The following is a 288,358-nucleotide window of genomic DNA, read 5'->3' as shown; positions in this document are numbered from 1 at the left end:
TGAGCCTTGCCTAAAAAGGCACTATGGGGTGGCAAGAGCCTTTGCCAATATCCGAAAGCCCAGTGGTGACAGGTGCAAGCCATCCCTAGCGAAGCAACGTGGCTTGTCGAGCATGTAATCCCAGGCTGACAGACACTGGATCCCCTTTGAATGACACCAAAATTGTAGCCAATTGTTAAAATCGATCATTTTGTCTTTGTACTGTGGCATCATTCTAGGTGAGGGTAAGATGCTGCTCAAGGTCAGGGTCATACCAGCCTGGGCTACATGAGAGAGCTCCTCTATGTCTCTTTTCATGTAGTCCAGGGAGGTACGTCTCAGGTCATTCACACCAGCATGTACAATGACTGAGTCATATTTGTATTTGCTTTGGAGTGACCTGAGTGCTTGCGTTATGTGTCAGATCCTAGCATCCGACAGGCAGCTCAGCGTGACCTTCTCTTTATTCAGCCTGGTGAGTGGGACGTCAGTGTGTCTGACAATAGAGTCACCTATAACAAGAGTATCAGGTGTGTTATTCAGCCTTAAGGGCTGTGGCTGCTTGGCACACTGACTTTGTGGGTTATGTGTTGTGTGTGTTTTGTTTTGAGGTAGTGTTTGCTTGGATGTCTGCTTTGGAGGTCTCTGTTGCTTAGGTAGATTTTTATTTAGAGACTCCGAGTATGTTTTTGTGTATTTATGTGTTTGGTTCGCTGATGTGGTGGGACTATGTGATACTGGAATTGTGTTGTGTGAGGTTACCTTCTCCTCCTGACTGGTTACACCAGTTTTGAGATGAGAGAGCTCAGCCTCCAGTTTGGCTAACTAGTTGCATCTCTCACATATATTTGAACCTGTTTGGAGGAGGAGAGGGTTGTCCGTGTACATGAGACAGTTGTAACATTGTCTCAAAATTCCCAGATTCACCAGCTGGACTGGAGAGGAAACCATTGACTGACCTTTGGACATGCTAGAGTAATAGGAAAACTGAATTTAAGACGGACCAATAGAGGACAGGGTAATCGTAGGGAGTATAAGAGTAAGTAGTGCTTATGGTTTAATAGTGCTAACTTGTAGGATTACTTAATTGGACCAGTGAAGGGCCTTAGAATGAGAATATGGTGTTTAAATTGAGAGATAGAGCAGTTCTAAGGGAAAAAGTGAAGAGCAGACTTTGTGGAGCCAGGAATAGTTTAAACCCAATTAGGCGGCGCTGCCCGTTGTTGCGCTATGCTCAAAAAACACGCAAAACTGCGCAAAAGAGGGTTTTAAGAGAGGAAGATGAAGGAGTTTTGGAATTGACCCAAAATGGCCAATAAAACTACAGTTTCAAGTCAGTAACCACTCCCACAGGGGCAGGCAGGCTGCTCAATGTTTTCATTGCCACTGATTAACAGAGAGACTTTCATTCAGCCCAAGGAAAAAATGGCCTCACAGAAATGTACAAACAGTTGAAGAACAGCAAGCCTGTACCTGAACTTCTTTAAATCTCACAAAAATGGGAAAAAGCAACATTTTTTGTTTTTGTTTTTCAGAGATAGCAGAGGTTCACAAGTATCAACAAGTTATAACAGTGCAGTAAATGACCCCACACAAGAGTGCTAGGCCAAAGACAGATAAAATGCAAGTTTTGAGAAAAAAACGATTTGAAAAATAAGTGCAAACAGGAAATTCAGTAAACAGCTCTAGGGTGTGCTCTAAATACAGTTACTAATGCAGAAATCAAATTTAACAAGCCAGAAAATGCTCAAAATAGGCGGCTATGCAGATTTCTATCTCATAAATTTGATATTTTAGTGTGTGTGTACACCTTTAAGTAGATATAGGGAAGTAAATACTGTGGGAAGAAATAGCCAGGGAATAGTTATGGCTAGGCTTGTATAGGCCCTAGGGCCGATAGCCTAGTATCAACCTATGAACCTATGAATTGTTGTAACTAAAGGAGAACCTATGAATTGTTGTAACTAAAGGAGTAATTAGCATTTCTCTATAAAGGGAAGAGATGTTACACTGTGTTTTTATCTCTGCTGAAGTCCCTATTCAGTTGTAAGGGATGAAAGGGCTTAGAGCATTAAACATTTATTGTTTTTCAAGCCATGGAAGTGTTTTCATCTTTTAATTTTGGGTCCTATGCCATCTGTGCAATTTCCCCAGTTTAAGTAGCTTGGTTATATGCGTGGAGGTGCTTATTTGATCAACATACTGGTTGGCGTTAACATCGTATTACTTTGAGGTCTGAGCTTCTGGAGAATTCGGTATAACACCACTTGTTTTCCACTGAGCTAAGCATTTCATTTGCGCATGTGTGCAGTCATACACACACACACACACACACACACACACACACACACACACACACACACACACACACACACACACACACACACACACAGGTTACATGGTTACATCCACTATCCTAGATAGAGGTGCCAGGGTTACAAACAGTCAAAACCTTTGGCATTATCCCCTGTCTTAACATAGGGGTTCCTCAGGGATTTATATTATCATTGCACTTCTGACTGCTTTTTTTTTCTCCTTCCAGGGTCTGTCATAAATAAGATATACCACATCATACTGACTATTGCTGTTTGTGTCCTGTTCCCTTTCTGTCATTGACTTCTTTTTATTACCTTTTCTTTGGTGTTTTGTTTCTGTCCATTTATGTTAATTTTTCTGCAGTAGCAGCCATGGAGGTGGAACTGGTATGGCAATGGCTACAGTGCCCTGGACTAACCTCCACACCAAATGCTGGGTGTCCAGCAGTCCCCGAGACTAGCTTCTCTGTGGGAGACAAGTGTCATTCTGTAGGAGGCAATCTGGAGGGCTCATTAATGGTTGGTCAGGACTGAGACAGACTGGTGGCCCGAGACCCTTATTGGCACCCTGGATTACATCCTCATGATACTGGCACAATCACATAACCTCCCAGCCCAAACCATCAGACCATCAATGGCATGGCCCACACAGGATATAATTACAACATTGACTGACTTCTGAGGGGGGTCTGACTGTGATAGCTTGGTATGTGGTCCTTTTACTGTATTCCCCATCATGGTGTCTGCTTTTCTTGAGTGTATCACTCACCCTTCCCTCTTTGCTATTATATTGCCTTCATCACCAGTTGTTCACCATCTGTTTGTGTATGGATGTCTGTCTTTGTCCCCCACTGTGGCCCCTGCCCCTTTTGTATCACTACCTGTCTTGTCAGTCTTTGTTTGTGTTATGTGTTTGTGTGTCTGCACCTGCTGCCATCCTTACACCCTCCTTCTTAATCACAATATCCTCCACCTTCTCTCCTCCTCTACACTTTTTCTCAGAAAAAGGGCACCTGTGCCTCAAAAAAAAAAAAAAAAAAAAAGAGCTCCTTCCCCCACTCTGTTCCTCAGTTCATATCTGATTACTGTCCCCTCCTTCTGTCTGGCCTACTGTCCTATTTTCTTCTGTTACAAAAATAAACACAGTTGTGACTGTGTAACCCTGGTATGGGCTCTCAGCAGTGCCCATATAGTACATAAGCAGTGCTTTGATGCACATGTAGATATACATCATGTCAGGCATGCCGTCTGTATGCTGATAGCCTTGGGTCACATGATCAAATCAATGGTGAATGAAATTTTCATTAATGCATGGCTTCCTTATGTTGCACTTTGTCCCTCAGGTCTCTGCTATGCCATAATCGTGCAATTGCAATCATGCTGTTTATTGTAGTATTCCTTTTATTAATTTATTACTGTTTTGTAACTGTCATCCAGCTAAACAAAACTAGTGCTAGCATTAGGGCATTCATGGGATGCACAGGAATATATCTTAGTATGGCCTAGTGTATTACCACCCCTGGCTGTAGCCCCCCCCCCATCCAGGGCTAGGGTTCCATTCCACTGGCCTGCATTCTCCCATTCTATGGAATGCATTTCTGCAATGTTCCTTGTGATGAACATGTTACACTTGCGTAATCACAGGTAAGATAATAGCTCCTACTTTATAGCCCTCCCCTATTATATTCTCTTCTCCTGTCCTTTGTCTTTATTTCAATAATGAGGTGTATATAAATTATGTAATTATGTATATAAATTATATGTAAATTAATGTACAGAGATGACCTTATACCCATCCAAATATTTTTTTCTTTCTGGCATGTTGAGGGGTCTTCTCTGATAGTTTAGTGTTTTGGGGTTAGTGCGCATGTAGTGAAATGATTAATATTCGTTATCCTTTCCCATGTAGGATTCTCAAAACTCTTGACTCAAAGGGGAGATGGTCACTTCTCCTTCCATGACAGATTTATTTATTTATTTAGTTATCCTATTTCAGTGGAGGCCTGGTGAGAAAAGCTCCATCTGCTTACATTGAATTATACTAAGTTCCAGTCAAACACAGAGTAGTTACATTTCTATTTACATTTATACACAAACAGTAGTTACATTTATACATTCGAAGATTTTACAGAGGTGCAAGTTACTAAAGAGAAAGCCCACATGCAACTTAGTGGATTGTACAGGCAGCAGTTATGCATAAAACCTGTTTGTCATTTCAGTAAGAGGTTGAAAATATTATGTTTAAGGAGAGTATATGGATAGTATTGTACACTGAAAAAGTTTTAGCCCTGTACAGAACTAGGATTGGTTAAGATGTTGTTTAAGCAGTGGTTTAAAACTGCTCAGTTTGTTGGAAAGTTTTATTTGCATGGGGAGAGTTTAGCAATGCATCGGGAGTAGACAGACTCCAGGATTCATGAAGCTTGTGCCAGGCGCAGGCGTAGCGTAGGCGTTCTAATGCCAAATATGGCCGCCGAGCGATTCAGGTACGATCCGATTCCACGTGCACTACCAGCGTACGCCAGATCTGCGCAACTCTCGGCACATGTATGCTAATCACCCCATGCACAGCAGTGCAGCATGCAAATGAAGGTACATAGCAATTCATGAAGTGGTGTAAGCATACAGAAATGTAAACCAAAAAAAAAACGGTTTACATTTTTTCAAACAGAACATCGGAGCCATGAAAGCAGACCAAATTTATGTATTGCAAAGTTAACATATGCCAATGGCTAAATATACAGCCAATGGCATCAAAAACATGCACAACACATAAAATATAACATTTAATGTCATGGCCACACTAACTCAAAGTACAACCGCAGGGCATGTGTGCGCAAACGGGAACACAAGGAAAATATATACAGATGTCATAAAATTGCAATGTAACACAAGTCATGATTTCACCATAATAGTCAATGGTATGCATGCTACACCACAACCAAGGTGCAAGTGTTGCTAAGGGTCTGTGACAGTGTTCGGGGCGGTAACTATGAATTAGTAGTCAATGCCATGCAAATAAGGCAAGTAATACTGAATCGCAAACGCCTTTCTGGTGTAAGGCTGTACCACATGGCATAGCAGTATAACACCGAGGAGTGGCCTGGAGGTATACATGACATCAGCAGAAGGGTGTGCCACCGTAGTTGTAAGCACATTGGAGCATTGCTAATCCTGGTTGCCCATTGCTAAGCAAAGCCGCAGGATAGGGGTGTGGATGTAGCCATAGCTTTGCTTAGCTGAGAGCACACAAGGTGACCGAAAGCGCATGTGTACACAGATGACAACGCACTCAAAACCCTGTAAATGGCTGCGCATGGCATGCACCACAGTTGAAACAGGAAGGTTACGGGAAGACAATAAGGAAATGCTGCAGTAGGGTAATTGGAGTACAACTGAGTAATTAACACCTATTAACTCACAGTGGGCCATTGACGGTAGCTTACAAGGCTGCCAGTAGTAACCTGCAGAACAGGAAAAAGGAGGTGCTGGATTGCAAAGAAAAGAGAACTGTCACAGCAGAGCAAAGCAAACCTGCAGTAGATCAGTTATAGAACACTTTTCGCAACACAATCCTGGGTTGGGAAAGTACAAAACAAGAAAGCAGGCTGCTTGATGCATGCCTGACAATGGGAGGGGAATTGGTTTGAAAAGTGAAGTCAAGGGCAAGAGGTGATCCACGGCAGCTAAATGTAATTCAACACCAAAGGCCCCACAATAGCAGTACCTGTGGTAAAACACATAAGTAAGATACCCTGCAGCTCGGATTGTAAATACACACCCTATGACATCATCAGCTTCCAAAGCACAATAGTGTAAAGTGTGAAGGCATCTCACACACACTCGTGTATTCCCAAGCACTGCACCATTGGTATAAACAGACGGGGAACTTTTACAATGTACATGTTGGGAGCAGCCATAGTTGTGATTCATCAGCATGTGTTGGAGACTGAAGGTGGTGTGGAGGATGATGCTGACAACCACCTCAGGCACTGGAGGAGGAGAAGAGTGTTAAGACCAAGGGTAACCTACCAGGGGCTAGATGATGTGGAGATAGCAATGAGTTACAGGGTGGACAGGGACATCATACAGCAAATCGTTGAGCTGTGCCAGCCACGCCTCAGAGCCAGAAATAACAGAATGGATCCCATCCTTGTGGACACGAAGGTATGTGTAAGCTTGAGAATACTAGCCACAGGTACCTTTCAAAGGCCAACTGGAGAGATCATGGGGATCTCACAGGCATCAGCATCCAGGGTACTCCACCAGTTCCTGGATGCCATGTTACCACATGCCAATGAGCATATATACTTCTCCCGAACTCAGGAGGAGTTGGCCAGCAATATGTGCCTCTTCCACCATGTAACAGACTACCCAGAGGTACTGGGTGCAATAGACTGCATGCACATACATATCAAGTCACCACCCGGTGAGCATGGTAGACACTACATAAACTGCAAGGGATATGACTCCATCAACTGCCAGGTCGTGTGCAATGTCCAGGGCATTATCATGGATGTGTGTCCTGGCAGCCCTGGAAGCTACCACGACTCCCACATCTGGCATGCCTCACAGCTGTACCAGGTATTTGTCAGGGGGGACATCCCACATGGCCACCTTGTGGGGGATGCTGGCTATGCACTGGAGCCATGGATGTTGACTCCCATCAGAAATGCACACACACCCATGCAAGAATGCCATAATGAGGCACACGCACAAACCAGAATCATCATAGAGCATGTGTTTGGGATGCTTAAATCACAGTTCTGTTGCTTAGACATATCTAGTGGAGTCTTGCAGTACTCTCCAGGCACATGTGCCCACATCTTCATAGTATGTGCCATGCTACATAATATGATACTGCGGAAAAAGTTGCAGCAGGGACATAATGGTGAAGGCCCTCACAGCCCACCGCAATTGCCAAGGGCACCACAGGCACAGAGGGATTCAGACCACGAACACTCTGTGCCAGCCCCAGTAGGCAAACGGAGGCATGCCCAATATGCCCATGCCTTGGCAAAGAGGGAACGTATAGCACATACACTGACAGTGTAGGCCTCTATGGACTGACACACTTCTCCACCTGTGCACACAGCAAAATGTATGGCACACACACACACCACCACCTGTAAATTGTCATGTATAGGTGGTCTACTGTGTGCATCCTACATAGGCAGCCCTCAACTATTGCACACACAACAGCTATTGGCACAAGGTAAGTCAACACCTGAAGTGTAAATTAAGCTAACAGCATGTGTTGATACTGTATGTATAGGTTCCTAGATACATTGGTAGGTACATGCCTAATTGTCAGAGGCCATTCATAAGCCTAGCCAAAATGTGTCTGCTGTCATCACACCATTGATTAACTAACTGTCCCCCTGTGGAGCAGAGCCAGTTGCGGGATGCCTGGGGTGTAACCACTGTTCCCCACCCACTCTGCAAGGATTCCCTGGTGTGTTAATGAAGGGCTCCATATAATGTAATCAGGGATGTAGTTCCAAAGCATGGGGAGTACCCATGACAGGTATCTGTCACCCCAGCATTCTCCAGTTATGGTTGTGGCAAGATGTAGCACATTACAGTGTGTGGCTCACTGTGACATGGATTCCCATAGCTGGAGCACATCCATTAATCATCACTTGGACATACCATTAATAGGTATCATCCATATGTAAACTAACTGAGCTATACATTTGTTTGCAGTATGGAGGAACAGCCATAGTACAGTCTACATACTAAACACCATAACACTTGTACATATCCCAGATACCCCAGTGGTAAAGCTACTGACTGTCTCATGCATGGTCCCAGTTCCATGACCTGCAAGGGTTGTTACGTAATTCTGATGACCCGAATAATGGATGTTGGATGCAGGTCATTAGAGCACATTTAAACACATTTTAGCGGGTTTTTGCACCTGTAAGTGCCGGTAAGCATTGTTTAAACATGACTACAAGGATATGCGCAACACAGGTCTAACCTTTGCTGAATATCACGCAGATCATGGGCAAAGCTGCCCAGAACCACTGAAATGTGCGTTATTTACCCTTGTACTAATAGTGCCTGATCTGAGAGGTAAAATGACTACTGCCAGGAGTAGAACACACAACCATGTACACAATTTTCACAATAACCTACCACTAAGCTACCTGAGATGTACCAACGGCAGCTGTGTATTGTGACAGGTTAAAACACAAAAGGGTTGAGTTCAGGAAATAGTATACACTGCTATGTACCCAACGAAAGGTGTATTCTCTCTCTCTCTCTCTCTCTCTCTCTATATATATATATATATATATATATATATATATATATATATATATATATATATATAATATGGAGACAGAAAGGGTGATAGAGAGATATATGTCGATATATATGGATAACAACATCTACACAACCATGGAGGTACATATAAATAGGATACCACCAAATACCGAATGCTTTACATACCGACACGCATAATCACATGGCTTAAAGACCGAAAGACCACAGTACCGGAACACTAGAACCGCGAGTACTATTATCACGATGTTAAGGGACATTTAGTTAGTGCTTCTGGTGCTGCGGTCCAGGTAGGTACTGTATTTAAGTGTGTTTCTGATTGCTGTAGTGTGTGTAAGTGTGTGTTCTGAGTGTGGAATGTGTTTCCAGGGGACTGTAATGTGTGTGTTGGTTTGCTTCATGTGTCTGTTTGTGCTATCTCAGAGATAGATTATTACAGTAGGTGTGGTGTGGGGGGCGCAGCCACTCACATGGGGTGTGTATGGGGGCATGGCCACCTGGCCATATGTACTGTAGGATGGTTTGTTTGGATGTGATGGGTAGCAGTGTGTCTGTGTGTGCGTGTGTGTGTTCTGTGTTTGTGTTAGTTCCGGGAGTTTGACTGTCGCGAGTCTGAGGGTTTGTTATTGTTGGGTTTGGGAGTCTGAGAATGGTAATGTGGTCATTAGATGTGTGTGCATTCCTGAAACCGTGGGTATGCCATATACAGCGGTTGAAGTCTTCAAAAGAGTATATATGTCTATACACTATTACAAATATGTGCTATGGACATGAGCCAAAGATAGGGTTACCACCCATCCCACCTTGCGAGGGGCAGTCCCTCTATGTGCGGTAGTGTCCTGACCAAAATGAGTAAAAATACTAATGTCCTACAATCTCGAGACATTTGGCATGTTCCATATTTAATGTAATTGTTGCATAAAATAGTCATCTCTATCTAAAATACCTACATGTAACAAGAAACAGGATAAGCAAGTAAATCGCTACAAAAATATAAGCTTTTATATAGGCATATATGTAAAGTTCTATACTTTGTACTGACCGTGGGTATATGTTGGCCTCTAAAATCTGATGTGTGTCCTGTAAATGTCCCACTATGGCCATTTGACAAGGTGGCAAGCCAAGCCAAAGAGGTTCAGTCACCAACACACCTCCAATGAGTGCAAATATCTGTGACAGAAATACACGAGACAGCTTTCATGTAGCAACATTTAATTACATACCGATGTATTTCCGAAGGGATTGAAAGACCAACATCACCTACATGCTATACAGGAACCAATTAACAATGGCTTAATGAATAAGCCTGCAATAACCATAATATTAGTCTACTAAAGGATAGGTCTTCAAATAGGGAAGGAGCCCTCACAAACATATCGAATATGTATAAATGCAGTTCCTGCACACCTGCATCTGCTATTTACACCCACCTACATCTCCCCCACACCCAAAACAATTGCAATACAGACTGTAATAACATCACAAACATCCACTCACTCTATGACATCTGCAGAAGCCTTAGCATACCTTGTGAGAGACACCCTATAATGGCCCTATGTGAAATCGTTGCTGTTGTACAATGGAACAGATGCCAATGTTACAGGGTTTGGTTGCAATAATCCCATATCAGACGGCTGATATAACAGCTACACTTACATGTAGAACTACATCCTTTAGTCATTACATGCAATCCACAGGGGCCATGAAGTTAATATATCTCTGTGTGTCTCCATATAGCTGTTGCAATTCATCACAAACAACACATCCAGGCCATCTTCCTCGAAGGTAGGGCAAAGGGACAACGCCCAAGTGGAGTATTCAATTATACCCCACTGTTGCCATGTCATTGGCTAATGGAGTAGCTGTACAGCTGATGTGCATGTAATCATCTACTCCAGAACACCAATTGGTGGCAGGATACCACATGTTACTGATATCTAAGTATAAAAGGATGGCTTGTCATACATTCAAACCGTATGTACATACGAGAAAAACATTACAACAGAAAACGAATAGGACTTATATTATCGTCAACTCGGGATACTAATAAGGTATGTAGAACACTCAGTATATTAGTGTATGTAGTACCTGTTCTGTATTAATTAAAGTGTATACAATGCATATAGTGGGAAAAGGTATTATGCAGTGATGTATTGTTGAGCATAGTAATGCTCGTAGAAATTGTGTGTACTGCTGTGGGCCACAAGATAAACACCTCATACACCACAAGGGATGCTATATAAGGACTTTAAACACAACAATTCCACTCCAGCAGCTGTCAGTGGCAGGGTTTGTCCAACAAGTATGTGCCATAACAGGGGATAGTATATGTTGATATACTAACAGTAGGCATATGTATGGACATATAACTGAGAATAACATGTCTAATGTGGTCCTGCTGTGCAATTATGATTTGCATTGTGGGATATTGTGGCAAAAATGTGAAATGTACAGTATTGTAGGTAGATATGTCTAACATTTTACATAGCATTACTGTTATGTTATGCAAACATCATGTATGTCTATTGGCATGTACAATACACAGTAACAGGATACATATGACTTGTAGTCACCAGACAGTGTATCAGCATGACAGCTAATTGAAATGAAAGAGCTAGTCAATTACCCATGCACAAAGGACATGTAATAGCTTCATAGGTTCATAGTTAGGTACTATGTTGTCTGGCCAAGGCCATTAGTAAGCCTGACTACAGTGTTTTCACTTGCAGAACCTCCCTAGGTTAGTGTCCTGTGCCTGTGAACAGCAGAGCCATTTGTTTCCTGCACCTCTGTACAGCAAAGCCACTGCAGTGGTCCCTGGTGTACATGTCTGTCTCCCATCCACCCATCGAGGTATCTCTTGAAGAGTGCTAGTGAGGGTCCCTGCCTGATGTACATAGGAATCATGTTCCAAAGCATAGTGAATGTCCGGGACAGGAATGTATCCCTCTAGCACGTCCTAGTCATCGTTGCATTTAGGTACATATCCCAGAGCATGTGGCTCTCAGTGGCTTTTGCTTATGTGGAGCATATCCATCAATATTGTTTTGAACATGGGCCTTGTATGTTCAGCAGAGATCACCTCTGAGTATGCAGTATGCAAATGAGTACAGTTGGGGTTTCTGTAGTTGGGCTGCATACGTCATCCTTTGGAGGTCAGTATTCCTCTTGGTGTGGTTAAAGCTGTTGCTGTTGTCTCATAAGGTACATCCCAAATGGGGTGTTGTACCCTTTAATGTGTTTCATAAGTCATGAGTAGAGAGGCACAATGGCTGCCTTTGTTCTGGCTGCAAACCCATTAGAGATTAGGGTGGACATGTAGAAGGATATCCACACCACCTTGGCAATATAGTTATCAAAGGAGTGAATGCTATCTACTTGGGTTCTACGATCCCTTATTACGTCTTATGTATGTAGGGGACTACCACCTATGTGATAGTCCACGGGTGACTGGTGTAATCCAAAGGGGATGTCTATGCACCTTGTGGCATGCAGCTTGAGGCCATGTTATTGACACCAGGTATCTGTCCCAGTGACATCCTTATGGAGGGTGTCTGTATCAGCTGGGGAATCAGTCATGGCCCCTAGTTTGCAGTCGTCTGCAAACCTATTCAGTGTAAATCCTCCTGTGCTAGCCTGTACCTCAGAGAAACATATACCGAACATGAGGGGCCCTATGACTGAGGACTGGGGGACGCCAATTGTAACTGATTTACAGTAGGAACTAGGGTATGCTACCCTCACTGTGTGGGTTCTGTCCGTGAGCCACTTTGCATAACATCCCATGACGTAGGGGTTAATGTGCAGGTGGATGTGTATGTTGACAATACCAGAATGGGGAACGGTGTTGAAAGCCTTTGAGAGATCAAGGTAGGCCGTGTGGACCTCCTTACCTTCATCTACTGCCTTGGTAACTGTCTCAAAGGACTCCACCAGGTTTAGGAGGTATGGTCTGGCCCTAACAAATCCAAACTGGGTGGGATCAAAGGTTTGGAGGCCACCAATGTCTCTGTGAATGAGATCCATGATGATGTGCTCCATATCCTTGCAGAACAGTCTAGTCAGGTGTATAGGGCAATAGTTCCCCTGGTCCATTTTGGCACCACCTTTGTGGAGTGTGATAACTGTTGCTGTGCGCCATTCAGGGGCCACAATGCCTGATGCAAGGCTATTAGTGAATATAGTGCCCAAGTGGGGAGCCATTTCGTTCTGAAGTTCATGGAAATCGCAGTCTGGGATGTTGTATGGTCACTTGGATGCTGTGTTCATGGCTTTAGAGAGTGCAGCTTTGAACTGCGTAGTTGTGATCGCAGGGACTCTGCATCATTCCTGTATAGATATGGGCCCTTTAGGGTGTGAGAGACGTGTAAAGTTAGCACTGAACCTATCTGCCAGGATGTTGCCAATATCAGTCAGTTCTGTAATGCTCTTGCCTAACTGCTGTATGTCAGAGCAGATGTGGGTATTGCCATTGAGATTAGTGACATACCTCTAGAACGCTTTGTGGTAGTTCATGGAATTAGTCGCAGTAATGTTTACATAGCTAGCTTTGGTGGATGTGATAAGGGATCTCAGATTCTTACTGAGGCTGACCAGGGAGCTCCTCCACTCATGGGATTGTACTCTAATTTGCAACAGTCTCCTCCTTCTGTTGTACATTATGTCCATGGCAGTGGACCACCAGAGTGGTATCCATTTTCTGGTGGGTACCGTCATGGCTCTGTTTGGGATAGCATGATCCATGCAGTCGTGTAAGTGCTAATTAAGTGCAGTTGTGTATGATTCAGTGGTTGTAACTGTATTGTCCATCTGCACGGGTGTCATGACGTTTACTACTGCTGTCATAAGAAGCCTGAAGTTGGCTTTGTAGAAATATTGTACTGTGTTTTCCATAAAGGGTGTGTTGCTGGGATGTGGATAACAAGGGTGATTAGCATACATTCAGATCTGACCAACGAGGAGATAACCCCAGGCATGGAACACCAGTCACACATGTTGGTAATGACCAGGTCTAAGATATTGTTGGCCCTGGTGGTGGTGTGGATAAGTTGATCCAGGTGATTGGAGGTTATGAATCCCAGAAAGCGTTGGCCTAATGTGATGGTACATGAGTAGGTATCCCAGTTAATGGTGGGATAGTGTCAGTCGCACATCAGCAGTGTCTGTTTGAACCCTACTTTCCAGTACACCAAGAAGTGTGGACCATTAGCCATGGGGTATAGTGTGGAATGTGTAGCAAGCTACAATTTGTATAGCAGTTATGGTCAGAGTTAGTTGCACTTGGATTACCTCTGATGCATTGTGCTAAGCAACCAGCCTGGAGGTGTGGATATCCTTGGGAAATATTGACACACCTCCGCCATGGGTGTTCCAGTCCTAGTTACATGACTGAAAGGTGTGGTATGAGTAATAGCCTGGTAGTGCAGGGGTGCTCTCAGGAGCCTAGAAGCAGGTCCCAGTCACTGCACAGATATCTAAGTGGCCCATTACAAGGAATGCCTCAGGTGTGTGCGTTTGAGATGAAGATGTCAAGCATTGAGTAGCATTACCCTCAGGTTTTGGTTGCCTGTTCCTGTTATGGTGGTGAATACATTATTTGAACCATGCCTAAAACAAGCACTATATGAGCAGCAAGAGCCTAAGCCATTATCCATAATCCCAGGGCCGACAGGTGCAGGCCATCTGTGCTAAAGCATCATGTTCTGTCGACCTTGTCATTCAAAGCAGACAGATACTGGATACCCTTGGAATGACACCAGAAGCATAGCCAATTGTTGAAGTAAATAATTCTGTCCTTGTACTGCGTTATCAGTATGGATGATGGCTGAATGCTACTCAGGGCTAGGGTGATACCTGCCTGGGATACAAGATCGGAGAAGTATTCCATGTCTCTTTACATGTAGTCCAGAAGGGTACATCTCAGGGCATTCACACTAACATGGAGAATGACACAGTCATATTGTACCTGTTGAGGAGTGACCTGAGTGCATAGGTTATGTTGTGGATCCTGTTACCCGACAGACAGCTGACAGTAACTATCACCTTGTGTAGCCTGCTAAGTGGGACATCAGTGTGACTGCCTATAGAGTCACCTATGACTAGTGTGTTGGGTATGTTATATCTCCCTGTTGGCTGTGGTTAATGGGCACACTGAGTCTGTGGACTATAAGTAATTGGTGTTGTGTTGGGTAATGGGGGCTGCCTGCATTTTTGCTTTGGAGTTCTCTGTTTCCTAGACAGAGTAGTATTGAGAGGCTCAGCAAATGTTGTAGTCTTACTATGTGTGGCCTGTGGTGGTGGAGATCTAGTGAGACTATGTGATGAGTGTGGTGTGGTGCAAACATTTAACATTCCTACATGAGTGTCAGGTTCAGTCTGGGTTGGAGAGAGCTTTACCTCCAGCATGGCTAGAAATGTACATTTCCCCCATGTTGTAGTGTTGTATGTTAGGAGGGGAGTATTGACTGTGTACACAAGACAATTTCTATCTTACCTCGTGATGCCCATATTCATCATATAGACAGGCGATAACACTGAGAATTGACACTTGGACATGCCTCAATATTTAACTATTTCCCACTAGATATGTGAGGAAAGTGTGTACAAGAGCTGTTTTACTCTAAGCAAGCGGGAAATGTAAGTACAAACAGTGTTTACCTGTAGGTAATGAGGAGGATTGAGTGCTATAGTAATTAGTAGCTCATGTAGTGCTTACATGTTCTGAACAAGTGCTGAGCATGAATAAGCAATACAGAGGGTGTTGGATAACATAAGCACACTGCCCCCCCAACAGGTATACAATCACATATCCATGAACACTACAGAGCCCCTGTAACCATAACTATGATGGTACAAGGTGCACTCAGGCTACATGGGACCTGTCCACATCCCTGGTTGTATCATACACATATGGCAAAACAGTTTGCTCTACACATACACATCATGTAAAACATAGCTTCATGTCAGTCTGTGAAAACACTGAATGGTGCACACCAACAGTTATCACAACCCACAAAGTGGAGACACCACTCATAATGGGAGGCACTGTACTACTACCCTGCTGAGTCTGGTCTGAAAGTCCATGAACCTTAATCAATGTATATGTTGTTAGCAGTACAGATGTAGATGACAGTACGGATGATTTCACATTGCATATCATACCTGTGACAGGTCATACAACATCATCACCCATACTGTGTTCCACCTACACTCAGTATACTAGATGTACCTTTGTATGTCACAGGAGTGCTCTGCCAGTGGACTGTTGACAGAATCAACACTACAAAAGGTGTCTGAGTAATATGTGCATATCACACCAGTGGCAGCTACAGTAAAACAGGGTTAATTCATTGTACTCCCCCTCATTGTAGCCCATACCACACAGACAAATGGGAGGCATCTGCCTATGTAAGTATGTGAATGGCTATGACCTAGGAGCAATAGCTGACTCAGTGTTGTGGACAACATACCGAATGGGCTTTGTGGGTGAGGTGTGTGACATATGTGCACAATCTGACAGCTACATATTGCATTGTCACCGCTAGGTTAATAACCCTGTACCCATGAACTACCACCTTGGCAGCGGTCAACATAATGGACACTGTGTGTAAGGGACGCTGCTGTGCAGTTTACCTCCCTGAGCTAGTGATGTCACCAAGCCTATTAGGTAGTCATAAGAGACAACCCTAGTCATGACAGGGTGCCATCCATGAACATGGAGATCATTGTACACCCATACTCATCACTCAAGTGACCAATATCGGATCACATATCACCTTTAAGGGGTATTGCCCATGTTTGGATGGATGACACAAGCCTTCACAATCCTCATCTCCACTATGTAGCATGATGCCTACCCTGCATTTAGGACAATGTCCAACACTGTGATGTTGGACATGCTACATGTACATATCCAGATCTGAAATACATACATCATGGACATCCACCCTCCTAGTACAAGGATCACCACATGCTGGACAGATCTTTGTGCCATACACGTTACATACTCCTGCCATACTATGCAACCCTGTCCAGCAAAGCTGCACATTTCACCTCTGTCAGACATGGTGTGATGACCGCACGGTAGATGTATCATTAACCGTGTGGATCAGTTATGTGGCACTGCTTCACTTGGAGCTGGAAACATGGCTGTCGGCTACAGCAAGGTAACCTTACATCCTAGGCTCATACATGGCCCAGGGCATGCAGACTACTACATGACCTTGGCCGTACATGCTATAGTTGATAACCATCCCTGCAAATACCATCAGGCTAGCCAGTGTCCCATGTGTATCACATGTGCAAACAGGCAATACGTGGCAGGATGTTGAACTGCTGTACAGTGCCATGTAGATGTATATGGCAAAACACATGCATGTAAAGGCTTCCGTGTGCATGTCTGCATTGTCACAGGTCATGTCCATTAAGGCAGTGTATGTGTTTATATGTGACACATACACAGCATCAAGGTCAACAGTATTAATATGGACACATCCAGGCATGTGCTGATAGGTAAGAACACCAGTACAGGCAAACAGACATGCCCACATCAAGACAGCATCCACATGGAGTTTGAGCAATGAGCACTGTAATCAGGTGACACACATATATGGTGGTAATATCCAATCCCCATCGGGTGTCACATGTGTGTGACACAAACATGTCAGTGGTGTCAGTGTCATGAAGATTTTCAAAAACAACTGTTTATATGTAATAAATGTGATACACATATATGTGGAGCTGTATCTCTCTGCATCTCTGAGATACTGTGACCTGTCTCCATCATTATGTCTTCCAGATATGCCATGAGCAAGGCTCCCAGCCTATACCCGCTTGGAGGATGCGGCCCTTATACATTACCTCTAAGACAACTATGATGTCCTGTTTAGCCATGTGCCACAGGGTGCACTGCAGCGGGATGACCTATGGCAGGAACTTCGCAGGAGGGTTAATGATGTGGGCGGCCATAACCGCACATACCAGCAGGTGCGCAGACACTGCACAGACCTGATCAGATGTGCAAAACAGCGTGCAAATGCAATCACCGGGGAACAAAGTGCAACAGGTGGTGGGCCACCAACCCAGCCCCCACTCACACGTACCGAGAAGCTACTGGCCAACCAGGGGACACCATCAGAACAGCATCCACAAACCTTAGCTGACATCGTGAAGGCGGATGTCTCTCAACCACCGAGCCTGGAGTTGCCTGGTAAGTCCCTACTGCACATATAACTATTATATCCCATATAGTTGCATGTGTCACTGTACAATATGTAATGTAACATCATATGCAAGGCATGTATACACACATGCCACATACTATAGTATGCTGCTCTGTGTATGCACACATGTGCATACTCCATAGTATATCCTATTGTACTGGCGAACATGTTAACATGCGCATTGCACCCTGTAGCTGTCGTATAGGCATGGATACTGCTGTGTCACCCCTATATAGGTACCTCTATTGTTCTGCTGAGACAGCAGTCCATTGCAGGTGGGACAGTTATAAGTATCAGGCATGTTAATGCATAGATCTATTCGCCATGTGGCCAGTTAACACATGTACACATAATGTATGGTCCGGTCACAATATACAGGTCACATCTGCAATCCATCACACTGGCTACCCATGTGCAATACTTATAAACTAAGTGAAACACTGACATGAAACCTCAGAAACTGTCATTGCTAGATGTGTGGACAGCTGTGCATACAATGGTGGTGGTGTTGTTCAATGTAGGAACATGTACTATACAACAGAACTACACATGTGGGTACACAAACAGTACTACACAGTGAGCTGGAGTATGGACTGCCCACAGGATTCACCATTGTGGATTATGCCCCTGCTATGAGTGCACACATTGTGATGTGCCATCTGACATGTCCATGACATGTAGTGGGTCAGCTGCAACATTGTCTCACTATCCCATAAAACATACCCCACATACCAAACATACATCCCTTTGTCTGCATAATCCTGTGGACAGTGGAGTATATGACATCTATGGGTGTAAAAAATAAAAAAAAGCAAAACGCGCAAAAAAAAAAGAAAGTAATAAAGTAAATCAGTATAGTGTGTATAAGTTAGTCAGAATAGCCGAATTTATAAATAAAATAGCAGCAGTTTAATAAAAACAATACGTAGAAACAAATAAACATTCTGATGAAGTTTTGGATGAAACGTGAAGTTTATTTGTTTCTACGTATTGTTTTTATTAAACTGCTGCTGGTTTTGGATTTACTTCCTCGTGTGGTGGTCTACTATTTACAGTTATTCTAGCCCTAATTTCGGCACTTGTGCTGGGACTTCGGTGCTTGTTTTACATCTATGGGTGTATGTCATATGGGACAACACAGACATGTGAGATAGATGGCCATCACAACCATTTGGCCAACATATGCTCACACATGGCTATGGAGGATGGAGAGAGACATGTAGCAACACACAGTAGATGTGATGTGTTTGTGTGTACATCCTGTTGTACATTGGCTACACATGGTCCAACTTTAGCCTTTGTTGAATGGTTATATTGCAGATGTGGAACACTGGACATCCTACAAGCCTGTGCACAGCTTGTGGAGGCGTAACTTCATTCGACCGCATAAGATGTGTTGAACATCATGACTGTGTCACAGCATGACAGTAGTCACCTGTACAGCATCCACATACATACACAGACAACCACATCAGGCCACAGATACAGTAAATTTCCCTTGCTGCTGTTGGACATCACTGTCAGTTGTGTACCTCGTGTGTGTGTGTGGTACACAAATGTCATGTGGGACATGGTGTATTGACAAGTCTGCCATGTGTGGACATGGTTGCCAGGCAGCTAAAATATGTTTGCAGACGTGCAGGGGTGTCATCCATATGCCCTTCAGTGACCTGTGTCACACATTCTACATCATGGTTTACTGTGTATACACCTCAGCGATGTGCGTCACAATCCACAATATATATGTATTGTGTATGCATACAGTCATGGCTATGCACTGTGTCTGTAATTCACACTGTATAGCAATAGAGACACCTCATGATTCCGTGCAATGGCACTGTGTCTGTACTTCACACTGTATAGCAATATAGATGCCTCATAATACCCATCAATAGTCATGCACATCTACTAAATATGCATTTTATCTATAGGGCAGACAGACAACACTGCAATGTGACACCATTACCCCACTGTACATGTGACTGGACACCATTGTGTTAAACATGTATGCATGTCAATGCACACGTCAGCAGATTACATGTCATACTACATATTAATGTCAAGGTCATATGCCACACATCAGCCATGTGTACTGTTAACCTGTGCTGGTCCACATGGTGTAACTCAGGGATGCATGCTTACACCATAATTGTGTGAAATGCATGACACATGTTTGCTGTTGTGTGCAACCCAGGGATGTATGATAACTACCACTATTGTTGTCTGAACTGCATGCTGCCTGCTGTATCACATGCATGTTGCATGCCTTCTGTCAAATCACATGCATGGTGTGTGTGTGTGTGTGTGTGTGTGTGTGTGTGTGTGTGTGTGTGTGCGTGTGTGTGTGTGTGTTTCTGTATTGTAATGTAGAGTTTTTTTTGCCTTCACAGGTGATGTAGGTGCGTTACCCTCCTGCGGTCCATCTGATGTTAGTGTCTCCACAGACTCTAGCAGTGATGATGAACATATGCTTGAGGCACAGGCAGGGTTGTCAGGGGCTGAATCTGTGCCACTGGTTGCTATTCCAACTATATCCCCCTCGTCCCCGCACACAGATCTCATGCCAATACATACCCCATCACCAGTGGCCATAAAGGAAGGACAGTTAGCGTGTGGTAGCTTGGAACAGGAAAGTGTGGTGGCTACGGAAGGTGTGTATTCATACCATGGTGTCAGGCAAATGATTGGAGATGGGCCCCACAGGCATGTGGCCAGTGCTGCTCATAGGAGGACCTTTGGCCGACATACCCCTGCAGGACAGAGTGCAGCAGCTGGTTTCACCAGATGCTTGTTTCAGGCTGTAATGGTGGCACAGGCACTTGCTGAATGGCAGAACAGAGAAGGGCAGAGGCATCAAAGGGCTGCTATCCATTCTTTAAATGACAACATCCAGGCATTGGCAAATGCTGAACAGCAGATTGCTGAAGTTTTGGACAGACAATTGGGTGACATGGTTGGAATCCTTGACTGTGGCATGACAATCCGCGATCGTGAGCTGTCTGTACTGGAACATCTGGTAGGAGTGAGGAGTAGGGCACGTGGACATAGGCCAGCTATGTCACCTGGTGCAGGCCTACGTGAACGAGCTACCTCACATGCCTGCTCCCATAGTGGCAGTAGCAGCAGCAGTGCAGCTGGTGCTGCGCTGTCCACACCAGGTCACAGCAGGCCATGTGCACATGACCCTGGACAGTCCCAACAGGGACATGGTTCCAGTGGACATGTGTCATTGGACAGTACCCAATCTGCACCTCTGCCTGGTAGTGCCCGTGCAACCCCTGGCAGGCACAGGTCACGTGGCTATGGCTGGACACTGTGAGCTGTAAAACCTGGTCTGTACAGTCTGGAGATGTCAATAATACCCCTGTGTAGGCCAGACACATAAATGCACTCACCAGAAACATCTGTAGGGCACCGCAACACTCGCATGCATAACAACCACACATGGCCAATTAGATCACAGGCCCTAACCCACACACATGATGTCATCCACTGGTGCACCCTAGGCCCCCTGGCAAACATTATCACCCTGTGCATATGATGATGCCTGTCATTCACACCATCGGTGCAGGGACATGCTCATATGATCTGATGCACAGGGTGAACAGAATAGGGAGATAAGTGTAGATTACAATTGTTGTGTACTGTTGACACGTAGCAGACATACCATGTAGTACAGGTTAAGAATGCATTGTTTTCTGTTCACAGTATGTGTCTTGGTAACAACAGTAACAGCTTGTTGGTAATGATGGCCTGCTTCCCTTCTTCAGGTCTAATTGCATGTGCCATTGAGTACCAGTGTTTGCAGTTTCCCATGTGTAAATGTGGACTACTCACAGATATGTATGGCAATACCATCATGCTATTCGTAGCTTCAACCTCACTGTTAGAAAGGCTGACATTCCAAAGCTGTCTACACATCTACTGATCCAGGAGCATGGGAGCTGTGTACTAAGCTACAGTGGCTAGAGACGTGACATCAATACCGAGTGACATCACAGGTACAGTTACATGGGGCGGGGAGTTTACATAGCAGTCTAGCTGATGATAAGGGTAGATGCTAGTTGATAGCTTAAGGCCTCACTGTGTAGCAGTAGTACACATTCACATTACAGGATGAGAACACACAGCTACACACACACACACACACACACACACACACACACACACACACACACACACACACACAAACACAGGTATTCGCACACATGTATTCAGACACAGAGTAACACGCCCACACTCATGGGGTCAATGACACTGTAACACACACACACTTGATAGTGTTGAGGTGAGGACCCCTGCCTATGTGGTAATCACCATTACAGTACTGTGCACCCACATGATGCGACACAGAGAATAAACATGTACAGGTAGTCAGTAATGCCTAAGATTGATGGCATCAACAGGGTAGTAGATTGCATCACCTGGAGGGGTTAGGGGTCTTATCTGTTCACTATGGTAACATACATCCTCACTCCATGGACCAGACAGCCATACATACATACATACACACACACACTGTGGTGTCCAGAATTGAATGCACCCATGTCATGCACATACACATAGCTCACATGTGTGTGATACACACCCCACCCCTGCCTATGTCTTGCTTTCTACACTGCAGTATGTACAGATCTCTACAACAGTGTACATGAGTGTGAGTAACAATTGGGATGTATTTCCCACTATATGTGGCATATATGGACACACAGGCAAACACACATGGCAGTACTGTGAATCAAACACCTGCTATCTTATGATACGTATGACAGACATGCAGCAATATTGCCCGCATTACAATGTGTACCAGTGCTACCTTTGAAAATTGTGCTGATATATGCACACTGGAGGTCTTAAGTGTTACAGGTGTCAAGTGATTTACAGTCAGTGACACCCTGACCGCTGTGTAGGTCGTATGTCTCCCCCTTCAATTAACAGAAACATAGCTTAGTGTTTGTACATGTTATGGTAGGACGGCTTGTGACACACCTGTGAGCTGCCTTCAGCAAACATCCATCTGCAAAGATGGTCCACCAATTAGTTATGTCCACACATCTGTCCATATCTGATGTACATCTTACCGTACTGTCAGTATATCACCATATACAGTTGGCAATGATGGGGCTGCATTGCAACTGCATGTTGTAGTAAGACACTCGTCACCTGCAAACATCAGCTACTGCACACACATGGTAGCTGAATGCACACCACTACATGTACATGTGTGTAGGTCCTACATTCCTGTCATTTAGCCATGTTTGTAGGCATTGCAATTGGTGGATATGTGTGATAACATACATGACACGTGGGCTGTTGTATGATATGATAGTTGTCATGGGTAACCAGTACAGAGGGAATGTTAACTCAGTCAACATTAATACCACACCTTATGTACTGATAGCATTCAACAGCCATGGACCTACCTTCCATGTGCATGTGTGTAATTGCTGTAGCCACCTGTCTGCACGAAGGACAGCAACAGCTATGCTATGTACATATGTGTTGAGTGTGTGTGTGTGTGTGTGTGTGTGTGTGTGTGTGTGTGTGTGTGTGTGGCATGTACATATCCATGGCAGGTACATGTATGTCATATCCAAACATGAGAGTGTTTATTGGTGTACAGCAACAGTCATCTGTTACTGCTGTATATGACCCAGGGCCCCTGTTATGTGTACAGCCGACCTGGTTAAGAACAGTGGTATCATTGCATTGCATAACACATGATGCAACTGTGTCAGTACATGGGTAGTTTGCACAGTTGCTGTAGAGCTAGGTACAGTCCACTGGTCATGGGTCACATGGTGTTGTACTAATATATGTTCTACCACATGTATGGATGTGTGTTGCTGGTCCAAGGACATGGTGATGTCTGAGGGCTACATCCTAGAATGTGGCTTTTGACACTGTGATCTGCACCTGACACATCTGTGATGCCTTTTGAGGGTGTACTGGTTAGTACATGTGAGTGGCATTCATGTATGTGGGGACACCACCACCTGTAGCGGTCCATAATGGTGTTATGGCCCACATGTCTGTATCCGAGGTATACTGTAGTAGTGCTATTGTGCACAACTGAGCCTTCAGCCAGGTGTTCCTCACTGCACAGATGTCAGTATTCCCCATTGTTGGATCTACATTGGGCAGCTGTAATTACAAATGCTACACATCTAGCACTGTTTAGCATATACATGCAATACAGTTGTCCTCTATGTGTCAGGGTGTTAACCTGGTCTCAGGACATCCATCTATGAATGGCACTATATGGGCGAAGTAGCCTCTCCTGGCAGGACATCACCATGGGTGGTATTAGTGTGCCAGGTTTAGACTGGTACATCTAAGGTGACAGACAGCAGCAGACGTTATGTAGAAGACTATATGTAGTGCAGAATTCATGCTAACAATGACAACTATCGACACCAGAGTCAATTACAATGTGTTGTTCACGTCTAACTGTAATAGCATGGCCACTGTGCCCTTCCGTGTTTAGAATCAGAGTGCATAAAGACAGCCCTTTGCTACTAAGTGTGTGAGCATGCCCAGTATAATGTTGTGTAGATGGACACACAGTGCATTCCAAACAGTCGTGTGCTACTGTGTGAGCATGCCCAGTGACACCTTGTGTCAGTTATGTGCCTCTATGTGTATGGGTATGGCCATTGTAACCCTGTATAGCGATAGTGGTCGTCCAGTCAACAGATGGCCATACCCCACTTCAGGATGGATTCCTACATTGAACACACTGGTTCACAGGTATGTACATCATAACTGCCAGCATCCATGTCGATGTCCACATTCCTAGAAGGTCATATTGACAGTCTTGAAAGGTGTAGTGTCTGTGGTGTGGCTCGTATCTATGTAGTATTGTAATAGTGGTCCGTAGATAGGCAGTTGTCCTGATCACACCACTGGCGTGTGTTTGTCTCTGTCTGCTCACACTCCATACAATCCCTATCGCCGTCTTTTCCATTGCTGATGATGTCACCCACCTAGAACTACACCTCTGGGAGTGCTGTGTCCCAGTAATCTCAGTAGCACGTTCTGTAACTGCATAATGCTGTAGTGTGATAAGGTAGGTAGGTCTGTGTTCTAATCCCAGCCATGCCAACTGTATGTGTGTGTGTGTGTGTGTGTGTGTGCCTCCATCTGCCTGTGGACAGAAATATGCTTTTAGACTGCTCACACTCCATACAATCCCTATCGCCATCTTTTCCATTGCTGATGATGTCACCCACCTAGAACTACACCTCTGGGAGTGTAATGTCCCAGTAATCTTGGTAGCGTGTTCTGTAACTGTGTAATGCTGTAGTGTGATAAGGTAGTTCATTTTGTGTTCCAATCCCAGCCATGCCAACTGTGTGTGTGTGTGTGTGTGTGTGTGTGTGTGTGTGTGTGTGTGTGTGTGTGTGTGTGTGTGTGTATATCTCCATCTGCCTGGGGACAGAAATATGCTTTTAGACTGCTCACACTCCATACAATCCCTATCGCCGTCTTTTCCATTGCTGATAATATCACCCACCTAGAACTACGCCTCTGAGAGTGCTGTATCCCAGTAATCTCGGTAGCACGTTCTGTAACTGCATAATGCTGTAATGTGATAGAATAGACAGGTAGGTGCTCTATTCCAAGGCATGATAGGTGTGTGTGTTTGGCAGTCATTTTCTATGTGTTGGTATCTGTGAGTGGCTAACTTCAGGATGTGTTGAGGAGCGTGTTTTGTTATTTTCCTATATAGTGTCCATAAATGTCACAATCAACCAAGCGACTGGGTTGGCAAGTCATACACATACATTCAGCAATAGGTCTGGTGAGTAATGTCAGCAGCCCTAATCTTACTCTTAATACAGTCTGAACCTGTGTGATGCACAGAAACACACTTGCCTTGATAGTAACACCAGTACATAATGCAGGTGGTGCATGTGGTTTCCTTTTCATTCGTGTCTAATGCTTTGGTGTCACGTGGTCCGCTGTTGTGATATATATTCTATATCTACGTATGCATGTGTATATGTATATATATATATATATATATATATATATATATATTAGCACACATAAATCTACATGATGGAATACATGTCCTATACTGTTGAATGCCTGTGCTGGATGATCTGTATATGATAACCTCAGATGTATGTATATCTGTCATGGCTTAGTGGTAAAGCACATTGTCTGTGGTGTGCAAGGTCAAGGGTTTGAGCTGTGCAGAGAGTGGTTGTTTTGTTGCTGGGAAGAACAAGGGACATCGAATGCGGTGATAGTAAGGCGCGTTTAACCAGTTGTGTGCAGATCTGTGTGACAGTAAGCAGTGGTTATTTTTGTGGAGGCTAAGTATGGGTCATGTAACTATGCATTAGAAGACAATACTATGCAAACGAGGTGGAAAATAGTGAATCCCATTTATCCCCAGGGTGTGATGCAGGTCCCAAGAGTGTATGTATATAGATAGCCGGGTGCAGGACTCGAATATAGGTGAAAGCATGGGGGGGGGTCAGGCATACTGTATGTACATTGGAGCCCTGTGTCTCAGGATTGCTCCTGCCTTAGCATGCCTAAGGTAGGGGTGTGTCTATACCTGCCTAGTGCAATTGGGAGGGACAACAGCAGTAGGAGAGTAGTCATAAGCTGGGCAAACAGGTGATAATTATCACAATCAGCAGATTACAGGCCCAGCCAGGCCCAGAGCACTGCAATAAAGTGAGCAAGCACCATACCCACAGGTTTTTTCCACACTCTGCACCAACGGTGTATACATGCAGGGAAATTTTACAAAACAATCCAGCGAAATGAGAAGGGCTGCAGCAGACAACATAGACCAACATGTGCAGGAGGCTGAGGGTGGTGAGGATGTGAATGCTGCCGAACAACCCTCAGTGAGGAGACAGAGAAGACTGTACAGACCCAGGGTAACCTACCAGGGGCTACATGAGCTGGAGATAGTGGAGTGCTACGGGGTTGACAGAGACCTCCTACAGCAGATTGTTGAGCTGTGCCGGCCACACCTGACACATCGAACAGGCGGAGGGAAACCCATCCCAATGGATACCAAGGTAAGTGTAGGCCTAGGTATACTAGCCACAGGTACCTCCCAAAGCACAACTGGGGATATCATGGGGATCTCACAGGCATCTGCATCCAGAGTATTCCACCACTTCCTGGATGCCATGTCACCACATGCCAGTGAGCACGTACATTTCCTCAACACACGTGAGGTGTTGACCAGCAATATGCGTTTCTTCCACCAAATGGCAGACTACCCTGGGGTAGTGGGTGCTATAGCCTACATGCATGTATGCGTGAAAGCACCACCCGGTGAGTGGTGTAGGGCCTACATTAACCGCAGGGGCATCCCCTCCATCAACTGCCAGGTCGTATGAGATGCCCAGGGCATTATACTGAATGTATGTGCTGGCTGCCCAGGAAGCTATGGCGATTCCGATATATGGAATCTGATGCAGCTGTACCACACCTTTGCCAATATGGACATCCCCTACAGTCACCTAGTGGGGGATGCTGGGTACTCACTGGAGCCGTGGCTGATGACACCCTTCAGAAATACACACACACTTGAACAACTACGCCATAATGAGGCACACGCACAGGCAAGACATATAACTGAGCATGTGTTTGGGATGCTCAGGTCATGGTTCCAGTGTCTGGACACATCCAGTGGAGCCTTGCAGTATTCACCAGCTACATGCACCCAAATTGTTATGGTATGTGCTATGCTACACAATATGATCGTGCGGAAACAGCTGCAGCAGGAACAGCATGGGGCAGGACCACACAGCCCCCCACCAGTGCCAAGGCCTGTACAGGCATAGAGTGACTTGGAGGATGAACTACCTGAGCTGGACCCAGTAGGTGGAAGGAGGCATGCCCAGCATGACCTAGCCTTGGCAAAGAGGCAACGCATAGCATATGCACTGACACAGTATGTACCCAGGGAATTTCACCCTCTCTGACTCGCATAGACAGTAAAAGGGATGCCAAAGATGACACTACCTGTGCTCAGCCATGTATAGGAAGTGCACTGTGTGCATACAACATAGGCAGCCCTCCAGTACCATCCTCAGGTCTGGCACACCCTCAAGGTAAGTCAATCAACCTACCAATTGGCAGTTGTGTTAGAATGTGTTGTTACCTGTAGCTATGGTATGGATGTGAGCATGCAAGGGAATTTGGTGGCCGAATGTTAAGGCAGCGGATGGTAGACATCCATAGTGGCACCATGACATCTGTAGCACATACCGGGGTCACCATAGTAGCCAGTAGTACACAGGGTGTCCTAACCCACTGCGGGTAATGGGCTGATCATCATGTGTGTCCATACAGCCAACGCAAGTCTCAACCAGCTGGACAGGTGTAGACCAACACAGACAAATGCTGTACAATGGCCTCTGAATATGCCCAATGGATGAACCCCCCCACAGACACACACAGACAGACTACAGCAGGCCTGGCAGTTGGATGTAGGTTGTGAAGGCTAGGATGCCTCAAACTAATATGTTGGTAATTAAAGCTAAGATCTGGAGTACACTGGTATGCCTCTAGCCAGCACAATAGGTAGGTCTACACACTGAAATGGAGTACCTGACATACAAGTACAGTAGTAGCAAAAGTGTACGAGTGTCAGCTGTGCCCCTCTTCCAACATACACATGTAACAGTCAGGTGCGCCCCCCCCCCGGTGCTGTGTAGGAATGTGGATATAGTCGGATGTCCCCCAACACTGTGCAGAAATGTAACAACAGTCAATGCCACATGACCGATGGATACATTGCAGACACAGCATACCAACTGTCAGTGTACAATGCAGAGGTCGGCACCACAGTACTGACTACCTGGATATGTAACACATGTGATACAGTTGACCATACTGGGCATGCTCAAACACATGAAGATATGATGGCAATGTCAGTTGACAACATGCGGAATGGTCATACTGGGCATGCTCACACACGTAAACACAAGACGGCCAGGTCTGCATACACCAGTGGTATCTGCCGGTACATTGCTATACTGTTGGATGACTGTGCTGTATGGTATGTGTGTGGTACTGTCTATTGTCTGTATATTTGCCATGGTGTATTGGTAATTCACATTAGCTGTGTGCATAGGGTGTTGCTACCAACACTTGCAAAGGACGGTTATTTGTTTGCTTCCAGAACAAGGCCATTGGATACAGAGTGAGTAAGGCATATTACAGCAGTTGGGAGCGGTTGTGCATTGGTTTGCGCGGTGTTAAGCACTGCTGACCTCTGGTTACAGCTTCTTACACTTGTTTAGACTCCACATTTCTTTAACAGTTCAATACTCGCATACTGGTAGCCAAACACGCTTACACCCATTCGCTCCCTCACTTGCACATGCACCGACATTGGTGCTTGCATTTCTCACTCACGCTGGGTGGGCACAATCCCTTGTGATGCCTATTACATCAGACAACATGACTACAGTATTGGGTTTGGCTGATGATTAGGCCCTTGCATGGCTTGGACCCAGGAACAGACACACCTTAGCCACCGGTTTGACCACTACACCATCCGTGGTACATTCCGCATGGATGGCAGCTAGGATATATGACTTCACTACAGGTATTCAACAGTACTGGCAACAAATGTGACAGTTGGTTGGTGTATATATGTGTACGGACCTCTCAACCACTCAGGGACTAATTTCAACAGTAACAGGGACAAGGCAAGGACAATTCAGGGACAATCATGGACACTTTTACAATATTAGTACTATTAACTTGAAACATGTTGACAGATTCAGAGCATATGTATTAATACTTATTTTCTGAAGTTAAAAACGTCTATTACTCTTAATTATTGTCATTATTCATTCAGTGTCATTCAACACCTTTCCTCCAAAGGTCACTGGTTTTAGGAGGGATTAAGAGGCTGGCCAGTTATTGTGCAAATGCTCTGACCACTGGTAGGGTTGCCACATTTTCATATGGTCAGGATGGGATATATTCGGGACACACCAAATTTTTTAGGCTAACACATACCCACAGTCAGTACAGGGTTTAGAACTTTACTTATTTTCCTAGATGAGAACTTATTCTTGTAGCAGTTTAGTTGCTTATTCTGTTTCTTGTAAGATTTATGTATTTTACATACAGAAATAACTGTTTTAGGCAACTGTTACATGAAATATGGTACATAGTTATTTCCTACAATCACAGGACATTTGCCATTGTATCATTCTTGGTCATTCTTGGTCAGGACACACCTACCCAAACAGGGACTGTCCCTCACAAAGTGGGACAGGAGGTACCCTGGTTACATCAGCTCCTTAATCACCCTATATCCAACTGCCATTATGTGAATGTGTAAAGTATATATTCTCGATAATTCATGTGGGGAGCCATGCATCACAGTCAGGTGTTTAATCCCGGGTAGTAGGTTATGCATGACTGGCTGGAGGCTGAGCAGTCTCGTGAACCACTACTGCACATACAACTTGTATCCAGATGTCTACAGGACTGGACATCGTGTCGTGATACCAAGTCTGATGTTTACACAGGATACTTATCCCATGAGGGATATCCAAAAATTGAACAAGACAATAACCTTCGATCTTTTTGGGTTTACAAAAACATGATAGGGTTTTACATGCAAGGGATACATAGTTTGCAATCCTGACACTGCCTAGGGTGAGACTGCCTACTAGATATGAGTAGTGGTCACTATGTGCAGATATGGCTGCACCATGCTAGCAGCCTGAGTATGGCTGGATTTGGTGGACGTTCAGGAATGGGGGGGGATTGTGTGCTGTAGAGGGGATGATGGGTATTCAATTATGCATCCAGGTGTGTTGTAGTTGGATGGCTCAGTTCAGTCCAGACCATTATGTGGGTATGTGCCGGTGATGTTCTGTACATGTGTATCGCACATTTTAATATTCATATGTTTGTGGGATTGTGTTCTACAGTATGGCCTGTCAGGTTGTATTGCGGATGTGTATGTTTGTTTTTTCTGTTTCTTTCTGATTCACCCACTGCTCCCTCATACACCACCAGTTCACCTACTGTGCATCCAACACAGTCTCCCCTTTGTGAATTATTACATTACCCATCCCTCCCACACCCATATTCCACACACTCCATCCATCCCTTCTCTGGTTGATGGCCCATGGCACGGTCAAGGGAACACATTGCATACACTACATATCTCTGGTACCTGTATGGTTGTGAGGACTACCCTAGCATTTTTCACCTTCCACATGCTGTACATCATGCATATAGGTACACGCAAATACTTATCTTTCATGACATGGTAGGTAGACCTGGGTAATACCCGTTCATCTTTGACCCATCCTGACAAGTATGCCTTGGACCGCAAATGGGCAGATTTTGGATGAATGCTCCAACCATTGGTAGGGTTGCCACCTTTTCATATGGCTAGGATGGGATATATTCAGGACACACATCAGATTTTACAGGCCAACACATACCCACGGTCAGTACAACGTATAGTACTTTTGTTTTATGCCTAAATGTAAGCTTATTGTTGTAGCAGTTTAGCTGCTTCTTCTATTTCATTTACTTGCTTATTCTATTTCTTGTAACATGTAGGTATGTTACATACAGAAATAACTATTGTATGTGACTATTACATGAGATGTGGGACATAATTATGTCATACGGTCGAGGATATTTTACATTTATAATGGTTTTGGTATGGATACAACTGCCCAGAGGGGGAATGTCCCTCACAATGTGGGACAGGTGGTAACCCTGACCATTGGGCTAGACTTAGCTATTGGCGGCATGCTAACACAATGCGTTTCGCTTCCACTTGGTATAACAATCGACATTGCAATAGAATACGGGCACGGGGTTTTAAATGTCATTTGTTTGCGGGATGGGAACTCAATATTTAGCTACGTGCATTTGTGTTTACTTCTTATTTTTGTGTTTGCAAAACTGTCTTGCATGCTTTGTATACGTTTCAGTATCCATGGACACTGACAGGTGTGATTATTATTGGAGGCAGGCTGTAATATTCAGAATTTTAGGTCACACGTAAACAGCCGACATGTCCACGCCTCCATGCAGCGCTTCGACATGCCCTATGCACTCGCGCACGTTTCCTATGCATGTGGATGTGGCGGCAGCGCACCTTCATTAATATGCATATGGCACTACTGCGCCATCTCTACGCCGCACGGTTGACGCAAGCCTAACGCCATCCTTGCGCTGAGCTTCATGAATCCCGGGGAGAGTCTCCTGCAACATTATTTGACTTATTTGTAAGTAATTAGAATTTGTTACTAGAATGGACGTCTCTTGCTGAACAGTAGGGTAGTGATAAATTCTGTAGTGCAGGGTATTTTTCTGGATGATGAATGAGTTTGTGTGCTGTACTCAGTTATGAATATGTTAGACAGTTGTGCATTTCAAGCCAATTTAATTGCTTTAAGCTAAGACAATGATGAGTCCTATGAGGGAGACTGATAGCAAATTTAGCTATTTTATTGTAGCAGGAGGCTAAAACCCTGTACCTTGTATTTGTGAGGTAAAGACGTAAATCATTATGCCAAAACCTCTACCTTGCTATTAGGTTCTTTTTTTCTTTCAATATGCTTTTGTTACCACCACTGCCCATTCATTCCCCATCACCAGTGTGAGAGGTCATGTCATCATACAGGCAGCAATGAGAGGTGATTATGTTTAGACCTGATCTCACCTTGGTGGATGGTATGGGCATCTATGCCACCATATTATGCCTTTCCTTGATATGTATGTATTCCCAGACACACTCCCTATTAGGCCTACTGTAAATGGCTTAGGATCCCCATTTGTTGTGAACAAACTCTGCTGTCTGACCTAGAGCACCAGCGCCCTCTCATCAAGATGGCTGAGCTCACAGAAATTGCTTACTCTCATCATTCATCACCTTGCCTTCCAGTGTCCCAGCTGCTATTCAAACTAGAGTCATTTAGATTTTAACCAGGGATTTATCCCTCTATACCACAGAGCCAGGATTAATGCTTCCTTTATTTTATTTTAATGTCATTTTTAAAAAGTATCTATACAGGAAACCTTCTTTTGGGGCTTACTTGTGAGCTGCATTTGCCTGTAGTGGACTGGCATCGATTGCTGTATGATAACTCAACCTGCATGATCAGCAACGTTTTTTGAAGTTTCAAGACTCCTTGCTACCTCTGAAGTGCAAACAAGACTGGCAGCTAGAGAAGAGGTTTAAGGCTATTAACTGTTAATGAGGTGCTTCCTCTGGTCTAGGGTTTGATTCCCTCAGCATACATTTGCCTGCTGTATGACTCTGAGCAACTCATTTAACCAGACCATACTCTGCAGCTGAGTCTGAAAAAGTCTGTATGAATCTGCCCTGACCATACCTCTCAATTGTCCAGATTTTTGCCTCATATTTTTGGTCTGATCCTCATATTCTTTTTTGTTTTCTGGCAAATTATTGATAAACCTTTGAGGACGGAAGTCAGAAAATAATGACAGGAGTTTAAGTATCAGATTTCATACCCTTCAAAAATTCATGCTAATGGAGAACCTGTTATTCTATCAACTTTTTTAAGTTTCTAAGAGCAATATTTAAAAATTGTCCCTATTTTTTGGGCCTTTACTCCCCAATTATATATGGCTTTGTCCAGATATCTTGCTCTAACAGGTTGAGAGGTATGCTGCCCTCCTTTGAAAAACATACTATAGATTGAAAGGTTATCCTGCTCACTTAGAACAACTCAAAGTCCATGGGTGGTAAGACCACCTTTCAAACTAACTACCACTGAAAGTGCATTTTACAAAATTGCCAGAAGATATCCAACTAGCACCCATTATTAGACCATTTAAAACTCAAATAAAAAGGCATCTTACAGAGGAAAGCAAATGCAAATGTAAGCAAGGTCCAGGCTAAACCTTCATGAACTCAGTATGATCAGCACAACTACCACACCAATTGTATACTTCTTAAATATGTCGTAGTTACTTTATGAATTGTCAAGCAGGAGATTTCACTGTATTCATCTATCTGCTTGCACTATTTTTTTAAAGTGCTCTCCACCTGCTGAAGCACCAAACAAATGTTTATCCTGTGTCTTTATGTACATGTGTAATATAACTGTTTTTGTTTCCTCTGTGTACTGTGCATTCTTCCTTCGGAAGCAACAACTGTATTTTTTATCTTGTAACATTCTTTACTTGTAATAGTGTTGTCTTGTGGCCGGGTCATTGCTGAAAAGGGTATTATGATCAGTCTATCCACCTGATTAACAAATATAAATAAATAAATTCCTGCCTTGTTAACAAATGCTAATAAATAAAACAGGATAAAAACAAGAGGAGCATTTGCTTGGTAAGGACCGAGCCGTGGACTAAAACTAAATGCCAAGAAATGCATAATAGTATCCCTTGAAAAGTCATCTAGCCCCAGTAACTATCATATTGACAACATAGTCCTAAGACCTGACGCAGTAGTCAGGCACTAGGCCCAATCCTTGTATTCTGTCTCCTACAGGTTGTTGAGGGGAGATCTATGTCTAGCATACAAGGCAGTGTCAGACCCACTCTAATGGACCTCCTGCTTATCTGCAAAAGAAAAAAAAAAAAAAGCAACACGAGAATTACCCATTCTAAAGACTTAAACCTTGCCTGTGATACAAATAGGACCTGCTGGAGAGAAAGGAATGTATCCCAGAGACTACCCTTTCTGTGGAACAGGCTCCCTAGCCATGTGAAACAGAGTTCCTCCCTCACTTAATTCAAGTGATCAAATGATGTGGATATTCTACAAAAGGGCCTTACAAAAACAGATGCTTGGTGCCAGAGCCATGGGCTCAAGTTCAATGCCAAGAAATGTATAGTTATCCCCTTTGGGAAAAAACACATACCCGTGAATTACCACATAGGTGGCAGTACACTAAACACCAAAAGTGTTTTAAGAGACTTAGGGACACTGGTGGACAGTGATCTCACATTCGATAACCACATCGCCACAACAGTCAGGAAATCCTTCTATGTGGGACACCTCTTCACTAAGGGCTTTTTATCCAGAAAAAAGGAGGTCATTGTCCCACTGTACTCATCCCTCATTAGACCCATTATAGAATACAATGCCCCATTTGGTATGCACCTCTCAAGACATCTGCAGCAACTGGAAAGGCCGCAGAAATAACTCACTAAAAGAATCACACACCTAAAACAGGTGTCCTATGCTGACCATTTAAAAAAACTCCACCTATACTCTGTCACATATCGTCTACTCAGAGGTGAAGATACAAGGCCATGTCAAACCCAGAGCTGTTGGACATGCTACACTTAAAGAAATCCCAATCCCTCAGAAACACACACTCCAGGGATCTAAACGTTGTTATCACAATGAACAAAACATGCTGGAGGGATAGGTTCCTGACCCAGAGACTCCCCAGACTCTGGAATAGACTGCCCATACATGTCAAGCAGAGCGCTTCTTTGGCCCTCTTCAAAAGGAACCTTGATGATTGGATGGGAGATAAGAAATTCACCCCAGGGATCACGTCAGTTGCCCTGCTAGACAGGGGTCCAGGGAAGTAAATACTGTGGGAAGAAATAGCCAGGGAATTTCTATGGCTAGGCTTGTATAGGCCCTAGGGCCAATAGCCTAGTACCAACCTATGAACCTATAAGTGTAGCTTGGACAATTGGATGGGGAGCAGGAAATTCATGCCTGGATTGGCACCTATGTCTCTAATGGACACAGGCAACCTATAATTGGTTAATTTCTCAGGCCCCTACTTATAAACGTTTCATCTCCCAAGCTGCTGCTTATATTTATCAAGGGTACCAGAACTTGTCAGAGATTTGGGATGCATGCCTAGAATTAAAAAGGCCCTAGTGGTCATTAGTCTAGTAAACACATATGAACCTATGAAATAAAAGTCGCCTTACCTAGAATAGACTTTTAAGACTTAAAACAGAGGAATGAATGGTGATGGAAAGTTGTGCTAGGTAAGTTGTTGCAAATAACTCTCAAATAGGCTTCCTGTGTAAATATCTTGAGAAGTCATAAACTGTTTTTTTTATTTTAGATTCAAAAAATCAAGTACTTGACACTCTGTGCCAGTTGGCTGCAGCCCCTCTGATTCTAGCATTCACCTCCTCATTCAGACTTCCGTTCTCCTCTTCATCTCAACCACTCCTCCGAAATGCTTGAATCTGTTAACCTGCTCTGCTATTTTCACTTCTGTCTCAATTTTCACCTTTTTCTGATTTACCTCATTTGCTTCCATGACAACTGTCTTATCTGTACTCAGTTTCATCCTATGTGCCTTCAGTTTTGCATTCCATTCCCGTATCCTTTGCTGAAGTTTTCTTCAGAGTCCGCCAGTAAAACCACATTGTCTTCATACAGCAGCTTTGTCAACCTGCTTCCTCCAACCTGTTATTAATGTATCCCATCACCAGTATGAAATGCAGTGGATGCAGAGCTGATCCCTGATGCACACCCACTCCCACTAGGAGCCCTTCTATCAGTCTGAACACTGTTCATACTTGTGTCATTATGTCCTTGTACAGAGGCTGCACTAATGTTATGAACATTTCAGTGACTTTGAAGCACCACAGGACAGCCCAAACCAGTTTTCTTGGGACCATGTCATATGCTTTCTTCAAATCTAGGAAAACACAGTTGGACTCTTTCCTCATCTCATCTATCAGTCTCACTACAAACATTAGATTAGTAGTGCTGTATCCTGATCTGAATCTGAACACTCATCTCCCATACACTACTCTGTGTATTCATTTATCAATCACCCCTTCCAGAACTTTCATGCAGTATGACAGGAGTTTGACATTTCTATTCTGTCCACAGTTGTGGATGTCTTCTTTGTTCTGTACATTGGCACTAGAATTCTTTTTCTCCAATCATTTAGGATATGCCTTTCTGTCCATATTGCTATGAGTACCTTCTGGAGCAATTTCTTCCCTAATTCATCAACATCTTGGACCATATCTGCTGTGATCTCATCTAAGCCTGCTGCTTTCACTGACCTCATTTTCCGTAGTACTGATCTTACTTCTTCTAGGGTGGGTGAATCTTCTTCTTTCATCATATCCTATATCTGAGGCAGTACAGCTTCTGTGGAGCTTTCTTCAATCAGAAGCTGCTAGAAGGACTTCTTCCATCTGTCTTTGATGTCTTGTGGACTGGTGAGCAGGTTGTTGCAGGGCATCCCTTACAAAGGGTGTCTGATGACTATCTTCTTTATCTTTCTGTCTTTATGTTAGCCAACCACTATTCCTTCTTAGCCTGCTCTGTCTTTCCATCTTCCACTGCTTCCTGCACTTCTTCTTTCTTTTTATGACTTCCAGGACATCTGCATTCCACCACCAGCTTTCCTTATGTACCTTATTTCCAGACCTGGCTCGGTCATATGTCTGTTCTATAGTCCTCACACATGCTGTTCTGAGGTGCTGCCATTCTTCATATTTTCCAACCCCACCTATTTCCTCTTTTTCCTGAGGTGTTAGAGTCCTGAGCATTTCCTAGAACACTTATGCTTTCTCTCCAGTCAATTTCCAAGTCTTCAGCCTAGTTTCTGTTTGCCTTTGAGCCTTCTCTAATCACTGTTTCCAGCTGATTGTAGTAACCAGTGGTTTATGCTATGGGCTGAATTTTTCACTGGGTATGATTTTGCAGTCACTGATTCTATCCCAGTGCCATTTCATTACCAGGAGGAAGTCTACCTGAGCTGCATGTTGGCCTGTCTTGTTTGTGATCTTGTGACTGCCTGTCTTTATAAGCCAGATGCTGGCAGCTATCAAGCCATTTTCCAAGCAGACATTTAAAATAACCTCTCCATCTTTATTCCTCTTCCCCCACCCAAGTGGAACCAGGTTGTACTCATATACTGCTCTGTCTTCCCGATATGTGCATTCAGGTTCCCCATTATCAACCCCAACTCATTTTGTCCTGCTTTATCTTATCTGAAATGCTACCATTAGTTAAAGATTAGAAACAAACTATATTCATAATGTGTTTCTTTGCATGGGGTGGTGACTTAAAGAGAGTGCTCTTAGAAATCATTAAACATCATTTCATACAGATCCTTAAATACTCATTTCCTGTAGTAGAGGCTCCACACTACAGTTCATCATCCCCTTCTCAGACTACCTTTGACTGAACTTGTCGTTGATGGTTTCGGAACAGGTGGTAATACTGAGACAATAAAGTTTGGAGCAGTAGGAGTACATAGCAGCAGGTGATGAGTTGGACGGCATGCAGTGAGAGTGAGAGTGGTATCAAAATACACGAAGATATGGTTCACTGAGATTATTTCATTGCCAGCCCATAAAGATTACTGGTACACCAAGATGCACACCTTCAGCATGTGATTAAAGGGATGATGTCTTAAATTACTAGTAATCACATGATACTGGAAAGAAATGGGTCTTGTCCTGTCTCAGTTTAGCTATGGCCATATGTGTCTAAGCTCTACAAGAGATAACATTTTAACATCAAAATGCAAAGCAACTCATTCATTAACACAGCAGCTATATGATTTATCTTTATAATATTATATGAAAAGTAGATATCGTGGGTAGCAGAATATCACTGAATTATTGCCTCTTAGTTGTGGCCATTAGTTAGCTAACAGCTGATTCTTGACCTTCTTTCTTCAAGTTTTCTAACTCTGTATGGGACTCTTCATGGCCTGTCACATTGGTTACTATTTTCTCCTCCCCATCTGAAAACTCAGCAAGAGGCAAAAATCAATTCCATTGATCCACGTAAAACTTCACTTGTAGCCGGGATAGGGACGGGCTCTGACTTCTACTGGCTTTATAATATGGGTCAATCAAGTTTCTTGTCTTCTTTTTATCTGGTGATTTCCCAGTTACTGTAGGTGATTGGATTTGTTTTTGCTTTATGTTCTCCATTGTTGAGGTGGACGAGAGGGTTAATTGCTGTGGCCTCTATCCAGATAAGCTAAGTGCCTTAGCATTGGAATAAAGGCTTTATATTTACTGAAACGTAAAGGGCTATTGATTGGGTCTAGACATACCTGGGAGTGCTTGATTAGATATTGGTTCCAACTCTCTAGCCATGCATAATATTTCTTCTCTGTCCACATAATTTAGATACCGCAGAATAAAGTGTCTAAGCAGGTTAGACAGGGGTCCTAAAATTAATATGATGTGCCAGCTGAATTTGAAGGGTTTAGCTCTTTAGCATAATGGCTAGTTCCTATAGGATGAAAGCTAATAGGGTGTCACTTTCAAGACCCTCCAGTAAGCTGATGATCCATAAGTTGTTATGGTGGGTGCACTTTTAATATCATCTATTGTCTATCTTTAAGTTAAGCTTCTTTTGACCTTGTGATAGTTTATCAGTCTGAAGTTTGTGAATGTTAAGGAGGTCGATGATCCACTAAGAAATGGTGTGTTTTTCAAGTTGTACATGAATTGACTTAAAGTCAGGATTAGTTTCTTCTCCCATAGTTTTCACTTGTTTAATATCTTTAGAGTTATTAAGTGTCTCTGATTAGTTATTTAACAACTTAAACAGATGGTTCTGTTTACCACCATTGTTGGCAATTTTACTTCTTAGTTTGGCAGATGTATCACTCAACGCATTTGCCATGCAGTCAGGTAATGTGCTGGAGCACAATTCCCACAAAAGTGATTAATCTCTGCAGTTTGAGTAAAATTTAAAAGAGGACGGTTGTAGTAGTCAAACATACTGGGAGAAAAGTTGCTGTAAATGCCAGTGATCACTCAAAATTTAATTTAATTCTAGACTGCAAGAAGATCTTTTGCTCAATGCGTCTGTCTTCTTATATATCCCACTAATTCTGTTATTAAAGCAATAGACAGGTCTTTACTAGAGTAAGATACATTTGATTAAGTTTGCCCCAGTCACCTGCAGACACAGAAAAGAGTTTGCCTAGTGGATGGGGTGGACAATAGCTGTACAACTGACTACAAAGCCTTGTTATTAAGGCAGTAGGTAGGTTACTACTACCATTGATACTAGAAGGTTACAACTGAAGAGAAGGAAATGTGTTCAAGGTAAATAACAAAATATACTGAGGGAGTGAGCATTATCTTAGGAATTAAGTTTTTTTTTTTTTTTAGGGGTGTCTGAACATAAACAACACCAGCAGTGGCCAAACCCTATATGATACAAATAAAGGAACAGAATATATCTAACCCGTGAGCACACATATGGACTACAATATAAAGGAAGGATTAGACAGTACACAGAATGCTAATGTCACTTACCCCCCCCCCCCCCCCCAGGTGCATTACAAAACAAAGAAGATTGTGTATAGCTCCAGGAAAAAAGTGATTGTGGCTAAATGATCTGAAAAGTGGTTGTGGTGGAAAGCGGTATGTAAGTGTGTAAAACCTATCAGTGGTGCAATCAATAGAAACAACCAAGTCTGGTCTGAGGAGTAATAGAAAATAAGGCATAAAAGAAACAGACAGAATGAAGAAATAAAAAGTTGGAAATGGGAGAACACACTACTTAATGAATGAAGAGGCAAGCCGCTTTGTTCAAGTTTTGAGAACTATTACAGAGGGCACACATTCCATCTTCTAATCAGAAAGAAACAGTAAGTTACAGTAAGATAAATAAAGTTATGAGGCTTAAACTTTTTCCACTGGAAATTCTGTAAATACTAAGAACATTGTTTCCAAAACATCTGGATATATTAGTAAACATTTTAGCAAATCCATAGAAATGATACCAGCTGAGAACATGCGCATGCCTTATTATAGTCATAATATTTAAGAAAGAGCAGGATTTCAGAATATATTTACTACTTAGCAAGATAGCAGTATTTATAATGATTTTAAAATCTGTGACTTTTTAAGAATAGAGTTCAAAAATCATATTCATGTTTTCCATCCTGTAAAATTGTAAGTCGTTCATCAAATTTTAACACCCCTCTCCTTTTAGGTAAATGAGAGAAATGGAGAAGAAGTCCTACTTGCACGGCTTGGATTCTGTGAACTTGGCCCCTGTACAGTCGTTCTTTTCATTTATGGATGCGTACAGGAAGGCTCCAAATGTGACATCTGCAATGCTGTCCCCACAAATGAGTATAGAGACTGCTACTGCCTCTCCACAGCTGAGTTCTTTTAACAGCTGCTTGAGTCATACCTCTAGCTGTACAGACCTGAAGGCAGTGCCATTCTCTGCTTGGCAGACACTATGCATATCTCTTAACCACCAAGCATTAAAAATCATAGCGCTGGCCTTTTAAAATCATAGCAGAGGGGCGGAAAGAGGAACACATTCTTACGTTTCACAACAGAAAGTCTGTATATACTAGATATTATATAGTTAATAGCAATGGATCTTTGTATAGGTTTAGATTATGTACCTAGTAAAGTTCTGTACTTGTAAACAGGACTGACGTAATGTGAAACATCATAATTCTCAGAGGAGCAAAGCTAAATCTGTGGGCCAAAAATCATAGCACTATGCATAAATCATAGTAGTTTTGAGTTATGACACTATACATTCCATACCAATGTCATTTCCTATCCTGCAATATGATTTCCGTTAGACATTGTTCCTACTTTTACCTCTCCACAGTCTAGATCTTCAGACTGCACAGTTACTAACAATGTTTCTTTGACAATCATCTTTTATTTGCCTCCTACAATTGTTGTCAGTTTTTGTTTTGGTTTCATTCTTCCTCCTTACTTGAAATACCACTCATTCCCTTTCGTTATCATACTGTTGTTCCAGAACATAATATGAATTTAAGCATGACCTCTTTTTCACCACATTTTATAGGACCTCCTTGTTAAAGACTATATAGCACATTGCACATCTTCCTGCTAAATAAATCAGCCTAGGGTGAGATGAAACTGACACTTATACTACGTATTCTGAAGTAAGCAATAAAATTCATATTAAAGCTACATTAAAAAGTGATAGAATACAGAATAAAATCTTGCAGATTATGTTTCAGAAATTAACATACGAATGAATGAATGAACAAATAAAATTTCCCATTTTTGTGTTTTTTTCACATTACACAAAGCAGCCCCTGATACAGAACATTCCATATGTATAGTAACTAAGCACTGACCAGAAAAGATAGCTAATGTTCTAGCTTTAGTATTAACCAGTCTCATAAACTGGAATACCACAGATATGTTTAGAAGTTAGATTATTTTGTATAGCCAACAGCAGTGCCTGTGCAATTGTATTTACACTTGGGAAGGCAGCTCGGCTGACAAAGACTAGTTAATTCTACTTCTAAGAAACTGGCTCTGGAGAATCAACAGTCCCTATTGGGCATTCCTTGCTCCAAAAGGGTGAAGTAAAGGGAGACCTCAGTAAAAAAGTAAAGTACCTTTTATAGCACAAAAAAAGTGTGCTGAGACTAAAATTCTTTTTTGAGCCATCATTTGGATTTCCTTCACTAACCATGGCTTGCTTACAAGTTACAAAGGCCTGCCATTTCCTTTCCCTTCATTAGCCACAGAGCTTAAAAGACTGGGATTAGCAAATGGAGAGGGACATAATTAAAACAAGAATGTGTGTGTGTGTGTGTGTGTGTGTGTGTGTGTGTGTATATATATATATATATATATATATATATATATATATATATATATATATATATATATAGGTCTACTATACATGGTCAAAATTTCAAAAAGCCAAAATCCATATGGCTGAGACCATGTGTTCGACTCCTGAAATTTCAAACATGTAATAAAAAATAAAACACACAACAGAAACCTACTTTTTAAATGCTATAAGGGGGGGGCTATGCCCCCTGCACCCCCCAACTTAAATATACCAACTCCGAGATCGCACCACAGTGCAGAAATGGAAATTGTTCCATTCCGCACTGTACAGAGATGCTGGTTCCGCATGGTCGGCATTTCAAATGTCGATCATATGGTCTTGGCCATATGGTCTTCGACATTGTGAAATGTCGACCATGTGTAGGAGACCGATATATATATATATATATATATATATATGTGTGTGTGTGTGTGTGTGTGTGTGTGTGTGTGTGTGTGTGTGTGTGTGTATGTATATGTGTAGCTATCAGATTACTGAAGTTTCAAAACTTCAAACATCATACAGCTGAGACCATATGATGGAAGTTTTGAAACTTCGAATGTTTTGAATAGAGATCGCCGTACAACACAGAATGGGAAATTTATCATTTTCCTCAATGTAGTGCAATCTAGGAATTGGTATATTTAATTAGCAGGGGGTGTGGGGGTGGAGGGGGGGGCTTTCCCCCTTTCAAAATGTAAAAAAAAAAATGTTATTTTTATTTATTTAAATTTCAGAGTTTCAAAACTTTGATCATATGGTCTCGGCCGTATGATGTTCGATGTTTTGAAACTTCAGTAATCTGATAGGTACCTGCATATATATATGTATATATATATATATATATATATATATATATATATATATATATATATATATATATATATATATATATATATATATATATATATATATATATATATATATATATATGGGTCTACTGGATTTAGTCGAATTACACTTGTTCGAAAATTATTTCAGCCAGCCCACTTCACTGAAAGCACATTTGACTGAAAGCACATTTGGTCGAATTTAATTTAGTCAAAAAGGAAATAAAGCCCCTTCCCCACTGCAGTGCGACCCTGGCGTGAGAATAATAAGTAAGGAGGGATGCACATAATTGTATTGTATTCACTGTTATATAAAGGTATATTCATTAAAAATACATTGATACATATATGTTCAGTAAAAACTATTTGCAAAATGTGGGGGACTTTGAAATATTAGGTAGACAAATTATTTTATATCACAAAATATAAAAAATATATGTATACTTAGAATAAAACAAACACACAACAATTTCTAACTGCAATAATGTCCACTAGGGTTGGCATTACAAGGAAATGGAATTTCCAGGGAAGGGGAGGCCAAACACCACGTTATTTCTCTGTAATGCCCACCCAGTTGGGTATTATTGCTTGGCTGATTGAAGTCATGAAATATGCTAGGTGAATACACGTGTCCTCAAACACTCTACAGTATATACTTTTATTAATACCTTACTATATTCCTTATTCCTCCTTAAAATCAGAGCCCTATATTGCACATCTGCATTGCTCATGTCTTGCTCGAAAAATGTAAGCATTATGAGATATGCATATATTTTTATGATTCTTGTAGATGTCCTCACAAGTTACAGGTATAAATAAATCAAGATAGAAATTCAGGTCTTCTAATCTCAGCCCCTTTTTTGGACCTATCCAAAGCATTCAAAACATTCAATCATCAAATCCTCCCAAATAAACTCTCTTCCTATGGACTATCACCCTTCTCACTTAACTGGTTTCTTAATTACCTCACTGTTAGGTCCCAAACAGTAAAATGGAAAAGTCCCCAAAGCTCCATCCTAGGATCATTTGTGTTTAACACATTTATCAACAACCTAAACACAGTAACCAAAGAAGCCACCATAGTGCAATACACAAATGATCCCACTCTAATATGTGCTAATAGGACACTAAGTATGCTCAAAACACTCACACAGAAACCCTTCTCCTCCATAGAAGCTTGGGTTGATGATTCACAGCTCCTCCTGAATACCTAACTCTTCTCCAAAAAACAACCTTTAATATACTGGTATCCCACACCAAGCTACTTAGTGCGATTACAGACAGCCAACTGAAATTTGATCTTAACCTGTAGCAAGCCATAAGAAGACACACCAAAAACTAGGCTGCCTCTATTGAGTAAACCATTACCCCCAAAGACTCTGCTAGACAAAACATGGCCCCTTCATTTTTGCTCTCCACTTAACTATATGCCTGTCCTTTCATAACCAATCTCAACTTCTCTCTGTCAGCCAAAGTAGAGCAATGCTACAATAAAGTAGCCAAATTCACAACCAACCAACAATATAGACCACATCACTGCATCTTTCTAAAATAACTAAAACTGGCTCAAATGAAATAATTATCTGTTGTACTCACAATCAATTACAATCTTCAAACTACTGCACAACCCTGAAAAATTCTTATTTCTTCAGTCTTATCATTCAGCCTTACACTACTAGGAGACCTCTAAGTTCCACTGCCAAAACATTATTCTCCATAGCTAAACCTAACAAAATACAGTACTGTACAATACTGTATTCACATTGCATTGCTAATAGCTGGAATACCGTCCCACTCTACTCAGGAACAATCTGCATCCTGAAAGACTTTAAATGCCAGCTGAAGCAACTTCTAATAGATAAACGTCTCTGCATCTACACCACCCCTGGTTAAACTGGTACTAATATAGCTATATGAATTCATGCCATAACTCTCTACTGCACAAAGCTTAATGTACTGTTATTAGAACTATACCCTCCTCTACCACCTCATCTCCTTTACCTTCCTTGTGCCTCCTCCTCTCCTTCCTTTCTTTTGGCTGCTCTAACTCTTTTTCTTATTTTCACATGTCCTAGATTTTGAACAAGTCTTTATAGTTTTATAGTTACAAATATTCTTACATTAAACCTGGCAATCGATGTATACTGATGATATTGCACTGCATATACCTCCCTATATTTAAAAAATATATTCATATCCAACCTACGTAACTGTTATTTTTGATCAAAACTTTTTGCAAATAATGTGACTGACATCAAGGATGTTTGAAAAATGGAACTGCTGCTCATGAATGAAACTGACAGTAAATGATGAAACAATGCAAATGATTTCCATGCTGTATGCATAAGGGTGCTTTTTCCCCCCTAGGCCTCTGCCGAAAAAGGGTATTGCTCAGTCGAACTTTCCCGGTAAACAAACACCAATAAATAAATAAATAAATAAATAAATAAATAAATATAAGCATGAGAGTCAAGTCAAAGAAGACTTATCTCAGCCTCTGCATCCATTATAATCCTGTTTGGACTGCAAACATCATGAGAATCAGGTCAAAGAAGACTTATGTCAGCCTCTGCATCCATTATAATCCTGTTTGGACTGCAAACATCACGAGAGTCAGGTCAAAGAAGACTTATGTCAGCCTCTGCGTCCATTATAATCCTGTTTGGACTGCAAACATCACGAGAGTCAGGTCAAAGAAGACTTATGTCAGCCTCTGCGTCCATTATAATCCTGTTTGGACTGCAAACATCACGAGAGTCAGGTCAAAGAAGACTTATGTCAGCCTCTGCATCCATTATAATCCTGTTTGGACTGCAAACATCACGAGAGTCAGGTCAAAGAAGACTTATGTCAGCCTCTGCGTCCATTATAATCCTGTTTGGACTGCAAACATAATGAGAGTCAGGTCAAAGAAGACTTATGTCAGCCTCTGCGTCCATTATAATCCTGTTTGGACTGCAAACATCATGAGAGTCAGGTCAAAGAAGACTTATGTCAGCCTCTGCGAACATTATAATCCTGTTTGGACTGCAAACATCATGAGAGTCAGGTCAAAGAAGACTTATGTCAGCCTCTGCATCCATTATAATCCTGTTTGGACTGCAAACATCATGAGAGTCAGGTCAAAGAAGACTTATGTCAGCCTCTGCGTCCATTATAATCCTGTTTGGACTGCAAACATCATGAGAGTCAGGTCAAAGAAGACTTATGTCAGCCTCTGCGTCCATTATAATCCTGTTTGGAATGCAAACATCATGAGAGTCAGGTCAAAGAAGACTTATGTCAGCCTCTGCATCCATTATAATCCTGTTTGGACTGCAAACATCATGAGAGTCAGGTCAAAGAAGACTTATGTCAGCCTCTGCGTCCATTATAATCCTGTTTGGACTGCAAACATCATGAGAGTCAGGTCAAAGAAGACTTATGTCAGCCTTTGCGTCCATTATAATCCTGTTTGGAATGCAAACATCATGAGAGTCAGGTCAAAGAAGACTTATGTCAGCCTCTGCGTCCATTATAATCCTGTTTGGACTGCAAACATCATGAGAGTCAGGTCAAAGAAGACTTATGTCAGCCTCTGCGTCCATTATAATCCTGTTTGGACTGCAAACATCATGAGAGTCAGGTCACAGAAGACTTATGTCAGCCTCTGCGTTCATTATAATCCTGTTTGGACTGCAAACATCATGAGAGTCAGGTCAAAGAAGACTTATGTCAGCCTCTGCGTCCATTATAATCCTGTTTGGACTGCAAACATCATGAGAGTCAGGTCAAAGAAGACTTATGTCAGCCTCTGCGTCCATTATAATCCTGTTTGGACTGCAAACATCATGAGAGTCAGGTCAAAGAAGACTTATGTCAGCCTCTGCGAACATTATAATCCTGTTTGGACTGCAAACATCATGAGAGTCAGGTCAAAGAAGACTTATGTCAGCCTCTGCGTCCATTATAATCCTGTTTGGACTGCAAACATCATGAGAGTCAGGTCAAAGAAGACTTATGTCAGCCTCTGCGTCCATTATAATCCTGTTTGGACTGCAAACATCATGAGAGTCAGGTCAAAGAAGACTTATGTCAGCCTCTGCGTCCATTATAATCCTGTTTGGAATGCAAACATCATGAGAGTCAGGTCAAAGAAGACTTATGTCAGCCTCTGCGTCCATTATAATCCTGTTTGGACTGCAAACATCATGAGAGTCAGGTCAAAGAAGACTTATGTCAGCCTCTGCATCCATTATAATCCTGTTTGGACTGCAAACATCATGAGAGTCAGGTCACAGAAGACTTATGTCAGCCTCTGCATTCATTATAATCCTGTTTGGACTGCAAACATCATGAGAGTCAGGTCAAAGAAGACTTATGTCAGGATCTGCATCCATTATAATCCTGTTTGGACTGCAAACATCATGAGAGTCAGGTCAAAGAAGACTTATGTCAGCCTCTGCATCCATTATAATCCTGTTTGGACTGCAAACATCATGAGAGTCAGGTCAAAGAAGACTTATGTCAGCCTCTGCGTCCATTATAATCCTGTTTGGACTGCAAACATTACTACAGTTATCATTTCCTGGATTTGTGACAATGCCCCCAGTGATAGACATATCCATTGTCTTAGACAGAACACTTACCTTCTCCGGGTTCCATTGTCTTAGACAGAATACTTACCTTCTCTGGGTTCCATTGTCTTAGACAGAACACTTACCTTCTCCGGGTTCATTTAGCACTGTGGCGCTCCAGTCTTCTGCAGTCTCTATTTCTTTTCCAGCATCTGACAATATGCCTGCTCACAATAAACATATCACCTTGTTCACCAGTACAAATTATAGATGAACTCACATCCGTTATACTTCCTGGTATCCTTTTTTTTCTATGGGTCCAAAGACTATCACAATTATCAAGATACTTATCTCAAAAGCATGCAGTTTCACTGTATTACCATGAATCTCAAAAGCATGCAGCTTCACTGTATTACCATGAATCTAAAAAGCATGCAGTTTCACTGTATTACCATGAATCTCAAAAGCATGCAGTTTCACTGTATTACCATGAATCTCAAAAGCATGCAGTTTCCCTATATTACCATGAATCTCAAAAGCATGCAGTTTCACTGTATTACCATGAATCTCAACAGCATGCAGTTTCACTGTATTACCATGAATCTCAAAAGCATGCAGTTTCACTGTATTACCATGAATCTCAAAAGCATGCAGTTTCACTGTATTACCATGAATCTCAAAAGCATGCAGTTTCACTGTATTACCACGAATCTCAAAAGCATGCAGTTTCACCATGTTACCATGACACTTTTTCATGAATTGTTTCACATGAGCTTTCCTTGTGAAATCAGAATCAAATAAACCCAGTTTGCTCTCTGTGCTAATACATTTAATAACGAGTAACAGGAAGCCGATGTAATGTGAATAATTTCATTATTCATTATAAAGTCCTCTCTTATGAAGCATGTTCCATTGTATGATATTATAGGGAAGAACGCACAGTAGATATATTCACAGTTCCTGTACAAAATTAAGAAAGCACAGATCTACAATTTTATCTAACCCTGTAGGCTTCATCAGACACATCTTATTTTAAACTTTGAAATTGTTATAGCCAATGTATTAGCTTGTGTTTTAAATTAAATTTAGTTTCTAGATGTAGTTATTGATGATAAACTAAAACTAACCACCACGTATCTCATATCATTAAAAAGACACATATGACATTAGAATCCCTCTTTAGGGTCAAACCATATATTATCAATTCAATCAGACAATCTATCATCAGATCCTACCTCCTCCCAACACTGCTATAAGCTTTTCCGATATTTACTAACCTGAACCAAACTGTGAAATATAAACTTGAGACATACTCCCTCCTGCACCTGTTACCACCCTACCTAACTTTACTTAACAAATTGCTAGACCATATCATTTTCTCCTCTCCTGACTCTATAATAACTCTAATTAATGGCAACACTGTGGTTCCTCAGCTGTACCTCTGACCTATCTAAATCTCATCTTTTCTCTACCATTATTACTATACCTCCCACCCTCCTTCTCATTCTTTATGCTCTTGACTTTCCTAAACTTTATTCCCCACCCCTCTATCTCTACCCCTCTAGTTAATACCTACTCCTCCCTGCCAACTCAGTTTTAATCATGTATGTTATTTTAAGTTTTTTTTCTTTCTGATGACCTATTATATACCCTCATTTCATATATAGCATGAATGTATATAGTTATGTATACAAACTCATGTTTTTGCAATGTTACCTCTATCATTTGTTTCTTTGTGTGGAGCTTTTCTACTTGGGTCTCCACTGAAAATGGGCTACCTGCCCAGTGGACTAACCCAGTGAACAAAAGACAAGTAAATAAAATAAATAAATAAATAAATACAATTGCCAAATTTGGTGCCAACTCACTATATCGACTCATCACTGTATCACCTTAATTCAACTAGACTGCCTCCAACTACCTCATTACTTAACTCTTACTCAATTAACTACTGCTCATAAACTTATCTATGCATCAGAAAGACGCCCTGAACTCCACAATATACTTAAATTCTACTCAAATAATAAAGACCTAAGATCCAATAACAAACCCTTCCTCCTTGTAAATAAATCTAATAACTCTGTTGAAGACTCTCTATTCTTTACTCATGTCTCCAAACTCTGGAAAAATATTCCTGTTTCATTTAAACAAATTGATAAAATACCCCGTTTCATATCTCAACTGAGACATGCACAAAACCAACCTAAGTCCTTCCATAAATCCCCTTAAAGACACCTAAATTCAATATCATTATCTATACTTTTCCACCCACACCTATCCACTATCCACTATATCCCTCTCTTGTCTACCCCTCTTTCTCACTATCTATATAGCTAACTCTATTGCCTTACATTTTCAGATTATGTACCTTTTCCTTCTATTTTACCTAAGCTGTTATCAACCGGCTATTGCCTAACAGCTTCAGAATATAAACACTTACAACTCATTAACTGTTTTATAACCAATGTAGGAGTGTAATACACTGCCTATTTAACTGTTCTTCCCGTCCTTTATTATAAACCATGTAAACCTTTGCAGTTTAATCTAATTAGCTGACATAACTGCCACGCTGCAAACACTGGAATCCCACTGCCTAGATAATCATGTTAGCAGACATGCCAGCTTTGTAAGATTTACAAGGCTGATATTCTCCCTGACAATGTAAATGTAATTTTTGTAGTGTAATTTATTTTTTGTATTAAATTCATTAAGTCTTAAATGTAAAACTAGATATTTATGTGTATGTTGTTTGTTTACATTTATTCTATGTGGCGCTTTTCTCCACAGGCCAGTGCTAAAAAAGTGATAATTGCCCAGTTGGACTTTCCTGGTTAGCAAAAATAAAATAGAATAAAATAAATTAAATTAAGCTTTGAGGAAGTCATATGAAAGAACAGGAATGGTACAATGACTACTTACTAGAAAGATTACATTACTGGAATACTTGTGTGATGTGGTGATCCCATCACCGCCAGCCAATTAATATGTGATGTGGATATCCCACCATTGTCAGACAATTAATATGTGATGACTCATCACTGGACCAGTAATCAAGGAGCCTCAATCCTCACCACTGGCACATGTGGGGGATGTTCACTGGATACACCCACAGTATTTCCAAATGCAGCTCTCTGCATCAAATCCAATTTCCCTTGAAAGCACACAAAGACCACAGTCAGTCCAGGGCTGGTTTCTCCCTCTTTCTCCAGTTCCCAAATAATTCTCCCCACTGGCACAGCTATAGAGTTGAGATTTCAGCTGAGTGACTTCCAGCACCTCTCTGTCCAACCAGTGCTTCTTGTCCTTGTCCAGGTAGCTGACACACACAAACTGTTTGAGGTTTGATTTACACACACACACACACACACACACACACACACACACACACACACACACACACACACACACACACACACACACACACACACACACACGCACACACACACACACACACACACACACATACACACACTGTTTGAGGTTTGATTCACACAGACACACACACACACACACACACACACACACACACACACACACACACACACACACACACACACACACACCTGGGAAAGGCTGGAACATGTTTATTAGCTATACCCCTTCTGCCCAGACTATGAGGTAGTTACCACTGCCACCAGCCACTCATCAGTTACTCTAGAGGCCTTAACAAAAGGTGTCCAATTTTACCATGTAATATTAATACTAATACAAATGGTAGTTTGACCAAGAGCAAAGCTGTTACAAGTGACCCACACAGTGTCACCAAATAAATATGCAAGTACTCTCAAAATTTAAATATCTCTACACAGATCAGCCACAATGAAAGGTTTAAATATATTTAATAATAAATAATAAAAGAATAAGACAATACTAAATATATATTCACAGTGACCTCAGAGTTCAAAACCACAGGAAATATTTAAAATAACATTGCAGTACAGGCTGACACAAATAAAGAAAAACAAAATTTAAACTAAGCTCTGCTATATTCCTGACTGTATCTAAGAGAGTCACTATACCCTAATAACTTAATTAGAACAAGGTGGATTTGTTTAATGGTTCTTCTTGTTGTCAGGTCCAATACAAAATACAGAATGCTCTGTCTCACTGAGAGTCTTCTCAGAATAATATGTAAAATATTATTACTGGGATAGCTTGCAGAATTATATAATTTCTGGTCATCTGACTTCTAGTCCCAAGGCAAATCCCCATTGCTGGTAGCTGGCAACATTTAGCATCTACCTGTAAAAATACATAGACAAGGGCTTTTACTCAGATCTTTGGCAGGTGCTAGAAGTTATAAAACAATTGCATTCCTTCATGCTTGCAAAGTAGCAATTAGTTTACCCCATAGACAATACAGAAAGCTTCCTAGTACCGATTTTGTGTCTCTAGCTGTATTGAAACCTATCAGATAGCCTCTTTATGACCTAGCATATAAAGTGATTTAATTTCAAATATTTTTCTAAAGTTTGCTGGACTGAGGTTAACCCTCTGGTTTCCTTTGTTAACATATACATTTAAACAGTTACAATAATGCATATATATTTCTGTTCTCTTCCAGAAGGGCACAGTATGGATGCATTTTAAGCACAATCACTTTACAAATACCTTTTTAATACAAACATCTGTACAGAGCAGTGTGATACATACATGACATACAATTTTAATACATTTGTAACACAAGCATCGTATATAAATTAGTTTGATATTTACAAATGACATATAATTATTTACAAAATTCCAGCTAGTTGTACTGGCAGTACCTTTTGTCATAACTTGTATTCAGCAAGTCTTTGGGGAGTTTCTTTACTTTCTGTTTCTGATGGGCTTATTAACTTATTTTGTACTTTGTTAACTGGGTAAGTGGGCTGGTCTACAGACGCTTTTCAGCCACAACCTGAGTAACATATACAGCAATAGATGCAAAAGAATTTTGGAAAGTACATCAATCATAGTAAGAAGTATTAATGTAATTATAAATTATAATAACAACAAAAACATACAAGTAAAAAAAAGACAGAAGGTAGTTAGAAATTATATCTGCCTAGTCTATTAGGCATAGTCTAATCCAGTCCTAGTTGAAAGTCTATGCCAGGAATGTATCACTGAGAGAACTAACTCTAAATCATGGAATCTACTGTTAAAAATAAACACCAGTGCTTCAAAAAAGTGATAGATACATTATATAACGACTTCCAAGATTGTGTAAAAGGTGTGCCTAAACCATCAGAAGTCAGTCATTGACTTCCTTCAAGACTAATCGTGATATTTATGTTGGAAATAGAACATTTAAAGGAGATGTTATGGCAATCAAACCTTGAAGGCCAGTAGGTCATTATCTGGGCAACTGAATTTGAAGAGGGCAACAGTTGGCTGTCTAAGAGAAAACATAGGCATTCAATCTGCAATTATTTCTTGTGTTTTCTGAGATTTCAGATTCCTTGTGTTCTCCTGAATTTTGTCAAAAAGAACTGCTTTCTTGCCTTGTCTATGACTTGCGTATTGTGTGGAAGAATCTTTGAAACAGATACTTTATTTTATTTTAATGGTTACTACAGTGCAGTGGTGCGGTGGTGGTGCTGCGGTAGCATTGTCGCCTCACAGTAAGACGTTGTCCTGTTCGATTCTCAGCTAGAGTGTCTTCTGTGCGGAGACATGCGTGAATGGGCGTACCTTCGTTGAAGGTTATGCATCAGGTCCGGCAACTCGGCCCGTAAAAATCTACTGCCAATCATTAGCAGACCGGAGTTCCGCTGTGGCAACCCTTAACCGGGAAAAGCCGAAAGATGCAACAACAGTGCAGTGGTGGAATTTGCTACATTGTAACTCAAAAGTTTGCTAGTTGGGTCTTTCTTGAATGATCATCCTATCTTCCAGCATGGTTGGAACTTGGTGCTTGACCTTTAAACTTTGTTTCCAGGATTGTTGAATATTTGGGACTGTACACATTTTTCCTAGAGTCGTAGAATTTTGCAACTCAAGTCCATATGCTGTCATGTAATTAGAGGTTTTCCTGTTGCTCCAAAGTTTGAATTCTGGAAGTAGGAAATAATTGCAGTCTTTTTTGTTATTATGGTTTGTTATCATGAATGTTTCCTGGCATTTTGCTATAGCAGGCTTTCAGTCTTTTTCAGTTTGCTGTCCTGGACTGATTAGTAAGTCCATGCTACTGTACTGAAAGTAAGGATTACATACACATAAGCTGTGGGTGTAACCACTATCCTCTCCCTTCAAAAATGTCTGTTTTGTGTTGTAGGTGATACTGGTTACCGGCCGGATCCCTGGTTCAAGACCCCTATCCGCCATCCAGACACAGCTGAAGAAATAGCATATACTGCTGCCCAAGTAGACATGTAGTGTCATCCAGCATATACCTGGTCAACTGAAGGGACATTTTCTCTATCTCAATACATCTGGTGGGCCACTGCAGTGATCCCTGAGACCAGTAGTAAGACTTGCATGGTGTGCATTATGCTGGACAATTTGGTTATGCAGAAACAGGAGAAGCAACCATAGAATATGGATGCAGCTCAGTGAGTACAAGATAGACCTATAAGATGCAAGATGCAAGGAATCATACAGGCTGCTGAGAGGCGAGTTGTGCCTGTCCTACAGAGCAGTAGCTGAACCTCCACTAATGGAAATGCTGCACATCCGCAAATCAAATGGGACAAGAGTTATTCAGTCCAGGGATTTCAATCTAGCCTGTGACATTAACAGAACATGCTGGAGAGACAGCTATATCTCCCAGAGACTGCTGCTCCTCTGGAATAAACTCCCAACACACATGAAGTAGAATTCCTCAATAACCTTATTCAAGCACAACCTACACAACTGGACAGCAGACCGTAAATACACCCTATGTCCCTCATGGACAGGGGTAGCCGGTGCTGATCACAGACTGGCTCAGTTAGCAACGACCATCTAACTATGGTCAATTAGGGAACATGTTTTTTTTACACGGCTAGGCTTGTAAAGGCCCTAGGGCCATTAGCCTAGAAACCTCCTATGAACCTATATAAGGAAGAGGAGGATGGACATACAGCAGGACCCCCACTTGGTATATTTCAAGGCAGTGCTGGCAAAACAGCAATGTCTTGTTGACAGCTATAGTCCATGTGAATCATAAAGCAACAACATAGATTCAACATTGTGCATACATTAGTTCTATTAAGCTATGCTGTTTATACAGGTCTGAACATACATACATATCATCAGACAACAATGATTACAAGACAGGCTACAGGGTATTGTAGATTACAGTCATCATCATTCCTACAAGTGAAATTTTGGATGCAGTAACACTAGACTACAACATTATTGGGGATGGGTGTCACTGGAGATGAAGGTGGTAGCCTTGTACTCTGGGTGGTTGGCCACTGCTAGGGACTCCTTCCTCCTATGATAGGGTTGTGTGGCCACTACAAGACCTTGACCTGTGGTCACTATGCTCAGTAGGGGTGATATTGCTTGAGACCTCTTGTGGCAAGAAATGTGCATTTGTATGAAACTGTGCTGGGGTTTGCTAGAGAGGAGGCTAGGGCTAGAATCCAAGTGTCATCACTAACCACATGGCAAGGGCTGCAAAGACCTATGACATCCTGTGAAGTTGTTGTCAGTCATACTGTGTGCATAGTCCCTTAGCCTTATCCCTCATATGTCCGGACTCTAATTTGTCTATGGACTACTTTACTAGAGGTGCAGATATGATCATGGCACTAGCAATCCTTTTCATGGAGGAGCTGATGGAAGTGGTTTGTGAACCACCACAGATCTCAGAGGAGCACTTATTTCATTATGTATTTACTCAGTATCTGCACAAAGCTGATGGAATTCCCAGGTCTTTGTCTTTTGATTAGGCTCCCAGGGCTTTATCTTTCGATTAGGTTATGTTTTGTTGGTGAGAAACCTTTATGGTCTCTCCAGCTGTTGCAGGTGTCTAGGTGATGTGCATTCAAAAGGGAGCATTGTACTGTATTAGTGGTCTGATAAGGGTTGAGTACAGTGGAGTTAAAACATCCTTATTTTTGGATGTGATGCCCTTACTTATGAGATGTGCATTGTAGAAGGTTTTCCTTATTACTGTGGACACATGATGATCAAAGTTTAGATTGCTATCAGCCTGGGTTCCCAAATCTCACACCACTGGGTTTGACCTTAGGGGGAGTGCTGTCAATATTGTAATTTTCAGGTACTTCCTGTTTGTCAAAGGGGATAATAACGCACTTTTTTTGCATTTAGTTTTAGTCTGTGGCTTTGGTACCAATCATTTGGCTGTGTTAGCCCTTTATTTGTTTGGAGACTCAGTGATTGTGACCAGTTTGCAATCATCAGTGAACCTGTTAACCCACAGTCTAACTACTTTCACCTGGACTTCCAAGAAATAGATTTCAACCAGTAGAGGGCCCAGCACAGATCCTTGTGGTACACCACTAGTAACTGGTCTACTGGGAGAGGTGGAATCCCCAATTGTGACAGTATGTGTTCTGTCTATGAGCCAGCTGGCAACCCATCTAGTGACATATGGGTTAATCCCCAGCTGGGAGAGTTTCTCAGTGATACCTGAGTGTAGGATTGTGTCAAATGCCTTGGCTAATTTAAGATAGGCAGTATGTACTGTTTTGCCTTCATCCATGGTTTTTGTGACATTCTCAAGGAAGTCCACCAGGTTCAATAAGCATGATCTACCCTTAACAAGGCCAAACTGGGTCAGAGTCAAGAGTTTGAAGGTCACCTATGACCCTGTTGATAAGGTCCATGATGATTCTTTCTATGGCCTTACAGATAAAGCTGGTTAGGGTTGTGGTTCTATAGTTCCCAGGGTCGTTGATGGACCCCATTTGTGTAAGGGGATTATGGTTGCCAAAGACAGTGCCCAGGCTGAGGTTAAAGGGAGTAGTTCCACTAGCTCTTATTTTAGATTGTTTAGTAAGTAGCCTGGGATGTTATCTGGTCCCATAGTGGCCGTGTCTTTGGCCTTGGAAAGCATGGGTATGACCTGCTCTTTGGACAAACAAGATACAGGACTGGTATCTGGTATGCTTTGGGGTATGGCTGGTGGGGATAGGGGGGTGAAGTTTCCACCAAATCTGTCTGCTAGCGGGTTGCAATATCCTCAGGTTCAGTATGAGAGGTACAGTCCACTATAAGTTTGGCATGTAGCTGGGTGATTGCTTTTAGATTTCAGACATAGCTAAAGAATGTCTTATAATTACCCTTAGCTAGGAATGCTGATTTAGCTTCATAACTACGTTTACAGGACTTTACAAGCTTGCTGATTTGCTTGTTCAAGCTGTGTCTTATGCTGAGTCAGTTCCCTCTTGTTCTTAGACATCAGTTTCTTCTTTTTGTTATATAACCTGTTTATACTTGAAATCCATCAGGGTGGCCTGTTTGTTTTGGGGGGAATTGGTTTTGATCCGGTGAGGTGCAGCCAAGTCTATACAGTTTAGGTGGTTATACAGGGGATTTGTGTACTCCTCTGCATAGGTGTCATTGCTGGCTGTGTTAGTGGGAGGAGTGTTTGAAACTTTTTATGTCATCACCTAGAAGGCTGTAGTTTGCAAAATGTTTCAGTTTTTTTGCTCCGGGGGGGGTGTCAGGTCTGAGCGTTACTTCAAACGAGACAGATTTATGGTCTGACCTTACCAGGGAGGGAAATGCAGAGGGTGTAGTATAGTAACTTCTCATGTTGGTGAGTACTAAGTCTAGGACATTTGAGCCCCATGGTGGGGGGGTGCAGACTAGCTGTTCCAGAACATTTGCATTGACAAAGTCCAGAAACCACAGGCTGAGCATGTTTCTGCTTGTGTATGTTGCCCAATCAATGGAAGGATGGTTGAAATTACTCATGACCAAAATGTTTGGCTGTATAGTGACTAAAGTCCACGTAGGTGGTGTGCTTCTATTGGTTCGTGGTGGGGGACCAGTAGCTAGCAATGATGTGGTTGGGTGCATTACCTATAGTTAGTTGGACCTGGAATAGCTGAAGAGAGTCATAGTGTTTAATCAGTAGGGAGGTGTATCAGGCTTTAATGAAGATGGATACAACTTGACCTTTGGTTCTTTCACACTTGTTTTGGGGTCTGAATGTATGGAAGGCATTATAGCCCTGCATGGCCGCTGTGCTGTCTGTGGCATTGAACCATATCTCAGTGACTGCATAGATGTCAGCATCTTCCAAGGTGAGGAGTGCTTCCGGGGAGTGCAGTATCCTGTTTAGGCTCCTAGCATTAAGCAGCATAACTTTGGGTTTATCTTGAGTGGATTTTTGTACATTGATAATTTTGTTTTTTTAACATTGCCTAAAAAAGGCACTATGGGGAAGGCAAGAGCCTTTGCCAGTATCTCAAAGCTTAGAGGAGACAGGCAAGAGTTACAATGCTTCCAGTATGCATTATCCAAAACAATTCAAAATGCTGGAAGATATATTCATATGTTCCTTATTTTCATTTAATCTCTCCCTGCAAACTGGACTTATTCCATATCTGTGGAAAAACACCGTCACACTCATTCTCAAAGACCAACAACACTTCCTCCTGGAGTGTTACAGACCAGAATCCATACTACACCCTTCCTCAGCAAAGTTCTTTGAAAATTAGGCTGTTGGAAACTTGTAGACCATCTTCTTGTTTTGCATCCATAACAAGTCACAATTTGGTATGAGATCCTTTTGCACTACTAATACAACCCTATATATGGCTGTGGATCTTATATGTCAACATATTCCACAAGGTACCATAGGGGATTAAGGCTATGAACTGTTAAAAAGTGCTTCCTGTACCATGGTTTGATTCTTTCATCCGACATCTACCCACGGTGGGACTCTGAGTAAGTCACTTCACCAGACTTTGATCTCAGGTCACCCTTGAAAAGCAACACTTGTGTCCTATGAGATTACAAATGAATCTTCATCATCTTTCAGCTGTTCCTGTTAGGGGTCGCCACAGTGGATCATCTGTTTCCATTTCTTCCTGTCCACTGCATCTTGCTCTGTCACACCAACCACCTGCATGTCCTCTCTCACCACATCCATAAACCTTATCTTAGGCCTTCCTCTTTTCCTGTTACCTGGTAGCTTCATCCTTAGCATCTTTTTCCCAATATACTCAGAATTCCTCCTCAGCACATGTCCAAGCCAACGTAATATTGCCTCTCTGGCTTTGTCTCCAAACCTTCCAACCTGGGCTGACCCTCTAATATACTTATTCCTAATCCTGTCCACCCTCGTCACACCCAGTGCAACCCTTAACATCTTTAACTCTGCCACATCCAGCTCTAACTCCTGCCTTTTTGTCAATGCCACTGTCTCCAGCCCATATAACATAGCTGGTCTCACTACCCTCTTGTAGACCTTCCCTTTCACTCTTACTGTTATTCGTCTGGGACTAATCACTCCTGACACTCTTCTCCACCCAGTCCATCCTGCCTGTACTCTCTTCTTCACCTCTCTTCCACACTCACCATTACTCTGAACTATTGAGCCCAAGTATTTAAACTCATCCACCTTCGCCACCTCTACTCCTTGCATCCTCACCATTCCTCTAACCTCCCTCTCATTCATACACATATTTTCTGTCTTAGTCCTGCTGACCTTCATTCCTCTTATCTCCATAGCAATGAATGATGTATGAAACTCAATACGTTTTTGAGATCCACAAATCCAACCCAACTAAGCAGATTATTGTTCAATTTATTTTATGTTTTTTTTAATTTTATTCATTTGTAATTTTAGATAACTTCCTAGCTGACCTACAAAGGTGCAATTGGACTCCACTCAAGTACCTTGACCTGGATGATGCAGTGAACCACTTTAATAAATCTTTCTTAGATATATTAAATGCACAAGCCCCTGTTAGAACCATCAGAAAATCAAACTATGCCCCTGGCTAAGCAGAGACACTAGGGCCTTACTGAAACTAGAGATAAAGCCTGGGAACTATGGCGAAAGACTAACACAGTAGTTTCTAAACAACAGTATCAAGAACTTAGAAATAAGGCAAAAAAAACAAATAAAACAGGATAAAATAAATTTCTATCATAACATTCAAAACACATATAAGAAAACCCTCAAAAATTCTGGCGAGCTATAAACTCAGTCGTTCAACAAGGAAAATCTACTACACCAACGCCAAACATCCACAATTCCGATAGCATAGCTACCATTTTTAACAAACATTTTACTGAATCTATAATTGCCCTTTCCAAGCAGCAAACTCCTACTCCTGATACCAAACCTGCCAAGTGTACAACTAGCAATGCCTCATTCTCTTTCTCCCCAGTTCCTACATCCACTATAAAAAAAACTACTCCAGAAACTAAAACCTGCTACACTTGCCATAGATAACTTACCCAGTGAATACCTCAAAACTGCAACTGAATCTATAACTTTCCCAGTATCAATCCTTATAAGTAGATCCATTTTCGAAAACAAGGTCCCTAAACTGTGGAAAATTTCCCATGTAATCTCACTTCATAAAGGGGGACCTTCCACAGAACTGACAAACTAATGGCCAATTGCTATTCTTTCACCTCTTTCTAAGCTACTCGAAAGGTGTATTCATCTCCAGGTCATGAAATTCTTATTAACAAATAACCTTTTCGCAAACACTCATCATGGGTTTCACCCATCATATAGTACCACTACAACTCTCTTATCCTTTACTAATACCATAAACCATCACAGGAATAACAACAACTTTGTATCTTCCATCTTTCTAGACCTATCAAAAGCTTTTGATATGGTCTCCCCATTCCAAGCTAATAGATGTACTAACTGAACTATCGTTCTCGCCATCTGCCACAGCATGGTTTCATAACTATTTATTCGAAATCCCAGAGCAAAATCGTAAGGCCACACTTCCTCATCTTTGAAGTGCTTTTAGTTTAAGAAGACAAGCAATGGATAACTGCTCATTTAAACCAGGCCACCAATTCATACAGAGGCAAAGCTGCCAATATAGTTCTCTTTTTTCAAAGTTAACTTCAATGGACCCCTTCCCATATTATGTGGAACCTTTTCAAGTATAATGAACATTTAGGTTACACTTTTTGATTTAATTTGTTAGTTGTGCTATGTTCCTTTAATGTGAAAGAACTATTATTATTTTTTTATAAGTCCTTTTGACACTGGTGATTTTATGGATTTTGTACTTATTGAATGTTTATTCACTACATTTCGTATAATTATGGAATGGATGTCTGCATTTTAAAAGTAAAAGGAACCTGTGACTTTAAACAACGTGTTCTATTGTGGGGGTGTGGTGATCATGTGATTAAAAAGTTTCTTATTATGCTTTTATATAAAAGGAAGATGTTTTTAGAATTATTTTATCTGATGAAGTTTTCATGTGGAAAACAAAAGTGCTAATCTATGTTTTTGTATTTATTTTCTATTACAATTTCGGCCTGAGTTTTTGAGCCTGAGCATCTCTTTTCCAATTTTCTTCTTCTCTGCCAGAATTACTGAAAGCTGACCCACTTAGAAATTAAAGAATATATTGTACATTACTCTCTGCTTATTTGCTATAATGTACACATATAGTTTTTCTATGAACTAATCTTCTCTGTTATTGCTTACATTTCTGGTCTTTTTGTTGTAAAATATTTTGTATTTCACCCAGACTGAACCTGAAATTGGTCAATATTGATCAGTGCAGTACTCTAGTAAACAGATACAAATAAATGAATAAATATATATAAAATCAATGTTTCCATCTGAGTATTTTTATGGACACTAATCAAATACTCAAAATGTTTCTGAAATTCAGATTGTCTCAAACACACATTAGGCTAACATATACCCCCTAGTAGGAATTAAAACTGACAGCTATCATTTTTTGTACAGTTTCTGAAAAGTATAGTTTTATATGTGGCTCAAGGTGTCACTTATTCCAGAACTATGGATTCAGTTAGATGGACAGGGAGACACTGGACTGTATATGTAGATTTGCAAGAGTTCATGATAAGGTAAGACGGGGAGGATAAAAAACACAGAACAATGACTGAGGTGAAGAGGGACATTTAAGAGGTCCTTATATAAGTATGGAGAAACACTTCTGCTGTGCCTTCTTCGCTGGATATTAAGGAAAAGCATTTGGAGAAGACGTGGCAGCAGCTGTCCAAATAATAGGAATGATACCTTATGAAATTGGCTTAAAAAACAGAAATGCTGTGTATTTCAAAAGTGCAAGGTGTTAAAATCAGAATGTGGGCTCTTTAAAATGTGAAAAGAGTGCACCTCTTTTTTAAATTTGAGGTGTACATAGTTTTATACCAAAGTCAAGTAGCTTATTCCACCATCATTGGTCAGTATAAACTAAAGGCACTGCATCCAGGTTTTTAATGGTTTTCAGTAACTACAAGAGGGGACTGTGTGAGAGTTGGAACCTAATTGGAACTCCTCAGCAAAGTGAAATTAGCCAGAATCATTTTGATAGCTATATGAACCTGAACCTGTTGTTGGAGTGAGGAGTAGTTATGTTCTGTAGGAGCAGTGCAGTGATGAGCGTACTAAAGCAAGCTGGGAGCAAATTTTGCCAGCTGATTTAAAACATGTTTTCACTGGCAAGTGAATTTGCAATGTGCTGTGTACATATAAATGAACATGCTGTGTATCAAGTATGTGCGCACACGTGTACGTGCATGTGTGTGCGTGTGTGAATGTAGGCATTTGGTAGTGGGAATAGACTAAGAAGGTTATGTAAAACAGCAACTCAACCTGCAGCATAATGCATGTGCATGTCTAGTTTCAGGTTTTGATCAAAAACTAGCTATTAAGACACAGTGGAATTTTTAGCCACCTGCTAATAATTTTTGAAAACTGTGATATGATTTCATTGCCAGTTTTAAACTATCCTGGTGACGGGACTGTTCTCACTGTGCTTTGCCAATAAACTTCTGTCAGGCAAAACAATACAACATCTTTGCATTTACATGGAGGTTACAAAAACATTTTACTTCATGTATGTTGGAAAAGATCAGAAAAAATGACAGCTGCAGTCCTGGGGGTGAAGGGGGCAGGTTTATAGCAATGGGGGCACTAATAACTGTTCATAATCTGGATCATGGTTAAATGGGGCCATAGGCAAGATAATGATGGAGGGACTCCCCAGCCATTCCTGTGTCCAATTACTTGGCTGTCGCACTCGATTACCACAAATACTTCTCAAACCTGTCCGTGTGCATGCTGCTGTCTTCTTTACGTTTACAGTCATTACAGAGATTTCAAATTAAATTTAAAACTTTTATTTCAGATTATAGAGCACAAACACTGATAACCATTTGCTAAACAAAACAGTCTCACATTGAAAAATATACTTAGAATGAGCAGCAGTAAACTTCTCTTCATTTGAAGCTCATATTCATTGAAAATGCATCAACACTCGCATTCATTAAAAATGGATCAAACCACATTCATTGAAATCGCATCTGGCCAGTGACAAATTAAGGACCAGATTCCAAAAAAAGTTGCTCGCAGTGTAAGTGACTTACTTTGGTGTAAGGACTATCTATAAACAGGCTTGCTACAGGGGCAGATTCTATACATCTGATCTCAACCTGCAGTCAGTGTAACTGGCCACTTTCACTGAGAATTTGGAATTGGACTCCCTAGGTTGTTTTGAAACCATGGCCCCCAACACAAACATTTTTAGGGCCAAACATAAATGTATGCATTCTTTGATTCACCTTCCTAGTTGTCTTAAGTTATATTTCTTCTTAAATACAGCAAATTTGTTAAAGTGTGTTTTAAATGTTGTGCATTTCAACATTTTTCTACTAAGTGGTGAACCTATGTATGAACAAATAATGGCAAAAGTCCCCCTTTTATAACAATTCAACCATAAAAGGACACTATAACTGTTGTCATTATCATCTACCATTATCATTACTCAACAATTATGGCCAATTTATTGACTGTGTATGTATCATATACAAATATTCTAGACCTAGTAGTCACAAATATGGGAGAACATTGCATCTCACCCAGTGTGATGCCCTCTTTGCTAAGATCAGATCCCAAAGCTGTCCCCCTTGAAATGAATATAAAACTAGAACCCCTATTTAACCATCCAAAAATTAAGAAATTTTCTAAGGCAAACTACAACCTATTAAGTGATGGCATAGCTAGTTTCCAAGCTCCCCCAACCCCAGTAAACACAGAACCCTATACAGAGGTATCCACAGAAGCCCTGCATGAACATATAAGCAACTGCATAGAAATGCCAATACCTGACCAAAATAAGCCTAGGACAAACCACAAAAACAAGCCACACTGGTGGACCCCTGGTAAAACCAGGTTGTATAACAAAAGAAAGAAAATCCTGTCTAGAAGGAAGAGAGAATGTACACAACAGAGGAAAAACTCACTCATTAGTCTAAACAAGTAAAGCAGGGGGCTAGTCAAGTCTTTAAAAGCAAATTTTGAGGCAAAAACAGTATTGCAAGCTAAGGATAACCATAAGGCATTTTTCAGTTATGTCCACAATCTTAAGTGCAACACCCAACAATGTGTAGAATTACTTGTAGATGGCATTACCTATACTCAGCCAAAACTTATAGCAAATCTGATATGATTGCTGACAAATGCAGTTCAAATTCCACCTCCCCATCACATCCAGTTACACCCCAAGAAATACCCTCCACCATTCCTCTACCAGTTATCACCAAAGAACAGGTCACCACTGTGCTCTGTAAATCTAAAAACAAGGCTGCAATGGGTCCTGACATTATCCCAGGATGCCTCTTAAATAGCTTGAAACAGGACCTATCAGGCCTACCAGACTGGCTTTGTCCATGTGGAGTGGAGGACAGTAACAGTCATTCCTCTGCATAAAGGGGACCATCAAGAGACCCAGGAAATTGCAGACCCAAAAGTCTGACAAGTCTACATGCAAGGCCATGGAAAGAATAATCATGGATCTGATAAATAACAATATAGAAAATCTCCAAACACTGGACACACCCCGGTTTGATTTTGTCAAGGGCAGGCCATGACTGTTCAATCTGGTGGACTACTTTGAGTAAATAACTAGGGCCATGGATGAGGGTAAAACAGCGCAAACTTCCTACCTTGACCTGGCTAAGGCATCTGACACAATTCCCCATTCGGGAATTATAGATAAACTCACAAAACTGGGCATAAAGCCTTACGTCAACAGATGGATAGCCAAATGGCTCATGGACAGGACACATTTTGATATAATGGGTGGCTCTAGATCCAGCAAGAGGCCAGTTATTAGTGGTGTACCACATGACTCAGTGCTGGGGCCTCTTCTGTTTGGAATATACTTCTCAGAAGTCAAGGATAATGTAGAAGGGTCTATCACAGACAAATGATTGGTGCTAGAGCCATGGCCTAAACCTAAATGCAAAACATGCATAATTGTACCCTTTGAGAGGTCAAACACCCTGCAAATTACAACATTAATGGCACACTTCTGACAGTAGATGCAAAGGAGAGAGATCTAAGGTACACAGATAGATAGTAGCCTGAACTCTAACCACCATGTATCCACACTGGTGAAGACGTCTTTCTATATGGCATAGCTTATAAGTAAATGCATGACATCCAGATCCAATGAAGTTATAGTCCCACTGTACTAGGCCTTTATCAGGCCAATAATTGAGCACAATGCACCTTTTGTCATGTACCTGACAAGGCACTTGCAACAACTGGAGTGGCCTCAGGGATTCCTTACAAAAATAATACAGGGTGTAAACAACATGCCCTATGCAGATAGACTAAAAACCCCATTCCTTTACTCTGTTGCCTACTGACTATAAAGGGGTAATCTATGCCTAGCCTACAAGACACTCACAAATCCAGCCCTGATGGCGCTGTTACAAATTCATAAGATAAACTGCATGAGGGTCACTCAATATAGAGATCTAAATCTGGTCTGTGATATGAACAAAACATGCTGGTGAGATAGATATGTGTCTCAGAGACCACCCTTTTCTGGAACAGGCTTCTTATTCACATAAAGCAGAGCCCTTCCTTGACCCTCTTCAAGTGTAGTTTGGATTGATGGATGAGGAATCATAAATTCACTCCTGGGGAAGAGCCCATGTGCCTTATTGAAGAAGCAGTATGTAAGATACTGAAAGGCATGGGCACAAACCTAAGCCAACCTTTAACCCTTAGGGATTGAAAATTGGGTAATAATGTCTAGGCTTGTAAGGGCTCTTAAGCCATTAGTTTAGTAATCTCCTATGAACTTTTATGTCTGGTTGTGAAAAAATTGCCACAGTAAAGTCTTCCAATTTGCTTTACACAAACGCACATAATTCTTGCAAAGATAAACTAGTGACTTTATCTTTTAGCAGTTCAGCAGGAGCAGTCATTTTTATCCATAGGCATCATCTAAATCCAGAAATTATAGCTACATTATTGACTACATCCCTCTCAGATGTATGTGTCAAAAAAGTAATAATGACCAAAGTTACATATTTCAAATTTGTTGCACACATACAATAGCCAAAGTATTCCATCTTAATTCACACACACTCATTCAAACTAGTCCTTCAAAACCAGATTAAAGAGTTTAAATGACCAGATGATAAGAGCATAAAGGACTTTAATACACAGAGACCCCCCCAACCCTCATCAGCAGTGACCAACAACCACTTTGTTGAGTGACTGTGTACATTTCTAATTGATATGAAGAAATAAGTTACACATACATTATTGGTAGCTTTGGATGAACTACATGAAATTGTATAAAGATCACTAGCATCATACTATAAGATCCAGCCATGTGCAGCACAATGTAAATAGAAGAGTATTTATGAGAGCATAAGAAGTATTAACTTGCATATAACACACACTAAGTCAACATGCACATTCTTTGTAGAAGGAAGTCGTCTGAATAATATCACATTAAAGACCACTATTACTCATGCAGATGCTGCTGCAGGCAGTTTGTATTTCATGCTTTATCTACAAATAGAGTGACTGCTGTCCTTGAAGAATAAATTGCCTATGTTGCATTAAAATTGGTGTGCTGATGATATTCCCATGACATTTCTCGAAATAGATCAGCTATGCAATAGAGAATGGCTGGAACATGACAACAGGTTTCATAGTTACTAGGCATGCTATCCTGGAGAATTTTAAGGAGACTAGCTCAAATTATCAGGTTGTTCTGAAGCACTGTTTGATTAAGAGAGTTGTTCAAGGTCACACAGTAGGTGAATGAAGGTAGAAAGATTCAAACCCTGCACCCTTGTCACAGGAAGCAACTCATTAACAAATAAGAATTTTAGTCCTCTTTGCCATTTGCCAGAGTAGCAGTTTTTAACTAAATGTAGAAATTATTTTTTCACTCCAATTGTGGATAGAAGACTGTATCACAGTAATATGCAACAATGACAACATAAGGGATGATAAAATTCAGATGTTTCTGCTCATCACTCAAAAAATGCATACTGTATGATCTCACAAGTGTCAAACTCTGCAGTTGCTGGAGGATATAGCAAAGGTACTACAAAGTATATTACTAAAATGCAACATGTTGAGAAAACTAAAATACAACATTTAGACTATATTACATAATGCAGGCCTATTGATGAATTAATTCATTCTTTAGTGCAATGAATAAAGCAAGATAATTAAACAATATGAATGTTACATCAGCTTTTATTCAACAACCCATACATCATACAAAAATCAGAAATATTACTGCATGCAACAATTTTTTTGGGGGGAGGGCTTACATGCTTGCAGGATATCTACATCTCATCTGTCCTCTCTTGACATCACTCAGTACAGGTCTGACCTACTTGAATAGCTAATAATGCTTTATTGTTGCAGAATACACCTCCAAGGTCAGAGCTGAATCATGGACAAATAGGGTCAGGTGCTGAATAATGTCTGATGAAGTGAGTTGGTAGAGTCACATAGAAGCAAATGAAGGCTGAGGGAATCACACCATCACCATGTACTACAGAAAACCTCTTGAAGAACTCAAAGAATTACTCATCTGGACCAATGCTAGACATACATTAAGGAAAACAAGGACCACATCCAAAGAACATGGCTCATATGGTGATGCTCCTGTTAACTACAATCAGTGTCCTTTCTTTACACCATAAGTACTGTTCATAGGTAGTTACAAGGGATGCAGTCCAGGGTACAACTGAGAAACCTAGCCAAATTTCCAGAATCCCCAAAGCAATGTCTATTTAAGTGACTTGTTCAAAGACAGGACATAAATAGCAGGCAAAATAACAGATGTTCTGTAAAACTGGGGACAGATAAGAGCAGACTACTCTAAATCACTTAAAAAATTTTGCAAAACAATGGGTTTCGCATCAACACGTATTCTGTGAACCACAAAACTATGAAATTCTAAAAACTGAATAGAACCTTCAGTGACTTACCAAAGAAAATGAAATAAAATAAATAAATTAAATACAAAAATAAAATATAATGGAGATCTCACAGTGGCTACAGAGGCTTAAGGTTAATGCCTGTAGTAGCAAAGCTATATGGTTTGACTCTGAGCAAGTTACTTAACAAGACTTCCCCCTCTAACTGGGGCATTTTACTTACAGACACACACACACACACACACACACACACACACACACACACACACACACACACACACACACACACACACACACACACACACACACACACACCAGTAGCGTTGTATTGACTCATCTGTCCATAGCATTCACATCAAAAGAAAATAAGTATTGTGCCCGACTCATTTCCTGTAGAGTACCTGGCGTCTCAGTGCTGCTACTCGCTTGCATATACCTCCCGTTAATGCTGCAAGTGCATCCTGCTTCAGTTAAACAATCACACCAATTCCTTGAAGTCTCTCATTGGCTCTGCATACAATGAGGGACACATAGCCAAAGAAAGGGACTGCAGGCTGAACAGCAAGAAATGTTAAAGAGGCCAAAAGGAATTTGTGTGGCAACTGATGAAGAAATTGTTTTAAAGCCTATCATGGCTGGGCCTCCCTAGCCAACATCTGCCGCTATGCAGCTGCCTAGCTTGACTTGTGCTGGATCAGGCCTTGCACACTAAACATTAGAAGCAGTTGGAGTAATACTATAAATTGGATGGTCAACTGGAAAGTATATCAAGAGGACACAAAAAATAATTTTTATTTTTTTATTTTTTATTTATTTATTTATCATTTGTTGACTGGGAAAGTCCGACTAGGTTCCACAGAGCCTGTTTTCAGCGGAGGCTCGGGGAGAAATGCTCTAGATGCATGTCTTTGGAATAAGAAAGAAAAAAGGAGAAAAGTCACAGTGTATATGTCAGTTGCACAATTTATGCATGTTGAAGTATAAAACTCTGACAACCTATACCTATGACAGGGCAAATAAATAGCAGAGCAGCAAAGATGGTGAATTTCAGACTAGCGATCAATGCTGCAGTTAACAGGCATTTTTATATTTTATTCTGTATATTGTCAGTTTTCATGTTTGATACTCATCATCGTCATCATCATGGCCATCGTTGTCATTGGTAAAACTGTTTTGTACTAATATAGCCATGCCTGCTATGTGCACTTAACTGATCTTCCCAGTATTGCTATGTTACTTTTAATTTGATCAGCTGTTACCTTCTATAGCTGCAGTACTTAATATACATTTGTATCTGCTGTTAAGATATGAAAAGGGAGCTGCATTCTGCCTGGCTGCTGACGTTTGTGTCCACAGCCATCTTATTAACGCATGCACACACACACACACACACACACACACACACACACACACACACACACACACACACACACACACACACACACACACACACATTCACGTATGCACACACACACACACACACACACACACACACACACACACACACACACACACACACACACACACGTGCATACACATGTGCTCACACACATGCTCAAACACACACCAGTGCAATACTACTACTAGCTTCTACTCATTGGGTAGGAATAGCCACACTGTCATGCATCATCAGTTTAGTGAGCAGCAATTCAGGTCACCTAAGATAAGGTGCTGATGATGTGCTCAAGATGACAGTTACAGATATATCAGTCGATGCATGATAAGTTCTCTATGCATTCTCTTCAGTTATATAAGGCAGAAGACTCCACAATGGGTAAAACATGAAAAACATTTCAGAAATGAATACAGAGTAAATTGGCATTATACAATTTATATTTACTTTGTCTACCTGTTTTAGATGTAATTATTAAAATATGTTTCTGTGTCAACCCACTTATTTCACATGGACCATTAACATGAAGCTGAAATCAACTTAACATGCTTTAGAGATTTGCAAATGCATGCTATTGTGTCATTATTTAACCAGGGTTACCTCAGTGCCACTTTCCTTGTTACATTTGCTTTGAATCTGAGGGCACTTATGCATTTAGAGCATAAGGATTTATAATAGCTGCACTCTCCCTAGTTACATTCAAGTTTAACAAAATACATGAAAACTGGCACTCATAAAGCACTTGTCATTAACCGATGACTGCTCTTATGTCTGCAGTGAATACGTTTAGCTTGTCATTAATTAATGATATGTGCATATTCAGTAAATTTCTTTGCATGCATTAGCCCCCATAGCAATGATGTCAGCAGTGCTTAGCCTGTAATAAAAACCATTAAGCTAAACAGAATGGCAATGACAGATATCAGTTTTAAAGGTCAGTCCTTCACAGACAGCCAGCACAGGAAGGGCAAGTTCATTCTAAAGAGACCTGGTCAGGTGAAAGGAAAAGAGGAGCAGCTATTTCATAAGGAAGGTCGACAATTGCAAGTACATTCTGGACAACTAGTTGTTTCTCTCACTTCAGCTAGCCACCCATTTATTGCATTTTCCCCCTTAACCTCTACTGTTAGACTTTGACCTTTCAGTTATTTGTTACCTCTAGGTTTTATGCATGATACAGAGTCTATGTGGATACCTGTCTGTGTTTCAATGTTTTAAACCCATACAAAACAGCGTAAATGTACTTTATATGAAAAAAAAAAAACAGGTGTCTTTGTGCATTTTGGGATGCTTACACATCCCCACCCGACTGTCTGCTAGCCATATTCTGTATCACATACAGTTATCTGCCTATAGATGTGTTGCTCCTGGGCTTTGTGTCATTTAGAAGACTGGTGGAGAAAGCTGTAAATGAGAGAAGCTTGCATCAATGTGCATCCAACATACATATAGGAAAATTGTGGAGAAGTTGAGCTCTAAAGATGGCAGTTTTTGCTACAGCTCCTAGTCCTACTGTTCTGTAACCTCAGTTGTGAGGCCTGTATTTAGTGCAGATGATTTTTAACTGTCCTGTAACCTCAGTTGTGAGGCCTGTATTTAGTGCAGATGATTTTTGACTGTTCTGTAACCTCAGTTGTGAGGCCTGTATTTAGTGCAGATGATTTTTAACTGTCCTGTAACCTCAGTTGTGAGGCCTGTATTTAGTGCAGATGATTTCTGACGGGTGAAAATTGCTGGCAGAGCTGCCTAGTTGTTATATTTACAGGGGTGAATATTTGTATTCTCTTTGGTTTGAATTCCCATATCTTTTGCCTTTCTATGATGCGACTAGAAGTAACCTTCTTAACTACTAATGACCTTAGATAAAGTCTTTGTAGGGGTACCAAAGAATACTTTTGTTAGCATTTGCTCTGGGTAATGTAGCCTGTTAAGATTACAAGTCTGTATTTTTCCTTTCTTTATTGTGAGAGAAATTAATAAAAAATGGGATTATGGGTTACCTTCCCTTTCTCAAGATTGCTTTTGCCAAAGGCTAACTTTTGCAGTGCTGTGTTCACCTGGGCATGTTTGAATGCTGCATCTTTGGTTGTCAAACGGGGTCTTTGAAATGGGGCCCATCTTTGCAGTTAGCAGTGTGACTGAATGGAAATGTGAAGTTCATATCATTCACTTACTCTACTCGCAATGTGGATGATTCAGGGTTAAGGTCAGGAAGTGGGAGAGACATTTAGGTTTAGGGGACTGGGAGGGGAGTGTTAGGGCTAGGAGGTGAACAGGGTAATTTAGTTATAGGCAGAGGGAGGGGAGTCTTAAGCTTAGGGAACAGGATGAGAGCGTCAGGGTTAGAAAAGGTCAGGGAATTTATGTTTGTGGAGCAGGAAGGGAATTTTACAGTTAAGGATGAGTAGTAGAATTAGGTTTAGGAAGCAGGAGGGACGTTTTAGGGTTAGGATGTGATCAGAGGCTTAAGGCATAGTAAGAGTGAGGGGAGCTTTACGGTTAGGAAACAATCAGGTCATTTAAGCTTAGAGAACAGGAGGGGACTTTTGGGATAGATTCAGGTTCTGGGAGGACTATGTAGTGTAGTAGAACTTAGTTGTGCAGGACTATATATATGTTGACAGGGTTGGGATAGTTTTTGACAGGGCAGGTGGTATTCTAGGCTGTTCAATAGGTTTTACTAGTTTTCAGTCAGTTGGGATTCAATTACATATTTGTTGATATTAGTGGTTTTCATTTTAATGATATACATAAATATTCATATACTCATATTATCAATTAATTTATACTATTTTTTTATAAAAATAAATTTATACTTAAATTCAGGACTGTCCTATTATAAATGATGCCCTGGGTACATTAGATGTTTTTCTTTATTCAAATCAGATATGTGTTTATTTGTGGTGTCTCACAGTTTCCATTAAGTGGCAACACTTTGTTCTCTCAAAAACCCTACTCAGGACACTCCATGATGATGGATGGACTTAGCATGTCAAAGGAGACTGAGCGGTGGGCAAAATGCCTATTGCCCACTGAGTGTTATTGGTTTGTATCATAATGAGACTTTCCACTGTGCATATCACAGGGATACTTTATGACTGTATACTCTATGCATCAGATTTTGCTGATGTAGGAAACATCACAAGCAGATATAACCTGTGCTATTTTTCCTGTGACTAGGCTTGTAAAATGTTTTTGCTATATGTGTCATGTGTGGGTACTGACTTATAAAGCAGTAGCTGGGATGTTTTTGAATAAACAGTCCAGGCAACTTGAAAAACATTTAAGATGCGTTTTGAAGCTGGCTTGGTATGTACAAGGAACTGTAACATGTACATGAGTTGTATAGGGAAGCAACCCTAGAAAGAGTGTGCAGAGGGCTTCCCCTAACAGAAAACACAAATTTTAGGCAAATATCTATTTATGATCCAGCAATCACAGTTTTATATATTTGAGGAGGAATATGCATTATTTTATGGGAGACTGAAGCAGTTTCGTTTAGTAGTTGTGTATGCCTAATTTCATATCTTTGGATCAGGACTTCCCCAGTTAATAATGCAGTTGCATGACACTCTAATCTGTTTTTGTTACAGAAAGCAAATGCCATATTACCAGTTAAATTATAGGGAACAGGTGGGAGCACGGTCTACAAATGCCAGTAGACAAATTAAGAATTCTACTGACTTGCTGTACTGGTAGCAGATGGAAGCTTGACTGTTATCTCTGTTAGAGAAGCTTGGTTCACAAAGATCTAATGATTATGATGTGAGAATTTCAAGGTAAAAAAAATCTGTAGGTGAGACCAGAATGGGAAATAAAAGGAGAGATGACTATTCTACTCAAGGGAAGAAATTAAATTAATGGATCCAATAGGCAAGCAGGAAGATAAAAAAGCACTGCTTCACCAATGGAGAAAGAAAATGCCACGAGTCATTTACCACATCTCATAGCAAAGGGGGTGAGTAACCTTAAAACAAGGGAAGCAAGCCATCGAGTGGCAAAACCGGAAGAGAGTTTAATCCTAGAGGGGTTGAATGTTGTTGTTGTTGGGTCTTTCGGCTTTTCCCGATTAGGGGTCGCCACAGCGGAACTCCGGTCTGCTAATGATTGGCAGTAGATTTTTACGTGCTGAGTTGCCAGGTCTGACGCACAACCTTCAACGAAGGTACGCCCATTCATGCATGTATTCACACAGAAGACGCTCTAGCTGAGAATTGAACAGGACAACGTCTTACTGTGAGGTGACAACGCTACCGCAGCACCACCACCGCAGTAGGCTAGAGGGGTTGAATATGCTGTATAATAAATGGAGTGCGTTTACTTCAGTGATCTCACGCATCAGAATACCTTGATAAGATGCAAGTCAAATAACTAATGATGAAATCCATATGGAACTAATGCTAGCAAATTAGGCAGAATTTTCAGTCAGCCATAGGACAAATGATTTTTCTATCATGTATTTCATAATAAGCACTGTTTTGGAGTAATCCCATTAACAATGTGCAACTTAGAAATCTGGTCATGTGTCAGAGTGTACACATTGTTAGAAAGGGTAATAAAGGAATATTGTATGTTCATAGTTTCATAGGTACATGGGTTAGTATCAGTCTAACTGTCCTTGTGGGCCAATTTAAGCTTAGACAATTATCCCATTTGGTGCTTTAAAATAAACCTATCTTATTGGAGTTTATAGTCACCTGTTTCCAACATTTGTATTTATATATCACTCTGGTGATAATTATCTATCTGGAGGGGATCCACGCACTGGATAAAGTATTTTAGGTGCTGCCTCTGTGAGTCATGGGGCAAATTTCCTATTTCCCATCCATTTATCCAGGTTAATCTTGAATGTGGCCAGGGATGAGGTTTGATTTATGTGAATGGAGATGTGTTCCAGCCCAGTAGTATCCTTTGAGAGATGTACCTGTTCCTCCAACCCATTCTTTTAACGTTGCATAAGACGTTTAGGACCCTGGAACATGCATTTCTGATACCATTTGTCTTGTGGATTACACAGGTGAACCCTTAATAGTTTGTAAGAGACCAAATATAGTGATAGGGCTTTGAGGTGGTTCATGTAGAACATGTTTTTTGGTCTTGTATCCTTTTCCTAAGGTATCTCAGTGGGCAATCCAATTGTTGAACTTCCCTGGAAAGATACATGCCAAAGGGGAATTATACTCGATTCACCTAATTAGGGATGAGTAAAGGGGGACAATGACATCCCTGGATTTAGAAGTAAACCCTTTGTTTATAAGCTACAATATCAAATGACTTCTTTACCACAGTAGGCATATGCTGGTCCAAAGTTAGTTCACTGTCCACATAAGTTTCCAAATCCCAAACAACAGTTATCTCTTAGGGGTGTGTTGTCAATCTGGTAGTTCCCCAAGGGAGTCAACTTTGTTAAGGAGTGAAGAAAAAGCATGAAAACAGAATACAAGGAAGGAAAAGTTCACAGAGTACCAGAAAAAAAAAGAAGACAAAGTGGAAATGATGAATGATGTTTGTTTGTGTCTTTCGGCTTTTCCCGGTTAGGGGTCGCCACAGCAGAACTCCGGTTCGCTAATGATTGGCAGTTGATTTTTACGTACTGGCTTGCCAGGCCTGACGCACAACCTTCAACAAAGGTACGCCCATTCATGCATGTCTCCACGCAGAAGACGCTCTAGCTGAGAATTGAACCAGACAGCGTCGTACTGTGAGGCGACAACGCTACCGCAGCACCACCACCGCGATGGAAATGATGAATGATATACTTCTGATTAAACTTCAGGAAAGAAAGGAAGGCAAGATTGCCTAGAAGAATCAACAGAAACATGCAGTAGAAGGAAATGACTTCTGAAGAAATTTAAAAACTATACGTTTTAAGACCACAACTAATAAATCATTTGCTGGTTTGTTTGGCTTATTTTGTTAAGCGTAGATGGTGTTCCTGAACTACAAGAAGGCAGTTATGATTTTATTTCTTGATCACAGGAGAAGGTCAAAGGTAGAAAAACTGAGACTAATTTACTTGCTCTCTGTGGTGGGAAACATTAACTTGCTGTAATCATTTGTTAGTCAGTAAATAAACTAACACAACAAAGGAAAGGGTAATTCTAACACACATCAGCAGTTTAGAGTAGCTAATTACCTAATCTGTCTTTTGAAGGTAGGAGGAAATTGGAGTACTTGGAAGATCTCACATAGATAGATGTTTGGACTGAATCCCAGAGCTACAAGGCAGAAACCTCATTCACTTTAGTTATCATACCTCTCAATATATTGGGCATTCTATAGAAGGTGTTCTTTTACCAGATGTCAGTGGAATACAGGATCCAAGGCAATATGTGCTCACTAAAAGAAGGTCATATCAGATGTGTAGCATGTTTTACTACCTAAAACACATTTTATTCACTTGGTTTACAGCAGACTAAACAATAAATATATGAAAACAACTTTATGTCCAGATTTTTTATTTTATTCTATCTCATACCTTGGCATGTGCCTCTAAATGAGTGGTTACTTATTCAAGAAAAATCCTTTTATTACAAAAAAACTAAAACAATGTTTAAAAAGGTCACACAAGAAAATCAATTGGTTAAAAACACAAAACATTACCAAGCAATTGCTTTTTTTTTAAGCCTGTAGCAACTCCTGAGAAGGCATAAATCAAGGCAATAGTGTGCAAAAAAATAAATAAATAAATGAAACGGTTGCACTAAAGATGGTTGCATGTGTTGCGTCTGTTATAAACTAAATTGTTTGCAGCAACAGCATTGTTTGACTCAGTGCTTCAAATAATGGAGGGTGAAGCTGTGATGGGGTTCACCTAGAGTTTATAAATACTACTTAATAGGGAGCCACACAAAATATCAGTCTTGGAGTGGACAAAAAGCAGCATCATGGGTAAACTGTTGGTTATATGAATAAGCAGAGATCATAATAGTAAATGCCATATACAATGAGGACAGGGGAGTTACTACTCAAGGGGTAAGACAGATTTAATTTATGAATTTACTTAATTAATGAATGTCCCTGAAGGACACAGATGAAAAACATGCCTAGTTGCAGACCACACAACATATGAAATAATTCTCTTTTATAGGATGCTGATTAAGGTAGTCAGTTTACTCATGTATGCTAATACAAAGCCTCTCCCTAACCTTGTTCCTAACCATTAACTTACAAAAAACCTTTTACATAACAGTGCCACCCCGCAAGATACATAGATATACACACACACATACACACACACACACACACACACACACACACACACACACACACACACACACACACACACACACACACACACACACACACTCTGAAAATCACACATGCACAAAACAAACTATGTCCCCTAAGTTAACCCTTACCCTAACCCTAACATGAAAAGACTTGCACATATGCTCTCTATCACACTTACTAACACATGCCAAAACATTGACACACACACACACACACACACACACACACACACACACACACACACACACACACACACACACACACACACACACACACAAACACACACACACACACACACACGCACACACACACACCACAAAATCTATACTTGTACTTAGTGTTTAACTCTAACTCGCAAACATTTGTATACACTCCCAACTCACTCCCACTTACTGCAACTAAATACTCAAATTTCCTGCTTTCAAACAAAATCACACTTGACAATAGTGCTATTCAATCTACTTTCCCAGGCTAAAACAATGACAGTTGTAGATGTAGTTGCAATCCCCTTGTTTCTAAGCTGGCAATATAGAAGCCCTTTCTTATGACAGTGGACACATGTTGGTCAAAAGTCAGGTCACTGTCCTATACAATGCCTGCAATACTGCCATTACTTACTCCATCAGCTGGATGGTTCCACTGTCTACTCTCTTTTGCCATGATCAAGACCACAAGATACTTAAACTCCTCTACCTGGCATACCTAAAGCACTTTATTCCTTGCAGGGAGCAATTACTAACTCCTTCCAGGAGAGAGCCGATACATCACGTTTGGAGGTGCTAATTTTTATTTTCATTATTTGACACTCAGCACAGGATAACTCCAGTACATGTTTGTTATTAGCCAATTGAGGGACAGCATTATCTACAAACAGGAACTAAATGACTCACATGTCCCCACACGGGATATTCTTCAAACCTTGATGCAGCCTGAAGTCCTATCCAGGAAAGTCATGAAAAGAACCGGTGACAAGACATACCTTTTGTGATGTTTCACACCCTCCTTTAATATATTGAACATGATGAGGTGAATATGACACAATCTTTTTTCTGCAAATACAAAGATTGAATGGCATTCAACAGTGACTCTGAGACCTTGTATTGTTGTAACTTTTCCCACAAGACATTGTAGGTTACAATGTCATGTTTTCTTTTGGACCATAGAACAAGTATGCACATTACAGTGAAATCCCACTAACCCCCTCCACTATCTGCAAAAATCTGATCCACTACTCCCTGGCCAGGTCAGACTCTGTAACGTTCTACCTGAATTTAAGGTTCAGCCATCAGATGGAAGTCTAATTTAAAGAACTCTGGCACAGGCTTTTTCAGAGAGGTGGAGAGATGTGTTTCGAGTCTAAATGGGATACACCATCTTGCCCCTTTCTAAAAACAGGGCAACACCTCAGTTTGCTAACCCAAAGGTACTGTCCTCACCGTACTATAACACTGACAAGATGTGTTAATAATAGCACATCGGCAACACCCTGTGCTTTCAGCATTTCTGGATGTATCTCATCTGCTTTTCTTGCCTTATCGGTGTGAATTTTGTAATTGCTGCAAATTACCCAAATACAGAGATGGAACCAATGTCACCAGTTTCTTCAGACACTGACTATGCAAAGGATGGCATTCCATTAGTTTGAATACTGCTTGCTAGATACCAGTACAAAACTTAAGAACAGTGAGGTGCAAGGAACATTAACAGAAAAATACAAAAAATAAATAAATAAAAGGAGTTAAAAGTACAAAAGTATAGAGATTGAAAATGATAAAAAATCAAGTGTGCAAACAACAACACAGAAGTCAGAGTCAAAACAGGGTTCAACATTTTCTCAAAGTATTCTTTCAATCTCCTGACACTGTCCTCACTAAAGGTTAACATTTCTACATCCAAATTTAGAAGCAGTACACACAATGTTCTACCACTCCTTCCCTAATTTATTGGATGGTTTGCCAGAACCTCGGTGAAGTCATCTGAAAGTCTTTCATCCCTATAGTCTCTCTGAACACCTTCCAAATATGGGCCTTTACTTTACTGACCACCAGACCCTTTGCCCTCCTGGTCTATTAGTAGCTACCTGTCTAATCTAGAGACCCCCAAGAAGAATTACATGGTAGATCTCTTTCTTTAAGTTGATGACTTCCTTCATCACTTGTGTCTGCCAGTATGTTTTAAAATGAATTTATGTTAAACATCTTTTATCTTTTTGGTCACTGTCTCTTCTATTAAAAGCTTGAACAGGTTCAATTTGGTCTCCATGGTATATGGGAGAAGTTTTTTCCAAACATGGGTGTTTAATTACACGCATAATCACTGCTTGACAGTCTTGAGATGCTCTCACTGCACGTTTTTGTTTTATGGATCTGTCAGGTCATTGCACTGGCTGTCTGACCCAATTTCCATCAAGTGGTGATTTGTGGACAGATTATAACTTTTGTTTATTTTGTGTTCCAGCATATGATCCTAAACCTGATAAGCCTCACAATATGCCTGTAATTTAAATAATCAAACTTTGACTTAAGTTGTTCTTTTGCAAATTCTCTTATTAGCGTCCTTGTGATCAAAGTTAATGGTCATTGTGGAAAATCCATGACTCATATACAATTCAAGAAATGTGAGTTTAGAGCAGGCATGCTGTACCTGTAATGAGATATAAATAAACACAGGTCAATGGATTAGCTATCATTTAGTCGGGATTTTCAGGCTTATGATGTTTCAGGCTTCTGAATGGGAACCCATTTAGTCTCCCATTCTTTAGCAGTGTCCCCCTCTCCCAAATATGTCCCTAAATTAAATCCTTCAGAAACAGACATAACTACAGAGTAAAATGTGGCTGTTGTTGGAAGTGGTAAAATGACAAACAGATATTAGTTTGAATACTACTTGCTAGATACCACTACAAATCATAAGAACCATGAGAAGTGAGGAACATTAACAATCAAAAATATAAAAAAGGAGTTTCAAATATGAAAGTGTAGAGATTGTGAATGACAGAAAAAAAAAACAAGTGCACAAACAACAACACAGGAGTAAGAATCAAAACAAATGCTAGCAACTTTAACCCAGCTAGGAAAAGTGGAAGGAACTGTAAATGAAGCCAGGTAGATTTGCAGAATAAAATGGGAACATGTCAGAGCAAATCCAAGGGGGAAAAGAGACTGATATAATCTCTTACCAGAAAATTAAAAATAAGAAGTAGAAGCTTCAGGTAATGTTTCTGGAGAGAATCCATACCGATCTCCAGATAATTAAATAAAAAAAAAATACGTTTATTTCACATTTCCTCTTTTGTATGCTGATTCTTAACTCAAACTGATTTTTTTTCAGACTGAACTACCATTATTCTTAGAAGACTTTGTAATATTTATAATCTAAGCACATCTCTTACGATTTTAAAGATGTTTTTATTTCGCATACAGAACAAAAGAGAGAAAAGCTGTATCATTCACAAAGGTTACTTATAAAATTATTTAAGAATGTATGTAAATAAACTTGACTACAAACCTTCTAGAGAAATAGAAAAAATGTCATTAAGTTGCAAATTAAATAAGTGTCAAGAAGGATGACCCCTCTGCTTTATTTTTTAGAAAGGTCTGGTTAATCTGCTAGCATTACTATAATGTAGTCATCAAAGTGTATGAATTCTAATTTATGAGAATTCTCTAATGATTTGGAGTGATTACTAAATTTAATGAGTTCATGCCAGAATATAATTCTTGATGATGAATAAAATGCTGGGAAAAGCCATAAACATTAAATCATCTTCTGTTTATAAACCTATGTGTGTTGATGTATAATGTGAAATAATGGTGCGAGAATAAACTGTGACGAAAATGTTTATTCTGAAACTGGTAAGTATGGAAATAAACAAGTGTCATTGAGCCCGTCCAGAATTCTGGTTCAGATCTGTGCTAGGTATGCACCATGGGTGAATGGTCAATAGAAGGATTTTCAGAATACATTCATGTTAATGGATATTTATTCCAGTCTATCTTGTACCTTGGAAGGGATATGGTTTTGGAAGCAGTACTACCTCCATTTCATGGAATAAGCTACTTCTGCTGCAGCTTTTTACCTGAGCAGGAGGATCATTATGTTAGATATGCCGACACCCTGCTGCTGCCAGCAAGAATCAGAAAATCTTCACCCCAGAGGCTCATTGGCATCACTGTATTGTTGAAATTCTCCTGTCTTCCTTAGCATTTCTACAGAACCAGTGAGAGGGGCTAAAGTGCAGACGTCCATGTGAGCTGCATGACTTCCTATAGATCTGAGTGAACTCTGTTCTGCAGTGCTGAACATGTTTGCATCATGTTGCAGTTTCTTCTATTAAAGACATTTTTGTGTGGCCACACCCCCCCAGTCTCTAAATGGTCATTTATATCATCTCATGGTGCACCGCCTGACACTAGATCACAAGGCAGTTCTGGAAACAACTACTATAATCAGCTATGTTGGCCTCTACCATTCCTAGGTACCTGTGACCCTCACTACTCATTACCTCTATAGGTTATAGGTCACAGCAGATTTCCTGACTGAGGTCATTTCTCTTGGGAATAGACTATCACCAATGTGATGCGATGGATTAAAGCTTATGGGCTGGTCTTCTTCAGGGTATATAAGTCAGATGTCACACAGCAGCTGGAAAGGGTGATGAAGTAGTCTGATGAGGGCACTAAGGTCCGAACAATGGTTACAGAAGACTGAGATTTGTCCTGTGGGACCTTCAAAAGTCTGCAGGGTGGGCAGATAAGTGACATGCATGGCTTAAAGTGGAAAACTGTAAAACATTCACTTTGATGTAGGGAATATAAGGAGATGATAAGTGACTCCACTTGGGGTATTGAGAGGAGAAAAAGGATCTGACCGGTTATAATCAGAAAGAGCAGTAGCTAAGGCCACCAGAATGCTGGGATACATAGCTAAGGAAATGGACTTCAAAGATCCTGCCATTCTTGCATTATAACAGGTAGAAGAAAGGTTACAGATAGAATAATTCAGATATTTCTTCCAGGAAGACAGTTAAAAGGAGATAAAGTAGGTATAGTGTGTACAACAGACAACTGCAAAAATACTGACAGAGGAGGAATGGATGACTTATGAGAAAAAACTTCTAGTGTTTCCATTAAGTATTGGAAAAATAGGTGAGAAAATGGGCAAGTGAGTCAGATAGATTTAGGGTGAGAGGCAAAGGCAGCAAAGAGACAAAGGTCAGAGAAACATAAAGCAAGGTTCAAGACAAGATTCAGGCAATAGCATTTCATAGAGAAGAGCATAGTGCCCTGAAATACGTTGCCTGGGGGAATTGGGATATATAGGTTATCAGCTAGGTTTCATGGTATATGTGACAGGTGGATAGAAAAGAGAGAATGAAACAGTGTCAAGTGGGGGATAGATGCATAGGGGTTAGTTTCAATCACCACATTTGGATGTTCATAGGTATGCACTAAGCTAGCTACCCTTGTGGACCATTTTAAGCCTAGCCAATTTTCCTTTAGAGTGAATCAAACCCTGTTCCACTTGTCTGTGAGGTAAATACCTTAAGCATTATGCCAACTCCCAACCCAGTTATGAAAATTCCCAACCTGAAGTTTTTCTCCTATCAGATGCTTAGTCTGTTACCATCAGTGTGGCTCTTAAAAGGTTTTGTTGTGACTTTTGTACTGAATGTTGGTTGTAGCTGACATACCATGAGTATTTTGGTCATGTCTGACAGATGGTGCAGAGGATTAAAGGCTGTTAACAAGCTGTTACCTGTTCTGTCAGCCTCCACTGCCTAAATGTGTGACTCTGAGCAAGTCACTTAACTAGACAGCTTTTCCTGACTGAGTATAAAAATGTCCATGGAGATCAGTCTTCTACCTCGGTAAACAAATTCAAATAAAATAGAAACAAAATTAACCAACAAAATGATATGTATTTATTCTTTTTATAAAATGCCTGACATGGATAAGTGTGTTGTTTCCATCCACCAGATAGATAGATTGCTGACATGTCATTGCAACATAGGGGTGGTGTCCCTAGGATGAAATGCTAAACTGAGGTGCCATCGCCTGAGTTGATGGTAGCTTAGGTGGACGTAAAAGTTCCTATTGCACCTATAGGTTCATAGGTTCATAGGCAGGTACTAGGCTATTAGCCCTAGGGCCTATATAAGCCTAGCCAAAAAGGTACCCTGGCTTTCGCCACCCAAGAAAATTATTTTCCTGTGCCCTTGTCAAGCAGAGCCACAGAAATGATCCCTGGGGTGAATTGCCTATTTCCCATCCAATCATCAAGATTTTTCTTGAAGAGTGCTAATGAGGAGCTCTGTTTGACATAGATAGGTAGTCTGTTCCAGAGTATGGGAAGTCTCTGGGACAGGAATCTATCCCTCCAGCATGTTCTGTTTATTGTGGTGACAAGGTTTAGGACCCTAGAGCGTGTAGCTCGGAGGGATTGGGATTTCTTTAAGTGGAGCATGTCCAACAGCTCTGGGTTTGACATAGCTTTGTATGTTAGGCAGAGATCGCCTCTGAGTAGGCGATATGCGATAGAGTAAAGCTGGAGTTTTCTGAGACGGTCTGCATAGGGCATCTGTTTGAGGCCAGTAATCCTCTTTGTGAGGTATTTCTGTGGCCTTTCCAGTTGTTGTAGATGTCTTGTGAGGTACATACCAAAAGGGATGTTGTACTCTATAATGGGTCTAATGAGTGATGAGTAGAGGGGAACAATGACCTCTTTTTTTTCTGGATGAGAAACCTTTTGTGATGAGGTGAGCCACGTAGAAGGGGTTCCTGACCACTGTGGCGATGTGATTATCAAAGGAGAGACTACTGTCCACCTGTGTCCCAAGGTTTCTTATCACACTTTCGGCGTTAAGTAGACTACCACTTATGTGGTAGTTCATGGGTGCAGAGCTTTTACCAAAGGGGATGACAATACACTTTTTGGCATTGAGCTTCAGGCCATGGCTTTGACACCAGGCATCTGTCTCAGTGAGGCCCTTTTGCAGTATGTCCACATCGTTAGGAGTTTCGATTATGGCTCCTAGTTTGCAGTCATCTGCAAACTTTGTTAGCCAAAGACCTTCTGTGTTAACCTGTACTTCAGAGAAGTAGATACCAAACAGGAGAGGACCCAGGACTGAACCCTGTGGTACTCCACTTGTCACTGGTCTGAAGTTGGATTTGGAGTCTACTACTTTCACAGTGTGGGTTCTGTCCATGAGCCAGTTGGCAACCCATCTTGTGACATAGGGATTTATACCTAGTTTGGTGAGCTTATTTATAATTCCAGAGTGGGGGATGGTGTCGAAAGACTTGGCGAGATCTAGATAAGCTGTGTGAACCACCTTTCCCTCATCTATGGCTTTGGTGGCTGCTTCAAAGAAGTCAATCAGGTTTAGGAGACATGATCTGCCTTTTACAAACCTGAACTGGGTAGGGTCCAGAGTTTGGAGATTACCAATGTCTTTGTTTATGAGTTCAATGATGATACGTTCCATGGCCTTGCTAACCAGGCTCATCAGGCTAATGGGGCGGTAGTTCCCGGAGTCCATCATGGCTCCCCCTTTGTGGAGTGGGGTAACTATACAAAAGAGTAAGGGAAAGTTCCTAGTGCCCTGGCCAAATTCCCATTACTGGTGAGAATGCCACCTCAGTTGCCCCATGAAAAGAGACTACTGGTCCAGTCAGACTAACCTGGACAACAGTGGATAAATAAATACAAAGATCTTTCCACTAATGGTGTTAGAAGTATTCTTACAGTGGATTGCATATATAGTATTTGCTGTAAGATGTAATGTAGTATGACAATCTGATATGTTATTATCTTTTTTTTATTTGAAAGCTGATAGTCTAGATTTTAAAGGATGAACACTGAGGCTGACCTTAAGTTTCTATGACAAGGTTACAAGGATATCCTGAATATTGAGACCAAACCCTCAGCGCATTTCTGCCCTGTGAGCACACATAGATACCTACCACTGCAGTTATTTTTAAAGGCTACACTGAAAAAGAGCCTCGGGCTATAGTTCAAGAAGCCATTACATAGTCCTACAGAATTAAGTTCATAGGTTCATAGGTGTGTACTAGGCTAATGGCCCTGGGGCCTTTACAAGTCTAGCCATAGGATTACCCTGGCATAGTGCCATCTGACCTTAGTTCCCAGTGCCTCTGTCAAGTAGATTCACTGGAGTGATCCCCAGGGTGAATTTTCTATTTCCCATCCACTCATCAAAATTTTTCTTGAAGAGGGTCAGCGAGGTGCTCTGCTTGACATGTATGGGAAGTCTATTCCATAGCATGGGCAGTCTCTGGGTTATGAACCTGTCCCTCCAGCATGTTCTGTTAATTGTAGTAATGAGGTTGAGGTCTCTGGAGTGTGTGGTGTGGAGGGATTTGGATTTCTTTAGATGTAGCATTTCCAACAGAGCTGGGTCAGACATGGCTTTGTAAGTCAAGCAGAGATTGCCTCTAAGTAGGCGATATGAGACAGAGAATAATTGGGAGTTTTTTTATTCTGTCCATGTAGGACAAGTGTTTAAGGCCTAGGATCCTCTTTGTGAGGTACTTTTGCGGCCTCTCCAGTTGTTGCAGGTGTCTAGTGAGGTACATGCCAAATGGGGCATTGTACTCGATGATTAGCCTAATGAGGGAAGAGTACAGGGAGACAATGACCTCTTTATTCCTGGATGCAAAACCCTTAGTAATGAGATGTGCCACATAGAAGGACTTTCTGACCACAGTGGCAATGTGGTGATAAAAAGAGAGGTTGCTGTCAACCTGTGTTCCCAGATCTCTTATAATGCCTTCTGTGTTCAGTGGACTACCATCAATGTGGTAAATCATGGGAACCGGGTTTTTTCCAAAGGGGATGACGACACATTTTTTGGCATTGAGCTTAAGGCCTGGTTCTGACACCAGTTGTTGGTCTCAGTGAGGCCATTCTGTAGGATACATCACTTGGGGAGTTAATAATGGCTCCCAACTTGCAATCATCTGTGAACTTTGCCAGCCAGAGTCCCATCGTTTTGGCCTGGACATCAGAGAAGTAGATACTAAACAGGAGAGGACACAGGACTGAACCCTGTAGGACTCTATTCGTGCTTATTCGGAGGTCTGACTTAGAGTCAGCTACTTTCACACTGTGGGTTCTATCAGTGAGCCAGTTTGCAACCCACCTAGTGATATAGGGGTTGATGCCTAGCTTAGTGAGTTTTTCTATGATTCTTGAGTGGGGAATGGTATCAAAAGCCTTGGCCAGATCAGGGTAGGCTGTATGAACCACCTTCCCTTCATCCACAGCTCTGGTGACTGATTCAAAGAAATCGACCAAGTTGAGCAGGCATGATCTACCCTTAACAAAACCAAACTGTGTGGGATCTAGAATTTGGAGATTCTCTATATCCTTGTTTATTAGGTCCATGATGATCGTCAGGCTAATGGGACGATAGCTCCCAGAGTCTGTAGTCACTCCTCCTTTGTGGAGAGGGATGACTGTAGCAGTGCACCATTTGGTAGGGGACAAATCCTGAGGTGAGGGTGTGACTAAACACGGCACACAGGCGAGGTGCCAGTTCATTCTGTAGTTAATGTAGAACACAGCCAGTGATATTGTTAGGTTCCCATAGAAGCTGTATTCTTGGCCTTGGACAGTATTGTTTTAACCTGTGCAGTAGTAATACTGGGTGCCTCAAGCTAAATGCCAAAAAGTGCATAGTCATCCCCTTTGGGAAAAACAAAGTGCCCACAAACTACCACATAGGAGGTAATCTACTAAGTACGGAAGATGTAATTAGGGATCTGGGGACCCAAGTAGATAGTAACCTCTCCTTTGATAATCACATTGCCAAAGTGTGGTTAGAAAAACCTTCTATATAGCTCACCTAATCACAAAAGGTTTCACATCTAGATCAAGAGAGGTCATTGTGCCCCTCTACTCATCGCTCATCAGGCCCATAATTGAGTACAGTGCCCCATTTGGGATGTACCTTACCCGACACCTGCAACAGCTGGAGAGACCACAAAAGTACCTCACCAAGAGGATTGTGGGCCTCAAGCAGATGCCCTATGCAGCTCAACTAAAGAAACTCCAGCTCTACTCAGTTGCTTACCGCCTACTCAGAAGCGATCTCTGCCTGACGTACAAGGCCATGTCTAACCCGGAATTAATGGACATGCTCCACCTCAAGAAGACCAAATCCATTAGAGCTACACGCTCCGGGGATTTAAACCTTAGCACAACAATAAATAGGACATGCTGGAGGGATAGATTCATATCCCAGAGGCTTCCCTCGCTCTGGAATAGAATTCCAGTCCATGTTAGGCAGAGCCCCTCACTGATCCTCTTCAAGAGAAATCTTGATGAGTGGATGGGAAATTGTAAATTTACTCCTGGGATCACTTCTAGTGCCCTGCTGGACAGAGGCCCAGGAATCTAATCTAAAAGGGAGGCGAAAGCCAACACATTCTGGCTAGTCTTATAAATGCCTTAGGGCAGATAGCCTAGTACCTAACTATGAACCTATGAACCTATGAATCTAGCAATCTACTGGTATTGGGATTGGTCCTTTGGGGGAAGAGAGAGGGGTAAAGTTGCCACTGAATCAACTGAATGCATAAGTGAAGTTAAGTAAATTTTTATCTGCACTTTTTTCAAATAATACACGATTTAAATTAATATGTTTGTATTGCATTGAGCAATATCTAGCTGGAAGTTGTGACTCTGTTTTTTCAGTTAAGGCTTGTTAAAAAACCTGCATAGCCAGTGATAAGTGAGGGTAGTTTACTTCATTGTTATTCAGTTTCTGTCTTATACAAGTGGTACAGTGAATTATTTTCTGTTTAAACTGTGAGCTTTGGCCAGCTAAGACCTGCATGCAATCAACTGAATGCATAAGTGAAGTTAAGTAAATTTTTATCTGCACTTTTTTCAAATAATACACGATTTAAATTAATTTGTTTGTGATGCATTGAGCAATATCTAGCTGGAAGTTGTGACTGTTTTTTCAGTTAAGACTTGTTAAAAAACCTGCATAGCTAGTGATAAGTGGGGGTAGTTTACTTCATTGTTATTCAGTTTCTGTCTTATACAAGTGGTACAGTGAATTATTTTCTGTTTTAACTGTGAGCTTTGGCCAGCTAAGACCTGCATGCAATCAACTGAATGCATAAGTGAAGTTAAGTAAATTTTTATCTGCACTTTTTTCAAATAATACACAATTTAAATTAATTTGTTTGTGTTGCATTGAGCAATATCTAGCTGGAAGTTGTGACTCTGTCTTTTCAGTTAAGGCTTGTTAAAAAACCTGCAAAGCCAGTGATAAGTGGGGGTAGTTTACTTCATTGTTATTCAGTTTCTGTCTTATACAAGCGGTACAGTGAATTATTTTCTGTTTAAACTGTGAGCTTTGGCCAGCTAAGACCTGCATGCAATCAACTGAACGCATAAGTGAAGTTAAGTAAATTTTTATCTGCACTTTTTTCAAATAATACACAATTTAAATTAATTTGTTTGTGTTGCATTGAGCAATATCTAGCTGGAAGTTGTGACTCTGTTTTTTCAGTTAAGGCTTGTTAAAAAACCTGCATAGCCAGTGATAAGTGGGGGTAGTTTACTTCATTGTTATTCAGTTTCTGTCTTATACAAGTGGTACAGTGAATTATTTTCTGTTTAAACTGTGAGCTTTGGCCAGCTAAGACCTGCATGCAATCAACTGAACGCATAAGTGAAGTTAAATAAATTTTTATCTGCACTTTTTTCAAATAATACACAATTTAAATTAATTTGTTTGTGTTGCATTGAGCAATATCTAGCTGGAAGTTGTGACTCTGTCTTTTCAGTTAAGGCTTGTTAAAAAACCTGCAAAGCCAGTGATATGTGGGGGTAGTTTACTTCATTGTTATTCAGTTTCTGTCTTATACAAGTGGTACAGTGAATTATTTTCTGTTTAAACTGTGAGCTTTGGCCAGCTAAGACCTGCATGCAATCAACTGAATGCATAAGTGAAGTTAAGTAAATTTTTATCTGCACTTTTTTCAAATAATACACGATTTAAATTAATTTGTTTGTGTTGCATTGAGCAATATCTAGCTGGAAGTTGTGACTCTGTTTTTTCAGTTAAGGCTTGTTAAAAAACCTGCATAGCCAGTGATAAGTGGGGGTAGTTTACTTCATTGTTATTCAGTTTCTGTCTTATACAAGTGGTACAGTGAATTATTTTCTGTTTAAACTATGAGCTTTGGCCAGCTAAGACCTGCATGCAATCAACTGAACACATAAGTGAAGTTAAGTAAATTGTTATCTGCACTTTTTTTAAATAATACACGATTTAAATTAATTTGTTTGTGTTGCATTGAGCAACATCTAGCTGGAAGTTGTGACTATTTTTTCAGTAGGTCACCACCCACCCTCTCTGTTTGTTTTGGTGTTAATATTGGTGGCTTTGAAACTGCCCGCCCCTCTTGTAAATTTGCACTTTGATACTCCTCCTGGGCCCATCTCATTTGCTCACTCAAAAAAAAAAATGTTATCTGCTTTTACTGTATTTGTGTTTCTTCCTACTTTATTTTGCTATTGCGTCATCTTAAAAGTAATCAGTTGTATTTATTACTGCTTGGTGTAACTCATTCTAAGCCTTCTAGTTTAAGCACTTGGGCTTCAGACCAGTTGTTTTACATTAAGAAGGTTTGTGGTCTGCACTGTAGTGGCAGAACAGGTAGCTTACATCCTTCTAAGTTGGGAACTGCTGATTGAGGGCTCAGTGTCTGTTATTCTAAAAGTGTATTAATTCTGGTTTAAGCACTTGGGCTTCAGGCCAATTATTTTACATTAAGAGGGTCCGTGGTCTGCACTCTTGTGGGAGCAAAGGCTGGACTCTGCCCTTCTGAGCTGGGAATTTCTGGTTAAAGGCTTATAGTGCCTGCATATTTGAACTGCTTCTTAATGAAATTGGTACACCTTGTTTGCTGTAGCATAGACTAGATCCAGGCCTGCTGAATCTAGCTTTGTTTGTATAACTTGAGCACTAATCCAGGCATTCTTTAAAGTATTCAATTATATTTATTACTGCTTGGTAGTAACTTGATTAAAGTGTAGCTATCATTCTAAGTCTTTTGGATTAAGCACTTGGGCTTCAGACCAGTTGTTTTACATTAGGAAGGTTTGTGGCCTGCACTGTGGTGGCAGGACATGTAGCTTACATCTTTCTAGGTTGGGAACTGCTGATTGAGGGCTCAGTGTCTGTTATTCTAAAAGTGTATTAGTTCTGGTTTAAGCACTTGGGCTTCAGGCCAGTTATTTTACATTAAGAAGGTTCGTGGTCTGCACTCTTGTGGGAGGAGAGGCTGGACTCTGCCCTTCTGAGCTGGGAATTTCTGGTTAAAGGCTTATAGTGCCTGCATATTTGAACTGTTTATTACTGAAATTGGTACACCTTGTTTGCTGTAGCATAGACTAGATCCAGGCCTGCTGAATCTAGCTTTGTTTGTATGCTTGTTGTTGTTTGCTTGTTATTTCCCTGAAACACAAATTCCACCTAAAACGCGGCTTTTCGGTGCTTCTGTGGATCCCTAGTGATATCTGCATTGCTTACTGTACTTATTTCCTTGTTTCACTTGAAAGAAAGTTACTGTTTGTCGTTTTTGCATTTAAGTTACCTGTAACACATTGCATTTAAGTTACCTGGCACTTGCTCACTAAAGCAATTATATAAGTCAGCACTAAAAAATTAAAAGCACTACACCCTCACAAACTCCCCTTGAGTACCTTGTTCCCCATTGGCTCTTTTTTTCAATTATAAAGGAATTCCAAATACTAGTCTAGCATGTCCAAAGGTCAGTTGTCAATCTCCTCTCCAGTTCAGCTGGTGAATCTGGGAATCTTGAGGCAATGTTACAACTGCCTCATGTACACAGACAACCCTCTCCTCCTCCCAACAAATTCCAACACATGTGAGAGATGCAACCATATAGCCAAACTGGAGGCTAAGCTCTCTCAACTCAGTACTGGCGTAACCAGTCAGGAGGAGAAGGAAACCACACTCACTACAATTCCAGTCTCACATAGACCTACCACGACAGCAAACCAAACACATAAACTCACAAAAACATACTCGGAGGCTCTAAATAAAAATCTGGCTAAGCAGCAGAGACCTCCAAAGCAGACACCCAAGCAACCGTTACCCCAAAACAAAACACATGTAATACATAGCTCACAAAGCCAGTGTGCCGAACAGTCACAGCCCTTAAGGCTAAACAACACACCTGATACACTTGTAATAGGTGACTCTATCGTCAGGCACACTGACGTCCCGCTCACCAGGCTGAACAAGGAGAAGGTCACGGTGAGCTGCCTGTTGGGTGCTAGGATCCACCACATAACACAAGCACTCAGGTCACTCCAAGGCAAGTACAAATATGACTCAGTCATTGTCCATGCTGGTGTGAATGACCTGAGACGTACCTCCCTGGACTACATGAAAAGAGACATAGAGGAGCTCTCTGAGCATGTAGCCCAGGCCGGTATGACCCTGACCTTGAGTAGCATCTTACCCTCACCAAGAATGATGCCACAATATGAAGACAAGATGATCAATTTCAACAAGTGGCTTAAGTATTTCTGTCATTCAAAGGGGATCCAATGCCTGTCAGCCTGCGATGACATGCTCGACAAGCCACGATGCTTCGCTAGGGACGGCTTGCACCTGTCTCCCCTGGGCTTTCAGATATTGGCAAAGGCTCTTGCTACCCCCATAGTGCCTTTTTTAGGCAAGACTCAAAAGACAAATCCACCTCCATAGGTATCACAAGGGATAAGAAACTAAGAGTAATGCTACTCAACGCCAGAAGTCTAAACCTCAAGATGCACACACTCGAAACTCCCCTTAGCATGGAGAACATCGATATCTATGCAGTAACAGAAACCTGGTTAAAGGCTCCCGAGAGCACCCCAGCACTACCAGGTTATACCTCATACCATGCTTTTCGGCCCTAAAACTTGGACCGAACCACAAAAGGAGGGGGGAGTATCAATATTCGTCAAAGATACCCACACCTCCAGTTTGGTGGCACAGCATGAAGCATCAGAGACTATCCATGTGCAACTAACAGAGGGTAAAACTGCCTTCCAGTTTATAGCCTGCTACAGCCCACCCTCCCAAACAGAGGAACCCCACTCGGCCTTCCTGAGAACACTGGAAAATATGGAGGTCTCTCCAAACACCATTATATTGGGTGACTTCAACTACCCAAACATAGACTGGGAGCATTACTCTAGCTCCAACACCCTAGCCCAAAGGTTCCTAGAATTTATAAACTTAAATGCTATGGAACAACTTGTTACCACTTCCACAAGAGGGGATAACATACTGGACCTGATCATCACCAACATGGGGACTCTATGCTCCAGACCAGAAATGTATCCCTCACTGGTAAGATCAGACCATAAACTAATCTCACTGGATATTCACATCCCGACCCCACCCCCTGCCCAGAAAACCACAGTGAAAACTTCTCTAAAGCAAATTTCACACTCCTCAAAACTGAGGTGGAATCCTTCAAAGCCCCCGGGCCTGTGGAAAATACGGCCCAGACCGCAGAATCCTTTATAAATGCATTCTATGAACACCTTCAGGAATGCATGGATCATGCAATCCCAAATAAAACCAAGACCCAATCCTCCAAAGGCAGATGTCCTGTCTGGTGGACCCCAGCCATAAACAAACTGTACAATAGAAGGAGGAAGCTACTACATGATAGAGCAAAATCCCAAAAAGGAAGGCATCTCTGATCAGTATTAGCAAAAAGCTACGGGCACTCATAAAATCGTCTAAGGCCAGCTTAGAGAGAAACATTGCACAGGACACTAAGGATAATCACAAGGCTTTCTTTAGTTATGTTAGGAACCTGGCTGGGAATTCCCAGATATGCTCAGAATTAGTCCAAAATGACAAAAAATACACCAAACCCACAGACATTGCCAACATCCTAGCTGACAGGTTCAGTGCAAACTTCTCCCCCCCCCTCCCCACCAAAAGGGCTAATATCTATCCCAGCAGAGTGCTGACCCCCTGACATCTCAGATGCTCAGGTAAGAGCCGCCCTCTCCAAAGCAAAAAACACAGCATCAATGGGACCAGACAGTGTCCTGGGCTGCGTCCTACATGAACTCAAAGAAGAGCTAAACCCAAACATAAAACTACTGTTCAATCTCAGCCTTACTACAGGATATGTACCCAAAGAGTGGCGTACAGCAACAGTGGTCCCTATCCACAAAGGTGGTGCCTCAACGGATCCTGGAAACTATCGCCCCATAAGCCTGACTAGTTTGGTCTGCAAAGCTACGGAAAGGATCATCAAGGACCTCATAAATAAAGATATTGGGGACCTACAGACACTGGATCCTACCCAGTTCAGCTTTGTTAAGGGCAGATCCTGCCTCTTAAACCTGGTCTATTTCTTTGAAACAGTCACCAAGGCCATTGACGAGGGGAAGGTGGTCCACACAGCCTACCCGGACTTCACAAAAGCCTTCGATACAATACCCCACTTGGGCATTATAGATAAGCTCACCAGCTTAAATATAAACCCATATGTCACTAGATGGGTTGCAAACTGGCTCAAGGACAGAACCCACATGGTTAGAATTGCTGGAGCCATGTCAGACTCCAAACCAGTTACAAGTGGCGTCCCACAAGGCTCAGTCCTGGGACCTCTCTTGTTCGGTATATATTTCTTGGAGGTACAGGCCAACACGGAAGGACTGTGGCTGACCAAGTTCGCAGATGACTGCAAACTGGGTGCCATAATCGACTCTCCAGCTGACACAAGCATCCTCCAAAAGGGCCTCATAGAAACAGACAACTGGTGCCAGAGCCATGGCCTCAATCTAAACGCCAAAAAGTGTATAGTCATCCCCTTTGGCAAAAACAAAGTGCCCACAAATTACCACATAGGTGGTAATCCATTAAGTATGGAAGAAGTAATTAGGGACCTGGGGACCCAAGTTGATAGCAATCTCTCATTTGACAACCACGTGGCCAAAGTGGTTAGAAAAACATTTTATATAGCCCACCTAATCATGAAGGGATTCACATCTAGATCAGAGGAGGTCATCATGCCTCTTTACTCATCCCTCATCAGGCCCATAATTGAGTACAATGCCCCTTTTGGGATGTACCTTACCATTCACCTGCAGCAACTGGAAAGACCCCAAAAGTACCTCACCAAGAGGATCAAAAGGCTCAAACAGATGCCATATGCTGCCCGGTTAAAGAAACGCCAGCTCTACTCAGTGGCATACCACCTGCTCAGTGGCGATCTGTGCCTGACGTATAAAGCCATGTCCAACCCGGAATTAATGGACATGCTGCACCTCAAAAAATCCAAATCCCATTGAGCTACGTGCTCGAGAGACTTGAACCTCAGAACTGAAATAAATAGGACATGCTGGAGGGATAGATTCATAATCCAGAGGCTCCCTTCACTCTGGAATAAAATCCCAGTCCAGGACTCTCTTCAAGAGGAATCTTGATGAGTGGATGGGAGATCGTAGGTTTACCCCGGGTATCACTTCTGTGTCACTGTTAGACAGATGCACAGTATACTAACCTCAAAAAAGGGCATAGAAAAATTAATTTAAAATGGGCGGCAAAAGCCAAACACACTCTGTCTAGGCTTATAAATGCCCTAGGGCAGATAGCCTAGTATGAACCTATGAATCTGTCGGCCAGTATACTGGCAATATCTATTGACTCAGTATAGGAGGTACCATTGTGCAGTAGCTCAGAGCAAATCTGGGTATTGTCGTTGAGATTCTTTACATAACTACAGAAGGTCTTGTGGTTGTCTTTACTATCTGCTGCAATTCTGTTTTCATAGCTAGATTTAGAGGATTTGATGAGAGATCTCAACTTTTTATTGAGGCTGATAAGGGAGTTTTTCCAGTCTTGGGACTTCACCTTATTCCACATCAGTTTCCTCCTTCTGTTGTAGAGTTTGTTTATGGCAGGGTACCACCAGATTGGCTTCCATTTGTTTGGAGGAGAGCATCTTGATTCTATGGGTATGGCGAGATCCATGCATTTGTGTACGTGTTTGTACAGTGCATTGGTGTATGATTCGGCAGTCATACAGCTATTCTCCATTTGCATGGGTGCTGTGAAGTTAACCACCTCTGTTTTTAGGAGTTCAAAGTTAGCTATGGAGAAGTTTTTCATGGTGGTTACCTTTGTGGGGGGTGGGGTGGGGTGGGAAGGATGTGGATTTCCAAGGTGATTAATTTGTGGTCAGATCTAACCAGGGAGGAGCTGACTCTTGGTGTAGAGCAATGGTCGCCCATGTTAGTAATTACCAGGTCAAGGATGTTGCTACCTCTAGTGGGGGTAAGAATGAGCTGGTACAGGGCATTGGAATTAATGAACTCCAGGAAATGTTCGGCAAGTGTATTGGTACATGAGTGGTTTTCCCAGTTAATGGAGGGGTAGTTGAAGTAGCCTAATAAGAGAGTGTTAGGTTGGACCCTAATATTCTCCAGGGTGCTTAGGAACATGGAGTGTGAGTCTTGGGACATGGTTGGGGACCTATAGCAGGCTACGACCTGAATTGCTGTCTTACCCAATGTTAGCTGCACCTGAAGTATCTCTGATGCGTTATGTTGGGCTACCAGTCTGGAGGTGTGCATCTTTTATGAATATGGAAACACCACTGCCTTTGGAGCTTTGGTCCAAGTTCTGGGGCTGAAAGGTGTGGAATGAGTTATAGCCTGGTAGTGCAGGGGTGCTTTCTGCTGCCTTGAACCAGGTCTCTGTTACAGCATAATTGTCGATGTTCTCCATTTTAAGGAGTGCTTCGAGTGAATGAATTTTGAGATTCATACTTCTAGCATTGAGCAGCATGACCCTCAGATTGCATTTGTTTGTAGCTGTTACAGTGGTAATTTGGTCTTTGGAACACAGCCTAAAAAAGGCACTATGGGGTGACAAGAGCCTTGGTCAGTATCCGGAAGCCCACGGGTGACAGATGCAGGCCATCTCTGGCAAAACATCGAGGTCTGTCAATCATGTCACCCCAGGCAGACAGATACTGGATCCTCTTAGGACGACACTAGAAACTTAGCCAATTGTTGAAATCCATCATTTTCTGCTTGTACTGTGGTATCATTCTGGGTGATGGTAGGATGCTGCTCAGGGATAGGTTCATACCCATCTGGGCTACATAATCCGAGAGGTCCTCCATGTCTCTTTTCATGTAGTCCAGGGTGGTACGTCTCAGATCATGCACACCTACATGTACAATGACAGAGTCATATTTGTACATGTTGTTGAGGGACCTGAGTGGAGCATTATGTGATGGATCCTGGCATCTGACAGGCAGCTGACTGCTACTTTCTCCTTATTCATCCTAGTGAGTAGGACATCAGTGTGTGTCACTATTGAGTCACCTATGACTAGTGTGTTGGACATGCTGTTTTGCTTTAGGGGCTTTGTTTGAGTGCCACACTGTTTAAGAGAGTTATGTGTCTCATGATTAGTGTTGTGTTTTGGTGGTCGAGTGCATTTCTGCCTTGGTGGTCTCAGCTGCTTGGGTAGATTTTTATTGAGAACCTCTGCGAAGGCGGGTGTGTGGTTTGAGTTTTTATGTGAAGGCAGTGCTGGTGTGTGTTCTGGAGGGCAATGTGTTCCATGTGGTGTGGTGCAAGTGTTGACCTTCTCCTCTTGACCAGCTATTCCAGTCTTGGCTGGAGAGTCGTGGCTTCCAGTCTGGATATATAAAGTGCATTTCTTGCAAGTCTGAGTGTTGGGAGTTAAGAGGAGAGGGTTGCACATAAGGAAGTTGCTACATTGCCTCAGGATGCCCAAGTTCACCAGGTTAATAGGAGAAAGCACAGGGAAATTACCTTTAGACCTGCCTGGAGGGGTGGGCATTGATAATAGGTACTGGATCTGTTTCCTTGTAGAACATTTAGTGTTGGTAGCACTTTCGTGTGCTACAATAATTGCTACAAGAAGTCTGGTAAAGTGCTAGACTAATAAGCTAGTATAAGTGCAGGAGAGGAAAGAACTAGTAGATCTAAGGGACAAATTGAAGAGCAGACTTTGGCACCACTCAGGAGCTTACAAACAGTCCTGGATACAGCAAGTCTGTATCTGGACTAGACTAGTTACAGGAAAGGTGGGAAAGAAGTGCAAATGCAGGCTTTTAAACCAGAAAGTTGACAGAAATGGAAAAACTGCCCAATAAACTACAATTTCTGGGCCAGAAACCACTCCTCTTGTGGTAGATAGGCTACCTAGTGCTTACCACTCCCACTGATAAGTTAGAAGGCTTCCCTCTAACACAGAAAGACTAGGGGGGCTCATAAGCTTACAAACAGTCTTGGATACAGCAAATCTGTAACTGGACTAGACTAGTTACAGGAAAGGGGGGAAACAAGTGCAAACACTGGCTTTTAAACCAGAAAGTTGAAAGAGATGGAAAAAAATGCCCAAACGGCCATTAAACCACGATTGGTTAACCCTGTTACTATTTAAAGCAAGGAAAAAATGGGTACAAGTTTAATAATGTTACCCTACTGGTGGATGAAGTTTCAGTTTTTGAATGTCAAGTTACTTGCTGTTCAGTTCCCCAAGGTTCTGATCCCCTCCATATGAAATCATTGTTGGCAAGCTGTGCTAACAGTGATGCCTATTTTGAGGTGATTTCTCCCTTCTTCAAGTTGTAGCAACTGTGGAGTTGGCATATATAAGTTTGGGGGCATGGAGGCTTGCCTCCCCCATCACAGGGTGCAGGGGGTGGTCATTCTGATCACCAAGAGTCCTCTGAAATCTGTCTAGCATTTTGGCAGACATCCTAACAGACATCTTCAATGGATTGCTGGCTAGTGCAGAGGTGTCAGAAGAGTGGCAAACAGAACACAGGTACTTCTACAAGAGGGAGTACAGAAAAAAATCTGGGGAAATACAGGCATACTAGCTTAGCCACTGCAAAAGGAAACTATATGGATCAATTCTGGATGAAAAGTCTAGAAGCAGTTCTAGAGGATAACAGTCTTCAGGACAGTAAGAAACATGGGTTCTTGGACAAAAATAATGGTCACTCAAACTGTGTCAGTTTTTTGACTGGATTACAGGCAAGCTTGCTAGGAGAGTACCAGTAGAAATTACCTGTCTTAAGGTCATCAGGGCCTTTAACTTGGACTGAGATTGGAGAGTGACAGAAAAAAATGGATGTTTTAGGGGTAGGATCAATATTTATGAAACTATATAGCTCTATGGACAAATGGTAGACATACAGATTTGTGATTAGAGTGCTGGTGTTTGCTGTACCACAAGGGCCTGCCTTGGCTCCTCTTCAGTGTGTGCACAGCAGTATCATTGTATTTGTGGATGACACAAAGATAGGCCCAACTCTGGAAGATTGGCGCACGTGTCTAGTGAAATACTTATAAAGAGTGAACAAGTGGTCAGAATGGTAACAGTTGAGGTTCACTGCAAACAAATACAAAGTACTGTGCGTAGGCCAGAAAAAATATATTATGAGGTCTCACCTGGATGACATTGAAATGAATGCAACAGAGCAAGAAAGTGATATGTAAGAGTTGATTGCACCTCCATGGGATCACCATGAGCAGAGTGACAGGCTAGTGGTTTCAGCAAACAGAATAAAGTTTCTCTACAGGGTCTTGGTTAGAGCACTCATTGAGTACCACATGCAGTTCTGGAAACCATGTCAGGAAATGAGCATCAGACTGCTGGAAAAAATCCAGAGGGAAACAGAAAGATTTGTAGAATAGAGGGGAAAGAATGTGACCAGAAGCTAGAAGACTGTAGTTCTTAATTAAAACCAAAACAGACAAGGGAGACACAATAGCATTTCACAGAATCACCAAAACGGAGAGTTGAAGGGGTCAAGAGGGAGACAGAGAGGGCGGAGACAGCAAATTACAGAGGTTAACTATTCTCTGGGTCTGCAGATGTGCTTTTTCACAGAGAAGGCTGTGGACTCATGGACTGGATTACTGTAATGGGTGATGGACATGAAATCCACAGAAACATTTCAGAGGACACGGGACATGTGGAAAAAGGGGAAGGTAAGGAGGGATTAGTAGAATGTTAGGTGCAGTTAAAATGGTAGACTATGTAGGCTTATTGTCACCTTCTGCTATTAAGCGAATGTAATATTTAAACATGAAGCCACCATACCCTGACAGTGGGGAGATTCCATACCAGCAAAAAATGTGTGGCTAACCTTGAACCAAGGGAAAAAACTCCAACTTCAAATGCCAGGTAATTTATTAAAAAAAACAGAAACAAGCAAAGCTTTCAGGACAACCTCTTCTTCAGTGCTAATAGATCACATAACAACAATAATTCTTTATATACAAAAGATACATATCATATTACCACTGCCAACCAATAAAATAATTAGAACGTTAATTACACAGTATTAAAACATTTAAATAATATAGCATTTGACACAGTCATTATTAATTATAAATTTGTCTTTTCACTAAGACAGGTTTTAAACTAACAGCACTATTCAAACCTGGTTTACAATCAGCTTTCAATCTAAGAATTTAACCATATTCACTGATATGCAAGACATTATCTATATCTCCACCCCAATTTGATTTACTAATAACCAATATTACCCTAAATTTAAAGTCATGCCTACTAACTGTCTCTAAAAATTTTGCTTAGAGCATTCGTTGTTACAGCTCTATGTATTTTGGACTTATGTTCAATAATTTGTTCCCTAAACCTGCGACTACATTTGCCCACATAAAAAGAAGGGCATGCAATGCAGGTAGCAAGATATACCACGTTGATACAAGAAGCATGACACTGAAAGAAAATTTTTTTTTTTTTTTTTTTTTTTATGTAATGGGGTGTATAAATATATTATTAGTCAGGATGTCCCTACAACAGCTGCAACTGTAACATGGAAATTTACCTACTTTAGATTAGACTTTAATAACTGACAAATAGCCTCAGTCTTCCTTGCTTGCATATTTGAATTCCTCATAAGGATCATAAGCATCAATGCCATGCTCGTTAGGTATTGAGGGGGCCCAATAATAATAATAATAATAATAATAATAATAATAATAATAAGGAATAATTGAAAAATGTTGAGAAGCTTGCCTGATTTACAACATGTATTGGGTGACCAACCAAAGTTTGCATATAGAAATTGTAAGAGTATTAAGAGAAGACTGTGTTATAAGGACTTCAATTTAGGTGGTAGGGCTGACAGAAGTCTACAATCTAAAGCAGGAACATTTCCATGTTACAATTACAGCTGTTGTAGGGATATCCTGACTAATAATATATTTATAAACCCCATTACAAAAAAAAAAATTCTTTCAGTGTCACGCTTCTTGTAACACTACACATGTGGTATATCTTGCTACCTGCACTGGATGCCTTCTTTTTATGTGGTCAAATCTAGTCACAGATTTAGGGAATGAATTATTGAACATAAGTCCGAAATACGTAGAGCTATAACAATGAATGCTCTAAGCAAACATCTTTTAGAGACAGATAGTAGGCATGACTTTAAATTTAGGGTAATATCTGTTATTAGTAAATCAAATCGGGGTGGAGATATAGATAATGTCTTGCATATCAGTGTATATGGTTGGATTCTTAGACTGAAAGATGATTGATTCTAAACCAGGTTTGAATAGTGCTATTACTTTAAAACCTGTCTTAGTGAAAAGACAAATTTATAATTAATAATGGATGTGCCAAATGCTATATTATTTAAATGTTTTAATAGTGTGTAATTAATGTTTTAACTATTTTATTGGTTGGTGGCGGTTGCATGATATGTATCTTTTGTATATAAAGAATTCCTGTTGTTATGTGATGTATTAGCACTGAAGAAGGGATTGTCCTGAAAGCTGTGTTTGTTTCTGTTTTTTAATAAACTACCTGATATCCAATATCGGAGAGTTATTTTTCCTTGTACCTAATTCTCTGATGGTTGTTCAATGCTGCTAGTCCTTATTTTAATTTGGATAACCTTGAAACAAGCCAGGCTCAAAAGTTCATGCGACAGACATTTTGAAATGACATTGCAAAATCATTCTAGGAACTGGCACTTCCATTGTGCATAAAACACATAAATAATGAGGATGTAACAAAAACACAACTGACTGGGGACAAAATTAGGGACACCTCACCTAGATTAGAACAGATATAGGCCAGCCCCAGCTATATGGTACAGAGGGATAAACCCTTGACTATGACCTAGGAAGCCCATGATCACCTACCTGTGTGGGTGCTGATGATATGGAAACAAAAAAGACATGGCTGATAAAACCCAAGAAACAAATGTACTATACCATAGCAGTTAAGCCTTTGTCTTTACATTCTCCAAAGACTTCATCTAAACACAGACTTAAAGAAATCACTCCCTTTTAAAACTTCTCTGTAACTCTTTCCTTTCATTTAAAGAGGAATCATACATAAAATGATTATAACTTTAAAACAGATACAACAGAATCCATTTCATTTAGTCCAGGTGTACTACAGATATACAATTTAAGCTGCCAACAGAGCTCTTTCATTTTGAACAGTACATTGTGTGCACCACCTCTCAAATCAGTGTGCATCCTTTCTATGCCAAATAACAGAAATTCATGATCTTGGTTGTCTTCTGTGTGTTTAAACAATGAATTTGTAACATCCTTCTCTTTTATTGCTGTATAAATGTTCACATATTCTGTCCTTAAAATGCTTTTCATTTTTTCCAACATAAAAGGCGAGGCATATTTTATAAAGTGCAAAATAAATCACCCCCTTTCTTTCACAAATATCATATGCATTAGATTTTACAATACCATGAGAGAAAATATCTACTTGAGTTCCTTCTTGAATATGGGGACACTTCACCTAAGACATTTATATATTCCTGCCTGTTTGGTAGAAACTCCAACTGTTAAAAGGTACCTCTAGAAAATTCTTATTTGTTTCTTTTATTATAAACTGCTTTAAGTTCCTTTTCCAAGATTTTACAAATGCAATTGTCTGATGTAAATATATGACAATGTTTGTTTATAATGTCTTTAATATGGTAAGCATTGACATTAAAACTCATAATAAATGCCCATAGCTAAGTCATATCTATTCTACAGTCTATCAATAAGCCAGCATTAGCAACATCTCCAGTACCAGTCAAGGGAATATATGTCCCATCACATAAATATTGGCTCCAAAAATGTTGGGGGGTAACCCCCATTTAATAACATTTTTTTTCTGGGGTTTCCACCTGTATATTAAATAATAAGGAATCAGAAACAATTCAAGCCAAATGTATAAGTGGGTCTTTTACCAGAGATTTTTTTTCTGGTGTGTAAGGTGGCAACTGCTGTAATGTAACAAAACATTTGAATATTAACATTTCCTGTATAAATTACAAATATATTTCTTGTTGTTATGGTCATTCATAAAACGAATGTCCAAATAATTCAACATTCTAAAACTGACTTCACTTGTAAATAATACAAAATATGTAGTACCATTAATATATTCTAAACATTCTTGTAATGTGCTGTTGTCTGCAATAAAAAAATACATACTTCATTCAAACATCTGGTATATAAATTCCAACAGGAGATAAACTTAGAATTAAAAATGTATATCTTTCCCATTTCGCTATTACTTTTGCATCTTTCGGCTTTTCCTGGTTAGGGGTCGCCACAGCGGAACTCCGGTCCGCTAATGATTGGTAGTTGATTTTTATGTGCCGAGTTACCAGCCCTGATGCACATCCTTCAATGAAGGTACGCCCATTCATGCATGTGTCCACGAGAATCGAACCGGACAGCGTCTTACTGTGAGGCGTATTTGGAAAAATAGAGGTGCAAGAAGCACCCATTGGACACTCCTGTTTTTTGTCTAAAGAACATACCTTCAAAAAATACATAATTATTATTTAAAACACACTGCATTAATTGAATGATCACATTTAAATCTATAGCAGGTATATCACTTTCATCTACCAAGTAGTTGTAAAACCATTCTAGTTCTAACTCATGTGGAATCACATTAAATAAGTCTTTTACATGTACAGTGACAAATAAAATATTGTCATCATACTTATCTGGTGTCAGTCTTTTTTTAATAAGTTCCATGCGTCTTTTAAAATATAACTATGAAACACACAAATATTCTTCATTTTTATGTCAATGTATTTGTCCAAAGCATACGTTTTTGAAGAGTTTGCATTAACTATGAGATGGAAAAGAGGGTCCTCTTTGTTTTTCCGCATTTTAGATATTCCAGATATCGATGGTACCATTGGTTTTAATACCTGAAAATATATATAAGTTAAACAGTGAATTCATCCCAGAGTAAGCATGTCTAGTGACATTTGATCAATTTTTTAATAAGCAATATTTATCATATTAAGAGAAACCTCTTTGTGTCACTGTACAAGTGTTGCAACATTTTGTTTTCATCGTTATAATGATTTATCACTACAAGTCCTCCAACTTTGTCAGGCTTCATTATCCAAATTTCTCTAACAATATAGCATTCATTTTGATTAAGATTATTCCAAGATTTGTTGTTCTTGTTATTATTGTTCAAATGTCCTCGAATGTCCTGATCGCATGTTTTCGAAAGTGCTTGCAAGTGGGTGTGATGGTAGATTAAATGTACTATGCTTAATTAACTTGTCTCCAGATGTTTCTTCATTAATTTCATTTGTTTCATTCTTTGAATACCAAAGAGAAAAAATTTAATATATGGGTAAACAATCTTAAGTCAATTAATACATTTGTTACCTTAGCCCTTGTTGCTGGAACAAAAGTAGCTCCTCTTTGAAATAAATGAATGTGGTTACAGTCAATAACATCATTCTAATTATAAATGTTAAAGTCACCTTGCTCACTGTTAACAATGGTGTAGTTTATGTCCTTTTGTTCCAAGTTTTCCAACATAAAAGACAGGGCATATTTTACAAAGAGCAACATAAATAACCTTGCTTGGAACAAAAGGACATAAACTACACTATTTTATCAATGAGCAAGGTGAATTTATTAAGTCTGCTGTGGATGGAGTTAATGAGTGTATGATGTAATGTAGTTTTGCATTCATGACCATAGAGTAGTAATACACAAATATGCACATTAATCTTAACAAAAACTCCCTTTGATGGAAACATAAAATTAATACTGAAAAAAATGTACTACACTACTCACAAAAAAAAAAAAAAACAAGTCCAGATTATATGAAGTACAGAAACAACTATTGTTGTACTCAAAAAGGTGCATGCTGAATATACATGCCATGATCACATATTAAGAAATCTGAAATTTATTAATACAAAGTGATGAAAAATATTTCTTGAAGACCTTTTTGTATAAAAATGCCTCATGTTACTATTTTTTATGTGATTACTTCTGTACTTGCAGTGGTATTAAAATATAGCCTGTTTTATTCTGGAGACTTCAATTATATGCCTAGTTTTCCAAAGTGGCTTACTTCATTCAAGTTTTACAGTACAGTAGACCTTAAACAGGCTCGGTTGCAATCACAAAATTCTGAACTTTCTTAATAAATACTGAAATGGCAATACAACCCTGACATCTATTTCATTATGTGTTGCACATTAACATAGAATTCTTTTTGACATTGTTCACAGAAGAAAGAGACAAAAATGTTTTTTTCCATTAATACACTAAGGTGCATGTTTTATAGCACCGAGATTTTATCAGTCTTTTGCTTTTACTGCACATATGCACAATACCAGGGGCACCGCCATGTTTTCTGATTGTCTCATTTGTTTCAGTAATGTCAACTCACCATTTAGATTATCCTAATTTTATTTTGGACAAGCTGACTTGATGAAGAAACACCTTACTATTTCTGTCTTCAGTACTATGCTGTTCCTATCATACATACAAGGACTTACCTTGTAAAAGCGGCCCATGATGTATATAAATTATCACCAGCAGTAACTTTCCTTTTTGCATGGAGTCAGGGTATCATGTAATCTGTCACCACCTCCCTTGATTTAGTACCACTCTCCTGCCTTCTTTGATAGTCATGCCTGACTGTCACAGGTCTTCTACCACACAATCCACTCATCTCTTGGATGGACATCCTCATTTCTCCTTCTTGTCTGTCCCAAATCTGCTTTACCAAATCATCTTTTGCATTCCTATACATGTGACTGTACCACCTTAATCTGTTGTCTTTGAATTTCTCTGCAACCAGGGTTTCTTCTGCTTGTGCTCTGATGTCCTCATTTATTTTTCTGTCTCACAGTATGCATCATACTATCTGTCTCAGGCACTTCATCTCCATCACTTGTAGATTCCTCAGTTGCTCTGTCTTAACTGCCCAGGTTAAGGTACTGTACATAGCACTGGTCTCACCAGTGTTTTGTGCACCTTTCTTTTCAGCTTCATTGGCTGTCTTCTATCACACGCTCCCCCTGATTCTTTCAAACAGTTGGCTGTAGTGCCTCTGATTTTAGCTTTGAACTCCTCATTCGTATCTCACTTCCCTTCATCTATGCCTCCTAGACACTTGAAGCTGTTAGCTATCCTCTTCTATCTCAATTTTCAGCATCTTCTGGTTGCCCCTTTCCTGCCATGACCACTATATTCTCTTCTCAGTTTCATCCCACGTGTCTTCAGTTCTGCATTCCATTCCCCTCTCATCTGATGAAGCTCCTGCTAAGAGTCTATCTGTAATGCCACATCTTCTACATACAGCAACTTTGCTGATCTCTCCCCTCTGACCTGTTTGCTGATGTAGTCTATGTAGTAAGGACAGAAAACACAAAGACACTGGAACACAGACATAATATAATAACTTTATTTGGACCAAGACACACTTTGCAGTCATTTGAGCATTCAAGCTAGCAACAGTCCTTCATCAGGAGTTAAGTAACTGATGATAAAGTACTTAAATGTCTACTTATGCCCAGAAAGGGAAATACATCATTTATTTCCAATCCAATCCAAAGAAAACTTGAAAAATGGTAGTGTGGAAAAAAAAGTGCAGCTTGGACTACACCTCAGAGCAGACAGTGTATGTGTGTGTGTGTGTGTGTGTGTGTGTGTGTGTGTGTGGAGTATGAACAGCACTTGGCTCAGAGCTGTACCCTGGTGTACATCCACTTCCACTGGCAACCCATCTGTGAATCTGAACACTGTTAATACTGGTGTCATTGGGTCCTTGTACATGGCCTACTCTAATTCTTCCATTATGTCAGGGATTCAAACCATCATGGAACAGCTCAAATCAGCTCTCTCAGAAAAATATCATATTCTTTCTCATCTCCAGTTTATTTTCCACTATGTACCTCACTGAAAACACTGGGTTAATTGTAATGCAGCCTGATCTGAACCAAAATTACTCATCTCCCATTTTACTTTTGGCTGCTCTGCATATTAATTTATCAATCACCTTCTCCAGCACATTCATGCAGTGTGACATGAGTTTGATATCTCTGTACTGGCGTCGGCTGTGAATATCCCCTTTGTTCTTGTACACTGACACTATATTCATCAGTTATCTGGGATGTGCTTCTCTCCACTCCATGATGAGTACCTTCAGATATGTAAATACATACATACATACATATATGTATATGTGTATGAAATATATGTAAAAACTGTTTATTTAGTGAAGCCCAAGGTGATTATCATTTAATTATAACCACTATACACTAGAAGCTGTTTTGATTAAGACATACGCATCAGAGTTCTGTCTTATTTTACAAACAAATTAAACACACATTCCTTTCTTATAATGCACAATATGTGCAGTTCAGTAACAGATATGATTTGTTTTATTATATGAGGATAGGTATTGCTTTATAGCTCATATACTCTCTTTGTTTTTTCCTGTCATGCAAGTTTAATATTAGTGTTGATTGTGTTAGTGGGAAGGATAGGAATGCCATCTTCCCAAATATTCAGGTTCTGCTGTTCTCCCAACATGCAACATATATTCTTTCACTCTGCCTTGCAAGTCATCTGGGTTATGCACTTGTCCATCTGAAAGAAAAAGAAATCGTAATAATTTTTCATAATTTTCTTATGCATGTATTTTAGTTATGACTGTCTACAAAAATTTAGTCCAGACTTTTCTTGACCCATTGTTTATGGATACTTTATGTAATACATACTGCATGAATATGTAATTGAATTGCCTTTTAGCATTTTTAGCAATGCCTTTTATAATTCAGGCTATGTAGTTATGTATGTATTTTAATAGATGTACTGAACATAAGCTATATTTAAAACATGCTGGTATAACTCTCCCATTATGTTCAAATCTAAGTTTATAATACCACACTGCAATTGCTATTTGTATTCTGTTGTGCCATCTGTAATGAATCAACACATCATCTGCACATCTACTATTTTCAGATTATACTCAGTAAGCTATCAAAACAAGTAAAATGCAACAATACATGTATGAAACCAAAAGTACCCACTGAGAGTAGTAGGCATCACGTACAGAAGGAAAATGAGTAAGAATTAAACCATTATCCAATAGTCAGGTTTAACAGAGAAAATTAGTTTCAGGTTCAGTTAATTTCTCATTAGACCATTATCTTTGGTTTTATGCTTAACTGCTTAACTGTTCTATATTACATCCATTTACCCTGATCTTCACTCAGAGCTCCCACATCACATGTTTGTGCCTTGTTTTCATTGTGTCCATTTGGTATCTCATTCAGGTAATTAATATAATTTGTAGTTAAATGTAGCACTGTTTTTTATGCAAATTCTATTTCCTTTTGACTTGCATTACATTTTCCCTTCCTGAATGTTTGCTGTGTAGACATACAATTTTTGTTTACTATGAATTCCTCCATACTGTTTCTGTAGACTGCCTCAGAAAGAACACCCTTCTCAGTTACCATTGTCTTTGCAAATATGACAGGATATAGCTGATTCACAGTCAGTGGTTACAACATTTTGGGAAAGATTTGATTTCTGATCGTTTGACAGGCAACACTTAAATAATAGGCTACTTCACCTCTAGAATTATATTCTTTATGTATTTGTAAATGTGTGACCCCAGGATATAAGATAATCTTACTTGTCAGAATAAGAACAATAAAATAGAAGGAGACATTTTCCCTATAATACTACTGAATAAGCAGTTGGTATATGATTAAAGTTATAGCTGCTTGTATGACCAAATGTATCCTTTCTTTGATAAATTGGTAAGTTTGTTCACCTCCTACTTCTAAAAGTTTTTTTTTTTCAATGTGTGGATGAAAAAACACATATATTTTTAAAAAGTGCTATGAAATTGTCTTATAATCCTGATAAAATGAGATGTGTAAGACTATTAACATCAGTAGCTAAACAGTGCTATAACTAACTTAAGTCCTAGGAGCAGTATGTTCACAATCTGATCACTGTATATCAGATGTATATCTTGAGACACTTATTACAAGTTGTATTTTAGTGCAAAGGCAGCTCTAATACTTCAGGATATTATTACATGCTTTGGTGTTATGATATCAGAATTCAGTAACAATATCAGAGAAAGCATGCATCGTAATAATGCATATATGGGCTTTTAAATTCCAAAATGAGACTCCGTACTGAAGAAGGACATTAGACATGAACTGCAATGTATAATATATATTTTTTCCGATGTTAAGCACTCATGTTTTTTTAAAAAAAGGAAAAGCTGTGTCTTCGTACTTTTCTTCAGTACCCTGAAAAACAGTAGCAATCATTAAATGGGGGATTTAAAATGTGTTAGTCCATCTCCCAAACTTATTACTAAAAGACAAGCATTTTGTTTTCATTAAAAGCATAGGACTTTTCAGTAAAGACTAAAGTTTCATGTAAGAACAAATAGTTCTTCCAGCACTATATTTTCAAACATAAGCATTAATTACAGATGCATGGAAGGGAAGAAGGAGGGGGAACTGAGAACAGCAAACCTGCAGTGAGTGCGTGCAGTGATTTTTCATTCTGTGTTTCGCTTCAGCTCTGCCCCTGCAACAGAGGATCTAATCAATCTGCCGGCTATTAAGTTTGTTAATTGATAATGCATACTAATTAGACTGAGCACAGTTACTTGAGAGACTTTGCAAAGGTGATTGTAGGCACAGGTCCAAATGGAGTTTAAAGTATTCTGCATGCAGTTTAAACCCATCAAGCAGAATTGATGGATTTTATATTATAGCAGAAGGTAAATCACAACTGTAGTATTTAATATGTTGTGCTATACTTTACATGGTAATATATTTTGCATCTGATTAAATATACTGTTCACAATACATGAACATATTATATAAAGCTACTGAACAAGTCTCTAAGCTGAAAATACAGGTCACTGTGGCCTCATCAGTAAAGTCAATGCTGAAAAAATTAAAGTCAGTCCTTTCATATTTTGACTACCAAAAATGCTGAAGCAAATTATCAAACACAATCCTAAACCTTGCATTATGTGGAAGCCAGCTGATATTATGTATTAGGGTACTACTTAAAATGATAAATGTATTTTCAAATAGCTCGCATCTTGTGAACTAAATTCGTGTAAGTTGAAGACAAGAGCACCAATTTATGAATACAGACATCTGACAGTCCAATTTAAAGTCCTATGACTGCTTTCTCTATATTGCCTGATCATCAGTATCTTTTACTTCCATATGTAAACAGGTTTCATTGTATGTGCTCATTGCAATTTGTATTGTCCAAGTGTTACAAAATAAAAGCAATATAGGGATACTGAATATCATGTCTTATTACCAAATATAGCCAAATGTGATGTAACAGTTTGATAAATGCACATCAATTAAATTGTTAGGTTCTGACCTAAGTAGTAAATTCAGAACAAACATAACAAAACTGAAGTAAATAAATAAATAAATAAATAAATGAACAATCAAGCAAATAAGCAAACACTTTAAATAAATAAATTAACAGATAATATACACATGACTAGACCGATTAAAATTAATTCTTGTCAGACAACCCTGCCAGTTTCAAGACTTGTTCATTTAATAACCTCTACAAGGCCAGCTGATGGTAACATTTCCTGAGTATAAGGCCAAACAAGGAATGGAATGTACTATTTAATAAATCACTAGTCTAGACTGGAATTATATTTCAGGAGTTATTCACAAGAAGATGGCAGTTATAAATGATCAGGTTCTAGTAATGTCTTGCTTATAATTATTGTTTGATAAAAAGTTCTGAAGGAAAAGGAGTCACAAAATCATACTGATTGTTTTATAGGCAGAAAGTTTGGAGGACAGTTGAATAATTCTGGTTTGCAATACCTTGCCACACTGCCAGGTAGCATTGTGTTTGTCAGATATACTTGAAGCAGATAACATAGCTTGATTTTCTCAAAGAAAAGATAGAGTATTAGCCTTGATAAAAATGAAACAAAAAGATAATTCTTAAAAGTACTTTGATTCATTTGCATATTGTCTTAATTTGCATTTATTCTTATTATAGGTAATGGCCTTTGTTCTCGCATGCCTTGCTTTGATATGTCACCTTTATTACAAAGTAAGGCTGAATGTGTAACAATCTAAAACCTGTGAGACTGACAATATAAATGTACTCTGTCCTCGAATTTGTCATTAAGCTTCATGTTAAGCTGGTAGGTGCACTGATTCTTTTGTGGGTGGGTGATCAGGAGTTGAGGAGCAGGTACATACAGCTGCATCTCCACTATGATGACTTTATATATTATACAACATATCACATGTCTGGCTATATCTGGAACAGTCAGGCATAAAAATCCTTGAATTTGTATTGCCAACCTGCATCCAAGCAGGAGTGTTTATCAGAGCTAAGGCAAGGCCAGTTTGCACCCTAGGAAATGCACTGACTCCCCCCCCCACCAGCCCAATGTTCTCTCACAGTTGAGGCCAAAAATAAAAAAACAACAAAAAAAGAAGAAAGAACTTCAGGTTAAGCAAACAACTATTTTTATGTGCACAACTCATGTCCGTTTGTTCATTCTCTCTTTTTCCCATTGCTAAAGTATACAGAAATCTAAGTGTCTTCTGGATAAGCAAATAACTGTTATATTACTACATACCAGCTCTCTGCTAAACTGTATCAAACCTGTTTGTTAAACTATTGCAAAAAGTTATACAGAGATACTGAGGTACTCTCACTTTAGCAGCAATGACAATGACCGCAGCTCCTTATATAGCTGATGATTCTGCCTGCATTGCAAGGACCATATGGCACCTCTCTTCTGCAGTGCCAGTCATGCCTATCAGCAGTTTGGGGCTGCTACCCCTTTGGCCACACCATTGCTAAAACCTTGGTACCCATGACCTGCCCTCTTATGACATTGCAAATTGTATTATTCTCTTATTGTCGGTTTTATTATTATTTCATCTAATTTTATTGTTAGTAAACATGAAGTTGACTTTGAACTGATAGGAGCATAAGAACAAAAATAGCAAGCAATTGTGGGAATAGTAAGTTGCCTAGCCACATACACCTTTAAGTCGAAACAAAGGGCTTGTTACCCTTTATAAGTATGTAATAGTGTGCCCATTCCATGTCGTACAGGACCATATATATAATATACTGTATGTGCATGTGTGTGTGCACGTGCGTGCGTGTATATACTTCTATATCTCTATCTATATATCTCTATCTATATATCTCTATCTCTCTCTCTCTCTCTATATATATATATATATATATATATATATATATATATATATGTTGTGTCTTTCGGCTTTTCCCGGTTAGGGGTCGCCACAGTGGAACTCCGTTCTGCTAATGATTGGCAGTTGATTTTTACGTGCTGAGTTGCCAGCCCTAACGCACAACCTTCAATGAAGGTTACGCCCATTCACGCATGTCTCCACGCAGAAGACGCTCTAGCTGAGAGTCGAACCGGTCAGCGTCTTACTGTGAGGCGACAACGCTACTATATATATATATATATATATATATATATATATATATATATATATATATATATATATGTGTGTGCATGTGTGTGTGTGTGTGTGTGTGTGTGTGTGTGTGTGTGTGCATGTGTGTGTGTGTGTGTGTGTGTGTGTGTGTGTGTGTGTATATATACCTTTGTTCATCATCTGACTAGAAAGTAGAAATTAAACCAAATAAGCAACAGGCTCTATGTCACAATGAGAGTCTTATTGCATTCATTTGATAAAAAAAAAAGATTTGTGTAAATAAATTGTTGTGAAACATATCCACGGTGGTACAGTGCTAACATTGTTACCTCACAGCAAGAGGTTCTCCTGTTCGATTCTTGGCTGGAGTGCCTTCTGTGTGGAGTCTGCATGTCCTCCCCGTGGTCGAGTGGCCTCCGAAAGACATGCGTGAATGGCCGTGCCTTCGCTGAAGGTTGGGAGTTGGGCTGGCAACTTGGCACCATAAAAATGGACTGCCAATCATTAGCGGACCGGAGTTCCGCTGTGGCGGCCCCTAACTGGGAAATGCCGGAAAAAAAAAAAACAAATTATTGTCAAACATACACCAAAGCAAGGCAATTTTAATTTATAGTCACGCGATAATTACCATAGTTAGTATTATACAGAAAAAACTTTAGTATATTAATTATATTTAGATATTTAGAGCAGACTGCTGCTTCATGAAATTATTTCAAATTATATATGTAAACCAAAGGGTAAAAAAAGGTCATGTAGACAAAACATTCAGTAAAAAGCACCAAGAAAGACCCAGTTAAACTACAGTATTCATTCTGCAGTACCTTAAACCTCCTGTAGTAGAGACCCAATGGATGTATGTAAATTACCCCTTAAGGATATACCAGTGCTTCAGCTGCATGGCTTTAGAATGCCCATGACTTTTTATATTTTACTGGACTAGTCTTCCTTTTTCTGAGCTCATCACTTCAACATAAGTAGATGTTTAACTATACTTCATATGGTACATATATAAATTTTATGTGTGTGTGTGTGTGTGTGTGTGTGTGTGTGTGTGTGTGTGTGTGTGTGTGTGTGTGTGTGTGTGTGTGTCTGTGTGTGTGCATGCGTGTAGCAATACTCATTAACTATTATACTAGGAATAAAACTGAAATATTTATTTTGTGTGATGTTATGGAGCAATGAGAGCATGTATGATTCAAAATTGTAAGATTATATGCAGATTACGTTAGTGCTATGAATTTCTCTTCTTTATGAACTTGTGAATCACAGGCAGAGAGTTTGACTTCAGAACTTAATGCATCATATTCAGCTTGTGTCTGAGCCATCAACACCTCCCTTTATTTGGTTTGTGCATCACCAGTAATGTGTCAGATTAGAATACTCAAGGTTCAGATAATTTGAGAACCATAAAATAATTATTTTTTTTTTACTTCGTGCACAGTTATAATGCATCTGACTCCAGATTAGAAGGAAGTATGTTCATTTACATCAGGGCATATAATTTTTCCTTTTCTAATGATACAGTTGTGCAATGACTAGTGTTACTGCCTTTCAGATCCAAAATTTAGGGTCCACAATTCAATTCTACCTTCTAAATGATGTTTAGGTAGAACATCTAAGTCCTTTCAGTTCTAATCATGTGTCCTTCAGGGCCTTCTCTACTATTCTACTTTCCTCCCTGTGATGTTCTTATTAAGTTGATTGATTAATCAAAATTGTTCTTATTAAGCCTATCTTGTTAAGGTTTTCTCTCTATGGTCCCCTAAAAAGCTTTTGATTTGGCTCAACATAATTAATATTGCCAGCTATCATGAATGAATAAAATAAAATAAAATAAAATAAATAAGTATAAATGATGATATAACATAGCCAGTAGCATGTAAACATCGACTGTACTTTTTTATATACTTTTTATCCCAGGACCTGCCAACCATCAACTTTCCCCAAGCTCTGGAATGGTTGTCATCCAAGAAGCCGTTAGCATGGCTTATGCCATCATAGTTATCCTGGCAATGAGGGTTCTTTTCTTTTTAAGTCCCTATATGTTCCACTCAGAGAGGGGATATGGGATCCCTATCATTGCAGGGGTCACTATGCCTTCACATGCATGTGCATGTTTCCAAGTATTTGTTGAGGAAGGTTGCCACATTCTCAGTTTGATAAGCTGAATGCATGCCTTAGGAGCACCCCAAGTGCCACCGTCCCTCCACCAAGGGACGGAAGCATAGGATAACTGCATTCCACTCTTCCGCAAAGGATAGGGATGGTCATCCTCCCTGTGACAGCTCCTGCAGTGACTTTTTATGCCTCACCCGATAAGTCATTAATCATATGTTAAAGAATATATATATATATATATATATATATATATATATATATATATATATATATTCCATATTCGAAATGCAAACTATATGGGATTGCTGCCTTGTTGATTGTGTTAACAGATAAAGTTAAACCAGTATAAATTATTTTGATGACTCTACATATATGTTTAATGATATTTTATATTATAAGATATGCATGGTTATTTTGTGCTTAAGAATTTATGGTCATTTCCTTTTCTGTAACACTTTCTTCAAAACTGCTTCTTTGGTATCTGCTTTCTCCTTATTTCAGTTTCAGCTTTTGCTTTCAGCAGGCCTTCTTCTTGGGGTTGTTAAGTGTTTTCTGCCTTATAAGCTGAGTGAGAGTCTTTACAGATTTGAGACTGAGCTATAGAATGTAAACAATCCTTAAATGTATAAAATACACATATGTGTTAACTGGGTTTATCTTTTCTAAGTACAGTGTATACTTTTTTTTGGTATCATGCAACCTTGTTTACAGCTGAACCACTTCATATTTTTATTTTGCTCATTTTTAAGGCTAGTGGTCGATGTCATATGCCGTCTTTGCAGCCACAATGTGGATACAGAAGAAGCATGGAAATGTATGCCAGTAGTAGTAAATGTCATACAATCTAATGAAAAAATTTGAGAGCACAGACATCAAGTTCTGCATCATATAGAAACAGTTTAAGGGATAGTGATAACAGACAATTAATGCTGTAGTCTGGAGTCTATGCAAAATAATGGCTTTATGTCTAGGAGATAGAGGGATTCATCATAATTCTATAACTACATCTTAGATCACTCTGCTAATAAACAAACAAAGTCAACAACAGGAAGCAACACCTTTCACAGTAAGTCAGAAAACAAGAACTCTTGCAGGGGCAAACCTCCATATCCCTGCATCTGTAAATATGCTACCTCTGAGATTATAAAGCTTTTAACACACACAGTTCCCCAGTCCCACTCAGTACCTGGTTTGTTGTTTAATGATACTAATATCTGGCAAAATTTGATCAACAAATCATGTTCTAGTCAATTTCTGCATGACTAAATACATGTATCCCATCTGAGACTGTATGAGGAGTTGTAATGTGAAAGAATATATAGAATTTAGGCAGTTTAGAAGAGTCATGTGTGTAGACTGAACATCAGAAAAAGAGCATCTTCAAACGATGTTTTTGAATGTCGGTAGGTTAGTTGGAGCAGGGGATTGGGGGTAACAAGAAGTATGTTTTGGAGCTAAAATGGTCAGCGCTTTGGATGATTTTTTTTTAACTGATGAAGGATAATGACTAGGGTAGACAGACAGGAACAGAAGATACAGAGGTTCTAAGTGTTTTGCTGTGTTCTTTTGATTATAATTAATTTGTGAGGTTATTTGGGTAGTTTAAGATATGGAAATTATATGTTAGTGTTTCCACTGTGATGCACATTTGAAGGATATTAGAAAAGTTTTTATTTTAAGAAACATCACACGATGTTGCCTTAGAATTAAGGAATGCATACGTGAAAAGATAGGATTAATTTTAGATGAGTCTGTATTTTCCTGTGTAACACAGGAAAACACTTAGCGCACCTGCATCTTTGTAACCTACACTAACTGCTCCTATCCATCCATCCATCTGTCTTTACGAATCTCATCTGACTTCTATAATGACTGTGAACAGGCACCACATCGAATTTACTATGTAAGTAGGGAATGAAAGTGGATCAGCTTTGCCATAATGAGTTAAAGAGTCATCCAAAGCATTGTACATTGTAGTCCGGAAATGTATTTTATTACCCTCTCAATTCCCCACTCCACCCAATTTGCCAACATTCCAAAAAATCATTGAAAAAATCTTATTCTGCCAGTCAATCTGTTGGGAATGAATTGCCCATGTCTGCAGACAGTGCTGTACAATAGCATTACTGTGTTTTTCTGAAGTAGGTGATTTGAGCCTTTGGTTAATTGGTAATGAAGAGAACTGTGCGCCTTTCAAAATGATTTAAATGCATAGTGTGCTTATCATGAATATCATGAATAATGCAAATTAATGTGAGGCCTCTCCAGACTCTCAAATATTTGCATATGGTGCATTTGTTCACTGTAAATTCCAGTAGGTGATAGGATTGGGGATATTTTGATTAGAGGATGCTAACTTTTTCTTTCTGCATAAGATCATGCATTTAGTCTTTGGGAAGTTATGTATTAGTTATAGAGTAGCTTCGAGGAATATAAGAAGTTTAAAGTACTTGTGAGTGTGTTATCAATAATGTTGCAACTATGATTTGTTGAATAGATGGCTAAATTTTCTGCATACATAAAAGATTTAGAAAATGTGGTAACATTTAGTATATTATAGATAAATAAAAATGAAATGGGTCCTACAATGGATCCTTGATGTACTGATGTGCATGATATTTCAGATTTCGTTAGGAAGTCTTTAAAACATTTCCGATAAGTATAGACTGTGCCACACCTGATATACCAAGAGGCATAGGTCACACAAACATGTTGCTGCAATGGGACAGCTGCCTGCAACAGGTCACTGGTGTGCCTCTAGCACACTGTACTGTCCAGTATGTACTGCTGAAACAACTGTAACAATGTGTGTGCACGTATGAAACTGCACCCATGCATTTGGTACAAGTAGTGTGCCCCCACATCATCACAAAGTTTGCCTTCATCACACATGTGGGCAGCTACAGCTGTCCACACCTGTGCCCTTCAAATTGGTGGTGTTCTGTAGCAGTGCTTACCTATACACCTGCTTGCCATGCATTTCCCTACCAAAATAAAAATGTGTCAAACAGCAGGTATATAACAGCATGGCTACTGTCCAGTGTTGTGTGCTCTCTGGCTTTTGTAGGTGTTTGATTAAAGAGCAGATTGAGGCCCACTACAAGCTATCCTTGAGTATGTCACATGCAACCTATGTGGTTGCTCCCCCCCAAGGCAACATGGTACATACTAATGCCAGTAAGACAACTCTCCAGCATACCATAATATGTTCCCACAACAGACATATTTAAGAAGATAAACCCCCTAACACATAAGGCCTGTGTCCCACGCCTCCAGCAAAAATAGTTTATTTAATGATGAGTAAACTGCTGTCCAGCATACCATAACATGTTCCCATAACAGACATATTTAAGAAGATAAACCCTTAACACATAAGGCCTGTGTCCCATGCCTCCAGCAAAAATAGTTTATTTAATGATGAGTAAACTGCTGTAGAACTAGACCACCGAGCTGTATAATAAACCCTCATGTCCTCCTTCCCCCGATCAGTAGTCAGATGTTAGCCAACACCCTACTACAAGTGCAGCAACAACAGAAAAGGAGCAGTAATGCTATCCACACATTCCCCCACATGTCACTATCCTCTGGACACCCCACAAATCACTGTCCTTTGGACACCCTCATGTGACTATGCTCTGGACACCCCACATGTCACTATGCTCTGGACACCCCACATGTCACTATCATACCTTTCAACTGTACAGATTTTCACAGAATGTTCAGATTTTAGCCTCATATTTTTGGTCCGTTTTTCATAAAATCATGTTTTTCTGGCAAATTACTGGCAATTCATTAAAGACTGAAGTTAGAAAATAATGACAGACATTTGAGTTTTGGGCTTCATATCCTTAACTCATGCTAATGCAAAACCTGTTATTCTATCAAAATTCTAAGTTTGTAAGAGCAATATTTAAAAATTGTCCCTATTTGTGGGCCTTTGACCCACTTTTACTAATGGCTTTGTCCAGATTTCTTGCTCTAAGAGGTTGAGAGGTATGGTCACTATGCTCTGGACACCCAACAAGTCAATATCCTCTGGACACCCCACATGTCATTATGCTTTTTGCATCCTGTAAAAGTGTACCCCATAGTTTCCAGTTCCTTTTCATTCCTCACAAATCATCTCTGTAGTATAATGAGTATTATGGTGGCCATGTCTATGTTTGTTGCATGTGGCTCCTAGCAAACCAAATATATTAGTGCCTCTGAATCACACATTTTACAAAATGTATGCCAGACCCAGGCTGTGCAGTAACGATCTATCTAACGATGCATGCACATGCACGAAATACTACAAAGTGCATTGTGCGTGCCTGGGTGGGTCCCTGACCCCATGCGAGGACATGGCTGTTTTAAGTCCTATCACTACCCTTAGATGCATCATGCTGTGTGATGTGGTTCATATAGACTACCTATAATCAGTCCATCATGCCATTCCCACTGCAAGCACCATCATACCTCTCAACCTCTTAGAGCAAGAAATCTGGGCAAAGCCAGAAATAAAAGTGAGACAAAGGCCAAAAAATAGGGACAATTTTTACATATTGCTCTTACAAACTTAGAAATTTAATAGAATAACAGGTTTTGCATTAGCCTGAATTTTCTGAAGGGTATAAAGTCTGAATATTGAATGACTGTCAATATTTTCTAACTTTAATCTTTAATGATTTGCTGCTAATTGGCCAGAGAACCACAATTTTATGAAAATGGACCAAAACTATGAGGCAAAAATCTGGACAGTATGTGAAAATCTGTACAGTTGAGAGGTATGAGCACCATTCTGGCATGCCATTCATTTGCGCATTGCTACATGGGATTATTGCATACCATTTGTCTGCCTTGTTCCCCATTGGTGTATGTCACATGACATCAATTTGCGCTGATGTGAATGTGCTACCATTTTCCACAAATGTGTGACATTCACTTAGTTTGTTTAAATTGCTTAGTTTTCAGCTGCAGAAGAGATTAAGGCTAACAGACTGAAGTTTTGGAGACATAGGGAAACTCTCCAAATGGAGTGGTATGTATATATCTATAATATTATAACTGTATATATTATTGCCATGTGCAGAGCTGTGTATTGCTGCAGTGGTGCTAGTAGTGGCAACTTCTTCTACTTAAACTGCCCTGCCATTCACTGTGGGGTCTCCAGTTGCCTCTAGGCCTGCATCATTGTCAGTGTATTCACATTCAGTTTTGTAATGTAATCAGCATTGAACTGGGTATTTTACTATATTACACAGAACTGCTTTTCATTAAGTTTATTCAATGGTGAAACAGGTTGTACTTATGTGTTATACTGTGAGCAGCCTTGTGCTTGATGCAGTTCACTTTTAAAAATGGCATGAATGGTGTGTTTTGTTTCTCTGGAAATAGTTACTCATTTATGCATTGTTTTCATACATATAAGTCAATATATGACGTTAGTTGTGCTGTACATAACTATCAACTTTCTTCAACATTGCAGAAAATCTGAGATAAGGATTTTACACACACGCACACACACACACACACACACACACACACACACACACACACACACACACATGCGCGCATGCATGCGCACACACACACACACACACACACACACACACACACACACACACACACACACACATACACACACAAAATTTGAACACAATACCATTGCACATATCATACATGACTCCCATATGTACTTCACAGTTTATCTCTGTGACCTACTCCCAGCACTAACAAATTCTACCTTCTCTATCAACCTGCCCCCTCAGATATTTCAGAAATAACACTTTGTTCCCTTGTAAACTGTGGTACACACCCGTCCAACAGTTTCATACTACATTTTCTTCAGAAAAGCAAATGTTTGCAATACTTAGGGAAGAATTTAAATGCAGCAAATTTAATTTCCTTGCCCAACAGAAACTGTGTGTGTTTATATAAGTGTGTGTGTATGTGTTTGTGTGTGACTGTGTGTGTGTGTGTGTGTGTGTGTGTGTGTGTGTGTGTGTGTGTGTGTGTGTGTGTGTGTGTGTGTGTGTGTGTGTGTGTGTGTGTGTGTGTGTGTGTGTGTGTGTGTGTATCTGTCTGTGTGTGTGTGTGTGTGTGTGTGTGTGTGTGTGTGTGTGTGTGTGTGTGTGTGTGTGTGTGTGTGTGTGTGTGTGTGTGTGTGTGTCTGTGTGTATGTGTGTGTGTGTGTGTGTGTGTGTGTGTGTGTGTGTGTGTGTGTGTGTGTGTGTGTGTGTGTGTGTGCGTGTATGTGTCTGTGTGTGACTGTGTCTGTGTATCTGTGTGTGTATGCATGTGTGTGTGTGCGTGTACGTGTGTGTGCGTGTGTGCGCGTGTGTGCGTGTGAGTGTGTGCGTGTGTGTGTGTATCTGTCTGTGTATCTGTGTGCGTGTCTGTATGTGTGTGTCTGTCTGTCTGTGTGTGTGAGTGTGTGTGTGTAACAAGGTGTGAGGCACAGCATCTGTGAGGATCATTACAGTGCTCAGTCCTAATTTCATATCCAAAGCTAATTTTCAAACAGATCCATAGCATTCACTAGCCTCCTCCTCCATACCAAACGCAAAATACTTTAACCATGCACATACACATACCGCTGCCATTCAAAACAATAACAAAAATAACTGTCCTGTTGTGAACCAACAGTCATAATTGTAAGTGCAACCACAAATTGAATGTAATGCAGTCACTGTTTTAAAAAAATATGTTTTGTTTAGCAATCAGTAACAAAAGAAATTCATTATCTCATAGCAGAAGCCATAATGTATTTCTGATTTCACAAAAGTCTTTCACTGCGGTATGGAGGAGACCATACAGCCGCATCCATATCACAATCACTATTATCTGAACTTTTGCTGCACTCAATCGAGGGTCATCCTAGTAAGGATTTATAACTCAGAACTTGGACATCACTGCTATCACTAGAAAAAACACCCCAGTCCTTAGTATTGCTTTCACTCTGAACTGGCAGTTTTAGTGGACATCCTTACAATGGCATTGAAGGTTAGAGGGCATTCCATACAGAATTACATGGAGGCAGAGCATCACACAATGAAAAATAACAGGAATAAAAAGAAAAATTATTTCAAATCCTAAAAAAGATTATGGTGAAACCACAGAAGGATGCATTACAGCAATAAAACAACAGCAAAGGTAAGAATAGTGACAAATCACCTTAAACTAGTTCAAATGTAATGACTAGATCTTCAGATTGAAGCATCAAACAATATAATATAGTTTAAATGAAGTTTTTTTATACTAAAAGGTTAAACAAAAATGTGTTGCAGCCAGGTTATAGGATGATAATAATAATGATTCGTGATGCCAGTTTACACCCAAAATGCATCACTTATTTAAACACCACTCTACAGTACAGCTCTCTGTATGCCTGCCATATACATGTTTTCTGAGCTGTAAATTAAGGCATTCCTGCAGTCTATAATTCCAGAACAAACAGCTTCCAATATCCAACGTAACAGTGTAAAATGTTAGTATTTAAAAAAAGGAAGTCGTGATTGTAGACAGGTAAGAGAAAGAGATGTTAAAATCAGTAGCAGTTGTACTATGACAGCATCATTTCACACCAGTGCTGTTTCAGACTCCTACAGGATAATCTGTCTGGTGGCAGCCATTTAACAAAGTGATCTGACCTCCTGTTAACACGTACAGGCAACAGCAGATTCACTTCCTGTGGTGGCCACACAGAATATGGTTGTAGCATCTCAATTAAGCAGCAAGGTAGATCAAAGGAAGCGCTGTCGTGTGATAGCATTTCTCTTGGGCAAAGAGAATCACAAAGCACAACAAAGTATTTTGGTCTCTTCTAGAAGTGATATCATTACACATTAATGCACGAGTATGGCATGCTATATTGTTATATTGTATATTAACAGTTATAATAATATTTGTTTTCTGTGGCTGGATCAGTCACATTCTCATTATACCACATTTTAAATGTCTTGCTCTTGAATCTGAATGCCCACTGTGCACTATGCTTAGCTGGTCCTTAAATGCTTTTAGATCTAAACAAGCAAACTTCACAAAGAAAAGGAAATGTTGTTACATTTTTGAACATGTGTTCATTGGTAAAGGTTCCTCATTTTAGCATTTGTGTACTGTGACACAGCAATAATGCACACAAAAGACAGCAGAGGTAGTTGTGATTCACAAATTTGGAGGACACTGGTGCTGACATGGAAATGAGCAAACATTTGCGAATTCTGAGTTCTGCGTTGCCCTGCATGTGGAATGCAGAAATAGGCCTTTGAGCAACTTGTGGAAGTATAAAAGAAAAGATGAAATGGATATAAATATATTAGCATTCCCATGTATGCTACATATGTAGTTACATGTTATCAGTATATTAGCATTCCCATGTATGCTACATATGTAGTTACATGTTATCAGTATATTAGCATTCCCATGTATGCTACATATGTAGTTACGTATTATCAGTATATTATCATCCTTGTATATGCTACATATGTAGTTACATATTACCAGTATATTAGCATCCCACTGTATGCTTCATATGTAGTTACATGTTATCAGTATATTAGCATTCCCATGTATGCTACATATGTAGTTACGTGTTATCAGTATATTATCATCCCTGTATATGCTACATATGTAGTTACATATTACCAGTATATTAGCATCCCACTGTATGCTACATATGTAGTTACATGTTATCAGTATATTAGCATTCCCATGTATGCTACATATGTAGTTACATTTTATCAGTATATTAGCATCCCCATGTATGCTACATATGTAGTTACATGTTATCAGTATATTAGCATCTCACTGTATGCTACATATGTAGTTATATGTTATCAGTATATTAGCATCCCAAAGTATGGTACATATGCAGTTACATGTTATCAGTATATTAACATCCCACTGTATGCTACATATGCAGTTACATGTTATCAGCATATTAGCATCCAAGTGTATGCTACATATGCAGTTACATGTTATCAGCATATTAGCATCCCACTGCATGCTATATATGTAGCTACATGTTATCAGCATATTAGCATCTCAGTGTATGCTACATATGCAGTTACATGTTATCAGCATAGTAGCATCCCACTGTATGCTACATATGCAATGTTATCAGCATATTAGCATCCCAGTGCATGCTACATATGTAGTTACATTTTATCAGTATGGGGTTGAATAACACAATATCAGGACTCAACAATAATTTCAAACAAGGTTTGTAAAAATAAACTAATGCATGGTATATGCACCATGTCCTGTGAAAGAACAGCTGTATTCGTATGCAGGGTTTAGGTTCATAGGTTTTTACTAAGCTTGCAATCTTCATAACCAGTGAGAAGCTTAGTCATGTTACCCTTTATATATCAATTGCTGCTCACATATCCAAAGTTGGAATATACCATATATGCAATCATCAAGGCAGGTTTTAAAGGCTGTCAGGGAAGAACGCTGACAAATTTAAATCATCATCGTCATCATCAATTTAAACCAAACTTTTTTTTTTCTACATGGGGCTGATGTCATGTCAACTATCTCCAATTTTCTCAATTTTCTAACTCGTCTTCACCAGATTGCCTTCTGTTTTCTTGAACATGTGCCTAAAACCACTGTAATCTGTTCTCTCTCATCTTCTCTGCAACTGGAACTACTTTGGCTTCTGCTGTGATGTACTTATTTCTTCGTATATCCCACAGTGTGCATCCTACCACACATCTCACACACTTCATCTGCATCATCTCTAGCTTTCTCAGCTGTTCTGCCTTTACTAACCAGGTTTCTGTACCATACAGTATTACTGGCCACACTGCTGTTTTGTATACCATACTTTTCAGCTTCTTTGACATTCTTCTGTCATACACTACCCCTAACACTCTGTGCCATTTAGCTGCAGCCCGTCTGATTCTAGCTTTGACCTCCTCATTCAGACTTCCCTTCCTCCTCAACCACCCCTCCTGGATTCTTGAACCTATTAACCTGTTCCACTATTTTCCCTTTGATCTCATTTCTCAGTATCTGCTTTCCCCATCTGCTGCCATTAGAACTGTCTAATCTGTACTCAGTTTCTTTCTATGTGCCTTCAGTTTTGCACTCCATTCTTCTAACATTTTATGAAGTTCTAGCTCAGACTCTGCTTTTAATGCCACATCATCTGCATGTAACAGCTTTGTAGCTCTGTCTCCTCCAGCCTGTTTGCTAACGTAGTTCATCACCAGTATGAACAGTAGTGGGCTCAGAGATGAACCATGATGCACCCCCACCCCCACTGGAAACTCATCTGAGAGTCTGAACACTGTTTGTACTTGTGTTTTTTTTTAATTATTTTTATTTATTTATAATATCATTGAAAAAGAAACATATTAGACAACATCACACAAATTGCAAAAAATAAGCATGCACAACTATATACATTTATACAGTGCCCAAGAACAAAAGTGAAACCAATCATATTGGTACAATCACATTCAATTCAATATATGGTCAAAGAACGTCCTCCAAAACTCCTTAAGATATGGAGTCTGTGATTGTGAAAAATATATCTATGTGCCTTTAGGTGGTTGGACGCAAGAGTCTTAAACCCTTCCCAGGAAAGTAAGTTATTGCTTTTCCTTTTAAGAGTGATGTAATACTTTATTAACATGAAGATGGATATTAAGATCCTAAATTGCAACTTCGTCAGTCCTGGGGGAGGGATATGTAAGAGGGCAAATTTCCAAGAAAGAGTTGATTTTTCATAGCCCATTTTCTCAAGCTGGACTCTTAATGCACACCATAGCTTATATGAGCGTTTATAGCTCCAAAATATGCATAGGACGTCTCCTGTCTGATTTTGGCAGAATTGACAATGAGGAGAAGAGTTATGGTATATTTTGTTGATTATACTCGGGGTAAGATAAGCATTATTCAATAACATAAGTTGGGTGTACCTAAGTTTTCTAAGAGGGATGAGATTTGGGTCATTTTTGATGGCATTTGATATCTGGTCTTGAGTGATATGGGGATACTGTTTCATTCAATAGCTAGAATATATGGGCTCCTTTTGTGTTTTGATGGACATAATGAATTTATAGGAGCTTGAAATCATTTTCTTTTTGAGTAGAAGTAAGTTCCATAGAACCTTACATGTGGAAACATCTTTATCTGATACACTGATAGTGTTAAATAATTTCTGAGATACTTCCCTAATTTGTCTTAATATGGTCAAATATATTTTTAGTGAGGTTCATCTTAACGCTTGCCTCTGAGGTAGAGAGGTGCATATACGGGTACAAGTCTAATATAATTTTATCCTTCAGGAGTGGGAATTGATTCAAATTTATCATAGTCCCATTCAATCTTAAGTTAGGATTAAGGTGGAGGGGTTGTAAAGTGTTTGAGGCAGGGGTTAATTTTAAGGTGTGTACAAGTTTTTGTAAAGTTATAATCCTGTATTTTATACTGTTAAGTATTTTGAATTAGCTCAGGTTATCTTTATTTAAGAAGGGAAGAGCTAGAGGGTTGAAGCTAAGCGATTTTATATAGTTATTATACAATTCGAACCAAATGGGATACCAATTAGTGGAGTTTTTAGTGAGTGTAGCTATATTAATTATTCTACTACAGTTAATGATTTCATAATACAGTTTGAAGTCTGGCAGTCCTAAGCCGCCTAGTTCTCTTGGGTATGAAAGTTTAACATTCCTAATCCTAACAGATTTAGGGGACCACAAGAAATTCGACAAAGATGAATAAATAGATTTGAAGAAGCTATTTTGTAGGATAATATTGGTTGCGTTAAAAATAAAGAAAAGTCTAGGTAGTATATTAATTTTGATGATCGCTACCCTAGCGAGATAGTGTAATTTAAGATTAGTCCACCTTTTCAGGTAATTTTGTATGTTTGACCAGACACTAGTGATATTGCCCTAGTAGTATGCTTTGGGGTCCAGGCAAAATGAAATTCCTAAGTATATGATGTGCTGTTTAATCGCAATATTTTTTTGGGTTAGAGCGCTGGGGTACTGAGTGTAGATATTAATAGGGAAGATTACAGATTGGTCCCAGTTTAGCATGTAATTTGAAAATTTAGAGAAGGCTTCTATGGAAGTCATAACTTTTTCAAAGTCAGAATTAGGAAGTGAAAAATAAATGTTTAAGTCATCAGCATATGCGGATAGTGGTATTGTAGTATTGTAAAGGATAGGAATATGAATTTGTGTTTCTGTTTCCCTATACATAGCCTGCACTAATTCTGCCAGTGTTTTGGGAACTTCAAACCATTGTAGGACTACCAAAATCAGCTTTCTTGGGGCCTTGTCAAATAGTTTCTCCAAGTCTAGCAATGCCCAGTTGGACTCTTTCCTCATCTCTAGCTTCTTGTCAAATATCTGTCTCACTGCAAACATCAGATCAATTGCGCTGCATCATGATCTGAATCCAAACTGCTCATCTCCCTTCTTATTTTCTACAACCCTGCTTATTTGTTTTGCAGTCACATTCTACAGCACTTTTATGTTGTGTGATAGGAGTTTGATTACCTTTATACTGCCCACAGTTATTAATGTCCTCTTTTATCTTATTAATTGGCACTAGAATGTCTATTCTTCAGTCCCCTAGGATTTATCTTTCTCTTCATACTGGAACATTTCTCAAGTAACTCACCCAACTTCTTGATCATATCTGCTGTAACCTCATTTGAGCTTGCTGCTTTCCATGACTTTTCCTTAGCAGTGTTCTTACTTCTTTTAGCATGAGTTCTACTTCCTCTTTTGCTGAAGGCTTTGTCTGTAGCAGTACAGCTGTTGTGATTTTTTCTTATTCAGATACTGCTGGAAGTACTCCTTTCATTTGCCTTTGATGACCTGTGCTTTGGTGAGCAGGTTGCTGCTAGCATCCCTTATGAAGGCTGTCTGATGATTGTCTTCTTTGTCATTCTCTTTTCACCCTGTAGCCTGATAGAGTTTCTTTATGCCATCTGCTGAGTCACTTTCTAGATGCTGGTGGAGTGCCCCTGGTGTCTTGTTTTTTGCTCTTGCAATTGCCGTCTTAGCTTCTTTGTTAGCCAGTAAGCGTTCTTTCTTAGCCTGGTCTGCCTTTTATTTCTTCAACTTTTTCCTGTACTCCTTCTTTCTTTTGATAACTTCCTGGACTTCTACTTTCCAGCCCAGATTTACTTATGTACCTTATTTCCATACTTGGCTCAGCCATATATCTGTTTTATAGCCCTCATGCATGCTGTTTTAAACACTGTCATTTTTCTTCAATTCCATCTATTTTCTCCTCTTCCTCTCTGAGCTCTGAGTATTTCCTTAAAACTCTTGTGCCTTTGCTGCAGTCAACTTTCAGGTCTTCAGACTAATCTCTGTTGACCTTAGAGCTGTCTCTGATCACAGCTTGCAGCTGATTGTGGCCATCAATTGTTTATGCTTTGGGCCAACTGTTTCACTGGAGATAAGTTTGCAATCACTGATTCTGCACCAATGCCCTTTCCTTATTAGGAAGAATTCCACCTGAGTTGCTTGTTGGCCATTCTTGTATGTGATCTTGTGTCTGTCTCTCTTGTTGAACCATGTGTTGGTTACTATCAAGCCATTTGACAGACAGAGTCTAGACTGGCCTCTCCTTCTTTATTCCTATTGCCCCACCCATATGGACCCAGGCAATCCTCATATCCTGTTCTGTCTGTCTATCTGTTTGTCTGCCTGCCCCAGTATGAGTATTCAAGTCCATCATTATCAGCACCAGCTCATGTTGTCCTGCTTTATCCAGTAGGTGCTGCAACTGTGGCCTGAATGCACTCTTTTCTTAACTATCACAACCCTGCTGTGGGGCATCAGCTGAAATTATGAATACAGCCCTATCCTTACACTGGAGTCTGATTGCCACCAGTCTGTCACTAATTCTGATGACATCCATTACTGTCTTCTGAAGCTTCTGTCTCTCACCACAGTTCCCACTTAATGAAGTTGTGATCATAAAACAAGTGGCTTTGCTGCACTGTCCTTCCATCTTGTATCCTGGGTAGAGAGGCTGTCCAGACTCTTCCTTACTACTATGCCATCCATTTCCAAGCTGAATCCTATGTCAGTTAACCTATACTGGTGTAGAATCCTTAGCTCTTGTTTAAGGCAGGTTGATTTTTTTTTATATACAGCTTTTTCTCAACAGAAACATATCAGGTAACCCAAGCTGGGAAACTGGATACTGGCTGACTAGAAGCTTTCTGATCTGGGACTACAAGTCTTTATGGTACATACACACTGGTCAACAGAGGCAGATAAACTCCTCCCACCTTTAGCATAGGCCCTTATTGGTTCATAGGTGAATACTAGGCTAACTGAAGGGCCATTTTCAGCCTAGCCAATAACCTAAGGACAGAATCAAACCTTATACCTTGTGATTATGAGGTGAAGACCTTAACCATTATACCAAACCCACATCCCACCTTGGCATAGGTTGGAATAGGCTGGGTCCCCAATCTGCAAATAATCTGCCTAATATACAATGGGAATCTATTCCAGTGAAAGGGATACACTTGTGTTAGGTACCTGTCATGGGTGTGTTTCACCACTTATTCTATTAAGGTACTGGAGCTCAAAATGTGTGTGTGTGTGTATGGAGATTTTTCATGGCATGGGAACCATTTAAAAAGTCACAACTCAGGTTGTTGAGTTCCAAAATGTTGTGACTAAAGGACAGAAAATCCACATTTAAATATACTAAGAGATGACAAAAGTAAAGCATATAAGTGATCAAATTTTTCCAAATTTACATTTTTTTCTAAACACTTTAAACATACCCCATAACTATATATGATATCATCAATGAATAATATTTATCTCCTTAGTGAATCCAAGCCAGTAAATCATAATGTAACATCAGCTGTTATATCCAGCATAAACCAGTCATTCTCTTTCTGAACCATCTCAGTCAAATTACATTAATAACAAGAAAGCACCCATGAAAATAAAAATGGCCAGTAGCTGCTGCAGCTAAACTGTTAGTACCAAATCCATTGTTGGCACACGATTCCCTGATGTATGTGTCACTACACATTAGAGAGTCTCAAAACTAATCTTAACTATTAAGAACCCTTGAATTCTCAGCCCTAAAATGTGTTCTCCTATGTCTCTCACAGTATATTAAACTATTAATGATGATGACCTGGTCTAACTTTTCCCTTCATTTGGATATTCTCTGCCTAATGTAGGCATGAAATTCAAAAATCTATCTTTGAGACAGTGGAACTGTTTATATAACCCTTTCCTGGTAAGACAATGATGCATTCCTCTTTCCTTAGATGCCAATTAAAAGCAGTGGAAAGATAGGGGTATAATACTAAAATAACAGATCACCCCATGAATTATGTAATTTAACTATTTAAAACATGCAGTTGCATAACTTTACTTTTTTTTCTTCAGATTCCTACCAGTTTGCATCTTCATAAGCTCATTTGTTAACTCTACAAAAGTATATATAATGGTAGTAAATTACATGGTAAGATATGGAACCCACTGCCTTGCTGAGGTCACTAGAATGAGACAGTTTGTAGAATATAATTCTTTCTTAAGTGCAGCCTGGCTTGTACCAATAGATGGAGTCGATAATTTAGAAGTGCAGAGAGACTAGGTGGTCATAAATACTGTTAACGTGTGTTTCACAGACTGTGACTATAGCTGCTAACAGGTGTCTTTCAGGGTCTACTTCACGTTGTCGTAAGCTGACAATATCGAGTCTGATATTGTCAGCATGACAATATCGAAAGTGAAGAACATTGTGCAAGTAAACAGAAATCTCCGTAAGGGGAGATTTCCTTTTACCTCAATGTAGTGCGGTCTTGGAGTTGGTATATTTAAGTAGGGGGGTGTGGGGGCTGCAGGTGGGCTTGCCCCCCTGCCTACTCCATTTAGTTTTTGTTTTCAAATTTTTTTTTTCTGTTATTTGATGTTTTACTTAATTGATCAATAAAGTTCGACCTTTATTGATTCGATTAAGTAAACTTTCGAGAACGTGATATAGACACATCTTTCAAGTGACTAAAATGATACCATTACTTAGTATTACTGGAACCTTCAACTAGGTATTGGGTTTAGGACTGGCATCTAGTCTATAGTTCAGCCATTACATTTTGCTTCCTTGGCATTTTAAAGGTTCTCTACATGTAGAGACAAACAAATAATATTTAGAGATAATTCTGTCCTAAGTGTGGTGTTACAGTGTCCAAGCAAGAATTTGTCTCTTGTAGATCTGTATTTTGTTCAGTTTCATTCATGCTGGCACAAGCCAGTTATAGACTATCACACCTTAATTACATGCACACTACTGTATTCCTTTGGCTGGTGTTCTGTGTCCTTTTATCACTGCAGTGGGTAACATGCTACTAAACTATAAACAGTTACGTAACTCTGGAGTCACAATTCAGATATATGCAGTGTTGCAAGTTTACTGTAGAACAGCATTTTTCATTAAGCATTAAGAAATCAGAGCTTAAGTGGTCAGTACTATTCAGATTTCTGCAGTATGCTGGTCTCAACAGCTTGTTGGTCAGCACCAATAAAGCTGGCCTAATAGAAAAGTACAGTGTAAGCCATATAAAAATTAGTGAGTACATGTGGAAAGTCATGGCACTTTCATATAAAGTGCCATTACATTCCATATCACAGATATACCAGAACTGTAACTTTAAGGACGTCTTGCTGAAATTATCTATTTCAAAAAGTAGCAGCTATATGCATCACCAAAAATATGGTAGCATTAGGTGTCAAAAGTCCCAGAATTTGTAGCAGGAAAGCAATTTAAATGAGCCTAAAATGAGCTGATCGTGCGTACTTCCTGAAGGTAATGTTCACTCATCACCATGTTAATGCTTTGCTCCATTTCTTTTCACACAATTATGGAGGATAAGAGCATGAATTAGAATTAGCAAGACAGAGATTGATCTTGCAGAGAACTGGAACTGTATCATCCATAAGGAATTGCTATCTTTATCCAGTTGACCAGATGGTCTGTCCTGCAGAATGCTTAGCACAAGTACCAGCATTGCAGGCAACAAGTAACGTGTTATTCTTTAGCTGATTTTTTTTTGGAATTGTTTTTCCATACGAATTTCATGTTTCTTGTTTGAAAATCAACAGATAAGTTTTGGAACTAAAACTCTTTCTGTGAAGTCAGCATTTCTTAACTAAGTTTCTGATTTATTTTATTGGTAGGCAGTATTACTTTCATCAAAGGGTTTTAAGTTCTGATCATATTCATTGCATGGTACTTCTTACAGTTTCAGGGTTCCTTGATGTAGATTGACAGCATATTGTGATTTCAGTTGGCCAGCTAGTCATACATACTTTATTATTATTTATTACTATTTGCTTACTTTACCACCTTATCACTGGGTGAACTAGGACACCACTCATCTATGACAACATTTGCAATGTTTATTCATTTTTTTTGTAGTTCTTGACCCAACTGCCTGCTGACCAACAATCTTTCAGTCTATTCATTGTCTTCACAGGGTGACAGCCAGCTGAGAGGAGCTATTAAGGAAGCCATCAGTGCTGCTCTGAAGTTTTTCTTGTTTTTTCCTCCCTCGCTCTAATAGCACATAGCAAGCTAAATGCTAGGGGAAGTACATAGGGTTGACTGCGGAGGACATCCCCTCAGTTGTGTAAGGGGTCTTCAGTCTGTCAAGCCCTGTCCCTCATTCTTGTAGCATGAACAGTGATTTCCACTTTTTTTCACCTGGGAAATTGTATGATATCTGTGCTCATAGTTGCACACAAACTCCTCTCTCCTAGTGGGAGAGGTGAGCAGGCCACACTCCTTCAGTGCACCTCCTTCCCTACCCAGATCATTCAGTGCCAAGGATGCTAACCAAATCCCACTCATCTTGATCATAGGAAGGACCCCATCCATCTCTGCCATCAAGCCAGGCTATTTATTATTTTTAAAAAATAGAAATGCAGTTGCAGCACTTCTTTACTTAAAATAAATAAATGAGCCACCACATCCATGTTAAAAGTAGCTACAACTGGATTGCTGTATGGTAATCTATTGTACACCTCATCTTTTTACTGAATACCCATGCAACTAATCATTGAATATGATTAACTGACTAGATAATGTGGGATGGCAAGGAGCAGAAAGCCTGCAAATGTTAAATGGGAAAGTATATGTAATGGTCATGTTTAAAACAGCAGTGAGAGTCTGGAGGGTGAGAAAAGTTTTTTTTAATCTATAAAATAACCAGATATTATAAGCAGTAGACAGCACTTTTTAGGACTAAACTTGCAGGGAGCAGTTTTCTGTGTATGTCAGGAAACTATATCTTTGTATAAAATTATGCTGAAATACATTATTGCAGCTACTGTTTTACTTATTTTATTTTATTTTATTTTATTACTGTCAGGCATCTGGTGATTGTAATTGCATGGTATGGGCAAGGCTGTTGTTGATGAAATTGACTGACCATGCTATTGTTTGTCTCAGTATTCTGGCTTTGCAGGACTAATGCTATTTGAAATTGACTGACTATGCTGTTTCATCATTATTCTGAATTTGTAGAATTAATGTTATTTGTGTGAAGCAAGTTTGAATATTTTACTGTTGCTACTGTTAGCATGGTGCAGAGCTGAAATAGAGCACTGCAGCCAAGATTATTATTTTTCATAACAATCAGACTTGTGGGTTTTACACAGACAATGAAGTGACTATTAGTGCTGCATAAGTCTGGCACTCCGAAGATGAAAGAAACATCAACCTTTTGTTGTGTCTTCAGTTTGAACATTTGGTCTGGATTTTTAGTTGTGTGAAATAAGCTGGTATACTTTACTGTGGATGTTGTGTGTTTGTGTGAAAAATTGAAATATTTTACTATGGCAATTATTATTTAAATTATTTTTGACTGTACTCAAATATTTGAGATGTACACAGTCAACAATCTGGCCATGACAGCTGGATTCTAGAACTACTTATGGATGAAAATGACTAACCTACTGCTGTGATCAAGTTAAGCAGTCACTAATCTGACTTTGCATGGCTAATGTGCATTTTCACAGATTGTGTTTATAGCTGCTAACTTACAACATCTGTTTGACATTTGTTGACGAGGAGGGTCCGACAGAGCCAAAGCCCCTTTTCAATGGAGGCCTGCAGAGAAAAGCTTCACAATTATTATAATTCAAAGAGTAATGAAAATAGACATAACATAAACTTACATACATTGTTGAAATAATACATAACTGAGTAAAATAGAGTGAGTAATACAGTAAGCCTTTGTACACTATGCAGTAAGATAACAGTGAAAAGCAACAGTATCCTTGGGTATTGAAGGACAAGCTATGTCACAGAAGTAGCCAGTGTTAAGGAATTTGGGTTTACAAGTTGCACAATTTCAACATCAATTCAGTAAAGGGAATGGAAATTTTTACAAGGAACACCACAGAGTCAGCCTCTGATGCTTAGAGTTCAATTGTCAATGAACAGCAAGCAGCTGTTAATTAGTTACACAATTTCTGCGTCAAGGCAGTAGGTGGCAAGTAACAATCAGCTTCATATAGTTGGTGGTCAGTTGGCAGAGAACAGTAACAGTATGTGCAGGAAGGCTAGATGTTACAGTAACAGGTTGAGGTGTTGAGTAGTTAAAGTTTTAGAGCCTTTTTAAAATCATGTATTGACATTATGTTTTTGATGTTTGGGGGGAGCTTGTTCCAGTTTTGGGCAGAGAAATAATTGTCTAAGTTTTTACCAACATCTTTGTTTGGGCTTAAAGATTTCCAGTTGTTGTAGGTTAACACTCATAACAGTTCTAGCTGGAGTATAGAGAGTAATCAGACAGGAGCTGCTAGGACAGGCAGTGGGCTTGTAGAGAATGGAGTGTGTGACAGATAGTTGAGACAGTTGAAGATGCTGGGGAAACTCAAGCCAGTTTAAGAGAAAGAGTGAAAAACAATGGTGTGAGTTTGGGGTCTGGTTTGCAGAAAACCATGCAATTTTTTTATAGGTGCTTTTGAATTTCGATTATAGAAAGGTCTGTAGATTGGTAAAGATTTGAGAGCCAGAGAGGTGGCTGGGGAGAAGATAAGCATGAGCTAGTGACACTCTTGAATCTCTTGTTAGGAACTTTTTATTTGTGCAGAGTAGTCCTAGTTTGTGGTATTTCTAATGCAATTGTGAACCTGTAGGCCATATTTACGTTGGTCATTGATGATTATCCCAAGGAGTTTAGCTTGGGATTCTACATTGATAGTGGTACTGTTAGATGAGGTGATAGTGAAGGAGGATTTGAGGTGTGAGAGTGAGTTAGGGAGGAAAAGCAGAAGTTTTTTTTTTTTTTTTTTTTTTTTTTGAGGGTTGAGGATAGATTGGTTAGTAGTTAACCATTTTTTGATGGAGTTAAAGATATCTTGGGTTAGGGACTGTAGATCTGAGATGGTATCAGCAATAGTGATGATGGTATTAGCAGTAGTGATGGCATCAGCAGCAGTGATAATGGTATCAGCAGTAGTGATGATGGTATCAGCAGCAGTGATGATGGCATCAGCAGTAGTGATGATGGTATTAGCAGTAATGATGGCATCAGCAGCAGTGATGATGGCATCAGCAGTAGTGATGATGGTATCAGCAGCAGTGCTGATGGTATCAGCAGTAGTGCTGATGGTATCAGCAGCAGTGATGATGGCATCAGCAGTAGTGATGATGGTATTAGCAGTAGTGATGGCATCAGCAGCAGTGATAATGGTATCAGCAGTAGTGATGATGGTAGCAGCAGTGATGATGGCATCAGCAGCAGTGATGATGGCATCAGCAGCAGTGATGATGGCATCAGCAGCAGTGATGATGGTAGCAGCAGTGATGATGGCATCAGCAGCAGTGATGATGGTATCAGCAGTAGTGATGATGGCATCAGCAGTAGTTATGATGGCATTAGCAGCAGTGATGATGGTAGCAGCAGTGATGATGGCATCAGCAGAAGTGATGATGGTAGCAGTAGTGATGATGGCATCAGCAGCAGTGATGATGGTATTAGCAGCAGTGATGATGGCATCAGCAGCAGTGATGGTATCAGCAGTAGTGATGATGGCATCAGCAGCAGTGATGATGGCATCAGCAGCAGTGATGATGGCATCAGCAGTAGTGATGATGGTATCAGCAGTAGTGATGGTATTAGCAGCAGTGATGATGGCATCAGCAGCAGTGATGATGGTATCAGCAGCAGTGATGATGGCATCAGCAGCAGTGATGATGGCATCAGCAGTAGTGATGATGGTATCAGCAGCAGTGCTGATGGTATCAGCAGTAGTGCTGATGGTATCAGCAGCAGTGATGATGGTATCAGCAGTAGTGCTGATGGTATCAGCAGCAGTGATGATGGTATCAGCAGCAGTGATGATGGCATCAGCAGGAGTGATGATGGTATCAGCAGCAGTGATGATGGTATCAGCAGTAGTGATTATGGTATCAGCAGTAGTGCTGATGGCATCAGCAGGAGAGATGATGGTATCAGCAGTAGTGATGATGGTATCAGCAGTGATGATGGCATCAGCAGCAGTGATGATGGTATCAGCAGTAGTGATGATGGCATCAGCAGCAGTGATGATGGTATCAGCAGCAGTGATGATGACATCAGCAGCAGTGATGATGGCATCAGCAGTAGTGATGATGGTGTCAGCAGCAGTGATGATGGTATTAGCAGTAGTGATGATGCTATCGGCAGCAGTGATGATGGTATCAGCAGCAGTGATGATGGTATCAGCAGCAATGATGGTGGTAGAGTTGTCAGCATATTGTAAGACAGTAGAGAGAGAGGACAGGCTGTGCAGAGGTGGTTGGTGATAATGTTGAAAAGTAGGGAGCCAAGGATAGATCCTTAAGGGTCTCCTATTTGGATGGGTAGAAAGGGAGATAAGACAGAGTGCCATTTAACTGATTGCTGCCAGTTGGTGAGGTTGCTGTAAAACCAGGAGATGGTTGAGGGAGATAGGTTGAGTTTGCTAAGTTTGGAGGAAAGGATGAGGTGAGAAACAATGTCAAAGTCTTTAGAGAGGTCGGCGAAGAGGCAGGAGACTTGTTTACTATTATCTTGAGCAAGAACGATGGAGTGGGAGAAGGATATAAGGGCAGTTGAGGTACTGTGGTTAGGATGAAATCCATGTTGGGTTTGGGTGAGTATGTTTTCCTGTAAGAGGTAATGCATAATTTGTTTGTGAACACAATTTTCCAGGATCTTTGATAGGGGGGATAGTATAGGTATGGGGTGGTAGTTAGCAAAATCAGTAGAGTTACCACCTTTGTGAATGGGTATGGTAAAGAACTGTTTCCATAGTGAGGGGTCAGTGGTCTCTGATGGAGAGCAATTGATGGATATAGGAAGGGTTATTGAGCTTGCAGCAAGTTTGAGAAAGAGTGGAGGTAGGTTGTCCACTGATGGAGAGCAAGGTTTGAGTTTACTGAGGAAGTATTTAATGTAGTTTGTTGATACTGGTTTGATGAAAAGGAGATGTTGTGTTTAGAACGTGAGGGTGTTGGTGAGGTTAGAGGAGTTAGTATTTGGAATTAATTTACTAATAGTGTCAATAAAGTCAATAAAGTAGGAATTAAGTAAGATATTTGTTTCAAGGGGTGTGTTATCAGGACAGGGTTTAGGAGTATTAGGGTTGCCTGGTTGGAAGATTTGATTCGTAGTGTTCCAGATTTTCTGAGGTTTGTTTTGGTAAGCTGTTTGTGGTTTTATGTGTCTTGTCAAGGAAGACTTGTTTTTTACTTGGAGAGGTTGTGAAGCTCTTTAAAGGTTGGAGAGGGTTGGGGGACTTGGTTTTAGTCCAAAGTTTCCAGGCTTTGTCCCTTTTGTGCATGAATGTTCATGTGGCTTGGGTTAACCATGGGGTGTATTGGGATTTAACTCTTACTTTTCGAAGTGGGGCAAGTGAGTTGAGTATGTTTAGAAATATGTAGGAAAAAAAACAGCAGAACAACCACGACGTTGGTAACTTTTTTATTAAAATACATAAAAGGGTGAGCACTTTCACATATTGCTATGCTTTATCAGATCACAATACTAAATACAACATATTTATAGCTAAAAATAGCCTATTAAAAGGGTAAGTAATTAGCAGTGGGTGTGTTAAACCAGGTTTCAGTCATCTTGTTTTAAGCCTCCGCCCTTGTAGGACAGGCTTAATGCTGACACTAGCATTAATACCAGGAAACTTGTAAGCCTGTAATCTAAAAATCCATTCTAGTTCTATTTGTTCCAATCAATTGTTTCGGTCTCCCCCCTCATATTGTGTTGTAAACATTGCATAACTCTGAAACTAAAAATTATGTTCTGGATAGTCTAAAATATACTTTGCCAGAGCATTGTTCATATTCTTAGTCCTTATCTCATATAGGTGTCTGTTTACCCTGTCTCATAGCCTCTGTATGGTTTTGCCTATATAGAAACATAAGCAATGGTTACAGGTAGCCAAATAAACCACATACATGGTATTGCAGTCAACGTAAAATCTGGGCTTAAAAATAAAATGCATCTGTGGATATTCAAAGTCTTGTTCTTTTGTAATATAACTACAGATGCTACATCGCCCACAGGTAAAGGTACTTGCTCTATCATACTGACTGTCAGTATGTTGTTTCCTCTCACATAACAATCATTTCAAATTTTGACAGTTTTTGTATATAAATGTGGGCTTATTCCCCACTATTTCTGCTGCCCAGGATTGGTTAATTGTTGTAGAGGGGTTGGACAGGGATGTGCTAGGATGAGAGTGGAATTTTTTAGTGATAGGTGGATGGGAGTGGTGGTTTGGTTGACTATAAAGCTAAAAAAACAAAAAAAAAAACGGAAGATGTGGAACACACAAACTTTATTTACTACCAGATTAGTGCTTTCATCTGTAAACCTTAATCAGACTTCATCAGATAACATTCAATAGCTGAGTTGGATTAAATACCCTTACCCCATGATTCAAATTCCCTCCAAAAACGCATTCAATTAACATTTAAAGAGACATTTAAAAACATATAACATAATTGTTTAAACATTTAAAAAACTTCTAAACAGTAATAATCAGCCACTTTTTGCAACATCCTATACATAGCATTGTGTAAAAAATGATAATAATAAATACATAAAAGACAAAATTTAATAAATAATTAATTATTAATTAAAATCTGTATATATTTTTTCATTCTATATATTAAAAATTTGATTACCTCACATAATATAGTTATAATAGGGTATTAGTTTTTGAATTATAAAAACCTTTTTAGTCATCGCTCTAAAGCTTTTAATCTAAAAAGACAATAAATAGAACTAATATAATTAAAATCTGGCCACGAACAAGCGTCAAATCTCAATTGTCAAATCAATTCTTTCTTCTTTAAATATAAAGCTATCGGGCCACCCCTAGGGTTACTTCTAATACTATCTATGACCATATATTGAAATGAGTGGTCAGGATATTCTAAAATGTGTTTTGCTAGGGCATTTGATTCCTTATCTTTTCTGATACTATATTCATGCTCATATAATCGGTTATGGAATCGCCTTCACATTTTGCCCACATAAAAACATTCACAAATTTTGCATGTTACTAAATAAATAATGTTCTTGGAGTAACAATTCTATATTATTATTAATGTAATACAGCTGCCCTTTTATTAGAAATGAATTCCCAGTCCATTATTTAACACAATATGGGCAATGTCCACATTTAAGCATGGATTTAATACCATTAATTTCATTTGTATTAACATTCATACCCTCCAGTATGTTCTTAAAGCTCAGGCCCTTCCAATATACTATCCTTGGTTTATAAGGTATATTGTTTCTTATGAGTTTTTCACCCATAAGGATGTCCCAATTCTTATTAAACACCTATCCAACATATTCATAATCTGCACTATATGTTGTGACCAAGGCCAGTGTAAACTGGGTAGGTGTATCCTCCACCCCGTGAATTTCCCATACAGTCCTCAATTGTATCCTTTTCTACATGGCTCATCTGTACCACCAAAATAGGGCTAAAATGGCCCAAAATCCTTTTATTACTGACTTCATTAATCAATTCATTAATCAGGTTACTCGGATAGCCTCTACTAACAAACATAGAGCTCAAGGTTTGTTAGTACAGGCTATCCGAGCAACCGTGTAGAAAAGGATCCTTATAGGCATCTTTTTTCTCATTTTATTGGCAGCTGCTATTTTGTCAGCTTTTAACATGAAACACTGGACACAACAAGTTTTAGTCAGATCATCACTGGATCTGAAGGTTGGAAAAGACTCTAAAATTTACCTCAGAGTATGTAGAACACCAGCTTAATTCACTAATTTCCTCCACAGTTATTAGAGTGCAGGTTAGGGTGCACAGAAAGGTTTTGGAAAATGCTGACAAGTTAACTCAAAGTGTTAAAAGAACAAGAAGCAAAGTAATCTAGATGGTGTTGGAAGGACTGGTTGGAGAAAAGAGTGTAATGGGGAAGTGGGGGCTACAAAAGATCTCTTTGTCTAGGGTTCCATTTCACATAAGGCCAACCCATTTGACTGGACATAACTGCTTAGCAGAGACATAGGGATAAAACTTCAACATTAAATACAAAAACACATGTATGAATCTAAGCAAGCCTAGGTCAGTGTCATACATCTTTGTATTGGAAGTTGACATAATGGTTGAGGTGTTTACCTCACAGGCACAAAACACGGTGTTTGATTCTCACCTTTGGTCACTAACTGGTTATTGTCTAGGTGTGTAATAGTTTGAAGACTAATTGCCTGGTCTTGATCTGTGAACCTAAAAAAAGGCAATAACATATTTATTCAGTAACTTGGTTTATCTTTTTTATTTTAAGTTTTATTGTCAGGCAAGTGATATGATTCCAGAGGTCCATGTTTTTTTTTTTTTATTGATGTTCTGGAACATCAAATCACATATGGTCAAAACTATATGCTCAATGTTATGGAAACCAGAAAACAACAAAAATACACACAACTGTGTTTTTGCAGGGTGGCAACTCGGACATCACACAACAGTGTAGAAAAGGGGCAGGTTCTCTGATCCCCACTGCACTGTTATCTCAGTACAAATAGTTTGATATTTGGGAATCTTGGCCATATGGTCCCAACCATATGCAGTTCAGCATTTTGAAACTTCAATATTCTGAAGGGGACACAGTCCCAGGAACCGTATCAGCCATGATCTGCACCTCGTAGACATTTACAACATTCATTAACAACAGAATTACGTTTTTTGACATTCAGGATTATGGTATTATTGCATTATTGTAGAATACATTGCCAGTAATTAATGACACCATTTACTAAGAAATTAATTACAGTCTTGGGCATTCAGCATTACAGAATGTCATATATATATTACAAAGTACATCACAGATACCATAATCACTTATTAAAGTATTATGAACTTATTTGCAAAGGTGAGTATACTGACATTCTCAATTAAAGAATAAATCATAATAACAAAATTACAGTCATACTTTCACTATCAAATAAAATCTAAAGAAACAAACTGTCCATATTTTTATATGTACATATTGCATACTTTTATATATTTACAATATAAAATGCTATATTTTATTTCTCCAGCTGATATAATTACATGGATTTGATTAGACTAGGCATTTTGTGCAATACCTTCCAATGTTCATACAGTTTCTACATGTTAAAAAACATTAGGCAGATATAAAATGGACATCATGTAATAACCCGTGGAACAAGACATATAAACATTTACTCCAAGGTGTTTTTGATTGATTTAGATTCAGTAGAATATGTTACATTCACGAAAAAAGTCCAAGTCACAATGAAAGACATGTTATTAAACACATGGGAGTGACTGAGTGATCTCTTCTGACTATTAAGTGGGATAGTTGGCATAATGTTTAATGTCTTTACCTCACAGCTACAAGGTAAAGGATTTGATTCTGACCTCTGGTAATTGGTGAGGCTGCAGACTTATCACCTAGCATTTACCTATGAGCCTGTAATATGTTAATTCAATGTCTGCTCTAAGCTGTAACTTAGATGAATGTTTGCTGCATTCATTTAGTGAATGTTAAAGGGAAGGTTATTTCAAAGTTTGGAAAAATCAAAGCCAAATGAAATGTCACCTAAGTAGTTACTGGATAAAGGAGTAAGGGCAAGACGTCTACCAGCAGAGCACAAACTACAGGTAGATGTATATGCTTTCACTAACCTTTGGATCATTTGGTATTCATCTGAGAGATACACGGCAAAATGCATTAATCTTAGATGAAACATTATAATGATAAAATTGTATCCATTACACTTATCTGAGTTAATTACAGTGGTGTGCTATCTGTGAGACCTGGGACAAATTTGTGAATGCTGTGACAGGCCCATAATGTGGAGTCTAACCCAATTTCCCCAGAACACTATCTGATTAAGTGACTTACTAAGAGATACACAGTAAGAAAATGTAGGCTCAGAGAATCAAACCTTGGACTACAGCATGCAGTTCACTAACACATAACAACCTTAATCCTCTGCATTACATTCCACTTACAAAATAGGCTTGGAATAATTTTCTTGCTGTGGAAAGTCCATCATGATCTATCATATTTTTTTATTGCTATATTTTTGGTTTGTTCTTGTGGCAATGCTTTTCATAAGCATTTGACAAACATATAAAATATTAAGTCATGGTCCAAAGTAACCTGAGTTAATATGACTGCTCTGACTAGTGCAGCTGTAGAAAGAGCAAGTGACCATGTTTAGAAGTTCCTGTATGGCAGTACTTAAAGGTAAATTAAGAAAATCATAGCTTTGCTTTTAGACATATTAAGGCAAAGTCCTGAACATAGCATAACATATCAGGTTCTTTTTTAACATCTTTATTAAATCACAATTGAAACAATGTAGGTACATGCCCATTAATAGAAAATAAAACAAATCATAGTGATGTTTCTCATTGCTTTCATTCAATATGCATGTTTTCTTTTTGAGAATTATCATTCAGACTAGCTTTGTATAAATTAAACTATTCCTGTCATCACTTAAACCTCACTTCTCCTGAACATGATTCTGCATGTGTTATTCCCACAAATTCCATGTATTTATATATAATTTGCTCCTTCCTGTTTGTCCTTTCCAATATTCAGTACTTCAGTTACAGTTGCTTTAGGATTTAATTTCCACTTTCTAGTAGTTTCTATAGCTGATGGTCACAGTTAACGTGACACACTGACCCCATGCATAAAATGAGAAAATGGGGGTTAATGCCAATGCCAGTGTTTTTTTTTTTTTTTGGCATTCAATAGCATTAAGCTTAGTAAGGCCTCACTACATCTAGACAATCCAGACCCTGTATCCTGGCTCAAAAGAATCATTTCTTTAGTTAATACCATTTTCCCAACATTTCTCCAAAGTATTCCGTAATAAGTTTTTACAGTCTGTCAACTTGTTACACTCCCAAAAAACATGCTCCCAGTTACCTCCCTCTTTCACATCACACCCAGAGTATTTACTGTCTAGCTGAGGAAACATTATCTGAGTCTGCTTTGGGTATACAAATGCCAAGCAAAAATTCCTAAACATTTTAGACTTTGTTGCGTACTTCGAAACCATACAGATGTCCACCCATTGTTCACTTGTAAATTGCCTTTACAGTGTTTGTTCCCAAACTTTTCTAAACTCCGTTGATGGATTCTTCTAGTTATCATGCAGTAGTTTATATGCCCTACTAAGTATCCCTTTTTAACAGCAGCTTCTGCTCTACACTCAACTAAAACCTCTACCAGAGATTTTTTATTGACCTAACACTCGCCTATCCCTTTCTCTTTGCCTATACTCTGATATTAATTGCTGGTAAGAAGGCAGTCTCTAACCTGCATTCCAAAGCTATGCTTGGCTTCATCCCACTCTATTATCTTTCTGCCTTTAGTTATTTTCTCCAAGTACCTTGGTTATTTTGCAAATTTCCTCCAGTACATTTTTTATTACCTTGCCAGGAGACATGCATGAGAGTAGATGCATTAAGCAGAAGCTCTGTTGTCCAGTCTCCCATGAAAGTTAAGGAACTGCCTCCAAAAACATCAACAACTGCTATGAATGTAGAGTTCTGTACCTTAAAGTTTACCCAGCTCCAGGATAATAATAACTGGGTGATCCTATCAGAAGATGAGATTTCTTGGAGATCACCAAGGTAAATGGGAAAAATGGCCACCAAATCCAAAGCTAAGACAGGGACTGGTGGAGGGAAAAATGTAATAAACAATGCATTACTGCAATCATCCTTCTCCTCAACAACATTAATCCAGGAGGTACAGATGGACACTAAACAATGAAAATCTACCAGAGGGGCAACAAAAACTTAAGTAATGGCCCTTAACCAAAAGTTGTTACAGCACCATCAGGAGGTAATGAAGCACAGAGATATTATGCATGTACATTCTAACCAGATCACTGAACTGACAGACTGGCAGAAAAAAATGGAGCTTAAGAGTGATGACATATAAAATTATGCTTATAGGAATAATCTTTGAATTATCGGGATACCCAAGGGTTGGAAAGATCAGATACGGTGATCAGTATGAGAAAACCATTAATTAAGATGCTCCAAAGAACGTCTCTAAAAATAGAAACAAATCACATCACTATGGAGGGTCCCTTGAATCTACCCAAAAATGTTGTATTACATTTTCTACACCAATATGGAGAAGACTTCATGAATGGCCAAGGAGCTAGGGCAGAATTATCTTAACGGAGGCCATTTTGTACAGTTCACACCAGATTATATGGTATCCCTATTTGCTATGAAAAAACATTCTCCTTGGCCGTAGGAAGTTCAAAGACCATGGTTTACAGGAACAGCTGATGTTCTCAGCTATATTGCTAGTTAGGGATTGATCCTTTGCAGCAACCTTCACATTTCTGTCAGAAGCAGAAGATTTTTAGACAAAGGTGCTTCTTATGTGGGGACACGTTCCTCCTACTCCATCAGGAGCTATAGGTGAATCCTTCTATGCTGCTAGGTCACTAGGGAAAAATAAGTCAAAAAACACTCCCAAGATATCAGCACTGACATGGAGCAACAGAATTTCAACAGCACCTAGAATTTGTTGGATACTGCGGTGGTGGTGCTGCGGATAGCGTTGTTGCCTCACAATAAGACGTTGTCCTGTTCGATTCTCAGCTAGAGCGTCTTCTGTGTGGAGACATGCATGAACGGGCGTACCTTCGTTGAAGGTTGTGTGTCAGGGCCGGCAACTCAGCACGTAAAAATCGACTGCTAATCATTAGCGGACCGGAATTCCGCTGTGGCGACCCCTAACCGGGAAAAGCCGAAAGACACAACAACAAGACACAGCCTAGAATTTGTTGGATAAGGCTCAAACAGACTCCTTTCACTAGCTGACTTTTTGGAAGATTAAAAGCTGTCTCAGGTTTCAACTTTCTGTTACCTAAGAAGTTCAGTTGTGAATGCTCTGCCATTTCACAGTGAACTGATCAAAGGAAGGACACTGAGGAAACTCGGAGCTATAATATATAACATTAAGTATCCTGTTTTTTGTTTATTTTGTTCTTTATTTCTTTGTTATTTATAACACTTTGTGTACTGTGTATTTTTCTAGCTAGTTTCACTGTGTGTGAGGTATTAACTGGAAATTGTCCACTTAAGCATCTGTTGGGTTGTTTGTTTCTGATAACTGGTTACAGTAAACTCTTTTTTTCTAGAGGCTCCTTTAGCTGTTTAAAACTTTCATTTAAAGGCTCACTGCTGCTTTTCAGCTGTGAAAAATTTCTGCAGTTTGTTTCACACCCTCCCTCCCTGCTGGTATAGTGTTTTTATAGTTGGTGGCTTTGCAGTTGCCCGCCCCTAGTGTAAATTTGATCTGGGACCCTCCTCCCAGTCTAGTGTCATTACCTCATTCTACCCAGTACAGGGAGAACATTTGAGAAGGCCAATCAGCTTAGTTTCGGCTACTCCTTTCTCTCTTTCCTTTCTCTCTTTCCACTAAAAAAAAAAAAAAAAAAAAAAAAAAAAAAATTTATCTGCTTTTACTGTATTTGTGTTTTTTCCTACTTTATTTTGCTTTTGCGTCATCTTAAAAGTACTCAATTGTATTTATTACTGCTTGGTGTAACTTATTCTAAGCCTTTTAGTTTAAGCACTTGGGCTTCAGACCAGTTGTTTTACATTAGGAAGGTTTGTGGGCTGCACTGTGGTGGCAGGACAGGTAGCTTACATCCTTCTAAGTTGGGAACTGCTGATTGAGGGCTCAGTGTCTGTTATTCTAAAAGTGTATTAGTTCTGGTTTAAGCACCTGGGCTTCAGGCCAGTTATTTTACATTAAGAAGGTTCATGGTCTGCACTCTTGTGGGAGAAGAGGCTGGACTCTGCCCTTCTGAGCTGGGAATTTCTGGTTAAAGGCTTATAGTGTCTGCATATTTGAACTATTTCTTACTGTAATTGGTACACCTTGTTTGCTGTAGCATAGACTAGATCCAGGCCTGCTGAATCTAGTTTTGTTTGTATGCTTGTTATTACCCTGAAAAGCTAATTCCACCTAAAATGCGGCTTTTCAGTGCTTCTGTGGATCCCTAGTGATATCTGCATTGCTTACTGTACTTATTTCCTTGTTTCACTTGAAAGAAAGTTACTGTTTGTCATTTTTGCATTTAAGTTACCTGGCACTTTCTCACTAAAGCAATTATATAAGTCAGCACTAAAAAATTAAAAGCACTACACCCTCACAAACACCCCCTGGAGTACCTTGCTCCCCATTGGCCATTTTTTTTCAATTATAAAGAAATTCCCAGTACTATTCCAGCATGTCCAAAGGTCAGTTGTCAATCTCCTCTCCAGTCCAGCTGGTGAATCTGGGAATCTTGAGGCAGTGTTACAACTGCCTCATGTACACAGACAACCCTCTCCTCCTCCCAACAAATTCCAACACATGTGAGAGATGCAACCATATAGCCAAACTGGAGGCTAAGCTCTCTCAACTCAGTACTGGCGTAACCAGTCAGGAGGAGAAGGAAACCACACTCACTAAAATTCCAGTCTCACATAGACCTACCACGACAGCAAACCAAACACATAAACACACAAAAACATACTTGGAGGCTCTAAATAAAAATCTGCCTAAGCAGCAGAGACCTCCAAAGCAGACACCCAAGCAACCACTACCCCAAAACAAAACACGTGCAACACATAGCTCACAAAGCCAGTGTGCCGAACAGTCACAGCCCTTAAGGCTAAACAACACACCTGATACACTTGTAATAGGTGACTCTATCATCAGGCACACTGACATCCCACTCACCAGGCTGAACAAGGAGAAGGTCATGGTGAGCTGCCTGTCGGGCGCTAGGATCCGCCACATAACACAAGCACTCAGGTCACTCCAAGGCAAGTACAAATATGACTCAGTCATTGTCCATGCTGGTGTGAATGACCTGAGACGTACCTCCCTGGACTACATGAAAAGAGACATAGAGGAGCTCTATGAGCATGTAGCCCAGGCCGGTATGACCCTGACCTTGAGTAGCATCTTACCCTCACCAAGAATGATGCCACAGTATGAAGACAAGATTATCAATTTCAACAATTGACTTAAGTATTGGTGTCATTCAAAGCGGATCCAGTGCCTGTCAGCCTGGGATAACATGCTCGACAAGCCACGATGCTTCGCTAGGGATGGCTTGAACCTGTCACCCCTGGGCTTTCGGATATTGGCAAAGGCTCTTGCTACCCCCATAGTGCCTTTTTTAGGCAAGGCTCAAAAGACAAACCCACCTCCATAGGTATCACAAGGGATAAGAAACTAAGAGTAATGCTACTCAATGCCAGAAGTCTAAACCTCAAGATGCACGCACTCGAAACTCTCCTTAGCATGGAGAACATCGATATCTGTGCAGTAACAGAAACCTGGTTCAAGGCTCTCGAGAGCACCCCAGCACTACCAGGTTATACCTCATACCATGCTTTTCGGACCCAAAACTTGGACCGAACCACAAAAGGAGGGGGAGTATCAATATTCGTCAAAGATACCCACACCTCCAGTTTGGTGGCACAGCATGAAGCATCAGAGACTATCCATGTGCAACTAACAGTGGGTAAAACTGCCTTCCAGTTTATAGCCTGCTACAGACCACCCTCCCAAACCCAGGAACCCCACTCGGCCTTCCTGAGAACACTGGAAAATATGAAGGTCTCTCCAAACACCATTATATTGGGTGACTTCAACTACCCAACCATAGACTGGGAACATTACTCTAGCTCCAACACCCTAGCCCAAAGGTTCCTAGAATTTATAAACTCAAATGCTATGGAACAACTTGTTACCACTCCCACAAGAGGGGAAAACATACTGGACCTGATCATCACCAACATGGGGACTCTATGCTCCAGACCAGAAGTGTATCCCTCACTGGTAAGATCAGACCATAAACTAATCTCACTGGATATTCACATCCCGACCCCACCCCATGCCCAGAAAACCACAGTGAAAAACTTCTCTAAAGCAAATTTCACACTCCTCAAAACCGAGGTGGAATCCTTCAAAGCCCCGGCCTGTGGATATCTGGCCCAGACCGCAAAATCCTTTATAAACGCATTCTATGTACACCTTCAGGAATGCATGGATCATGCAATCCCAAATAAAACCAAGACACAATCCTCCAAAGGCAGACGTCCTGTCTGGTGGACCCCAGCCATAAATAAATTATACAATAGAAGGAAGAAGCTACTACATGATAGAGCAAAATCCCAAAAAGGGAAGGCATCTCTGATCAGTATTAGCAAAAAACTACGGGCACTCAAAAAATCGTCTAAGGCCAGCTTCGAGAGAAAAATTGCACAAGACACTAAGGATAATCACAAGGCTTTCTTTAGTTATGTTAGGAACCTGGGTGGGAATTCCCAGATATGCTCAGAATTAGTCCAAAATGACAAAAAATACACCGAACCCGCAGACATTGCCAACATCCTAGCTGACAGGTTCAGCGCAAACTTCTTCCCCCCCCTCCCCACCAAAAGGGCTAATATCTATCCCAGCAGAGTGCTGCCCCCTGACATCTCAGATGCTCAGGTAAGAGATGCCCTCTCCAAAGCAAGAAACACAGCATCAATGGGACCAGACGGTGTCCCAGGCTGCGTCCTACATGAACTCCAAGAAGAGCTAAACCCAAACCTAAAACTACTGTTCAGTCTCAGCCTTACTACAGGATATGTACCCAAAGAGTGGCGTACAACAACAGTGGTCCCTCTCCACAAAGGTGGTGCTTCAACGGATCCTGGAAACTATTGCCCCATAAGTCTCACTAGCTTGGTCTGCAAAGCTATGGAAAGGATCATCATGGACCTTATAAATAAAGATATTGGGGACCTACAGACACTGGATCCTACCCAGTTCGGCTTTGTTAAGGGCAGATCACCAAGGCCATTGACAAGGGGAAGGTGGTCCACACAGCCTACCTGGACCTCGCAAAAGCCTTCGATACAATACCCCACTCGGGCATTATAGATAAGCTCACCAGCTTAAATATAAACCCCTATGCCACTAGATGGGTTGCAAACTGGCTCAAGGACAGAACCCACATGGTTAGAATAGCTGGAGCCATGTCAGACTCCAAACCAGTTACAAATGGTGTCCCACAAGGCTCATCCCTGGGACCTCTCTTGTTCGGTATATATTTCTCGGAGGTACAGGCCAACATGGAAGGACTGTGGCTGACCAAGTTCGCAGATGACTGCAAACTGGGCGCCATAATAGACTCTCCAGCCGACACAAGCATCCTCCAAAAGGGCCTCATAGAAACAGACAACTGGTGCCAGAGCCATGGCCTCAAGCTAAACGCCAAAAAGTGTATAGTCATCCCCTTTGGCAAAAACAAAGTGCCCACAAATTACCACATAGGTGGTAATCCATTAAGTACAGAAGAAGTAATTAGGGACCTGGGGACCCAAGTTGATAGCAATCTCTCATTTGACAACCACGTGGCCAAAGTGGTTAGAAAAACATTTTATATAGCACACCTAATCATGAAGGGATTCACATCTAGATCAGGGATGGTCATCGTGCCTTTTTACTCATCCCTCATCAGGCCCATAATTGAGTACAATGCCCCTTTTGGGATGTACCTTACCAGACACCTGCAGCAACTGGAAAGACCCCAAAAGTACCTCACCAAGAGGATGAAGGGGCTCAAACAGATGCAGTATGCTGCCCGGTTAAAGAAACTCCAGCTCTACTCAGTGGCATACCGCCTGCTCAGAGGCGATCTGTGCCTGACGTATAAAGCTTTGTCCAACTCGGAATTAATGGACATGCTGCACCTCAGAAAATCCAAATCCCATCGAGCTACGAGCTTGAGGGACTTGAACCTCAGCACTGAAATAAATAGGACATGGTGGATGGACAGATTCATAACCCAGAAGCACCCTTCACTCTGGAATAAAATCCCAGTCCAGGTTAGGCAGAGTCCCTCATTGACTCTCTTCAAGAGGAATCTTGATGAGTGGATGGGAGATCATAGGTTTACCCCGGGTATCACTTCTGTGTCACTGTTAGACAGAGGCACAGTATACTAACCTCGAAAAAGGGCATAACAAAATTAATTTAAAATGGGTGGCGAAAGCCATACACACTCTGGCTAGGCTTATAAATGCCCTAGGGCAGACAGCCTAGTATGAACCTATGAACCTATGAGATAGAGGACACTATGGAGTCTGCTTGCCTGTACTGTACTCCAGGACAGCTTGAACAGGTCTATATCACATTGTCGAATTACTAATAAGCGAACGCCTCTTTGTTGAACATCTTTTCAGCGAATATACTAATCATTGAACTAAGTTTTCAGTGATAGTTGGCCACCATTTAGAATTTGCCCTTTTTCCCCACTCTAGTGCAATCTCGGAGTTGGTATATTTAGTTAGAGAGGGTGTGGGGGCACAGCCCTCCACATTGGGGGTTGTGGGGGTGTAGCCCACCATCTGTGTGGGTGTTAAGTTTTTTTTTTTTTTTTTTTTTTTAATGGTCGCTAGGGAGGACTACTGTCAGTTTGCCCTAGGAAAGTTTTCACTGAAAATTTAGTTTGATGATTAGTTTGTTCACTGAATAGGTGTTCAACAAAGAGGCATTTGCTTATTAGTGATTCGATGATGTGATATAGACCCCAGCTTGAACACATGGAGTGGAGAAGGGGAATGAATGGGTGTTTTTAGTGCAAATGGATGCCGTAGTGACAGCAGGCTCATCTACTATACAGTGAGATGAATTGGCTGTAGTAAATAACCATGTTGCTTAACCTGGTAGGTCTTTCTCATTGGACTAAGGCACTTCAGTGCTATGGCACCGAGATGACTGATGAAAGTGCTGATGCCTGTATGCTTTCCTAAATAAGGAAAAGTCTTACTATACTAAACTCTTAAGAGACTCTAATATTAGCAGTTAATCTGATGTTTTAGTCAGTTTGCTATTCATCTGTCTTTATTAAAGATTTTGTGTCTAAGTTTACAGCCTTCTGTCACCCAAAAAGGGTGCTGCTGTGTTGGAGGACAATTTACTGTTGATTTAGTAAATTAGATAGAGGATCAGGGAGTACTTATTTCAGAGTTTTTACTGGAACAAAAATATTAAGTGGACTCTCTTGATAAATTCTCAGATATATTCTTGGGGAGCGAAGAACAATTTACTAGTTTTTATGAAAAGCGAATGTTTTGTTTTCTTTTTCCTTCTGCTCTACACACTTCAGAGGGCTCTCCGCTCGCTCGTCTGCTCTCCCACAGCATACAGTTGAATACTAAAGCAGAGTACTATGATGATTAATGATAGGCAGACCATGGATAAAGTTTGTTCACAAAGTAGGACGGGCCTCAGTGTTAGAAGGCACTTTGCACTGCCACGCTGGCTAGAAAATCCAACTGCTAGTTAACTCGGGAGAGGCACTAACAGGAAATGTCTAGATTCAAATAAGGTGGAACTAAAAGTTGACAACAGAATAACTCAAAAGTGTAGTTAGAAATTACAACAACAGGGAAAATTATAGTCACAATTTCTTTAATTATGGGAGTCAGAATAGAATCCATATCTTTTTGCTCTTCCTGTTCCAATTTCTGAAACTACCTAGAGAGTTTTACACTATCTCTTATAACAGTCTTATTAACACAACTTCTGTGCATTAGTCTAAGGAAGTAAGCAATGATAGTAAAACTAGAAATCAGGAGAAACACCAAGTTAAATTTATATTCTTGCATGTTAGAGGTCTGAACACAGGGTATAAGTTGGCAATCATGATTGATAAACTATACCAGCCACACATTCAGGTTCTTTGTTTGCAAGAAACCAAACTGAAAACAACCGAGATTAAAGGGAAATTAAAGGGATGGAAAGGCTGGTATGTAGTGGTTTGCAATATCTGAGTGCCAAAAGGGGTTATAAGACTAAATGCTGAAAGTCTACGTTGGACCTTATTACAAACTAATATAGATTAACAAGACAGATGGACAATAATCAATGTCTGCACCCCTCAGGGATTAATAGTTGTCAATAACTTCTATGCAGCATATCAGGAAGATACACAACCCCTTATTAAATGAAGACAGAGATGGGCTGTTTGTTCCACCCAGCTATAATTGCTGGAGACTTTATTTTAGTACTTGTCTATCATATGGATACGCTACGCACAGGAAGTCCCAGACTTAAAAAAATAATAAATGTGCCATCTTACGGTTAACCAAATTCTTCTTAACCAAAGCACAGTGACTCCATCACCTAAACATAGCTGAATACCCCTTGTTTGCCTCCAAACAGCAGTACCTAGCAGATTAGATTACTTTCTTATTCATAACATTTTATAGATAGGGTGGTCACAATAAAATGGTTCTGGATGTACTGTCAGACCATAGTATGGTATACGTTCATAGATACTAGCCTTGTAGTCTAGGGGGACCGTTGAGGAGCCTAGTCCAAATTCCAAGTTGCCGCCAAGCACTGTCTGGTTAAGCGACTTGCTCAAGCTCACACAGTAGGCAAATGAGAGCTGAGACAGATTCAAACACTGTACCACTGGAAGTACAGCTCATGACCTTAATCCTCTATGCCAACTACTAGACTCTGTATAACATATGGGTACATTTTCTGGACAGGAATTCAAAGCAGCTATTCTGATGGATCCCCTGCTTTTAAGAAACTGATATATGATAGACACAAACGCTTGTGGCAGTAAAGAAAAGACACACATGGAGAGACTGATGTAGTGTGACACAAGATAAAAGTGGACTTACTTAATTTCACTTGGACCACTGTGGTGGTGGTGCTGTGGTAGCGTTGTCGCCTCACAGTTAGATGTTGCCAGTTTGATTCAAAGTTAGAGCGTCTTCTGTGTAGAGACATGCATGAATGGGCGTTCCTTTGTTGAAGGTTGTGCATTAGGCCCGGCAAGCCAGTACGTAAAAATCTTCTGCCAATCATTAGCGGACCAGAGTTCCGCTGTGGCGACCCCTAACCAGGAAAAGCCGAAAGACACAAACAAACAAACTTAATTTCACTTGGACTTTGGGGAAGGGAGATAGGGAGAGATCATTGCAGATGCTGGAAGAGCAGGAAAAAAGGATAGATACTTAACACAGAGGTATATCCCATCACAATTTCAGGCAATAGAGACATTGTTAGAAATAGGAAGAAGCAAGAAAAATGACCTCTAAAAGTGCTCCCAACAACAGCAAAAATGCATACATATATACAGATACTTCGGGTATGGGCATTAATGCTCTTATGGCCTTCTAATATACCACAACAGTCATTTCCATAATAAGTCTGCAGGTTGTTCTAAAATATCTAAACTATCACTTGCTTTAAAATAATTTGGTGGTCTATTCCATGCATCAGCTAGTCTCTCAGAGAAACAATTAGTATATCTTTAATTTCCACATACTCTCTTTTAATTTCTCCAAATCTTTTGGGTTTGTAATGCCATGATGTGAATGGACCCATTGCTAAGTCAAAGTATGATTAAAATTCATGAAATGAATATTGTTTCAATCTTTGATGTCAGCCAGAAGTGTTCTATGCAGCACTTGCAATGTGGCCAGCAATGACTCCTTCTGCAATTTTACAGAGTTATATGTACTGGTAACATATCTAAATACTCTTGTGGATTCTTTCTATAAGACTCATTGCTCCTACTACTATTGGAACTGTCTAGGTATCTTTCTTCCACATTGCTCTCATTTCTGACTGCAGATCCTGATATTTTATGACTTTGTGCCTCTCTGCACGCAAGACACTGTAGTCACTGAGTGTAGTGATTTTAATGATCAGTGCTACTTTTGTCGTCTTTTCATGGACTGATATATCCGGTTTTCTAGCATCTATCTTTTGAACTGTTGGTAATAGGTGATCCCATGTGATGTAGCCTTCATCATTTTCTCTGATGCTTTGTGGATCATGTTTCCAGTGTTTTTCAGCCACTTCAATACCTTAATGTTTGCACAGTCCCCAGAGCAACAGTCTTGCCACATTATTATGTCTTTCAGTATACAGTCCTTCTGCCATTAGTATGTCACAACCAGCAACAAGATGTGTGACTGTTTACAATTCTGTTTTACAAAACCTACATTTGTCTGTTTCTCCCACATGTTCAATGGACTTTGTAAAACAACACGTACATAGCCCACTGTCTTGGACTGCCAATATTAACCTTTCATCTCTTGGTTTGAATTCACCTCTCCTTAACCATTCCTGCATTCGATCCAGATCAACATGAGGTTTTTTATATTTGCAACTATATTTATGCATTTTCCATATTTCTTGCCTTCTCATCTTATCCTTCAACTTATATTCTTTCTTTTGATTTTTTTTGACATATTCATTTGCTGCCTATTTTTATCTACTTCTGGTTTGATTTCCAGTCCTACTTCACGCCAATTTGCTTCTGCTAGACTAAGCAGGGAAGTCATCTTAGATTTATTCTACTCATGTTTCAAAACTTTCAGTATGTTTGGGTCTTATGTGGTCATCAGATATCTGTTGCAGTCCCAAAATTGCAGATCTATATATGTAATCAATTTCAAGGACCCATACCTCCTTCAGAATGGGGAATATATAATATTGGTATGCACTGATTTTTATAAATCATTTGGTGAGCATGAAACATCCTTTTTGTTTTCTTGTCTAATCTATCCAATATGTTTTGGGACCAAGCAATCATTAAAAACTGTAAGTTAGGACAGGAAGAGAAAATTGGTTTATATACTGAATTTTGTTCCTACGTCAACACTGTTTTCAGGATTAATTTAAGTATTCTAAAATATTTACTTACTAAGTTTTATTCGCATTTGTTCATGTTTTATGATCCTTCATTATTTCCAAAATATTTATACACTCCCTTTTGCTCAAGTTTTTTTTATATCACATTCTTGTCCCAAATTGATGTTTTCTTGGTAGTGCAGTTTTCCAGCTTTGAAGGTTGTTTTTGCACATTTATCAAGATCAAATGACATTCTTATATCAGCTGAAAAAATTTTGACAACTTGCAGTTCTGCTTTCAGATCCTCATCTGATGAGTTATACAGTTTTAAATCATTGACAAAGAGAAGATGAGAGGTCTTTACACTCTGTTGTTTTCTAGGAGTCAAATTATAGGGTCTACTTCAGAAAGACGAAAACGCAAACTCTTGAACATTCACAAGAGCCAATAATCAGAAACTCAAAAGTGGTATTTTGGGATCGCAGTACAGTGAAGATCAGAACATTTGCCGTTTCCTCACTGTAGTGCGATCGCAGAGTAGGAATATATATTTAGCAGTGGGTGTGGGGGGCGCAGCCCCCCACAATACCAATTTCGAGTTTTTGATTATTCGCTCATGTGAGCATTTGACAGTTTGTGTTTTTGGTTTTCTGACATAGACTCAAATTATAACCATGGCCTAATCTGTTAAGTAGACAGCTTAATGGGTTAAGGGCAAGACAGAATAGCAGCAGTGACAGGGAGTCACCCTGGGATATCCCCCTTTGAATTTTTATCCCTGGAATAATAATTTTTCTTTTTTCATAGCTTAATTGCAAAGTGGTCTGCCACTGTTTCATGGTCACTGTAATGTAGTCGATCAGTGTGGGGTGTATCTTATACATTTTTAAGGCACTCTTTTATCCATGAATGTGGGATACTATCAAATGCTTACTCTCCTACATAGATTATATGATAATTCACTACTACTCTTTAAAACCTCAAACATTCCCAGATGTATTTGTGTCTAAATGCTCTATATACCTGAATAAGGTCTCCTCTTAAATATCTATATTAAACACTATACAAATTCCAATATTTTAATCTTTTGTAATAGCTTTAATTTTCACATCCATGGATGCCCTTGGTATATTCCTGCTGTAGTCTCTCCAATTTACTCATGCTAATTTTCTTGTAAGGCTTCGATATTATTATTCCATACTCTGGTTTTGGTCTTGAGTAACTTAATATACAATGATTTCATCATATCTGATTTCTAGACTTTATAAATGGTTTTAGGCAACTATAATTCTGCTACTATTATTAGACAATTGGTTGAGTCAATAGAAAAACTCAAAGCTGGATCTACCCGTACACCCAGGTCCTTAAATAAATCTACAGTTTCAATCACTGGTGCTTATTAAATATTCACTCTTCAGTTTATGTCTCCCAAATTTCATATGCTTAGTTTTTGATGTATTTATCAACTTATTATTTCCTGTGCCCAAATGGTTAATCTGGCCAAGTTCTTTTTCAGAAATGTCCTATCTGTCACACATGTAATCAGTTTACACATTTTCAAATCATCTGCATACTGACTATAGAATGCCTCGGGTGAAAAAGATAGGTGAAGAACAAAGCTCTTTGGGACACCCTGACTGCAGTCTAGAATTTCATCTTTCCAGTTGCTGTATGATGCCAAGTTGTTTTAATTTATTGATCATTGTTCTGTGCACAATCCTGTCAAAGGCTGAAGATAAGTTTATATAAATTACATCGTATCTTTTCATTTATCACTGTTATTATTATTATTATTATTATAGAACATTGTGTTACAGGCACTTATAGTATACATACCGATATATGGTTTCAAGTCCCAACCTTTCCAATTTTGACATTAATTTATTAAGAATAACCTTCTGCATTATTTTTTCCACAACAAGAAAGTAAACGTATGGATCAATATGACTCTGGGTTTATCTTATTCCCCTTTGGTTCCCAGATTTATAGGCTCATAAGCATATGGTAGAATAAGGACCAGCAGGGCTTTTGTAAACCTGGCCATGCAACCCAAGCCAGTTGTGTCCCTATTTATCATGTGTGTTTATTAGAAGGGAGTATTTTAGGAAGATTCTAGAGGTTACGTGGGTGTGTTAATTTGGGCATTACTGTCTATCAGAGACATGGGAAGAGACCCAGGGTGAATTTCTGATTACTCATCCATTGGTAAAGGCTATAGCCATAAAGATGGGTTTATCAACTGCACGTGTCCAATCTTGAGGAATTTTCCCGTACTTAAATGACCTAATGAGTAATAGATAAAATAAGTCCTTTATGTTTTGCTCCTGGCAAACGTAACACTATTCAATATTCATGATCCTCTCTGCAAATGTAAGTATCAGTTCCTCTAATAACTGAATCTCCATTTACTGGTAAATCACTTCTGATCAGACATGAAGCATTTCCCACTTCTAATCCAGTAATACCTGCTCTAGCAACTATCTTCACCCCGTTTAGTCTTATTAATCTCACAGTTTTCATCGCTTATTTAATTTTCAAGCATCTAATTCTTATCTAGATGTCATTCTACTTGCACACGCTCAGCCATGTTGTCAACTTTAGTCTTTCTCCTTTTTTATTACAGTATTGTTCTGTAGTCCCTCCAAGTTCTGTTTAGATTTCTTCCTTTTAGCATCTCCCCTGCCTCTAAAATGCGCCAAATAAACTAACTCTTCCAAGTTATTGGCCCATAGACTAAGAGAACGAAAAATGCTCAGGGCCATTATAGCATTAAGGAGAATGAATGGGCAACCAGCAAACTTAATCTAGATTATTAATTTCATTATGATGAGGTATGGTCAAAATCTGTATGATAAGCCATCAGACTTCTCCTAGGATATTTGATATGGGATTAGTAAGTCCATTGAACAGCCTACCTCGACTCATACACAACAGCAGTGGCTATCCCAGGACCTAACAGCTAGAGATATTTCCCAAGCTAATGGGACTATAAAATCCTGGGAAGCATCTGGATGGTATCCCAGCAGATGTTTATAAACTTTTGCACAGACAGATGCCCCCCCGCCAGCTATTAACAATATAAGATCATTGTCTAGATAAGGGAGAATTACAATACCAAAAACGACTAACAAATAGTCTAGAAGAGACTAATAATAACTCAAAAAACAACACAAATTCCACACTGATAGAATTTAATAGAAAACACAGTTTTAGCGTCTCGGCCACAACAGCTTTCAACGAGTACAAAAATTTTGTGAAAACACACTCCCATATACATAATAAGTAATCAATCAATTAAGCACAATTAAAGACATGATAAAACTCTTAGTCCTGAAATTTAAAGTGAACAACACTAAATAACAACTCAATTTAAGCAGATCAAATACATTAAATGCAATATATTAATAAAAACAAAAACTAAAGTAAACATCTCCAGTTTACTTCCTTATTTAAACCCATTGGTGATAATGTATTAAATTTTAATATAAAAACAGTTTCCTTATACAGTAAAATGTTTTTGAATAATTTATCATCCCCCTTCTTAACAAAAACTTGTTCTAAAATAGTGGCCTGTAATAGGTTAACATTACAGCTATGTTTCTCCATAAAATGCAGTGCCACGGGACTCTCTAACATTCCCCTTTTAATATCCCGAATATGTTCCTGAAACCTAATTCTAAATTTTCTTTTTCTTTCCCCAATATAGAATAGATTACAGGGACACCTAAGGCAATAAATCACACCCGATGTATAGCATGAAAAACAGTTATGTGGTCTAAATGTTTTCCCATTTATTCTGTAAAAGTTTAATTTAATATAGGGGACATACATTACAATTATGACACGGTATAGTCCCACAAATAGACAATGAAAGACCCAGTTTACTTGCTGGAGAGACATAATATGCTTTAATTAATTTGTCCCCTAAATTCTGTCCTCTCTTATAAGCAGCATAGGGAACATCAGGAATAAGTTTACCTATCAATTCATCTTGTAAGAAAAATTTCCAATAATATTTAATGAGCTCCCAAATTTTACCACTTAAAAGATTAAAAGTAGTAACAAAAAAGATTTTTTGTTGTTGTTGTTTAGCTACCCTCCTAAAAAAATTGACTCTCCCAACTTCTATATTGTAATTTTGATTTCTGCTGTTAACTTCCCCATCTAAATTAAATTTTAATAATTTATCAATTGATTCACAAATTAAACCTATGTTCTAACCCCTTTGTAAAAACATATTTATTGATTTATTGATCTGTTTCTCCAAATCAAGACCATCATTACAAAGTCTCGATAATCGAATAATTTCCCCATAGGGTAAAGATTTCAACGTATGAGGCGGACGGCAACTAGTCCCAAATAAATATTGGTTACCATCCACAAGTTTTTGATAGACAGTAGTGGAAATAAGTCCATCCTTCTCTCCTGACAAGCAAATATCTAAAAAATCCACATTAGTTCCAAACTGTAAACCAATAAATTTAATATTGTATATATTACTATTAATTTCTGAAACAAAGGTAGGTACTAAATGAGATCCTCACTTGCACAAAAAATCAAATCATCAATGTAACGAAAATAAAACAAAACATTTTGTTGCACAAATGTATTAGTATAAATATATTCCAACTCAAATTTAGCCATAAATAGGTTGGCATACATGGGGGCAAAAGGTGCCCCCATGGCCATCCCCCTTAACTGGTGATAAATCACTTCATTAAAACTTAAAAAAATTATTCGGTAAACAAAAATGAGTTAAATCTATAATATAACGTGAAGTAGGACTATCTCCCAAAAAATAAGATAATGCTTGTATTCCATCATTATGACTAATATTTGTATATAAACTAACAACATCCAAACTAACCCAAAACATATTTTCTGTCCATGATATTTGAGATATCTTTTCAATAAAATCAAAAGAATCTTTAATATAAGAATCATTTTTTTCTACAAAAGGTAACAAATAACCATGTATGACAATACTAATATTCTGAAGAAAATAGTTAACAGCAGAAACAATAGGACGACCAGGAGGATTCATCAATTTTTTGTGGAGTTTGGGAAGACAATAGAAAGTAGCTAAATGGCAACTCTCCACATTAAATTTGGTATCAAGGTCTTTTTTACAAAAATAACCTAAATGTATACCCCTCTCAATCAATAAAGTAAATTCTTTCATAGTATTCAAATACTTTGCAACCTCACTTATTTCATAAGTCGAAGCATCATTCAAATGTTGCATTTACATGTTATAATATTGGGTGTAATGAAGCAAGACAATCTTATTACCTTTATCAGAAGGCTTAATAATTAAATCATTTCTGTTCATAAGACTTTTTAAAGCAAGCCATTCGTTCTTGGTCATATTGAAACGCCAAGAACTTTTATCACATATATCAACAAGTTCTTGTACAGAAAAATGAACCATGTCTGAAAATTGTATAATTGTACTATTAGTATAGGGGGGTATAAATTTACTACGAAAATCAATGCCTGTAGTATTTAATAATGAATACGCATTAGGAGAAGTAAAAAAATCACCATCATCAGATAAACAAGGAAAAAAAGCTGTCATCACTACTATCAGTTTCAGGACTATATTCACAATCATCTTCATTCACCCACTCATCCACTTGTGCAAAAAAAAACATTTTAAGTGCAATTTTCTAACAAATTTAAAAATTTCTTGTTTAATTAAATGATTCCTAGGTGTAACAGTGGGTACAAATTTCAAACCCAACTGAAGAACAGCTATTTCTTCATCGATTAAAGCAGAACCAGATAGATTAACTACATCGGATACAAAAACAGATGTAGAAACAATATTAATATTATTCACATCAGTTCCAGCTACCTCGTTTAAACATTTGTTTAAATTGTCCCTCACGCGTCGGAGAACTGAAACCAGTTCCTTTTTTCTTATTTCCTCTTTTGATGTTTTCTTCATTCTGACAAAAACATTGTTGGTGTGCTTCAGGTTCTTGTACATTAGGTAATAGTGAAAAATCATGTGTTTCTCCCTCTGAATCAGTAGCAAAACCTCAGAAGAAGCAAAGGAAACAGACAATTGTTTCTTATTGTTTCTTTTCCCCTTTTGTCCTGAATGGAAACTATGCTTATTTCTCCAAAGAAAAGCCCACCCATTACCATAGTCATGGATATCTCTCTTAATTTTGGTAGATTTAAGGTGAACCTGTTCATTTTCGTGTTTATTTAATTTCTCTTTAACATTTTTGAAGATGTCATTAATTTTAAGGTCCCCTACTTGACTCAATAACTTTGCATGCATATCATGCAATTCATTTTTAAGTTTCATATGTAATAGTTTCTCCCTTTCCACTAAGATGTTAACCTATTCCATAGCACAAGTATGTGCCGCAGCTAGCCACTGATCTTTAAACATTAAGTCATTAGTATCGGAGATACCAAAGGGAGTTGCTGGGCTTTTAAAAGCCCTTAATGCTCAAGGAGCAATATTTAATTCAGTATATCTGATAAGTCCCAAGAGATTAAAATGGTAACGCGTTTCTCGAAAGATTAATTTTTTTTAAACTATCCACATTGTCCTGTATTTCCTGTGAAAACATACCAGAAGAATTAAAATAAGAGCTCCAAATGGGTTGTGATATCTCTGCTTTCTATTTTCCATGAATTTAAAAGTACAATCAGCAGAGATAGACTCACCATTGGATAAAGGTGTAGGTTTAGCACTTTTTGGAATGCCAGTAACACCTGTAGACTGGGAAGAAACCATCGGAGACTGGGCACCAGCTGAAACAGTTGTCATATTAGGAGCATGAGAAACAACTACAGGAACAGGAGCTGATGAACCATGAATAACAAAATTGTCCATAGTTTTCTGAAAAACCATACCCGATGCACCTAGAATTCCCGAACCACCAGGAATCGGAGGGGTAGTGGTACCATTACTAACACAAGGAGAGTTTTCCCGAAAGACTCTGGGAATGTTCAGCAAGGAATCTGAATCCATAAATCCAAAAACGACTAACAAATAGTCTAGAAGAGACTAATAATAACTCAAAAAACAACACGAATTCCACACTGATAGAATTTAATAGAAAACACAGTCTTAGCACCTTGGCCACAACAGCCTTCAATGAGTACAAAAATTTTGTGGAAACACACTCCCATATATATAATAAGTAATCAATCAATTAAGTACAATTAAAGACATGATAAAACTCTTAGTCCTGAAATTTAAAGTGAACAACACTAAATAACAACTCCATTTAAGCAGATCAAATACATTAAATGCAATATATTAATAAAAACAAAAACTAAAGTAAACATCTCCAGTTTACTTCCTTATTTAAACCCATCGGTGATAATGTATTAAATTTTAATATAAAAACAGTTTCCTTATACAGTAAAATGTTTTTGAGTACTTTATCATCCCCCTTCTTAACAAAACTTGTTCTAAAATAGTGGCCTGTAATAGGTTAACATTACAGCTATGTTTCTCTGCAGTGCCACAGGACTCTCTAAAATTCCCCTTTTAATATCCCAAATATGTTCCAGCAACCTAATTCTAAATTTTCTTTTTGTTTCCCCAATATAGAATAGATTACAGGGATACCTAAGGCAATAAATCACACCTGATGTATAGCATGAAAAACAGTTATGTGTTCTAAATGTTTTCCCATTTATTCTGGAAAAGTTTAATTTAATATAGGGACATACATTACAATTATGACATGGTATAGTCCCACAAATAGACAATGAAAGACCCAGTTTACTTGCTGGAGAGACATAATATGCTTTAACTAATTTGTCCCCCAAATTCTGTCCTCTCTTATAAGCCACATAGGGAACATCAGGAATAAGTTTACCTATCAATTCACCTTGTAACAAAAATTTCCAATAATATTTAATGAGATCCCAAATTTTACCACTTAAAAGATTAAAAGTAGTAACAAAAAAGATTTTTTGTTGTTGTTTAGCTACCCTCCTAGATATCACAGTCTTAAAATTGACTCTCCCAACTTCTATATTGTAATTTTGATTTCTGTTGTTAACTTCCCCATCTGAATTAAATTTTAATAATTTATCAATTGATTCACAAATTAAACCTATGTTATAACCCCTTTGTAAAAACATATTTATTGATTTATTGATCTGTTTCTCCAAATCAAGACCATCATTACAAAGTCTCGATAATCGAATAATTTCCCCATAGGGTAAAGATTTCAACGTATGAGGCGGATGGCAACTAGTCCCAAATAAATATTGGTTACTATCCACAAGTTTTCAATGGACAGTAGTGGAAATAAGTCCGTCCTTCTCTCCTGACAAGCAAATATCTAAAAAATTCGCTTTAGTTCCAAACTGTAAACCATCAAATTTAATATTGTATATATTATTATTAATTTCATTTAATATTGTATATATTATTATTAATTTCTGAAACAAAGGTAGGTACTAAATGAGATCTCCCCTTGCACAAAAAAATCAAATCATCAATGTAACAGAAATAAAACAATACATTTTGTTGCACAAATGTATTAGTATAAATATATTCCAACTCAAGTTTAGCCATAAATAGATTGGCATACATGGGGGCAAAAGGTGCCCCCATGCCCGTCCCCCTTAACTGGTGATAAATCACTTCATTAAAACTAAAAAAAATGATTCAGTAAACAAAAATGAGTTAAATCTATAATATAATGTGAAGTAGGACTATCTCCCAAAAAATAATATAATGCTTAGAATTACAATACCAGTTGAGTATTCCTAATCTGGTTGCTTCCTGAAAGAAGGCAAGGACTCATTAAATGCCCAGAATTACAGGCCTATCTCTCTACGACCATTGGATAATTTATTTATTTAACATTTGTTGACCAGTTAAGTCTGACTAGGATGGAGCCTATTTTCAGCAGAGGCCTGGGGAGAAACACTCCAGACACTTCTTTAGAAATGTAGTGGAAATGTGAGTACCCAGAGGAAACACATGTGAATGCAGGGAGGACTTGCAGACTCTGCACAGAAGGCACCCCAGTTGAGAATCAAACTGGAAAACCTCTTTCTGTGAGGCAACAAAGTTAACCACTACACCACTGCACTATTGCACAAATGCTGGCCAAAACCTTGGCAGCTTGATTCCAAAATATACTTCCAGATCTAATTCATGACAGCCAACAAGGCTTTATAGGTGAGAGACAAGGTATTCCAGGACTGCCACAGTTCTTTTATAACCTAGGACAGATAAGCCAGCTCAGGCAACCAGAAAATGCAGCCTTGTTCATTGATTTTAATAAGGCATTGAATACTTTATGCTGGGGTTATTTATGGGTAGTTCTACCTCACTCTGGCATTACAAAATATTTTCTCAACTGATGAAAGCTACTTTATGCTGACTGATATCTAAGATAAAAAACAATACCGCTGAATCCATGGCATTCAAGTTAGTTAGAGGTGTGAGACAAGGATGCCCACTTCCCCTGTTTTGTTTATTCTGTTAGCGGAAGCCCTGCGCCTTTATATTAGACAGACATAAACACTCATTGATATGGGTGCAATCAGAAATTCTGAGTTTATTCCAATGCTTTGAAGCCCTCTCTAGAGTTAAGGTAAACTGGTGAAAGTCCATACCATTCTCCCTAAATACCCACTGTACATACATAAAAGACATCCAATTTGGAATGAAATTGGCTATACTGCTTACATATTTAAGAGTTCAAATAATCAGTAAATATGGTAATATCTGTACAGAAAACATAACTGCATTAATGAAAAATTGTAAAGAAAAAGTTATGGCCTGGACTCTATTCAAACTATCTTTCTTGGAATGAATAGCTACAACTCACATGTACATGCTACCAAAATTCCTTTTCCTGCTCACGTGCATTTCAGCTTCGGCCCAATATTCCCTGACACTTATAATACAAAGGATGTTACTGTGGCTATCATATATCAGGACAAATCACATCTTTAGCTAGCCAGGAAGATATGCAACAGTATATGATGTGTCACATTTTATAATACCCTGGCTGAAACCTTGTCCATTATGGGTCATCCCAGAAGTAATCACATTATAATACGTAGCTCCATCCCCTGCTGAGGAAAATTTGAGATTCAGGGAAGACAAAAGGCAAAAATGTGTAGATGGTTGCTTGCTGGAAAACTACTTGATAAAATGCCATGCGTCTGGGACAGAATATAGGAGAATAGAGAGGTGCTCATGAATAATAACCCAGTCCAATAGGGGAAGTGGATAATGGAGGCATTTTCTTTTCTTCTCTGGTCTGATTTAATGTCCTGAGATATATATATATATATATATATATATATATATATATATATATATATATATATAGATATATGTGGTGGTGCTGTGGTAGCATTGTCGCTTCACAGTAAGACGCTGTCCGGTTCGATTCTCAGCTAGAGCGTCTTCTGCATGGAGACATGCGTGAATGAGCGTACCTTCGTTGAAGTTTGTGCATCAGGGCTGGTAACTCGGCATGTAAAAATCAACTTCCAATCATTAGCGGACCGGAGTTCCGCTGTAGCGAACCCTAACCGGGAAAAGCCGAAAGACACAACAGCAACAACAATTATTTCCCTCATGCTAGACAAAAGCAGGGAATGGGCAAGGCATTGTAGTATCCTCTGGTAGCAATACTTGCAACTAGTGAGCATAGGAAAAAGCTTCAAGCATCAAAACAAGCTTGTTGTTGTTGTGTCTTTCGGCTTTTCCCAGTTAGGGGTCGCCACAGTGGAACTCTGGTCCGCTAATGATTGGCAGTAGAGTTTTACGTGCTGGCTTGCCGGGCCTAACGCACAACCTTCAACGAAGGAATGCCCATTCACGCATGTCATCACACAAAAGACGCTCTAACTGAGAATTGAACAGGCAACGTCTAACTGTGAGGCGACAACGCTACTGCAGCACCACCACCACATTATATCAAAACAAGCTTGCATCCAGAAATTTTCCTTAACAACTCCCACCTCGAACCAACTCCTCATTTGTTTTCAGTGATGTAAAAATTCTAGATGAGTATAGTGGCAAAGTATTTGAGGTAGACAAGCTGAAATGGGAGTAACTGCTAAAGAATGATATAGAAAGGAACATGTGGACACATCTAGCCAGGGGACAATAACATATGGTCAGCATCAGCACTCCACCCTCTTTTCTTTACACATTTTAACAAAACTCATTTTTGGCACCATACCCCAATATGATTGGAAGGTAGCGGAATAGGGCAAGGTAACTGCTGGTGGTGTGTAGCACCTAAGGCTGATCATATTCATTTGCTATGGTCATGTCAGGCTAGCAAAGCACTATTGTTAAAATCTCATGTGGCAGCCAGATAGGTTCTGAGAAAGAACATCCCAGAGTTGGAGGACCTCACATTTTGGAAACTAAGTCTGTGCCTGGAATATGACCTGCTATCATCTATAGAAAAATAAAATCACTTCTCCATTTATGAGTGGTTGCCTCAACAATCGTTTCAGCACTGGAAACATTTGCCAAAGTATATAGGCAAAGATCTACATTGTTACAGCAATAGACTATGTCAAACTTCATAGTTTCACAGGAGATTACTAGGCTAATGTTTTAAGAGTCCTTACAAACCTAATGAATATAACCCAATTTTACCCAATATATGACCCCAAGAGGCAAGAGGATGGCATTGATTGGTGCCTATACTGTGAGTATTTTACAGATTGCCCATGTCCCTAAGGGACATAATCACTACCCCAGGTGTAAGTGTTTGATTTCCCATCCATTGATCCAAATTGCATTTGAAATGGGCCAGGGAAGGGCTCTGTTTAATATAAATAGGAAGCCTGTCCCAAAGAAGGGGCTATCGCTGAGACACATATTTGTCTCTCCAGCATGTTTTGTTTGAGTCACTGACTGAGTTTAGATCTCTAGATTGAGGGACCATCATGCTGTTTGACTTGCGGATGTGAAGCAGCTCCATCAGAGCTGGATTTCTTACTGCCTTGTAGGTCAGGCATCAGTCAACCCTTAATAGTCAGTAGGAGGCAGAGTAAAGGGATAGGGGTTTTAGTCTATCCACACAGAACATGTTGTTTATACGCTGTAACTAGAAAGATATTCTGCCAGTCACAGTGAAAAAGCCTTGAAATCAGCCAAAGTAAAGTACACTAAACATCAAATTTTAGTAAACCAAAGTGAAGCACTTTCATACTTCCAGATTTTAGGACTTCATCAGTACTAAGCAAAACAATACCATCGCATCTTAAAATGCAGAATCATAAAAAACATGTTATACAAGCCATTTAATAAAACCATATAATTAATTATCCAACATTCCATGTAATCAACTTAAAGCATCCTATACAGCAATAAATAGTACCTACTTGTTATTAAAAGCATATTGGCTGCAGATGTGCAGCGGTAGGCATTGTTGCCTCACAGCAAGAGGTTCTCCGGTTTGATTCACCTTCTATGTGGAGTCTGCATGTACTCCCTGTGGTCAAGTGAATTTTAAAGACATGCAGGTAGGTGCATGTTTGTATGTGTGTGCCTTCTATGAAGGTTGGGTGCTGGGCTGGCAAACTGACACGGTAAAAACTCCACTACCAATCAGTCTGTGGACCAGTGATCTTCTGTGGCAACCCCTAACCAGGAAAAGCCAAACGACATTGCTTGCTTGTCATAAAAAACATATTTAGATAAAGAACCCTTTGAAAATGTAACTAACAAGCAATATATAATATATTAACCTCCAACAGGAAACTTAAAAGTGAATGCTAAGTATTGGGGTAATATCAATATAAATATATTGGCCAGACAGATATATAATAAAAGACTTTAAATGTGTTTCACTAATGTTTTATAACTATAATTTTTCTGTCCTTAATTTAAGAACACTCCTTATTGAGATGTTATCATTTAAACCAGATATCACCCCTGCATTTAGCTTAAGTTGCCATAGTAGTTCCCTATATTCATTTAATGTTTTCCAAGGACCACCATGTGGGATGTTTGGAACTTGCTCCAAAACAGCAAACTGAAAGTTGTTATGAACTGGACATAACAACAAATGCTTATACAGTGTGTTATAGGTTCATAGGTTCATAGGTTGGTACTAGGCTATCAGCCCTAGGGCCTATACAAGCCTAGCCATAACAATTCCCTGGCTATTTCTTCCCACACAATTTACTTCCCTGGACCCCTGTCTAGCAGGGCGACTGACGTGATCCCCGTGGTGAATTTCCTTTCTCCCATCCAATCGTCAAGGTTCCTTTTGAAGAGGACCAAAGAGGCACTCTGCTTGACATGTATGTGCAATCTATTCCAGAGTCTGGGGAGTCTCTGGGTCAGGAACCTATCCCACCAGCATGTTTTGTTTATTGTGATGACAAGGTTTAGATCCCTGGAGCATGTGGCTCTGAAGGATTGGGATTTCTTTAAGTGTAGCATTTCCAACAGCTCTGGGTTTGACATGGCCTTGTATGTTAAGCAAAGATCGCCTTTGAGTAGACGATATGCAACAGAGTATAGCTGGAGTTTTTAAGGTGGTCAGCATAGGGCATCTGCTTTAGACCTGTGATTCTTTTAGTGAGGTATTTCTGTGACCTTTCCAGTTGTTGCAGATGTCTTGAGAGGTACATACCAAATGGGGCATTGTATTCTATAATGGGTCTAATGAGGGATGAGTAAAGTGGGACAATGACCTCCTTTTTTCTGGATGAAAAGCCCTTAGTGATGAGGTGTGCCACATAGAAGGATTTCCTGACTGTTGTGGTGATGTGGTTATCGAAGGTGAGACCACTGTCCACCTGTGTCCCTAAGTCTCTTATCAAACTTTCGGTGTTTAGTGTACTGCCACCTATATGGTAATTCACGGATACATGTTTTTTCCCAAAGGGGATAACTATACATTTCTTGGCATTGAGCTTGAGCCCATGGCTCTGGCACCAAGCATCTGTTTCTGTAAGGCCCTTTTGTAGAGTATCCAGATCATTTGGGGATTTAATAATGGCTCCCAGTTTGCAGTCATCTGCAAACTTTGTTATCCAGAGTCCCTTAGTGTTGACCTGTACTTCAGAGAAGTAGATGCCAAACAGGAGCGGTCCCAGGACTGAACCCTGAGGTACTCCACTTGTCACTTGTCTGGAGCTGGATTTGGAGTCGGCTACTTTTACAGTGTGGGTTCTATCAGTAAGCCAGTTAGCAACCTATTGGGTGACGTAGGGATTAATGCCCAGCTTAGTAAGTTTATGTATGATTCCAGAGTGGGGGATGGTGTCAAAGGCCTTGGCAAGGTCTAGATAGGCTGTGTGGACCATCTTATCCTTGTTCATGGCTCTGGAGACTGATTCAAAGAAGTCAATCAAGTTCAGGAGACAAGATCGGCCCTTCACGAACCCAAACTGGGTGGGGTCCAGTGTTTGAAGGTTGCCAATGTCTTTGTTTATAAGTTCCATGATAATACGCTCCATGGCCTTGCAGATAAGGCTTGTCAGACTGATGGGATGGTAGTTTCTGGGATCCAAGGGGGATCCCCCCTTGAAGAGTGGGATAACTGTAGATGTGCACCACTCAGAGGGCATGAAACTGGAGGGGAGGCTATGACTAAACATGACACTTAGGTGAGGTGCCAGTTCATTTTGTAGTTCGTGTAATACACAGCCCGGGATGTCATCTGGTCCCATGGATGCTGTATTCTTAGCTTTGGGGAATGCATTTTTTACCTGTGTGGCCATTATTACCAGAATTTGGCAATCTTCCGGTATTGAGATGGGCCATTTAGGGAGTGAGAGGGGGGTGAAGTTGGCACTGAATCGATCTGCCAGGATATTGGCAATATCCTTGGGATCAGTATGTTTAATTCCATTCTGTTTTAGCTTAGAGCAGATCTGAGCATTGCCATTTAGATTCTTGACATAGTTATAGAATGCCTTGTTGTTGTCTTTGGTATCTTTGGCAATTTTATTTTCGTAACTAGCTTTGGAGGATTTTATGAGGGATCTCAGTTTCTTACTGAGGCTGGTAAGGAAGTTTTTTGCATCTTGGGATTTTCCTCTTTTCTGCAACAGTTTCTTCCTTTTGTTGTAAAGTTTGTTTATGGCAGGGGACCACCAGATTGGCTTCTTTTTTTTGGATGAGAGCATCTTGGTTCTATTTGGGATGGCACGATTTATGCATGAGTGGATGTGCTCGTACAGTGCCTTAGTGTAGGATTCAGCAGTTGAACTTTCAGCTCCCGTCTGCATGGGTGTCATGAAGTTTGCCACTTCTGAGTTGAGTAGCATGAAGTTGGCTTTGGAGAAGTTTTTTATGGAGGTTTCCTTACTGGGGGGTGGGGTGGGATGTGGATGTTAAGGGTGATTAGCTTATGGTCAGACCTGACTAACGAGAGGGTGACCATAGGTGTGGAGCATCGATTTCCCATGTTGGTAATGACCAGGTCTAGGATATTGGAGCCCCTGGTGGGGCTATGGATTAGCTGATCCAGGGCGTTGGAATTTATGAGTTCCAAGAACCACTGGGCAAAGGTGTTGGTACATGAGTAGCTTTCCCAGTTAATGGCAGGGTAGTTAAAATCACCCAGTATTAGGGTGTTTGGTTCTATCTTAATATTTTCCAGTATGTTTAGAAAGGTGTAGTGGGAATCTTGGGGTATGGTGGGGGATCTGTAGCAAGCTACAATTTGGATTGTAGTCTTACTTAGTGTTAGTTGCACCTGGAGAATTCCACAGTCTTTCCTAATATCATAGTGGTGTTCATAAATATGTTTGGTTAACATTCTTTTGGTCTTCCCAATATAGTATAATATATTTACATCCTTAATTTTTTTTTTTTTTTTTTTTTATGAGGAACCTCAAGCTGCTGTAAGTGCCTAGTCAAGTGCATGCCAAATGGTGCATTGTACTTGATTATTGGACTAATGAGGGCCAAGTACAGCGGGACTATAATTTCCTTGGCTCTGAATACCATACCTTTACTTATAAGTTGTGTCACATAGAATGGACAAATGGTGGTCAAAATTCATGCCACTATATATCTGTGTACCTAGATCGCACACCTCTGAGTCTATTCTTAGGGGTGTGCTATTGATGTTGTAATTTACAGGGGTATTTCACTTCCCAAAGGGTGTGATATATTTTTTCACATAGGTTCATACGTTCATAGGTAGGTACTAGGCTATTGGCCCAAGGGTCTATGTAAGCCTAGCCAACAAGGTTCCCTGGCTTTTGCCACCCAAGAAAGTTATTTTCCTTTGGCCCTGTCGAGCAGAGCCACAGAAGTTATCCCCGGGGTGAATTTCCTATTTCCCATCCACTCATCAAGATTTTTCTTGAAGAGTGCTAATGAGGAACTCTGCTTGACATAGATGGGTAGCTTGTTCCAGAGTATGCAAAGTCTCTGGGACAGGACTCTATCCCTCCAGCATGTTCTGTTTATAGTGGTGACAAGGTTTAGGTCCCTAAAGCATGTATCTTGAAGGGATTGGGATTTCTTTAGGTGTAGCATGTCCAACAGCTGTTGGTTTGACATAGCTTTGTATGTCAGGCAGAGATCACCTCAGAGTAGGTGATATGCTATGGAGTAAAGCTGGAGTTTTTTGAGATGGTCAGCATAGGGCATCTGTTTGAGTCCCATAATTCTCTTTGTGAGGTACTTCTGTGGCCTTTCCAGCTGTTGCAGATGTCTTGTGATGTACATTCCAAAAAGGGTGTTGTACTCAATAATGGATCTAATGAGAGCTGAGTAGATGGGAACAATGATCTCTTTTTTCCTGGATGAGAACCCTTTCGCGATGAGGTGTGCCACATAGAAGGATTTCCTGGCTACTGTGGCAATGTGATTATCAAAAAAGAGACTACTGTCCAACTGAGTCCCAAAGTCTCTTATCACACCTTCGGTGTTAAGTGGACTGCTGCCTATGTGGTAGTTCATGGGTACAGAGTTTTTACCAAAGGGGATGACAATGCACCTTTTGGCATTGCTCTGACACCAGGCATCTGTCTCAGTGAGGCCCTTCTGTAGGATGTCTACGTCATTTGGGGACTCAACTATGGCACCTAATTTGCAGTCATCTGCAAACTTCATCAGCCAGAGGCCCTCTGTGTTAGCCTGTACTTCGGAGAAGTAGATATTAAACAGGAGAGGTCCCAGGACTGAATTCTGTGGTACTCCACTTGTCACTGGTCTGAAGTCAGAATTGGAGTCTGCAACTTTTACAGTGTGGGTTCTGTCAGTGAGCCAGTTGGCAACCCATCTTGTGATGTATCGCTTTATACCCAGTTTAATGAGTTTATCTATAATACCAGAATGGGGGATTGTGTCGAAAGCCTTGGCGAGATCAAGATAGGCTGTGTGAACTGCCTTACCCTCGTCTACGGCATTGATGACTGTTTCAAAGAAGTTGATCAGGTTCAGGAGGCATGATCTGCCTTTCACAAACCCGAACTAGGTGGGGTCCAGGGTTTGGAGGTTACCAATGTCTTTGTTTATGAGTTCCATGATGATATGTTCCATGGCCTTGCAGACCAGGCTCATCAAGCTAATAGGGATATCGTTCCCGGGGTCCGTGGTGACTCCCCCTTTGTGGAGTGGTATAACTGTTGCTGTGCGCCATTCAGTGGGTACAAAGCCTGACGTGAGACTATGATTGAACATGGTGCTTAGGGGGGGGGGGGCGGGGGCAGTTCATTCTGAAGTTCCTGTAGAACGCAGCCTGGGATGTTGTCCGGTCCCATGGATGCTGTGTTCTTGGCTTTGGAGAGTGCAGTTTCTACCTGCTCAGTTGTGATTGCAGAGGCTCTGCATTCTTCTGGTATGGATATGGGCCCTTTAGGGGGTGAGAGGGGGTAAAGTTTACACTGAACCTGTCAGCCAGGAAGCTGGTTCTGTGATTTTTGTGCCATTGTGCTGTAACTTGGAACAGATCTGGGTGTTGCCATTGAGATTCTTGACATAGCTATAGAATGCTTTGTGGTTGTCCTTAGAATCTGTGGCAATCTTGTTTTCATAGCTAGCTTTGGAGGATTTTATGAGGGATCTCAGCTTCTTACTGAGGCTAACAATGGAGCTCCTCCACTCATGGGTTTTTACTCTCTTTTGCAACAGTTTCTTCCTTCTGTTGCAGAGTTTGTTTATAGCAGGTAAACAACCAGATTGGCTTCCTTTTTTTGAAGGATAGCGTCTTGGTTCCGTTAGGGATAGCATGATCCATGCACTTGTGTAAGTGCTTACAGAGTGCATTTGAGTATGATTCGGCAGTCATAACTGCATTGTCCATCTGAGCTTATGGTTGGATCTAACCAACGGAGTTGACTCTCAGATGCGCGGAACACACACACATGTTGGGTAATTGGAGGTGTAGGATATTGCTGCCCCTGGTGGTGTTGAGCGAATGAGTTGGTACATGAGTAGTTTTCCCAGTTAATGGTGGGGTAGTTGAAATAGCCCATTATTAGGGTGTTTGTTTGAATTCTAATATTTTACAGTATATCAAGAAAAGATTAATTTTAGGTCATGGTTCTGGCACCAACCATTTATCTGATCTAAGCCTATTTGAAGGACAGCTACATCACTGGGGGATTCAATGATTGCCCCCAGCTTGCAGTCCTCAGCAAACTTTGTCATCCAGAGGCCTTCTACATTAGTCTTGACTTCAGAAAAGTATATTTCAAACAGGAGTGGTCCTAGCACTGAGCCCAGTGGCACACCACTAGCAAATTGTTTCTATCTGGATCTGGATTCACCCACTTTAACCACGTGTCCTGTTCGTGATCCAGTTGGCTATTGATATAGGCATTCATGCACAGTTTTGTGAGTTTATTTATAATACTTGAGTGGGGAATTGTGTCAAATACCTTAGCTAGGTTGAGTTTGACGGTATGTACTGTTATACCCTTATCCACAGCCTTAGTGACTTTCTCAAACAAATGCACCAGATTTAGTAGGAATGACCTGCCCTTGACAAAGCCAAATTGTGTCAGGTCCAGAGTTTGGAGGTTTCCTTTGTCATTATTTGTCAGGTCCATGATTATTCTTTCCATGGCCTTACATATAAGTCTAGTCAAACTTGTGGGTCTATAATTTCCCAGGTCAGTAGACGATCCCCCTTTATGCAGAGGGATGAATGTAGCTCTCCTCCACTCTATTGGGACAAAGCCAGTCCAGAGGCTGTGGTTAAACAGAGATCATAATGGACCTGATAAGTCCTAATTTAATATAAAGACTCACTCAATGGGCACACTGATCTCAATGAAGGCCAAGTCAAAACGTGATTCTCAGAAAATACGTTTAATACAAGTACTTGGTATCCACAAATTGAGCACTTTCTTTCCACTAAGGGAACTTCATCAGAATACCAAACCCAAGTTACACACACTTTTATAATGACAATCATTAACATTTCACAAATACAATAATTAATAGTAATTAACATACTGAATACACTTTAAGAACCAGCATTCACAAATTCACAAAAAACAGGCACTGTGGAAGTGGTTTGTTTTATATATAGTACAAAAGATAAAATGGAATACAATATATACACATAAAAATGTAAATGTATAATATAAATATAATACGCACACACACACACACACACACACACACACACACACACACACACACACACACACGTATGATTGTGTAGAAAGGTGTTTCATTTCAAAGCTCTTTTCTTCAGGGCAGGGATGATAGAATAGTGATCATTCAGCCCTGTTGGAGAACATGCCTCCAGTCTCAATTGCCACATGAGATCCTTGAACTCAAGGTTCGTTTCCCAATCACCACCTTGCTCAGATTTCTTAACCTGGTCTAGGACCCAAAATCTAAATCTGGAACCCGGACATGTTTGGGAGTGCTTAAACAGGGCATTGGTGTCTTTTTCCCTACTGATGTCATAATTGTGTTCATAAATTCTCTGCCTGAATTTCCTTTCTGTCTTTCCCACATAATAGGAAAGACAGAGGGTACAGAAAGCCACGTAGACTACTCCCATAGAGTTACAATTATAGTAACCTCTAGCTTTTAATTTGCCCACTGGATTCCAATAATTCAGTTCATCTGTATTGGCTATATAAGGGCATTGAGTGCACATGCCACACGAGTAGGTACCGGTGCTAATTTAAGCTGTTTAAGAGGCAACCTGGAATATCCACAGGGCCCCATTGAAGCCATGCTTTTAGCTTTAGAGAGTAAAGGGGCAAGCTGTTCTTTGGTGACAATTGGTTCTACACTGGTGAAAGCTATTTCTTGAGGGAGAACTTGGGGTGATGGGGAGGCAAAATATGAGCTGAATTTATTGGCCAGCAGATTTGCTACATCTTCTAGGTGATTATGGGTGATGCCATCTACAACTACATCTGCACATTGTTGAGTGCTGCCCTTAAGACTGTGGACATGAATGAAAAAATACTTTATTATTATCCTTAGCTTTGGAGGCTATTTTACCCGCTTTCAGAGACTTGACCGGTTCCCTGATTCACTTGTTTAAACTAATGAAGGACTTTTCGCTCTGTTGTGCATATTTCCTCTTACCTCTCAACAGGATTTTCTTTCTTCTGTTGTACAATCTATTAATGCCAGTGGTCCATCAGGGTGGAGTGTTTTGCGGTTTGACCTGGGTTTATTTTGGTCTGGTACTACTGTTTCTATGCAGTTGTTTATATGATCATACAGGGCTTTTGTGTATGCCCCTGCATAGGTTTCTATGTTTTCTGGATTTGCAGGAGCTTGGAATCTAGCTATGCCATGACTTAATAGAGGTACTTTACCTTAGAGAAGTTCTGAAAGTTTTGGGGGTTAGGTGGGGTGGGTTAGTTTTAATTTTATTTCAAGGGAGAAAGCTTTGTGATCTGATCTTAATAGTGAGGACATCACAGTAAAATGGGTGCAGCACTCTCCCATATTTGTGAGCACCAAATCTAGGATATTTGTTTCCCTAGCGGGACTGCAGACTAGCTGCTCCAGGGGACTTGAATTTACAAAGTCAAGAAATGTTTAGGCCTGCATGTTAGTGGCCATTTATTCCTCCCAATTAATAGGAGGGCAGTTAAAATCTCCCATGAGTATGATATTGGGTTGGATGGTGAGTGATTCTAGTAACTTCAGGTATGATGTATGGGCTTCTTGATTTATAGTGGGAGACCTGTAGCTAGCAAGAATATGGTAATGTATTTTTCCCATGGTTAGTTGGACATGGAGTAGGTCAAGCATGTCATATGGTTTGACCAGCCTTGAGGTGTGTTTATCCATATGTAGATACGGGATCACTACGGAATACCAACATTCCACAATCCCGAGGACCAGAATCTCGAGATTCCAGAATCTCAAAAGTAGTGAATGGGGACTGCCGTACAATGCGGAATGGGAACTTTGCCATTCACACCACTGTAGCGTGATCTCAGAGTTTGTATATTTAAGTTTCAGGGGGTGTGGGGGCTGCAGGGGGGCTTTCCCCCCTTCATACAGGTTAGAATATTTTGTTGGATGTTTTACTTTTTTTTTTTTATGTTCGAGATTCCGCAATCTCGAGATTCTGGTCTTTGGGGTTTAGAGTCTCGGGACTGTGGAATTTCGGTATTCTGTAGAGATCCTGTAGATAGACACACTACTGCCTTTTGCTCTTACATGTTCAGTGGGAGGCTGGAATGTATGAAAGGTGTTATAGCCATGCTCTGCCGAAATGCTTTCCATGGCTTTTAACCATGTATCTGAATTGAACTTTAGACTTTTATATGAATATTGGGGTATATTTTTATTTACCTGGTAAATTTTACTATAGCATGGCTCTTGGGGACTAGGTTGCATGGCTTATTAACTTTGCTTTACCTACATATATCTCTTCTGGTTTTATTACTGGTTAAAGAATTAACAATTGTAATAACAGCCTATGCCAATGTGAAGCACTGGCCATCCAAGGTGTAACTGGAGGAAAAATTGCTTCCTTGTCATTCCCTACAGGATTATTATATGCAAAGAAGTCTGCTAAACACGTGGTTTGTTTTAGAGAATTAAATAAAAACATGAAGCAGACCTACAGACAAAGCTACATGTAATAGAGCCCTCTCCAGGCAGTTTTCAGGATGAACCATAGGACTAGAATGTTTTATTATGACCTTAACATATACTTTTTTACATGAAACAGTAGTTCAACTGATTATTGATAATGGATATATTGGAAGGGTCATAGCTTCAGATGGAGTATAGTACATAAAGTTCAATTGCCAGGACAGCTGATCAGGTAGATTACAAAAGTCAATTCAGACAGCTTATTTCATTCCCACCAGTGGCATCTTCATATAATATACTTGAAAGAAATCGACTGTAAAGCTTCTGTTTGAGAGGGTTATACAGGAGCTAAAACCTTATAGAGGGAAAGATTCAAAACTACTGAAAATGATTGAACAAAGTAATCAATCTGGCAAAGATCAGTGTAAGGAAACAAAAGGTGTCAATCAGCTTGTTAAGACATGAGATGTGAGATTTATATTATAGATCCAGAATAAACATCTCTCATAATTTGGGAGCTCAAGAAAACTTGGATATAAAAGCAGACCATTACACACTGTCCAGACAGCAATGACTTTTTAAATGAATTCTTCTGTAGCAGAGATAATAAAAATATTGAACTGTAGAAGGTTCAATTGTCAGAAAATCAAGCTGAGAATCAACAAATACAGTTCTCCAGTCAAAATCTGCATCCAGGAGGCAATTCAAACACGCATTTCTCTATGGATGATGCCTCAGTTGCATATTATATATATATATATATATATATATATATATATATAGACATAGATACATATATATATATATATATATATATATATATATAGACATATATATATATATATATATATATACATATAGACATATATATATATATATATATGTATATATATTTATATATGGTTTACCTTTATATGTGCGTAATGCACATGGATGAAATTCAAAAGTCCGAAAGGACTTTTTCAAGTTTTCGGAAAGCCGAAAACAAAATGCATCGAATGTACAATTTTTATTTATTTATTTATTTTAACCGGGAATGTCCGACTAGGTTCCACAGAGCCTGTTTTCAGCGGAGGCCCAGGGAGAAATGCTCCAGATGCATGTCTTTGGAATGTGGGAGGAAACCGGAGCACCCGGAGGAAACCCACGTGAACACAGGGAGAACATGCAAACTCCACACAGAAGGCTCCCCAGCTGAGAATCGAACCAGAGAACCTCTTGCTGTGAGGCAACAATGATAACCACTGCACCACTGTGCCGCCCAATGATAGAATGCACAGTAACATTCTCTCTTTGCAGATTTGGCATTTTTGGTGAGAGGTGCACTATAGTGGGGATCGGGAAGTGGACCCTTTCCCAACTGTAGTGCGACCTTGGAGTTAGAATAATAAAGTAGGCATATCCCCTGCATTATGCTTTGTATTTGAATTGAAGTTCGAAAATCAGCGAATCTGGTTTTCGATTTGCTGATTTTCAAACTTCGGTGCAAATTGGAAGGACGATTTTCATCATTCCGGTTCGCACAAAGGGCCATTTAGTAGGTTGATTTTCAACCTATCAAAGGTAAACATATATATATATATATATATAATATATATTTATGTATATGTATATATATATATATATATATATATATATATATATATATATATATATATATATAATATATATTTATGTATAGATTATAGGTTCAATTGACAAATTCACCACCGTAACAGGAACAAGCAAGCAAAAACTGAGGGTAACGCTACTCAATGCTAGAAGTCCAAATCTCAAAATGCACTCACTCGAGGAACTCCTTAAAATGGAGAACATTGATATCTGTGCAGTGACTGAGACCTGGTTCAAGGCTCTAGAGAGCACCCCTGCACTACCAGGCTATAACTCATACCACAATTTTCGGCCATGTAACCTGGACCGGAACACCAAAGGCGGAGGTGTGTCCATATCCACATCTCCAGGCTAGTTGCTCAGCATAATGCATCCGAGGTTATCCAAGTGCAACTAACTCTGGGCAAAACTGCAATCCAAATTGTAGCTTGCTACAGATCCCCCACCATGCCCCAGTATTCCCACTCCTTTATTCTTGATATACTGGAAAATATTAGGGTTCAACCAAACACCCTAATAATGGGCGATTTCAACTACCCCACCGTTAACTGGGAAAACTACTCATGTACCAACTCCTTCGCTTATAAATTCCAATGCCCTGGATCAACTTATCCACACCCCCACCAGGGGCAACAATATCCTAGACCTAGTCATTACCAACATGAGTGACCGGTGTTCAACACCTGAAGTTAAATCCTCATTGGTCTAATTCGACCATAAGCTAATCACCCTAGATATCCACATCTTGCCCCCACTCCCCATTAAGGAAACCATGGTAAAAAAATTCTCCAAAGCCAACTTCATGCTTCTTAAGACAGAAGTGGCGAACTTCATGACACCCATGCAGATGGACAATACAGTTATGACTGCTGAATCCTACACAAATTCACTTTATAAGCACTTACACGAGTGCATGGATCATGCTATCCAAACAGAACCAAGATGCTATCCTCCAAAAAAAGGAAGCCAATCTGGTGGTCCCCTGCCATAAACAAACTGTACAACAGAAGGAAGAAACTGTTGCAAAAGAGAGTAAAATCCCATGAGTGGAGGAGCTCCCTGGTAAGCCTCAGTAAATGCTGAGATCCCTTATAAGATCCTCCAAAGCTAGCTATGAAAACAAAATCGCCACTGATGCTAAGGACAGTCACAAAGCATTCTATAGCTATGTCAAGAATCTCAATGGCAACACCCAATTCTGCTATGAGTTACAGCACAACGTCATGAAAATTACAGAAACAACTGATATTGCCAACATCCTGGCAGGTAGGTTCAGTACTAACTTTACCCCACTCTCACCCCCTAAAGGGCCAATATCTATACAGGAAGAATGCAGAGTCCCTGTAATCACAACTACGCAGGTAAAAGCCACAATCTCTAAAGCCAAAAACACAGCATCCATGGGACTGGACAACATCCCAGGCTGCGCTTTACATGAACTTCAGAACTAACTGGCTCCCCACCTAAGCACCATGTTCAATCATAGCCACACATCAGGCTTTGTGCCCACTGAATGGCACACAGCACAGTTATCCCACTCCACAAAGGGGGAGCCACCACTGATCCCGCAAACTATCGCCCTATTAGCTTGATGAGCCTGGTCTGCAAGGCCATGGAATGTATCATCATGGAACTCATAAACAAAGACACTGGTAACCTCCAAACTCTGGACCACACCCAGTTCAGGTTTGTGAAAGGCAGATCATGCCTCCTGAACCTGATGGACTTCTTTGAGGGAGTTACCAAAGCCTTAGATGAGGGTAAGGTGGTTTACTCAGCCTATCTTGACCTCGCCAAGGCTTTCGACACCATCCCCCATTCTGGAATTATAGCTAAACTCACTAAACTAGGTATAAATCCCTACATCACAAGATGGGTTGCCAACTGGCTCAGTGACAGAACTCACGCTGTAAAAGTTTCAGACTCCAAATCTGACTTCAAACCAGTGACAAGTGGAGTACCACAGAGTTCAGTCCTGGGACCTCTCTTGTTTGGTATCTACTTCTTTGAAGTACAGGCTAACACAGAAGGCCTCAGGCTAATGAAGTTTGCAGATGACTGCAAACTAGGAGTCATAGTCGAGTCCCCAAATGATGTGGACATCCTATAGAAGGGCCTCACTGAGGCAGATGCCTGGTGTCAGATCCATGGCCTCAAGCTCAATGCCAAGAACTGCATTGTCATCCCCTTTGGTAAAAACTCTGTACCCATGAACTACCACATAGGCAGCAGTCTACTTAACACCAAATGTGTGATAAGAGACCTTGGGACCCAGGTGGACAGTACTCTCTCCTTTGATAATCACATCACCACAGTAGTCAGGAAATCCTTCTACATGGCACACCTCATCACAAAAGGGTTCTCATCCAGGAAAAAATAGGTCATTGTGCCCCTCTACTCGACACTCATTAGACCCATTATAGAGTACAATGCCCCTTTTGGAATGTACCTCACAAGACATCTGGAGCTGCTGGAAAGGCCACAGAAGTACCTCACAAAGAGGATTACTGGCCTCAAACAAATGCCCTACACTGACCATCTCAAAAAACTCCAGCTTTACTCCATAGCATATTGCCTACACCGAGGTGATCTCTGCCTAACATATAAACCTATGTCAAACCAAGCACTGTTGGACATGCTACACCTAAAGAAATCCCAATCCGTCTGAGCTACATGCTCTAGGGACATAAACCTTGTCACCACAATAAACAGGACATGCTGGAGGGATAGATTCCTGTACCAGACACTTCCCATACTCTGGAACAAGCTACCCATCAATGTCAAGCAAAGTTCCTCATTAGCACTCTTCAAGAAAAATCTTGATGAGTGGATGGGAAATAGGAAATACACCCTGGGGATCACTTCTGTGGCTCTGCTTGACAGTGGCACAGGAAAATAACTTTCTTGGGTGGCAGGAACCTTGTTGGCTAGGCTTACTTAGGCCCTTGGGCCAATAGCCTAGTACCTACCTATGAACCTGTGATATAGACATAGATACGTATATATATATATATATATATATATATATATATATATATAGAGAGAGAGAGAGAGAGAGATACCCTGGATATAGTTCAGAGAAGTAAATAATACATTATGGATTATGAACATTTAAACAACTTTTCTCTTTCCTGCCAATGGTACCATGAAATGTAGAGAGTAACCCACTGTTGTTTTTTTTACAGCAGAAGTAGGAACATTTGAAGGTACTAGCATATTGCCATGAAAAATCTGTCACAAAATAAATGTTGTTATTCTAACACTTTTGAACATTTGCTTTGTATAAACGTTTGGATTCCACAGGAAGTTATACTCAATGCAAGTTGCTGCACCAAGGTGACAAACCTTCACAGAAGAGTTGCTGCTTGGCACAGTGTCTTGAGTATGTATTTTTTTTGTATGTAGGGTTCCTTTTAAAATTCTCCTCCTTTTTCACTGTTTATTTTACTTATTTTACTTTATTTTCTACTAAACAGGTAGTAACTCAATGTTGTCCAGAAGTTGAGCACAAACTTCATGTTGTTATGCTAAGGATGATTCCCTAAGTTTCCATTAACCTCGCTCACCCCAGAAAAGAGACAAATGTACATAGTTATGTTACATACAAATGTTTTTATTTATATCTATTGTATTTAATATGTATTGTCTGCACACAGAGCTCAAGTAATTAAATTTCATTTAGCCTGCACTGAGGTTGAGTCTAAATGACAATAACGTTTAGCTTGACTTTGACTAGTCAGTTGAAGTGGTTTATAACTAAATAAATAAAGCATAGGGTCACAGGATCATAGGTTCATAGGTATTTACTAGGCTAAAGACCACAAGGGCCTTTTTAAGCCCAGCCATGCATTCCAAATCTCTGACAAGTTTTCGTACCTTTGGTAAGTGAAACAGGGGCATGTGAGATGAAAAATTTACAAGCAGGGGCCTGGGAGATGAACCATTTACAGGCAGCCTGCGTCTATTAAAGACATAGCTACCAAACCAGGAATGAATTTCTTGTTCACCACCCAACTGTCCAAGTTACACTTGAAATGGGTTAGGAAGGAACTGTGTTTCACAGGAATGGGGAGCCTGTCCCAGAGAAGGGTAGTCTCTGGGATACATACATGTCTCTCCAGCTGGTCATATTTATATCATAGGCAAGGTTTTAGTCTTTAGGACTGGTAATTCTGGTGCTGTTTTGCAGATATGCAGGAGGCCCATCAGGGTGGGGTCTGAAATGCCTTGTATGCCAGACATAGATCTCCCCTCAACAGCCTGTAGGACATAGGATCATAGGATCACAGGATCATAGGAGGTTACTATGCTAATGGCCCTGGGACCCTTACAAGCCTAGCCAAGTTAAACCCTTGTTCCAAAGAATGTCCATTAACAGCAGACACCATGAAAATCAGCACCTATTACCCCTGTCCTGGAGGGACACAGGTGGAATCCCCAGGGAGAATTTCCAGTTACCCATCCAATCGTCCAGATTGCGCTTAAATAGGGTTAACAAGGTGCTCTGTTTAACATGAATTGGAAGCCTATTCCAAAAGTGAGACAACCTCTGGGAGACAAATCTATCTCTCCAGCGAGTTCTGTTGATGTTGCAAACCATTTTAAGGTCCTTAGAGTGAGTGACCCATGTCCCATTAGACTTGCAAACGTGCAGCATTTCAATTAAACCAGGGTCAGAGATTGCTTTATATGCCAGGCACAGGTTGCCTCTGAGCAGTCTGTATGACCCAGAGTAAAGTGACAGAGATTTCAGTCTGTCCACATATGATAGATGCTGGAAGCCTTGACATTTATTTGTAAGGAACCCTTGTGGTCTTTCCAGTTGCAGCAGGTGCTTGAAAAGGTATATACCAAAGAGAGAATTCTATTCTATTATTGGCCTGATGAGGGAAGAGTACAGCGGGGCTACAACCTCTTTTTTCCTGGAAGCAACATCCTTGCTTATGAGATGAGCAATATAAAATGCCCTTCTTAGCACTGTGGAGACATGGTAATCAGAGGTAAGGTTGCCATCAACATATGTGCCCAGATCTCTCACCACTGGATGCATGCTTATAATATTGTTATTGATGTCTTAGTTTACAGGAACACTGCCCTTGCCAAAGGGGATGATAAAGCATTTTTTTGCATTTAGTTTATGACCATGACTTTGGCAGCAATCACTAGTGGGCAATGGTACTACATACACAGAACATGTAAGTCCCTCTTTCAGGATATTGACATCATCTGTGGTCTCAATGATTGCTCCCAATTTGCAGTCATCAGCAAACTTGGTCAGCCACAGACCTTTAGCTTTTGTCTGGACTTCAGAGAAGTAGATTCCAAACAATAGGGGTCCCAGAACCAAACTCTGTGGGTCTGCTAGAGGAGGTGGAGTGCCCTATTTTAACTGTATGAGTTCTACCAGTTAGACAGTTTGCCACCTACCTGACAATGTATGGGTTGATACCAAACTGGGTGAGTTTATCAATGATGCCTGAGTGAGGGATTGTGTTGAAGGCCTTGGCCAAGTCTAGGTAGGTCTTGTTCACAGATTTTTCCTCATCAAGGGTTTTGGTGACTGTCTTGAAGAAGTCCACCAAGTTTATCAGACATGATCTCCCCTTGACAAAGCTGAACTGGGTGGGGTCAGGCATTTGGAGATTTCCTATATCTTTATTGATAAGGTCCATGATGATTTTTCCATGGCCATGCAGATAAGGCTAGTTAAACTAATGGGTCTGTAGTTTCCGGGGTCAGTGGATGCACCCCCTTTGTGCAAAGGGATGATGGTAGTTGTTTTCCATTTCTCTGGGACAAAGCCAGTGCTTAGGCTGTGATTGAAAAGAGTACCCAGTGGAGTTGTTAACTCCTGTTTTACCCATGTAGAACACAGCCTGGGATGATATCTGCTCCCACAGAGAGGGAATTTAAGATCTGCTCCTTAGAGAGTCTAGGTGGTGGACAGGTGGTAGTAATGCTTAGGGATATGTGTGGTGAGGAGAGAAATTTTCACTGAACTTGTCAGCCAGGAGGTTTGCTTTATCCACAGGTTTTGTGTATGTAGTACCATTGACTACTAGTTAAGTGCATATGTGTGACTTTCCTTTGAGGTTACGGATGTATCTAAAGAATGCATTATGGTTATCCTTAGTTTGGGAAGCTAGTTTGGATTCATAGCTGGCTTTTGAGGACTTCACAATGAGTCTTATTTGCTTGTTTATGTTGATGAGGGAGAGTTTCCAGTTTTGAGACCTTTCCTTCCTAGTCTCTTAGGTGGCAGTTTTTTCTCTTATTGTATAGCCTGTTACTGGCTGATGTCCATGAGGCAGGTTTGATCTTTGTTGACAATCTTACTTTGGTCCTGTCAGGTATGGCAGTGTCAATGCAATTGTACAGATGTTTGTAAAAAGTAATGCAGTATAACCCAGCATAGGTGTCTGTTCCATTTGTGAAGGGAGAGGTTTTGAAGCTATTTATGATGTCATGTAAGAGGTCGTAATTGGTCTTGGAAAAGTTTTTATTTTTGTTGCTGGTAAGGGGGGTGTCTGCTGTTATAGTTACTTCTGACAAGATTGATTTATGGTCAGACCTCACCATGGAGGGCAGTACACTGGAGGTGGTGCAATGGTCCCCCATGTTAGTGACCACCAGGTCCGGGATATTTCAGCCCCTAGTGGGGGTATCAACCAACTGTTCCAAGGCACTGGAGATGACAAAATCCAGGAACCACTGGGAAAGTGAGTTACAAGATGAATAACTTACCCAGTCAATGGAAAGGCAATTAAAGTCACCCAAAATCAGGGTGTTCAATTGTATCTTGATAGACTCAAGTAGGTTGAAGTAGGCTGAGTGGGTGTCTTGATTCATGGAGGGAGTCCTATAACTGGCAATGACTTGAATAGGGGTCTTACCAACAGTCAGTTGCACAAGAAGTAATTCCAGGGAATCATGCTGTATAACTAATCTAGAGGTGTATTTATTTTTAATGAATAATGATACACCACCTCCTTTAGTTCTCACTCCTTCAGTCTGTGGTCTGAATGTGTGAAACGAAATGTAACCTGGTATGGGGTGCTCTCCACAGCCTTAAACCAGGTCTCCATGACTGCACAAATGTCAGCATCTTCCAAGATAAGGGCTGTTTCCATGAGTGCAGTTTCAGGTTTAGACTCCTAACATTTAGCAGCATAACAGTGAGGTTGTTTTTATAGGGCATTTTTACGTCTGGAATTTTGTTCTAGTAACATTGCCTAAAAAGGAACTATGGGGGTGGCAAGGGCCTTAGACATTAACCAAAAACCTAGGGGTGATAGATAAAGACCATCTCTGGCAAATTGAGATCTATCGACATATCATCACAGGCTGGCAGATATTGGATCCCCTTAGAATGACACCAGAAACTTAGCCAATTGTTGAATTTAATATTTTTTTTGTTTGTATTACAGCATCATTCTAGGTGAAGGTAATATGCTGATAAGGCTAAGGAGCTACCTTTCTAAGACACATAATCAGAGAACTGGGTCATGTCTCTCTTCATATCATAACAGTACATGCTGTTGAGAGACTTGAGTCTGTGTGTGATGTGGTGGATCCTGGCACCTGACAGACAGCTGACTGTGACCTTTTCCTTATCCAACCTAGTGAGAGGGACATCTGTGTGTCTCACAGTAGGGTCATCTATGACTAAGATGTTAGGTTTTATTTTATGCCTTTAGGGCTTCTCTGATGAGACACTGGTGTGTGGGATATTATGTGTACTATGTTCTGCAAGGGGATGTATTACATCCAGCATGCTTTTGTTTGAGAAATCTCTTGTGTTTAAGTAAGCTACTGGTAAGGACCTCCACATATGTGGGTCTATGTGTCGCTGGTTTGGATGGTATAGGAGGTGTGGTGTGCATGCTGACAACCTGCTTAGTGTCATATGTACTGACTGGTGAGTGGGAGGGCCTGCATTCTAAGTTTTTGATATAGAGGCATCTCTCAGATATTTAATTTGCGAGATCTAGAAGAAATGGGTTGTTAGTGTACATGAGGCAATTTCTACATTGTCCCAGGATGCCCATACCAACCAGGCTGGCTGGAGAAACTGTGGGAAATTGTCCGTCCATAATGCTAGGTAAGTTTTAATGTGATCAGAAAAAAGGAGAGGACAGGAGGGACCAGAAAAGTAGGAACCAGGAGAAGAGGTCAGAGGGGCTAGTGGGTAAGGTCTGTAATGGTACCCCAGGAGCTTAGCTGAAAGTATCACATTCCAGTGAGGCACACTCACGATAAGTCACTGATGAAAGCGATGGCCAAGTACCAAGTCAAAATTTTATAGGCAGAAAAGTTTATGTCTATAACCGTCAAGGGTAACCACCTCTGAGCAGCAATGCACAATAGTGCACTTTGTGCAATGCGGGACTAAAACAGTAAACATGAAAAAAACAATTTAAAGCAAATTAGCCAATACTACATGTCAAGACTGAGCTCTGGTCTTGTAACCTTTAACTGAATTTGTACCAAACCGCACACTCCTGCCACAAGGGCAAAGTGGGGCTTCTCCAAAAAGATATCCTGGTTTTATTGCTCTGTCAACAGACAGAAAAGGATTCAGCAGGTCTGAATCTAATCTATCCTACAGACAAGGAAGTACAGCAACAAAATGTAGTGTACAATGTAGCTCAATACAGACACGACAGTTAAATCATGTAGAAATTTAAGCAGTCACCAAATTTAGAAAAAATACAATAAAAATAACTTAGCATTTTTAGAACCTCTCTGGTGCATTAAATCTTTTAGTAGAGTGGAGGCAGAATGCTTAACTCTTTAGGAGCTGTGCTAAGACAAGTGCACCCCTGCACAAACACAGGGCTTAAATGTTACTTATGTCCTGTAATCTTTTAGTGAGGAACGTCTGTGGACATTCCAGTTGTTGGATATGCCTGGTTAGGTACATACCAAAGGGGGCATTGAACTCAGTGATAGATCTGATGAATACCAAATACAGTGGAGCAATGACTTTCTTGGACCTAGATATCACACATTTGTATATAAGTTGCACAACATAGAATGATTTTCTCACTACTGTAGACACATGATAGTTAAAGCCTAGATTACTGTCTATGTATATTCCCAAGTCCCTGACTAATGGGCCAACTGTTATTGGTGTGTTCTCAATATGACAGTTACCTGGGGTGGATGACTTCCCAAAATATACTATTATGCATTTTTTGGCATTTAGTTTTAGTCCATGCCTCTGACACAAGTTATTTGTCTGAGTCAGCCCTTCCTGGAAAACATTTGTCTATGACTGCGCCTAATTTCAGTCATCTGCAAATTTAGTCAGCCAGGGGCTTTTGACTTTGGCCTTGATTCCAGATAAGTAAATGCCAAAAACGGGCAGTCTTAGGACTGATCACTGGCGAAGTCCATTTGTGAATGGCCTCTTTGTAGAGTTGGACTCCCCAGTTCTAACTTCCTGGGTCTTATCTGTGAGCCAGCTTGGTGTCCACCAGGTGACATAAGTATTTATACATAACCTTTTGAGTTTGTCAACACTGGCCAGGTAGGGTATTGAGTCAAATGCCTTGGCCAGGTCAAGGTAGTCATGTGAACCATTTAGCCTTCATACATTGCTTTGCTGACCTTCTCAAAGACATCCAAAAGGTTGAGTAGGCATGGCCTGCCTTGACCAAACTAAACTGGGTTGGGTTGCGTGTCTGGAGGCTTCCTATGTCATTGTTGATCATTTCAATGATAATTCTTTCCATGGCTTTACATATAAGATGAATGAGACTTATGGGTCTGTAGTTTCCAGGGTCTGAAGAAGGCCCATCTTTGTGCAAAGGGATGCCTGTTGCAGTTCTCCATTCCTGAGGCACAAAGCCTGTTTGGAGGCTACAGTTAAATAGCAGTTCCAGAGGGCCTGATAGGTTATGCATCATGCTATTTAGAAAGCATCCTGAGATATTGTCTGAGCCCATTAATGCAGTGTTATTGGCCTTAGAGAGAGCATTAAAGACTTATTCTGTAGTGACAGTAGGAGGATTTATATTTGATGGCATTTCCTGAGGGAAAGTTGAGGGGGAGAGAAGGGTAAAGTTGGAGCAGAATTTGTCAGCCATTGGGTTTGCTATATCTTCTGGCTTAGTATATGTGGCTTCATTAACAATGAGCTCTGCACACAATTGTGTATTGCCTTTCAGGTTGTAGACATAGCTAAGGAATGCCTTGTGGTTGTCCTTGGCCTGGAAGGCCAAATTTATCTCAAATTTGGCTTTGGTAGACTTTATTTGATCTCTGATTGTTTAGTTTGATGACAATGCTTTTATCTTGTGTGTGCTATATCTCCTAAGTTTTGCCATGGTTTTCTAGCTTCTATTATACAGCCTATTAATGTTGTGGTTCTACCAAGATAGCTTGTTTTTTTAGTTAGTTCTGTACTTCTTCCTGGTGGGTACATCTGGGTATGTACAGCTACTAATGTGCTTGTATATGGATTCTGTGAACAACTCCATGCAAGCAGCATTGTTGTCAGGGTTTATAGGGGACTGAATTTTTGCCAGGTTTTCACTTAATATAGGAAGTTACCCTTAGAGTAGTTCCTGAGTATTCCAGGGTTAGCTGGGTTTTCAGGTTTTATTTTTACTTCAAAGGAGACCATTCTGTGGTCTGACATTACCTGAGAATATATCGCACTAGGGCTTGTGCAACACTGAGTAAACTGACAACTCATTCCTGGGAGTTTGTGTTTACAAAATATAGGAATCTCTGTGCTGTATGTTTGGTGTTGTATATGATTCCCAATTAATACTGGGGTAATTAAAGTTGCCCATGAATATGGTATTGGGTTGGATGGTGAGTGTTTCCAATAAGTTTAAATACATGGCATGGGTTTCCTGGGTCACAGAGAGGGAACTATAGCTTGAAGAAGTGATATTGGATTTTGCCTATGGTGATTTGAACATGGACAGGCTCAAATGCATTGCTCTGTTTGACCAGCCTTGAAGTATATTAATTTTTTGATGTAAATCAAGACACCTCCACCTTTAGTCCTTGTCTGTGTAGTAACTGGTCTAAATGTGTGGAAGGCATTATAGACTTCCACTGTGGGTGTGCTCTTTATGGCTTTAAACCATGTCTCAGTGACTGCACAAATATCAGCATTCTCTAGGGTGGGGAGAGCTTGTAAGGAGTAGAGTTTTTTGTTTAGACTCCTAGCATTAAGCAGCATTACCTTTAGATTTTCTTTGTTTTGATTTGCTATGTCACAAGTATATTCAGTTTGTCTTTGCCTAAAAAGGCACTATGTGTGTGTGTGTGTGTGTGTGGGGGGGGGGTGTTTTAGATAATATTCAAATGCCCAGAGTGGAGAGGTACAGACCATTCCTGGCAAAGCAGCGTTGTCAGTTAACTATCTCCTTCCATGCTGATAAACATTGCAACTCCCTTAGAATAGCACCAGAAGCTAAGCCAGTTATTAAAGTCAGTCATCTTCTGTTCATATTATGGTATCATCCTTGGAGAAGATAAAATACTGCTCAATGCTAGGCTCATACCAGCCACGGAGGCATAGTCTGAGAGCTCCATGATTTTCGTCTTCACATAGTCTAGGGAGGTGTGTCTCATGTCATTTACATCCACATGGACTACAACTGAATCATACTGGTACTTGTAGTCCAATGACCGGAGTGTGTGTGTAATGTGCTGGATCCTGGCCCCTGATAAGCAACTGACTGTAACTTTCTCTTTATTCTGCCTGGTGAGAGACACATCAGTGTGTCTCATGATGGAGTTTCCAGTGACCAGAATACTGGCTTGTATGGTGGCTTGCTTTATGGGCTTAGAAGTAGAGGCTCCATGAGTTGTGGCTGTATGTGTTGATGACGGTGTTGTTTTGAAACAATGCATTCAGGCCTGCTAAGGGTATTTGTTATGTGTACTTCATCTAGAAGGTCTTTGTGGTTTAGGAAGGTTACATTTCAGTGGCTCAGCCTATGTGGGTCTATGTGTCTGATTTGAACTGCGTGTGATGGGTGCTGCATGTGTGCTACTAACAACCCTGATTGACATTAGGAGTGCTTTTACATGACAGCTTTGCCTCCAGTGACATTGTGTAAATATATCTCTCACATGCCATATCAGTTTGTTCGAGAAGTAACTAATTGCCAGTAAACATGAGGCAATTTCTACATTGCCTCAGGGTGCCCATATCCACCAAGGTGGTAACAGAGATAGTAGGAAAGTTCAGATCCATGCCAACTGGCCCTTTTTACTGAATGGACAGAGTGAGAATATGAAGGGATGTTAGGAGCATCAGGTTTGCAACTCTGGGGCAGTGCTTGTCACTGCAAGCTATTTGCCCTGCTGCAGCTTTGGGTGAAATTTCAAGGGTGCATTTACAGAAAAAATGTCAACTCAAGGTGTCTGCATCTATAACGGCACTGCCAAACACTTGAAGGAAAACTGATAAGAAGCCCCTGATGATCTGTGGATGATATATTTAGGGAGATATTCTGAAGTTAGGTTAGACAGCAGCAAGTCAAACAGTAATTACTGAAAATAAAGAATTAGCTTTGTCAAGAATGATGAAAAGAGAGGATTCACCTGAATGGCTACTGCCTGGCTACTACTAGCTGGTGTTACCACAACTTCACACTGCTGGGGTACAATGCTCCTTTGCTTCTTCTTGAAATCAGGCCAATCAAGAAGGTCTAGCACAGATACTCACTGTCCAATCAGAAACAGTCAGGAATCAATGCACTCTGCACCTTTTCTCATCAGGAGCAAATATAAGCACAAATTCCAGGCTGGCACCGATGAAGGAATTATCATCAGCAGTCTCCATGAAATAATGTCCCTAGGCTTCTTCTCTTACCAGAAGCAAAGTAGAAACACTAATCCCAAGATGACTACTGAGAGGCAGGATGTGGGCTCTCCAAAAATTGGTGGTCTTAGAGTAGATATTGCAGATTTTAAATGTAAGATGGAAAATGTGTTAATATCCCAAGAGCTGCAGTGTGAAGTAAGCAATTAGGTAAGAGGGGGGGTACCTTAAGCTTAAGCTTTGGTTATCTAAGTAGCGAACCACTCATTTTAAGAGAGCAAGCTAGACTGGAAGGGAGATAGCACTTTGTATTGTGGCTCTATGGCCAATAAATTTAAATAGCTGAAGGGGAATGATTTTAGAAAATGATAATGTTGTGCTTACTCATGATAGCCAATGAAAGAGGTGAGGAAAATATGTGGCCAAGTTAAGATAAGGGGCAGGTAACTAGAAAGACAGTTGGGTTTAAAAACACGACAGCACCACAGTGGGAACGTGGGGGAAAATTTAATTTCTGTGTGACTCAGAAGAGACTCAGCTGTGGTCTCTTTCATAATTTAAATATGCAATTAAAAGCAGACTACAAGTAAAACATAGTGTAAAGAAAATAAACCACAATATACACAACATAAGAAGGCAATGAAGCAATACAAATACAGGAAAGCAAAAACAAACTAACCTTTCCCTCACAGCAATCTGTGACAGAGTCTGAATGAACTCTTCCAGTAATGTATTTTAAATGACTATTACTACAGTATCTTAAACCCAAGAAATACCATTTTACAGAAGTAAAACATTTAACAAACTTTAATAAAAAAATACTTTCTTAATCATTCTTACTTCTGTAAACTGCAGTGTCTCACAACTATTGCATTAGGTGATGCAGTGCACCTGTGTAATACTGCCTTCCTCAATGTTTTAAACAAAAGCTTTTCTCCCCATGTCTCTGCTGAAAAGGGCTTGTTTGTCCAGTTGGATTTTCTTGGTAAACAAATGTAATAAATAAATAAATAAAATTATCCTTACAAGTCTTGCTCAGAAAAAAAATGATCAAGAAACCATACAGTGGAGATAAAAAGTTTACACACCCCTGTTAAAATGCTAAGTTTTTGTGATATAAAAAATGAGACCACAATAAATCATTTCAAAACCTATCCCACCTTTAATGTGACCTATAACCTGTACAATTCAATTGAAAAACAAACTAATATGTTATGGGAAAAATATAAAAAATAAAAAACATACAACAAGCTTGTTGCAAAAGTGTACACACCCTTAAACATACTTCATTGACAGCTTGGCAATATTTGCCCACTCTTCCTTGCAAAAGCTCTCCAAATCTGACAGATTGCAAGGGTATCTCTTGTGCACAGCCCTCTTCAGGTCACCCCACAGACTTTCTATTGGATTTAGATCTGGACTCTGGCTGGGCCATTCCAAAACTTTCATTTTCTTCTGGTGAAGCCCTTCTTTTGTTGATTTGGACATATGCTTGGGGCCATTGTCATGTTGAAAGGTGAAATTCCTCTTTATCTTCAGCTTTCTAGCAGATGCTTGAAGGTTTTGGGCCAAAAGTGACCGGTATTTGGAACTGTTCATAATTCCCTCCACCTTGACTAAAGCCCCAGTTCCAGCTGAAGAAAAGCAACCCCCAAAGCATGATACTGCCACTAGTATGCTTCACCATGATGATGGTGTTCTTTTGGTGATGCAAATGTTGTTTTTGCGCCAAACGTACCTTTTGGAATCGTTTCCAAAAAGTTCAGCCTTGGTCTCATAAGACCATAACACATTTTCCCACATGTTTTTGGGAGCCAATGTCTTGTTTTGCAAATTTTAACTGGGTCTGGATGTTTTTCTGTGTAAGAAAAGACCTCTGTCTTGCAACCCTACCCCATAGTCCAGACATATGGAGAATATGGGAGATTGTAGTTACATGTAGTACACAACCAGTACTTGCCAGAAATTCCTGCAGCTCCTTCAGTGTTGCTGTAAGTCTGTTGGCAGCTCCCTGACCAGTTTTCATCTTGTTTTTTCATCAATTTCAGAGGGATGTCCAGTTCTTTGCAACATCACTGTTGTCCCATATTTTCTCCACTTTTTGATGACTATCTTCACTGTGTTCCATGGTATATCCAATGCCGTGGAAATTTTTTTGTATCCTTCTCCTGACTGATACCTTTCAACAATGAGATCCCTTTGATGCTTTGTAAGCTCTCTGTGAACCATGGCTTTTGCTGTAGCAGGCAACTGAGTAAATGTCAGGAAAATCCTACTAGGACAGCTGAACTTTATTTGGGGTTAATCAGAGTGTTTTTAATTGATGGCAGGTATGTATCCTAGAAGACTGAATGTTGTAATTAAATCAAAAGGTGCTTCAACAAAGTATTAGTTTAAGGATGTGCACATTTATGCAACCAGCATATCGTACATTTTTTATATTTTTTCCCCTAACAGATTTGTTTTTCAATTGAATTGTGCAAGTTATAGGTCACATTAAAGGTGGGAAAAGTTTTGAAATAATTTATTGTGGTCTCATTTTTTTATATCACAAAAATCTGGCATTTTAACAGGGGTGTGTACACTTTTTATATCCACTGTATGTATGTCTATATCTATCTATATCTATCTATCTATCTATATATATATATATATATATATATATATATATATATATATATGTGTGTGTGTGTGTGTATATATATATATATATATATATATATATATATATATATATATATATATATATAACTTATAGGCTGCATTGTTTGTGAGCATGAGTCTTTGGGGGGGTTGATGAGGCATATCATTTTTAAGGGAGTGCTGTGACTCTGCTTGCCAGATTCGTCAGCAGACCCAATGGAGGATGAGAGTATGGAGCCAGCTGTCAGCGACTGAGGTAAGAAGATATAACTCACTGATGTGGGCTTTCAGGCTGTGCAGCAACTGCTTAGTCACCTCTATATAGTTTGACCATATATTAAAAAAAATATACAAATAAAAGGTCCAAGGCATTTTTATGATTTTGACAACTCGTGAGCTGCGTTGTGGAGATTTACTTTTTTATTTTACTTTATAACAATATACTATATATAAAGTGGGGGCAAAACACTTCATGGTTGTTGGTGACTAGTGAGTTATGTTTTGTGAGGGGTTCATTATGTTAATTTTATTGTGATTAAAATATGTAAAATAAAAAAAAAATTGTTAAAAGGGTACAAAACAATCCAGGGGTCTTGGGCGACTCATGAGTCACATTTTGTGGTAGTAGAGGGGTGTTATTAATTATATTTAGTTATATTAAATAAAATAAAAAAATAATGATAATAAATAATACAAATAGTACGGAAACATTCTTGGTCTTGCTGGCTTCTGAGTCACTTTTGGTGGTGGTCGGGGGGTTCATTATCTGAGGTAATATAAAAATAACAATAATAATAATAATAATAATAATAATAATAATAATAATAAAATAATATAGAGAAATACAAACTGAATATTAAAAAAGTTGGCTGGCATACAGGGCTGCAGGGACCTAATTGGGCTGACAGACTCGTTACCTCCCTGGGCTGGCTGAGGGGAATTTTACATACCCCTCCCCTGTTAATCTTCTTGATTGGTTTAATGTCTGTTGCCTGTCTTCCATGAGGTATGTTTTTTTTTCCTTTGGGCACAATCTCTGCACATTTGTAATACTGTTGTGGGTGCATTTGGTTAAGATTTGATGGACTTCTGATAATGATAAAGGTAAATTTAATTTTTATTTATTTGTTATTGAGGCTGTTTATTCAGTGTAAGTCATGCAGCAGTAACTCACTCACTCCAGCTGAACTCAGGAAGTTTGCACTGTAACTTCCAATGGGGAGATCCTAAGCCTTTTGACAGAATCAAATTATATCCTCACATTTCAAATAAATGTTCACATCTCTGGAACCATAGGGATTACGAAAGAAGTATAAATGGCAAACTCTTCATAGGTTCATAGGCTCATAGGTGTGTACTAGGCTAATGGCCCTGGGGCCTTTGCAAGCCTAGCCATAGGATGACCCTGGCATGTGCCACCCAACCTTAGTTCCCAGTGCATCTGTCAAGTAGAGCCACTGGTGTTATCCCAGGGGTGAATTTTCTGTTTTCACATCCACTCAAGATTTCTTTTGAAGAGAGTCAGCAAGCTTCTCTGCTTGACATGTATGGGAAGTCTGTTCCATAGCATGGGCAGTCTCTGGGTTATGGACCTATCCCTCCAGCATGTTCTGTTAATTGTGGTAATGAGGTTGAGGTCTCTGGAGCATGTGGTGTGGAGGGACTGGGATTTCCCTGGGCTTTAAACCATGTCTCAGTAACTACACAGACTTCTACATTCTCCACAGTGAGGACAGCCTGCAAGGTGTGGAGTTTTTTGTTTAGACTCTTAGTATTGAGCAGAAACATCTTTAGATTAGCCCAATTAGTCTAGCCATGTTGGATGGTTTATCAGACTGACAATTCCTAAAAGAGTCACTATCAGGGTGGATAAAGTTTTAGTCAATATTTCAAAGTCTAGAGTAGATAGGTGCAGACTATTCCTGGCAAAGCAAAGCAATGCAGTCTGCAATCACATACTCCCAGGCTGACAAATATTGTACCTGCTTTGAATGACACAAAGAACTAAGCCATTTATTATTAAAGTTGATTATCTTTTGTTCATATTGGGGCATTAGCCTTGGAGAATGCAACATGCAGCTCAAGCATAATCTCAAACCAGCTTGTGACACATTGACCAAAAGCTCGATCATGTCTGTCTTCATATAGTCCAGGGAAGTATGTCTCAGGTCATTTACATCCACATGGCCTTTGAGTTATACTGGTACTTGTTGTCCAATGACATGAGTACATGTGTGATTTCTCCAGTTCTGGCCCTTGATAGGCAGCTAACCATGACCCTCGCTTTGCTTAGGCTAGTGAGTGGAACATCACTATGCCTCACAATGGAGTCACCTCTGGCCAAAATATTACATTGTGTAGTGGTCTTATGGGTTTAGATGCTGAGATACTGCCAGGTGAGGCTGAATGTGACTTGGTGCATATAGCTTTGTTAGTGTGCAATTGTGTTTGCCAAGGATACTTAATTGCTGTATTTACAAAGCCTTTGAGATTTGGTTAGATTACTTTTATCAGACTCAATGTATGTGGGTCTAAGTGTTTGTCCTGTTGTGTGTGTGTGTGTGTGTGTGTGTGTGTGTGTGTGTGTGTGTATGTGTGTGTGTGTGGCAGGTATTGTGTAATACTATCTGTTTCTAACTACTTGTTTGATATTTGTACAGACTGTAGGTAGGAGTCTTGTCTTGCCTCCAGTGACTGTACATAACTGAACCTCTCACATAAAGTATCAGATTATCAGAAACCATGAGAGAATTTCAGTATTATCTGTGGAAGCCTGTTTAAAGCCCGGATAAATGGGGAGGGTTGCGTCAGGAAGGGCATCCAGCATAAAACTTCACCAATCATTTCATGCAGACACCAATAAATAATTTAATACCAGATCAGTCGAGGCCCGGGTTAACAACGACCGCCACCAGTACTGTTAGCCAATAGGGTGCTGGCGGAAATTGGGCTACTGTTGGCCGAAGGAGGAGAAGAGGCGGAAGACATGGCCGAAGATGGAAAGAGAGGATAAAAGCTAGGACTGTGGTAGTGAGGCTCGGAACTTTGAATGTTGGCAGTATGACTGGTATAGGGAGGAAGCTAACTGATATGATGGAGAGAAGGAAGGTTGGTATATTGTGTGTGCAAGAGACCAGATGGAAGGGGAGTAAGGCTAGGTGTATTGGAGGTAGGTTCAAATTGTTTTATCATGGTGTGGATGGAAGGAGAAATGGTGTAGGAGTTATTCTGAAGGAATAGTATGCTAATAGTGTTTTGGAGGTGAAAAGAGTGTCGGATAGAGTAATGTTTATGAAGCTGGAAATTGATGGTGTAATTATGAATGTTGCTAGTGCATATGCTCCACAAGTTGGGTGTGCAATGGATGAGAAAGAAAAATTTTGGAGTGAACTGGATGAAGTGGTGATGTGTGTACCCAAGGGTGAGAGAGTGGTGATTGGAGCAGATTTCAATGGGCATGTTGGTGAAGGGAACAGAGGGGATGAAGAAGTGATGGGTAGGTATGGTGTTAAACAAAGGAATGTAGAAGGTCAGATGGTAGTGGATTTTGCAAAAAGGATGGACATGGCTGTGGTGAATACGTATTTTAACAAGAGAGAGGAGCATAGGGTGACATACAAGAGTGGAGGAAGATGCACAGAGGTGGATTATATCTTATGTAGGAGGGCCAGTTTGTAGGAGATTGGAGACTGTAAAGTGGTGACCAGAGAAAGTGTAGTTAGGCAGCATAGGATGGTGGTTTGCAGGATGACGGTGATTAAGAGGAGGAGTGTGAGGGCAGCACCAAGGATCAAATGATGGAAATTGAAAAAGGGTAATTGTGAGATGGAGTTCAGGGATGAGTTAAGACAGGCACTGGGTGGCAGTGAAGAGTTACCAAATAGCTGGGTAACTACAGCAGAGCTAGTAAGTTAGACAGCTAGAAAGGTGCTTGGTATCACATCTGGACAGAGGAAGGACAACAAGGAGACATGGTGGTGGAATGAGGAAGTACAGGAGAGTATACAGAGAAAGAGGTTGGCAAAGAAGAAGTGGAATTGTCAGAGATGAAGAAAGTAGACAGGAGTATAAGGAGATGAGGTGCATGGCAAAGAGAGAGGTGGTGAAGGCTAAGGATAAGGCATATGAAGAGTTGTATGAAAGGTTGGACACTAAGGAGGGAGAAAAGGACCTGTACCAATTGGCTAGACAGAGAGACTGAGCTAGGAAAGATGTGCAGCAGGTAAAGGTGATAAAGGATAATGAGGGGAACATATTCACAAGTGAGGTGAGTGTGTTGAGCAGATGGAAAGAGTACTTTGAGGGGTTGATGAATGAAGAGAATGAGAGGGAGAGAAGGTTGGATGATGTGGGGATAGTGAATCATGAACTGCAATGGATTAGCAAGGAGGAAGTAAGGATACCTATGAAGAGGATGAAGAATGGAAAGGCTGTTGATCCAGATGACATACCTGTGGAAGCCTGGAGGTGTTTAGGTCAAATGGCAGTGGAGTTTTAACCAGATTGTTTAATGAAATCTTGGAACGTGAGAGGATGCCTGAGGAATGGAGAAAAAGTGTTTTGGTACCAATTTTTAAGAATAAGGGTGATGTGCAGAGCTGTAGTAACTACAGAGAGATTAAATTGATCAGTCACAGCATGAAGTTGTGGGAAAGAGTAGTGGAAGCAAGATTAAGAAGGGACATGATGATTAGTGATCAGCAGTATGGTTTCATGCCTGGAAAGAGCACTACAGATGCGATGTTTGCTCTGAGAGTGTTGATGGAAAAGTACAGAGAATGTCAGAAGGAGTTTCATTGTGTTTTTGTAGACTTAGAGAAAGCATATGACAGGGTGCCTAGAGAGGAGTTGTGGTATTGTATGAGGAAGTCAGGAGTGTCAGAGAAGTATGTAAGAGTGGTACAGGATATGTACGAGGTTAGTGTGACAGCGGTGAGGTCTGCGGTGGGAGTGACGGATGCATTTAAGGTGGAGGTGGGGTTACATCAAGGATCAGCTATGAGCCCTTTTTATTTGCAATGGTGATGGACAGATTGACATACGAGATCAGACAGGAGTCCCCGTGGACTATGATGTTTGCAGATGACATTGTGATCTATAGTGAGAGTAGGGAACAGGTGGAGGAGACCCTGGAGAGATGGAGATATGCTCTAGAGAGAAGAGGAATGAAGGTCAGCAGGAATAAGACAGAATATATGTGTGTGAATGAGAGGGAGGATACAGGAATGGTGAGGATGCAAGGAGTAGAGGTGGTGAAGGTGGATGAGTTTAAATACTTGGGTTCAATAGTTCAGAGTAACAGTGAGTGTGGGAGAGAGGTGAAGAAGAGAGTACAGGCAGGATGGAGTGGGTGGAGAAGAGTGTCAGGAGTGATTTGTAACAGATGAGTACCTGTAAGAGTGAAAGGGAAGGTCTACAAGAGGGTAGTGAGACCAGCTATGTTATATGGGTTCGTGACAGTGGCATTGACAAAAAGGCAGGAGTTTGAGCTGGATGTGGCAGAATTAAAGATGTTAAGATTTGCACTGGGTGTGACGAGGGTGGACAGGATTAGGAATAAGCATATTAGAGGGTCAGCCCAGGTTGGAAGGTTTGGAGACAAAGCCAGAGAGGCACGATTATGTTGGTTTGGAAATGTGCTGAGGGGGGATGCTAAGTATATTGGGAAAAAGATGCTAAGGATGAAGCTACCAGGTAATAGGAAAAGAGGAAGGCCTAAGATAAGGTTTATGGATGTGGTGAGAGAGGACATGCAGATGGTTGGTGTGACAGAGCAAGATGCAGAGGACAGGAAGAAATGGAAACAGGTGATCTGCTGTGGTGACCCCTAATGGGAACAGCCGAAAGAAGATGATGATCTGTGGAAGCCTGTTTCTACCAAGCTGGCTATAGAGAAGACCATTGCAAAGTTCAGATCCCATATTAATACACTAGGTTACGGGGTGATACTAATTAGATAAAGAATAGTTTAGCTAGACTGATATTTAAGTAAGGCTACAATCAAAGACAAGACTCCTGGTTCTGTGCTGCTTTGTGTACAGAAGTGTAAGACAGCACTGGAGAGGTATAGCAGATTACCTTGGGCGCTGTTTGCTACACAGAGCATGTTATCGTTCTATGTGCCTATGTCTGTGCAGTGCATGGTTAAATAGCCAGAAAGGAGCAGCACATTGCTACACAGACAACTTACGATAGCATAGACATACATAAATTCAATGAGCCCACAGTTACATGAACCCTGTAGCTCTCTCACACACCCACATACCCCTTTATCCCCATCTCATCTTTCCTTATCTTGTCATCCCCTTTATTTAATGCCTCTCATTCATCCTACTTCCCTCTTCTCTTTGCATCTCTCTCATAGCTTTTCGCCTTTCATAGCCTGTTCTCTCTGCATGCCTCTCACACCTTTTCTCTCTCTTGGTATCTTTTCTTGCAGTTTCTCATACTCACCTCTTCTAATGTCTTGATTCCTCTCTATACAATAATAATCTGCTATCCCTGTTGCATAACCAATATCAGTCATTATGGCCACATCTTATCCTAAGCATAATTCCATTTTTTAATCCATGTTTTGACTATTAACTGCTTCTTGAACTAAATATTGTGGCATATCCTTACATCTGTGAAAGCAATCAGAGGCCCAAAAATGACCTACCTCTTCCCCTGTCGTCAGTAAATCTTAAACTAATCCTTCTAAGCGGTTGAGCACACCATATTTTTTCAGTTGACTATCATATGCCTGTCTTCTCCCCTTGATATCCTTTCTTAGAATTATTTGCCTCTTCTGATGTCCACGTTCCTCTCTGTATAATGATATGATGCTAACCCTGTTGCATAAGCCATCCCAGACATTATGGCTTATAAACAGCACAAATTATTTTTTATAGTGGTAGTATTCTTTAGGTTCTAGGTCTTAAACCGAATTTTATAAATCACAGTAAACACAGTAACTATTACATTTTAACATTTTGTAAACAGCTTTCAAAATCGCAGCAACCACTCAAGTTACACACATACTGTCAGCCACATTTTATTCAGCCAGCTGAGAGCTTTCATATGAGGTTAAAGAGTTCTGTCTGTGTTACTTGGCTGATGAGATATTTAGAAAAAATTTGAAAATTATATCTATATAAATTAATATCATAAAAACAACAGTTAATATCTATTTACCTGCACTAGACAGAGGTCAAATATTAATGCAGTTGAGTTTGCCATTGTGCAAGCTTTAAGATGAAATTATTTAAAACCTTGTACAAAGCATGGTTTTGGAATTATTGATGCAAATATGAACAAGCAATATTTGATGCCTAGAGGCGTCGGTGGGAGTTAACTGCAGATGCGCCTGAAGGGATCACTCAGATGTAATGAGTTAAATGCTCATTTTCTCAAGAAGATGAATGTTGTGAATGTAGGTATGTGTGCGGAGTGTGAGTCTCGTGTATCTGTATGTCTGCGTTACCAGCTTTAGACTATAAGATCAAGGTTCGATTAGGTCTGCTTGGATATTGTTTTACCAGTTGCTTGGCACAGTCTATTACAGGTTGGCTGTTGGGTAAATGCCTGGTTAAATTTGGGGAGATGGTTATTAATTTTCTTACTGGGTTGTTAGTCACAGTTTTCATATTAAGCTTTTAGTTTGCAATTTTTAAGCAGAACAGGTTTAGGTCCAGCTCCTCAGCATAGGGTTGGTATGTTAAGTAAGTCTATCTTGCTAGGCATAAGTGCTTGTAGCTGGCACCAGTGGCTGTATATGTTTTTAGTACGTATGAGTAACCGTATGCTACCAGTGGAAGGGGTTATTGTGAAAATTGCTTATGGTGTGTAGTACATGGTACAATGCTCTTATAATCATTGCCACTTTATTCTGGTTTGGCAACTGATAAGTTCAGTTACTGTGGGTACTCTTATGTGGTCGTTCCAGTTATGTCCTCTTCACTGGGCATGTTTCTTTAGCTTGTTTTTCTACTCTTTAGTCATGGGGACAGTCACATCCATGATCTCTGGCAGAGTTGACTGTGGTAGGAGAACAAGCATGGCATTCTGTAAACCTTGCAGCATCATATCAGTTTTCTGTCACTGGTGCATTTTTTGTCAAGTTCAATGCAAAGTGAAGACATGTATCTTGAGGGCTTTGCATTCTAGAACCACACAGCAACACAGCAGCCAAAGATTCACTGAGTTGGCAGTTTTATCTGGAACTCTGGATTTGTTTTGTTTCTCAGGTTCTCCTTTCCCTCCCTAGTGTTTGTCACTGAGTTGGCACGTTTATCTGGAACTCTGGATTTGTTTTGTTTCTCATGTTCTCTTTTCCCTCCCTAGTGTTTGTCACTGAGTTGGCAGTTTTATCTGGAACTCTGGATTTGTTTTGTTTCTCAGGTTCTCCTTTCCCTTCCTAGTGTTTATCACTGAGTTGGCAGTTTTATCTGGAACTCTGGATTTGTTTTCTTTCTCAGGTTCTCCTTTCCCTCCCTACTGTTTTTTTTTTCTCCTCTGTGTTAATCCTCTCTATTTTTCAGATTCCGCAGTGGTCCAGTCAATTAAGAGAGGTGGCTTCATCTGTCTAAAGAGGGTCAAGGCTCACTTTCTGATCTAGACACAGTGGTGGCAGCCGAGTAGGGCAGAACCCCAACAAGAGACCATCACTGAATATGGAAGAGGTTTTGGCCGAAGGACCATCCCTGGCCATGAAGACTCGAAGGAAAACCAACAGAGATTCCTCTGGTCAAAGGGTCATCCCTTCCTGCATATCTAAAGTATCATCAAAATCTCAAAGTAATGTCTCCGGTGGGTCAGCAGGGCTAAGTCTTACTGGTAGGGGTCAGTCTTCTGAGGATTGCTTGGATGAGTTTATAAATTCTTTGCCAGAAGAGGGGAGGATTAGACTGTTTGACCTAGGTCTGGAAAGAAACTTTGGTACCTCTGCAGCTTTTGTTGCCAGAGAGGGAGGAGGTACTGAGTGCTGGTCAGGTTGCACACTCATCATTATCCAGCTTGCATTGTGGGTCCAAGGAGGTCAGTGGTTCAGGGAGGGTGGTCCTACATCATCAGAATGATTCAGTTCCCCATTTCTAGTTCCTCATGGTTACTTTCAGCCTTTCAGGTTCCAATTCCCAGGGATCTCACATCATGGTGCAAGTTCCCACCAGGTCAAAGATAAGATTATTAAAAGGGAGTTTGTAGATATATTTGACCAAGTGAATACTGAGGGAATTAAACACATCTTGGATGCCAACAACACATCTAACTAGGACCTGATAGTAGCCTTAGCAGCCATTAGAAAAAAGGCATCAGCCAGGAGAAAATTCAGGAACTGGGATACCTGATCACTGGGTTTTGTGGCGTTCATGGGAGTTGTTAGTGAGAAGGACCCCAGCCAGGCCCTACCTTTATTAGCATACTTTGTGGCCATACGCAGAGTCCAATATGTGAAAGGGGGCTCTGGTTGGGTGAATTATGATTAGCATTTTTGGAAACTGAAAGCACTGGATAAGTCCCTCAGGTGGAAGTTAAGTCATACCAACATATGGCTCAGTGCCATGCTGGGTAAGCAGGCTGCCAATAGGATTGATGTAGGGGGTAGTATTACAAAGGAAAAAAAGTTTTGCTGGGCTTTCAACCATGGCAAATGCTTTTGGTCTGCCTGTAAATACAGCCACCTGTGTTCAGGATGTGGCAACGGTCAGCTGGCCTCCAGGTGCTGGAGGTTAGTTGCCAGGGACAGGCCTGTTTTCCCTCTTCTCAAGCAAAAGGGGAGCTTGGGGGGGTGTAACACCTCTCTTCAAATTAAGCAGCCTTTTCTTGGCCACCGGGGAGATTTTGGCAGGGGACTTGAGGGTACTACAGCAGGGTCACTCCCCCATTCACCTACATAAATTCTGCTGGCAACAATGAGCACCCTTTCAGTCAGCGGTCCACTACTTAAATGCTTTTCTGATAGTGGGGGAGGGTCAGGATGGTGCTTTGGAGGGCATGTCTTTTTTTAGGAGCTTTGTTCTGACTTGGTGATACTGCTGGCCAACAGCAAATAAGAAGTGCCATGCCAAGTTTTGACCTTTCTGGGTTTGGAAGTTGATACCATTGATAACTCATTCAAGCTTCCATTTCCCAAACTTCAATGTCTGGCAGTTACTTTGGAGGTTTTTGGGCTCTAGCAAAGCTCACACAGGGGAAATCATGCAGCTACACCTTTTGCTTCATTTTGCCTGCAGGGCAGTCTGTCTGTACGGTACCTTTCTTTGGTCTGTTTCTGACATGTTGAAAAGGAATAAGCCCAAACATTACTTTGTATGGCTGACCAGACGGGTCAAAGATGATTTTCAATTATGGTTCATGTTTTTCAATCAGTTCAAAGGGGTATTATTTTGCCAGTCCTCCTGGATTTCCTCCAGTAACCTCTTTACAGATGCAGCAGGGGGATCGGTATGGCAGCTGATTTGCCAAAAGGTGGCTGGAGAGCTAGTCTGAGAAGAGGAGGAGGGACATTACTGTTCTGGAAATGTTCCCCATCTGGGTGGTGATCTTGGTATGGAAGGATAGGTTGCATAACAGGAGAGTGTTTTTTCACTCAGTTAATATCTCGCTGGATCATGCCTTCAGTAAACAGTCCTGTAGGTCCAAGTGGGTCCACTCTGTTATCAGGCTTTTAGTTTTATTGAGTTCGGAGATTAACTTGTCATTCTCTACTGTGCATGTGTCTGGTCACCGTAACCCACTATCTGACAATCTTTCCCATTTCAGTTTGTCAGGTTTTGCCACTTGGCCAAGCATTTAGATCTAAAGGGCATTTCAGTTCTTGTGGAAGTCTGGATAATTGCAGAAGAGTAGCAGTATCGCACTTGGTCAGCTCATGAGCAAGTAATACAAGGAAGACATATTCTTAATCCCTTCAGGTTTTCAGGGCTTTCTACAGATCTTTGCCCTCTGTTCTCAGGACATAGGGTATACAGTTATGACTTCAATTTCTAGTGGCCTGGTCTTCCGCAGGTGATTCACATAAAACTCTCAGGGTGTACCTAGGAGCTTCGGGATGGTTGGAGCACGTTTTGGGACTTCAACAAGTGTCTGGCCAATGGTTGACTGGGAGGTTGCTCACGTGCCTTAAGAATATTTGTGGGCTTTCCCAGGATTCCACATTAAGTCTATTGACAGACAACTCCTACCCCTTGCTGTTCTGGGTCTGTATGAGACTCTGGGCGATTTTCCAACATTTTTACAGTAGCAGCTTTATTCATGGCTTTGTATGTGGGTGCCTTTTCTGCTAATGAATTCCTCCTTAACCTTTGTTCGGAAGACCTTGTTATTCACAGTTTATACTGACATGGGTAAGTAAGACAGACCAGTCTGGTAAAGGACAGCAGGTTTGATTAGACAAGGTGATTGGTTGGCCATTTGTCCTGTGCACTGCGTCAGATTGTTACATAATATCACTCCCAAAGGGAGGAGGTCAGGCCTGGATTTTGTTTGGGTTTTGGGCAGGTCATTCACCTGTTAGACACTAATCTACTATTGAGAAAGGCCTTGGCAGGGCAATGGATTCACTCCTCGCATTCCTTCCTAACAGATTATACCTTCAACTTGGCCATAGAGGGACATTCTGTCAAGGTCATCCAAAGAACAGGAAGGTGGGTGTCTGATACCTTTTTGTTTTCCATCAGGCATTAATTTTTATTTCTGTTTCAGGAAGGGAGGTCACTTGGCTCTTGGGTCACTTTTTCATTGAGAGAGCTACAATGTGAGCCTTGGCCCACCTGGCTGGTCATTCAAGTTCTTTTGATCTTAATAATTGGGCAGTTCATTAATTTATTTTTTTTTTGCCTCCTTTGGTTTAAGTTCTAGGAGATCTGGTGTCACATAATCATGGATAAAGCCTTACCCAGAATTTTGGTAATTCACCTTGAAAGTAATGACATGGTTTGGGTTCCTAAAAAATCCTGTTGGCCAGAATGTTTTCTGACATGCACAGGCTATGTCAGTTATATCCAAATGTAGTTATGTTCTGGTCTTCCATCATACTAAGAATTTATTGGCAAGGTACCTGAAGGCCCGGTGCTATTGAGAGGGACAGGCATTTTGTAAATTATAGGTTACGCAGGTGGCTAGTCAAATTGGTTAGCATGTAATTCAACAAAGAGATCTTGGCAGACTGGATTTTGATTTTTATGATTTGGACAATGTTAATTTGAAAAACTTTAGTTTTGATTTGTTTAATTTAGATATTGTGTTTATTATTAAAGAATTCTTCAAGTTCTAACTTAGTTTCCTCATGACCTACAGTACCCAGTTTCAAGGCTAGCTCTCACAGGAATGGCATTGTAAATGCCGGGTTGGTGGCGGTCTTATGGCTTCACCCCCCTTGTTTTCCTCCTGTTGCTGCTCACAGCCTTTGGTCTCCTCAAGTTGTACCCAGATATGACTGCTGGACACATCAAGGGGTATGTAGCTTGGAAGGAAGAATTAAATGGGTTTTGCCACCAGCACTAGCTTGGATTAGGCATTTGTTAGGTAAATGCAGCTGGAACAGGCTGGGTCATGCCACCCAGCCTTGAGTTAGTGGTTTAATGGTTATTGGTTTATATGTTACATCTGAACTAATGTAGCATCATTAACGGTTGTCAATGCATTTATTCAATAAAAGATTGCAAAGTCAATGTGGTGTGGTCTTGACTCAGCTCAGAGGGCAAAGAAAATGCACCCAAAGGTCACGTTGTCTTGCAGCATGAGACTTCTTGTGGGGGGGGGGGGCTTGACAAGGTGTAGCCTTTTTAAAGGAGCTCTGCACCTCCACTCACCAGATTCATCAGGAGACTCGACAGCCCTCCCTCCCTATCAATCATTCCAGGGTCAGGTTGTGGCTTTATGGCTTAACCCCTCTTGTTTCCCTCTCTGTTGTTGTTAGTGGCCTTAGCTCTCTTCAAGTTGGACCCAAATTTGACCGGTGGCCACATCAATGGGTATGTAGCTTGGATAGAAGAATGAAAGGGGTTTTACCACCAGGTCCAAGGTAGCTTGGCTTATGCACCTGTTTTTGTAGAGGCAGCCGGAACAGGCTGGGTCACGCCAACCAGTCTTGAGTTAATGGTTTAATTGTTATTGGTTTATATGCTACACCTGAACTAATGTGGCATCATTAATGGCTGTGAATGCATTTATTTAATAAAAGGTCACAAAGTCAATGTGGTGTGGTCTTTGACTCAGCTCACTGGACAAATATATAGCTATATAGTTACAGCTAGGTCATCGGGTACCCTGGGCAGTTCCCCAAACTGTCTCCTCAAAACACAAATTTTTGCAGACCAAAAATGTATTCCCAAAGTTAAAAAAAGCTCTTCTCCATTTTTGTAACTATGATTCCTACCACACATTGTATATTAAACTTCATCTATAACAGAGAATGCAATATTGGTATCAAGTCACTACTGAACTTGAGCTCCAATTCACATCATTCCAAGTTGCATCACAGCCAACTATCTAAGGCCAAAAACACTGCATCGATGGGTCCAGACAATATCATAGGATGCCTTCTAAATAGCACAAAACATGACCTATCAGGCCCACTGGAATTGCTGTTTAACTATAGCATCCAAACAGGCTCCATGCTTCATGAATGGAGAACAGCAATAGTCATCCCTCTGCATAAAGGTGAGCCATCCACTGACCCTGGAAACTACAGACCCATAAGTCTCACTAGTCTCTTATGCAAAGCCATGGAAATAATTATCATGGAAATGGTCAATAATGACATATGAAAGCTTCAAACACTGGATTCAACCCAATTTGTTGTTGTCCAAGGCAGGTCAAGCCTACTAAACCTGGTGGATTTCTTTGAGAAGTTCACCAAAGCAATGGATGAAAACATAATCATTCACACTGCACACTTTGACCTAGTCAAGGCATTTGACACAATACTTCACTCAGGCATTGTTGATAAACTCATGAGGTTAGGTCTAAATCCATGTGTCACCTGATGCATAGTCAGCTAGCTTACAGACAGGACCCAGGAAGTTAGAATAGGAGAGTCCACCTCTATAATGAGGCCCGTGACAAGCAGAGTCACTCAGAGATCAGTCCTGGGACAGCTCCTTTTTGGCATTTATTTCTTGAAGTCAAGGCCGATGTCAAGGGCCTCTGGCTGAACAATTTGCAGTGTCAGAGCTATGGACTAAATCTAAATGCCAATAAATGCTTAATAGTATCCTTTAGAAAGTCATCCACCCCTGATAATTATCATATTGATAACACACCCCTAAAAGTCGACCCAGTAGTCATAAACAGTAATCTAGCCTTTAACCATCATGTGTTGACAGTAGTAATGAAATCATTCGTTGTGCAACTTTTAAACAAAGGTATGGAATCTAGGTTCAAGGAGGTCATTGTTCCACTTCATTCAGCATTCATCAGACCTATCATTGAGTACAATGCCCCTTTTGGTATGTACCTAACCAGGTATATCCATCAACTGGAACATCCACAGAGGTTCCTCACTAAAATAATACAGGGCATAAGTAATTTGTCCTATGCAGAATAGCTCAAGGCCCTATCCCTGTATTCTGCAAACTACAGGCTGTTGAGGGGAGAGCTATGCCTGGTATACAAGGCATTGTCAGACCCCACACTGATGGACCTCATGCATATCCACAAAACAAACAGTATCAGAATTACCCATTCCAAAGACTTAAACCTTGCCTATGATACAAATAGGACCTGCTGGAGAGACATGTATGTATCTCAAAGACTACCTCTTCTCTGGAACAGGGTCCCCATCCATGTGAATCAGAGTTCCTCCCTAACCCAATTTATGTGTCACTTGGACAACTGAATGAGGAATAGGAAATTTGTCCCTGGTTTGGCACCTATGTATCTAATGGACATAGACAGCTCATAAATGGGTCATCTCCCAGGTACCTGCTTGTAAATGTTTCATCTCCCAAGCTCCTGATTCCACCTAACAAGGGTACCAGAACTTGTCACAGATTTGGGATGCATGGCTAGGCGTAAAAAGGCTCTGGTGTTCATTACCTACAGATCTATGAACATTATGAACCTAATATTCCTTATCATTCTGTCCTGACATGCAACTTCTTTGTGCATTTTCTGCTGAGTCACTTTCCAGAAGCTGGCGGAGTTTCCCTGATGCCTTATTCTTTGCCACTGTGACTGCTGTCATAGTCTCTTTGTTATTCTTTCAGTATTATTTCTGAATCTTGTCCATCTTTTCTCTTTACCACTTTTTCCAGCACTCCTTTCTTTCAATAATGTCCCGGACTTTTCATTATACCCTGTTCTCCTTATACAGCTTATTTTCATAAATGTCTTGATCTAACATCTCTTCTGTCATCTTCATACTTGCTGTTTTGAGATTCTGCCATTTCTCTTCAGTTCCCTTTTTTTCATTTTGTTCTGGAGGCACTAGAGCCTTGACTATTTCCTTAAACTATTGTGCTTTTGCATTAGTCAACTTGCAGGTCTCCAGCCTAGTCTCTGTTGACCTTAGAATGTTCTCTGTCTACTGCTTGCAGCTACTTGTGGTCATCTGTTGGTTTTGCTGAAGGCTGACCTATTTCACTAGGGATGAATTTGTAATCTCCCCTTTGACCCCAGGATGTCTACCAAGTGTGCTGACCACTCATGTATGTGATTATGTGATCTTGTGACTGTCTTGGTGAACCAAGTGCAGGCCAACATTAAGCCCTTTGATACACAGAACTCTACAATGACCACCACTTCATTATTCCTGTCTCCAACCATGGGTACCTAGGTAATTCTCATACCATGTTTCAGCTGCCCTGACATGAGCATTTATGTTCCCCAGTAGCAAGTCCAACTCTCATTAGCTGACATTACAACTGAGATCCTATAATTTCTGCCTACTTACCTTCTATTCCTCACCTTCATGATCCTGCTATAGAGTATAGTCTGATATCATTTAAACTGTTAGATCTTCACATTGAATTCTATTTGACATGAGTCTGTCACTGATTCTGAAGACATCCTTCACTGTCTGTCTCATTGCAATTACCACACTATTTTAGCTTGTCTTCCCTCAGAGCAGAATACTCTGGAACCTAGGCCCAAACACTTTGCTATTCTGCCCTTCCTCTTTTCTCCAGGATACTCAGAATACCAGTTGTCTTCCTAACTACCACAGTGGCCCTATTTTCAATCTAGAAATTTGCAGTTCACTTTTTGGCAGGTTGATTGGTTTTACATCCAACTTTTGCACAATGGAACTATCCCAGGTAAACAATTCTGAGCAAATGGACACCTACCAGTGAGATGATTGTGGACCTAGGGCTACATTGCTTTATGTCTTTATGGCAGGCACACATTGGCCAGTAGGGGTGTCTAGACCCCATATACTAATAGCATGGTCCCTGGGGTAAGTTGGAGTAGCCAGGTCCTCAATTCACTTAGCCTGGGAAATACCATCCCCATTTTGGTGACATTAGTCAATGTGATCAAATCACCTAGCGCAGATTTTTGCACACCTGAGTGGCTAGCCCTGTTAAAGTGTGCAGTTTGTGTTGTGAGTTCTGCTCTACAGAGGATATTGTGTACCACAGTCCATGCCCACAGTAGTTATCTACAGAAGTCAGTGCTGCTGCCCGCAACTTCATTCATTTTTGGGGCACTCCTTTATGTGGAAACTCCCAGCATAGTTTTAAGATGAACCCCACACAGACTTGGGGAGATATACAGACTTCAAACAAACAAATGACTGGTGGTCAGGATCCAACCCTGGACGTTATGCTTGTGAGGTGAAGATCTTAGCTATTATGTTATCATATATTTTAGCTAAAATGTATTGCTACCAAAACGGGGATCTAGATATAGATATAGATATATTTTTTATAATAATTCTTAAATCTTATTCAGAGCAAAGACCGGAAAAGGCCTTGTGCACCAGCAAATGTTAATGAGAAGGCTAACAAAGATCTTTTATTTCTGGAACTATTTTTTTATTATTTCTGGAACTATTTTTTAAGTCCCATATAAAAAGACGCAGCTGACATGATACAGGAAATGTTAGAAATAAATGCATATCTTTCACAAAAGGTATTTCCTCCAGTTCTGAAGAACTCTCCTTGACCCACCTGTATTCTGGAATGATCAAGTTCATCACAGAATACAATGCCATCTTGTGGGATGTATCTTACTAAACATCTCAAATAGTTAGAGAGATAACCCATTGGTCCTAAAACAAGGTCATGGTACTAAAGTACCTCATCTATCAAGAGAGACTGGAGGCCTTGTGCCTATATTTAGTGTCCTAAATGTCCATTAGGGGCGATTTGTTCATAGGTTCAGAGGTAGGTACTAGGCTATTGGCCCTAGGGCCTATATAAGCCTAGCCAAAAAAATGTACCCTGGCTTTCGCCACCCAAGAAAATTATTTTCCTGTGCCCCTGTCTAGCAGAGCCACAGAAGTGATCCCTATGGTGAATTTCCCATTTCACATCCAATCATCAAGATTTTTCTTGAAAAGTGATAATGAGGAGCATAGATAGGTAGTCTGTTCCAGAGTACGGGAAGTCTCTGGGACATGAATCTATCCCTCCAGCATGTACTGTTTATTGTGGTGACAAGGTTTAGGTCCCTAGAGCGTGTAGCTTGGAGGGATTGGGATTTCTTTAAGTGGAGCATGTCCAACAGCTCTGGGTTTGACATAGCTTTGTATGTTAGGCAGAGATTGTCCCTGAGTAGGCGATATGCGATGGAGTAAAGCTGTAGTTTTTTGAGACGGTCTGCGTAGGGCATCTATTTGAGGCCATTAATCCTCTTTGTGAGGTATTTCTGTGGTCTTTCCAGTTTTTGTAGATGTCTCGTGAGGTACATACCAAAAGGGGCATTGTATTCTATAATGGGTCTAATGAGTGATGAGTAGAGGGGAACAATGACCTCTTTTTTCCTGGATGAGAATCCTTTTGTGATGAGATGAGCCACGTAGAAGAATTTCCTGACCACTGCAGCGATGTGATTATCAAAGGAGAGATTACTGTCCACCTGTGTCCCAAGGTCTCATCACATTTTTGGCATTATGTAGACTACCAGCTATGTGGTAGTTCATGAGTACAGAGTTTTTACCAAAGGGAATGACAATACACTTTTTGGCATTGAGCTTCAGGCCATGGCTTTGACACCAGGTATCTGTCTCAGTGAGGCCCTTTTGTAGTTTGTCCACATCGTTAGGAGACATTACTACTGAGATCCTGTAATTTCTGCCTACTTAGGTTCATAGGTTCATAGGTAGGTACTAGGCTATCGGCCCAAGGGCCTACGCAAGCCTAGCCAACAAGGTTCCCTGGCTTACGCCACCCAAGCAAGTTATTTTCCTGTGCCACTGATGAGCAGACACACAGAAGTGATCCCCGGGGTGTATTTCCTATTTCCCATCCACTCATCAAGATTTTTCTTGAAGAGTGCTGATGAAGAACTTTGCTATAGGTTCATAGGTAGGTTACCTTCTATTCCTCACCTTCATGATCCTGCTATAGAGTATAGTCTGATATCATTAAAACTGTTCGCTCTTCATATTGAATTCTATTTGCCATGAGTCTGTCACTGATTCTGAAGACATCCTTCACCGTCTGTCTCAATGCAATTACCACACCATTTTAGCTTGTCTTCCCTCATAGTAGAATACTCTGGAACCTAGGCCCAAACACTTTGCTATTCTGCCCTTCCTATTTTATCCAGGATACTCAGAATACCAATTGTCTTCCTAACTACCACAGTGGCCCTATTTTAAATCTAGAAATTTGTAGTACACTTTTTGGCAGGTTGGTTTTACATCCAACTTTTGCACAATGGAACTATCCCAGGTAAACAATTCTGAGCAGATCGACATCTACCTTGAGATGATTGTGGACCTAGGGCTAAGTTGCTTTATGTCTTTATGGCAGGCACACATTGGCCAGTAGGGGTGTCTAGACCCCATATACTAATATCATGGTCCCTGGGGTAAGTTGGAGTAGCCAGGTCCTCAATTCACTTAGCCTGGGAAATACCATCCCCATTTTGGTGACATTAATCAATGTGATCAAATCACCTAGCGCAGATTTTTGCACACCTGAGTGGCTAGCCCTGTTAAAGTGTGCAGTTTGTGTTGTGAGTTCTGCTCTACAGAGGACATTGTGTACCACAGTCCATGCCCACAGTAGTTGATCTACAGAAGTCAGTGCTGCTGCCCGCAACTTCATTCATTTTTGGGGCATTCCTTTAGGTGGAAACTCCCAGCATAGTTTTAAGATGAATCCCACACAGACTTGGGGAGATATACAGACTTCAAACAAACAAATGACTGGTGGTCAGGATCCAACCCTGGACGTTATGCTTGTGAGGTGAAGATCTTAGCTATTATGCTATCATATATTCTAGCTAAAACATATTGCTACCAAAACGGGCATGAAATCCTATCCTTTTTCTCTCCTTCTTTTAGGGTCCTATGAGGAGATCTATGTCTTCCTTTTCTTGCTGTCAAAGACCCAAACCCACTAGGTCTTCTGTACCTCCATAAAACACAGCTCTACAAACAAGCAACTACAGATCTAAACCTCCACCAACTCATAAATACAACATATTGGAAGGACAAATGTATTACCTGATGTTTACCTCATCATGTGAATCTTCATCAAAATTAGTGAATGCTGATTGTAATGTTTCTCTCATTTTAGACAGCAGTAAGTCAATTTCATATACATTGTCCTTTTGATTGCTGTATCAAGGGTGCCTTTTTATTTAAGATGTTTCATGTTATAAATTACAAAACAAACAACACTACCATATTAGCCTGTCTTCTTTAAAATTATAGCATAGTATAGCATTAGATCTCACATGTAACAGATCTGATGCAAGTATTCACTGTATCACAGAATCATCAAATGTACAAGGTAACTGGCAGATGTGGCCATTTATGCCTTGCTAGTCCCCACTCTTAGACTTTATCTCCTTCTTCAAGGAGTGATACACCAGTCATACAGGGGTGGATTTATTCACAGCCATCCTGGAAGATTTTGTGTCACATCACTTGATCTGGAGATGAAGTTTCATAATTTCATAAGACCATAGATTAGAACTGGGCTAGCTGCCCTTGTGGGCCATTTTAAGCAGAGCTAACTACCCCATGTGATTATCAAATCCTAAACCTTGTGTCTGTAAGGTAAACACCTTAATGATTATAACAACTTCCCATCTAAGTTAATTCCAAAGGTGGGGTAGTTGCTACGTGACAAATCTGTTTCTCCAACATGATTTGATTATTTGCAGAAGCAGACCAGATTTCTGGCTCTAGAGTTTATAGGACTGTTTGATTTGCAGAGAAGTAAGAGATCTTGGGTACCGGATCCCTAATAGCTTCGAAAGCATGGCACAAATCACCCCGAATGGACATTTAGGACACTAAATATAGGCACAAGGCCTCCAGTCTCCCTTGATAGATGAGGTAATTTAAGTACCATGACCTTGTTTTAGGACCAATGGGTTATCTCTCTAACTATTTGAGATGTTTAGTAAGATACATCCCACAAGATGGCATCGTATTCTGTGATGAACTTGATCATTCCAGAATACAGATGGGTCAAGGAGAGTTCTTCAGAACTTGAGGAAATACCTTTTGTGAAAGATATGCATTTATTTCTAACATTTCCTGTATCAGGTCAGCTGCGTCTTTTTATATGGGACTTAAAAATAGTTCCAGAAATAATAAAAAAATAGTTCCAGAAATAATAGATCTTTGTTAACCTTCTCATTAACATTTGCTGGTGCACAAGGCCTTTTCCAGTGTTTGCTCTGAATAAAATGTAATAATTATTATAAAAAATATTTCTATATCTGTATCTATATCTGTAAATCTATAGCTATCTATCTATCTATCTATCTATCTATCTATCTATCTATCTATCTATCTATCTATCTATCTATCTATTAATCTATCCTTTTATTGCAAGTAAACACATTCCAGAATAGAGGTAATACTGCTTATTGGCTATCCTCTCTTCTCTACCTCAGTCTTTGTGTAATGCCTACTTCCAGAAAACATATTAAACAATTTCCAAATTAAACCTCTTCCTCCACACTCTCAAAACAGAACTAATTATGAAAAAAAAAAATTTTTTTTCATTTCTTGTTATGGTAATATTCTTGTTCATTCTCTTTCCTGTTAATTGTTTCATTGCTTCTTTGCCGTAAATTAACTCATCATGCTTTTTCTTTAATATTTGGACATGCATACAACAGTTGATTTTCATTTCACCCTTGAAATGACCTCTCTGACTCTTGGACATTTGTGTGGCTCCAGTAATAGAGTGGAACGTGTTAGACATGTGGCAATGCATCCTCTCTGTCACTCTTCCATCTCAAGATAGATCAGCATGTATTCTCATAGTCACAATGATAAAAAGAAATTGTGAATGTGCATGAAAGTGACACCATTTTAAAACATTTGCTGTCATTAGGTACTAAATGAAACCCTATAGGCTACAGAAAGTATAAAAGTGATAATTTTTTAGATAAAGTACAACAGTCCCCTGCATTTGGCTGAACTGGGTGAAAAAGGTCAACCAACAAAGTTAGAATACTTACACAGAACTAAAAATTCACCAGTGGCTTCCTGTATAGAAGTGAGGTTCATACATTGTTGATACAGATTTCTTAAAGTTGCTTACTTTCTGCGACTAAGCCTGACCAATATGCAGCTTGAGCCCAGTGCTAAGAACGAATCAAGGCTTTGCAAGTCAGCTCAGTGTAGAGGACCGAACATCCAAGGACAATAGTCACCATTTAATTAGCAGCAGCATGTAATTAGACCTCGCATAAAATGACAAATTCGTGTTAACCACACCACCACACTGCCAGATTCCTAAAGAGATATCTATAATATTTTATCAGTATGAAAACATACCACAGCAGTATTGCATCTTGATACACATTAAAGTTTACGTCCTGACCTTTGACTTTCATTTTCTGATCTGCACAGGGCATGCTAATGTCTGGCATTTACTAAGATACAGGTGATGCCAGGCTGCCCAGTGTGACACATGAAACTTGCATTTCATTAACTAGTTTGCCCTAAACTACAGCTGATGTGACTGATTTATTGTCCAGACTCGGGGAAGAAATTGCAGATGAATGCAGGGAATTGGAGGAACTGGCCTGAGGTTAACCGTGGGAAACATTTTGATGCTGTAACCTAAATGTTCAGAAAGTGGAACCTCTTCTGGTTCACATACTGCAATGAATGCATGATTCTGTAATGGAGGATGGATTGACAGGAATAGAAGGATTGAACAGTGAGTCTAGATATCAAGCAAAGGCCATTGATTATTATCTGTCGGCATGAACTAAGACAAGAGCAAATGCTGTAAATTTAAATTGGCTGTAGATGACTTTACAAACAGAAGGCTGCTACTGGTCTGTTCTCATCTGGTCCTGATAATCCAGATAAGTTAGAACAACTGTGGCTCAGTCCCTGATTTATTTAACAGGGAGAGATAGAAATAAAAAAATTAATGGATATCTTGCATTGGAAATGGTGCAGTAGCCAAAAATGAATACAATGATGAAACCATTGAGGAATAGTAATTGACAGGAAACAGGTCACAAACTAAGCAAGGTATTTAGATGGAGGAAAAGAAAACAGGTGTAAAGTCAGATACAGTATTCAACTACTTGATGAAAGCATTCTTATAGTACAATTGTGTCATCTGGAGCAAAGTGATAATTTTAGGATTTCCAGTTAAGTCTCAAGTAACAGGCAAATGCATAACATATCCGAGAAATATAACAATTATATAGAGCACAGTGTCTGCCTGTTGTTTCACACAAGTAATGATAATTAGGGCTAGCAGTGATTTCAACTGTTTCATCATGGATTGCATACCTGGCCTAGGTAATGGTCTATGATTCCAGTAATACGTTTTGAATAGATTTGCTGCATTTAGCATGTCTAACACTGTTTTTCTGCACCCTATATTTGTGTTTTTTTTTCTGCAAAGGAACTTAATTGCAAGAGTGCCTTCCTCATTTGCCTGGTTCTTTCTGTTGTTTTCATCTGTGTTAGTTTTCTGTATGATCTTTTCACTTGTATTTTTGGAGGGGATACTTTGCAGTCATCCTAATGCTATGGACAACAAGCTTTTTATAAGGTAAGTATTTTCAGACAATGACCAACATATTAATATGGTGTACCGATGAGCCCATAAAATGGTAAAACTTGTCATGTGTAAAACTAGTGCAGTTTGGCTGAATTGGCAAAAATACATCAGTAAAGACTTACAGGAACATATTACTAGGCAAGTGACCATGAGGACTGTAAAATGCCTAGCCACAGAAACCTTTAAGCAGACACACTTAAGAGTTCATGCCTCTCTTTTCAAGCACTTAATAGTGCCTACATCCTGTTGCTCTCCTATCTAGGACACAATAGAAGAGTCTTCGTGGGTTCTGTTCAAGCAGATTTATTATATACAAACACATCACTATAGAAGGTTACTAACTTTAACTTAATTTATATACAAACTAACAACTGCGATCTTGCATGTTGTTAAATATCTCTTTCAAAATGGCACTAGGGATTGCACGTGTCTGGAATTTATGAGTGCATGTACAGCCTTGACATGCTTCTTAAAGATACAGCATGCATATCACTTGCACTGTGATCTACATCCTCCTTGTTTGAGAATGCCTTGCAAACACAAGGTACAGGGTTTGAATCTCACAGGGGATAATTGGCTGGGCTTAAAATGGCTTGCAAGGGCAGTTAGCCTAGTACTAATCTATGAACCTATGAACCTAAATAGATAATACAACATTATAAGGCTATTTGGCATGCAGAAATCACAGGTAATTCTTGGTCATGCATTATATGATGTGAAATACACAGATATATACAATCAGGTCCACGCTGCTACATACTTCACACTAGGCTTAGATACTCATCCATATCATGATGCATAAAACTGAGAATGAGATTTAGCAACTGGAACTGACGTTGCAAAATGGTTGACCTATGGAATGTTTGGATCATTTTCTAGAATGGAATCAGAATTTTGAACACATTCTGGTATGGGAACAGTGTCTGATTCACTCTTAGATTTGGAATCTACATCACAGAAGCAATGTTGTGATGATGATGATGATTCTGGTAAAGGAAGAAGATGTGTGCAGTTCCTCCTATACTCCATACCCTTGGAGTCTACCAGGTAGGATCTTGGCTGAGCACAGATGCCTGTAATCTTTCTTATCTGATCAAAACCTTTTGTTGTCTGGATTCGCACCACCTCTCCTTCCCTTAACGGATAAAGTAATCTGTTCAACCTGTCATAACTAGATTTCTGGATATTATGCTTCTTAAGCAATTGAGCCTTGATGGTTTTATTATTCTTAGGTTTAGGCTTCACTAAACTAGAAGGAATGGGTAGAGTAATACTAGTTTGTCTGGAAAGTAGTCTTTGAGCAGGTGAGCCAAGAATATCATCACAGGGTATGTTTCTGAGATTAAGCAAATTAATGCTTCGACCTTTCACGTACTTGCTTTGCACTTTGCACTGCATGTTCAGCTAGACCATTGGAATGAGGATATTCAGGACTACTAGTGGCATGTACATAGTCCCATTCTTTTGCAAATTTCCAAAACAACCGGCTAGTGAATTCAGTACCATTGTCAGAAAGAAGTTTGTGTGGACTACCATGGACTGAGAAATGATGTTTCAGCTTAGTAATAACAGCAGTGGATGTTAGATTAGGTAGTCGATCAATCTCAAACCAATTCAAATAAGGGTCTACCAAAACCAAGTAGTGTTGATTGTTCCACTCAAAGATATCAGTTGCTACAGTAGACCAAAGTAGTTCAAGAACTGGACTTAGGTGAAGTGGTTCACTTTACAAATGCTGGCTAGTACTATTGCATACTGAAAAAGAAGAAAAGTGCTCTATCGATGTCTCTTGATAATGAAGGCCAAAATACTAATTTTCTTGCCCTTCTCTTAGTGGATGTGGACCCTGGGTGACCACGATGCAAAATCTGGATATATTTATGTTGTAAGGAAGCAGAGGCAACAATTTTAGGACCTTTGAAAATAATGCCATCTTCCATCAACAATTAATCTCTGTAAGGAAAATAGGTTTGCACTTCAGGTGGTACACTAGATTGCTTTGATGGCCATTCAACATTAATGTAGAGATTGAGCCTTTGCAAAAGTGGATTAGTCTGAGTGTGATCTCTTAACTCATCAAGTCTAGTGGTGGAAAAATTACGCAGTGACATCACATCAAAGTCAAAATTCTCTGCATCAAGCTGTTCTGTTATATTTCTGGGCAATCTGGATAAGGTATCAGCCAGACAGACCCAATTTGCCTTTTGCGTAGACCATTTTGAAATTGTACTTTTGCAATTTGAGCATCATTCTTTGTAGTCTCACTGGAGTGGAATGTATAGGCTTCTTTAAAATAGTAACTAGAGGTTGATGATCAGTTTCAATCTGAATAGCACAACCATAAATTTAATCATGAAACTTGGAACATGCAAATACTATTGCCAAAAGCCCCTTTTCAAGTTGAGCATACTGCATTAAAGTTTGGGTTAGTGTTCTAGATGCATAAGCTATTGGTCTGCCCTCTTGAAGTATAACTGCGCCAAGACCAAATTTTGAAGCAATACAGGAAAGAGTAACTGGTTTGTTCACATCATAGTATCTTAATGTAGGAGGGGTGGCAATATTTTGCTTTAGGTCGTCAAATGCCTTCTGGTGCTGTTCCAACCATGACCATGTAACATTTTTGTTAGCTCTCTTAAAGGTGCTGTCAACTCACTGAAGTCTGTTATAAACTTGCCTAAATAATTGACCATGCCTAGGAAACGCTGTAGAGTACTGACATCTCAAGAATAGCTGCTTGCTTAGTCAGGTCTGGTCTCAAGCCTGTACTTGTAGGCACATGTCCTACGTATGTAATTTCTAGAATTCTGAATCTGCACTTCAGAAGATTGAGCTTCAAGTTTACTACAAGTGCTCTGTCTAGAACTTTCTTGACGTTTCTGTCATGCTTTGCTTCACATTGCCTCCAACCAATAAATCATCTACTATTATGGCACAAGGATAATCTGAACAAATGTGCTCCATTGCACACTGAAAGACTTCACTTACAGACTTTATTTATTTATTCCAAATGGCATCCTTAGGAATCTGTATCTATCAAATGGAGTACCAAAAGTAGTTAGAAATGAGAATTTACGATCAAGCATCTCTTGCCAAAATGAACTCTTTGCATCCAAGAGAGAAAATACAGTAGCATTCAGGATTAGAGCTGCAACTTCTTTGACAATGTGCATTGAGTAATATGGTCTGTTTAATGTTTTGTTCAGATCTCTTGGGTCAATACATATTCTGATTTCATCTCAGCCTTTTTTGTGAGCGGCTACCAGGCACGACACCCATTCAGTTGGTTCTGTGACTGGACAAATCACACCTTGCAGTACCATTTTTTCCAGCTGAGCCTTAACTTTGTCCTACATAGCTATCGGAACTCTTCTTGCTGGTCTGACTACTGGAGTGACCTCTGGGTCTACCTTCATGGAATACACAACTGGAAGTTTGCCTAACTTGTCAACAAAAACATCAGCTTACTCTGAGAAAATGGCTTCAGAAAAAATAGACCTTGGAAATACACTTATGTGATGGACTTCTTTAGCAAAAGAAAGCAAATTAATTCTTAAACTATCTCTGAAACCCAATGAAGATTTCACCGATCTTCAGACTACATAGAATAACAAGTTGTAACAGTTTCCGGCCAAATAACATGAAAGCATCATTGAACCTTCAGTTTGAATCTCTTCACCTCCATAAGCAACAAGTCTCGCACTACTGGCCACATTGAGTTGCTCATTGGTTCTCACTTTAGCAAATGTGTCTGCTGATATAACTTTACACTTTGAACCTGTGTCTACTTTGAGCTCTGGATTTTCCATTAATCTGGACAGTACAAAACACTTTGCTTCTTATCAACAAATTCACAGCATCAACTCTTTCACCAAGCACTGATACACCATCAACATAGAAAGCTGACTGCTTGGGCTCTACTTGATCAACATGCTTGTTTGTGCAACCTTTCTTTACAACTGTGTGAGGCTTACTTAATTTGCAAAACGTTTGGAAATGGTTCCATTTTTTTTACACTTGTGACATTGCTGACCAAATGCTAAGCACTTCTCTCTTTTAGACTCATGATTTGTACCACAGTTGTGACAGTTAATAATAAAGCTAAACTTGGGTTTTGCTGATTCATGCTTGAACTGCACTGAGCTTGAATGCACTCCTTTCCTAGAACTTTCTGGAAAGTCACGTGCCTTCGCTATATTATTATAGAAGAACTTAGTGCATTGTTGGGCATTATTCCTTAATATCCTGAGATAACTGAAGACAGATTTTTAGTTTTTTTTGGCATCTGTAGTGACCTTAAGGTTGTACTTTGCTTCACATTTTCTAATAGTACTCCTAGGTTCCGTGCCAGCATGTTTCAGTGCTGGAGTTCTTACAACTTTTTATCATAGGTACTGACTTTTCTCTGCAGCTGTTGTGGTGTTGGCAAAAGTCAGAGTTGAATGAGACAGCAATCGCAGCTGGATACATTTCCAGGGGATTGTTGGGAATGTTGTCTAGGTCTTCTATAAGCTGAAGAAGTTTTACCCTGGTGAAGTCTCTACAGAAGGTCTTGTTTGCTGGTGGCAAGGTACCACCAAGCCGGATGACAGGACAACTGACTTGTTTGTGATTTAACTAGGAAAGAAAACATATGAGGGCAGAGTACAGGCAGGGGTTTGGTTGATAAGGACCAGGTTGGGGATTTTAGAGCCAATATTGGGTAGTTTTACAATTTGCTCTAGTGCATCAACATTAACAAAGTCTACAAAACATTGAGCATATTCAATGTTATAGGTGTAGAAGTTGCATTTAATGCTTTGGTGATTGAAATCCCCTAGCAATAATGAGCAGAAGCCTAGGTTTTTAACCCCATGATGGTGCTGAGGGAATTTTGTTGATCTCTTGGGACATTGATAGGGATCTGTAGCTAGCAAGGACATGATAGTTTGATTTTTTAATGGTGATTTAGATTTCCAGAAGCTTAAGTTATAAAAGTAAAAAAAAAATCAGTGCATCAGTAGACACTCAGAAGCTGTGCAGCTGAAACACTTATATGTCTTTAAGGGTTTATTTGTATATATCCTATTGGCTTCCTTCAAAGGAAGTTGAAGGTATAACACAATGAAAACTCTAGTTTTCCTATATATTTCTGTTCTTTTTTTTTTTTTTTGCCTATATGTGACTTTCTCATTTGCTGTTTTACTTTTAAAAACAAGGACTATTGTTTTATGGCCTTCATAGAAAGCAAGTAAATGTTGCAGTTGTCCTAAATGTAATATAATCCAACACTTTGTAAATGTTATTGATAATATGCATGCATTACCTTTAATGTGCTAAAATGGTACTTTTACAAAACTGGGATTAATATTTGCTTTAATTTTTTGTAATGATTTTGACACAGGGTCAAAGTGCATGTGTTTGTAAAGTAACAGTTATGCTGAGTTTATATTATAGTGTCAGCACTTCAAAACTCATTATTGAATAGGCCATACTTCAGTAGTGACGTCACATTTAGGGTTTACTGAAATCAATTCTACATGAACTTATTTATCCTCTTTCTGTATTTCCACACGAGTCACTCTGATACTATATAATACGATATCACCCTGATACTATACAATACAATATCAGTACTCCAGCCTCATGGGACTTCTTACTGCCGTACCCCCCTGAATTAAAGATTTCCACTGTAGGGTGTCATTAGCACTAGTCCTAGGCACACTGCAGCTCTATCCATGCAGTCATCAGAATGTAGCCAAGAAAACAACGGACCAATCAACCAACCAACCAACCAACCAACCATTTTTGGTTCCTTGATAATTCCTTAAAACTGCTTTACCTTATGCTCCTCAGTACCTAATATGTAATAGTCTATTGTTTATCTATCTATCTATCTATCTATCTATCTATCTATCTATCTATCTATCATTCATCTATCATCTATCTATCTATCTATCTATCTATCTATCTATCTATCTATCTATCTATCTATCTATCTATCTATCTATCTATCTATCTATCTATCATCTATCTATCTATCTATCTCTATCTGTCTGTCTATCTATCTATATATCTATCTAGCTATCTAGCTTTAACCATGTATGTGTATTGATCTGGGCCAATAGTAGAAGACAAACAGTAACTGAAGAATACAGTAATCTTACTTTCATAATGCATACATGTAAAGACAGTCAGTAAGATTAGGAGGACAAAATAAATTGTGGATGCAGAAAAATAGCTCCCTTATCACTGATTGACTTTGAAGCAAATAGACAAGGCTGCAACTCATCAATCTAGTGAGATGAAGCTCATAAAGTACTGATTCTCCCAATGAATCGCAGTCGGCAATGTTTCTACTACAGTGTCGGTAGTGATTCACTTTTATTTTATTGTTGTGCAATTTAGGAGTGTACACAAATAAAGGTATGAGATTAACCCCCCCCCCACAGTTGGGGTTGTAGGAGTGCAGGGAGGCTTGTCTACCCAGCAAAAATTTTTTGTTTGTTACATCTGCAAGAAAATAGAACTGATTAGGTTCATCCAGTTGCGCAATTCTCTGATGCGATGCAATGATTCACAGTGAACAAAAAATGTACAAAGTCTAAACAGAAAGCTTACAAGGGGAAGAGGGAGGCAGCATAATGGTTAGGGTCTTAACCTCTCAGATGCAGGTTAGAAGGTTTAACTCTGATTTCTGGTTATTGGCTAGAGCTGTAATAATTTGTAAACTAGTGTTTACTTATAATTTGGAAGTTTGGCACAATGGTTAAAGTCTTTACCTCACAGATACAAGGTACAGGGTTTCAGTCTGACATTTAGTTATTGCCTGGGCTTGTAATAGTCCACAGACTGATAGCCTAATATTTACTTATTACCCCCACTAAACCTTTAGCAACCTCCTAACTAATATAACCCTCCAAAGGGACGCCATGTTACATGAGGACACAACTGGGTTGGATTGCGCAGCTAGGCTTATAAAGGTCCTGGTGGCCATTAGCTTAGTATATGCCTATGAACCTAAGAATACAACTACATCAAATACTCACACGCGCACACACACACACACACATATATATATATATATATATATATATATATATATATATATATATATATATATATATATATATATATATATATATATATATATATGTGTATGTATTTAAAAATCTGATATAAACCCTGGCAATGTCTGATGTCTAAATATGACTGTATAGTAAAACGGAAGATATACAAAATAAGTAGTACCACATAACTATTTTCTCTATGTCATTTGAAAGGAATATGAGTAGAAAGCTTAATCAATTCACACATAGAAAAAAAATGATACAAGGGTTTTGTTTCAGTAATATGGAGCTCATATAACATGTCAGACTTATGATATTATGTATTTCTCTGTAAAAATTGTCTATAAGATGTAAAACAGACCTCCATTAGTAACCATAGTCTTTATAATATTTGCTTTTATATTCAGCCTAATTCTTGTAATTTTTTTTTTTTTAATGAGATGCAATTATGGTCTTATCTCTACAACTGCATGTTTTAGGCAGCTGATATTTTTTTTGAAAAAGGCTTTTTTCTCTTATCCTCAGACTAAAAGATGGTTATAGTAGAGTTTGCATCCTGGAAACTAATGTTTGGAGAAGGAAGATATTTTTAAAGTCACAGTGATTAATGTACATTAGTTGTAGGTTAAGGTAGCAAGAAAAAAGTCTTTGGCTATAATCGAAAATTAAAATTTTTTGCAAGAGTGAGGCGGAGGTGAATATTTTTGAAGATAAATGGATAAAACATTTTAAATATGTATTGCAAAATGAATTAAGAATAATGAAATGGAAGATGTATTTGTACTTTGTAATAAGAACATTTATGCAGTTATCTGTGCTCTTAATATATCACAGTATGATGTGATCCTCTTATAGAGAAGATCCTTGTATTTTGGTAGCTGGTGGAGGCAGTATCATAGGCCCCACGGCTTTTGTTATCCCGTGTGCAGATAATGAGCTTTTCCTCTTTTTGTCAGGCTTTGATTTGTGCATACATGCAATGCACCCATTACAGATGCCTTGACTGCTCCCTCCAACATAGCTCTGCCATGCAGTGCCGTCTGTGAATTCTGTTAGTCACAGCCAATCATTTGTGCTCCTTTCTGCTTCCCATAGCAGCCTCAAACCTTTATCAGGGTATACTCCTCTTGTATGACAAATGCATGCCATCTCCATTAGGACAATGTTTATCAGGAGGTCAGTCTTTTCATTCATTGCTGATACTTCTGTATTCTGGGGTGCTTTCTGAACCTGAATCACTAATATCACGGTCAGAGCAAAAGTTTCCACTAAAGTGTATGATATATTCTGTTTAATATCCTTTCTCACACAAGCAGACCTAAGCATGTGCTCCAGCCATGAAGGTGACCTCATGCAAGGCACACTCATCCCTTCTGACAGATTGATAGAGTGGCATGCTAGTTCACACTGATCAGCAGGCCATGTGTTGGTCATTTGTGTGCTACACTGTAGTGCTTTAGTCATTCTAGTTCTTCTCATCCATAGGGTGAAAGTCTTACTTATTGTACAATGACGGAGAATGACCCAGGCTCTTTGACTCTTATTTAACTGTGTGCTGGCTTATGGCACTGACTTCCTGGCGGATGTTATTCAGTTTAATCATTCTCTTCCTTTTCTATCAGATTACAACTGCTGCTTAACGTCTGACCAGTTGTAATCCTCTGGATAAAAGTTTTCAATTTACTGTTGTGTTGTGACATCTAGAATTTTTTATACTATCTAAATTTTCAAATAGGTTGCAGTTTCAGGGGATACCTGCTGTGAATCAAATATCTTATGAGCATGGAAGATCAGCGGTTCTTTCATTTACTGTAGCAAAATTGAAAATGCCTTGTTATTTACAAATCTCTTTGTCTCCTGCAGGCAGCATGACAGACTCTGAAATTTTCAATTCCAGCACCGCCTGCAAGTTATGGACAAACTCATCTTTAACATTTTTCCAATGGAATTAAACTTTCACTTGGCTTGTTACAACATATCCTGATGAAGGCACGTGTAAACAGCTTCACTGAGTTATTAAATATTCCTGATTGCTAATTTTGCACACTTGAAATACAGAAATGAGTTTAAAATGCTATTGCACTAATAATTGCCTTTATACTTTATCCGCATTGTTTATTAAGCCCTAGAGCCATAAATAGTTTCAGATGTTTCACAATCTGACAATGTAAACAGCAATATTTTCATGTTCTTCATTGCTTTTAGGTTTAATAACAGAATAGATTAGGTTGATCTTGTAGCATGAACAGTGCTATAGAATTTCAAGGCTTGCTCAAAACATGCATCGGGAATGGTGTTCACATTAGTCAGAAGCACTAACACTAACAATAAATAGTAGGTACATGGTGACCAGAGTCATGTAAGTTCCTGCATACAAGAATAACTTTTTTTATCATTGCAGCTCTGTATGATTTACTTTTAACTGACACAAGTGTCTATTATTGTCGTCAGTGACAGGCAAAGGTAGTTCACTACATCATATAAAAAAAAAAAAAAAAACATATTTTCTGCCAACTAGCCAGAAGGCAGTCTTTTCCACAAACAGCTCAGAATTTTAAGTGTAAAGGATGTGAAACTATTTATTAAGACACAATTATAAAGGGTAAAGCAAGCATAAAGACAGTGATGTCTTATATTACTATTGCTCTGTAAATCTCACTGGATCACGATGCCCTTTACAAGGGACCTTTGAGGAAAATTATCTGAACTTCAAAATATAAACGCATAGTAGGTTTCTTAACATTAAAAACAAGCATGACACCAAACATGCTGACCAACTGCATACAAAACTTATTTATACTCATTCATAAACACTACATTCAGTGCCATGGTTACAGTTTCATACAGTAAACTAAAAAGATATGGAAGGGCAGAGCTAGGTTAATACATGCAAAATGCAAAATGCTGGAAGTTTACATGTTCAGAGAAAGAGTTATGCATAAGTGTGAATTTTCTGAAGGGTATGAAGTCTGAAATTCAAAATGTCTGTTATTATTTTCTGACTTTAATTCTCAATGATTTGGCAATTATTTTGCCAGAAAACCAATATTTTATGCGAAATGGACCAAAAATATGAAGTAAAAATCTGGACATTTTGAGAAAATCTAGACAGTTGAGAGGTATGGTGCAGAGGCATAACAGATGCTTGGCATGAACCCTGTCGGAAGGCTGTGGTAAAAAAATGATTCTAGAGGTCCTGATAAGTCATGTTTTATGCTGTTAAGGAACCATCCTTTGATATTATTGGGACCTACTGATGCAGTGTTCTTGATCTTGGACATGCATTGAGGATCTGTTCCCTAGTGATTGTTGGGGAGATATAGTTAAGAGTCTCTCCTGAGGGATGTTGGAGCGGGGGGTTAAAATTGGAGCTAAATTTGTCATGCAGTAGATTTTCTATATCTTCTGGCTCAGTATAGATGGCTCTATTTACAATTCATAGCTGAAGAATGCCTTGTGATTGTCCTAGGCTTGGGAAGATATTTTTACCTCAGATTTGGCTTTGGTAGATTGGATTAGCCCCTTGAGTTGCGTGTTTAGGTTGATGAGCTGGTTTTTACCTTACTGGGTACTTTATTTCCTAATTTTTGCCGTGATTTTCTTCCTTTTGGTACACATCATGTTGATGTTCTGATGCCACCAAGGTGACGTGTTCTTTGAGTTTGTCCTGCACTTATTCTGGTTACGCACAGCTAGCTTTACGCATCTCTTAACATGACTGTAACCTTACAACACCGAAATTCCTTTGTGAGGGAGACATAATAATTTGCATGTAAAGAAGTTGAGGTGTTGACAAAACTAGTAGTCATGCAAGACCTCATTCAGCAAGAGCTTGAGAGCAGCAGCAAATGTTGCAGTTTTCATTACAAGACATTTACTTTTTGTCAGGTGCTCTAACACCAGACAGGAATATTTTGGTCGGGGGGGGAGCTCATTCCTTATTCCTCCAAGTATGAATTATTTTAGTTTTATTATATTTATTTACTTAATTTTGATGGCTATGAATGCCCACCTCAGCAGAAACATTTTTTAGTTATGTGCCAAGGAGAAAGCTTCTAGGAATGATTGTTAAACAGACTTAAATATAATATATAGCAAGTAAAGTTATTACTCAAACAATAAACATACACAAATAGGGACAGACTGATGAGAGATTCGACATAGCAAGAGTCAAGTTATTTTTTTTAAGTGAGGAACATTTTAAGATAATTACTACAGACATGCAAAAGAAGCTGATGATGCATATAATAAACATTAGAAAGAAGTATGAACTGGAAAAAAATCTAATAAGTGATATGTAAATCATTTGTTTCTGTACTGTTATCTGATAACAATTAAAGGCATAATGACATGAACTAGTTCTAATAAGCACGCACACCTTCATGTAAAGCATTTTCAAGAAACTCCACAATTTGTATGGAGATAAACTTTGAATTAGCTCTGGCTAGCAAACTTGGTAGAAATTCAAAATAGTACAATGCGTGAATGGGCATACCTTCGTTGAAGGTTGTGCGTCGGCACTTAAAAATCTACTGCCAATCATTAGCGGACCGGAGTTCCGCTGTGGTGACCCCTAACCGGGAAAAGCTGAAAGACACAACAACAACAAGGGTAAACCTGGGATTCAATAAACTCCATGTAGGCTATCCACAAAGCCTACATGTAGTTTACATGTGTGCGCGATGGTGTGTAGCAAGCACTAGCACACACCACAGAGCAATACATATTCACGCCATGTCTAAGCGAGGTTTTGTGGCTGGCAACAGTGATGTCAACCAGGAAACTGTGTAAGTGAACATGAATAGCAATCTTGTTTAAAGCAGAGCACTTACAGCAGCAGTTTTGCATGGAATGTGACAAAGATCTCAATCTCTTAGTTCAACACATCTGCACAAAGGCCAACATAATGTAGGGACAATGACCGAGAAACAGGGACATATTTGACATAGATGCCTTATAGAAATGTGGTAGAAGTACGTGTTCTGAAGGATTTGAAGTATGAAACTCAAACATACCTCTCAACCTCTTAGAGCAAGAAATCTAGACAAAGCCATAAATAATGGGGGGACAAAGGACCCAAAATAGGGGTGGATTTTTAATGTTGCTCTTACAAACTGAGAAAGTTGCTAGACTAATAGCTTTTAGATTAGCATGACTTTTATGAAGAGCATGAAGTTTAAAACTAAAATGTCTGTCATTATTTTCTGACTTCAGTCTACAATGATATGCCAATGATTTGCAAGAAAACCAAAAATTTCTGAGGAAAAGACCATAAATATGACACACAAATTTAGACAGTTGAGATATATGAAGATGTATATAATATTGTGTGTCACATCAGATGAGGAACATACCTGGACATCCAATATCTGGACAGGTGAGTGGTATGAATGTGAAGTATATGGTCCAAACACAGTACAGGACAGTGTATCTACAGTGCAGAGTTTTGTGCAATCCCACTCCTGGCATTCTGTATTGAAGTTATGTAAGTGATCTGTAAGGGTACATGGACTGCCATCTACAATAAACAATCAGGAGAAGTGTGTGTATTGAATAGGGACACACTGATGAACTGTAGGAATGAACACAAGGAAAGAGGACAAGTGAAACAATGCAATGTCCAGCAGATGAGGGTATGCCAATAGCAGATGGTTGTAACAGCAGAAATGTGTTTTATGTGACTATCACACAAGGTGACATAACAGTGGGGAGAAGGTCAGTGTGAGATAAGCATTCTTACATGCATAATGCAGAGGACATCCATTAGGGAACTGACATACAATTGTAGTAGGGTGCATATTGTGAAGCTGTGCAAACTGATTTGCCTGAATATGAGTGTAATCTCAGCAGAGGTCTCTAGCAAGTGGGATATAGGTAAAACATTAAAAGAACCAACCACAGTCATGGACAATATCAGAATAATACCACCAGTAATCCCATGCCCCTGACATAACTTGTGTGATTTCGAGTGATAAGAGATGATTCTGCGCAAACACACTTGAAATTTTATGATGCATCCACACTCTATAAGGGCAACCATGCACACTGTCCTGGCACTGTAACATCTGCTGGAGGGGTTAGGAGGGACACTGCTATAACTCTATGTGACATTATGAGCAATACAGGCTAGATGACTGGTGTGCATGGCATCTCTCTCTCTCTCTCTATATATATATATATATATATATATATATATATATATATATATATATATATATATATATACATATGTATATATGGCACAGTCCACCTGTCATGAATGATATACATGCCATCATACCATTAATGTTGTCAAGCACCTATTTATGTTGTGAGTGCATCGGCAGAACAGGGAGCACACATGCATCTGGTGTAACAACTTGGCGTTTCGCACCATCAGACAGTCATGTATATTCCACAGAAAGTATACCTAGGTATGGCCAATAAGCTGTGTGACAGCTCACTGTGACAAAGGTGGTACACTTCAGGTACACATCACTGGAAATGTGTCAGGAGGTGCATGAAGAAGGGTGCATTGTACACAGTTACTGTTGTGATGAAGGCTGGGAACCATGAAGGTATTATGGACTCTGATGTGGATGTCCTCCGCATACTCAGTACTTGTGTTACATTCAAGGGAGTAGTCAGCACTGTGACCACATGCTGGTAGACATTCACTTACTATCTACCCCAAGACACAGGTCACATACCTATTTGTCTGATTATAGGGTGGCATGTCCGCATTATACTTGGGTTTTGTGTTTGTTTTCTTGATTTAACAAATCACCCCATGTTTTTTTGTCATTGCAGGTGTTGTTATGGCTGTGGCAGCAATGTTTAGTATGCGTTGATACTGTATGCATTATACTAATTTCACAGATGGAGTCAATGACTTCCCGCAATCAGTTGCTCTTCAAGCAGCTGTTTGAACACAGGATATGTATGTCATCTGTGATGTCCATCACTTAAATAATGGACAGGAAAGGACCTAGCAGACAGCTGTGATGTATGGACCTGATCACTGGACCTGAAATATAGAGCACATCACACATTTCAACTTAGTGAGATGCCACGTATGTGATACACTGGTTTACCCACTTGGCGATATAGCTGTTTATGGCCACATATGAGAGTGTTGATTGAATACCTCAGTGTGGATTTGTGTCAAATGCATTGACCTGGTCAAGTTCTACAAGGTGATACTGTTGTCATTATGCATAACCTCAATGACCTCTTTGAGGACATCTATCAGATATAACAGACATGATGTAGCATTAACAACTAACACAGGTTTGTTTTTAACAGCCAGAATATTACTAGTGTCCATTTAGAATAGGTCCATGATGACATGTTGGTCTATCTCACACTTGAGGAGAGTCAGGATGTCTCTATACATGTATGCATCAGGTGCTGTCCCAGATGGATGCATGTTGATCTATACCCTGCTACTGTAACAAAACTCATGTGGAGGGTGTTTTGAAGTGTGTATTCAACCATATCAGGAAGGTGTATGTCATGAGTCATGTGACAGGTGATATGTGATGTTGTCACAGCCCATTGATTCTGTGTGATACGCCTGGATGTAGGTAAGACAGTACATAATGGCTATTGTGATCTGGCCTATGGTTTGGACACAATCCCCAATGCAGGTATCATTAAGAAACTGTCCCAACTGGGGAGTAACCCTTACGTCACTAGATGAGTAACCAATTGGCTCACTGACAGAACATATACTGTGAAAGTCACTGAATCAACCTGTACCAGTAGAGCTGTCACCACTGGTGTACCACTAGATGGGTAACCAATTGGCTCACTGACAGAACACATACTGTGAAAGTCACTGAATCAACCTGTACCAGTAGAGCTGTCACCACTGGTGTACCCCAGGGATCTGTACTTGGCCCTTTACTGTTTGGAATTGATTTCTCAGCAGTTCAGGCTAAAGTATATGGCCTTTGGCTTACTATTTTTGCTAATTCTTGCATATCGGGTGCAATCATTGAATCCACCAGTGATGATAACATACTACAGGAGGAGCTAACACAGACAAATGATTGGTGACAAAGTCATACGATCTACACATAAATACAGAAATCTGTCATTATATTGTCCTTCTGAAAGTAGAATTTCATGTTAATTACAGCATTGACAACAGTCCTGCTGTGCTGAAACCCAGTGATACAGGCAATAGAACCACATGTAGATAGGAATCTGAACTTCATCCACCAAGTGTCCACACTGGTATTTAAAGCCTATGTTGTGCACATCATACGTCACTCCATCTTATTCAGATAATAGGATTGCATGACAGCACTTTACTCAAACCTCATCAGACCACTGATAGAGTATAATGCTCTTTTTTGCATGTACCTCTCCAGACACATTCAGCAGATGGACAGTCCACAGGGCTTTCTCATCAAGAAAACACAGGGCCTACAAACCATGCCATGATGTATGTGGATAGACTGAATGCTATATCACTGTAATCTGTATTGTACAGGATGTGGTGACTTCTGCCTGGCCTTTAGGCCAGTTTCTGAACCAAAACTGATAAAACTGATGACATCAGCTGTCTCTGCTGAGGAGAATATGGTAATAATATTGTCCTGCATGCTGGTGTAAAAGACTGTAATGTCAAGCAAGAGCACAAACACACACACACACACACACACACACACACACACACACACACACACACACACACACACACACACACACACACACACACACACCAAGTTGTCTGCAGTGAGATGGAGTGTCTCAGACAACACTTTATAGCTGATGACATCAGCAGTTTCTGTTTTGGAGAATATGGTAATAACAGTGTCCCACATGCCAGTATAAAATGCTCTGTAATATCAAGCAAGAGTATATGCAGACACACACACACACACACACACACACACACACACACACACACGCACGCACGCACGCACGCACGCACGCACACACACACACACACACACACACACACACACACACGCAAACACACTTGCCTGCAGTGAGACTAGAACCCTTACCTATCTAAGTACACAGACTACAGAACTCAGTACTGTACGCAAGTGCCACAAGTCTGACTTTTACAACAGTGCAGGTCAAAAAAAACTGGTACAAAGCACAAAGCACAAAACTCCAAAAAAGAAAAACTGATGGCAAAACAAGCAGTCCAACCCACAGGTTTATTGTAAGTGCTTTTGTTCACTGTAATAACATGAATTTCCTCAGACCACAGGTCAACTTATAGTGGATGATATGAGCAGGCCATGTGGGAGAGCTGATGTTGGGAGGCCTGCATAGGTTCATAGCTTCATAGGTTCATATTTGGTTACTAGCCTAATGGCACTAGTGTATTTACAAGCCTAGCTGTGTAAAACCACATGTACCCTTATTGATCATAGTTAGATGGTCATTGTTAGCAGAGCAATTTTGTGAGCAGCACCAACTAGTCCTGTCCATGAGGGACATAGGTCCCACCCCAGGGGTGACTACAATCACCCATCCAGTTGTCAAGGTTGCGCTGGAACAGGATCATTGAGAAGCACTGCTTCACATGCAGTGGGAGTCTATTACAAAGCAGTGTCAACCACTGGGGATATATCTATCTCCCCAGCATGTTCTGGTTATGTCACAGGCTAGGTACACAACCCTGGAGCAAGTTATTCTTGTCCCATTGTATTTGCAGATGTCCAGCATTTCCAGTAGGGCAGGGTCTGAGACTGCTCTGTAGGCCAGGCATTAGGTTACCTCTCAGCAGCCTGCATGATGCTGAGTACAGTGACAGGTCTATCAATCTTTCCATGTACTCATGTTTTGAAGGCCCTGGATTCTCCCAGTCACAAACCTCTGTGTTTTCTTCAATTGCTGCATGTGTCTGCTGAGGTACAGACAGAAGGGGGCATTGTGCTCAATTAGTGATCTGATACTTGTAGAGTACAGCAGAGATATGACCTCCTTGGTCCTGGATGTGATGTCCATATGTGTGATATGCACAATGCAGAATGTGTGTTTCAACATTATGGACACATAGTGATTAAAGTGTAGCTTGCCACCAGCATGTGTTCTCACATCTCACAACACTGTTTCTGAGCTAAGAAAGCTGCTATGTATATCATAATTAGCAAGGGTATTTCATTGCCAAATGGGACAATGAGGCATTGTTTGCTTTAAGGTTCAATCTGTGAATTTGGCACCAGTCATTTGTCTGTGTCAGCTCCTTCTGTAATATGTTACTATCATTGTGGACCTGTATATGAGTACGTCCATTTAACAGTCATCTGCAAACTTGGTAAAGCACAGAGCATCTTCCATCACCTGGGCTTCAGAGAAAAAGTTTCCAAACAGTTGAGGCCCAGTAAAGATCCTTGTGGTATTCCACTAGTATGTGGGCTAGTGGTGGAGGTGCAGTCCCTAATTTTGACAGTGTGTGTTCTGTTGTTGAGCTAGTGGTGGAGGTGCAGTCCCTAATTTTGACAGTGTGTGTTCTGTTGTTGAGCCAGTTGGCTATCCAGCTAGTAATATATGGCTTAATTCCCAGATGGAATTTTTATATGAGACATGAATGGGGGCCTTGGATAACTCAACATAGGCAGTATGTCCTGTTATTCCTCATCCAGGACTTTGGGGTCAGTATCAAAGAAGCCCACTAGGTTTAATAACCAAGATCTACCCTTGACAAAAACATAATGGGTCAGGTCAAGTGTGCTGAAGGTCACCTTTGTCCCTGTAGATAAGGTCCATTTTGATTCCTTCCCTACCCTTGCAGATAAGGCATTTTAGATTTATGGTTTTAAGTTGTAGTTAGGCTTGTTACCAGATTGATATGCATTGCATATGACATAACATTGTATATTACTTTCAGTAGTGCAGGTGATTTATGTCTGAAAGTACTGAGACACCATGGTTACAGTGCTTGGGGGAGGCAACCCATGGCTGTATTGTAAATATATGACATATTATTAGATAGGGCCTTTATGTTTATGTTTCCACATGTAATTTCATATCATACACAGGAAATGAACAGTAAACAGCAGTAATACATAACAATATTGACTTTTCCATAGCGCAGCAAGCAATGGATTTGCACAATGGTTGGCAAAGTCTTTACACATGCGACATGCACATTTCTAATACTATTTATGTTTGCATGTAGTTAAGCAGTGCACAAACGTGAGCTGCACTGCTGAAGTCTGAGAGTTAGTACTGACTCAATGAAACGCACCTGTTGCTTAAATGACTCTGTGGCAGCACACGCTAATGCATTTCTACATGTCATTTTGAGCCCAGATGATACTGGGTTCAAATCCAGGTGTTTCTCATACTTTTAAATCCTTATCAATAAACACTGATAATGTAGTGACATGAATTCTTTACAGTACACGTGTTGGCATAGCACAGCGGGGTTAAGTGGCATTGTGTAGCAGTTTGCCAGTGCTCACCATCATTGCACATTGGTGTGCAATGTGGACTTTCGAGCAAACCCAAAATGTGAAGGGATCTATTGCCTTTTTTTGTTACTTTTGTGTGTTGTGTGTGATTCTATTTTTTGACCAGATTAAAGTGGTGAAAATGAAATAGATAGGCAAATGGTGACAATAGGATCAAGCAGGGGAAAGAATAAAGGGAAAGCAGCAAAGGAATGTGCAGGAGAGAGAGATAGGAAAAACATAGCTATCCATTTCTTTAACAGTGTAAACTGAAAATACATGCAGAATATTAACTGAATTTGGACTGTCATCTCCACAAAGAGGGGTGACCACAATGCAGTCATGTTGTATAGCTAGATGAAATCAAGTGTGTCATGATGACGTGTGCAAAATGGAGAGGTATGTATGGGATGATTTTTTTTTGTGGGAAAAGTGCACATTTATATTTTGTTTGAGAGACAGTGAGAGAGGGAGAGAGAGGAATGTTGGGGAAGGGACGTAGGTTTGTCAGGTAAGTTGGGTAGGTGAGGAAGCAATTGCAGACAAACAAGACAAAAGACAGGGACGGTGATGGATGTAAAAGGTTGGGGGACACCATGATTGGAATGAGGGTGGGGAGAACACAGGCCCATGGCCATCAAGCTTGGAGACAGTGAGAATCGAGTCCTCATCCACAGGACTGTCATCAGTGTCCCTTACTCCACAGGTGGCTAGAGTGCTTGATGTCTCCTCCTCTACATCTGATGTAGGCTTGTACCAATGGTGCAGTGCACGACCCTACACACCATCCCTGGCAACTCACTGCAGGTGAAAAAATCATCACTTCTGCCACTGCTCTGGGAGGGTATCACTGGAACAGCCTCTGAGGCACGACTACCTGAGGGAGCAGGTAGTGCAGGGGCAGCAGAGGCAGTGCTGCCAGGTTGGCTCCCATACATGCTGTGCATCAGTGCTGGAGCCAGTGGAGCAGAGGCAGGCTGATCCAATGGGGCTGACCTACCTCACTCTGCTGTGGAGCATTTAGTGATGTGGTACACGTGGATGACATGGACAAATTTTGATGACACATTATAAAAAAAACAAACAAGAAAATTAAAAAAAATAATAAAATAAAATACCATTAAAAATAAAAAAAAGTTTAAAAAAGTAAAATAAAAATCAAATACAAAAATTATTTTTAAAAATAAAATAAAATTAAGAAAATAAAAAAGAGAGATAAGAGATAGGGTGAGACAAAAAAACAAGATAAAATTAGTACCATCATATGTGACATACAATGTATTAATACAGTTATACAACTCTTTTATCTTAAGTTTTACATTTAAATTTTACCTCCAAACAGATACACACCATACTACAGATTGCTGCAAATATTGCTGCAAGTAATCATTGAAATGTGCATATGTTGCACATATGCATGGTCCAGTTATACATATTACAGATCACAGCACAGCATTTTGCACTGCTATAAAGTTTTTAATTTAATGTAAATATTATTGAAAAAATAACAGTATTGTATAATTGTGATATCTGAACCCAGAACATCTGACTAAAATCTAGTATTGGAATATTACAATTGGTTTGTATTACAGACTAATTGGTTTGCAGGCTGACATTGGTGATCAAGAAGAGGAGGATGAGTGTGAGGGCAGCACCAAGGATCAAATGGTGGAAACTGAAAAAGGGTAATTGTGAGGTGATGTTCAGGGAAGAGTTAAGGCAGGCACTGGGTGGCAGTGAAAAGTTACCGAATAGCTGGGTAACTACAGCAGAGCTAGTAAGAGAGATGGCTAGAAAGGTGCTTGGTGTGACATCTGGAAAGAGGAAGGAGGACAAGAAGACCTGGTGGTGGAATTAAAAAGTACAGGAGAGTATACAGAGAAAGAGGTTGGCAAAGAAGAAGAAGTGGGATTGTCATAGAGATGAAGAAAGTAGACAAGAGTATAAGGAGATGAGGTGCATGGCAAAGAGAGAGGTGGTGAAGGCTAAGGATAAGGCGTATGAAGAATTGTATAAAAGGTTGGACACTAAGGAGGGAGAAAAGGACCTGTACCAATTGGCTAGACAGAGGGACCGAGCTAGTAAAGATGTGCAGCAGGTAAGGGTAATAAAGGATGAGGGAAACGTACTCACAAGCGAGGCGAGTGTGTTGAGGAGATGGAAAGAGTACTTTGAGGGGTTGATGAATGAAGAGAATGAGAGGGAGAGAAGGTTGGATGATGTGCCGATAGTGAATCATGAAGTGCAGTGGATTAGCAAGGAGGAAGTAAGGATAGCTATGAAAAGGATGAAGAACGGAAAGGTTGTTGGTCCAGATGATATACCTGTGGAAGCATGGAGGTGTTTAGGTGAAATGTCTGTGGAGTTTTTAACTAGATTGTTTAATGAAACCTTGGAAAGTGAGAGAATGCCTGAGGAATGGAGAAAAAGTGTTTTGGTACCGATTTTTAAGAATAAGGGTAATGTGCAGAGCTGTAGTAACTACAGAGGGATTAAACTGATCAGTCACAGAATGAAGTTATGGGAAAGAGTAGTGGAAGCTAGGTTAAGAAGGGAGGTGATGATTAGTGATCAGCAGTATGGTTTCATGCCAGGAAAGTGCACTATAGATGTGATATTTGCTCTGAGAGTGTTGATGGAGAAGTACAGAGAAGGTCAGAAGGAGTTGCATTGTGTCTTTGTGGATTTAGAGAAAGCATATGACAGGGTGCCTAGAGAGGAGCTGTGGTATTGTATGAGGAAGTCGGGAGTGTCAGATAAGTATGTAAGAGTGGTACAGGATATGTACGAGGGTAGTGTGACAGCGGTGAGGTCTGCTGTGGGAGTGACGGATGCATTTAAGGTGGAGGTGGGATTACATCAAGGATCAGCTTTGAGCCATTTCTTATTTGCAATGGTGATGAACAGGTTGACAGACGAGATCAGACAGGAGTCCCTGTGGACTATGATGTTTGAAAATGACATTGTGATCTGTAGTGAGAGTAGGGAACAGGTGGAGGAGACCCTGGAGAGGTGGAGATATGCTCTATAGAGAAGAGGAATGAAGGCAGCAGGGCTAAGACATAATATATGTGTGTGAATGAGAGGGAGGATAGAGGAATGGTGAGGATGCAGGGAGTAGAGGTGGGGAAGTTGGATGAGTTTAAGTACTTGGGATCAACAGTTCAGAGTAATGGTGAGTGTGGAAGAGAGGTGAAGAAGAAAGTACAGGCAGGATGGAGTGGGTGAAGAAGTGTGTCAGGAGTGATTTGTGACAGACAAGTACCAGTAAGAGTGAAAGTGAAGGTCTACAAGAGGGTAGTGAGACCAGCTATGTTATATGGGATGGAGACAGTGGCATTGACAAAAAGGCAGGAGTCAGAGCTTGACGTGGCAGAGTTGAAGATGTTAAGATTTGCATTGGGTGTGATGAGGATGGACAGGATTAGGAATAAGTATATTAGAGGGTCAGCCCAAGTTGGAAGGTTTGGAGACAAAGCCAGAGAGGCAAGATCACGTTGGTTTGGACATGTGCTGAGAAGGGATGCAGAGTATATTGGGAAAAAGATGCTAAGGATGAAGCTCCCAGGTAGCAGGAAAAGAGGGAGGCCTAAGATAATGTTTATGGATGTGGTGAGAGAGGACATGCAGGTGGTTGGTGTGACAGAGCAAGATGCAGAGGACAGGAAGAAATGGAAACAGTTGATCTGCTGTGGCAACCCCTAATGGGAGCAGCCGAAAGAAGAAGAAGAAGAAGACAGACTAATGCATGCATACTTGCTTTTATAGTTGTGATATGCATGTTCAATTTGATACAGCTCTATAAAATACCAAAAAAGCTATCTTTAACTTTTAATGCTACAATAGCACTTCTCTTCTGCTGCATATATACCACTTGCTTCTCTCAGTCTCTCCAATCTAGCCTTATGGGACCGGACATTGAAATTCTGATCTCTGGTAGCTGGGGAATCAACTGGATCCAACCCAGTTTGGCTTTGTCAAAGGCAGATCATGCCTTTTAAACTTGGTTGACTTTTTCGAGACAGTCACCAAGGCCATTGATGAGGGAAAGGCAGTCCATACAGCCTACCTCGACCTGGCAAAGGCCTTCGACACAATACCCCACTCAGGTATCATCAAAAAACTCATCAGCTTGAATGTAAACCCATACATCACAAGATGGGTTGCAAACTGGCTAAGTGACAGAACCCACAGGGTCAGAGTTGCTGGAGCCATGTCAGACTCAAAGCCTGTCACAAGTGGTGTCCCACAGGGCTCAGTCCTGGGTCCACTCTTGTTCGGCATCTACTTTTCAGAAGTACAAGCAAACACAGGAGGGTTATGGCTGACAAAGTTTGCAGATGACTGCAAACTGGGCGCCATAGTCGAAAACACATCTGACACAGAAATCCTTCAGAAGGGCCTCACAGAGACGGATAACTGGTGCCAGAGCCATGGCCTAAAGTTAAACGCCAAGAAATGCATAGTCATACCCTTCGGGAAAAACAAGGTTACCCCTAGCTACCATATAGGTGGCAATCCACTGAGCACAGAAGAAGTCATCAGGGATCTGGGGACCCAGGTTGACAGTAGCCTTTCGTTTGACACTCATGTTGCTAAAGTAGTTAGAAAAACCTTCTACATTGCTCACCTGATCATGAAGGGATTCACATCTAGATCAAGGGAGGTCATCGTCCCCCTGTACTCATCACTCATTAGACCTATGATTGAGTACAATGCCCCATTCGGAATGTATCTGACCCGACACCTGCAGCAGCTGGAAAGGCCCCAAAAGTTCCTCACCAAAAGGATAAAGGGTCTCAAAAATATGTCTTATGCTGCCCGACTGAAAGAACTCCAGCTCTATTCAGTCTCATACCGCTTGCTCAGAGGTGACCTGTGCCTGACATATAAGGCCATGTCAAACCCAGATTTGATGAATATGCTTCACCTCAAAAAATCTAGATCCCTCAGAACCACAAGGGCGGGAGACTTAAACCTTGACACGGTTATTAATAGAACGTGCTGGAGGGACAGATTCATCACCCAGAGACTCCCTATGCTCTGGAACAAAATCCCGGTACATGTGAGGCAGAGCACCTCGCTGGCCTTGTTCAAGAGGAATCTTGACCAATGGATGGGAGATCGCAGATATACCCCAGGGATTACTTCAGTGTCACTGCTTGACAGAGGCACAGCAAAATAATAGGCATAGTTTTATTCAAACTAAAGGGGTGGCGAAAGCCACATAACTATGGGCTAGGCTTATAAATGCCCTTGGGCAGATAGCCTAGTATGAACCTTTGAACCTATGAACCTATGAACAGAAGAGCATTATGCATACCATTCTTGCCTATATTAAGCTTTCTAAGTCATACAAATACTCTCTATACTTAATACTTACATAGCTGAGGGATGTCCGCAGTCCTAAATTACTCCAATCAATGTCTGACAGCATCCCTCTTTCTCCTCTGTGGGTCATTAAAGTGATGCCTACATTGCTCTCCAGTGTGTAGGATACCAATGGCACTGGATACAGCCTGGGATAAACTATTCCATGCCTCAGACTTATACTGGGAGCCAGATTAGTCCTCTTGAAGAAGTCTTTGGCTCTGATGCTTTACCAGGAGTCCAATAAATATCCTAAACTCCTGGACACCCAAGCTCTGTACCCTAAACCTGGCACCTTCGCCACTAACATCAGTCATATCTACCATAAGACCTAAAGCAATGGAGACTGATGCTTTCCCACCATTTCCAGTTACCGCATTTACTGGGAGTGTCACACCCGAGCAATGCATTTACACAATGATAAGAGGACAGCAGCAGTACCAAACAGTGTGGAATGAATTAATTGCAACTGGAAGGTTAATTTGACACTTGGCCTTAGTTTGAGGTGTGTCTACTGAAGTAGCCTGGACATACATAAAGGAAATTGGAAGGTAACTTTTAGGTGAGTTAGGTTTGCAGATATGCAATGGGGGCATAAATGTAATGATCTGACACACTTGTTATTACCTTTATACACTGAGAAATTGATTTTTACACTGAGGGATTCAAACCTAGACATAAGTGGCAAAACATTTTCTTCCACGGTGTTGATTTTTTATGTTTGCTACAGAAGAAGTGCTGCTCAGACATAGTTGGGAATCATACATAAATACAGGTGACAGTTTGAGCTGTTACACATGTATGTGTGTGACCTAACAAGGTTATTAGATATAGATCTAGTTGTGTATGTGTCTTAGGCAAATGTGAACCCCATGCAAGTCCAGATAGCAGAATTAAACTTACAGAAATGTAGTACACAGTACACCCTCAGTCATACATCTGAAAACACAATAATGCTGTCTTATCCCTCAGACATATAATTCATATCAGCTCCACTATCTAAAGTAATATAAGTGACAGTGAATATAATGGGAAGTGGAACAACATTAAAAGTGCATGGAATATCCTCTATTAGAACCCAGGACCATGTGTATGGTGGTCCTACACTTAAACCTGTTGCCACAAGAAAGTTGAAACAACACTTGTCTGTGTTTCAGTTCACTGCTATAACCTGCACTGTCAAAACAGTAACAAAAAGGTTGCCCACCTTGTACTAGAGCCCAGAACCATCTGTACCCCAGCCCTATACTTACACCTGATGCCACAGGACTAGCTACATGACATTCCCTAATTTACTAACCATTCTTAAGGTCTCTTTGTTAACCACTGCACAATGTATCCAGTTTTAATTTTTGGCTGTCTTGGTCCTGTCTGCTTCCTGGGTGGTCCAGTTGTCCAGTTTACAGACTGACACATTTCGTTCAAATTAGATAAGTACAGCTAAACCCACCATTCATTTGTTGCCTCCATTCTTGTGATTGTAATAAGTGCCACATCATGCAAACACTGGCCAAAAAAAAAAAAAGACAGAAAATGAGAAGAAGAAAAAAGGGACAGGTAGTTGAAATGAGGAAAATCAGTCTATGACATACACACTAGAAAATGTTGGTTTACATGAGATATGTGTAGATCTGGATTTGAACTCTGAATTGAATGAACCTTCAGAACACAGGATGGGTGCCTTATTCCTGTTTGCCATACAAACAGCTTTTCAGCAAGTAACTGAAATCATTTTACACGCAACCAACTGCAACATCATCAACAATAATATGAAACCATACAACTGTTATTTGTACATTTATTTTTTTGGATGTAGTGTACTAAGTGGTCAGATAACCAGTTATGATTATTGCTTGTAAATATACAGCTCTGTCTTTCCTGTCTGTGTTTGTTAGCCATGTTTCACTTATCTGACCAGTAATCTGAGACATGCAGTCTGTAAGACATTCTATAAAACTGGCTTTAAAATGTGTGAGAATATTAACTGGAAATAATATCATAAGTAGTTGCCAACAAATGAAGGGGAAGTTGGATGTTAATGAACACAACATGTGAAGTGTGTGGTGCTTACTTACATTTCCAAATTTCCATATGACACTTTGTAAGTCTAACCTGATATACCCACTGGATGTGAGGCAGTCTGCAGTGCTGTTGTGTTTTCCATCTTCCAACCAGTACTCATTCACAGTTGCCATCCATTAAAAACAAGCACTGGGTTAGAATCTGCACTATATTTACATCTCCTACATGGGGTCCAAGTATTTAGGATTCAGCAATTTTAATCAGTGCACACCTCATTTGCATCTTCACCATGATAACAGCCCTGAATCTACATGATATAAAAAAGCAACCATGTAGCTAGGCAAACTAAAGGTGAGGAGACATGTTTATGTGGAGAAGACTGAACATATACTATTACTTTGGGCTGTATCTGCACAGAGGAGTACTGAACTTCAGAAAGTATGCTTACATTTTGTCAGCTACATACTGAATATGCTGGAATGTAATTAAGAAAAATCTGAAGCAAAGGCTTTTACACTTTTATCTGTATGCATCAGTTAAAAGAGTACTGATGTCATTGGCATGTTTGTCAAGGCATTTCACAGGTATACATGATTGCCAATACTTTAAAATGGAATGCTGTGTGATACATATGTACAAATGTTTCAGGGACAGTTCCTTTTGATAGTACTTTTAGCATTTGAAAGATGGTTTGTTAGCAAAATGTGTCATTTGCCTGTTCTTTTGTGGGGGGGAGCAAAAATGCATTTCTGTTCTGGCACAAACAAGGATGTGTTGCTTTTGTTACTTTCCTTTTTTTGCATCCAGCCTGTTGTTCATATTTCATATCTCTAGAGTGTTTTATGTTTCTCCAGTGGGTAATACTGAGGTGCTACCTTTTCTGTTTTATCTGGGAAAAGTTATTTTGTAGTTATGTGATTCTTATGTGTATAATGCTTGTGTCGTCTTTTAAGACATCTAGGAGTGTGCCACCCAGGCATGTCAATTCTCAAAGGATACCCTTCACTGATGCTGCAAATCAAGTGATAGTGGATACTTTTAGGCAACATGGTGCCTTCCTGCTTGAAAGGGTATGGGGAGATATGGCACGCAGAAGGCAAATTTGGTGGCAGATTGTAGATGATGCGAATGCTGTCAGTGGTTATGGTAGGACATATGAGCAGGTGTGCTATACAGCCACTGTCATGATCACATCTGCATGTCAGAGAGCAACTGGATCAGATGGGTACCAAGGAAGGGCCTGTTATGGGGCCACCACTAAGAGCAAATTAAGAGTTCCTGTCCACTGTCAGGGATCCAGACAGCTTCCAGGAAAGTGCAGAACAGCATGTACTAGGTGTTAGTGCAACAGTTTCAGGGACATCACGCATGTCCTAGGAGGATCTTCCAGGTAGGCTTTGGTATCTTAACTGTTCAATACTGTTATATAGTAAAACAATTGAAATCATTACATTACTTCTCTGTCACAAGAATCTTTTTTTGGTGGGTTGAAGATTGCTACAACTAACAACACATTCTGACTGATTAGCTTAGGTTGGAGTTGTCAACCAAGTTCTTGTTGAAGGTATGGTTAATGGACATATAGAGGGATAAACGTACTACCCCTGTGTTACTTTTAATTGTGCTGATGTTGCCTTTATTTTTTGCTTAACTTCTTCTAGGACCATCTGGCTTTCAGAAGAGAACCTCATCTGCAGATGGTAAGCCAAACAATTTTATGTCAGTACTGCTGAGCAATTTAGTGGTAGTGGTGCTGAGGTAGCGTTGTCGCCTCACAGCAAGATGTTGTCGTGTTCGATTCTCAGCTAGTGCGTCTTCTGTGTGGAGGCATGCATAAATGGGCATGCCTTCATTGAAGGTTGTGCGTCAGGGCTAGTAACTCAGCACGTAAAAATCCACTACCAAACATTAGCGGACCGGAGTTCCACTGTGGCATCCCCTAATCGCGATAAACTGAAAGACACAACAACTGCTGAGCAATTTAAAGAAATATTTTAGCGTGTGATGTTGATGTAAGTACTGTTGTGTATACTGCAGTACTGTCTGTAAAAGTAGCACCACTGTTAGTTTGTTAGCATATATTGGACTATAGTAGTGTAGGTATTAATTTTTTTTTGTGTTTGTTGCTGTTAATCACAGGTGACCCTGACAGAGGAAGTGTGGGACCTCTACCACTGATGTCAGTGTATCAGCAGACATTGATGATGATGGTGGCCAAACAGAAGTACAGTCGGGGTGCAGAGGTTGATTTTGACACTGAAGATGACATACAGCCATCCCTGCAATTCCACTGGACACAGCTAGTAGGCCTATGCCTACCCATTCCAGTAAGCCCTCACATATTAGACAGTGTCTGCCTGCTTCCCTTTCTTACTCACACACACACACACACACACACACACACACACACACACACACACACACACACACACACACACACACACACACTAAACAATATTCAGCCTAGTCTTCCTGCCCCCCCCCCCCACAACACCCTGTGAAGTTATGATAACTGTGCCATATCCCTGTTTTCTATCTTTTGGATTCAGGGATACATAAACTTTGTATCTTATGCTCAGGGTGCATAGCTGACTTAGTGCTTAGCATATCTGCATTTGTGGTGTTGAATTGGTAATTGTACATTTTTCTTATATTGGCCTTAGAAAATTAGACAGTTGATGACATCAGCATTTCCCAACTTTATTGTGAATGATCGTGTGAGGTTTGTGAAACTGCAATGTGTATCATTACTTTCTAACTTCTCTCTTTAATGATTTTCCAGTACAAATGTATGGTGCTAAACTGAGGGCATGCAGTGATGATCAGAACGTTTGAGAGGTATGACTCAGTGAATCTTTGCCTGAGGCCTACTACTTAATAATGCACACATATATGTCAAGTCCCTGCTGTCACCTGTTAAGGTAATTTCAGTACAAATTTCCCACCTTTTACTTGCTTACAGTACCAAGTAATGAAATACAAGGATATGCCAGTCATTCATAGTATTACATAATACACTCCAGGTTCACGACATACCTTGTAAATGCAGCAGCTGTTACAGTTTTAGTTCAGGGCTGACTCTGTCTGATGCAAGCAGTAGGCAGCCAATACATGGGGAGGTAAAGGTTGTGAGAGCTGCCTGGCATCAATGTTAGTGTATGTATGTGCATAGGAAAAAGGTTTTAGGACCTTAAGTTCATAGGTTCATAGGTGTTTACTAGGCTAATGAGCACAAGGGCCTTTTTAAGCCTAGCCATGCATCCAAAATCTCTGACAAGTTCTGATACCCTTGATAAGTTTAAGCATGGGCCTGGGAGATGATCATTTTCAGGTTACCTGTGTCCATTAGAGATATAGGTACCAAACCAGGAATAAGTTTCCTGTTCCCCATCCAGTTGTCCACGTTGCACTTGAATTCCATTAGGTGGTAAGTGAGTGTGCTATGTGTTGTCTCTTAGCCAATGCAAAGGCATATTGGGCACACCTACATCTGCCTACACACAGCAGCTGATGGTCCCCCCTCTGACTCCTCATCTGCGTGTGGCTGTGGTGGTCCTGGCATTGGCTGTGGGATGTGTGCTCCTTTCCTTTGCTGATCTGAATGAAGCTTTGTTCTTAGGATGATGTTGTGCAGCATGGTATATACTGTGAATATTTCAGTACATGTCCGTGAGTTGTACTGCAGGGCTTCCCCAGATGTATATAGGCATTGGAACCATGATTTCAGCAGCCCAAACACATGCTCTGTGATATTTCAGGTTTGAGCATATGCCAGATTATGGCGTTTTTTTAATGGGTGTGTGTGAAGTTCTGATGGGTGTCATCAACCACAGTTCCAGTGCATAACCTGCATCCCTCAGTAAAGGACCCTGTGGGATATCCCCACTACCGAACATCTGATACAGTTGGGAGGTATGCCAAATATGTGAGTCATGTTAACTGCCAGGGTTGCCAGCATACACACTTGAGATGATTCCCTTGACATTACACACAACTTGACAGTTAATAGAGTGGAATCCCTTTCTGTTTAAGTAGTGCCTGCCCTGTTCCCTGGGAGGTGCCTCAATTTCTATGTGTGCAATCTATTGCACCTAGTACTTCAAGTTAGTGTGCTACATGGTAGAACTCCTGCATATTTATGGCCCTCTCCTCAAGAGTTCAGGGAAAATATATGGCATAGGTTCATAGGTAGGTACTAGGCTATCGGCCCAAGGGCCTAAGTAAGCCTAGCCAACAAGGTTCCCTGGCTTATGCCACCCAAGAAAGTTATTTTCCTGTGCCCATAAAACCAAAAAATGTAGTCCACAGCAGAAAGAAGGTAAATGAAAATCCAGTAGGTGAAATTCAACGAACAAATTTATTGGATAAAAACCACACAGTAACAAATCCCTCAAGTGCTTTCGCTCAGTGCAATACTGAGCTTTATCAAGATGAACACCATGTAACAACTGCTTCTATTTAAATACTAAAAAAATCATGTGATTAATTAAGTTAAAAAACTAATTGATAAAATATCACCTGCAAGTGCTTGGTATTAAAAGGGCTACATATAAAACCAGTTAAATAGCCTTGTCATAATATTTCTCATATACATAAAGGCTCGAAACATAAACTTCTTGCTAAACATTGTTCAACAACAATAAAACATTAAATGAATCATATTGCAATCAAGATAATAAATGCTAATGAATACTAAATAAGTATGAAGAAAAAAATAAATAAATAAGTAAAAAATAATGAATAAATATAAAAAAATCAAAATAATAAAAATGTATGAATCAATTCTTTGGGAGTGTATTAAGTATGTGAATATACCAATTTTATGTTGTATTATTATAATTTGGCTCTTCTTAATTTCAAAACACTGCTCAAGTTCATGTTGTCATTAAGCCCTGGCCATTTTGCAGCGTCCAACCTTAGTTGCCATATAAGCTCTTTATATTCCAGTTTACTCTCCCAATCACCCCCTCTACCATCCGGTGTAAGCTGCTCTAAAACAATAAACCTAAGCTCCATGTTGGGACAGAAGAATGAATGCTTATAAAAAGCATTAGATTCCTTCTTCTTTGTGATGTCATATAAATGTTCATAAATTATTCTTTTTAATGTCCTTTCTGTTTTCCCTACATAGAAGCTTTGGCATTTTAAACAAAAACCTAAATAAACAACATATTTCATGTTGCAATTAAAATACCCACTTGCCCGACATATAAATTTCCTTGATGGAATATGTAAAGTGTCACCACTGAAAATGTTAGGGCACTGTTTACACATTCCACACTTAAATGCTCCTTTCTTGCGTCTAATGTTAACAGTTTCTGTTGTATGCTTTCTTTCAAACAATTCTTTCAAATTAGTGTCCCTTCGCCTAACAAATTTGGGTTGCTTTGAAACCATCTCTGTTAATCCTTCATGTAATGAAAGTACGGGCCAAAACCTTAGTACTGCTTCCTCTATTAACCTATAATTACTGGAAAAAGTGTGTGTGTATACATTTTGCTCAAACTTTTGGGAGTTGGTATTCAGCTCATCCACTAACGTGGTGGTAGATCCTAATAAAGGTGGATATCTATCTTCCCTATGCGTACATACTTCTAAGGCCAGAGTGTTGACCAATGTGACAGGATAACCTCTTTCGTAAAACCTCTCTTTCAAGAAGTTCACCTCTTCTAAAACATTTTTTGTAGTACTGGACATTCTGGATGCACGTATGAGCTGCCCTTTAACAATCCCTTTCTTTTGATAAAAAGGGTGGCTGCTCTCAAAGTGCAGGTATGAGTTGGAATATGTTGGTTTCCTAAATACCTTTGAACCAAACCTGTTGTTGATAGTGTCTTTGAACAGGGTAATGTCCAAATAATTTAAACTTTGGTCACTGACAGAATGTGTGAAAACCAAAAATGAGGTGGTAGAGTTGATGTAACCAATGAAATTCAAAAACTCTTCTGTTGTTCCGCACCATAAAAGGCATATGCCGTCCAGGTACCTAACATAATGTTTGATATGCTTCACCCATGCCGTTGCAAATATAAAAGTCTGCTCCCATTTGTGCAGTACAATGTTCGCGTAGGTAGAAGCACATGGAGCACCCATCGCCACACCCATCTTTTGTTTATAAATTTCACCATTGAAACAAAGGAAATTGTTACTTAACACGATTTCCATAAGTTCTACCAGTAAGTTGGAAACATTTGCACCAAGATTAGCCTCGTTTGCCAACACCTCATTAAACCAACTCAAACCCGTTGAATGGGGTATGCTCGGAAATAATTGTACAATGTCAATAGTATTCCTGTGCCCATGTTGAGCAGAGCCACAGAAGTGATCCCTGGGGTGTATCTCCTATTTCACATCCACTCATCAAGATTTTTCTTGAAGAGTGCTAATGAGGAACTTTGCTTGACATAGATGGGCAGCTTGTTCCAGAGTATGGGAAGTCTAAGGGACAGGAATCTATCCTGCCAGCATGTCCTGTTTATTGTGGTGAAAAGGTTTAGGTCCCTAGAGTGTGTAGTTCGGAGGGACTGGGATTTCTTTAGGTGTAGCATGTCCAACAGCTCTGGGTTTGACATAGCTTTATATGTTAGGCAGAGATCACCATGGAGTAGATGATATGCTACGGAGTAAAGTTGGATTTTTTTGAGATGGTCACTGTAGGTCATCTGTTTGAGGCCAGTAGTCCTCTTTGTGAGGTACTTCTGTGGCCTTTCCAGCTGCTGCAGATGTCTTGTGAGGTACATTCCAAAAATGGCATTGTACTTCATAATGGATCTAATGAGTGTCGAGTAGAGGGGAACAATGACCTCTTTTTTCCCGGAAGAGAACCCTTTTGTGATGAGGTGTGCTATGTAGAAGGATTTCCTGACTACTGTGGTGATGTAATTATCAAAGCAGAGACTACTGTCCACCTGGGTCCCAAGGTCTCTTATCACACATTCAGCGTTAAGTAGACTGCTGCTGATGTAGTAGTTCATGGGTACAGAGTTTTTACCAAAAGGGATGACAATGCACTTTTTGGCATTGAGCTTGAGGCCATGGCTCTGACATCAGGCATCTGTCTCAGTGAGGCCCTTCTGTAGGAAGTCCACATCATTTGGGAACTTGACTATGGCTCCTAGTTTGCAGTCATCTGTGAACTTCATTAGCCAAAGGCCTTCTGTGTTAGCCTGTCCTTCAGAGAAGTAGATACCAAACAGGAGAGGTCTCAGGACTGAACCCTGTGGCACTCCACTTGTCACTGGTTTGAAGTCAGATTTGGAGTCTACAACTTTTACAGTGTGGGTTCTGTCAGTGAGCCAGTTGGCAACCCATCTTGTGATGTAGGGATTTATACTTAGTTTAGTGAGTTTAGCTATAATTCCAGAATGGGGGATGGTGTTGAATGCCTTGGTGAGGTCAAGATAGGCTGTGTGAACCACCTTACCCTTGTCTATGGCTTTGGTGACTGCCTCAAAGAAGTCTATAAGGTTCAGGAGGCATGATCTGCCTTTCACAAACCTGAACTGGCTGGGGTCCAAAGTTTGGAGGTTACCAATGTCTTTGTTTATGAGTTCCATGATGATATGTTCCATGGTCTTACAGACCAGACTTGTCAGGCTAATAGGGCGATAGTTTCCGGGATCAGTGGTGGCTCCCCCTTTGTGGAGTGGGATAACTGTTGCTGTGCACCATTCAGTGGGCACAAAGCCTGATGTGAGGCTATGATTGAACATGGTGCTTAGGTGGGGAGGGAGTTCGTTCTGAACTTTGCATAAAACGCAGCCTGGGATGTTGTTCGGTTCCATGGATGCTGTGTTTTTGGCTTTAGAGAGTGCAGCTTTTACCTGCATAGTTGTGATTACAGGGACTCTGCATTTTCTGTATAGAAATGGGCCATTTAGGGGGTGAGAGGGTGGTAAAGTTAGCATTGAACCTATCTGCCAGGATGTTGGCAATATCAGTTGGTTCTGTAATTTTCGTGCCATTGTGGTGTAACTCAGAACAGATTTGGGTGTTGCCATTAGGATACTTGACATAGCTATAGAATGCTTTGTGGTTGTCCCTAGAATCAGTGGCAATTTTGTTTTTGTAGCTAACTTTGGAGGATCTTATAAGGGATCTCATCTTCTTACTGAGGCTGACCAGGGAGCTCCTCCACTCATGGGATTTTACTCTCTTTTGCAACAGTTTCTTCCTTCTGTTGTAGAATTTGTTAATGGCAGGGGACCATCAGATTGGCTTCCTGTTTTTGGAAGATAGCTTCTTGGTTCTGTTTGGGATAACATGATCCATGCACTCGTGTACGTGCTTATAGAGTGCATTTGTGTAGGATTCAGCAGTCATAACTGTATTGTCCATCTGCATGGGTGTCATGACATTCGGCACTTCTGTCTTACGAAGCATCAAGTTGGTCTTGGAGAAAATTTTTACCATGGTTTCCTTAATGGGGGGCGGGGGTGGGATGTGGATATCTAGAGTGATTAGCATATGGTCGGATCTGACCAACAATAAGTTGACTTCATGTGTGGAACACCGGTCACTCATGTTGGTAATGACTAGGTCTAGGATATTGTTGACTCTGGTGGGGGTGTGAATAAGTTGATCCAGGGCATTAGAATTTATGAATTCCAGAAAGCGTTGAGCAAAGGAGTTGGTACATGAGTAGTTTTCCCAGTTAATGGTGAGGTAGTTGAAATCTCCCATTATTAGGGTGTTTGGTTTAACCCTAATATTTTATGGTATATCAAGAAAAGAGGAGTGGGAATCCTGGGGCATGGAGGGGGATCTGTAGCAAGCTACAATTTGGATTGCAGATTTGCCCAGAGTTAGTTGCACTTGGATAACCTCGGATGCATTATGCTGAGCAACTAGCCTGAAAGTGTGGATATCCTTAATGAATATGGACACACCTCCGCCTTTGGTGTTCCAGTCCAGGTTAGATGGCCGAAAAGTGTGGTATGAGTTATAGCCTGGTAATGCAGGGGTGCTATCTGAAGCCTTGAACCAGGTCTCAGTCACTGCACGGATATCGATGTTCTCCATTTTATGGAGTACCTCGAGGGAGTGCATTGTGAGATTTAGACTTCTAGCACTGAGTAGCATTACTCTCAGTTTTTGCTTGCTTGTTCCTGTTACAGTGGTGAATATGTCAAATGACCCTTGCCTAAAAAAGGCACTATAGGGGTGGCAAGAGCCTTAGCCAGTATCTGGAATCCCAGGGGTGACAGGTGCTGGCCATCTCTGGCAAAGAATCGTAGTCTGTCGACCATGTCATCCCAGGCAGACAGATACTGGATCCCCTTAGAATGTTGGAGCATAGCATTCAGGAATGTTGGAGCATAGCATTCAGGAACTGATGGGGGATCCTGCATGCTGATGCCTGTGACATCCCCCCCCCCAGCATGTCCCCTGTTGGTCTGTGAAAGGTGTATGTAGCTAAGATTCTAATTGCTACATATACCTTTGTCTCCACTGGGATGGGTTTTCCTCAGTTGGCCCTGGCTCTGAGTTGAGGATGACATAGGTTTCAGAGTTGCTGTAGTGTGCCTCTATCTACCCTATAGAGCTCTACAATTTCCACATCATGTAGGTGTGATATGTTAAACAGGGCCTGAAAACTGTTCTCCTTCTTGGCCTTAGGTGTATTATCATCAGCAGCAGCATTGGCTAAAACCTGTTGCACATAAAAATGAATTAAAGTAACAGCAGCCCCTAACATTCTTTCCATGTAGATTCCTTTACATGACTATATTCCAATAGGTTTTGGAATTCACAGGGAAAACCGGCACTGAGTCTACACTGTTGCACCATAGCTTGTTGAGTAGCTCCTCCATGTTAGACTGGATGATCAGCATGCAGTTTGGCTGTTAAAATGCCATTTACCTTGTTTGTGAGCTGGTACGCATCTCTACATGGTGTGTACTAAATCTAAAACACTGTGCTACAGTCTGTGCATAGCATGGTAGAAAGGGACCACGTAGGTTTTATTGAATTTGGCTGTAAGTTTTTTTCCCCCTAGAGTTTGGTATCATAATTATCAGCAGTAAAACTGCACCTTCCTTTATTTGATCTTCCATGACGTGAAGGCTCCCTCCCTGCCTGTTGGCAAAGAGAGGTACTAACAAGTAATAATGAGCATTAAATCCTACGGCCTGTATGGACTTTGGCAGCCATTCATGCCTATTAGACTGGGCCAAAAGCTTGGATCAGAGGTGTACCTGGAGTCCCTTTTTGTTGTTATTTTGCTGACAGTCAGATCTGGGTCCTCATCTGTGCTGAAACCTTAGTTTCATATTTTAAGCCCTATAGAAGACAGAATCTGATCAGAGACAACCACTGTACCACATTTAGTTAAAAGCAAGAAGACAGGAAAAGTATAGGCCCAGTTACAGTCCATTTTTTATTAACTACACTTGGGAATGTCCCATGAATCCTGAGTGCAGCTATTCAGCTTGGTACTCCCACCCTACTGGCAATTATCTTTGGGCACCTAAGTATAGTATTAGAAACATCCTGGCTAGCAACTTGAATAATTTTTAATTTGAGCATAGATTTCCAATTACAGTGGGTTTTGCCTACACATATTTGGTTCCAACAGGCAGGGAACTCCACGCAGTATACTCTATAGCATTTGAAGCATTCTCTAGACCTGGCAATGAATTATTTTTGAGTTACAGTCATTTTATATTCAAGCTTTACAATTAATATGTTTGGTTTCAGACAGGCCCAAGCCAGCACAAGCCGGTTTCCTGGGTCTCCCACTCCTTCCATGTGGTGAGCTGCAGATCTATTCTGCATTGAGAACTTACTCCATCTACTCACTCAATTGACTGGATCAAATACAGGGTGATTGGGATAACTTTGTTCAACAAATATTCAAACAGAGATCTTAATTCCTGATCTGGGTGGGATACTTGTGAGAATTCCAGTCACTCTTACATTTATTCCAGGTGACCTCTTCTTTAGGTCATGAATTTTGTTTGCCTGGGCCGAGACATTGTCCACTAACATCTGGCAGCAAATTGAATTTAATGTCAGTCTCTCCTGAAGTGATTTAATCACTTTTTTTAGTTTTCAACATCTTCCTCTGGTTTTCTTACACACGACTACTAGGTACTGTGGTTGGCCTCTATAGCAATACCAAGAAGTTACAGATGCTCAAATAAAATCAGGAGGCATTTGTCGATAGGGGCTTTCTTGAATCACTTCACCAATTCTTTTTCCATACCTGGACATTCAAAAGATACGTTCATGTCTACAACTCACTAACAAGAGCTCCTACAATAAAAGAAATTAGAATAAAATACCCAAGGTAGATAAGAGAATGTGGGTTGTGTATCTATAATCCAGCCTCACACCCACTTTATTGGTTACCTTTTGCTAAAATAGATTTGCACCCTCTCAGACTGGATAAAAAAATATGACAACAAAGGGACAGTGGTTTGTAGGTGGAAATCAGTCTATGATGATTTGCTGATAATACCCATCATTATCAAATCCATCCATCCATGATGCCTTTTCTCAGTTTTTGCACATAGGGTCAGGGTGTCACATCAACAGTGACAATCATGTATAACCAATGTTCACATTGCCGGGTGGATATCTTCCATACCACACACACACTCTCACACCTATGGCCAATTTAGAATGCCCAGTCTACCTACTGCATGTCTTTGGAATGCGGGAGAAAATTGAAACACCTGGAGGGATCATCAAATGTACTACCCAAATAATTTTCTGACCACTGTAGATAAAATTCTCACTTTTGACTACTCTTTATCTATATAGGTATCTGGATCCACTTCTTAATTTTGAAATCTCAAAATCCTGAACATCAGAATCCAGACGTCTGGAAGTTTGAAATTTTTAAATCTCAAAGTTAAACAATTGAGATCACCACAGAACGGTAACTTTACCATTCTCTTCACTGTAGTGCAATCTCGGAGTTGGTATATTTACGTAGCAGGGGGTGTGGGGGGTGCAGGGTGCAGGGGGGCTTACCCCCCTGCAGCAACATGATGTCTAACTTTTTTGCTTTAGTTTTTTTTTTTTTTTTTTTGCATTTTGAGATGTCAAAATCTCAAACATCTGAACGTCAGGATTCTGATGTTCGAGATTTTGACTTTTCGAAATTACATAGCAATATTTATTACTCACTTGTTAACATGGAGGGATCATTATATGTACTACTCAAATGGTTTTCTGACCACTGTAGATAAAAATCTCAGTTTTGACTACTCTTTATCTATATAGGTATCCAGGTCTCCCGTTTTGTTTGCAATTTTTACTACTCACTTGTTGACTAAATAAATGTTACCTAATACGTTACTGTCTGATGGCATTATGGCATATAACTATATTGAGATTCAGTTTATTTTCTAAGCATTGTTTATTCATTTCTGTAAAGTAATATTGGACTTTGACTGAGCCCATTAATGAAGTAACTAGCTATCACATCTTAAAGTCAGCAAATTATTTAGCTGCCTAAATGAGGCCCATTGCTCTAATTCCTACTTAGGCCATGGTGGTGCAGCAGTTAGCATTGTCACCTCACAGCAAGAGGTTCTTTGGTTCGATTCTTGGCTGGAGAGCCTTTTGTGGGGAGTCTGCATGTCCTCCCTATGGTTGAGTGAGCTTTAAAACACATGCAGGTAGGTGTGTGTGTGTGTGTGTGTGTGTGTGTGTGTGTGTGTGTGTGTGTGTGTGTGTGTGTGTGTGTGTGTGTGCCTTCTGTTAAAGGTGGGTGCCAGGCTGGCAATTTGACACCGTAAAACTCCATTGTCAATCCATCTGCAGACTGGCGATCTGCTGTGGTGACCCCTAGCCAGGAAAAGCCAAAAGACATTGCTTTTCTCTAATTCCTACTTAAAGGTAATAAATAATAATGGCCACAGAACAGATCCCTCCGGAACTCAGGCTGTCATGAAAAGGTGTTGCTTCCCACCACATGGCAAACTATTTACACAAGGGATGATTTTGTGGCCTGTTCTTTTTTACTCCAGGGTGTTTATAATCCCAGCATTTCGAACTGTGTTAGAGGCTTTTGCAAGAACCAGGTCTACCATGCAAATATATAAGCTGTTATCTGCTTTAGCTTCAGCCTGTTCACATAATGCTACTAGGTTTAGTAAGCAAAATTTCTGTTTCATAAATATATTTATTTATTTTATTTTTTCATTTGTTAGCCAGGTAATTGGGCTGCTCAGCTGCCCCTTTTTAGCAACAGCACAGGCTCATATTGACAAGTGTATATCTTATCAAAGATAGAAATATATATATTTATTCTTTCTGTTCCTAATAAAATCGCAACCTTATTTGTTGCTTTCATCATTTTTTTTCAGAGAATAAATTTAAAAATTCTATGTTTGAAGTTTGCTGTGTTGGATATAAAAAAACACCTTTGTGGATATGAATAACTATAGCCTGTTTCAAGATGTCAGGTAATATACAACTATAAATGGATTTATTGAACAACAGGCTTAAGTTCTGATTCCTGCAAATATTCAAAATATATATAATATAATATAATATAATATAATATAATATAATATAATATAATATAATATAAACAAACCTTTCAGTGGTGTTTGCCTGTAGAAAGAGGCTAAGATACTATGTCAGTGATGCCAAGGAAGTAATAGTGTGCTCTCTCAGCTGTACTATAGACTTGCCCCTTTTGTTTCTGAAACTGTTACCTCAGTGCAGTGCATCTTACTTTTTGTTTATTCCTAGATGAGCCCTTCATCACTTTTTGTTTATTCCTAGATGAGCCCTTCATCACTTTTTGTTTATTCCTAGATGAGCCCTTCATCACTTTTTGTTTATTCCTAGATGAGCCCTTCATCACTTTTTGTTTATTCCTAGATGAGCCCTTCATCACTTTTTGTTTGTTCCTAGATGAGCCCTTCATCACTTACTCCTAAACACTTTGCTTTTGCTGTCTGTAACTAGTTAGACAGTTTCTAGTGTGGTGCATCCTATTGCCTTGATCCCCGAAATAGAACCACTCCCCCATTTATTGACAAACTCCAGAACAAGAACTGTCCATTTTCTACATTTTGCTACTGCATCACGGGTTACTGACAACTTCGTTACTTGAGGTGAAATAAAATTAAGCAACTTGCATTGAGCTTTAGTTTGATGTTACCAGGTACTGCAGTGTATTGTTACTAATACTGCTGCTAGCCTATGTTACTTTTTTTTTTGTAGATTGTTCACTTTTTATTTATTTATTTTTACTTTCCTCCATATGATCACATTGTGCCTGGGGTATTGTTTATGGCCTGGTCGTTACATGAATGCTGCTTACTGTATCTGTCATTTTTAGCCTATTTCAGAACTAAAGCTATTACTTAATGATATGTGTATGCTAACAGTTTGTACACAATTTAAAAAATAAAATAATTTCCTGTAATTTACTTAATGTATTTCATAAGCTGGTTGTTGCTGCCGAAATGTATGTTGTGTACTTTCGTAAAAATGTAATACTTAGTTTCACCATACTTCTGATGGTATAGTTGTTTATAATCTAACTACCTTTCTATAAATAGTTTGAACATATTTTCTTTTAATACATATGCAATATATGAAAAATAATTTTGTCACTTAAAAGTTGATCTGACATATTCATTTTACCAGTCAGATTTGCAGATACTAATTACATAATACAGTCAGCATCCTTTGCTTTCTGAACTGGTAAAAAGTGAATAAAGAAAAAATTATGAAATTACATCAGAACTTCATTAAATCTATGTCTTTTGAATCAGTTTCCAGGCAAATAATTTTTGAACAGCACCCTTCTTCAGATTTGTGGCAGTTTCAGTTTTACATAGCAGTGGGTATGTTTTTAATGCTGAATTTTGCATGAAGTGAAGGTTGCTATGGAACTAGAATCCATCTAGAATCCATAATGATTTAATGGCATTTTGATTCTCTCTATACAGAAATCAGTTCAGCAGTTACTAATCCCTCTGGAGTTTACAATTTAAGATCAATGAAACCAATTTCAATTTTCTTGCCAGTTCTTAACAGAAGACATACCTGAACATTCTCCTATATCCCATCCTCATTGACAGGTGGATGACTTCTGGTCTCTCTCTAACCCCTTGATCAACTGAGCCAGCTTTAATTTATAAAAAGCTGTTTGGCCAGTATACTTCTGAGATATTACCAGTTTTTAAAAATATTTATTTTAAACCAGGGTTGACATCAGTGATATTAGATATAAAAGCTTCTTGTACATGTGTCTTTTATAATAAAAGACTGTATATATGTTTGGCTTTTAAAATACACTTATTTTACTATTGTGTATTGTTTTCTTTTTCCTTGAAAATGTTTTATTTCATTTTAATAACAAAGAACAATCAGAGTAAAATAAAACAAACAAATAACTATTTACATATGTCTACAGCTGTGTAATATATCAATGTAATACAAATTAACAACAATTAATATTTTACAAGCAAATCTTTAAGTTTTAGCCACAACTTAAAGGAATGAGTAATATTAGAAGTACTCATTCTAATTGTATGTAACTCACTACTACATACAATTTTTGCCATGCTAAGAAATTCAGTACAAGAGGGAGTAGTTTTATTCTTCCAATTCTTGGTTATTATTTTCCTAGCTATTGCTAGTAGAGGCCAAAGAAGAGGCACTTGAGTCCTTGGAATTTTTTCAGGGATTGGAACATTAAATAAAATCAATGACTTGGAAATATTACATCTATCTGACCACAATGCTTGAATAATGTTATTAATTTCTTTCCAAAAAGGGGAGGTGACCTCACATTCATATACCATACGTATCCAATCAGCTGTTACCTCAGAATCACATCTCCAGCATTTGATTCTACTTGATTTATGCATAATTGTAACCTTGTTAGGTGCAACAAATGCTTTTTGCAAGAATTGTGAGGTGAAAATTTTCTAATATAAAGAGGATGTAGTTTTTTCTATTGACTTTAATACTGTTGTTTTTTTATCTTCAGTGGTAAAATTTCTGTTATTAATTTTTGTGGAATAATTCCAAAAAGTATTGTCTAAGTGTAAGAAGTCTAATTTAAGAATTCTATAACTGTGATAAGTAAGACTTATTTTCCTTTGCTTTATTGTTAATATTTATTAGGCATTCCAGTATTTGGGGGAAGATTTCTCATCCAAGTTAAATATCTTATTTATATTTGAGTTTACAATATCACTACACATTTGTAGTATTTACCACTTATTAGAATGGTGATTGTATCTAGACATTAAGTTTTCAACAGAATGTATTTCAATTCCATTTAAACATTGATGTCAATAAATTATTTTGTTTTTTTTATCTTTCATTCAAGTGAAATTGTGAGCGTCTAAGCATTCATTTGTATATGCTATTGGAAAATAATAATTAGAATATATGAATTTCTGGAAGGAAGAAAGAACATTTAAACAATAATCTTTCAACAGCCAGACAAAACAGTTAGGAACTATTTACTTATGACAATTAGTAATTTGTTTGTTATTTTTAGATAATAATACTTGATGTATTAGTTTCTATTTTGATTAATATGACATAAAATAAGATTAAAAACCTATAATTATCCACATGAAAGTTGGAAATTTATGATTTTTCTATGATTCTAGATTTTTATGATTTTAGATAATGATATGGCTTTTAATCTTATTTTTATATAAACAAATCTATCTTGAACACTTAATCTTATTTTATTTAATAAAAAAATTCTATCTTGAGACACTTAACTTCACTTTTTAGTCATGTGAAATTCTTTAGTCATGTGATTTTTAGTCATGTGACCTTTTAGAGATTATTAAACAGATGCACTTCATGTTATGGGTAGATTTGCCTAAGGAAGCCATGCATGGTAAAAGTTTACTGTTTGTTAAACTTGTTAACTTTTGTTTAACTTGTTAAACTTGCAGAAAGAATAAATTTACATTGACTTCAGTGATTTCAGAGTAGTTCAAGTGTTTTTTGTTTATATATTTGTTTGCTTCTGCTACCCCTTGATTTACCGTGAGTTCAACCATTTTATTTTTACTTTAGATTAACATGCTGTCCTTATCCATGAGAGACAAGGATGATAAACTGGGGTGAATTTATGGTAACCAATCCATTCATCAAAACTATGTTTGACTAATGCAAACAAAGTACTTTGCTTCATGTGATATGGAAGATGGTTGCATGGAAGTGGACTTCTCTGTGATACATACCTATGCTTTCAAAATGCTCTCTTTCTGTTACAGAAGAGATTGGTATTCCTTTAGTGGGTGTTTATGCCATCATTGGTCTGACAACTGTGTAATAAGGTCTAACAAGATAGGAGCAGCTCACCTCTTAGTAGCCTGTACAATACTAAAAAGAAGGACAACACTTTGAGATGGTCCACATAGTGTTATGATTTAGGTCCTTGATCTTCTTAGTGTGGAAGTGTTTGGTCATTGCAGTTATGACATATGTCTGGACATACCAAAAGGGGTATTATACTCAATGATTGGCCTAGTGACTACTGAGTGTAGTAGTATGATTATATCCCAGGACCTGGATGCCATACTTTTAGATATAAGGTATTTGATGAAAAAGGACTTCATTACAATAGTGGATATATGGTGACCAAAGGGCAGTTTGCTTGCTGGCATAGATTCCCTGACTCCTGACTATGGGATCAAGTTTCATGAGTATGTTGTCAATGTGATAGTTATAAGTGGAGTCATGGTCTCAGAAGGATGCAGTTATACATTTCTTGGCTTTTAGTTTTAGACAACAACTATTTGTTTAAGACAGGCCCTCTTAGAGATGATCTTTGTTATCTGCAAGAAACAGAGAAAGAGATACAGAATTATGTTTACTATTTGGAGTTGTTAAATGCATACTTGAAGTTTGATGTTTCTTATGATTATGTGTATGTCCATTATCTAAGTATTCATATTGCATAAGATGGACTAGGTGATTTAAATAATATTTTCTACAAGAGGAAATGTTTAATAAACAATGCTTTATGACACAACAGTGATTATGTGTCTCACACCAAAACAAACATTACCAAGTCCCAATTTCAAGCAATATGAAAAATCTGACAGCTTGATTCAAATTGGAAAAATGAAAAAGAAGGTTAGAATTAGAAGATTAGAAGAAACATTTCATACAGAAAAGATATAGTCCAGGTTAAGTGGAAGAATATCTACAAGCATCAAAAAGCATGTAAATATTTATTTCATTTTTTACTGATTGATCAATAGACATGCTTGAGTGCTTTTTTTATTGGGGTATCTAGATGGGTATAATCTGTTTTGGAGGTGTCTCATTAAGAAAAGCTGCAGAACAGCAGTTAGAAACATTAAGATGAATTATAATAATTATATATAATTGATCAGGCTTTAGCAAAAAGAATGCAAATATATATGTTCATAGATTAGTACTAGGCTAACTGCCCTTGCAAGCCATTTTAAGCCTAGCCAATTATCCCTTGTGAGACTCAAACCCTGCACCTTGTGTTTGTAAGGCAAAAACCTTAACCATTAGGCCACTCTCCTAACCCCCCTATATATAAACAGGGCCTCTGATCATCAAAACAAACAAAGCCAAGCTGAAAAATCAAAACCTAAAAACTGAAAATGAAGACCTGAAAAAAAAAAAAAAAGAAAAAAAAGCCCAAAAAAAAATCCTGACAAAAAAACTGAAACTCAAAAAACATAATAATTAAAAATATTGTATGATGTGTTTGTGGCTTTGCTAGGTGTGGCTCAGGGGTTATGCAGTTGGTCATGAGTGGTGGTAAGTTTGGTTTTTTTTAGGGTTAGTGTGAATTAGAGTTAGGTTGTATGCAATAGGGCATGTATGCATGGTTAGGGGCGGTTTAAAGTTAGTGGGGGAGTTAGGGCGGAGTTGGTCAGGTGAGTGGTGAGGTGCGTGTGCCTGATGACGGAGTAGTAGGTCAGGGGTCAGGTCAGGGTAGATTATAGTGTCTTTTATGTGACATTATTAGCATTTTTTGTTTTTTGAGTTTTTTCAGTTGGATTTTTTCTTCAGGATTTTTTTTTTTTCAGGATTTTGAGTTTTTTTGATTCTGAATTTTCAGGCTTTTTGGTTTCAGATTTTTTTTTTTTCAGCTATGATGATGTTTAGCTTCTGAATGGGAACCATAAACAGATATATTTCATAATGTAATACATAGAGGCATCAATCCTTATATTATGAGGTGGGTTGCAAATTGGCTCACAGACAGGATCCACAGAGTAAATGTTGTGGATTCCAAGTCAGACTGTTGACCAGTCACAAGAGGAGTCCCACAGGGCTTGATCCTGGGCCCTTTCCTATTTGGCATCTACTTCTCAGAAGTCCAGGCTAACACAGAAGGACTCTGGCTAACCAAGTTTGCTGATGACTGCAAGCTAGGAGTCATTATCAACTCCCCAAGTGATGCAGACATCCTACAAAAGGAACTCTCTGAGACCAATGACTGGTGTCGGAACCATGGCCTTAAGCTTAACACCAAAAAATGTGCTATCATTCCCTTTGGAAGAAACTCAGTTCCCATGAACTGCCATATCAATGGGAGCCCACTAAACACTGAAGGGGCCATAAGAAATCTGGGCACCCAGGTCAACAGCCACCTCACCTTCAACCACCACATTGTCACTGTGGTCAGAAAGCCCTTCTATGTGGCACATCTTATAACCACAGGTTTCGCATCCAGAAAGAAAGAGGTCATCATCCCTCTCTACTCATCCATCATTAGACCAGTCATCGACTATAATGCCCCATTTTACATGTACCTGACCAGACACCTACAACAGGTGTAGAGGCCACAAAAGTACCTCACAAATAGGATCCTAGGCCTTAAACACGTGTCCTACATGGACAGACTCAAGAAATTTCAGCTCTTCTCAGTCTCTTATCATCTACTTAGAGGTGATCTCTGCCTGACTTACAAAGCCATGTCTGACCAAGCCCCACTTGAAATGCTACACAACATAAAGAAATCCCAATTCCTCACGCCATACGCTCTAGAGATCACAACCTCATTACCACAATCAACAGAACATGCTGGAGGGACAGGTTCATCTCCCAAAGACTGCCCATACTCTGGAATAAGCTTCATAGTCATGTCAAGCAGAGCACCTTGCTGGCCCTCTTCAAGAGAAATCTCGACGAATGGATGGGTAACAGAAAGTTCATCCCAGGGATCACTCCAGTTGCCCTACTGGATAGAGGGACTGTGAACTAACATCGGGTGGCATGGTGCCAGAGCAATTGTTTTGGGCTAGGCTTGTAAAGACTCCAGGGCCATTAGCCTAGTACACACCTATGAACCTATGAACCGATACAACTTAGTACTGCACTAAGAAAAAGCTTTATTACAATATTGGCCAGTTTTATTTGCTGTTATAAAATTAGTTTTGGTCAGACAATACAGAAAGGAATTGCTCAAGCTATAATACAGAAAATAATTGTTCTTGACTTTTACCATTCTGATATTTATGTTCCTTTTGCATGTGGCTTTTGAATTAATTGTATTATACATTCATACTACGACCATTGTGATCACATGTAGCCAAAACAGTGGCTTATATCAGGTCTGTTACTGGTATAACTGCTCTGCTCCATATTCAGCTGTTTGTTCTTGTACTGACCTTTCTTATGGCACAACTGGTAGGAAATTTAAACATAAGGTTACTAACATTTTTCAAAAAATATTTTTCAGATTTCCCAGTTTTGGTAAAACAAGTCAAAAGTATGAATGGAGTAAACATGTGAAATTTCTACAAATGTGGACATTTTGAAAATATATTCTCATGTGAAAGTTTACCTGGCAGAGTGCAATACACCTGTGTGGCATACATGCATAAAGAGTTTGGAGTGCTAGTCAGTGCAAGTTGATATGTTCTAGCAACTGTCCTACCTCTTGGGAGTGCTGCAAGGCACACGCCATGCTAGCTTGACAGTGAGTGTTCCACCACAATATTAGGTGTCATACTCGGCTTCAGATTTGAGTTCTTGCATTCTTACTTTGACATGTCGTTAGCCTTGCCCATACCATCAATGACCTGATCTGCTTGCCCAGCATTATTTATCCACTGCCATTCACTCTCCCCCCATGAGAGCCAGTTACACCTGGTGTACCATGGACATGCATCAGGCAGGCTGCTTGTTGACTTTTACTAATGATTATCTTATTTCATGGTACATGACCACCACCAGGTGTCTGTGGTCTGTGTTCATCACCCTTTCATTTCTGTGGTTGTGTACCCATGGCGTTCTCACCATGATGTCATGCAGGACAATGCCTGTTAAGCCATATCTGATGGTATCACTTTTGACCAGAAGAATTCTACCTCCTGAGTGTGCTCAAACCACATACTATGACCTCTGTGGTCACACTTTGCAACTCATTCACTGTTCATATGCCATAGACACATGGGGACTTGTTAAGTGCCCTTTAATCTGGGCCTCTGTGGCATACTTACTGTTGAAGTATCTTTTCATCTGGCAGGTATATTTTATTTTGCTTGCCATTGCATAATTCACAGCATTTTACTTTTCTATGGACTATACTGTTAAACATTAATGCACATTAGAGATACAGGTGCTCACCTACATACACCCTTTCAACTTAGAAACTTTTAGACTTACGAACAAACTTGTCTGAAGTTAGACTGCCATGCAAGAGGTAGCAATAGCAATTGGTTTTCAGCCTATAAACAAAGAAAGCATACTGTAATTGTCTCTCTGCAATGTGATTTTCCTCTTTGCGATGTGACTTACCACCTTGAACTGTAGTACCCCAAACATGTTGTTATGCCATGGTTATTTTTACATCCTTAATACAAATAGTGCCTCAACATGCCTCCAAAATATTTGAGAGAAGCCAGTAGTAGTGGTGGTGAATGCAAGAAGCACTGCAGTGTTATGGAAACTAAGGGGTACATTATAAAGCGACAGGGGTGAGAAAACTGCAAACGTAGCAAGTTCGCTTGGGATAAATCATTCAATTGTTTCAGCAACTGTATGCCACAGTAAGGAGCTGAACAAGGAGGATTTGATGGAGCTAGAGTCGCAAAGGGCCCAGGAAGAAGTCACATAGAAGGAACACGAAGCTGTGGAACCCAAGAAATTCACCTGTAAGGAGCTGGCTGAAGATTTCAACATGACTGAGAAGACACTTGCTTCTTTTGAGTCTCAGGACTCAAACACTGAAAGGTTTACAAAAGTGTATGCAGTTATTCACAAAGCTATTGCCTGCTAAAGGAAGATTTATGAGGATAAGAAAAAAATTAGCTTTGCAGACATCTCTTTATAGATATCTCAAGAGAGCTGAGGTGGGACGCAATATGCAAGAACAACAAGAACAAGAACCAATGCCATCTACATCCACAGGAGGTTCTTTGCATATTCCCACTTCCTGATGGCGTTCCATCTGCACACTCATCACCATCCTTTAGATAAGTATTGTGTACAGAATTATGCTATTATAGTGTAGATTAAACTACTGTTCAAGGCTGGTAAAAATACACTACTGTCAAAAAATATAGTACTGCTGTCAAGTATTGGTGGTGCTTAATTAAACATTCCACTAATCAAACTGTGTTGTACAGCATGATTATTTCTGTTTATGATTATATACAGTACAGCATTTTTAGTTTTATCATGCATATTTGTGCTTTTTGATGCTTTTTGGTGATTATTGGTACAATTTTGGTGCTTTTTGGTGGTTATTGATGGTTATTAGTGTTTATTGGTGGTTACTGATACAATTTTGAGCACATTCCATTAATCGTCAAGGGTGTGCTGGACTTGCAGCAAATCCCCAGAAATGTAACCTGTTTGTAAGTAAGGGAGCACCTGCTTTTACCTTTGCATTTCTCTTTCTTAATAATTGTTCTTTTTATATATTATTTGTTCTTTGTTGCTCTGTTTCTCTCTATTTATAGTCTTATTTTCTGCAGAGTCTGCCACAGTAGTGGATATGGTGTGACAGCAGATGTCACACTGTTCACATACCTTACCATCACCTGTTGTGTCTCCAGCTATCTCTAAGACAGCATCTGTGTAAGGAAGGGTCCCCTTCAAAGAATAGAAATTTCAGAACATTGAATCACTGATCTGTGAATACCAGATGACTGAAGTTTTGAAATATTGAACCCCGTGAATGGAGATCACCGTACAATGTGGAATGGGAGCTTTAATGTTCTCTTCACTGTAGTGTGATCTCAGAGTTGGTATATTTAAGTAGTAGGAGGTGTGGGGGTGCAGGGGTGGCTTGCCCCTCTGCAAAATTGTGAAATAAGTTTCTACTTTTTAGTTTGTTTTTTTTTTTTTTTGGTAGGTCTAATATTTCAAAACTTTGATCCTCTGGTCTTCGATGATCAGAGGTTCGATGTTCTGAAATTTCAATCCTTTGAAGTAGACCCATAAGAAATTGTAGATCATTAAACAGGAGGTGACCTGGAGGATTCCCTTATGCTGTTTAGTTGTCTGTCTGCCTCTGGTGGAGAATTTAGGCTTCCTGTGAAGGGGTGCAACTAGTGGGCCATTATATGCCATCTGGCAGGAGGGGGAGGGCGTGGGGATGACCTTTGTGAACTGGCAGGTGGACACCTGCATTAGCAGTATAATGTTCATCCTTGTGCAACTGGCAGAGTTGTACAGCTGCTGGACTCTTGACCAGTCGGCTGCCAGTGACTGGGCCCAGGCACGAGAGTGGTCATAGGGATGACTCTGGCTCATTGCAGCACTATTTAGTATGGCAGTATGTTGCTTATCATATGGTTTCCTGTCCTTGTATGTCACTTTCCTATCATGTTTATAGAGCGATTGTCCTTATTATCCATTGTCCTCCTTCTTGCATCTGTATCTTTTCTTTGTGTTGCCCCATTTGTGTCAGCACATGCGCTGTTGGTATTTGTCTGTCTTTTTTTTTTTTACTGCTCCTGATGCAATCCCTATATCCTATTTCTTGCCCACACCTTCCCCTTGCTACTTCCTCTAGCAACCCTCTTCAAAATATGAAAAATGAGCATCTGTCCCAAAACAAAACGTGTACCTTTTCTTTCTCACCTCAGATGTCCTTCATCTTGTCCTTCTTTCTGTTCCTCTGTTAGCTCTTCCTCCTTTCTGACTATCGTATTCACTCATTTTGTTCAAATTTATAGTAAAAAGGCTTAAGGGACTTTGCTTTGTAGCCCTCATCAGGGCTCTCATCAGTGCTTATTGAGGCATGTCAATGCATGTGCAAATGCACATTGTCACGAACATGCTAACACACACTACTAGAGTAATTAGAGCAATTGACTACCATCATGAAGTGCTAGTTATTATGTGACCTGTGGGAGCTTTGTCAGGGAATTCAATAATCAGTCTGACCCCATCACACAACAACACTCCTACTACATTACTAATCAGCTCTGGGCCGCATTGTGCTACTGCAGCTGTACTGCCTTGCCCTTATATAGCTGCATAGGCAGTTGCTTAAATCCAGCCCACTGATACCCGTACTCACTGCCATTTTTAAAAACATATTACATTCCATGGATTGATCAGTCACAGCATGAAGTTATGGGAAAGAGTAGTGGAAGCAAGGTTAAGAAGGGACGTGATGATTAGTGATCAGCAGTATGGTTTCATGCCAGGAAAGAGCACTACAGATGCGATCTTTGCTCTGAGAGTGTTGATGGAGAAGTACAGAGAATGTCGGAAGGAGTTGCATTGTGTTTTTGTAGACTTAGAGAAAGCATATGACAGGGTGCCTGGAGAGGAGTTGTGGTATTGTATGAGGAAGTCAGGAGTGTCAGAAAAGTATGTAAGAGTGATACAGGATATGTACGAGGGTAGTGTGACAGGTGACAACGATGAGGTCTGCGGTGGGAGTGACAGATGCGTTTAAGGTGGAGGTGGGGTTACATCAAGGATCAGCTCTGAGCCCTTTCTTATTTGCAATGGTGATAGACAGGTTGACAGACGAGATCAAACAGGAGTCCCCATGGACAATGATGTTTGCAGATGACATTGTGATCTGTAGTGAGAGTAGGAAACAGGTGGAGGAGACCCTGGAGAGATGGAGATATGCTCTAGAGAGAAGAGGAATGAAGGACAGCAGGACTAAGACAGAATGTATGTGTGTGAATGAGAGGGAGGATAGAGGAATGGTGAGGATGCAAGGAGTAGTGGTGGCGAAGGTGGATGAGTTTAAATACTTGGGGTCAATAGTTCAGAGTAACGGTGAGGTGGAAGAGAGGTGAAGAAGAGAGTACAGGCAGGATGGAGTGGCTGGAGAAGAGTGTCTGGAGTGATTTGTGACAGATGAGTACCTGTAAGAGTGAAAGGGAAGGTCTACAAGAGGGTAGTGAGACCAGCTATGTTATATGGGTTGGAGACAGTGGCAGTGACAAAAAGGCAGGAGTTTGAGCTGGATGTGGCAGAATTAAAGATGTTAAGATTTGCACTGGGTGTGATGAGGGTGGACAGGATTAGAAATAAGTATATTAGAGGGTCAGCCCAGGTTGGAAGGTTTGGAGACAAAGCCAGAGAGGCACGATTACGTTGGTTTGGACATGTGCTGATGAGGGATGCTGAGTATATTGGGAAAAAAATGCTAAGGATGAAGCTACCAGGTAACAGGAAAAGAGGAAGGCCTAAGATAAGGTTTATGGATGTGGTGAGAGAGGACATGCAGGTGGTTGGTGTGACAGAGCTAGATGCAGAGGACAGGAAGAAATGGAATCAGGTGATCTGCTGTGGCGACCCCTAACGGGAACAGCCGAAAGAAGATGATGATGATTACATTCCATGGACAGTAATATATTACGTCTGCAGACCTACTATGTTTTAGTCTGTGGACTACTTTTAATAATCTACCAGACTTTTTCCATGCATTAGCTCAACACAGTGCATACCATGTCTAAGAAAAAAAAACTTGAAACTCAGTAAGTTAACAGATGATACAAACATTATAGACAGCACTATCCGTGTCCTCTACTGCAAATAATAAAAATCTCCTGTAGCTGAGAATCAACCAGCATTCAACAATTATGACCAAAACAAGTAATACAGTACTAAAAGTAAGCATTGACTTTTATTGTTACCTTTGTGATTAGAAAGTCATTACATTATAATTGGATTATATTTTAAATTATCATACATTTTCTGCAATGTAGCACACAGTATTTAATATGTTGAGTTGTTAATTCAATGCTAGGTTTGTGTTTTTTAAGTAAGGGATATGAGATATTTCTGAGTTACAGACTGAATATAAAGTGTCTGATGCAAACATTCCCTTATTCTAAGCCCAAAGATGTCACAGAAACATGTTCTGTTTAGGTGTACTTACTTACCTTAGGCACCTCCCACTACCTACCAGTACAGACTTCATCTCTTCTATGACTGAAAATACGATAAATCAGATTTTGAAAAATAAATGACTAAATGTACAGCATCATTAATTTTCCTGCAGGCCACCTTACTGACCCTGTTAGTATTTGTTAGTGTATTAAGCTGATGCAAACAGACTCATTTATCTAATATCATTATGACCTTTAGTAGCATGCCTGGATTAGCATAAGTGAATCAATGTCTATGTATTGACCTTAAACCATAGCAGTAGCACACACATAGTAATCATGTAGCAAGAGTTCCAAGTAATGTTTCTTTTATCATTAAAAGGGTGCTAAAAATGAAGATACAGTTTTAAACTAGGCTTTGCCCCACTGACATGTGAGATCTATATGTTTTACAATTGCCAAATACCGCTGTTGTGTTTTCATGAAATCCAAGCCCACATTTAAAAACAATTATATTAATTTGATTTTTTGTTGTTTAATGCTTACACGGTTCTTTGGTTCTATCATGCATTTATTGCTGAATATTTGTACAAGATGCGCATGTAAAAGAGCTTCTACAGAACTGATATTCAGTTGATTATTTACTAAAAACATCAGAAGCATTTGCAGGTAGAGGCCATCACACTCTTTAAAGTTTTGCTTTATACAACATGCTGTAACTGACAATAAATGCTTTACTAGCTTTCAAAAATGGGTTTAGTTTTGAAAACAAGAACTCTACATGAAATAAAGTAGAGAAGCTAATGGCATTTCTTGTCAAATTGTTCATGCGCATGATCTCATCATTATCCAGAACTTGACAGCAATAATAAGATATGCTGTCATTATATAGGAAGACTGAATTAGTACATTTCTGTATGTAATATTTGCAATAAACAATGACGTGGAAACTCAAGACACAGGATATATATGAGTGAGCCTGCAGGCACAAATACTGTGCAGATTTAACAATAAGAAAAACATGTCAGAATGCAATAGAGAAAAGGGAGATAGTCCTTACATGGGTCTATATCACAAAGTCAAATGTTGAAAACAGCGAACACTGTTACGTCGAACTGCAAAAATCTAAATCACAGACTGTCGATTGGCCAGAACAGCGATGGACCATTGCTGGGACTTTGCCGTTTCCTCCACTGTGGTGCGATCTCAGAGTTGGTATATTTAAGTAGGGGGGGTGTGGTGGGCACAGCCTCCCACATTATTTATTTATTTTTTTTTGAGCAGCAAGTTTTTTCCCTGGAAAAAAATCGCTGTTCCATGTCTTCGACATTCTGTGGTTTTGGTTTTTAGAGTTCGATGTAAGTGCTTTTGTTGTTTTTAACATTCGACTTTGTGATACAGACCCTACTTACATAACTGCAATAACAGTTTATTATTATTATTTTTTATTTTATTTTATTTAGTTGTGCATTTCCTGATTGTGTAAGTGCACTGGCTCAAGGACAATTTTCAAGATCATCTCAGGCCAAAATGCATAAAGCATTTATGAAAATTATTATACAATCGATGACATACAAAGCAATGATACATTGAACAAAGTACACATGCCCTGATACAGAATGGTGATTGCATTTACAGTAGTGGGAGTCACAAGTCACAATTAACCTGTCACAAACTGTACAAATTGCAGGCACTAGTAATACATGTTAGTACGTTAAGCTGGCAAGGTGAATTGGAAGTTTGAGTATTATGAAGATGGTGGAGTTATAGTAAGTAAAAGGGGGGGGGGGTGTCCTCATGGCAGTTATTTATAGCATACACAAATTGTGTCTGAGCAGAAGTTTTCAACGGTTAACAATCTAAGTTGGACGGTGGTAGTTTAGTATCTCACCTTTGTTATCAAAGCAATAACACTGATAGTAATCCATGGTGTGTGTTTTAAATGAATTTATGGATGTTATCCAGAGTGTTGGGGTTATGCATGTTTGTGTTTATTTTATTTTACTGTAGTTTAATGCTGTGTTCTTCATGGTTTACTAAGTAGTCCTAAAATGGATTTTTTTTCTTTTTCTTTTCTTTCTTTCTTTTTTTTTTTAAGAGGGACGATAATGGTCATTAAAGAGTTTGTATGCTAAGTATTGAAAAAGCAGGTGCTTTTTCCTTCCACCAGGAGCCAGTTACATTTCTTAATTTGCACACAGCTTTTATCATAGTGAGAGCTGAGGTGGATGAACCTGAGAATTGTAATAGATTTTTCTAATATGTTTAGATTGTATGAAGATCGTAGGACACTCAAGTCAAGGTAAAAGCACATTGGTAGTAATGCACCACCTTTCATCTTTAGTTAGAAGGTGAGATACTTTTTATATTATTAAAAACTCAGAAAGGACTTTAAGTATTTGTTAATGGAAGTGCACCTGCTCAGACCCAGGATAACCTCCACTAGATCAATTATCTTATTCTATTCTGGGTACCACACAAGGTTTCTTCACTTATTCCACATACATATAGACAGACGCTGGTTGGTCTATTTCTCAAGTGTTTCACTTGATCCTACAATGATACCTTAATGGGTTAAGTGTTTAAAGGTATATTCTCATTCAGTCTACTATCTACTGTATTTTTCCTTTTATCTACTAATTATTTATTTATTTATTTAACATTTGTTTATCGGGAAAGTCTGACTTGGAATGAAGCCCATTTTCTGCGGAGGCCCGGCGAGAAATGCTGCAGATGCATGTCTCTGAATTGGGGGAGGAAACCGGAGCACCCAGAGGAAATCCACATGAACACAGGGAGGACATGCAGACTCCACACAGAAGGCACCCCAGCTGAGAATCGACTGGAGAACCTCTTGCTGTGAGGCGACAATGCTACTGCTGCACCACTGCGCTGTACTATCTACTCCATTCTCTATGGATAACGTCTTACGCATATTTTTGCACAAATTCTTCTTATCTACTATCCACTCTGTTTTCCTTTTATCTACTATCTGCTCCATTTGGATAACTTATGCATATTTTTGCACATTTTCTTCTTATACATATTTTGCATGTATTTTTGAAATGTATTTGTATCTGTATGTTTTTGTATCGCTAATATTGTACTGTATGTTGATTTTTCACTAGGATAATTCACTATGCATATTTAGCACGTATATTTTTAAGTACATTAGTGTTGTGTATGTTGCTGTACTGTCAATTTTTATGTGTGGAACTTTTTTCCCCGGGCATCAGCAGAAAATGGGCAACTCGCCCAGTCAGACTCTACCCGGTAAACAAATGTACAATAAATAAATAAATAATATGATGTTGTAGTGATGAATATTTGTTCAAAATTAGTCATATGTGTCATTGTTGTGTGGATACTGTTAATGACTATTCATCTGGGTCTTGTACAGTAACTAATAAAGAGGAAGAGCGTATCTTACAGGTACCAAAGACAATAACTATATAGTTCCTATTGTTGGGAGACAAGTTTATTATGGTGAAACCATTCGGTAGTAAGGAGTTTGTTTTTGTTACTTTAAGATCTGCAGATGACTATATAATTAGCATAAAAGATACTATTAAGTGAGGGGAGATCCCAAGGGAGATCATTAATAACAGAGAGAGCAAGAAGGCACTTAATTCCAAGCCTTGCGGTGCACCTGTGTTAGGGAAGCAGGTGATTGCATGATATGGTGAATAAAATAACTTGTGCATCATATACAGATTTCTTCAGGGAATTTGCATTTTTGAGCTTTGGTCAACATTAAGTAAGCGCTTACCCCCTACTGTAATGGTATTGTTATCCGCTATTCAGATAACTCGGCATATGATGTCAACAGGTAAAAACAGATAACTTTGTTCGTATGATCTTTTCCTCTGTATTCCAAAGCAAAGGGAGATAATAGTTAGCATTTTCAATCACTGCTGTGCTGTGGATCTCAGATTACTTTTTAGCTTGTGTTCTCTTGTACCAGTTAAGCAGGTAAGAAAGATTTAGGCAGCATTGTTAATGCATAAGTTTGAATGACAACAATCCTTGGTAATAAAGAAGATTGTTAGTAAAATCCATCCATTCAAGCAGCATTAGTATCTCACAACAATGTGTAGCTTGAATATCATATTATGCAAATTATACTTTTTATTGAATATAATTTTCTTGTTACTGTTATCCTTGGATAGACTGTCAAACAGCTGTGCTGTGCAGTAACATTATTAGTAAGACTGCTTGTATGACAGACATTCTGGCTTCATTTCTTAGCAGTTTTTCATTTTTTTTATTTTTTCATCCAAAATAGTGATCTAGCTTTTTGCTTCATTTGTTTGGATGTTTGTTCTATATGCTTCTGCAAATGTATATTGTAGTCACTGGCAAGGCTGACTGTTGACAATCATTACCTTTTCAGTGTACTCTAAATCACTTTTTATTTTTTAAAAATTGATGTCTTGTGATGCCAATTGCATTACAATTGTGATGCCAATTGTGTTACAATTTCCAAACATCAGATTTATCTAATTTGGTAGATATAAAAGCAGGAATGACTGCATCTTCATCCTGAAATGGAATAAAGTTAGGACCCTTTTCCCAAAGCAACCAGTAATCTGCATTAGTGGCACCAGTACTGATGACACTTTTAAAGTGATATATAGATGGAGAACACACACACAAATCTGACCACTCATACAGATAAATGACTAGACATATGCTGAATCTGAAGCTGTAAATGCTTGTCATTCTGCACCTCACAAAGTGCAAACACATAACTCTAAACATACACATAACTTATCTCAAATACATAACCCTAAACATACACATAACATCTCAAATACATAACCCTAAACATACACATAACTTATCTCAAATACATAACTCTAAACATATACATAATATCTTACTACACAAAAATGCTAAAGATATTCCAAATGTATTGATATAGGGGAGCTATGCTTCCCTGCATCGTCATTGCTGGGGTCCGTATGTTTCAAAACCCTGCTAGTGATACTAACTATACTGCATTTCTTTGGATTACAGGGAATATATACAGCTGATCAGCAAAAGTAAATAATTAATTTTGCTCTGAGGTATGGTGAACATGAATTAGTCATTTTACTTTTTGGATATGTGGTAGAACAGTCCCAAAATATGGTGCAGTGAATATAATTCCTCTAAAGAAGGAATGTTACTTTCATTATTTATGCCCTTACCCTTTTTCATAACTAGGAGATTTATGGTTGAGATATTCCACTACACTTATACAGAAAGAGTAATCATATTCTTTGAAGAAAAGCTAACTCAGTATGCATTTGCATTTATTATATGAAATAGTATTTTAGGTTCATACTAAGCTAACTGCCCTTGTGAGCCATTTTAAGCCTAGCCAGTTATCCCTTGTGAGACTCAAACCCTGTACCTTGTGTTTGCAAGGCAAACACCTTAACCATTAGGCCAACCTCCCAAGCTTTACTGAGATATGCAACTCTGTCTGCCAGTTGGAACAGAGGATTAAGACTGTGGGTTGTTAAACTGTTTCCTGTGGGCTAGGGTTTGATTCCCTCAACTTCAATCTACCTCACAGTGTAACTCTGACTAAGTCACTTAACCAAACGGTGCTCCCAAGATAAGTTTGTAAAATATCCATAGAGATCAGTGCTCTGCATGGGTTAACAAAGAATAAATAAACAGCCTTGGAAGACGGACAGCACACTGGTGCAGCGGTAGCATTATCACCTCACAGCAAGAGGTTCTTCGGTTTAATTCTTGGCTGGGGTGCCTTCTGTGTGGAGTCTGCATGTCCTCCCTGCATTTGTGTGGGTTTTCTCTGGGTACTCCAGTTTCCTCCCACATTAAAAAGACATGCATCTAGAGCATTTCTCCCTGGGCCTCCACTGAAAATTGGATTCGTTCCAAGTCAGACTTTCCCAGTTAACAAATGTTAAATAAAATTTACAGTTTACTTTTTGCTGGAAGCTACAGTTGGACTAAATATTACTAATGGCTTCCTACATTCATATGCCTCTGAAAGGATAGTTTACAGTACTGAATTTTTCAAGTCAGAGTGAATAGTTTAAAGCAATCATTTAATAAATCATAATTGTTTTTTTATACAACAGAAGACCATTTTTTTTACCTCTGACAGAAGTCATCTTACTTTTTACATTTCAAATAATGAACATTTAGGTACATTAAATATGCATAACTGTAAATTATCAAAACACCTTTATAATGTGATAAGCATATACTATATAAAATTAAACTATTTTTAAACTTGTATAGTTGGAAGTCTAATTACTAGACTAAATAACTGATTAGATTCAAAGTTTTAAGAATGGTACAAACATTGAATCTCTGCTGCATATGTATACTTCATTAGAAGTGATCTCTGCATTCAAATCAGGATCTGTCTCATGGTTCCACATCTTTACAAGGACACAGAGGAATGACAGGATATGCATTTGTGAAGATGGTGTTTCAGCTGAAAAGTTGAGAAGACACAGTTGTGGTACCTGGAATGATAGCACCTTGTCATCTTTGTGTAGTTGCATGTGCTTGTAATTGCTAGCTTGGGTGTTGCACTTTAGAATATACTGCTTTAGGCTAATTTGAGGTAAAAAGATGATGTTCCTCACAGAACTCATCAACTGATGCCTAAGTGTTGGAATTGAAGGTTCAATTTACAGTGTCCTAATAGCATTAAGACACATTTGATTCAGTTCAACAAAGACTTAAATTTTTTGACTATTGATGTAACAGATCTATACTTTTCAATTCCACATGGTATAGGAATTGTATGGATAGTGGACAGAATGAGACACCACATAGCTCCAGATTTGGAAGTTAGAGTCATAGAGGAATTATTGGACATCATATTGTCTAATAACTTTGTTATGTTTGATAATGACATTTTCTTACAGCAAGTTGGCATAGCAATAGGCTCACCTTGTGGAGCCAGCTATGCCAACTTGGTGATGGCACAGTGGGAAGCCCAGTATGTCTTTGGGAATGTGGAACTTATGTCTTCTTTTTGTTATTACACAAGGTTTTTGGACGACATCTTTATTTTACTAAAAGGGGATGAAACAGAAGCTTATGATGTCATCCCATATTTGACTAACACTACTAGTTTTTGAAATTTACAACTTCATTCAGCGACGAACAACTTCCTTATTTAGATGTCCACTTATTTAAAGATACCACAAAGGGGAGATACTCTCCAAGAATATTCCGAAAGGAGACATATTCTAATTCTTTGCTGTACTTTACCAGCTCCCATCCCGTCCACCAAAAGAAATCGATAGTTGAGGGACATCTGGTACGTACAGCAAGAATGACATCAAAAGATAATATCTTTATTGAGGAATGAACATTATTGAAGCATATGTTCTTGAAAAGGGGCTACCCGAAAAAGTTAAGGAATTAACTGACAAAGTCCAACACAAAAGAATGGTAGGAACGTATAAACCTATTTTAGGGAACCTTATGAATGAGGAAGAAGCAAATGGATCTTGTATAAATAACGTTACCCAGGTTACAGTTAGGACTAGAGAAACACACTGGATTAGCTTTATAACACCTTTCAGTACCGATGCTAATAGTATTAGGGACATCTTAAACCAATACTGCAGGTTACTTACTACTGACAATCAAGTAGGTAGGAGAGTGGGTGAAAAAACAGGTAGTATTTGCAAACGGGGTAGAAACCTAAAAGCCCTTTTGGAAACACCAAGAGTGGTGACAGTAAGAACAGCTGAGATGTTTAAATGCGAAGCCTGTAATGTATGTAGATACATGGCTTCAGGGTCTACACTTGAAATCAACAATAAAACATACAAAGTGAACGGGAGGTTTAATTGTAATTCCAAATCAGTTATATATCTTGCACAGAGCCAGTTGTGTCCAGCTTACTACATCAGGAAAACTGACAGGAAGTTAAAAAACAGAGTTTATGAACACATAAATAGCATTAGTAAAGGGAAGGATGAAAATGCCCTCGCCAGGCATCATAACAAACACACTGGCCATACATTTACTTTCAGGGTAATTGATCAGGTTACACCTAGTATAATAGGGGGACCTTTTTCATAACTTTTAGAAAGACAAGAGGTCCTCTGACAGTTGCCTTTGGAAGCAGGTAGATTACCAGGGTTAAATGAGATAACCTCTATAGCATACATTTTAAAATTAAGAAGCCTTCAGAGATGATTGAAATAGTACTATAATATTAATGTTTGTTCAATATTTCTTATGTATATGTACAGTTATCAACTTTGGTACAGTAGAACGTAGAAAAGCATATTTTTAGTAACAGTTTTATTTATTGTACTGAGGGTGGGGGAAGTTTGTTATGGGAAAGTGTATGACACTAACAGGAATTATACCCATGACTATATTTATGATAACAACTATTTATAATTTTATCTAACATATTGAATATAGTTTTAACAGTTTTTAAATAGGATTTGTGATGCACAGAGTATAATGTATTATTTGCTGTTTATTAACTTGTTGTTACTGAAGAAAAGACATGTGTCAGTATGTTTAGATTAGTAACCTTATTGTAGTACACTGAATTAATTTAACATTTGACTTTTTAGAATGAATTTAATGAGGGCTGGAGGGATTGCTTAATTAATGTTGGTGCAATTAATTGTGTGCACTTATAAGGTATGTTTTAGTTTTAAAATTTGTCTGAAGAAGTCCGGTCATTGAACCAGACGGAAAGCACTTCACTTTACTTGTTGTCTTGATTAAATTTTGTGCGGTGAAACAAGTTGCCTCTCAGTGCCTTTTCTAAGTTTGTCCTTTTCGGTATTCATACATTCATATGCCTCTGAAAGGATAGTTCACAGTACTGAATTTTTCAAGTCAGAGTGAATAGTTTAAAGCAATCATTTAATGAATCATAATTGTTTTTTAAGCAACAGAAGACAGTTTTTTTACCTCTGTCAGAAGTCATCTTACTTTTTACATTTCAAATAATGAACATTTAAGTACATTAAAGATGCATTACTGTACAGTATCAAAACACCTTTATAATGTGATAAGCATATACTATATAAAATGAAAGTATTTTTAAGCTTGTACAGTTGGAAGTCTAATTACTAGACTAAATAACTGCTCAGATTCAAAGTTTTAAGAATGGTGCAAACATTGAATCTCTGCTGCATGTGTATACTTCATTAGAAGTGATCTCTGCATTCAGATCAGGATCTGTCTCATGGTTCCACATCTTTACAAGGGCACAGAGGAATGACAGGATATGCATTTGTGAAGATGGTGTTTCAGCTGAAAAGTTGAGAAGATACAGTTGTGGTACCTGGAATGATAGTACCTTGTCATCTGGGGTAAAAAGATGATGTTCCTCACAGAACTCATCAACTGATGCCTAAGTGTTGGAACTGAAGGTTCAATTTACAGTGTCCTAATAGCATTAAGACACATTTAATATTTGTGCAAGATTAACCTATTCACTTGGACATGTGATAGAGAAAGACACAACACTCCTTTATCTACCTATCTATGTATTTGTCTATCTGTCTATCTAACTATCTATGTATGTTTGTATATATCTATCTATCGATGTGTCCATGTATGCATGTATATATGTACCTATCTATGTATTTATGTATCTATCTATGTATCTATCTATGTATCTATTTATCTATGTATGTATGTATTTGTCTATGTATGTATGTATGTATGTATGTATGTATCTATCTATGCATGTATCTATCTATATATGTGTCTATGTATCTATTTATCTATATATGTATCTACCTATGTAACTATTTATCTATCTTTCTTTCTATCTATCTATCTATCTATCTATCTATCTATCTATCTATCTATCTGTCTATCTATCTTTCCATCTATCTATGCATGTATCTATATATGTATCTATCTATGTATCTATCTATGTATCCATGTATCTATCTGTCTATGTATCTCTCTCTCTCATCTCTCTGTCTGCCATTGTATGTAACATGATCTAAGCTGTCAATGATGCCAATAGTGGCTTACAAGTATTAGCTGTTATGGATAATATTTTCCTAATCAGCTAAGTGACAAAATTCTCCTTAATATCAAATAATTTAGCTGGTGATCAAGTAAATTCCATGCACTAGCATTTTCTTAAACATCTATTTTTTTTTCATTACTTTAAAAGACTGTGACCTTGGTCATTTCCAACTTACATTTTTCCAATGTTGCATTTCTTCTTTCCTTTATTTACTGCTAGAAGTATCTGCATAAAAACAATAACTTTGCACTGATATATCTATTTCTATTGCTTTATTCCTTTATGGCATCTCAGAGCAGTACTATCATATCACACTTATTCCACTACCACAGGCCGTGGATTTGATCCATGAATACTTCATGCTGGCTGCCAGGTCTTAGTCTTTATGACTGGTATGAAGGTTATGAGAATGTTTAAATGGGTGCACATCACTCCCTGGTTCTATAGTGGTGGGATGTTGGCATAATGGTTAAGGTGTTTACCTTACAAATGCAAGGTGCAGGGTTTTATTCTCACATGGAGTAATTGGCAAGGCTGAAAACAGCCCACAAGGGCAGTTAGCCTAGTACTAATCTATGAACCTATAGGACTTATCAGTAAATAAATAATAGAATGCACATGCTATCTTCCTGATGGAATTAATCTTGGAGTTATTTTAGAGTGTGCCACTAATTCAGGATCAGGGGCCAACCTTACACCTCAAACATTAGATTCAATACTGCTGGCTAGTGGTGCAGCATTTTGCTATGGCTACTGGCTAACCATGTACCTCCATAATGAAGCAGGTATACAAGGGTGCAGTAATGGACTGTGTCACAGCTGACAGGCAGCAGCTTCAGCTATCTGTCTGGTTTTGTCTTTTTATAGCCTTTATTATATCATCCTAAAGTTTGGAACTATGTACTCAGGAACAATAGATATGATGAGCACATATGGTACACATCCTTCAACGCTTGTACATTTTCTGCATGTAGTTTTACTTTTGAGTATCTCCAATATGGAGTCATTTTTACTGTCAGATAGTTTGGAGTAGACTGAGCTTTATTACTCCAGAATGATTTGCATTGCATTGCTGTGTACAGACTACCAACAGTAATTTAGTCTGTGTCACTGGGCTTTATGACGTGGCACGGCAGTGTGTTTCATGAATCCTAGACTATGATATTACTATATAACTTTGGGTGAGAACTAAGCTACAACATCAGAGGTTCTCCATTCAAGCTGTAATGAAGGAATGTCTAGGAAGATATTTCTGTGATTCAATTTTCATAGTAGATCGACCGGTGGCACCCAATACTTGAAAATGTATTTGTTTTTCAGTAATGAATAGTAATACATACTGTAGTTCTTGAGCTGTGTTATGTTGAATAACCAGTGTATGTAATCATAGTTCAGCTGCAATAAACATCCTCAGATTAGTCCGTTCAGTCTCTGCAGCTCTTGAGATGCATATTGAATGGATCCTCTCCAAAAGTATTTTTTTTTTAATTTATAACATACCAGCTTTACAGCAAGGTTACTCTTCTTGAAAGAGATACATCCTATTTAAAGCATTTCTTTTTATTTAAAATATAAAATTGAGATTATTTTTTAAATTTATGAGTTTGGTTTAGCAATGTAAATGTGTTAGACTTGTTCTTTAACATCTTCCCTAATGGCACTGCTATTAATCTTCTTCCATTTTTGGTAGAAATCATTGTTGTGTTACTTTACCTTGTAAATGTTATAATTTATTTCAAGTGCAGGTTTATGCCTTATTAGCTGTTTTCAGTGTGGGCAAATTAGTGTTTTGATAAGGTCTTACATTTCAAATGTTGAAGTAGTATTACAAATTACTGGAGTGTGGGGCTCTAATTTAGTGTCTTCCCATAAAGACAACCCAATAACAGAATGCATCTTCTCTGGATAATCATGTTTAATCAAGTTTTAATTAAATATCTTCCTGCAATGACATCCAAATTGCAGAACACATCTTCACAGGCTAATCCAGAGAAAGTGTTCTTGCAATTAGAATAGAACAGATTTCACTTGCAGTCTTGATTCCTTTGACTCCAAAATGAATAGTAGGGTGAGTAATACACACAAACAATTACGAACCAAACCATAGACATCTCCAAACCATATACCCATCCTATAAAGATAGCAATAACAGCAAAGACAAGATGTTCATAGGTTCATAGGTTCATAGGTAGGTACTAGGCTATTAGCCCTAGGGCCTATATAAGCCTAGCCAAATGGTACCCTGGATTTTGCCACCCAAGAAAATTATTTTCCTGTGCCCCTGTCAAGCAGAGCCACATAAGTGATCCCCGGGGTGAATTTCTTATCTCTCATCCAATCATCAAGATTTTTCTTGAAGAGTGCTAATGAGGAGCTTTGTTTGATATAGATAGGTAGTTTGTTCCAGAGTATGGGAAGTCTCTGGACAGGAATCTATCCCTCCAGCATGTTCTGTTTATTGGGGTGACAAGGTTTATGTCCCAAGAGCGTGTAGCTTGGAGGGATTGGGATTTCTTTAAGTGGAGCATGTCTAACAGCTCTGGGTTTGACATAGCTTTGTATGTTAGGCAGAGATCATCTCTGAGTGTCTTGGAGATCAATATCTTACAAACAAATTGAATAGTACAGTGAGATAAAAAATAAATCTTACTACACTTAATCAATTAGGAACTAAGCCATAATTATTTCAAAAACATATACTACACATAAAAACCCAATCATAGCTCTGAATGTATTTTGACAGGCTACCTAGGAGCACAACATCTTACAACACAGTTGAATAGCTCTTACTTAAAATCTTATTGAACGCAGTTATATGTAACAGCTGAAATGCAAACTCAGTCATGCAACAAGTTTCACTTCATTTACACTGTTAATTGCATGATTAGCAGTCACATACAACAGCTTAAATGCATACTCAATTGTGCAAAAAGCTTCACTTCATTTACACATAGTTGCACAATCAGCAGTTATATACAACAGCTGAATGGAATACTCAATGGTGCAAAAAGCTTCACTTTATTTACACTATTAGTTGCACAATCAGCGGTTATATACAGCAGATGAAATGTACTCTATTGTGCAACAAGTTTCACTTCATTTACACAGTTGTACAATCAGCGGTTATATTGCAACAGCTGAAATGCATACTCAATGATGCCAAAAGCTTCACTTTATTTACACTGTTAGTTGCACAATCAGTGGTTACATACAGCAGATGAAAACTTCATTTACAGTTAGTTGTACAATCAGGGGTTATATACAGCAGCTGAAATTCATACTCAGTTGTGCAAAAATCTTTATTTACACTATTAGTTGCAGAATCAATGGTTATATACAGCAGATGAAATACAATCTATTATGCAACAAGATTCACTTCATTTACTCTGTTAGTTGCAAATCAAAATATCTAATAAGCAATACTTAATATATTACCATTTCAGATGATAATACCAGCAAACCTTCTATTACATCTCGCCAATCATCACAACCAAATCAACTATGATTACTTTAACCAGAAACATACCTTCTCACAAAACAATGCAATAACAGTAAATACCCCAGTGTTATAATAAACACTTGAATATTTGACAACAAACAAACCAAACTACTGAAACTAACATAACACTACACATAAAAAAGAATAAAAGCTTATAGAAAAACTGAGAAAATTCTACTACAAAAGAAAATATTTCATTCAAAATTCTCATATTCTAAGGTGGAACTCAAGCCAGAACCAACTACTATAAGAAATTGTCTGACTGCAAAATAGCATATAGCAAAAACAATAAATCTAGTCTCAGATCCATACGCATAAATACTTCTTCAAGCATCAACAACAAAATATGTGTATGCACCAGTGGTGTCAGAGGATAAAGCCTTACTCTTACCCCAGGTGAACTGAGTTTGAATAGAGGCTCAGGAACTTAATGTTGCAGACAGGGAAGGTGGGCCTGCCCATCCTGATGACTAAAAAGGGGGAGCATTCATTCAGGGCATACTAACTCAGTCTGATATGCCTCATGGAGACTGTGGAAAGAAGTATGACACGTTGCTGAGTGTGAGTGAGGCATACTGCTGATGTCAGGTCCCTGTGGTAGTGAGGGGTGGTTCACCACTAATGCCTATTGCATGACCGGCTCTCATGGTGTTACTGGGTATGTATAGGGGCAAGGGACAAAAAATACTCTTCAGCAGCAGCATGATGCTGATCCAGGGTCCTGGGTCACCTGACTGACCCTGGAAATGGGTCAGTTCTAGCCCAGGGGAAGTTACTGTAGGTCTGGTAGACCTCATAGATGAGGAAAGGAAATGGAAGCAGTTGATCGTCTGCTGCTTTTTGCCAAAAAGGTGTAAAAAATATCCATTCTATATAGCTAGACTGAAAATTATAGATGTAATGGATTAAGTATTATCAAAACATGTCTGAAATCTAACATAAAAGATGAACAAATCTTGTCTCCCTGATATAACATGCTGAGACATGTCTGCCTATCTAAACAGAGAGAAGGAATAGCCGTACTGTATAGAGACTGCAACTGCTACCTGTTTAAACAATTAGCAGTCAGTCAGGCTGCATATTATTTCCATCATATTTTTCTAAATATTCTTCATTCAGTCACCCATCTATGAAAAAGAAGACATATCACAGCAAACATAAAACAAACTATGATCATAAAACATCAAACATGATGGACACATGGAAAATGGACCCTGCAAGTTTTAATTTGCAATGCTAGAAGACTCTTTGAAATCATGACAAATATGGTACAAAAGGAAAATTAAACTGATTATTCCAAATGTTTTGGAAATCAGTTAGTAATCTTCTGAAACCATATAAACAAACTCAACCAAATCAAGTACCAGAAGAATCAAATTTCAGCGTAGCTTGCAAGATAAACCCCCCCCTTTTATACAAGAAGCCACATCAATAAATAATTAAATAATCATCACAACTCAAAAACCTCGAATGAACAATATGAGCTCATCAACAGCGCACACGATCCATACCGGTAAATAAAATCCTAAAACTGTTAAAGAATTCAGCTTCAGTACCCTGGCACCTAGTAACTATACTCTAGAAAATGTATATATTGCAGCTGAGAGAATTGCTTAACATTACTGATAAATATATCCAAAGAATAACTCTGTGTACCAATAGTGCTGGAAAATATATAATTCATAATTCCTCTAAGCAATGTTGGGATTTCAGATGATCTTTTAAACTACAGACCAATTGCCTATCAGTCCTTTCAAAACTCCTTGAAAAATACATTCAAAACCTGGGCCACTTAACTAAAAACATATTAGTTTTACCTACTCAGTGGCTTCAGTCCTGGATATAGTACTGGAACTTGATTACTTACTTTCCTGAACACAGCAAATCATGACAGAAACCAAAATCAATCAGTTGTTTTCCTCTTCTTATATTTAGCTAAAGCTTTTAAATAGACTATCTAAACTGGATATGACCACAGAACTGTATACTGGTTTCAGCATGGTCTAAGTCAATGATCAGAAATTATTCATTGGCAAGATATCTAGCCAGCCTATTGTTTAATATAGTTATCAACAATAGGCTTAAGTTAAAAAAAGTAAAACCGACTCCATTCCAATACACCGATGACCCAGTTCTGATATGCACAGCATCAACATTATCAACATTATCACAACTTCAAAAGCAGAAAAAAAGCATTTCCTGGTCTTGAGAAATGATTAAATCAATACCAATTACTTCAAAATGCAAAATATGACAACACTTCTTTATATCAGACACTGCAAAAATTAATTACAACTTGCAATGTTACCTTATTAAATAATGTCACAACACATAACACAAACAAAACTGCTTAGAGTGAGTGATAAATGATCAAAAATTAAAAGATTCTACCAAAACATTAGCTACATTGCCAGGAAACATAAAACAAAACTAAATGTGTATTATCTAAACCATATCTAACGGAATCTATAATATGAGAAACTGCTAAAATGTTTTAATTTCAAAGATTATTAAATGCTTCACTGACTGTAAATGCACTACAAAAATTAGGAATATGTTACGACGATGTAAATTTGCTGCAAATCTCTCAAACAGAACTCACCACTACACTGATTTAAAAATAGATTGGCTTGAAATGCAAAATGTCCTTATGCTGTCTCAGACCAAAATAATACATAACTTGTTATATAAACCAATGTCTGAATCTTATGCAGAAATTCATTCCCACAAGACAACTTTTATTCCCAATAAATAAATAAATAAATAAATAAATAAATAAATAAATAAATAAATAAATAAAATAAATAAATAAATAAGCAAAACCAAGTACCTATAGCAGAATCTAATAACCTATCACCAATGGCAAAAGTATGGATTTCTGGTCTAGCACGCGTACAACCTGAGCAAATCATTAAACATTGTAGCTGAAATGGGTCAGTAGACCAGTTCATTCACCTGGTTATCAAATAGCAAGAATACGTCTTAACCCCCCCCCCACCTCACATCACACCAGAACTACATATGTCGAGATTTAAATCTATTTGCAAAAATGCCATGATCCAACACTACTGGCTTTCTTACACCTAAACTTAAGTACCAAAAATCGCATTTATATGACTCCTGTTTTTCTTAATATTGCGTCTAGTAACATTTCATGTTTCTGCTCTCTGATTCTACATAATCACATTTATATGACTCCTGTTTTCCTTAATATTGCCTCTAGTAACATTTCATGTTTCTGCTCTCTGATTCTACATTACTTTTCTTTTGATAAGCTTACAGCCAAGGAGACTATCAGGAAGCTCAGATACATCACAGGTACTGGTGGAAGTCTAACAATGTTTCCCATTAAGTAGATTTTTCATCACATATCCCAGATAAAAGCCTATGATTTTAGTTTTTCCCAAGCCAGTTAGAGGTCATTCACTCCTTCAGAATTATAGGCCTATTGCTTTACTTAATACAGATGACAGATTATATGCCAAAGTACTAGCCTTGAGGTTTTACCATATACTATGTTATATTATTCTCATCAGGATTTGTTAAATGTAGGAATAGCACAGACTATCTTCAAACCCTTCTGTTGTATTTCCAAGGACTAAAGAATGTCCCTGAACATGCTACGGCCTTATTTGTGTATTTTGAAAAGGCCTTTAACTTGATCAAGTGGCCCTGTTTGTGGTCTATTGTGCATTTGTTTGACATCCCTGATACATTTATTGACTCTGTTAAGGCTCTCAACCACCAGCCTTCTGCAAGGGTCCTAACTAATTGCACGCTATATACCCCAATCCCATTATCCTGGCACTGAAGAAAAGGTTGCTCATTACCTCCTACCCTGATTTTATTAGCAGAGAAACCTTTGAACAGGCTCTTAAACAGTCCTAGTTCTATTTTAGGCCAGTCCCTACATAGGTTCATAGGTTGGTACTAGGCTATCCGCTCGAAGGCATATATTAGCCCAGCCACGTTGTGCGGTATTCACCGCCCCTTTAGTAGTTCCCTAGATCCTTGTACTAGCAGCTAGTACCCTTGGCCCCTATCTAGTAGTGCTGTTGGTGTGATTCCTTGGTGTGAACTTTCTGTTACCCATCCACTCATCAAGGTTCCTCTTGAAGAGTGATAGTGAGGGGCTCTGTCTTATGTAGATCGGGACCCTGTTCCATAGTAAGGGAAGTCTCTGTGAAAGGAATCTATCCCTCCAGGATGTTCTACTCATTGTTGTGTTGAGATTTATACCCCTAGAGCGTGTAGCTCGAGTAGATTTGGTTTTGCTAAGATGGAGCATGTTTAACAATTCTGATGTGGTCAAACCTATTCTGATGTTTGTAGACAATGGGGTGATTCTCATGGATAACCCAGTAAAATATATCCCAGTTATAGAAGACATAATGGAAAAATTTGACTACTACTACTTTTTCCTATCAGTAGTGCGGCCTGGGCTGTTAAAGCCTCTAATGCCTCATTCTCCTTTATATGGACTAAAACATACCTTGGACATCTAGCTATTAGACTGTTTCCAGATATTCATGAGATCTTAGAACTAAATCTATGTGATTTGTGGTCCAAGCTCTTTCTATAGGCACACTCCTGGCTTTGTGTCCACCTCTCATTAATGGGACACATTGCAGCAGTGAAGATGTTGGTGACCCCTTTGATCTCCTATATTGTTAGGATCATAGGTGTTTACTAGGCTAATGGCCCCAGGGTCCTTACAAGCCTAGCAAAGTTCAATCCATATTCGTTAGGGTGTCTGGTTCAAGCAGACATGAAAATCAGCACCTATTGTCCCTATCCAAGAGGGACACAGAACGCCAGTGGTGAATTTCTGGCTACCTGTCCAATCATCAAAATTATACTTAAATAGGGCTAAAGAGGGGCTTTGTTTAACATAAATAGGAAGCTTGTTTCAAATGTGAAGCAACCTGGGTGAGATAAAGCTGTCTCTCCAGCAAGTTCTGTTGATGTCACATACCAGGTTAAGGTCCTTTGAGTGAGTAACCCATGTGCCATTTGACTTGCAAATGTGCAGCATTTCCATTAAAGCTGGGTCAGAGATCGCTCTATATGAAAAACAGAGGTCAGCTCTGAGCAGTCTGTATGACACAGAGTAAAGTGACAATGATTTCAGTCTGTATGCATAAGACAGATCTTAAAGACCCTGAATTTTCTTTGTAAGGAACCTTTGTGGTCTCTCCAATTGCTGCAGGTGTTTGGAAAGGAACATACCAAAGGAAGCGTTGTACTCTATTATTGGCTTGATGAAGGAAGAGCAAAGGGTGGTTCTAATCTCTTTTTATTCTGGAGGCAATACCCTTCCTTATGAGCTGAGCAATATAAAATGTCCTTCTTATCACTGTGGAGACAAGGTAATCAAAGTTAAGGTTGCTTTCGACCTGTGCACCCAGCATACCTCTCAACCTTTTACAGCAAGAAATTTGGACAAAGCCCTAAATAAAAGTGGGACAAAGGCTCAAAAAATACGGATAAACTTTAAATATTGCTCTTACAAACTTAAAAAGTTGATAGAATAACAGGTTTTGCATTAGCATGAATTTTCTGAAGGGTATGAAGCCTGAAACTCAAATGTCTGTCATTATTTTCTAACTTCAGTCTTAAATGATTAGTCACTAGTTTGCCAGAAAAACACAATTTTATAAAACATGGACAAAACATATGAGGCAAAAATCTGTACAGTTGAGAGGTATGGTGCCCAGACCTCTCACCACTGACTGTGTACTTAGGATGTTGCTATTGATGTGGGCAGGAATATCACCCTTGCCAAAGGGGATGATAATGCATTTTTTGCATTAAGTTTAAGACCATGGCTTTGGCACCAGCCATTAGTCTGCATAAGAGCTTTTTGCAGGATATTGACATAGCTAGAGGTTTCAGTGATTGCTCACAGTCTGCAGTCATCAGCAAACTTTGTCAGCCACAGTTAAAACATATAGATGTTAGTTTTAGCCTGTACTTCAGAGAAGTAGATTCTGAACAGTAGGGGTCCCAGAACCAATCCCTGTGGAACACCACTGGTTACAGGTCTGCTGGAAGAGGTGGAGTCCCCTATTTTGACTACATGCCTTCTATCTGTGAGCCAGTTTGCAACCCACCTGACAATATATGGGTTGATACCCAGCTGGGTGAGTTTATGAATGATGCCTGAGTGAGAAATTGTGTCAAAGGCCTTGGCTAAGTCTAGGTAGGCCGTGTGCACAGATTTGCCCTCATCTAGGGTTTGGTGACTGTCTTGATGTCCACCAAGTTTAACAGGCATGATTTCCCCTTGCCAAAGCCAAACTGTGTAGGGTCAATCATTTGAAGATTTCTTATTTCTTTGTTAATCAGGTCCATGATGATTTGTTTCATGGCTTTGGAGATAAGGTTGGTCAGGCTAATGGGTCTATACTTCCCAGAATCCATTGATGCACCCCCTTTGTGCAAAGGGATGAGGGTAGCTGTTTTCCATTCTGCTGGGAAAGCTAGCACTTAGGTTGTGATTGAAAAGCATGCCCAGTGGTGATGCTAATTTGTGTTTTAACCCATGTAGAACACAGCCCGGGATGTTGTCTGGTCCCATAGATGCTGTGTTTTTGGCCTTGGGGAGGGTGTTTAAGATCTGCTCCTTAGAGATACTAGGTGGGGGCAGGTGTTAGGGATGCTTTGGGGTGTATGTGGTGGGGACAGGGGAGTGAT

This window comes from Protopterus annectens, chromosome 2.part2 (assembly GCF_019279795.1).
Source record: "Protopterus annectens isolate FY-2018-M chromosome 2.part2, PAN1.0, whole genome shotgun sequence".
Classification (NCBI taxonomy): domain Eukaryota; kingdom Metazoa; phylum Chordata; order Ceratodontiformes; family Protopteridae; genus Protopterus; species Protopterus annectens.
Note: the sequence above shows the minus strand (reverse complement) of the source record.